Raw genomic sequence first — 288,358 nt, forward strand, 5'->3', positions numbered from 1 at the left:
TCTCTTAATAGTTCCCCATAATGCACACTTTTTTATTGTTTGGTCTTACAGTTTGAGAATCTCTAGTTTGGAGAGATTATTTGTATCCCTTATTGTCTTCAACGTGGTGCTGCTGAGTTGTCTCTTGAACTGTTATATTCCACTGATATAGGGACACCCATAACATTCTCAGGGAGGGAGTTCCAGGCTGCTCTCGCAGTGCTATTGAAGGAATAATTTTAGTCAGGACTGTGTCTTGGTGATTAAATCACAGCTATTATTGTTCCCATGCACCTGTTACTGTTAGTTCTTCTGAATAGTGTAGGTCACAGCTTGGAAGTGCTGTTGAAGGAGCCTCATTGAGTTTTTCCTGTGCACCTTCCAGACAGTATGCACTGCTGTGACTATGCCAATTTATAGAGGACATTAACATTGAATGTGTTGGAAGTGATGCCAATTACACAAGCTGCTCTGTCCCAGATAGAACTATTATGTTGAAGCTGCATATTGGGAATATTCCATCACAATCCTGACTTGTGCCTTGTAGATGGTGGACAAGCTCTGGAGAAGTCTGAAGTTGGGTTATCTCAGATTTTCATGCTATGACCTGCTCTTATCTGGTCTATTCACAAGTACTGCAGCTATAGAGAGGTGGAGTGGTGGTTCAATGGTTAGCACTCCCTGCTTCATAGCACCAGGGACCTGGGTTTGATTCCACCCTCTGTATGGCATTTGCACATTTTCCCTGTGCAGGTTAGGTGGTTTTGCCATGAAGAAGATCCAAGGTTACAAAGATGGGGAGGGGGTTCTGGGTGGGATGCTATTCAGAGGGTCAGCATGGACTTGATGGTCTAAATGGCCCACTTCCACACTGTAGGGATTCTATAAGTTTTTCTAGTCAGTGGTAACCTCCAGCAGGAAGCGGACAGGAAGAATACCATTGAAATGTCAAGGGGTATATCAATTTTTCTTTCTTGAAGATATGAGATGCCCTGAGGAGCCCTGGCTGATATTTCCCTTCCTTATCTAACAGCACCAAAGCCTTGGCTACAATTGGCAGATCAAACCGAGGTCTCACGTGGCTGTTCAGGTGAGTGTGAAGAACCTCATGGGCTTACTCCAACAGCAACAAGATTGTGTGTGTTAAATGATTGCTATTGCTGTGTGAGACAAAAAACAAACCTTATAACTGGCGATGTTATGCATGGCATGATGTCACTGTTGGACTGGCTTCCCATTATTGCTTTCTTCTTCACAATGTTCTGTCCCCAGCCCCTGCTATGTGAGGCTTGGAACCATGATCAGAAACGGGCATTGAAGGAATCTGCGAGGCAGAAGTCACCATACATTCTGAAACGACAGCTGCATTTCATCAACAAATAGCCTTCTATCTTGGAGCTTCCTTGGGCTCCCACTCCACTGAGGACTCCTGCAGGTTCACAAATGAGGAGCATCCACCCCCTGCCTGCTGTGTAAAATCACTTGTAAAGCAAAACATTAAATAAAATCAATCTGTGGATGAAAATGAGTTATGGTGTAGGACAGGCAGCAGTTTGAGTCTGCCTTGATGAAAACTTGGTTAATGGTTATAAGTATTCACAACTGTACAGCTTTTGATGCTCAGTAGCAGCCAGAATGGGTGGAAATTGATCAGTTTGTAATCTACTCCTATAGTACCAACTGTACAAAGCACTGTCACCTCAGGTTTATAAAACCACAAGGAACAGGAGTAGGCCATTTAGCCCCCTGAGCTTTCTCTGCATTTAGTCAAATTCTGGTTGATCTGACATTCCTCACTTTCCTCCCTTTCTCCCGAACCCTTAATTCCCCAAATGATCAAGATTCTATCTCAGCCTTAAATACAAAATGAGGATTCTGCCCCGACAGCTCTCTGTGGCAAGGAGTTCCAAAGACTCTGTCCCCTCCCTGGTTCCATGGAGCTATCCTGACTAGTCTCCCTGTCCACAGCATCTTAGCCTCAAGCCCTGGAGAACAGCAGTGAGATTCTGTTTATTAAATAATGCTGTCAGGACCTCATAAACTCTGTTTGAATGTTACACAACTCCTGTAATTAAAATTAAAGGAAAAGGTCAAGGTGAATATCTCTGAAGGAGGGTGACCTTGAGACCCCTCTCGGGTCCAGTATTCCTGATGAAAGGCTTTTGCCCAAAACGTTGATTTTACCTGCTCCTCGTATGCTGCCTGACCTGCTGTGCTTTTCCAGCATCATTCTGATGTAAACCCCGGTTTCCAGCATCACTTTTACCCAGTCCAATATGACTGCCTCTTTTAAAAGGGCAATTTTATGATGCTGGGAGGCAATCTTACTACTTTAACAAAAGAACGAACATTGAATTGGGCTAGTTAGACCAAAAATAAGCTGCATTGGCCTAGAGTGTAACTATCAGGAGGACTACTGAGGTTTCCAGGCAAACGGCATTCTTTTAAGCAAATATTTCCCAAACCCTGAATTGAAAAAATTGCTGAGAAATTAGGATGAAAGTCTTTGTAAATGAACAATGTTGCCAATCAACCAACACTGGTATACAGTTGGCACACTCTGTTTATTCCTAACCCCTTGCCCTTGCTCAGTTTCTATCTCTCACACACCATTTTCCCACAAAACTCCACATTCATCCCTCCCCTAGAATCCGGAGTTCAATATTGAGAGATGGAAGTGTGAGCAAAGGAACAAATATAGAATACATACAAAACAATCTAGGAAGCAGCAAAAGAAAGATGGATAAATAGAGTGAGTGAGAGATGAAGACAGATAAAAGAAAGATGGGATTGTCTCAAGTTGGAACATTTAAAACAATACAACATTAATGTCTTATTGTGGAGCAGGGAAGTGCTCAGTGTTCTCCCCAGAGTCCCTCAGCATTCAAAGCGGACATGAATGGAGTAATGGAGTAAACCTCTTGTTCTGGTTTAAACAATCACTGTGTCTAGGCTGACTATGATGGCGATAGCTATCTGCCAGGCACAGATAAGGGGAGAAACATTACTCCCAGAAATAATAGAGCCCTGGACAGAGCCCCACCAGCCAACTACCGACCTCACCCCCAAATTCCAACCAACCCTTCCTCGCCAGAGTACCCAAAGTACTGACAATATTCTGCCGATGTTACAGTATTTCAACTGTGTATTATTGAGATAAAATGTGTTACTGCATCATTAGGACATTGAAGCAATTGCAATCTGTTGTTTTCGGTAGGAGGGTGGTTGGTTGCAGCAAGATGACACTGATCCAAATAAATAATTTATTTACTGTTCCCACACCGGTATGCAAGTACAGAGAGGTCAGAACACACACACTTTTGCCAAGACACAGGGTGAATGACTGTTTAATCTTCCAATCTGGTAGGGTCTCTTCCAATTTTATCCAAAGTTTGTTTGAACTAGGTGATAATTATTTCTAATCAACAACCAAGATAAAAGGAATCATTTGCTAACAGCAAACGTCAAATCACTTAATACACCTTAAAGGTGGAAGACAAATACAATGCTGCCGGGGCTTCTCCATCGGTCCAATCAAATTAAGATTACGATTTGGTTAAAGCCAAACATGTCCTTATTTTCACTGGGCAACCTTCGAGAAAAGCTTGATGTGGCTGTTGTCATTGTAAACCGGATCACTAGAGTGGTTTAGTATTGTACAGAAAACCAGCCTCAGAGGTTGGGTTTGTGGTGGGTGAAATCGCAGAACGGCATATGGGAAAAAGATAGCACCTCAAACCGATCCAGATTCTCCTCCTCGATGTTTAGGTACAAAACTGAGAGCATGGCTTTAGTCTAATCTTTCACAAGTTTATAGATGTGATGCTGAGCTCCATGTTCACTAGTTGAAACTTCAAAGACGTATGCAACACACAAGAGGAGTTCTTGTGTGTCTCTGTTGGTTACCACCTGGAAAAGATTGAAAAATGTAAAAGTAGTCATTCAAATGGAAACTGAACAGTGAGGCAGAGACAATGAGAACCAGAACATTAGGCTATGAAGGAAGACAGAGGGAGAAACTGAACAAGTCTGAGATATGGCATGCTGTACAGATGTAAAAAGAAGCTAAAGCTAAAAAATAAAATCCGAATCCAGGGGTTGAATAGGGAAATAAAGTAAATGGTTGTTTTGTGAGAATACTGTGTGCAGTTTTGGACATTGTGTTTTGTAAAGGTTACTAGAATTATGGAAATCATGTGATACAGATTCAGTGGGGAAAACACTAATGATAAGAACTTATATTATAATTAGCAACAACAATATCTGCAGAATGGTGAAATTCCCCAAGACACTATTTCATCCCATACAGCTGTGGGAGCTGCTTAAGTTTAAAGTTAATTGGATATTCACATTTTGGAGAATAATGAGAGTCTTAAAGAACTAGGGCAATACATACTGGCCAATGATGGACATACATACTTAGGTCTGAAATAAAAAGTTCAGACAGAGGACTCAATTATGGTATATATCATTGCAAATGGCTATGGAAGCTAATCAATTCACCATGCTCAAGGATGGAATAACCATTAATAGATGAAAAATTCTGAAAACAAAAGTAGGTAGCTGTGTGGATGGATCCAGCGAGAGACTGACAGTGATGAATTAAATGTCTCCTTTATGTAAATTGTTGTACCTGTAAAATGGTGAAATTCTCCAAGACACTATTCATCATGTATTTCTCTGGCAGCTGCTTAAGTTTGTGTATAAAGTTAATCAAATATTCACACATTGGAGAACGATGAATTCGGTACAGAAAGCGGCCATTTTCAAACCGGGCATATTCTGTCTGTGGAAGGAAAAAGAACATTAATTCACAAGGAACTGGAACACTGAAAAGCTGGAAACCAATGTGCTCTTGCTTTGCCATCAAACAATAGCAAGATTTACCACCTTATTTGGAGGAAACAGAAATAACAAAACTGCAATAAAATGTTAGGAAAGCTTTCCCTCTCATCTGTATGACAGAGAATGAAACCTTTGGATATGCGATTGAAACTCCAATTTGGTTTTCCTTCTATAGAGCCATAGTACAGAAGGTCCTGCACCCTGTGCTCCACACCTGTGACACAGATGGGTCCTGGGAGGTACTCACTTGGGCACACCAAGGAGCTACCCCAAAAGATAAACGAGAGGCAGGTCAGCATTCACACAATAGATAAAGGGCATTAACTGTGCAAGAACCCCATGGAGGGTTACAACATTTAAAGGCACCGGGATTGGTATTGAGGAATACGGGTCGAATATAGCCAAACAGGCCTAGTTTAATTCGGAAAACCTGGTCAAAGTGGACGATTTGGACCAAAGGGTCTGTTTTCCTGCTGTGTGATTCTGACTAAATGCAGAAAACTTAAACTTCTAGCCTACAAGTTGTCAAATCTTAAAAAAGTGAACTTACTTCAACTTTTTCTACAACTTGTTTTCCAAAAGAGCAGACCTTAGAGGAACAGGTAATGGTCATGTTCTCAGCACTTTCATACTGGCTGGTGACTCCATAGAACATACCTGCTTCATCTTGAGTATGAATGCTAAGATCAGCCTACAAAAAAAAAACACCAAGAATTTGGTCAGCTGCAAATTAAAACTAAACACTTTGCCTTCTTTGTTTTGATTTAGCATGAAAGTTTTTCAGTTGTATCTTATCCCTCTGGCCGGAGCTGTGTCTGATCGCCGATGGAGACGAGACTTGTCATGCCAATCTTTCACACTATGAAGTCGGAGAAAGCCATCCAAATGCCAAATCAAATGCCTCTGCAAAGTTCAGCTTTTGTGACATTGTGTTGACTTTGAGGAAAGTGTGTGTCATGCAAGGAGATGACGCTGCTTTTTTAAAAAAAAAATAACAAACCGAGCTCCTCAATCATTTATACTGACCCAGAATTTTACGAGGAAAAAGGTGTTTGGTGTTCCTTTCTCAAACAACTCCTTCAATCCCCCTTTCTTCTCTGGAAATTTATCATAGATTTGGCGAATGTCAACTGATTCAAGTAGAGCTTCATTATAGGAAGGACTTGACTGACCGATGTGGACAAAGAGATGTTTATTGTACTGCAAAAGGAAGATCAGAAAACACACAAGTTTGAATACTCCACATGATAAATTTCAGTTAAAAATGGAGGACACAACTAGCTATTAAACGATTTTAAATCAACCAATGATTCTACACCAGGTCAGAAGAAGGGAGACTGAGATCTTCAGAGACAGGGCAGAATCTAGTATATTATTCTTGGAATACCCAATCCAAGATCAGAAATAATTGAAAAGGTTTAGCAGGTCGAGCAGCATTGGTGATGAGAGAAACAGAGTTAACATTTCAAAAACATAACCTGTTTCTCTCCATAAACGTTGCTTGACCTCCTGAATATTTTCCAATTTTTTAAGCACCTGCAGAATTTGATTTTATATTAATTCAAAAGCAGCACAGACAGGTTCTAAGATCAGGCTACATGCCTAAATATGTTTGTAAAAGGTGGGTGACAGTGACAGAGGATTAAAATAAGTGAAGAAGCCTGGAACTAATATCAGGAATGGTTACAATTCTATTTAAAAGTTACTCAGACATAAGTATTGCATACATGCCCAAGCATACATGAGTGATGTGGAACCATAAATTTAAAGATAAAGGGTATAAAGACAAAGTTGACTAAAGTGGACTGGGAAAATCAGTTAAATGGTAAGATGGTGGAGATGCAGTAGCAGACATTCAAGGAGATATTTCATATTTCTCAAAATTATAATACAGTGGAGAAGAAAAACTCTACCAGACGATGCACTATCCATGACTGACTAAAGAGGTTAATACTGGAACCAAACTGGAAGAACATGTTGAACAATACTTTGAGAATTAGTCACCATGACTTGGGAGGTGCCAGTACTGGACTGGGGTGGACACAGTTAAAAATCACACAAGACCAGGTTATAGGTTTATTTGGAAGCACTAGCTTTCAGAGTCCCGCTCCTCCACCTGATGGAAGAACAGTGCAGAAAGCTAGTGCTTCCAAATAAACCTGTTGGACTATAACCTGGTGTTGTGCGATTTTTAACTTTAAGAATTAGTGGTAGCCCAGAGATTGGAAAAATGTTTGAAATTCTGGAGGAGAGAAAACTAGCAAAAAAAAAGGACAGTAAATTCTCCTAGAATTTTATAAACAAGGAGGGAACAGCTAAAGTGAGCATTATTCCCTTAGAATAGGAAATTGAGAAATTAACTTGGGAAACAAGAGAAAGACAGAATCTTTGAATGAGTATTTTGTATCTATCTTCAGATATTGTTTTGTCTTCCGTAGAAGACAAACTATCCCAAGAATAGGTGAAAAGTAAGAGGCGAAAGTTAAAATCTTCAAACAGTCATCATTAGAGAAAAGCTTAAAAAAACAGAAACAATTTAAGGCTGAGTGTCCCATGGGCCTAGGGTCAGAAATGAGTGGGGCAGCAGAGGTAGTGACTGCATTAGTTGTATTCTTTCAAAACTCCTTAAATTCTGGAAAGGTCTTAGCAGATTGGAAAACCACAATATAATATCTATAAGGATGGAGGGAGATCAAAGGAAACTATAAGCCAGTTCATCTAATATCTGTTGTTGAGGAAATGCTCAAATTCATTAAGGAAGTAGGACACTTAGAAAATCTTAATAGAAAATCATGGAGATTCAACAGTTTTGTGAAAAGGAAATCATAGGTGACTAATTTATTGGAGTGGTTTATGAATGTAGCAAGCAGGGATGTCACATACTTGGACATTTAAAAGACATTCAACAAAAATGCTACATTAAAAAATTACTCCAGAAGACAACAGCTCATGTTATTGGTGGGAGGAGATGTGTTAGTATGGATAGAGATGGCAATGGCAAACTCTACAGGTCATCAGCAGCAATGGAGAAGGAGAAAGATGCATTAATAACAGCAGAGTGAAGCACATATTGCAAATATAGCAACACTAATATCTTTAAACATTTCCAAAAGTCTTTGCCTAGGCCAGATTTTCAACCATCTCTCACCCAACATTACAAGATGACTAACAAATGTGCACTTACAGTATCTGGATCCCTTTGCTGCTCCATGAAAGCAGAGAATTCCACAAGCCTGATCTTTGTAGATCCAATGCAGTGACCCTGCCAAGCTGCTGGTGAAAGACCAACACAAGTATTGTCATATTCTGCAAGGGAGAAAAACAATTCTAAATCTATTAATCCAGGTTTTCCGTGGCTCTGGCATCAGTGTCTAGTAGGTTTTACTCTTTCAGCAAATTATATAATTTAATTTAGTAACCAGCCAGTCTGCCTGTGTTAGTCAGGAATTACTGACCTTCTCTCAGGTTGAAAGCAATTACAATAATGCAGAGAAAGTGAGGTCTGCAGATGCTGGAGATCAGAGTTGAGTTGAGTGTGGGGCTGGAAAAATACAGCAGATCAGGCAGCATCTAAAGAGCAGGAGAATCAACATTTTGAGATGAAGGGCTTATGATCAAAATGTCGATTCTCCTGCGGCTCTGACACGGCCTGACCAACTGTGCTTTTCCAACACCACACTCTCAAATTAAAAATAATGCACTGAGTTAGCTGATCTGAGTCAATTGCAGTAGAGATCTGACAATTTGCTTTAGTCAGTCAATCAGTCAAACATTGAGGAAAATGTTAGTGCACAATAGGATCAATGAGTAACAGCACCATTAACCCAATACTGCATAGCAAGAAAAGTCACAAAGCAGCACCAAATTAAGACTGTATAACACCAGGGTAACCTTTCTTACCCAAGAGTGGGGAATGGTTTACATTTGGTTGAACAGCAAATGGTTGTTGGATGAAAGGTTTCACACTGCAAAATAAGGATACAGGTTTAATTCGTAAACAATGACAACAAAGTCCCTGAACCCAGCACTGCTTCCTGTGGAAACAATCAGTCCGTCAGTCACACCCAACATACATAGGTCTCATACCATGGATTACGTCATAAAACAAAAAGGACGTTCTTTGATATAACGTTTATTTGGAACTTGAAGACACTGCAGTTAACATTCTTCCTGTCAGTCTGCCAACAGAGGACGCAGAGCAACCACGAAAGGGAGTTAGGATTCTGGTCAATGTCACCTGATAGTTTCTGATTCATGGTATGTTCTAAGTGGAAAGCAAAACAAATACACCTACATCCCAATGTGAGTCAGTGCTTTGAGTTTCAGTCGTTCGATATACAATCTGTGTGCTTTATTTATTTAAAGAAGATGCACAAAGGATTGGGAGACAGAGAGCATTAGAGGAAGAAAGATTAAGGTGTTATGTGGGGTCAGAGTGACCTGGAATACAACAAGGTTTAAGTTAATGTTACATACGTGCACTGTAAACGCAAGTGCAGAATTCAAGACTGACAAGGAACAAATAACTGTATGGGAATAGCGTGTCACAACAATAATGCAGACTTGGTTCAAAAAGGACGGGACTGGGTGCTAAATGTTTCTGAACACACAATGTTCAGGAAAAGTAAGGGGAATAATCAATACTGCCATCCCCATGTTTCTTTAAATAACCTATTATGTTGTTGGAGAAGATATCCTGGAGAGTTAAGGGTGAATCTATTGTACCTTAACTAACCAAATAAGAGGTACCTGTACACTACATGTGGAGGCTACGAGCCAGCAAATACTGGGAAATACAGCTAAGTAAACTTACAGGAAAATTCACGGGCCATTAAGAAATGAAACAGTAGTGGTAATGAGCCATGCAAAGGTCAGGACAAAACTTTCAGAAGTATGCTCTGTACAGTTTTCTTGAACAGTAGATTTCTGACCGGATGAGGGGGGAGGCTAGCAATTGTTCTGGTCCTTGGGAAATGAGGTGACAGAAGTGTCAGTAGGAAATATAGCTATTTTTGATTAGCTATAGAAAATTATAAGTAGTGGTCGGTCACAAAAATATTGAATTAGAAGACATCAATTTCACTGGGATGAGAACATATCTGTCCGTGATAATTTGGAATGGAAAAAAAAATTGATAAACAAAAATGCAATAAATCAATGATGTTTTTTAAAAAGGGAATATAACTTAAATGCAGTTGAGGGGAGGATACATTCCAAGGAGGGGAAAATAGTAGGGCACCTAAAGCTCATGTTCCCCGATAATGAAACAGAAAATAAAGGAGCACATGATAAAAATAAAACAACATGCTGAGAAAACTGAGGCAGCATTCATGGAGAGAGGAAACAGAATCAACAATGAGTCCAATAAGTTTCTTCTTCAGAACGAAGTCATATCTTTAGAGTTACATCAGACTTGGAACATTAATTTTGTTTTTCCCTCTCTAAAGACTGCCAGATCTGCTGAGTTTCTCTAGCACTTTGCCTTTTTTTTCAGATTTCCAACATCTGCAGTACTTGGCTTTTATTTTAGCTTGGAATAAAGGTCAGGTTGACATTACGTGAGAAAGTTCAGAGGAGAGGTGGAAAAAATATAGGCAAAGCCAGAACAAAGGTTCAAACATGGCGTGCCATTGGGATCAATGCAGCAATTATTTACAATTTACATACATCACTTGTTTGAAGGGACCAAATGTGTGATTATTAATTTTATGTCATCTGTAAATTTAAGAAAATTAAATTGTGTGGAAGACAGAGTTCAACTGTGCAATTTAGATAAATTAAATATGTGGGGAAAAATTGGCAGGTGGAATCTCATGTGAGAAAATCTAAGCACTTCTGCAAGAAAAATAGAAAAACAGAATATTACTTAAACAGAGGGGGATCTGGATGGCTTTATACATAAAAAGCTAGGATGCTGGCATGGCAAGCGTAGCTAATGAAATGTTGTTTATTGTGAGAAGAAGGAAATGCAAAACTAAAGAGGGTTTGCTACAATTAATTTAAGGCGTTGGTGAGACTACATCTGGAGTACTATGTACCATTTTGTCTAACTTGAGAAAGGAGCTATAATATCAGTAGATTTAGGTCCACCAACTCAAAACCTATTGTCTGTGAGGTACTGTGGACCATGAGCAGAAGAGTTGTATTCACTCACAATCTGTCACCTTGTGGTTCACCATATCCCTCACTCCACCATTACCAGCAAGCTGGAGAATCAACCTTAGTTCAATTAAGGTTTCAGGATAGCATGCCAGCAGCAGCATACCTATAAATGAGGATTTGGAGGAGCCAATGTTGGACGGAGGTGGACAAAAGTTAAAAATCACAGCACCAGGCTATAGGCCAACAGGTTTATTTGGAAGCACTAGCTTTCAGAGCACTACTCCTTCATCATATGGTTATGGAGTATAAGATTATAAGACACAGAATTTATAGCAAAAGTTTACACTGTGATGCAACTTAAATGATATATTGAAAAAGACCTGGATTGTTTGTTAAGTCTCTCATCTTTTCAAATGACCATGTTGGTTTCAGTTCTTTCCTATGTAAATCCCAGAACTTTTCTAAAAGTTATATTCTCAAGTGAACTTTAACAATAGGTGCCATGTTGGCTCAGATAATGCATTGAAGGTGTGAGGTGCTCTGTGAGAGGCTGGCTGTGCCCCAATGTTTAGACTGATTCTATTTCTAAAAAATGGACTTACAGAATCTTACATGCATTCATGCAGTTTTTGAACAAAATAAAATGTAATTCTGCAAGTACAAATTCACCCAACAAATTTATATGGATTCTGTGTGGTGGTGGGAGGTGCGGGTGTGAGTGTCTGTGAAAGTGTGTGAGTGTGTGTATGTGTTGAGTGTAAAGGGGTATAAGTCTATGAAGGGTGTGTGTGAGCGTATGACAGAGAGCCTGCAGGAGTGCGAGTGTGTTAATGTCCCTGACCACTGAAGTGCTCCCAACTGGGAAGGAACACCCCTCAGCCTCGGATCATCGGGTGACCATCCTCCAAGGAGGACTTTGGGACAAGCAATAACAGAAGGTGGCCCAGCAAGTTCAGAACCCATGAGGACCTCAACCAGGACCTTGTGTTCATGTCACACTACAGGTAACCCCACTACACTATATACAGACACAGACACAGACACACACACACACACACACACACACACACACAGACACACACACACTTATGTACTCCCACACAGACCCTCTCTCATACACACATACACCCACCCCGCCCACCCCCTCAGGCTTGTACTCCATCACACCCACGCACTTTACCAAGCTTTCATACACGCAAACACTCATGTGCACTCACACATATGTATTCACATAAGTCTACGAGATTAATTTGCATTTGTAGAACTATATTTGCAGATACATTCTATTTTGTTCAAATAAAATGCACAACCTGCAGGCAGTCAATCCATGCAATATTTTGTAAATTCCTACTTTGGAAATAGAACCAGTCTGACTCAAAATGGGGATACAGACAGACTCTAACCTCACACCTTTAATGCATTGTCTGAGTTGAGATGTCACTTTTTGTTATAAAACCTTAAGTTATCTTGAGAAAGTGACTGAAAAGAACTTCTGAGATTTATTATTAATGGACCAAAACATTCTAAAAGATGAAATGCTTAACAACGATCCAGGTTTGTTCAATATATCATTTCAGTTGCATGACACAGTAATCTTTTGCTATAAATTCTGTGTCCTATACTCCACAACCATCTGATGAAGGAGCAGCACTCCGAAAGCTAATGCTTCCAAATAAACCCATCGGACTATCACCTGGTGTTGTGATTTTTAACTTTGTCCACCCCCGTCCAATACCAGCTCCTTCACATCATTTCTGAAGTGAAAACAGAGGGATTTTCACAGAGTTACTCAAAATTATAAGATGTCTTAGCAGGGTAGCTAGACAGATGTTGGTGGAAGGGTCAAAAACTACAAGATGCTGATTTAATGACACTGGTAAAAGAACCAGTAGTGACATTGAGGCAAATGTTTCTTCATGTAGGGAGTGATTAGGATCCAGAATACACAGGCTGCAGATGGATTCAATTGTTACTTTGAAAAATGAATTCAATGAGTAGAGAGAGAGAGAGAGAGAGAGAGATAGAGAGAATGAACATTTTCAGGACTATGGAGAAAGGACAGGGCAGTGTGACTAGCTGAAGTACTCTTGTAGAGAGCTGGCACATTGTTGATAGGCTCCATCTGCAGTGGAACCACTTGTATGGTGCTGTGCAATCTGCAGATGATGATGTATAATTTACTGCAAGTAACCTGATGAGAGGTTGAACCATATGAGGTTATCCTTAGTCTGGGCTGGCTTCAGTTAGTAGAGAGTTTATTTTGGTCTCTGATGAATCAGGCTGGATCCCTGCTTCTGATCATCAGTCAGTAACTCCTGCTAGAAAATACAGTCACAAATACTGCTGGGGACTTGAGTGCAAATATGAAACAAGTGGTAAGAATAAATGGACCATTTCTACACAGTGTGGGTACCACAAGGATCAATGCTTGGACCAGCTATTCACAATATATGTTAATGATTTAGATAAGGGAACTAAACGTAATATCTCCAAATGTGTAGAGGACACAACGTTGGGTGGGAGTGAACTGTGAGGAGGATGCAGAAATGCTTCAGTGTGATTTACATAAGTTGAGTGAGTGCATGGCAGATGAAGCATAAATGTGAATGACGTTATCCATTTTGGTAGCAAAACCAACAAGGTAGATGATCTGAATTGCTACAGTTTGGGAAAGTGGTAAATGCAATAAGACCTGTACCAGTTGGTGAAAGCAAGCATGAAAGTGCAGCAGGTGATGATGGCTGTAAAAGCTATCATGGCCTTCACAGGAAGAGGAGGAGAGTACAGAAGCAGGAATACCATTCTGCAGTCGTACAGGGCCTTGGTAAGGCCACACCTGGAGTATTGCATGAAGTTTTGGTCACCTTATCTGAGAAAGGATGTCCTGGCCATGGAGGGAATGATTCCTGGAATGGCCAATGAAGAAAGATTGGATTGTTCAGGACCATATTCACTAGCGTTTCGAAGAATTTGGGGGTAACCAGGGTAAGTGCAGGATGTTCCCAATGACTAAAAAGTGTCCAGAACCAGTGGTCAGATCCTAAGGATTGGCCATTTAGGATTGAGTAAAGGAGAAATATCTTCACCCAGAGAGGATTTCTCTGCGACAGTAAGTGGTTGAAGACAAAACATTGAATATATTCAAATAAGAGATATAGTTCTTAGGGCTAAAGGGATCAAAGGGTATGGGGTGAAAATGGGAACAGGGGACTGAGTTGGATAAGTAACCATAATCATATTGAATGGCGGGGCAGGTGTGAAGGGCCCAATGGCTCACTGCTATTTTTTATGTTTCTAAATACTTCACTTTTGAACAGTCTGCCCAAGATGGTTGCAGAATACGATAAGGCAAGGTATCAGGTGACATTTAGAAACTGCAAAATACCATGAAAGTCAGCATGTACAAAGGATGCAAAAAGAAAAAGGTGTGCGATAATCAAGAAAGAGCAGATCCATCAAAACCTAGACTGGGGGAAATCCTTCCATTCAAAAAGAGACCTATGCAGTAAATGAATTTCATTTTATATCCAGTGTAAGAGTTTTGGTAAACTGTCAAGTTTTGAATTGGAGTTTATAAAAATAACATGAAACTCCAGTTGTCGAGTGTAATTGTGATTGTGACCCCTCCCAATACACTCTTGCTGCCTAGAGCTGTACCTACTCTTGTGAGGAGCCTGCTTCCCCCGAAGTTACAGCACCTGGCCAACACTGAAAGAACTCAGGAGTCTGTGGAGAAAGAACAAACATATAAAGACATAAATAGAAGAAGGAGAAAGTGAGGACTGCAGATGCTGGAGATCAGAGCTGAAAATGTGTTGCTGGAAAAGCGCAGCAGGTCAGGCAACATCCAAGGAGCAGGAGAATCGACATTTCGGGCATGAGCCCTTCTTCAGGAATGAGGAAAGTGTGTCCAGCAGGCTAAGATAAAAGGTAGGGAGGAGGGACTTGGGGGAGGGGAGTTGGAAAGGAGGTTAAGCTGAGGGTGGAAGGAGGTTAAGGTGAGGGTGATAGGCCAGAGTGGGGGTAGGGGCGGAGAGGTCAGGAAGAAGATTGCAGGTTAGGAAGGCGGTGCTGAGTTCGAGGGATTTGACTGAGACAAGGTGGGGGGAGGGGAAATGAGGAAACTGGAGAAATCAGAGTTCATCCCTTGTGGTTGGAGGGTTCCCAGGCAGAAGATGAGGTGCTCTTCCTCCAACCGTCATGTTGCTATGGTCTGGCGATGGAGGAGTCCAAGGACCTGCATGTCCTTGGGGGAGTGGGAGGGGGAGTTGAAGTGTTGAGCCACGGGGTGGTTGGGTTGGTTGGTGCTGGTGTCCCAGAGGTGTTCTCTGAAATGTTCCGCAAGTAGGCGGCCTGTCTCCCCAATATAGAGGAGGCCACATCGGGTGCAGCGGATGCAGTAAATCATGTGTGTGGAGGTGCAGGTGAATTTGTGGTGGATATGGAAGGATCCCTTGGGGCCTTGGAGGGAAGTAAGGGGGGGGCAAGGTGTGGGCACAAGTTTTGCATTTCTTGCGGTTGAGGGGGAAGGTGCCGGGAGTGGAGGTTGGGTTGGTGGGGGGGGGGGGGGGGGGCGGTGGGCGGAGGTGTGTGGACCTGACAAGGGAGTCATGGAGGGAGTGGTGTTTTTGGAATGCTGATAGGGTTGGGGAGAGAAATATATCCCTGGTGGTGGGATCCGTTTGGAGGTGGCAGAAATGACGATGGATGATACGATGTATATGGAGGTTGGTGGGGTGGAAGGTGAGGACCAGTGGGGTTCTGTCCTGGTGGCGATTGGAGGGGCGGGGCTCAAGGGGGGAGGAGCGGGAAGTGGAGGAGATACGGTGGAGGGCATCGTCGACCACGTCTGGGGGGAAACTGCGGTCTTTGAAGAAATAGAAGAAAATAAACAAATAGTCATTAAGCAACTAAAACAACATTGTAGATGATGGAAATCTAAAACAAACAGAAAATACTGGAGAAGCTCAGCAGGTCTGGCAGCATCTGTGGAGATAGAAACAGAGTTAACATTTTGAGTCTGGTATGATTTTTCTTCAGAACACTAAAAGAAAGTCAAAAGTTAATGTTGAATTACTAACTTTATTTCTCTCTTCACAGATGCTGTCAGACCTGTTGAGTTTCTCCAGCATTCTTGGACTTTGAGCCACTGAGTAAATGTTGATTTTCTCTCAATAGCAGCTCTACTTCATGACAGGATTCTTTCTAATTTGAAAGCAAAAAGAAACATGATGCTAACACTTATAGTACTTAGAACAATTATGGTCACTTTGGATGGATATCTGGCTGTTTCACCTGAATGAACCACAGTGAGGAACACCTACTGAGGACGTTAGACATCCTTTAGAATTTTCCCTTCCATTACTGCAGCACAGAACTTAGTCAGCTGTCCTGGTCTGTGTTCCTACAAGTTGTTGTTCAACAGCCAGGTAATGCAGATCTACCCAATTAATAAAGGGTCTAATAATGGACTTATTAAAGATTAAATTGTGATAAAGTTGTTTGACCAATGCAGGAAAAATAGAAAGACTGAACTCCCATAGAACTTGATTTACAAAAGAAATTGAAGTTAAATTATCACAACTATTGCAGAGAGTTAAAATAAATCAGATGTGAATTTAAGGAAATGTGTTAGCAGAAGGGGATTAATCTAATTTGCAGTAACATTTCAAATACTCAACTAAATGAAGCATTGCCAACAAATTAGCAAGGGACAGTGTTTGTCTTCATGTATGACAGTGGTAAGTCAGTAAGTCATCACTCCTAACAATGAGAAGCAGTAGTAGAGCTAAGAGCAATATGGAAGGGCTTTTGCCCGAAATGTCAATTTTACTGCTCCTTGGATGCTGCCTGAACTGCTGTGCTCTTCCAGCACCACTAATCCAGAATCTGGTTTCCAGCATCTGCAGTCATTGTTTTTACCTAAGAGCAATAATGTCAATCTTTGCCAATACAAATGAAATCACTTCCCTTGTATTTATATATATTTATTCACAGTGAACTAGTCAGCCAGAGCTTCACTCAGCATCTACCCACTGACCAAACAGTTGCAGTGTGACAGTCCGTAGTGAGCTGAACCAAGTTTTGAATACGTAGGATACCTGAAATAATAGAACTCAAGGTAAATAAGTTCCCAGCCTGATGGCTTGCATTGTAGGATGATTAAAAAAGGTAGCTACAGAGAATGTGGATGCAATTTTTCCAAAAGCTCTTGGATTCTGGAGAAGTACAGAGGATTAGAAAAGGAGAGGAAGGCAAAAATTGGGTAACTATAGGCAACAAGCCTAACATCTATTGTTAGAAAAGTATTAGAATCAATTATCAAGGAGGAAACAGCAGAACATTTGGAAAGTCATGATCTAATCAGAGTCAGCATGACTTCATGAAAGAAAAATCATGTCAGACTAATTTATTAGAGTTTTTGAGGAAGTCTCAACCAGAAAGGACAGAGGTGAACAAGGAGACGTGTTGTTTTTGGGACTTCTAGAAGGCCTTTGACAAGGTACCTCACAAAAAAGGTTACATCATAACATAGAGCCCCTGGTGTTGGAGATTGTATATTGACATGAATAGAGAATGGACTCATGGGCAGAATAAAGCGAGTGGATACAAGAGGTTCTGTTACCCTGTTGTCAACCTGTAGCCAGTGGGCTCCACAGGGATCAGTGCTGAAACCACAACTGTTTACAATATGTATTAATGACTTGGAAGGAGGAAGTGAACATACTGTAGCCAAATTTGCAGATGACAAAAATAGGTAGAGAGGCTAGTTGAGAGACAGAGAGAGAGAGAGAGAGAGAGAGAGAGAGAGAAACAAATAGTTGAGACAGACTGAAAGAACTACAGGTGCCGGAAATCAAAAAAACCCCAGAAATTTCTGGAAAAGCTCAGCAGGTCTGGTGGCATCTGTAGAAGAACTCAGTGTTAACATTTCGGGTCCAAAGCCCTTCCTTAGAATCCCATTCTGAGGAAGGGTCACAAGATGTGGGAAAATGTGAAGCTGTTCATTTTGGGAAGGGAGAACACAGAACAGACTATTATTTAGCAGACTAAGTGGAGAAAACCTGCAGAAAGCTGCAACACACCTGGACTTTGGGATATTTGTGCATGAAATATAAAGCTAGCACACGGGGGCAGCAGGTAATCAGGAAGGGCTCATGGAATGCTGGCCCTAATTTCAAGGGATTTGGAATACAAGAGTAGGGAAGGCTTACTGTAACTGTACCAGGGGCTGGCGAGACCACATCTGGAGTACTGAGAGCAGCTTTGGTTTCCTTATTTAAGGAAAGAGATCATTTAATTGGAGGTAGTTCAGCAAAGGCTCACTTGGGTGATCCTGGTCAGGAGGGATTGTCTTGTGAGAAAAGGTTAAGCAGGTTGGGAGTCGACTCATTGGAATTTAGAAGAAGGCGAATTAATCTCATTGAAACGTAGCGGATTTTTAAGGGGCTTGACAAGGTAATTGCTGAGACCACGTCTCCCCTCATGGGAGAGGCTAGGACCAGGGGGCATTGTCTCAGAATAAAGGGGCGCCAATCTAAGACTGAGATGAGCTGAAATTGCTTCTCTCAGAGGGTTGAGTATCTTGGAATTCCCTGCCACAGACAGCTGTTGGGGCAGAGTCCTTCTGTATATTAAAGGTTACGAGAGAGATTCTTGATCAGAGGAGTGTCAAGGGTTATGGGGAAAGGACAGGGAAGTGATGGAATGAGTGTCAGACCAGCAACAATGCTATTGAATAGCAGAGCAGGTTGAAGGGGCTAACTGGCCTACTCCTGTTCCTATTACTTATTGTCTTATGGTCTCATATATGCAAGTTTTTTTAAAAAAAGAGTAAGATCTGATAAAAGTAATCTCAGTGTATTCAGGTTTAATAACACAGTGTCATAGTCAGCCTAATCACAGCAGCACTAATGTATACTTTTTTGGTGAGGCAATGGTCTAGTGGTATTATCGCTGTACTGTTAATCCAGAGACCCAGGTAATCCTTGCAAGGAATCTCACCATGACGGTGGAATTTGAATTCAATAAATATTTGATTGTCAGGCAAACTCCATCTGGTTCACTAATGTGCTTTAGGGAAGGAAACTGCCATCCTTACCTGGTCTGCCCTATATGTGACTCCACACCCACAGCAATGTGATTGACTCTTAACTACCCTCTGGGCAATAATTGCTGGCCTAGCCAGCAACATCCTCATCCCATGAGTGAATTTTAAAAAAAATAAAGCATCAAAGCCTCCAGCATCATAGTATTAGCTGTTTTGTTTTTTTTTAAAAATCCTATAGCAGAGGGGACACTGGAGTTAAACATGACCCAAGGCTGATGCAGCTAACAACTTCCATGTCCCTGTCTGGGACATTGGGTGTGAAGGGGGTGAGTGGTGAGAAGCTGGAGAAGCAAGGGATAGACTGGAGAGGATTAGTTCCAAAAACACTCCAAGTTAAATCTTCCCAAAACTTATCAGCAATACCAAAAGCATTTGAAGCACTAAACACTTCATTGGGATATTTCTCAGGGGCTGAAACTTGCTGTAATTAGTGCAATCTTTTACTCATCTTCATTCGGAGATGCAAGAAGGCAGATTGTGAAAGGAAACATTCTTCATTTAGCTGGTGCCAGAAAGACTGGGGACACCAAGATCCAAAGCAGACCATTCCATGATGGAACAGGCTAATCGAGGACTTTGAAGCTTGAAGAACAGCATCTCATTTTCCATTTGGGCACCTGCAGCCTCTAGGACTCAACATAGAGTTCAACAAATGTTAGAGAGTCTGATTCCGTCCTTCCATGGTTCTGTATGACACAGACGACCTTCAGCATAGCCATCCCCATTCTCACCCACACTCAACTCATTATCACTTATTCAGCTTCTCTTCATTTGCCTGCCCTTTTCATGTCTCTCTCTGGGTTTTGTCTCCACATATCTGCTCACCTCTGCACTCCCCTACACCCACCCCCTCACCTCCCCAAATCTCATCTTCAGCATAAACACCACTCCTTCCCAGCTAGCATCAGCTCTGTAGAAGAAGCACTAAACTCAAAACATTAACTTTGCTTTCTTCCCAGAGATGCTGCCAGACCTGCCGAGCTTCTCCAGCAATTTGTTTTTGTTTAGATCTCTTGCATCTGCATTTTTATAATACAGAGGAACCACGATTATCCGACCAACACAGGCGGGAATATTTTGTTCTGATAATCAAATGCTGGATAACGCAGTTTAGCCAAGCATCAGGGCCTCGCAATCTTGTTTGGATAATCGAATGCTGGATATTAGAAGTTCCTCTGTTGAGGACCTTTATCTTCCAGATACTTGCCCAAGGCCTATGTTCACATCTGCCTCTGTAAGTGCACTAAGGATCATTTGGAGCTTTACCTTAGTCTGCACACCTATTAGTGTCATCTGCATTCTGCAGCTTGGTGACAGAGGCTGAGGTGCTATTGACTCTAGACTGAAGGCAAAACAGGTTCAATAGTTTCCATCTGGTCTTGTAGATGAGCTGGGGCGGCACGGCGGCACGGTGGCACAGTGGTTAGCACTGCTGCCTCACAGCGCCAGAGACCCGGGTTCAATTCCCACCTCAGGCAACTGACTGTGTGGAGTTTGCACATTCTCCCCGTGTCTGTGTGGGTTTCCTCTGGGTGTTCCGGTTTCCTCCCACAATCCAAAAAATGTGCAGGTCAGGTGAATTGGCCTGGCTGAAAATTGCCTATAGTGTTAGGTGAAGGGGTAAATGTAGCGGAAATGTGGGTCTGAGTGGGTTGCACTTCAGCAGGTCAATGTGGACTTGTTGGGCCGAAGGGCCTGTTTCCACACTAAGTAATCTAATCTAATGAGCTCTACCATAGCTTGACGGATAAGGGGTGGAGTATTGTTATACGACACATAGACCCCACATGACACTGAGGCAGACGTAGGCCATTCAGGTCATCGGTTGCACTGCAGTGTTTAATGAGATCATGGCCAATCTGATAATCATCAGCCCAACTTCCCACCTTAACCCTATAACCTTCGATTCCCCTACTGGTTAAAACATCTCTCAGCTTTAACATACATAAATGACCCAGCCTCGACTGGTAAACATTCCACAGATAGACAACCTTTAAATGAAGAGATTCCTTCTCATCTCCCATTCTTAAATGGGTGACCCCTTTCTTTGAGATTATACTTTATGGTCCTTGATTGTTCCACAGGAACAATCAATCTTTATGCATCTAACTGTCAAACTCTTATGAATTTGTATGTTTCAGTAAGATTGTCTCCCACTCTAAATGCCAATGAGTTATAATCCTATATACTCAACTTCTCTTCATAAGAAAATCCCTTCAAACCAGAATCAACTTAAAATGAACCTTCTGTGGACCACTTCCAATGTCAGTATGTCTTTCAATAGACAATAGACAATAGACAATAGACAATAGATGCAGGAGTAGGCCATTCTGCCCTTCGAGCCTGCACCGCCATTCAATATGATCATGGCTGATCATTCCTAATTAGTATCCTGTTCCAGCCTTATCTCCATACCCCTTGACTCCACTATCTTTAAGAGCTCTATCCAATTCTTTCTTAAAAGAATCCAGAGACTGGGCCTCCACTGCCCTCTGGGGCAGAGCATTCCACACAGCCACCACTCTCTGTGTGAAGTAGTTTCTCCTCATCTCTGTCCTAAATGGTCTACCCCGTATTTTTAAGTTGTGTCCTCTGGTTCGGCACTCCCCCATCAACGGAAATATGTTCCCTCCTGCCAGAGTGTCCAATCCTTTCATAAGCCTATACGTTTCAATCAGATCCCCTCTCAGTCTTCTAAACTCAAGGGTATACAAGCCCAGTCGCTTCAGTCTTTCCGTGTAAGGCAATCCTGCCATTCCAGGAATTGACCTCGTGAACCTACGCTGCACTCCCTCAATAGCCAGAATGTCTTTCCTCAAATTTGGAGACCAGAACTGTACACAGTACTCCAGGTGTGGTCTCACCAGGGCCCTGTACAGCTGCAGAAGCACCTCTTTGCTTCTATACTCAATCCCTCTTGTTACGAAGGCCAGCATGCTATTAGCCTTCTTCACGACCTGCTGTACGACCCCTTCACGACCCCTTTTCCTTAGAAAAGGGGACCAAAATTATTCAGTATTCTAGGTTTGATCAAATTAACATGGTCTAAAATGGGGATGAGCTTTCATGCAATAACAGTCCTGCTAGATTGCAGTTGATGCATGAATGATAAGCACCACTCTGTTCATAGCTCTCAGTAGACTACATTACTGGGTGTTTAGGCCATATATTATCTTGACTACACTGAAGAACCCATACACATCATGGCTGTCAGCAAGTTCCTGGATTTTCTGCACCCACCATCCATTCTTAAGGTCATAAAAGATGCAAATGCTCTTGCAGCCCCTTGTTCCAGACAATGACATGATTAAATAACTGTCAATGTCTAGACCAAACATGTTGCCATGAGGTCTTGGAATTATCTTTTACAAAACAGTGTGCCCATTATGACCAGGCCATGCTCGAGGAATTTCACCAGCAGGACATTCCCTACACATTCCTTACCAATCAAGGAGGGGAAGGGGATGGCTCCATGTTCTGGTGACTGTGTTTGCTTTTAATGGAGAAATCCCCGGAGGAATTCAGCATCCTTTATCAGTTTTACCCTCTCAGAAGGGGGTGTAACTGCCAGCTTACCCTCTCCTGCCATTGACATCACTGCCCTGAGTGAGATACAATATCGCTGTGGTCAAGTTTCCGGGACATGTTCATGGAGCCATGTTCAGGCCTGTTGCAGCTCGGGTTATCCAGGAGGGTCCTGATATTCCAGACCTAATCTTCATCAAGGCTGGAAGACACCTGTGTATGGGGTCTTTTAACATGGTGTGGCTGTTGGTCACTGACTACGAGCTGGTCCTGGTCTTTGTCTACCAGAAACTGAACTGGACTTGCCACATTAAATAGTAGCCACAAGAGCAAGTCAAAAAGCTAGGAATCCTGCAGCAAGTAACTCACCTCTTGATTCCACAAAGCCTGTCCCCCATCTACAAGGCACAAGTCAGGAGCGTGATGGAATACTCCCTACTTGTCTGGATAAGAGCAGATCAAAAGAATATTCAAGTAGTTTTATATTGTCCAGGACAGAGCAGGCCACTTGATTGGCACCTCATTCACAAACTCTCTCCACAATCAGTGCCCGGTAGCAGCAATGGTACTATCTACAAGATGCACTGCATAAATTCACCAAGGCAACATCTACTAAACCCACAACCACTTCTACCCTGAAGGACAAGGGGACCAGATACATGGGAACATCACCACTACATGAAATTTCCCACTAACCCACTCACCATTCTGACTTGGAAATATGTTGCCGTTCCTTCGTTGTTACTGGGTCAAAATCCTGGAATTCCCTCCCTAACATTATTTGTCTGCATACAGTAGATGGACTGCAGCTGTTCAAGGTGACAATCACTACCACCTTCTCAAGGGGACTGCCCTGACCGGATATATTTTGTTTCCACTAATAAAGTGAAATACTCCCATTACCTTAACTACCTTATCCACATAACCAGACAACTGCTGAAATTAAACTGAACTAAATATAAAATACAGCAGCTCCTTCATAGGAGCATCTCAGTGACAGTGCCAATGGCTTCAACAGTGTCCTCACTTTCTCTCACATTGAGCACGGCAATAAAATAAATCATTACCTACCACAGATGTGATGGGAAAAGGACGAGACATATTTGACATGCCTAGTTTGTTTTGAATAGCAGTCGCTGATACGATCTGTGCTGATGACATGGCTGCCATACTGGCAAGGGCTTTTTCCTTTGCTGACTGATCCTAGCAGACAAGAGAAATAGGTGTAAGACAGAACAACAAATTATAAGGGACCTTGTCATTGCTAACAGCCCATTAAACCCTCTAAGAGTTGTATACACCGTAGAGACAAGATGCTTTGTGATATGGAGTTTTTAGGAAAACTACTTGAATTAGGAGGTAAAATAGTGGACTTAATTTCAGCTTCACAGTGATGATTGGGTGGGAGCAGGGGGGCAAAGTTGATAGTGTGGAGCATTTGGAGTTTGGCAGCAAAGTTCAGAGTAGCCCAGACCATAAAATATTTGCCGAAGAAAGTAAAGCAGTAAAAATAAGAGCAAACACAAGAGAGCGTTAACCCAAGAGTGAAAGTGTACTGTAGGGAAAGTGAGAGATCACACAAGTCAGGGAGAGCGAGAGCGCACAAAATGAGATAGTATGCAAGTGAGAGAGAATGCAAATGCACAAGAGTGAGTAAGACAGAGAGATGCAGTCAATATATTTCCATTTTCAGAAATCATTTTACAAGGTACCATGCATTAAGCTACTGAAGATAAGATCCCATGATGTTGGGAGTATGGTCAGAATATTGGCTAACTAATAGAAGACAGTTGAGATAAAGAGTGCACTTTAAGGATAGCAACCTGTAACTGGTAAAGTGCCACAGGGATCAGTGCTGGGACATAATTCTTTTCCCCTCATGGGATCTGGCATCACTGGTTGACTAGTATTTCTTGTCTGTCTCCAGTTGCCCTTGAGAAGGTGGCGTGACCTGCCTTCTTACACTGTTAATCAACAATGCCACTAGAGAGGGAATTCCAGGACTTTGAACCAGCAACAGCAAAGGAACTTTATATCTCCAAGTCAGGATGGTGAGTGGCTTGAGGGGAACTTGAGATGGTGGCATTCCCTTGTATCTGCTGCCCTTGTCCTTCTGGATGGAAGGGGCAGGGAGTTTGTAAGGAGTTGCCCAAGAATCTTTGAATTTCTTCAGTGCATCGTATAAATAGTACACACTGCATTTAATTGCTGCAGTATTCCTAGCCTCTGACTGCTCTTATAGTCACTGTATTTATGTGGCAAGTCCACTTGAGTTTATGGTCAATGATAACCCCAAGGATGGTGACAGTGGGGAATTCAGCGATGGTAACACTATTGAATGCCTGGTGATTGAATGGAGATGGTAAATGCCTGGCATTTGTATGGTAGGAATGTTTATTGCCACTTGTCAGCCCAGTGGATATTGTCCAGCGCTTGCTGCATTGGAACGTGGACTGCTTCAGTATCTAGGAGTCCTGATAATGCTGAACATTGTACAGTCAGTGATCATCTGATGAGTGACTTTATGATGAAGGGAGATCATTGAAGAAACAACTAAAGATGGTTGGGTATAAATCACTCCTCCGAGGAGCTGGAGCGGAAATAACTCACCCCACACTAATCGCAACCATCTTCCTTTGTGCCAGGTATGACTCCAACCAGCAGAAAGTTTGTCCTCTGATTCCAGTTTTGCTAGGAATCCTTGATGTCACACTCTTAAATGCAGCCTTGATGTAAAGGCGGTCACTCTCACTTATCTCAATACAATATATATTAATGTATTGGATAAGAAAATTGAATGTACAGTTTGAATGTACACATTGTGGCCTATGCAAAATTAGGTTGGAAGGCAAGTGGTGAGGATGACAGAGTCTGCAAAAGGATATAGACAAGTTAAGCAAGTAGGGCAAAAATTTGGAAGATGGAACATAATTTGGGAAAATGTAAGGTTATGCAATTTGGCAGGAAGGTTAGAGGAGTTGAATATTACTTAAATTACTTAAGGAAAAGGAGAATATTGTAGGAGAAGAATGAGGTACGAGATATTAGACTAGAAAGGATCGAGGTTAGTTACGAACAGGTGTTATCAATTCTAGAAGGAGTGAAAATAGGAAATCCCCTGGGCCGGATGGGATTTATCAGAGGATTCTCTGGGAAGCTAGGGAGGAGATAGCAGAGCCTTTGGCTTCGATATCTGAGCCGTCATTGTCTCCAGGTTTAGTACCTGAGGACTGGAGGATTGCAAATGTTGTGCTCTTGTTAAAGAAGGGCAGCAGAGATGACCCAGGTAATTATAGACCAGTGAGCCTTACTTCTGTTGTAGGTAAGGTTGTGGAAAGGATTATAAGAGATAAGATTTATAATCATCTAGCAAGCAACAATTTGATTTCAGATAGTCAACATGGTTTTATCAATGGGCAGGTAGTGTCTCACAAACCTCATTGAGTTTTTTGAGAAGGTGACCAAGCATGTAGATGAGGGTAGGGCAGTTGACGTGGTATACATGGACTTCAGTAGAGCCTTTGATAATGTTCCACATTGTAGGCTGTTGGAGAAAATGCAGAGGCATGGAATTGAGGGTGATTTAGCAGTTTGGAATAGAAACTGGCTTTCTGCAAGAAGGCAGAGAGTGGTGGTTGATGGAAAATATTCAGCCTGGAGTCCGGTTACTAGTGGTGTGCCACAAGGATCTGTTTTGGGACCACAGCGGTTTGTCATTTTTATAAATGACTTAGATGCAGGCAAAGGTGGAGGGATTAGTAAATTTGCAGACGACACTAAAGTCGGTGGAGTAGTGGACAGTGTGGAAGAATGTTACAGGTTGCAGGGGGACTTGGATAAACTGCAGAATTGGGTTGAGAGGTGGCAAATGGAGTTCAATGCAGCTAAATGTGAGGTGATGCACTTTGGGAAGAATAACAGGAAGGCAGAGTACTGGGTCAATGGAAAGATTCTTGGTAGTGTAGATGTGCAGAGGGATCTTGGAGTCCATGTACATAGATCCCTGAAAGTTGCCACCCAGGTGGCTAGTGCTGTTAAGGCAGCATACGGTGTGTTAGGTTTCATTGGTAGAGGGATTGAGTTACGGAGCCGCAATATCCTGCTGCAACTATACAAAACGCTGATGCAGCCACACTTGCAATATTGTGTACAGTTTTGGTCGCCATATTTCGGGAAGGATGTGGAAGCATTGGAAAAGGTGCGGAGGAGATTTACCGGGATGTTGCCTGGTCTGGAGGGAAGATCTTATGAGAAAAGGCTGAGAGACTTAACCTTCTTCTTTCCAATGAGAACAGGTTTAAGAGGGGATTTGATAGAAACACACAAGATGATCAGAGGATTAGATAGGGTAGACAGTGAAAGTCTGTCCAAGGATGATGACATCAGCTTGCACGAGGGGGCATAACTACAAATTGAGGGGTGATTGATTTAAGACAGATGTCAGAGGCAGGTTCTTTATGCAGAGTATGGTAAGGGCGTGGAATGCCCTACCTGCTAATGTAGTCAGCCACTTTAGGGAGATTTAAACAATCCTTAAATAAACACATGGATAATTTTGGGATAGTGTAACGGGACGAGCTGAGAATAGTTCACAGATCGACGCAACCTTGAGGGTTGAAGGGCCTGTTCTGCACTGTATTGTTCTATGTTCTAGATGGAGAAAGACTGCAGAAAGCTACAGAACTGAAGGGTTTGGAGGCCCTCATCCATATATCATACAAAGTTAACTTCCAAGTTCAGTGGGTAATATGGAAAGCAAATGGAATGTTGATCTTTATTTCAAAAGGGAACAGAGTATAAAAGTAGGGAGGTCTTGCTAAAACTGTACAAGGCAGCTATTAGACCAGAGGGAAAACAGTAAATAGTTTTGGGTCCCTTTGGAAAGGTGCATTAGGACTGGAGGCAGCCCACAGAAGCTTCACTTAGCGGATACCATGAAGGAATTATCTTATGAGACATTGAGTGGGTTGGGTCTGTACTCATTAGAATCTAGAAGAATGAGATGGCACGGTGGTTCAGTGGTTAGCACTGCTGCCTCACAGTGCCAGGGACCCAAGTTCCATTCTAGCCTCAGGCAACTGTGTGGAGTTTATACATTCTCCCCAAGTCTGTATGGGTTTCCTCCGGGTGCTCTGGTTTCCTCCCACAGTCCAAAGGTGTGCAGGTCAGGTGAATTGGCCATGCTAAATTGCCCATAGTGTTCAGGGATGTGTATTTTGGTGCATTAGTCAGGGGGGAATGCAGGGTAAGAGAATGGGTCTGAGTGGGTTACTCTTTGGAGGGTCGGTATGGACTTGTTGGGCCGAAGGTCCTGTTTCCACAATGTAGGGATTCTATGATCTATGAGGGGCATCCTTAATGAAACATACAAGATTTTCAGGGGATTTTACAGGGTGGAAAATTATTGTTGTTGGGGATGTTGTTCCCCTTTGTGTGAAAGTTTCAGATATAAGGGCATAATCTCAGAAAAAGAGCTTGCATGTTTAAGACAGAGATGAGGTGCAATTCCTTTGTTCAGAGGGTAGTATATCTGTGGAGTCTTGGGAGGCTAGGTCATAAAGTCTGAGATAGACAGATGTTTAATCCGTAAGGAATCAAATGTTATGGAGGAATGGCAAGAAAGTGATTTAACTGAATGGCAGAGTTGACTTGATGGGCTGAATGGCCTATTTCTGTTACAATGTCATGTGACCTTGAGACCAACAAAAAGCAAAGAAAAACAGAGAGAACGAATAGAAAAAAAAAGAGAAAAAGAATTAGCATTTGCAACAGAGCACCCAAAAAAAAAAGGGGTATTGAGAGTAGGAGTGGATGAGACTTTGACATAGAGATAGAGTTGAGTCATTGTTAAACAAACTTTTGTGGTACTCTGTCTAGGAGTAGTGGAGCTTTCAACTCCAACAATAATCAATTTTAAAAAAAAAAAATCAATATCTTCAGGAGTTATTATACACCTGGGGCCACTGGCTCAGAGGCAAGGTCAGTACCACTGCACAACAAACAGCCCTTAAATCAATTATATTCTACACTGAAATGTGTAGAGTTTCCTCATTATATTAACAGTCACGCAGTGCGGTGAGAATTCTCTATTGATGTACTGTGATTATTAAATGTGTCGCTCATTCATAACATAGCTCTATTCTAAAGGATTTACAATTCCACTGAATGTATTAAGACATAAATGATGCTCGTACTCGAGGAAGCAGGGGTTTGTGTTTTTGTTTCCACAACATCCTCCTCAGGAGCAGCAACAGAAGCTTGTAGGTGCTGCCCTGACACACAAACTGCAAGAGTGCAACTCTCCTGCTTTAACCAGGGATTCTAGCAGGGGTAGAAAACATTCTGGGGATGTATGGCATCTTTTCAAAACAGAGTAAATTAATTAGGAACAGCCATTAGCATTGATGGGAATTGAAGTATAAAGTAAACCAGGTAGCAAAGTACTCAGCCACTAGTTAACTCAATGCCCAGATGTCTGACACTCCATTTAAACATTATGGTCAGTGGGCATAGCAGCACATAATCACTCTTGACTATCAAATGGAATACTATTGCAAAATATGCACTTTTCAGTTTGAAGGCTAGGTGGTACGTGTGGTAATGTCACTGGACTGGCAATCAAGAGCCCAGGCAAGTGTTCTGGAACATGGATTCAAATCTCACCATGGGAGTTGGAAGTTTGAATTTAATAAAATCTGGTATTAAAAGACACTCTATAGGTGACCATGTAATCATTATCCATTGTTGGAAAACCCATCTGGTTCACTAATGCCCTTTAGGAAAGAAAATCTGCCATCCTTAGTTGGTATAGCCTACATATGACTCAAGACCCAGAAAAATTTAGTTGATTCTAACTGCTGTCTGAAAAGACCTGAACAACCAAATCAATTCAAGGGCAACTAGTGAAGGGCAATGAATAGGAGGCCAATATTCCATTCAAAAATGGAAAACATAGTTAAGAAAGGAGTTTTATTAAGTGAATAGTCTCCTGGCAACATGAATCCTTGTCAGAGAGTGAATATTGTTTACTATTTTGCATAGCTGCCCTTCAGAATAATGAGTTTTCTAACAAAATAAAACATGGGCAGTAGAATAACTACAAATGCTGATAGTACAATGAAAGGAATGAAGCGACCTGTGGATTTTGGTTTCTTGGTGAACATTGACAGTCATCATCAGAATCACTCTTAAACAGTTCATATGGAATCACCCAAATATCTTCCCATAGATATTACAATCCTGTTTTTTTTTAAAACTTAAATAGAAAAAGGACCAATTGCATAATGAGGCCAACAGCAACCATGATTCCTCAAGACCCTTACCTTTCTTTGTAATCTGAAATAATTCTCATTATGCTTTGATAGTGCAAAGCACTCAAAACAATTCTCTGATGGCTTGAAGAGTTCCTAATGGTGACCATCTCAGTTTCCAAAGTTAATGAGTGCATCCAACTCACAATTAAAGCCAACATCATGACCAACAAAATGAAGATGGGTTAGACCAGTCACACAACAGACAATGCTGCTTGAAACACTGTTGGAGACAGCCTTTATCGGGCAGGCGTGGCATGATGAAGAGTGATCTATAATTAGGATGACATTACAAATTTTGATATATTCCTCAGTTCTCTCCTGAAGTCATTGTCTCTTCTTTATGGCTTTAAAAATGGTACTCACCGTCCAGCACCTGAACCCATTCTCCATCAATCAACCTGTGCAAGTGAGTTTCAAAACAAATGCCCACCATTACCAAGTTTTATCTCGTCCGCTTTCCTCAGAGTGGGGGGGGGGGGGGGGGGGCGGTGACTGAATGGGGATGTGATCTAAAATACCCAGAACACTAAAGTTCCATTGCATATACAAGAAATTGACAATTAGTTGATTGCAATGATCCAAAGTTTAGGTGATATTTGAGCTTATTACAGCTCAGAAATATCATGGTGTTTTTTAAAGATTCTACAAGAGATCCAAAAGGAGGCTGTGGAGAAGGTAGCACTGACAGAGAATACTTGCGGACACAGAGATGGGCTCAAGTGCGTATACTTCAATGCAAGGAGTATCAGAAATAAGGTGGGTGAACTTAAGGCGTGGATCGGTACCTGGGACTACGATGTTGTGGCCATCACGGAAACATGGATAGATGAGGGACAGGAATGGTTGTTGGAGGTTCCTGGTTACAGATGTTTCAGTAAGATTAGGGAGGGTGGTAAAAAAGGAGGGGGGGGGGGGTGGCATTGCTAATTAGAAATGGTATAACGGCTGCAGAAAGGAAGTTTGACGGGGATCTGCCTTTGGAGGTAGTATGGGCTGAAGTCAGAAATAGGAAAGGTGCAGTCACCTTGTTGGGTGTTTACTATAGGCCCCCCAATAGCAGCAGAGATGTGGAGAAACAGATTGGGAAACAGATTTTGGAAAGGTGCAGAAGCCACAGGGTCATAGTCATGGGCGACTTCAACTTCCCAAATATTGATTGGAAGCTCTTTAGATCAAGTAGATTGGATGGAGCAGTGTTTGTGCAGAGTGTCCAGGAAGCTTTTCTAACTCAGTATGTAGATTGTCTGACCAGAGGGGAGGCCATATTGGATTTGGTACTCGATAATGAACCAGGACAAGTGATGGGCTTGTTAGTGGGTGAACATTTTGGTGATGGTGACCACAATTCTGTGACTTTCACCTTGGTTATGGAGAGAGATAGGTGCGCACAACAAGGTAGATTTTACAACTGGGGGAAGGGAAATTACGATGCTGTAAGACAGGATTTGAGGAGCATACGTTGGGAGCATAGGCTGTCAGGGAAGGATGTGGTGGAAATGTGGAACTTTATCAAGGAGCAGATACGACGTGTCCTTGATATGTATGTACCTATCAGGCAGGAAAGAGATGGTCGTGTGAGGGAGCCTTGGTTGACGAGGGAGGTTGAATGTCTAGTAAAGAGGAAGAAGGAGGCTTACATAAGGTTGAGGAAACAGGGTTCAGACAGAGCAGTGGAGGGATACAGGATAGCCAGAAGGGACCTGAAGAAAGGGATTAGGAGAGCTAAGAGAGGGCATGAAAAATCCTTGGCGGATAGGATCAAGGATAACCCCAAGGCATTTTATGCGTATGTGAGAAACCTGAGAATGACAAGAACAAGGGTAGGTCCGATCAAGTACAGTAGAGGGAGATTGTGTATTGAGTCGGAAGAGATAGGAGAGGTCTTGAACAAGTACTTCTCTTCAGTATTTACGAATGAGAGGAACCGTATTGTTGAAGAGGAGTGTGTGAAATGGACTGGTAAGCTAGAAGAGATACTTGTAAGGAAGGAAGATGTGTTGGACATTTTGAACAACTTGAGGATAGACAAGTCCCCCGGGCCTGACGGGATATATCCTAGGATTATGTGGGAAGCAAGAGAGGAAATTGCAGTACCGTTGGCAATGATCTTCTCGTCTTCACTGTCAACGGGGGTGGTACCAGGGGACTGGAGAGTAGCGAATGTTGTGCCCCTGTTCAAAAAAGGGAATAGGGATAACCCCGGGAATTACAGGCCAGTTAGTCTTACTTCGGTGGTAGGCAAAGTAATGGAAAGGGTACTGAGGGATAGGATTTATGAGTATCTGGAAAGACACTGCTTGATTAGGGACAGCCAGCATGGATTTGTGAAGGGTAGGTCTTGCCTTACAAGTCTTATTGAATTCTTCGAGGAGGTGACCAAGCATGTGGATGAGGGTAGAGCAGTGGATGTAGTGTACATGGATTTTAGTAAGGCATTTGATAAGGTTCCCCATGGTAGGCTCATGCGGAAAGTCAGGAGGCATGGGATAGAGGGAAATTTGGCCAATCGGTCGAAGTCAGAGAGTGGTGGTAGACGGTAAATATTTAGCCTGGAGCCCAGTTACAAGTGGAGTTCCGCAGGGATCAGTTCTGGGTCCTCTGCTGTTTGTAATTTTTATTAATGACTTGGATGAGGTAGTCGAAGGGTGGGTCAGTAAATTTGCAGATGATACGAAGATAGGTGGAGTTGTGGACAGTGAGGAGGGCATTTGTCATTTGCAAAGGGACTTAGATATGATGCAGAGCTGGGCTGAGGAGTGGCAGATGGAGTTCAACCCTGCCAAGTGTGAGGTTGTCCATTTTGGAAGAGCAAATAAGAATGCGGAATACAGGGTTAATGGTAGGGTTCTTAGTCAGGTGGAGGAACAGAGGGATCTTGGGGTCTATGTACATAGATCTTTGAAGGTTGCCACTCAGGTGGATAGAGTTTGTAAGAAGGCCTATGGAGTATTATCGTTCATTAGCAGAGGGATTGAATTCAAGAGTCGTGAAGTGATGTTGCAGCTGTACAGGACTTTGGTTAGGCCACAGTTGGAGTACTGTGTGCAGTTCTGGTCGCCTCACTTTAGGAAAGATGTGGAAGCTTTGGAGAGGGTGCAGAGAAGATTTACCAGGATGTTGCCTGGAATGGAGAGTAGGTCGTACGAGGATAGGTTGAGAGTTCTCGGCCTTTTCTCGTTGGAACGGCGAAGGATGAGGGGTCACTTGATAGAGGTTTATAAGATGATCAGAGGAATAGATAGAGTAGACAGTCAGGAACTTTTCCCCCGGGTACAACAGAGTGTTACAAGGGGACATAAATTTAAGGTGAAGGGTGGAAGGTATAGGGGAGATGTCAGGGGTGGGTTCTTTACCCAGAGAGTGGTGGGGGCATGGAATGCCCTACCCGTGGGAGTGGTAGAGTCCGAATCATTGGCGACCTTGCCTGTTCTGTGCTGTATTGTTCTATGTTCTATGAAAGTGGTTTCATGGTTGGCATTGAATTTGGACGGGGTCTGATGCACCAATATTCAGGAAGATTCAATATTCCATAGGTAGTTTTATTTTTCCTGATACTAAACATGGAAACAACTGTAGGGGACAGAATCAGAAATCAGGAACATGGCTTTCAGCTTCAATCCATGCAATAGGGGTCGTTCACCAAATCCAAAACTGGATAGAAGGGAGCTTGTCTTCCTAATAGAAACTCAACGAGAACTAAATGTATCCCAACACTAAATTAAACTGTAAAAGTGATTTTAAAACAGAGTTGGTATCCAATTAACGTCTGAGTAATTTTCAAAAAGAAATTGTCGAGAAACAAGATGGCTGATGGCATAGATTGGGGAAACTTCAGTAGTGTGCTAGGAGGAAACACAAGGTGTTACAGCAGTGTACATTCAATATAAAGCAAGAGAATGTTCTTTCAGAAAACTAGCACTTTTGCCAGGAGCTCACCATATTGATTGTCTGGAGACAACGAGAGATTGTCATCCATTCCAGTCACCAAATGGACAGTCCATTCAAAACAAGAGTAAATAGAAAGATTAATCACTTTTTAGAAACACTAACAGGAGATATTTTCACACATTTCCATATTTTCATTTCTCCACACCATCCATTTTTAAAATGAATTAAATTTGCTATATCACCTTCAGTTACATTAGACTAATCCTGTTGAAAGGCTGAGAGCAGAGAGAGAGAGAGTGGAAGTTGAGGTACCAGTGGAGAAACACAATAGTTTGTCTAATTGCAGAGACATAGTTAAGGGGAGGTGGCAATATACAGTAATGATAATGTCACAGGGATCGCGATGCTGAGTGTCAGACTAATGCTCTGGGGAGGAGTATTCAAATCCCACTGTGTCAACTGGTGGAATCTAACTTCAGCCAATAAAGATCTGGATTAATAGCTAGTCTCAGCAAAGGTAAAAATCCATCTGGAGAAGGAAACCTGCTGTTCTTAGCCAGTCTGCCTTACATCTAACCTCAGACCCAGAGCACAGCAATGTAGTTGACTCCTAACTATTAAATATGATAAAGATTAGATTAGATTAGATTAGATTAGATTACTTACAGTGTGGAAACAGACCCTTCGGCCCAACAAGTCCACACCGCCCCGCCGAAGCGCAACCCACCCATACCCCTAACACTACGGGCAATTTAGCATGGCCAATTCACCTGACCTGCACATTTTTGGAGTGTGGGAGGAAACCGGAGCACCCGGAGGAAACCCACGCAGAGAATGTGCAAACTCCACACAGAGAGTCGCCTGAGGCGGGAATTGAACCCGGGTGTCTGGCGCTGTGAGGCAGCAGTGCTAACCACTGTGCCACCCACCAATGCTGGTTGGACAGAATCTACTCTTATACTTTTTTTGATCAAGGTTTTATTTCTAGTACATTCACCACAAACTTCAATCACATGATTACCCATTTTCTATGTATATGCACAGCCAATTATCCTTCGTTAAATATCACCTGGACTCTGATTCCATTTGGTCCTAAGCATCCCTCCTATTTACTGCCTGACAAAGTGGGTTCAAGGACAGTTGCAGAATGACAACCAATGGGCTGGCTTTGCCAGAAACACCTGCATCACACGAAAAGGCTAAAGAAAAGAAAAGGCTACTTAAGATAAAGGATTTTTAATTTTAAAGGAAAGCTTTGAATCCCTGCACTTAGGAAGAGAGTGGAATCTCTCATCTTTTTCGGTGCATTTATCTTGTCAGTGACTTTCTGAAGTGCCGGTCAAGGAGTCTTCATGAGACTCTCTCTTTAGCCCGCTGTATCACATCGTTGTCAGATACGGAGGGCTGAATCTTAACATATGTTGACAAAAAGTCATTTTTGTAAAATTTCATTGAGGGTTTCTCTTCATGGGGTCGAGTGAGTTTTCTCCCATTTCCCAAACTTACCTACCCTCTCTGTATAGCAGCCCTCTCATTCAACACTCGCTGGATTTTAGGACTCACCATGCACAGACAGCTTGCCACTGCCATCATAATCCAGGATAGTTAAATCATCCCTGGCACTGGACCTCATTTGCAATACCTAGACAGGCACTGGCAGTTTGGAGCTGCCTTCATAGTTCATGACATTAGCCCTTGACGTGGCAGAGGAGGGGAAAATAATGTCATTTCAGGATGGGGATCTGGAGCTCTGAGTGGACTGGATGTCCAGAACAAGACCACATCTCCCAGGAACTGCAGAGGAGGCAAAACACCAGATCCTGTCAGCCCGATCAGTGTGGCCCCAGCAATCTGAAGGGATGTGTGATGATCCTGCCATTTTAGGTGGTTATTTTGTGCTTTTCTTTGAAGAGAGGAGCTGAGCTGGCTACTGAAGACCGATTGAGTAAAGATCTTGGGGTGCTTTTTTATTTGAAAAACAGCAGGTGCAACCAGCTCTCAGATCCAGATTTATGGATTTTGGTTCTTATTCAGTAACATCAGAAACTATTGGGGTCCCAGAGTTGGGAACTTCAGTGAGTGTCTCCTGGCTGATGCTAATCTGAATTTCCTCTTGATGGTTTTTCCCTCCTAGATGGGAGAACTGCGTGTTTCTGTGTCTGAATTTTCCTTTTTGTCAAGGGGCGTGTTTACGGGGATGTTATTTTATTGGAATAGCTCATTAGTGATGGTTACTGTAAAATATTGCTCTGTTACATTTTCCCAGTAGAGTTAAGTTATTCTAAGTTCCTCTCTCCTTGGTTGTATTTTTAATTTCAGTGTTTAAATAAATTGTTTTGCTTAACATTGAATAGTTTGACCAGTCACATTACATCAGAACTGAATCGTTACATTTGCTATTAAAATACATTTTTAAAAAAAAGAGTTAGGGGCTGAGGCTACCTTAAGATATTTTGAGGGAGACTGGTTTGGTTTATACCAAATGCCCAGTGTAGCAAGATAGAAGGATGATCTTCATTTTGCCAAGGGAAGTGTCACCAAACTTTCTCTGAAACCACACCCACCTCACACTAAGGCTTAGACTCTACCATTCTCACTATTACCTGCAGCATCTTCTCTCACTCACTCTCACCTGACCACCCGCTTCACTGCTAACCCCACAAAGCTTCTTCACCTCATAAGCGCTCACTCAGGACACCTTGCTCCCAGCTTCACCAGCATTAACAGCTGTACTTTTCACTTCCATCTCACTTGATTACTCCCTTTTTCTCAGTTCAGCTGTAAACAGCACATAATAGGGAAGAACGAGTCAAGACGGGTGGTATGGTGTCTGACATTTGGCTCCTCTGACAGTCTTAAGCAGCTACTTGACTTGATCCTAGATCCTGAATATCGGACAATATTCTCGATTTATTGTGCCAGGACCTCCTGACCATGCAGCTACATAGCCACCCCATTAACTGTTGAATGCTGAGAACCATGACAAGTTGCCTGGCTTTGTATCAATATTGAAAGCAAGGCAAGGCACAGTAAATCAATCAGTGGTGCTGTGAGCATGCAAATTCAGCATAGGTAAGTGAGTGCTAGGAATCCAAACAAACAAACAGCCCTGAGATGCAGTCTGATCCAATCCTGGAGCTGGTTGCCTATCCCTGTGTGCAAAGTCTCCTTGAAGCAGCACTGCAATGCTATGTGCTCCAAAGTACACCACTGAAGTGCGGAAGCGTACTATAAATGGATTGGGGATGCGCCATGATGGCACAGAGAGGCTGGCATGTACCAGATGCAAATGTCTATGGTCATGGGTGAGTGCAGCCATTGCCCATAGAGAATGCCAAGGTATTTGTACCAGGTGTCCAAAGTGGTAGTCTGGAGGAGTAAGTGGTGAGTTGGAGTTGCGAGGTATCCATTCTGACTTTCACTTTGGGAAGTTTTGACATCTAGTTTCTACCTACCCAGGAGTATGATAGGAAGCTGTATATTAATGAGGTGAAACTCAGTGCTAATAAAGATAATGAGTAACAACCTTCATTGATAGCCATCCCACTGCTCTCTAGTGAAAATAATGCTATCTCCTCGAGGCCAAGAATTCTGTTGGAAAATGTGACATGTTTCTCCCAACATCAGGAAGGGCCTCGCTAGATTCTTCACAACTTTCACAGATTTCTTGCTATAATCCACATCATTTGAGAGCCTACAACAATCCGTCCAGAAGGCTTTCTGGAATTGACAAGGTTGAAGGTTGCATTCCGGAGTGTTTATAAGCATTTCCGTGTGACAATGTGCTCTGCTCTAACCAGTTCTCTAGATACCATTTTGCAAAATGGTTCATCTGGTCAAAGGCAACGCTGTATCCTGCCTACTTCTCACTCAGGCCCACACACTTCACTGAGCTATAACCTTCAAACATAATGCATGTCCAACATTTATTGTTTTGCTTCACAATCAGCTGCGACCCACACACACACACACACACACACACACACACACACAGTTTGAAAACACTGCCAGTTATTCACTCATGGTAGCCACATCACCTCAAGTTGCACCTCACTTGGTTGCACGTTTCCCTCTTGCAGGGCAAGGTGACAGGCACTGCTGCCTCCAGCTACATAAGAGGGGCCTGGCACGGCAGTATATCTTTGACCCTTGGAAAGAAGGCCGTGTTTACCATTTTTGGAATAGCCATTGCCAAGGTGCAGCCAGTGACTAAACTCTAATACATTGTCATATTCACAGCCACTAGCTCAATATTAATACTGAGCATAATTCAGGGATCAGCATGGAGCTGGAAGCTAGATACGGCCAGGGGAACCTGTGGTACTTCTCCCTGTGAGTGGCCCTGGGGAGTAAGTGTTTTCAAAAGATAATATCCAGGAGGAACAAAAGGAAAATATTTTGAAATTCTTAAAAGTTATTTCAAAACCATCTTTTTGGTCTTAATGAACAGTCAAAGATCACAATGTGTTACCATGGTAACCAAACAAAGTCCAAATTATCAGAGCAAGTGACTCCTTACCTTTAACTTGCTGTGAATCTCACGTGACTTCCTTCGAGCAAGCACCTGAATGTGACTCGACACCTAAAATGGGGAAAGGACAATGAACTTTTTAAATTTTCATCTACAAATAAATAAAAGCCTGATGAGCCAGGCGAGATGAGAGCCTGAGTTTAAAAAAAACCTTCTAATTAGCCAGTGTTTCAAACTCTTGTATCATTCACAATACTCAAGAATTGTTGTTAATTCCCCAAATGTGACTAAAATACTCAACATATTCACAAATTGGCTACATTTGGAGACAGGGCTGAGAGCGGAGCTTCTGCCTGATACCACTTGGGGGCAGTGTATTCACTGGTAATTTCATCCTTACAGGCATCCAAGGAAATAATCTCTTACTCTCACCCTGACATTGACACACACACACACACCAGATGCAGACGTACAGGTAGCAAAATGCACAAAATAAATTAAAAACAAAACAAAAAGTGTCACAGAATCGTGGCAGTGAGCAAATGTTTGAATTGTTACTGAAAATTTTAAAAATGCCAGAAATCATAGCGGTAGACAAACAGAAGGCTGAAAGAACACTGAGCCAGGCAGCATCAGAAGGTGAAGTCAATGTTTCAGGTATAACCCCTCCTCACGGCTGAATGAGATGGTTGTGAAGACAGCAGCTGAGAAACGCCACATGGCTGTAGTATCGAGTTTGTTTCATCATGTGGTCAAAGAGCTGGCGGGCTGAAGGGGTCACGGTTTTGTGACAGTGAGAAAGGGACTCACTGAGTGCATGTCTGAGGGAGGCAGAGAACATCTTCAAAGTGAGCATTCTTTGAAGAGGCTTTGCAGTGGTAAAAACATGGTTAGAGACAAAACAATCTGCAGCTGCTGGAATCCAATGTAGACAAGGAAATCACAATAGGTCAGGCAGTATCCATGGAGAGAGGGCAAACTAATCGGATGTGGTGTGGAAGGGGCAGCATTTATGCTCTAGTGATGGTGGTTAAGGTGGGTGGGGTTGGGTGGGTGGAGTGCTGAGGAAGAAAGGCTGCTGATAGTGCAGATTAAGTGATCAGAATGTGAGAATGGCAGAACAATGGTGCATCTAACTGCCAAATCCAAAAGGGAGATAGCCCCACTGGGGTGGGGGGAGGGAAGAGAGTACATGGTAACAGAATACAGCAAGTAAAGCTAAAAGAAAAGGGAAGAAATGGGTTCACAATCTGAAGGCGTTGAATTCAATATTAAGTCCAGAAGGTTGTAAAGGGCCTAACTTGTTGCTTTTCTAGTTTGTGCTGTGATTCACTGGAGCACTTCAGTATACCAGGGACAGACAAGTGGGGAGGATAGAATGACCAGCTGTGGGAAGGTCAGGGTCATGCACATACCTGTTTGCGTGTCCGTGTTTTTCCTGTCCGCAACTTGATATACCTCGCAATTAATTCATTGCGTCCTGAAGAAAGATAGACAAATTATTTATTAGGCAGTTTAAAGGTCAACTGTACAAGCAACTTCAACTTAAAGAAATTGGCATCTGCATTATTCATTTCCTTCAAGAAAATAGAAGCATGGTAATCTTTAACTACATTGGAAGTTTACACTTGACAGATAACACATTCTCATCCCCTTCCAGTTCACTAACTGCTTCTAGACCATATGATCATTTGTTGTCAGTAATCACTCATTCACTACCAAAGTAGGATTGTCCACCTGGGAAATCGTCTCCCCCAAGTCATGGATTCTCTGGGTCCTTGCATAACCAATGCTAGAGTCGCATTTCCAAGCACACATTTGGAAGGGGTTTCCAAGAAGTGGAAGTGGTCCTTGGCCTAGAGATTGTTGCCATTCCTTTTCCATATTCCCTCTCGCTAACAAGCGTTCCCAAAGAATTGTGTCTCATCATACAGTTGATTCCTTCTGAACAAAGGTCTTCCACACGTTGATACCTTTGTTGCATTTTGTGAAGATAACCTTCTGGGAGTTCTTGAAATGTTTCTTTTGTCTTTCTTTTGTTCAAGTACCTTTCTTGACAATTTGCTTTGGTAGTTAGAGCTCAGGCACCCTCAGGACGTGGCCAGCCCAATGGAGTTGGTTTCGGGTGATTGTGGCCTCAGTGCTGGTGCTATTGGGTCCTTCAAGGACAATGCTGTTAGCATGCCTATCCTCCCAGCTGATGTGGAGGACCCAACTCCGTTTTAATTGTACTTCTCAAGAGTCCACATTTCACAGTCCATAGAAGAGTCGGAAGGATGATTGCATTATTCACAAGAATCCTGATCTCAGCATGGATGTCATGGTTGCAAAAGACTTTCATCATAAGACACAATGCTTACATGAAAACAGCATTGGCTTTGGCTGAACAAAACCAAACTTCTTCTTACAACTCCTTACTTCTCAGTTACCCTTTCAATGCAAGCAGCACTCTGCAATGACAGATCTGATTCAGTTTGGAGTCCAATCACCCTTTGTCCACTTTAAAAACCAAGTGACCCACACAAATTCTTTTGTTAAATTACCTCAATTCTTTTTGCACATTGTAAAACAATTGCAAAGCAGCTCAATGTGCTGTCAATATTGAAACAAAAAAAAAGAAAAGAAAAAAATTATTTTTCCTTGACTAGGGAACCATTTCAGGCTTTGCTTTTCTTTATGTTTAGAGTGACTGCAAATGGCTTGATTGCCACACTCTGCACATTGCTGTCAAGAATTCTGGACGTGTTCTGTGAGACCCTGGTGGATAGAGCATCTTTCCTTAACCATCACCATGCCTCTGAACTTCTAAGCAGTTACTGGTCGTCTCTCTCCCCCTTCTCTTTCAGATTCGAGCGCCATTTCCACACACCTCCTTTCCTTCACAAAAGGCCACTAAAGGATCAGCAGTTTCATAAGTAATCTTGAGATCTTCCTCCATATTATTCAGCTCCCTATGATAATATTTAACAATGGTAATGGAGCTATACATTTGTGCCTTTTGCTAGTGTGGTCAAGTGTTTTATCCCTGCTCTCTGGATACATTTGTTACAAATAATACAGAAATAAAATTCAAACCATAATGCTTAAGTTTGAATCTATAAGTGCAATGGTTTTGCTGGCTTTAAGTTTCCCCTGACTTTTAAAACAGTCAAATTTCTGGTAATTCTGTTGCTTTTTAATGCTGCTAACTTGAGGACTATTTCCTCCCCCTGAACACCGTGAAGATTGCTTGTAATCATTTGCCCACATTCAGCCAATCTCCCCTCTCTGTTTTAATAAAAAGGTCTCGGGTGTGAAATGTTAAATCAGTTTCCTTCTCTACAAATGCCACTAGACCTGAACATTTCCAACAATTTCTGTTTTTTTCTCAATTTTATTAGTAACAGTAACACTTTACTTTTGTTAGTTTCCCTTTCCTATTTAAAGCTGCCTTTTCAAAATTACTCATGATTCTTATATTGGGAAGGGAAATAGCACTTATATCAGATACAGACCACAGCACAGAATTTGGATCCAAGCTCACTTGTTTGAACAAATGCAACCTTACTGAAAACTTCACCAAATGAACTAGGAGTCCATTATTAGCTTTTATGTACTGTATTCATTGTCAACAAAATTACAGAATGCTTTCAGATACGGAGCTCTAGCTTTGATGTGAAAACAGACGTCTCTTGTGGAATCATACATCTCATTGCTTTTATTCTTTTATGATCATGAGTGTTATTTCCTCACCATCCAATACCAAATAGACATGCAATCACATATCCTAGACATACTGATTGGAAAATACACTCAGGCAGATTGAGGTTGATCCTCACTCATCCAGTTTCAATCACATCTCTCATGCTCAGATTTGCAGCTTTTTCTCATCAAGTGTTCGAAATCAATCCTTGCAGAGTAGGAGTTACCATTCTGGTGAATGCTGCTATATAACAGCAGAGGTGGGTGGGGGCGGAAATATGAACATTGCTGACAAGACCAACATTTGTCGTCAGTCTCTATTTGTCCTTGATCTAAATGACTTGTCAGGGCCATTTCAGAGTCAACCAGATTGTTGTTAGTCTAAAGTGACATGTAGACCAGAGCAGGCAACGATAGCAGATTTTCTCCCCAAAAAGGACATCAGCAAACCAGATGGATCTTAATGACAATGGTCATCATTGCTGAGACTAGCTTTTAATTTCAGATTTTCTTAATTGAATCAAAATTCCACCAGCTGCCAGAGTGGATTTGAACTATATCCTCAGAACATTAGCTTGGATTACTAATCCAATGCTATGACTACAATATTATCTCCTTCCTCCCAACTCTGTAGTGCATAAAATTGACAAATTGGATAAAATAAATTGTAGGTTAAACATACACTAAAACTTTAACACACAATTATTGTGCTCTGATACAGATGTTAATGACATTTCAATTCTCAAGCTATAGCTCAGGTTCTAACATGTCCCTTTTCCTGTGTACGATCTGTTTAGTGACCAGAAACAGCATGTTCATAGTCATCAGGAGATTCTGGATATGGTGTTTAATGAGACACTTCTCACCATGGTTTCAGCAGAGCCACTGTAATCAGTTTCAGTGTCTCTATATTACAACATGCCTTTTAGGATAACCAAAGCCACAGCTTCATTTAGCTCCCTTTCAGGTCATGTGTTAACATGCAAGCTGCACACTGCATTGGTGTTTTACCTATGTTGGATGACATCGTGATATGAGAGGATATCTATAACAGGGGAACCAGAACAGTGATGAGCCCATAGACTAAAAGACTGCAATACAGAAGGAGTTTCTTAAAACAAAAAACACATTCAGACAATGTAGACATCACTGGCTGGGCCAGCATTTATTGCCCATTCCTGAATGTGTTTCTCAAAAGCAGCAGTCCTGAGAATGTAGATTTTGACCCAGAACTGGTGACCTGCTTCCAAGTCAGCATGCTGTGTGGCTTGAAGGGGAAGTTGCAGGTGATAGTGTAGATACTGCCCTTGTCCTTCTAGGTGGTAGTGATCACAGGTTTGGAAAGTGCTGTTAAAGTCTGATTTAGATCATTTATTCACAACAAGCACATACAGAACTACATACTCAATGTAAACTTTAGTATGGATGGAAATTTGTTCTCTATATTTTCAAATATTTTTAGAAAATCCCATTGGGAAGGATAAACTTAAAAGCACCAGAATTGGCTAGCCTAAATTCTATTGTTGTATTCCAGTAAAGCATGTCTGCTGTCTACTTACCCAGACATAGAATGGATATTACCCAGCGTCTTAGTATTCAGATGGTGCTCCCACTCTCTCATTCTTCTAGTTGCAAGCAATAACATTAATTTTGTTATTCTCCCGTATTGCATTGAAGGTATGACTGGATGCAGCAGTGGTCAAAAAGGCAAATTGTACATTGAGTTTAAATCACAAGAGGTTACAAGGTAGGGGGGTGGTGGGTCTGGATGGGATGCTCTTTGGAGGGTTGGTGTGGACTTGATGGACCAAATGGCCTGCTTCCACACTGTAGGGATTCTATGACTTGTGTACAGGATTGAAAACCTGCCACCATTGTATATATTGGTATCATTACACTTATAAACTCAACAATGAGCAGCTGAGTTCATTTTTAAGAGCACTATGAATTCCCAAGGAGGTGGAATCACCATGGGATCATCAGTGCTCACAAAATATGGTAGGATTCCATGAGAAATGGGTCTCTGACAGAATGACCACCTAACCTCCTAGGCCTTGCATGTTTCTAATATATAGATTGTGTTTTGTGTGCTAAAATCCCAGTTGTGTGAAATATTTTCCTTACGCCTCTTAATGGGCTTCATCCTATGCTCAAATTCATTTTTGAAATGGAACAGTCAGTCAAAATGAACTCTTTTATTGACACCCTTATTGAGATTCTGGCTGGGAGTTGGGGGGAGGGGTTGGAGACTGTACTACAAACCTACCTTACTGGTCACATTGGGGTTCTTACAGTCCCATGTGCCTAAAAGGGATCTAGTCATTTGTTCACCGTGCAGCCTGATGCTGAATACAGCACAAAGTCATCTCCTGGAATAATAGCAACCCTGATCTGATCATTTCAAAGCTAGCTGTACTGCTACTATGCAGCAGCAGCAACACAAGTGGCATTAGCCCCTAACAGGATGCTGTTGCCAAGCCAAAGGAACATTCTGTTCATCATACAATAGATATTGTGGCATATGAATCACAATGCTCGAGTCCAGGTTGTGCTTCCTAAAGACTGGTAGATTTTAATCAGACAGCATATCCTTTGGCTGTTCACAACAATCAAGCTACTAAAATTTTCAACCATCTCACACTTGCAAAACCCACAGCACTGTATCCAAAATTAGAAGTAATACTTCAATTGGATAATCTTTGCTGGATAATCGCAAATGTATGAAGAATTACACTGACAAACTATTTAAAATTGGTTAGGCTCACAGTATGGCACACTTTTGCATATTGAAAGCTACATATTAATGCACAGGGCCTTGTTCTTGGCAAAGAAAGGATATGTATATGGCACTGAACCTATTTCAGTTCAAAGTAGATGGTCAGTTCTCATACAATGCCTCCATCAATCAGTATCAACTTACCTGGTTTAAAAATCAAAGCCTGGCATTGAACTGTCAAGCACGAACTGCAGCATTCTCCATGACCAACTTCTACCAGAGTAGATTTCCCAACCAGACAGCGCTCTCTTTTAACGCAAAACAAATGTTGGTTTTCTCTTTAAGTAGGTATTCTTGCAAATTGGAGAGTGCAGACAAAAAGCTTTTTTCAGCATACTCAAGTATTGTGGGACAAATGACTAATGGACAGTTGATGCGGTTTCATCCTTATATAGTGTTAGGTATCCTGTAGCAATTACTTACAGTCATAGAGGCATACAGCATGGAAACAGACCCTTTGGTACAACTCGTCTGTGCCAACCAGATATCCTAAATTAATCCAGTCCCATTTGCCAACATTTGGCCCATACCCCTCTGAACCCTTCCTATTCATCTACCCATCCAGAAGTATTTTAAATGTTGTAATTGTACCAGCCTCCACTACTTCTTCTGGCAACTTGTTCCATATACACACCACCTTCTACATGAAAAAGATATCCCTGAGGTCCTTTTTAAATCTTTCCCCCCCTCACCTAAAGTAGAAATTGGGCCACTCCAAATTGATGCGGGAAGGTTAGTGATGGGAGATAAGGAAATACCTGAAGAACTTAATAAATACTTTGTGTCAGTCTTCACAGTGAAAGACAGGAGTAATATCCCAACAATTAAGGAAAGTCAAGGGGCAGAGTTGAGTATGGTAGCCATTACAAAAGAGAAAGTGCTAGAAAAGCTAAAAGGTCTAAAAATTGATTAATCTCTTGGCCCTGTTGGGGTACATCCTTGAGTTCTGAGGGAGGTGGCTGAAGAAATAGAAAAGGCGTTGGTTGTAATCTTTCAAAAATCACTGGAGTCAGGGAAAGTCCCAGATGATTGGAAAATCGCAGTTATAACCCCCTCGTTCAAGAAAGGCTCAAGACACAAGATGGAAAATTATAGGCCGATTAGCCTAACCTCGGTTGTAGACAAAATTCTAGAATCCATCGTTAAGGATGAGATTTCTAAATTCTTGGAAGTGCAGGGTCGGATTAGAACAAGTCAGCATGGGTTTAGTAAGGGGAGGTCGTGCCTGACAAACCTGTTATAATTCTTTGAAGAGGTAATAAGTAGGTTAGATCAGGGAAACCCAATGGATGTTAACTACCTAGACTTCCAAAAGGCCTTTGATAAGGTACCTCATGTGAGGCTGCTGAGTAAGGTGAGGGCCCATCAAATATGAAGGTAAGCTAGCCAGTAATATTAGAAATGATAATAAAAGTTTCTTTCAATACATAAGGGAAAAGTAGAAATTGGGCCCATGGTATTCAAGGTGAGCTACTGGCATGGATTGGGGATTGGCTCTCTGACAGAAGGCAGAGAGGTGGGATAAAAGGTTCTTTTTTGGAATGGCAGCTAGTGATAAGTGGTGTCACGCAGGGTTCAGTGTTGGGACTACAGCTATTCACTTTATATATTGATGATCTGGATGAAGGAACTGGGGGCATTCTGGTGAAGTTCACCGATGATATGAAGTTAGGTGGACAGGCAGGTAGTTCTGAGGTGGTGATGAGGCTGCAGAAAGATTTAGACAGTTTAGAAGAGTGGTCCACAAAATGGCTGATGAAATTTGATGTGAGCAAATGCGAGGTCTTGCACTTTGGAAAAAAGAATACTGGGAGGGGCTATTTTCTAAACGGTGAGAAAATTCCTAAAGCCGAAGAGCAAAGGGATCTAGGAGTGTGATTTCAGGATTCTGTAAAGGTTGACTTGCAGATTGAGACCATGTTTAAGAAAGCACATGTAATCTTGTCATTTATCTCAAGACGGTTGGAATGTAAAAGCAGCGATGTGTTAGAGACTTTATAAAGCTCCATTTAGAATACGGTGTCCAGTTTTGGGCCTCATCTCTCAGGAGGGACATACTGGCATTGGAGGGTGTCCAGCAGAGATTCACACGGATGATCCCTGGAATGGTAGGCCTGACATACGATGAATGGCAGAGGATCCTGGGATTGTATTCATTAGAGTTTAGGAGGTTGAGGGGAAATCTAATAGAAACTTACAAGATAATGCACAGCTTAGAAAGGGTGACCACTGGGAATGTTTTTGTCAGGTGGGGATACTAGGACCCATGGGCACAGCCTTAGAATTAGAGGGGGTCAATTTAAAATAGAAATGAGGAGATATTTCTTCAGCCAGAGAGTGGTGGGCCTGTGGAATTCATTGCCACGGATCGCAGTGGAGGCCGGGACATTAAATGTCTTCAAGGCAGAGATTGATAAATTCTTAATCTTGCAAGGAATTAAGGGATCCGGGGAAAGTGTGGGTAAGTGGCATTGAAATGCTCATCAGCCATGATTGAATGGTGGAGTGGACCTGATGGGCTGAATGGCCTTACTTCCACTCCTATGTCTTATAGCAAACGTCTGGTGGGTAGAAGTCACTCTACTGAACTCCAGCAAGAATGTTTGAGGAACAAAGTGCAATTGAATAATAAAACTGTTATCATTCTTTAACTTGGAACCCTGATAGATACGTGCAGATGGAGGGATGTATCAAGGTGCAGAGTGGCTGATGTTGTGAGTGATAGCTATTTTGGAGAGTAGGGTGGTGATGCAGAGATAAATTGTACAAGGAGGGACTGTGGAAGCAGGAAATGATATTTACCGGAAACAGGAATGGTGATTTTCCAGGATGTAAGAAACAAAAATCTATGGGACAGTTAGCACCTGGATACACACCTGTAACAAGATGAAGAAAGAAAGAATTTCAAAAGTGACATACATTTTTACCTATGGCATGATTTTGCAGATCAGGGCCAATGATAAATTTAGATATCATTCACATGTAGCTGCCCCTGTTGACCTTGATGCTGATACGGCATGGTGTAAGGTCGGTGTAAGGCAGTTCCCAATAGGATCTGCTCATTTGACATATTTGAAATGAGTGTATGGTCATGTTATTGGAAGCCGGGAATCCAGGCCAAGTGGCTGCCTGGAGTTCAGCCTTGGAAGCAAAAGCAGCATGGATCAAGAAGAACAAACAGTTTAGATTTTACCTGTTTTGAGAAAGTCTTAGCTGACTCTTACTGAGACAATATCCAGGCTATCAATTTCTCCAGCTGCTCTCTTTTCTCATAATTTTAGACAGCAAGTGAGTGTTGACAGCATATTAATCTCAGATGTTGCAGCCTGATTCTACACCCAGCCAATGACTTCTCACATGATGTACAGCAAGTGTCACTAGTTCAGTGTGGTGCTGGAAAAGCACAGATCAGGCAGCATTCGAGGAGCAGGAGAATCGACGTTTCAGGCATAAGCTCTTCATCAGGAATGAGGCTTGTGGGCCGGGGGCTGAGATAAGTGGGAGAGTGTGTGGGGGAGGAAGATAGCTGAGAATGCAATAGGTAGAAGGTGATAGGTCAGAGAGGAGGGTGGAGCAGATAGGTGAGAAAGCGATGGACAGGTCAGGAAGGTGATGCCAAGTTGGAGGCTTGGGACTGGGATAATGTGGGGACAGGGGAAATGAGGAAACTGGTGAAACCCACATTGATCCTGTGTGGTTGCAGGGTCCCAAGGCAGAAAATGAGGCGTTCTTCCTCCAGGTGTTGGATGGTAAGGGTTAGCGATGGAGGTGGCCTAGGACCTGCAGAGTGGGAGGGGAAAGGGTGTTGAAGTGTTCAGCCACAGGGCGGTGGGGTTGATTGGTGCAGATGTCCCAGAGATGTTCTCTGAAACGATCCACAAGTTAGCATCCTGTCTCCCCAATGTAGAGGGGACCACACCGGGTGCAACAGATACAGTAGAGGACATTGGTGGAGGTATAGGTAAATGTCTGTTGGATGGGGCCTTGAACCGGGGTAAGGTGGGCGGGGAGGAGCGGGCACAGACTTTGCACTTGCTGCAGTGGCAGGGGAATGGGCTGGGAGTGGAGTGTGGGCTGGTTGGGGGGTGAGAGGTATGGGGGCGTGGACCTGAAAAAGGGAGTCACGGAAGGAATCGTCTCTCTGGAACGCTCATAGGAGTGGGGAGGGAAATATTTCTTTGGTGGTGGGTTCGTTTATAGGTGGTGGAAGTGGCAGAGGATGATGCAATATATGCAGAGGTTGGTGGGGTGGAAAGTGAGGATCGGGGGTTCTGTCTTTGTTACATTGGGAAGGATGGGGTTTGAGGGCAGAGGTGTGGGAAGTGGAGGCTATGTGCTGGAGGCCATTGTCATCCCAATCAATACTCTTCCATTGACACCCTCATTCAATGGCTGAACTAGTCCTCACCCTTAAATTCTCCCACGTCCTCCAAACTAAAGGAGTAACCATGGGCACCTGCATGGGACCCAGATGCGCCTGCCTTTTTTTGGGGTACGTGGAATAGTCCATTTTCCACAGTTACACTGACATCACCATCTCCCCCTCCACTACATCAATGACTGAATCGGTGCTACCTCGTGCTCCCACGACGAGTTTGAGCAGTTCATCAACTTCACTATCACCTTTCACCCTGGCCTCAAATTCACCTGGACCAGTTTGGACACCTCCCTCCCCTTGCTGATTCTCTCCATCTCCATCCCCATCAACCGACTAACCACAGACATCTCCTCCAAGCCCATTGAACCCACAGCTACCTAGACTACACTTTCTCTCACCTGACCTCTGGTAAAAATGCTATCCCTTATTCCCAATTCCTCTGCCTCATCTGTTCCCAGGATGATCAAAACCACCTTAGAAAATCCCAGATGGCCTCCTCCTTCCAAGATCGTAATTTCCCTTCCCATGTGGTCAACAATGCCCTCCAGTGCCTCTCCTCCACTTCCTACACCTCCACCCTTTAACCCTAGCCCTCCCTCTACATCAGGGAGACAGGATGCCAACTTGCAGATCATCTCAGAGAACATCTCTGTGACACCAGCATCAACCTAACCCACTGCTCTGTGGCCGAACACGTCAACTCCCCCTTCCACCTAATCAAGGACATGCAGGTCCTGGGCCTCCCCCATCGCCAAATCCTTACCACCAGACACTTTGAGGAAGAACATCTCATCGTCCGCCTTGGGATCCTGCAACCACACAGGATCAATGTGAATTTCACCAGTTTCCTCACGTCCCCAACCTCCAAGTTAGCACTGTCCTCTTGACCTGTCCATCACCTTTCCCAATTATTCACGCCACCCTCCTCTCCGACCTCTCACCTTCACCCACACTCCATCTACCTACCGCATTCTCAGCTGCCTTCTCTCCACCCCCATCCCATTTATGTCTCAGCACCCTGGCCCACAAGCCTCATTCCTGATGAAGGGCTTATGCTTCTGCTCTTTGGATGTTGCCTGACCTGCTGTGCTTTTCCAGCACCACACTCTAGACTCTGATGTCCAGCATCTGCAGACTTCACTTTCTCCAAGTATCACTAGTTGCCAAGATTAATACTGCTGGGGGCTTTATCCCTTCCTATTTCAGTGCATGAGATCAATATGGATTGACAGTAGGACCTTGCTTACTGTCTTAAAAACTCAAGAGCAAAAAAAAATCTTCTGCTAAGTAATACGGATTTTGAGTCTGGTGGGTCCAGGCAGAGGCCCAGAACTCCATTTTGTGACACAACCTGGGAGTCCTGATGCCTGCACACAGAGAGGGAAAGGCCCATTGATGTTCATCTCAGGGCACTTGACCATTGTTGCCATTTCATGTGATCAGTGGGGTCTTCACCCAAAGGGTCCGTTAGCACATTTACCTTCGTTACATCAGAAGTTAAATATTGCAACTACCACAAAACTTCAATGCTTTACTCAGTTACGGACATGCTCAAGTATATAAAGGTTGGAATAAAAGGATCAATTAACCAGATTTCTTTAATAAACAAATTTGACTCAGTTGACAATTGTTACTCAACTACACAATCTAAATTTTGGGACAATTCACAAGAAATATCAAAGCAAAGGGTAAACAACATCACATTATAAAACAGGAGGATAACTGGTGCATTTTCCATCCAAACATTCTTCACTCAGGCAGAAGAAATATTGTTTGTCTTGTAGATTAGTATTTCTTGCAAATTGTTCTGATCACAAACTGCTTTCTTCCACCGTCACTCAAAACTTATATAAATACCTATTTGTATTATCTATTGTAATAGAAAAATCCATAACTGACAAAGATGTGAAGATAATCAACACAGTTAGAAATACGAAAGCATAATTATTTCCCTTTCCATCTACACACACCAATAAAAGGGGGAAAAAACTGTGATTAACTAAGAAAAAAAAACACTGACCACTAATTGATAGTTGGTGCCAAAAACGAAGCAGCTTTAAAATGTTCAAGATGGTTTTCAGCCAGCATCCTGGCACATGTAAACTGGGGTCACTAGAATCAAGATTAGAGTGCACTGGAAAAGCACAGCAGTTCAGGCAGCATCCGAGGAGCAGGAAAATCGACGTTTCGGGCAAAAGTCTTTTTTGAATGCAATTCTTTGAGGAATCGGCAAATTTTAAACCAGGCAGTTTGCATTTCATGGTCAGAGATTGTTTAATACATCACATCAATTGTATCTTTTGTTATAAACTCTGTGTCCTATGATCCCACCTCGCTAGCTACCTGATGAAGGAACAGCGCTCCGAAAGTTTGTACTTTCGAATAAACCAGCTGGACGGTACCGTAGTGGTGTGTGATTTTTAGATGTAGGGATAGATAGATATTGGACATAACTCTCCTACTGTTAATCTGATAGCAGCTGTCAGGCTTTATATGCCAATTTGAAGGACTTCCAGTTAATATTTGATCCAAAAAGCAGCATTTCTTACAGGCAGCTTTGGGATGAGAATCTGAATAATGTGCTCAATTCTTACAGTGGAGCTTGAATTGGCAGCTTTCGATTTAAGGTTAAAGAAAGTGTAATCCAATCAATATGACTAACAGTTCACATATTTGCAGATCTGTTAGCCTCAATTAATTAGCACCTGAGCACTCCAGACCTAAACAAGTATATATGTCCTGTGAAGAAGGATGCATTTTAGGATATTTAAGGTGCAATAGACTCTTGTCGTTATGTACTTCAAACAGGAGAAGCACAAACACTGACAGAAGTAGATATATTTTTCAGCATCTTCTTTTGAAGCCTAAAATGGTTTAGGGCATTGAGTCACTTTACTGAGCAGAAATTGTTTTAACATGAAGGATGGTTACTGGGGTCAGGAAGTCATCAGTCGTTACTCCCTGTAACTAAGTCTTGACATGAATCAGAAACCAGGTAAAAACAATGACTGCAGATGCTGGAAACCAGGTTCTAGATTAGAGTGGTGCTGGAAAAGCACAGCAGGTCAAGCAGCATCCAAGGAGCAGGAAAATTGACATTTTGGGCAAAAACCCTTCATCAGGAATAGAGGCAGAGAGCCGACAAGGTGGAGAGATAAATGAGAGGGGGGTGGGGGTGGGGAGAAAGTAGCATAGAGTACAATGGGTGAGTGGGGGTGGGGGAAAATGGAGGTGATAGGTCAGGGAGGAGGGTGGAGTGGATAGGTGGAAAGGAAGATAGGCAGGTAGGACAGATCATGGGGACAGTGCTGAGCTGGAAGTTTGGAACTGGGGTGAGTGGGGGAAGGGGAAATGAGGAAATTGATGCCCTGGGGTTGAAGTGTTCAGAGGCGGAAGATGACACGTTCTTCCTCCAGGCGTCAGGTGGGTGAGGGAGCGGCGGTGAAGGAGGCCCAGGACCTCAATGTCCGCAAAGTAGAGGTGGGGAGGTGGGGGGGGGGGGGGGTAGTTGATATGTTGGGCTGCAGGGCGGTGTGGTTGATTGGTGCAGGTGTCCCAGAGATGTCCCCTAAAGCGCTCTGCTAGGAGGTGTCCAGTTTCCCCAATGTAGAGGAGACCGCATTGGGAGCAACGGATACAATAAATGATATTGGTGGATGTGCAGGTACAACTTTGATGGATGTGGAAGGCTCCTTTAGGGCCTTGGATAGAGGTGGGGGGGTGGGGATGTGGGCATGTGGGCGCGGGGATGTGGGTGCAGGTTTTGCAATTCCTGCAGTGGCAGGGGAGGGTGCCAGGAAGAGAGGGTGGGTTGTAGGGGGCGTGGACCTGACCAGCTGGTCATGGAGGGAACGGTCTTTGCAGAAGGCAGAAAGGGGTGGGGAGGGAAATATATCCCTGGTGGTGGGGTCCGTTTGGAAGTGGCGGAAATGTCAGCGGATGACTTGGTTTATGCAAAGATTGGTAGGGTGGAAGGTAACGGTTCTGTCCTTGTTACGGTTGGAGGGTTGTGGTCGGAGGGCAGAGGTACAGGATGTGGACGAGATGCATTGGAGGGCATCTTTAACTACGTGGGAAGGGAAATTGCTGTCTCTAAAGAAGGAGGCCATCTGGTGTGTTCTATGGTGGAACCGGTTCTCCTGGGAGCAGATACGGCAGAGGCAGAGGAATTGGGAATACGGGATGGCATTTTTGCAGGAGGTAGGGTGGGAAGAGGTGTAATCCAGGTAGCTGTGGGAGTCAGTGGGTTTGTAAAAAAAATGTCAGTGTCAAGTCGGTCGTCATTAATGGAGATGGAGGGGTCCAGGAAAGGGAGGGAGGTGTCAGAGATGGTCCAGGTAAATTTAAGGTCAGGGTGGAATGTGTTGGTGAAGTTGATGAATTGCTCAACCTCCTCGTGGGAGCACGAGGTGGCGCCAATGCAGTCATCAATGTAGTGGAGGAAGAGGTGGGGTGTGGTGCCGGTGTAACTGTGGAAGATGGACTGTTCTACGTAGCCAACAAAGACAGGCATAGCTGGGGCCCATACGGGTGCCCATGGCTACCCCTTTGGTCTGGAGGAAGTGGGGGGATTCAAAGGAGAAATCGTTGAAGGTAGGACCAGTTCAGCCAAACGAATGAGTGTGTCGATGGAAGGATACTGTTGGGGACGTCAGGAGAGGAAGAAACGGAGGGCTTGGGAGGCCCTGGTCATGGCAGATGCGGTGTAGAGGGATTGGATATCCATGGTGAAGATGAGGCATTGGGGGCCAGGGAAACTGAGGTCTTGGAGGAGGTGGAGGGCAAGGGTGGTGTCTGGAGCATATGTGGGGAGTTCCTGGACTAATGGGGGATAGGACAGTATCGAGGTAGGTAGAGATGAGTTCAGTGGGGCAGGAGCATGCTGAAACAATGGGTCGGCCAGGGTGGTCAGGCTTGTGGATCTTGGGAAGGAGGTAGAACCGGGCGGTACAGGGTCAGAAACCTTATTACAGGGAGAGAAAATTGGTGGATTAGGAAATATACCAAATCAAAATCTGCAATACCAGCCCATTAAAAAGTGTTTAAATTATAACAGGCACAAAAGGTCAGGTATAATGGACTGTGAGAAGTCTGAATCAACCAGGTAAAACATGGAGCCCTCTGGAATCAACTTGAACAATATACAGTTCAATAGAACAACAAATGACATCATGAACTCCTCCATAAGACACCAGGTTATACTCCAACATGTTTAACTAGAAGCACTAGCTTTCAGAGCACTGCTCCTACATCAGATGGGTGTGACTCCAGAGCAGTGCTCTGAAAGCTCGTGCTTCCAATTAAACCTGTTGGACTATAACCTGGTGTTGTGTGATTTTTAACTTTGTCCACCCCAGTCCAACACGAACATCTCCAAATCATGTCCTCCATAAGAATCAAGCTGGTGGAATCACGCACGAGCAATACTGTATGTAAATCAGATACAACTCTACAGCTAAAGTGGCTTCACAGGTTGGCAAGTTAACTTATGAATAATAGAAAGAGCATCTGATCACAATTGACTGACCCAAAACATTTTAGAAAATGGGATCAAGATCGTTTATGAATTTTTTTTTAAATGAAGGGCCAGTTAAACACACTGCACCCAATCAGGTGGCCTGTTGCGCAGCATGGATCAAATTTCCGCTTTGTGACCAAGGACGGCTGCATTCAGATGACCTTCAGACTACATCATGCATCAGGGGAACATTACAGCCATTCATGCTAAGCTTTTCTGTAAAATCCAAACTGCATTCTTTCCTACCTGCCCTCTTTGACATTTGATTTTCACACATTTACATCAAAAGTTAACATGCTCTTCTATTTCAGCACTACTTATTGAAATTTAACATCAGGTGTGAAGTGAAAGTGTATTATTTTGTTCACCGGTAAAATTTTATGCCACAGGAAATAACTGGAAATCAAAAGTTACAATTGATTTTGTGTGACACATTGATCTATTGTATACAGTGGAAGGAGTAAGTCTTTAGGCCTCTTACACAGGCAGCTTATTTCAGAAGAATACTGTTAACAAAAAAGAGGGAAGCTCAGAGTCTGCACTGGTTTGTTGGGGGTGGGGGGGGGGGGTGGGAAAAAGGTGGTCATGGGGAGCTGAAGCATTTAAAAGCTGACAAGAGAACTTCAGAGCAAATGGAAAAAAAATCCTCAGTTCAGTAGACTTCAGTTCTGAAAAAAAGAGAAAGTTCTGAAAAGGCTCATTTTGTGCCAAACACTGAAAAGTTCAAAATAGAAACTTCTGCCTGTGAAATTTCCTTCACAACATCAGACCTGAAGCATGCCTGGCAGCTCACCTCAGAGAACAGGCCAATTTTTAACTTGATCAAAGTCTCTTTTGCCCTTGATTCTCGAGGCAGCTGCTAAATCAGTGCGGGAGCAAACCTGCAGCTGTTCCATTCCTGTCTGCGAGTACTCCCCAGCAACAGACAGTTACTGCACATCAATTCTGGAGTTCCTCTGAAACCAAGGAGCTCCAGTGCTCTATTTCATGCACTCTCTCCTTCAATCTCTGGTCAGAGACATGTCGAAGCGCTACCTTAAACACTTTAAAGTCCCCGACAGCAGCCAAGTTAGTCACTGGGAGATGTCGAAGCGTGATCTTTGAAAGACTCTGCCACCTTTACCTTGCTCATATTACTGCACAGAAGCAGCTTTTAGTAGCAGTATGATGTAAGTGAGATGCCCAGTTTTGGGTACAGGAGTGTAGTAGTCCCAGTACTAGGTTGCTAATCCAAGGTCAGAGGTTCAGCTCTGCCATATGTCGTGAGTTAGAACATAGAACAATACCGTGCAGAACAGGCCCTTCGGCCCTTGATGTTGCACTGACCTGTGAACTAATCTAAACTCATCCCCCGACACTATCCCATCATCAACCATAGATTGTTTAAATATCCCTAACGTGGTGGAGTTAATTACATTGGCAGGGCATTAGCTACAAAGCACCATTGACCAAGAATGTTGTTGCATTTGTTTGATATTTTTAGATTAGATCAGATTAGATTCCCAACAGTATGGAAACAGGCCCTTCAGCCCAACAAGTCCACACTGATCCTCCAAAGAGTAACCCACACAGACCCATTCCCCTATCCTATATTTACCCCCTACTAATGCACCTAACACTATGGACAATTTAGCATGGACAATTCACCTGACCTGCACATCTTTGGAGTGTGGGAGGAAACTGGAGCACCCGGAGGAAACCCACACAGACACGGGGAGAATGTGCAAACTCCACACAGACAGTCCCCTGAGGGTGGAACCAAACCCAGGTCCCTGGTGCTGTGAGGCAGCAGTGCTAACCACTGAGCCACCGTGCTGCCCAACCTCAATTAATTTAGTGATGAACTTTATGAAGGTTCTTTGCACTCAAGATTAGGGATAGTCAACATGGCTGCTTGCATGGGAAATCATGTTTCACTCACTCGACTGAGCTTTTTAAAAGAAGTGAGAAAGAAGATTGATGGAGGCAGAGTAGGGGGTGTTGCCTATATAGACTCAAAGGTGTTCAACCAGGTTAAACATTGTAGACTAGTTAGCAAGGTTAGATCACATGGAAGAGCTAGCCGATTGGATACAAAATTGGTTTGAAGGTGGGAGATGGAGGGTTCTTTTCTGGACTGAAGGCCTGCAACCAGCAGTACGCCACAAGGAGCAGTGCTCGGTACGCTGCTTTTTGTCATTTATGTGAATATCGTAGGAACAGATAATAAATTTGCAGATTACATCAAAATTTGCGTAGTGGATGATGAAGGTTATCTTAAGAGTACAAAGGACCTTAATCAGATGAGCAGAGGAGTGGCAGATAGAGTTTCATTTAGATAGATGAGGTGTTGCATTTTGGTTAGACAAGTCAGGGCAGGACTTACACTAACGGTAAGGTCCTGAGGAGTGTTGCCGAACAAAAAGACCTTGGCGTATAGGTTCATAGTGTGACAATGCTGCTCCTTTCACAAGGTATGCTGTCCTTGGCTTTTTTACCCCAGAGAGATCATAAAAGCAGCAATTCTAAAAGTCTAGGTTTGAAGGGATTTTGGGCCAGTTTGATTATAGCTAACAGGTACTGCCTCAGGAAAAAAAAAAGGCTTTCTGGTGTTTGAAAAAAAAATCACTTGTACAATGAAAGGGGAGTGGCCAGTTCTCCCAGCTCAGCTTTCCTCTGGTTCAGTATGGTTTTAACAAGCAGTTGTTGTGAAGCTGCTGCACCCAAAGAAGCAGCTCCATGCTGATCCTCCCTCTCTCTGACATCTCTCCTGTGAGAACCTGGGTTGGATTTTACCTTTTTTTTTGCCAAGGGGTGTTATGGGGATTGTTGCAAGTATTGGGAATAGGTTCTGGGCTACCTCCTTGAAATGGTTTGATGGGGCCTGGCCTGGTCCATAACAATAGTTCCTTGAAGGTGGAGCACTAGTAGAAAGAGTAGAAAGGCAACATTTGGTAGCTTGCCTTTATTGGTCAGTGCATTGAGTATAGGAGTTGGGATGCCATGTTGTGACTGGAAGTAAACAAGCCCTGGTTAGAAAGTTCTTCTCCTTATTTTATCCAAATGTGTTTGCTGACAGATGCAGGTAGTTAGCTCAGATTTCAGGAGGGAAAGGTAACTGGAAGCTTTGTAGGTAGTTTGTAGCTTACAGAAGAAATCTATAGTGATCCTCTCAGAGCTTTGGGATAGAAAGTGGTTATAGTTGGCTTAGAAATCTGCATGACAGCACTTTGATATCTGTTGACAATTTGCTAAAACAAGGAACTGAAACATTTACAATCACCAGGTAGTAACTGAAAAAGGTGGAGGGATTCACAGCCTAAATGCTAATGGAAGAAACCCGACAGAATTGTATCTATCTTCGACAAATTGATTCAATATCATGGATACGATATTGAGTTCTTCGAGGAGGTGACAAAATAGGGGATGAAGGTAAGGCAGTTGATGTGGTGTATCTGGACTTCATTAAGGCATTTGATAAGGTTCACAATGGTAAGCTATTACATAAAATACAGAGTTTTGGGATTGAAGGTGATTTAGTGGTTTGGATCAGAAATTAGCTAGCTGAAAGAAGCCAGAGGGTGGTGGTTGATGGGAAATGTTCATTCTGGAGCACACCTTGCAGTGGTGTGCTGCAAGGATCTGTTTTGGAACCACTGCTGTTTGACAGTTTTATAAATGATCTGGATGTGGGTGTAGAAGGATGAGTTACTAAATTTGCAGGTGACACTAAGGGAGGCAGAGCTGTGGATAGTGCCAAACGATGTTGTGGGTTACAGAGGGACATAGATAAGCTGCAAAGCTGGCCTGAGAGGTGGCAAATGGAGTTTAATGTGGAAAAGCAGGAGGTAGCTCACTTCAGAAGAAATAACAGGAATGCAGAGTACTGGGCTAATGGTAAAATTCTTGGCAGCTCACAGTCATCAGCAGGGATTGATCTGTTCTCCATGACAGTAGATGAGCAGAGAGATTGCAGTGTCCAGGTGCATAAATACCGGAAAGTTGCCACCCAGGTTGACAGGTTTGTTAAGGCGGCATATGGGTGTGTTGGCACTTCTTGGTAGGGGAATTGAATTTCACAGCCACGAGGTCACACTTCAGCTTACAAGACTCTGGTAAGGCTGCAACCTGAATATTGTGTACAGTTCTGATAACCGCATTATGGAAAGGAAGTGGAAGCTTTGCAAAGGGTTCAGAGGAGATTTACTAGGATGTTGCCTGGTACAGAGGGAAAATCTTATGAGGAAAGGCTGAGGGACTAGAGGCTGTTTTCATTGGAGAGGAGCAGGTTGAGAGGTGACTTAATAGAGACATAAGATAAATCTGAGGGTTTGATAGGGTGGACAGGGAGAGCCTTTTTCCTCGGATGGTGAAGGTTAACATGACAGTGAGATAGCTTTAAATTGAGGGGTGATAGATTTAGGACATATCAGGGGCAGTTTATTTACTCAGGAGTAATAGGGTGTGGAACGGCCTGACTGCAATAGTAGTAGACTCACTGACATTAAGGGCATTTAAATGGGCATTGGATATACACAGATAATAATGGTGCATTGTAGGTGAGATGGGCATCAGATTATTTTCACAGATCGGCACAGCATTGAGGGCTGAAGGGCCTGGACTGCACTGTAATGTTCTATGATACTTTAAGTAAATTCCAGAGGATTGTCGCACCTCTTTCGGTTGGTCCCAGGAGAAAGAAGCTTCAAGGTTTTGTATGGGGAACATTTGTGGACGTGGGTGAAGGAGGGATCATTAAAACGGATTTTATCGCATCATTTTTAAGGTTAATGTTAAATTAACGATGATAGGCATTGCTGAAAAAGACATTTTGCCAAAGCTTTTTGTCTTGTATTCATCAGGGCAATTTACAGGAATACCGATTTACAGGGAAATTTACAGTGGAACCTCAGTTATCCAGATACCAAATTATCCGAAAATCAGATTATCTGAAGGAGATCTTGAGGTCCTGATAGAAACATTACATCAAAGATGCATTTCCAACAGAGATTGCGTCTTTTGTTGACAGTGGTTAAACAGGCACTGTCTCCCTGCCCACTCTCTCTCCTCACACTTTTCCTGGAGTTCTACAGAGGGGTGTACCCTAACACCACCACACCCCCCACCCCCTCCGGATAATCTGACTAATATTGTCCTGTACAGCACAGAGGTGGAAGCTGGCAAAAAGTTGCAGTAAAAAAAATGTGCACGTGTGTGTGCGTTTGTGTCAATGTGTGCACGCTATTTGGAGACTTACCCCACAAGGGCAGTAGCAACAACAGTCGTATTTTGTTGGTGTACAGTCCGGCTCCCCTAGGAGAGGGGCGGGGGGGGAGCAGTGCTGGATGGGGAAGGGGGAGTGGGGGCGTGGGCATGGTGTTGGATGGTTGGGAGGGGCAGGGGTAGGGCCTTGCACACTATGTGCTGCTGCAGTCTCCTGAATGGGGAGCAGACTTTAAAACACTGAGCCCCAGAGGAAAGGCATTTTTTTAAGGAGAAACAAAAAAAAAGAGATTAACCTAATAAAATTGATTATCCAAATGAAATAGTGCCCACCCATCTCATTCGGATGATCGAGGTTCCCCTGTATACTGCATAACAGAAAAGTACTGATTGATTGACCAGTGAAGTTTGATTAGTAACAGACACGGTCATGTGGAACAGACCAACTCCTGCTGATGACTGTGAGCTAGGAGAAGGTGAGGACTGCAGATGCTGGAGATCAGAGCTGAGAATGTGTTGCTGGAAAAGCACAGCAGGTCAGGCAGATGACTGTGAGCTGCCAAGTTATTTTCAAACTTAACATCAGGCAACTTGCATCCGATTGGTCAGGAAAATGTCCTGATAAATGTGAATGCAAGTCATTATTTTGCTGAATTAAAACAACAGGCAACGTGTATATATGTTCATACACACACTACATTACTCATTTTGTGTGGGGACAGCATGTCTTTTGGCTTGACAGTGGCGTCCTATTAGTGGCAGGTCTGCCCGTGATCACATGTTGCTCTAAATTTTGAAATAACTTACCTAGTGAGGGGCAGATGGACACTATTCAGGACCAAAGTAATTGCCTTAGGACCTTCAATGAATTCCCATGATATATAGTGAAAAATAATGTAATCGGGAAGCCATTATGCTGGAGGATTACTTTAATGCATACGGTTTTATCATCAGGTTTGCAAAGGGAACAAATAGCTCAGACCTCTATTTAAAAGATTGCTGTATTAGATTGATCTTAGGAGTACAGAATTGTAGGAACCCCAACCTGTAGTAGTCAGAAGTAGAGAACCTCCAGCTGATTTCTCAACCAGGACATCAAGGAAACAGACTAGTAGAAACTGAGGACTGCAGATGCTGGAGACCATTTGACTATTCCACTTTGAATGTAACTTTGGATGTAGAATGATACCCATTATATCATGCAGGTACCTGTTTGATGCCAAGTACATGGGTTGTATGTCCCACAGACGGGGGGAACTCATCCCTTCAGCTGTCTGGATTACACTAAACACTCCCCAACCAGCCCAAGTGTGCAAAACCGTGCCAACATTAGGTGTTTGCAATTACTCAACATTTGCTAGATAATCCTGAAAGTGTGAAGAATTCTGTGGATAATTGTCAGTTGGGCTTACAATGGTGAAGCATTTCCATGTTCTTGAAGGTACAATATTTATACAGGGCCCTGTGATTTGCAAACGGAAAGAGTAATGTGCACGGCACCAGGTTAAGATCAACAAATACCTGACAGACTTTCTCTGGCTTTTTTGGAGGGCAGAACCCTGACAAATTTTAAATCAGGCAGGTTAATTGAAGTCAAGTCTGACAATTATCTGTTAAATCTGTGATAACGGGTGCATTATCCATGGCAGTGCCTTAGAGTCCACTTGTCAACCAATCGACATGCTTCTCTCATGCAGTATAAAATGTTACATTTCTCCTTAAATTTGTATTCTTGCGATTTTTTTCCTGAGGGAAGATGAAAAGTTCAGTAAAATACCTTTTGTCAGCAACATTTCCTACTTTAATTCCTTTCAATATAAAAGATTAATCTTGTTAATCATAAAAACTTGTCATATTGGTCTGTTAATCATTTGTTGGATGCTTACATTTCTTCTTCAAACATTAATGGCCCATAATAGGATCACAATACTGTAAGTACAATTAGCTACAGATGGATAATGCATATGTTCTACTTAGCATTGCCACTGAGTTATAGATGTTTACAGCATGAAAACAGGTCCTTCAGCCAAAGTTGTCCATGACACCCAGTTTTTACTATTAAACTAGTCTCATTTGCCTGTATTTGGTCTATATCCCTCCATACCTAGCCCATCCATGCACATGTCTAAATGCTTCTTTAGTGACAAAATTTGTTTCTACCACTACCTCTGGTAGCCTGTTCCAAACACTCTCCACCCTGGGTGAAAAAAAAAATTGTCCCTCTTGACCCTTTTGCATTTCTCACCTTAAACCTATGCCCTCTAGTTTTAGATTCTACCATGGGGAAAAACTGTTTACCTTAACTATGCCTCCCATCATTTTTATAAACCTCTAGAAGGTCACCCCTCAGAGCTGTATGCTCCAGGGGAAAAAAAAAATGTCCCAGCCTATGCAGCCTCTCCTTACAATTCCAGTCAAGTAGCATCCTAGTAAATCTCTTCTGCACTCTTTCTAGCGTAGTAATATCCTGTGTACAGGAGGGTGACCAGAACTCCATGCAATACTCCAAATGTGGCTTCACCAACATCTTGTACAGCTGCAATAAGATGTCCCAATTCCTATACTCACTGCTCTGGCTGATGAAAACAAGCATGCTGAAAGCCTTCTTCACTATCCTGTCTACCTGTGACTCCACTTTCAAAACAGCTCTGAACGTGTACCCCCAGATCTTTGTTCTATAACACATCCCAAGGCCCTACCATTGATCATGTAAGTCCTGCTCTGGTTTGACCTACAAAATGCAACACCTTGCATGTATCTAAATTCTATCTGCCATTCCTGAGCTCGCTGGCCCAGTTAAATCAAAACGACCACTTCTCCAAGAGCATATTGTGAAAGCTTTACATATCAGGAAAATCCCCCAAGCATGCCAAATTTCATACAGTCATAACTTTTACCACAAGAGAAAAGTGGTGTTGATAGATTGCCTTGGGTAATTAGATTCAACTTACCAATGGCATGGAGAAATGAACAGGGAACTTTAGACTCCCGATATTTTTGGAAATATTCAAGAAAGAGGCAAGGTTTGAGCATCACCCTTTTATTTGCAGAGAACAGGCCCCTGCTTGTGAAGATATCTCACTTCCAGCAAATGAGAAAGTGTCACATTGTGATCAGGGGTAGTCAGCATGGTTTTGTCAGAGGGAGCTCATACCTGATAGAATTTAAGAGAACCAAGTGTGTAGAGGAGGGCAGTGTGGTTGATGTAGTTTGAATGCAGGAGGACAGGCTAAGAGTTGTTATGGCAGAACACAGGACAATTGCCTTCATCAATTAGGACATAGATTATAATAGCAGGGAGGTTATATTGGAGTTGCACAAAAAACCTTGGTTAGGCCACAGCTGGAGTACTGTGTGCACCTCTAGTCACCTCACCATAGGAAGGACTCAATTACACTGAATGGATGATAGGCAATTCGTCAGGATGTTATATGGGCTGGAGCACTTTAGCCATGACGAGAGGCTGGTTAGGCTCAGGTTGTTTTCTTCGGAGCAAAGATGTTTGAGGGGGATCCAATCAAGATGTATAAAAATTATGAGGGGCATTGACAGGGTGGATAGGAAGCAGTTGTTCCCCTTAGTTGTAGGGTCATTAATGAGGGGTTATAATTGTTTTTAAAAAGTGAAGGGCAAATAATTTAGTGGGGGTTTGAGGAAAGGCTGTTCACGCAGGGGGTGGTGGGAGTCTAGAATACACTGCCTGTGAGTGTAATAGAAGCAGGAAACCTCAACCTTTAAAAAAAAAGTGCATGGATGAGCTTTTGAAACGTCATAACATTTGAAATTACAGGACAAGTGCTGGAAAATGGGATTGGTATAGATTTGATGAGCCAAAAAGCCTCTTCTATACTATATGTCTATGACTGTATAACTTAAAATAGTTGTTAGTGTAGCTAGTAGCACCCACTGGATTATTCAGCAAATGTCCTTTCTGCCTTTTCAGCTATCCTTGGTGTATAAAGGCAAAAGCAAGATCTCAAGAGGGAAGCCAATAACTTGTATTCCATTCCCCATATAAAACAAAATCTGATATCCACCCCTTCCAGAAACTGTTAAGAAAATTAACTTCTAATTAACCTGATTGGACATGTTACAGCACATCTTTGGGCAGATGGTTGTTGATGCTGGACCTCCTAGCAGAGATAGGGGCACTACTATTGTGCTACAAGTCCCCAAACTCTAGTCATATTCATTAGAGATATCTTCTAATCAATCAATTGGTTCAGAGATGTTATTTACATATTGAAAACATGGGACTAGTTGAGATCAAACAACATATTCCTTTTGCAATTGCCAAACAACCATCACTCTCCTTTCATGCAGTATAAATTTGTCTTTCCCCTTAAACTTGCATTCTTGTGAATTGCACGTGGCAATACTCAAGGTGAGAGTTATCAAACTGCTTTAGAATAATATTATTGAAACAAATATTTCGATAGTGACCTCTATTGGCTATTTTTCATTGTATCACTTTGCCCAGACTTAGTGCAAACAATTATCTTTTCCATGGATAAAATCGCCAGCTTCTTTTCACTGACTTTTTGGAGAAAGACTTCTGACTAACATGATCTTTCTTTTTATTTCATTTACTGTCCTATATTTCTCCTTTTTACCTTAACCTTCTAAGGTATTATTCCATCAGCACTTGTGCTTTATTCAAATAACTTCATTCCTGAAGAAAGCCTACAGTATGTTATTAGATCACAGGGACTTAGAGTTCTAACCACACCAGTTACCACAGATATCCAGGATAATCCATAAGAAATAGGAACAGCGGTAGGCCATTCAGCCCCTTGAGCTTGTTCGGCCATTCAATAGAAACATGGATGATCTGACATTCCTCACTTTCCTAACCCTTCCCTGTAATCCTCGATTTCCCTACTGGAAAATAATCTATCCGTTTCAGACATCAATATACAAAAGGACTCTACCACCATTGCTCTGTGGCAAGGTGTTCCAAAGACACTCCATCTTGGGAGAGAAGAAATTCCTCCTCATCTCAAATTGGTGCCTCTTTATTCTGAGATTAAGGCTTCTGGTCCTAGACTCTCCCACAAGATGAAAACTCCATGCACCAATCTTGTCAAGCCCTTTAAGAATCAGACATGTTTCAATGAGATCACTTTTCATTCTTGTAAACTCCAGGGGAGTGGAGCCCTAACCTGCTCACCAGACAATCCCTCCATTTGGAGAATCAGCCTGTTAAACCTTTTCTGAAGTGCCTCCAATTAAATGATTTTTCCTTAAATAAAGGACCAAACCTGCTCACAGTATTCCAGATGTAATCTTACTGTACAGTTGCAGTTAGACTTCCTTACTCTTATTCTCCAACCTCCTAGAAAGAAGGGCCAATGTTTATTAACCTAATTAGCAGTTGCCCGTGTGCTAACTCTCTGTTTCATGCACAACTACCCCCAAGTCCCTTTGTGTTGCAGATGTCTCCAGTTTTTCTCCACCTAAATAATACCGTTCTGTTCTCCCTTCTAAAATGAAGGGCTTCATATTTTTCCCACATCACACTGCACTTGCTGACTTTTTGCCGAGTTGATAAACATACTTATAATCTGTCTAGACTATGTGCATCCCTCTTACAACCTGACTTTCCACCTATTTTAGTGTCATCTGCAAATTTGGCCACAATACATTCACTTCCTTCTTCCAAATCATTAATGATGTTGTAAACAGTTGTGGCCCCAGCATTTATCCCTGTGGAACCCCTCATTGTTTCCAGCCCATGAACTGATTCTCTCTCTATGCCAATATACTATCTCAAACACATGGCTCTTATGTTATGACTTAACCTTTTGCAAGGTACCTTATGAAATGCCTTCTGCAAGTGCAACACATCCACTGGTTCCCCTTAAATGAGTCAGACTCAATTTCCATTTCATTAAACCATGCTGACTCCCCTCAGTTAAATTATGATTTTTCAAATGTTCTTTTTTTTACCTCCTTAGTAGTTGTAGGAGCATAGACATCAGTGAGATTGATCTAACTATATAAAAAAAGTTTAATTAAACAATTAGAATCAGGTAGAAAAAGTAAACAAATATTTACCACAAGTATCTGTTTTCACACGGATGATCCCTGGAATGACAGGTCTAGCATATGAGGAACGGCTGAGGATACTGGGATTGTATTCGTTGGAGTTTAGAAGATTAAGGGGAGATCTAATAGAGACGTACAAAATAATACATGACTTTGAAAAGGTGGATGCTAGAAAATTGTTTCTGTTAGGCGAGGAGACTAGGACCCGTGGACACAGCCTTAGAATTAGAGGGGGTCATTTCAGAACGGAAATGCGGAGACATTTCTTCAGCCAGAGAGTGGTGGGCCTGTGGAATTCATTGCCACGGAGTGCAGTGGAAGCAGGGACGCTAAATGTCTTCAAGGCCGAGATTGATAGGTTCTTGTTGTCTAGAGGAATTAAGGGCTACGGGGAGAACGCTGGCAAGTGGAGCTGAAATGCGCATCAGCCATGATTGAATGGCGGAGTGGACTCGATGGGCCGAATGGCCTTACTTCCACTCCTATGTCTTATGGTCTTATGGCCACTGCTTTTTGTCATTTTTATAAACGACCTGAATGAGGGTGTAGAAGGGTGGGTTAGTAAATTTGCAGATGACACTAAGGGAGGCAGAGCTGTGGATAGTGCTGAAGGATGTTGCAGGTTACAAAGGGACATAGATAAGCTGCAGAGCTGGGCTGAGAGGTGGCAAATGGAGTTTAATGCAGAAAAGAGGGGTGATTCACTTTGGAAGGAGTAACAGGAATACAGAGTACTGGGCTAATGGGAAGATTCTTGGTAATACAAATGAGCAGAGATTTCAGTGTCCATGTACATAGATCCCTGTAAATTGCCACCCAGGTTGATAGGGTTGTCAAGACAACATATGGTATGTTAGCTTTTATTGGGAGAGGGATTCAGTTTTGGAGCCACAAGGTCATGCTGCAGCTGTACAAAACTCTAGTGCAGCCGCACTTGGAGTATTGTGTACAGTTCTGGTCACTGCATTATAGGAAGGATGTGGAAGCATTGGAAAGGGATCAGAGGAGATTTACTAGGATGTTGCCTGGTATGGAGAGAAGATCTTATAAGGAAAGGCTGAGGGACTAGAGGCTGTTTTCATTTGAGAGAAGATGATGGGGAGGTGACTTAATAGAGACATACAAGATAATCCGAGGGTTAGATCGGGTGGACAGGGAGAGTCTTTTTCCTCGGATGGTGATGGCTAGTGCAAGGGGACATAGCTTTAAATTGAGGGGTGATAGATATAGGACAGATGTCAGAGGTAATTTCTTTACTCAGTAGTAGGAGCATGGAATACTGCCTGCAACAGGAGTGGACTCGCCAACTTTAAGGGCATTTAAGTGGTCACTGGATAGGCATATTGATGAGGATGGAATAGTGTGGGTTAGATAAGCTTCAGATTGGTTCCACAGGTTGGCACAACAGATGGCCAAAGGGCCTGTACTGCGCTGCAATGTTCCATGTTCTATTTACTTTCAAAATTGGTGCTTCTAAAACACAAATTTCCCTTTCACAGAATTTCATGGACATATGAACCTTCATGAAAAGAAAATATATAAATGCAAAATTGCTACCATTTAAAACCTGAAATTTTTAGATCTATCCTGCTGGAAACCCTTCACATCAAATTTTCCTCCCACATTCATACAGAAGATTGATGAGGTGATGTCACTGAGAAGGTGGGGCAGTTATATTCTCAAACTGCTTGACTTGTTTTCACGTGAACACAAATCGGAACTGGCCTGGGAGCGACACTCCTATTGAGCTGCCGGTGCATTCAGCAGTCTGGAATGTACCATATGTTAGAATAACGAGGCTACTCACGGTTTTGTGAAGGTTCAGTAATTTTCAAAATCGGAAGCTGCTCATGGACAAGCATAAAACAAGATGTGCTGAGAAGGCATTTGCAACCCACTCAACTAATTTAAACACTTTAAACCTGGTTATTTTGAAAAGGTTTTTTGAGTAAAGTGAAGTCTCTGGATAATACTTCATTTCAACAGAAGCAATAAAAAGAGAGGAATCAGCCTTCAGTGTTAAAGTACAGCTGACAGTTTACTCCTCCGTGAAATCAAAGCATCTGTCACTCACCGTACATTTTTCCTTCATCCGACAGGATAATTTTTCGCCTGCCGCATGGTGGGTAAATGGCTAAAGCTTCCTGGAAACTTTGCTCGATGTCAGGACTCCACACACCCTCTGCATCATTGTCCAAATTCTTCTCAATTGAGTCATTCATTGTCTCAGAGTTGTGGTCAGGGCTGGTGCCCTCGCTCCAACTGTTTGTCTCTATTTTAATGGTCTGGGGTCTCCAAGCCTCAGCTTGGAGGACAGCACAGCACATCTGAGGTAAAAAAGTAAAAAGAATTTTAGGAACTGGTGAATAAATCAAATATGTGATGCACCTCAACCTGAAATGGATATTTGCTATTTTATTGGACTAGCTCGGGGCATGATAATCAGCACAAGTTCAGTTATGGCAGCTGCTAGGAGATCACTGGGAGTTATTTTATCTCCACTGTAGCTCTTCTCCTTTCTCAATTGAAAAAGAATCTTGTAATTAACTTGGAGATGGGAAGAAAAAGTGTCAGTGATTGAGAGAGGCAATGAAGAGACAGACAGAGAGACATTTGAAAAGAAGAGTTCATAAGACTTTGTTGGGAGGTAAGCAATTACCAGCCAAATAATTGTTCTTGGAAGTTTTAACCTTCAACATTTACTTCTTTGATCTTCATCACAGTCTAGTACCATCATCCAATGGTCACTACCCACATTGTTAGGTTTATTCTGGAATTGCACAGCTACATGCAGATTCAGGAGAAAACAAACATTCATCCATCGATGAGGGCATCATTGACCAAACCCATTGGGCATTCCTCAATATGTAGGGGGAAATTAAAACTCAAACACATTATCTCTCTACCCTTCAGGCACTCTGCCTCTATTCCTGATGAAGGGCTTTTGCCCGAAACGTCAATTTTCCTGCTCTTCGGATGCTGCTTGACCTGCTGTGCTTTTCCAGCACCACTGTAATCCAGAATCTGGTTTCCAGCATCTGCAGTCATTGTTTTTACCTGGAGTCACATGTAGCCCAGACCAGGTAAGGATAACAGTTTATTTCCCTAAAAAGTAAATTAGTGAACCAGATAGGTTTTTCCTCAATAATCTATTCATGTCATTATTAGGCTTTTAATTCCTGATTTTTGTTGAATTCAATTTCCATCATTTGCCATGATGGGATTAAACCCAGGTCCTCAGAACATTACTTGGGTATCAGGATTAACAGTCCATGACAGTGAGACTAGACCATTCTCGGACATTGGATAGGAACAAAGTAAGGACTGCAGATGCTGGAGATCAGAGTGGAGTGTGGTGCTGGAAAAGCACAAGTCAGGCAACATCCGAGGAGCAGGAGAATCTATGTTTCCAAAGTGTAGATTCTCCTGCTCCTCGGATGCTGCCTGACCTGCTGTGCTTTCCCAGCACCACACAACTCCCCATTCAATGTATCAATTGTGTATTAGGAAACTACATTGACACTTTTCCACACGGAGCGCAGCATTCACTGAGAACACGGAAGTGTATGAAGGAAGGGGAAATAATTTTCTATTAACATTTCAAATTACTTGAGATAATACTCATTAGTTAACTTTCAAAAAAATCCTTATCAGATATTTGCAATGATAATTTGTCACTTGCGTTTTACAGTGAATAATACAGCAGAAGTACAGTGAAAAGCTTCAACATTCGCTACAATCCGGCCTAGTTTAAGAATAAAAAAGGATAAAGATATGACTGAAAGGGTCCTGAGCCAGCTCACCACTGATACCTGTGCCACCTTCTCCCCTCCACTGCGGTCTGCTCCAGATCCACCAATGTAGGAGTTGCCACTCTTTAGGCGCCATCACCTCACTGCTGGGCCAACCTCACCAATGCCGCCATGGATGCTAAGTCCCATGCTGAATGCACACGCCTTGCAACCAGAACTCCGACTCCACTGCCACTTTGATGACACCAGGAGTTCCAGCTCTGGGTACACCATGCTGCTGCTGCCTCACCAGTGCCAGGAGTCCCTGCTCTATGCCTATCTCAGCCAGGAGTCTCCAGCTCCTCTGCTGGACTAGGCTGTTGTCGCTATCTTGTCAAGAGGCCCGCTCCAGCTGCCCTCCTCGAAGATGGCGAAGCCAGCAAGGTGACATATTGAAAAGTCTGCTGCTGCCACCGTCCTGGTTGCTGGAGAAGCTTTGCTGCCACTGCCACCACCAACCCCGATGCCAGGAGGACATTCCTGCTGTCGCTGCCACCACCACCTCCAGTTACTGTGAGGAGCTGTATCCACCATTACCTCGGAGCACCAGGAGGAGTTGCTATTCAGCACACAGCCTACTCTAACTGCCATGCTAATTTCACTGACTAACCTGCCACAAACAGCTCCAAAAGAAAAGAAAAAATGATAGAAAGAGAGCCAAGTGAAAAGAAAGAAAAAATAATCCTGAGCATTGTGGCCAATTCCACCAATTCCTCTCTCCATCATGTTCATCTTCACCAAGTCAGCCAGTAGGAAGCCCACTGGAGGGGAGGTCTACTGCCAGGTGGGATTGACTTGACTGGACTTTGTTCTGCTAAGTAATACAAGCAAGCATACATCCAAGAGATTTTGTAATTTCACAATTCAGCTCCTAATCTTAAAAATTGTTCATGAGCCCTTCTGTATTTCACAGGTTAATAAAGTGAAAACACTTCTAACTTCCAACTTTCTACCTATCTACCCACTTTGACATTTTAAGAATTCAGCTTCTTGAAAACAGCACATTTGTCCCGTTCAGAATTTCTGCAGCATTGCAACAGTGTTTTCAGTGGGCCCTTCATTTTACTGCATTTCACTTTAATGATGAAAGGGGAATGGAATTCACATCAATTACAACCAAATCATTGCACTATCAAATGCTGTAAGAATTATATCATCTGAGTGAAACACAAAAAGGGAGAATTGAGTGAGAAATGTGGAACAGTCTCAGCTTAACATACTTGTGCTTAACACTATCTTTTAGTTTATTTTACTATTTCTGTAACTAAAGTATTCTGTACCTAGATATGTTTTACCAAAGACAGTACTGTGTATGGTGACATGGTACAAGAATATAGTGAAAAGTGTACACTGTACTAAAGTGACAATAAACTTAAATCTATCATCGTGGAAAAATCAATCTGGCAAAGGTAGACTGGAGGCAGGTTTGTGGAATCCAATCAAGATAACGTCCTCAAATAATACATCACGAAAAATCAGGGCAGAGATTACAAGAAACAACATCTGTCAGCTCAGCTTCTCTTATAAGGCAGAATTAGGCAGTTTGGTCCAAATCTGCTCTGCTAGTCAGTCAATCATGGCTAATGTTTCTTAATCCCATTCTCCTGCCTTCTCCCTGTATTGCTCGATTCCCTTACTAATCAAGAATCTCTCTCTATTTAACCCCCTCACTTTTCGAGGCCCAAACATTCCTATCAGGTGAAGTAGCAATTTATTTGGAATGTCTTCAGTTCAGCTTGCTGTATTCACCACTCAATGCAGTCATCTGTATATTGGGGAGGTAGAACAGATTGCAAGACCAGATCTGGAACACTTTGGTATACTGCTCAAACATGATCCTAAACTTTCAGTTGCCCATCATTTAATTCCTTAAGACACTCCATTTTGACCTGGCTTTGTTTCCCTAGACTATACCATTGTAGGAAGACCAATAAACCCATCATGTATATATTCTACAGCCCTCTGGACTCAAGATGGAATTAACTTCAAATTTAAACCTTTCCCTTGCATAGTCTCAACACCAGCTGTCATTGATCATTCTGTTTTAGATTTGCATCACCTCCAGATGGATTTCTGTTTCTTTATTTGTTCTGTTGTCACCTTCCCTTATGCCATCATTCCTTGGTCAACAATCTCTCGAAATTCCATCCTACTCAAGATTTTCCTTTTTGTTCTTTATCCTCTCTCCACCTTTTCCTACATTTCTATTTGTTTAAAACTGGTCAAATCTATTTTTTCCGATTTGATTGTAGGACATTAATTGTTTCCCTCATTCCATTGATGTGCAAGATACAGGCTCACTGACTTGAGGAGGGATTTACATTGGTAAGAATAGGGGATTGGTTAAAATACAGAAAAGAATAGTAGGAATAAAAAGGCACATTTTAAATGTCAGGCCATAGTTTGGTCACAAGAACCAACATTGGTGCCTCAGGATTTGTAATCTACATTAAAAGAGTGAAGGGTAATGTATCCAACTTTGCTGCAGATACATAGTCAGCTAAAGAAAGACAATGCAAACAATTTTCCCAACCCCTTGGAAATGGGTTTGGAGGCTGATAGACCAGGAATGGAACAAGAGATCTCCAGGTCAGATCTCAGGTGCTGCTTCCAGACAACTTTCCCAGTTTGAGCAGCCACAGGTACTGGCAATCTGCACCATGGAAAGGACCAGTGTCAGACAATTCAATTAATTCGGGCTCCAAAGTCATTCTCTCCCTCCACAATAAACTTTTCTAAGTTTCAAAATCCCGACCTGTCCTTCAGGAATCAAACTCCCTCCGGAGATAATTACTACACTGCACAGAAGGTTATGGATGGCAGAATTAATTGGCAAGATTGGGGTTGCAGTGCTTATTGGTGTCTAGAATTGTCACTGGAAGGACAACCTTTTATCTCAAGGTCCCTTCATAGCACTTTGCCATAATTTTCACAACCTGAACAGAGGCCTGTGTGTGCACTTCCATTTTGCACTAAGTCTTTCTCTTTCCCAGCAGTGTTGGTCTCTCAGTAGGGCTGTCATTTGGGCATTGCTCAAGGCTGTCAATTAGGCCAAATGCTTCCCTGGATGATCCACTGTTCTTAAATGGACTGCAAAAAGGTGCAGGTGATTAATCAGGAAGATGTCTCAAAAAAAATCAATCTGGCAGGTACATGCTGAGGCTATAAATGGGCTTGGGACCTGCAAACATTCTGGACATTACAGGAAAGCGCAGCCAGAAGTGTGTGCAAATGGGTCAAACAAATTAAGACTTGGCAGCAAGATGGCAGATAGAGTATAATAAGGGAAAATGAGGTAATTGGTTTCAACACTAAAAAGATAGGAAGTAGGAAGGAGTAGACCAATCAGTCACTGAGCCTGCTCAGTCATTAACTAAATTTCCTGGCTGATGTGATTGAGACCATAACTCAAATTTTCCCACCTGTACTCCTTAGGATCATCTAGCACAGCCTATCGCATTTGCACTGACAAAAATCGACCCTACTTTGTAGCACTCAGCCTATAGCCTTGAATGTTATGACATCAAGTACTCATCCAAATACTTTTACAATGTTGAGGTTTCCTGCTTCAATTACACTCTGGCAATACATTTCAGATTTCCACTATTCTCTGGGTGAAGATCAAAAAGTGTGTTGGAACATTGTATGCTATTAAAGGAGCTGTATAAATACACATTGTGGCACAAATCCTTAATCACTCAGGGAACAGATGCCATACTTGGATTTTGGTCTTAGAGACTATGAATGCCCTGCGAAGTTAATGGGCGTTTGTTTCAGTAAAAGTTTTGTATCGTGCAGTACAGAGGTGGAGGGATAGATTATAGGACATATGCTTTATATGCATAATGAGACTGTCCAGTGAATCACAGTACCCTGGAAGGTTAAACAAAAACTCCTCCATACTGTTACACAAATTTGTACACTCAAAATGTTCTTCTCTCGAATGCCAGACCTTCTCCCACTAGTGTATCATCCTAGTACTACAGGTGGTTCTGCTCTAACTTGCGTTTCCTTAATGTGAATTCGCTGTAACGTGGTTGAAGAATTAGGGACATGTTTTCAAAGCGCAAATTTTTGAAACGTTGGCTGTAACATGATTACATCACCAATACCTCAAGTGCTGTTTCTAAAGTGCAATTTTTCTATAATGCGGGCTTACATAAGAACACAACCATTGCATAATAGAACTGCCTGTATAACCTAAAAATACTCTTTCAATAGCAGGTACTTTAAACAGAATCTACTGTTTATACTTCTGAAGGCTCTTCACAATGGGCGGAGAATGAAGTTTTCAAACATCTGCTTTTGCTCTTTGTTGAAACCCAAGCTACAAATGGGTGGCCCTTAAGCAAATGATGTTGTGATCAGCAGTTTTCGCACATCGGAGTGTGTTCTGATACAAGGTAGGTGTAGCTGGTTCCTAACTGAATAGCAGCGAAGGGCATTGTGAAGAAATTATTTTTTTACAGGCAGTCCTTCTTTAGCATCTCTCATTCTGAACAGCTGCTAACCCAGACTAACACCACCTGTTGCAGATCTTAATTGGAGCACAGTAAAAACACAGCCTGGAAAGTGCAAGCTGACAACAAGCAGAGTCATTCAACAGCAGTGGGACCCCGTGCTGACAGCTGCCGGCCGATAGCATGTGTTCTTCAATCAATTAAAACAAACTTCAATTTGTTACAAACTTGCAAAATATTCTCGATTAAATGACCAACGAACACAAAAACATTATTTTTAATCGTAAAAATATAAAAATAAGCACTGTCTTTATGCAGTAAATAAAGAACAAAACAGTTATAGTTAGAGCACCATACAATCCAGAAACTGTGTGTCTGCTGTGGTTCAATTGATAGCGCACCGTGTCTCGGAATCACAAGGTTGTATGTTTTAGTCTTAATCTTACTCCAAGATTGGAATACAAAAAAGGCTAACATTCCAGTGCAGTCGTGAAGGAGCACTGCTTTGTTGGAGACGCTGTCTTTCAGGTGAAACTTTAGTCTGGAGGTGCCAGGTGGATATAAAAGACCACGTGGCACCATTTTTGGATGCATCCATCATTCTGCCTTTCTAAACCACAGAGCAGGATATAAACACATGCTGCCATTCATTTTTAAACATAACAGCTTTCAAACAGTAGTATCAAACAATTTACTGGAATAGATACAATATTTACAGGAATGGTGAACTGAAAGCTTCCATCCATTAGGAAAGACTGAACTGGTTGTTTCCTTTTCAGCTCTCCTATGTTGTGAGTTTAAATTGTCACTAATTATCCAGAACCAATGTACACAACTGAAGGTGATTAGCAAAAGAGACAATGACATGAGGAAAACCCTTTAGAAAATGCAGCGAGAGTATCTGGAATGCACTAGTGTGGTTGATGCAGATTCAATTGTGGCTCTGAAGAGAGAATTAGACAATTATTTGAAAGGTTTTGGAGCGCTGCTTCTTCATCAGGTGGTTGTGGAGTACAAGATCATAAGACAGTATTTATAGCAAAAAAGTTTACTGTGTGATGTACATGAAATTATATATTGAAAAAGACCTGCATTGTTTGTTAAGTGTCTCATCTTTTAGAACGAGAATATTGATTTCAGTTCTTTCATATGTAAATCACACAGAACATTTAAAAGTTACATTCTCAAGTGAACTTTAACTATTGGTGTCATGTCAGCCTCTCACGGACTTGTACCCTTTAACACTCACACAGATACACACACTCTCTCACAGACAGACACACTCATAACCCTCACCCCCCCCCCCCCCCACACACAGTTCGAGGAGTGAATTTGTAATTGCAGAATTACATTTTACTTTGCTCAAAAACTGCATGAATCCATGTAAGATTCTTTAAATCCAATTTTTAGATTAGAATCAGTCTGACCATTGTTGCACAGATAGTCTCACACCTTAAAATGCATTACTGAGCCAACATGACACCAATAGTTAAAGTTCACTTGAGAATGTAACTTTTAAATGTTTGCGATTTACACATGAAAGAATTGAAACTAACATGTCCATTCTAAAACATGAGACTTAAATAATCCAGGATTTTTTCAATATATAAATTTCAGTTACATCACACTAAACTTTCTATAAATTCTGTATCTTATGATCTTATTCTCCACAACCACCTGATGAAGGAGCAGCGCTCCGAAAACTAGTGCTTCCAAATAAACCTGTTGGACTATAAACTGGTGTTGAGAGATTTTTAACTTTGTACATCCCCAGTGCAACACCAGCATCTCCAAATCCTGAAAAGGAAAAGATTTGGAAGGTTTCAGGGAAAAAAAAAGTGATGGATAGTCAACTAGGAAAACGGCTTTTCCTGAGCAGGTTAATGGGCTTCCTGGTTATTGGTCACTGGGTGGTTGAGCAATGGTGCCACCAATTTCCCTTTTCATTCTTACAAAGAAAATGTTAGATGACATGGCCAGTAGCTGTCACACCTCTAAAAGAGGAAGTTGTGTCGGTCTTTCTAAAAAACCTAAAGCCTGAATAAAGCCAGTTTATTCATTAAAAACAACTAGTTAAAGCAGAGTCTTAATTTGCAAACGGGTTGCTCAGACCCTCTTTCAAAGGAATACCTGAAAGAGAGATGCTAAGTCCAGGAAACTAAAGATCACTTCAGTGAACCCAATAGTTCTGTGGACAGAAGCCATCTTCTCAGTTTGGCCCGACACCAATAAAATCAATGTTAGTCTGTCTCTGTATGTGCACGTGTGTATAGAAGATTTAAAAGAGGCGTAAAGCTTAACTAGTAGCATTATATGTCATAGTACAATTTTTTTATCTGTCGCTAGAATCTGTTTATAAAAAAAATAGTAATTCTTATTAAGTCCAAAAGCCTGGTCGGTGTTTTCTGTTCACCTGGATCTAAGCAGACAGTTAAACTGAAGAATATGTGCCTACTTTGATAGGATTCCAGGAATTGGGGGGTTTGGGGGCACAGGTGAGCTTGATTTCCAGTGTTCTCAGTGAGGCATTTCACACAACAGATCACTGATAAGTCTTAAAAAGAAAATGGATTAGAGTGGTGCTGGAAGAGCACAGCAGTTCAGGCAGCATCCGAGGAGCAGGAAAACCGACGTGTCGGAAAAGCCCTTCAATCAGGAATGAAGGGCTTTTGCCTGAAACGTCAATTTTCCTGTTCCTCGGATGCTGCCTGACCTGCTGTGCTTTTCCAGCACCACTCTAATCCAGAATCTGGTTTCCAGCATCTGCAGTCATTGTTTTTACCCCTTTACGTAATAAGTTTGTAGTCCAACAGGTTTAATTGGAAGCATTAGCTTTCGGAGCATCGCTCCTTCATCAGGTGGTTATGGAGGACACAATTGTAAGGCACAATCCTCCACAACCACCTGATGAAGGAGCGACACTCCGAAAGCTAGTGTGCTTCCAGTTAAACCTGTTGGACTATAAACTGGTGTTGTGTGATTTTTAACTTTGTACACCCCAGTCCAACACTGGCATCTCCAAATCATCAAATTTATGTAACAAGAGCAGGTTATTGCAAAACAAAATTGATAGAAATTACTTTGTCACATTAGACATAATTACAAGACTATCAGGTGCCACAGATAACATGTCTGTCTCCATTGAACCTTAGAAGAATGAGGGGGGAATCTTATAGAAACATAAAATTACAAAGGGAAATAGATAAAGGTAGAAGTAGAGAGGATGTTTCCGCTGGTGGGTGAAAATAGTACAAGAGAGCATAACCTCAATTAGGCAGAGCAGATTTAGGACTGAATTGAGAAGGAACCTCTTCATCCAGAGGGTTATAAACCTTTGGAATTCCCTGCCCAATGAAGTAGTTGAGGCTTCCTCATTGAATGTTTTTAAAGCAAAAAGAGAGATAATTTTTTGAACAGTAAAGGAATTAAGGGTTTTGGTGAGAGGGTGCATTATTGGAGCAGAGGCCACAAAATGATCAGCCATGATCTTATTGAATGGAAGAGCAGGCTAGAAGGGAGACACAGCCTACTCCTGATCCTAGTGCTTTTGTGCAATTCCCCAAGATTCTACCCATAGACTAAATGGAGCTTAATGCAACTTCAACATCAAATCTTCCAAAGCCATGTTAATGCAAGTTTTTTAAAAAAACCCTTAATTAAAAATTATAAGTTAATGGTTTTATCCATTTCTACAGTAATGACTGCCTGACCTTCCACACACTGTCTGCACAAGTCTGTGACTTCATAAATTTAGACAGTCTGGAGGTTTCACACATCTTCCAGAATGCATAGACTTCAAATTTAGAAGATTGGTAGTTCTTTGGCTTGTGGATTGTGGCCTCAATTCTGATCTTGACTGTATTGATCTGCAAATCATCACCATCATGACATTGTTCACTGGGTTCACCCCAAGTGTTATTGAATGACTGATTTGATTTATTATTCAGACAACACCAGGTTATAATCCAACAAGTTTAGTCAAAAGTACAAGCTTTCAATGTACTGCGCCTTTGTCAAGTGGGGCAGGATCATAGGACACAGAATTTGTAGTAAAAGATCAAAGTGTCATACAACTGATGTGATGTGTTGGACAAACCTAGATTGCTGTTAAATCTTTAATCACTTAGAATGGGGATATAAGTTTCAATTGATTAATATGCAAATCCCAGAACTTTTTTCTAGTCATCTATGGGCAACAAATGATCATTGCTAGTCAATTGAATCTTGGGATATCTGTCCCATTGCTATTGGGGTCTCTTATCTACACCTGCTGCCCTATGCCCAAGTGCAGTAGCCATCATGCAAATGAAACATGTTGTTAGCAACCTGCTGACTGGTTAAGACTTTTTATTTTTGCAAACATTTTTATATAGTCCCATGGTCTCAGCTATTGTACCTCCTTGACTGGATAGGGAATAGACTCTCCAGTTTTCATATCTGGAGCAATTCTGATGGCAATAAACCACACGAATGGGGATGGCTGGGTAATTTAAACAATATTGTATAAAAGTCAGCATTTTCCTTCAAAAGGGACTTGTCTGTCTGGACCCCACATTCAGCTTCCTCATTATACTGTATGTATCTCAGCAAACTGGTAACATGTCCAAATCTAAAGTGGCTGCAAACTGGCTGAAAGTATTTTTGGGCAAACCGCGGTCCAATTTCTGACACAACCATGTCAGGATCCCATATATAGGGAAAATTTCAGGCAAGATCCTGACAACTGCTTCCATAGTGGTGGAGGAGAACATGTTTTTAGCCTACCTCTACAGTGAAAAATAGTCAACAGCAATAATCAAAGCCATCCATTGAACAAACAGATCACTCTGATAAATAAAAAAAGGGTGAAAAGTTAAGAATCCATCTATCTCTGCCTTAAAATATTCAAAATGCCATTCTTTAAAAAAAGTGGTGAAGGAATTCCATAGATGCACAACCTTCAGTAAAAAAAAATCTTGGCTTTAAAGATCCTGGCATTTAAACGGGGACCCTAGCTCTAGATTCCACACAGGCATCAATCTCCACACCTACCCTGTCAAAATCCTCAGGACCTTGCATCTTTTAATAAAATGTTACTTCTGACTCTATACTCTGGTAGATTCAATTTTAGCCTGTCCAACCTTTCTTCATTCCCAGGGCTAGTCGTCTCTGAACTGCCTCCAGTATATTCACATCTTTCCCTAACTAAGGTGACTAATGTCATACACAGTAATCTAGATGCAGTCTCATCAGTATCCTGTATAACTGAAGCATAACCTCCTTACTTGCTGAGTTCAACTCCCATGATAAATGTCAATATTCAATTAGTTTTCTTAATTTCTTGCTATACCTGCATATTAAATCTTATGATTCATGCACTAGGATATCCAGATGCCTCTGCACCTCCGAGCCCTCACCATTTAGGTAATATACTGTTTTTTCACTTTTCCTGCCAAAATGAAGAATTTCATTTTCACGTATTATGCTCCATTTGCTATATCTTTTCATAACCTCCTTGTGTCGTCTTCACAACTTACTTTCCTATCTATCCTTGTATGATCAGCAGATTTGGCAACAATCCCATCATCCAAGTCATTTATATAAATAGAAAACAGTAGAGATTCCGCAGGGATCCCTGCAGTACGCTACTCATTACATCTTAAACTAAAAGAGACTTGAGCTACCATTTCCTCTTAGCCAGAGAAAATTTCATCCATGCCAAGATGCTACCCCTTACACCATAAGCTTTTATTTTCCACATCAAATAAGAACAGCATGCCCACCAGTTCCCTGCCAAACAGCCTGTATTGCCTCAAAAGAACTCCAATAGATTGGCCAACATGATTTCTCTTTTGCAAAGTCTTGTTGATTCTGCCCGATTATCTCGAACTTATCCAAGTGCCCAGTTATAACTTTCATAATAAAGTTATGACATTTTCCCTATGACTGTTATTAAGCTCTAATGGTCTTTTTTTTTGCTATTTCTCTCTAAGATAAAGGAATAACATTTATTATCTTCCAATCTAATGGAATATCTACAAATCAAGTTTTGGAAAATTAAAACCGATACATTCACTCTCTCACCATTTTCTTTTATCCTAGGGTCTGAAGTCCATCTGGACCACGTTTCTGTCAGCCTGCAGCCCCAACAATTTACTCCATGTCATTTCCTAGATGATTGTGTTTTCAGACTTCCTCCCTTCTTTCCATTTCAACTGCTGGGATGGTACTTGTATTTTCTATCATGAAAGTGGAGTCACAGATAAATAGGACGGTGAAGGCAGCATTTGGGATGCCTTCCTTTATTGGTCAGTGTATGAAGTGTAGGAGTTGGGAGGTCATGTTGCTTCTGTACAGCACACTGGTTAGGCCATGTTTGGAATACTGTGTGCAATTCTGGTCTCCCTCCTATTGGAAGAGTGTTGTGAAACTTGAAAGGGTTCAGAAAAAATTTACAAGGAAGTTGCCAGGGTTGGAGGGTTTGAGGTATAGGGAGACGCTGAATAGGCTGGGGCTGTTTTCTCTGGAGCGTCAGACACAGAGGGGTGATCTTATAGAAGTATATAAAATCATGACGTGCATAAATAGGGTAAATACATAAAAGGTCTTTTCAATGGGTGAGGGGAGTTCAAAACTAGGGGGCATAGGTTTAGGATGAGAGGGGAAAAATTTAGTACAGACCTAAGGGGCAACGTTTTCCAGAGGGTATGGAATGAGCTGCCAAAGAAAGTGGAGGAGGTTGGTACAATTACAACATTTAATTGGATGCATATACGAATAGGAATGGTTTAGAACAATATGGGCCAAATGCTGGCAAATAGGACTAGATTAATTTAGAATATCAGGTCAGCATGGATGGGTTGGACTGAAGGGCCTGTTTCCATGCTGTACATCCATATGACTCTAAGAGGGAGCCTCTTGTGGTATAGTGCACCTATCTCGGAGCCAAAAAATCCAGGTTAAAGTTTCGCCTGCTCCAGAGATTTGTCACAGCATAAGACGACTAATATAAAATCTATTCAATTAATCTGCCATTTCTATAATCAATTGTCCAGTCTCACTTTTTGTGGGACCACTGCTCACCTTATTAACTAAATATTTTTTAGACCCTCCTTTTTTTTAAAAAAAATTGGCCAGCTTTCACTTCTACTGGAATTTTCTATCCTCTTTTTGGTCATTTTTGTTGATTTTATATTCTGTCCAGTCTTCTGACCTACTACCATTGCAGATTTATGTACTTTTGTTTAAAAAAGGAAGATTGTTACTATCTTTAAAGTTTCTAGTTAACCAAAAAAGTGGGTCCATTTCTTGGAATTTTTATTACTCTTTGAAATGTAGCTGTACTTTGTATTGTGAAATATCAACTCGAATACCTGCCACTGCATCTCTATTAACCTATCCTTTTATCTAAAATTTGCCAATTCACTTCAGGCCAGCTTTGGTTTTCATACACATTTCTCTAGATTAGATTAGATTCTTTACAGTATGGAAACAGGCACTTCAGCCCAACAAATCCACACCGACCCTCTGAAAAGTAACCCACCCTATATTTACCTCGACTAATGCACCTAACACTATGGGCAATTCACCCGAACAGCACATCTTTGGATTGTGGGAGGAAACTGGAGCACCCAGAGGAAACCCACACAGACACGGGAAGAATGTCTGTGTGGAGTTTGCATAGTCACCGGAGGCAGGAATCGAACTCCGGCCCGTGGCACTGTGAGGCAGCAGTGCTAACCACTGAACCATCGTGCCACCCATCTAAGTTTTGTTTTGTAGTATCATCTTTGTTACGCTCTTATTTCTCTCAAAATGTAAAAAAAAAATCACTCACTTTGACATATGGCTACCACATATCAATCGTATCTTGTTGCATAGGAATAGAGGAAGGCCATTCAGCACCTTCAGTCTGTTCTGCCATTTAAATAAGACCATTGCTGGTTTGTGGTCTAACCTTTGGCCCATAATCGCTCAATACCTTCACTTAACAGAAAAGGTGATCCATTTCTAATTTAAAACTAGTACTTGATCCACCATCTACTGCCAAAGAGTCCCAAACCACCAGCACAGTTTGGGCGTAGACATCCTTCCTAATAGGTCTCCTATATAGTCTGGCCTTTAACGCCCAGACTATGCCCCTAGTCCCAGAATCTCCAAACAGTGGAAACAGTTTATCTTTATCTAACCTGTCTTTTCCTGTTAATATCTTGAAGGCTTTGATCAGATCACCTCATAACCTTTTAAATTCTGGAGAAAACAAGTTTAATTTCTATAATCTGTCTTCATAACTTAATCCTGAAGTCCAGATAGCAAATGAATCTCTTGAAATGTATAAAGAGTGTAGAGGCATTCTTAAAAGGGAGATTAGGAAGGCAAAGAGAGAATGAGATAGCCTTGGCAGATAAAGTCAAGGATAACCTAAAAAGGAGATTCTACAAAGTAGAAGAAAGCAACTAGAGAGAGTCGGGCCCTTAAACTCAAGAGGTCATGGTTGTATTGAACCTCAAAATGAATATTTTAACAAATTAAAATGAATATTTTACATCAGCTTTTACTGTGGAGAAAGAAATGGAGGCTAAAGAATTTAGGAATAAATATTGAGGTTCACATTGTAGGAGTAGTAGTGCTGGAGATCTTAGAAAATATAAAAAAAAGGACCTGATCTAGTGAGAGACCTTTTGCAGAAATATTTGTATCATCTATAACTATGGGTGAGGTGCCAGATAACTGGAGTGGCTAACGTTCTGCCTTTGTTTAAGGAAGGATGTAAAGAGAATCCTGGGAACTATAGACCTAAGAGTCTGAATTTGGTGGTAGGAAGTTGGTGGAACCGAATCTGAAAGATGGATTTATAGGCATTTGGAGAGGCAAGCAATGACGGAGGATAGTCAGCATGGTTTTGTGTGAGGGAACTTGTGTTTCACAAACTCGATTGTGTTTTTTGAGGAAGTAACCAAGAAGATTGATGAAGGCAGAGCGATAGACATGGTTTACTTGTACTTTAGTAAACTCTTTGACAAAGTTTCACATGGCAGATTAATTAGATCTCTTGGGATTCAGAGTGAGTTTGCCAATTGGATACTGTATAAAATTGGCTTAACGGCAAGAGACAGTGTTGGTGAAGGGTTGTTTCTTTGACCGGAAGCTTGTAACCAGTGGTGTTCCATATGCTTGGTACTGGGTCTACTTTTGTTTGTCATTTGTATAAATGATTCAGATAAGAATATAGAAGACATGGTCAGTAAATTTGTGAATGACCCCAAAATTAGTGGTACAGTGGACAATGAAGAACAGTATCAAAGATTACAAAAAAAAAAGATCAAATGGGTCAATGGACAGTGGAATAGCAGACGGGAGGTTAATTTGGATAAATGAGAGTTATTGCATTTTGGTAAAACAAACAAGGGCAGGATTTATACAATTAAAAATAGGGTCTTGGATAGTGTTGTAGATCAGAGACACTTAAGGGTTCAGGTACATAATTCTTTGAAGTTTGTGTCACAGGTAGACAGGGTGGTTAAGGTGGTGTTTAGCACGCTTGCATTAATTGCTGAGTCCTTTGACCATAGGGCTTGGGGTGTCATGTTGAAGTTGCACAGGACGTTAGTGAGGTCTCTCCTGGAATAATGCATCCAGTTCTGGTCACCTTGTTATAGGAAGGATATTATTAACTAGGAGAGGGTTCAGAAAAGATTTACTAGGATGTTGCAAGAATGGAGGTTTTGAGTTATAAGGAGAGGTTGAATAGACTGGGATACTTTCTACTGGAGCTTAGGAATTTGATGGGTGACCTTATCGAGGTTTATAAAATCATAAGGTGTATAAATAAGGTGAATGGCAGTTGTCTTTTCCCTCGGATGAGGGATTTCAAAACTGGGGGAAGTGGGGGCATATTTTTAAAGATGAGAGGAGAAAGATTTTTAAAAAGACATGGGGGCAACTTTATTTTTAAACAGAGTGGTTCATGAGTGGAAGTGATGGATACAGGTCCAGTTACAATGTTTAAAAGACATTTGGATAAGTACATGAATAAAAAATATTTGAAGGGATATGGGCCAAGCGCAGGCAGGTGGGACTAGTTTAATGCAGAAACAGGTCAGCACAGACCGACGGGACAAAAGAGCTTGTGTTTCCACGCTGTATGACTCTGACACTCTTATAAACCTACAAGGCTAAATTGTGGTACTCTGATCGCTCTAGTACTCCAAGTGGGGTTTTAAACCATGGTTTTGTTTATTTGCAGCATAACTTCTGCATCCTTATATCCAGATGTTTGGAGTATAAAGGTCAGCAATGCATTAGCCTTCATTATTTTCTGCATCATGCATCTTAAAAATATATGCACCCAAACGCCCAAGTCTCTTTGGGGAGCCATTATATTAAACTTCATATCATCTTGAAAGTACCCTGATCTTTCCTTTTTCAGTCCAAGGTGAATAACCTCACTTGTCTACATTGAGCTCCATCTGCCACAGTTTTACCTATTTAACTAGGCTGAGTATCCCTTTGTCTACAACACTGCTGTTTGTCATCAGCAAATCTGGAGATATGACTTTCTATGCCATTATCCAAGTTATTAATAACTAGTGAATAATTAAGGCTGTAACAGATTCATGTGGGACACCACTGGTCACGTCCCACCAATTTGAGTACCTACCCATTATCCCTACTTTCTGTAGTCTGCCATTCAATGAATTTCCCAGTCATGTCAGCAGTTTGCCTCAGCTCCATAGGCTTCTATCTTAGTTAATAGTCTGAGACTTTATCAAATGCCTTGTGAAAGTCCTTATAAACATTCAGAGACATACATTTATTATCTCTCCCATCTCCTGTGGTTCAACACAAAGACAACCTCTTTGATTTTTAAAGATCCTATGACTTTAGTCAACTCTTCAAAAAGGTTTAATGAGGTTTGTCAGGCATGACCTACCTGTCATTAATCCATGCTAGTTCTCAGTGAACATTTAATTGACCACAACTAACTGTTGTGGTCAGTTACACATCTTCAGTTATAAACTTCAACATTTTCCCCACCATAGATGTTAGGCTAACTGGTGTTTAATTCTCTGGCTTTCCTCTTTCACCCTTAAGCAAACTGATTTTCAAATCCAGACAGACAACTCCGGTCTGTAGGGAACTCTGAAAGTTTGATGCTGTATTCAGTGTTGGGTTTGTCCAATCCAATGAATGACTCAGCATCCCCTCGAGAAGAAGAATCTATCCTAATACGCCGCCAGTTGTCTTATTTGTTTGAAAAAGGCTTATGGCAAAACTCACTTTGTTGCTTAAAGGGGAAGCTTCCTGATTATAAATGATATAGCATCCTCCTCAGTTTGACACTTTATACTGTAGTGTTGCGTGTAATATACCTGCAATGTTGAAAATGATTCTATAGGTTGTGTCTTTTGCTCCTCCAGCCATGGTATTTGATTTGATAAGATAGAGAGACTCATGCTTGTATCAAGCTCAAAATTACCAAGCTGATCATTGAAATATGTTTTGTCAAGCTTGAAATCAATTGGACCCCATTTTCCCCTTGGAATGCACTGGGTATATTTTCTAAAGGAAGAAATCCAACCACATCAAGCTTTTTCTTTATGAGTAAACAATTGGCTTTTCACTGGGTAACATTCTTTTGTCATAGCTGGGCACTTGTCAGTGTTATAGAACAACAAAGCCTTACACTAATTCTTAGCATGCTGGATGCAATAGTGTGTTACTTTGGTCAGCTTCAGACTTAAGTGTTGAATTTTGAAGCAATTCTGTATTTCAAGAACTTTTCTCCAAAATGACTAATTCCGTGTTAGATCTGGCCTATCTTCTGACATTGAATCCTTTTGGAAGTATTATTTCACCTGCCATTATTTCTTAACCTGTTTATTTATTATGATGCTTTTAAAGCTTGTCGTTTTTTTTCCTCTATGAAATCAATGCTGCTGAAATTTTGTCTTGAAATTCTAACTGTGTAATAATAATGATGCAACTTTTTGTCTACACACTTTAAAGTTCTGTATTTAAAGTTCTGTAATTGGAAAGTCAAACCAAGGTGGGACTCATACAGTAAATGAAAAGGTCTGAGGAGTGTTGTGGAACAGAGGGACCTAGGAATGCAAGTACAGGTACATGGTTCTTCAAAAGTAATGTTACAGGTAGACAGGGTGAAGGCATTTAGCATGCTGGTCTTCATCAATCGAGGCATTCAGTATAAGAGTTGGGACATTATGTTACAGTTGTATAAAACATTGGTGAATACTCACTTAGAAGTATTGAGTAAAGTTTTGGCCACCCTGTATAGGAAAGACAGTTAAACTGTAAAGAGTGCAAAGCAGATTTACAAGAATGTTGCCAGGACTAGTTGGCCTGAATTACAGGGAGAGGTTTGCCAGGATAGGATTTTATTGCTTGGAACATAGGAGACGGAGAAGTGACTGAGCTGTTTAAAATCATGACGGGCATAGAATGGATGAATGCATATAGTCTTTTTCCCAGGGAATCGGGAAAACTAGAGGGCATAAGTTTAAGGGTGTGAGGGGAAAGATTGAAGAAGGACCTGACGGGCAACTTCTTCAAGCAGACAGTAGTTCACATATAGAATGGGCTGCCAGAGAAAGTGGCTGAGGCAGGTACAATAGCAATGTTCAAAACTCATTTAGATAGGAGCATGGATGGGAAGAGTTTAAAGAGGGATATGGACCAGATGTGAGCAATTGGAACTAGCTGAGTGGGCACCATGGACCAGTTTGGTCTGAACAGTCTGTTTCCATTCTCTACATTAAGAAATATGGGCCAAAGACACCTATATGGCGTTAGGCCATAAATCAGTAATTATCTCACTGAAGGATGGAACAGACTCAACAGGCTGATGGCACTTTTCGTCTGGTGTACTTGCTGTATTCTCATCTTTTCCCATTCATGCACGGGGAGACCATGATTCCTCTGCATTACAGAGCTTTGCAATCTCTCATCATGCAGAGATAGAGTCAGAGATGTACAACATGAAAACAGACCCTTTAGTCCAACTTGTCCATACCAACCAGATATCCCAACCAATCTAGTCCCACCTGCCAGCACCTGCCCCATACCCCTCCAAACCCTTCCTATTCATATACCCATCCAGGTGCCTTTTAAATGTTGCAATTGTACTAGCCTCCACCACATCCTCTGGCAGCTCATTCCACACATGTACCACCCTCTGCGTGAAAAAGTTGCCCCTTAGGTCTCTTTTATATCTTTCCCCTCTCACCCTAAACCTATGCCCTCTAGTTCTGCACTCCCCCACCCAGGGAAAAGAAAGGCTTTGCCTATTTACCCTATCCATGCCCCTCATGATTTTATAAACCTCAAAGATCACCCCTCAGCCTCTGACGCTCCAGAGAAAACAGCCCCAGCCTATTTCAACTCTCCCTACAGCTCAAATCCTCCAACCTTGACAACATCCTTGTAAATGTTCTGAACCCTTTCAAGTTTCACATCTTTCCTATAAGTCTATTCTACTCTATACTCAATGCACATCCAATAAAGACAAGCAAACTATTTTCATCATCCTATCTACCTGCGACTCTACTTTCAAGGAACTATGAACCTGCAAGTCCAGCCCCGATTTGCCTTTCCAAAAATGTAGTGCCTTGCATTCTAAATTAAACTCCAGCTGCCACCCCTTGGCTCATCTGATCAAGATCCCATTGTAATCTAAGGTAACCTTCTCTGCTGTCCACTTTACCTCCAAATTGATATCATCTGCAAACCTACTAACTATACCTCCTAAGTTCAGGTCAAAATCATTTACCTGAAAAAAAACAGGTAATCCTAGTGGCACACTGCTGGTCACAGGCCTCCAGCCTGAAAAGCAACCCTCCACCAACTTCTACCTTTGAGCCAGTTCTGTATCCAAATGGCTAGTCCTCCCTGTATTCCACGTGATATAACCTTGCTAACCAGTCTACCCTGAGGAATCTTGTCAAATGCCTTACTGAAGTCCATATAGATCACATCTACTGCTCTGCCCTCAATCATTGAGGCACAGTTTCCCAGGCACAAAGCCATGTTGACTATCCCTAAATCAGTCCCTTCCTTTCCAAAGGCATGTAAATCCTGTCCTTCAGAATCCCCTCCAACAACTTACCCATCACTGAAGCAAGGCTCACCGGTCTATAGATCCCTGACCTTTTCTTACAGCCCTGTCTTAAACAGTGGCACCACATTAGCCACCCTCCAGTCTTCTATCACCTCACCCACGGCTATCGGTGAAACAAATATCTCAGCAAGGGGTGCAGCAATTTCTTCCTTAGCTTCCCACAATGTTCTGAGAAACACCTGATCAGGTCCCAGGGATCTACCCATCTTTATGCAGTTTGAGAACTCCAGCACAGCCCTTTTGGTAATATGAACTCTTTTCAAGATATCAATATTTACTTCCCAAAGCTCCAGTTCTTCCCTGGCAAATTAAATTTCCAATTCTGAAAGAGCGTCACTGGACCAGAAACGTTAACTTTATTTCTTTCCTGATCTACAGCCATTTTTGAATGTTATTTGTATCCTTTACACTGAAGGTAAAATGCCCGCTCAATTCATCTTACATCTCAATGTTTTCAATTAACAATTCCCCAGACTTACTTTACACAGGCCAAAAGTTCACTTAACTATTTTCCTTTTTAAAAATACCTATAAAACTGTAACACCAGGTTTTTCTCTCATACTCTAATTATCACATTTACTAATCTTTAAAAATCTATGCACCTGAACACCCAAGTCTCTTTGGACAGCCATTCCAAACTTCATTCCATCTAGAAGAGTACTCTGATCTTTCCTTTTTCAGTCCAAGGATAACCTCACACTTGTCTACATTGAACATCATACTGCTCATTTTCCAATAATTTCTGATAGAAGGGTTGTCATTGAATATTATTGGCTGTGATAGTGCCTACAGTCAAATAGTTTGTAATTCATTTACTAGGCACAGACTAAGATCATGCTTGAGAGAGGTAGTGGAAAAAAAACTATCATCCACTGAACTGGATCTTCCAAAGACAAGTGGAGAAAATGGAAGCAAATAAGAGCAGCTTGTGGATTGGCAATGAGTGACTCAACATTCCACATTGCAGTAGTAAGAGAATGCCCAGATTACAATTTAAATAAGGAAGCATCACTATCTGAGGGATGAAACAACATGGATAGTATGTCAAGAGACAAATCAGCATGGATATATTTGTTTAAATATCTATTATTTGGCATTTTACTGTGATTGTTCTTTAGTACAATGGCTTGTTAAAAGACAAGGTGAAGCTGATGCAAAGACAATTCAACAAACTAGTTGAGAAATCTGATCCATGCAGGGCAGAGAGAAGGACGGGGATTTAGAATCAGAGCACAGATCATTTCCAATCAAGTATCTATTACATTTAGTTGCATCTGAATTCAAACAAAGAAAAATTAAAACAAACTTAAATTAGAGATCTTGAGCCAATTAAAGTTCTTGAAAGAATATTCAAGAGGATTTTTTTGTTTTTAAAAGATGTGCTAATCATTTATAAAACTAGTTGAACAATATCCACAAGCACAGAACTCAGATAAAGAGAGCTATTTGCATAGCCATCGTGTCAGGAATACAACTTTGTACACTGTCTACACACACACATTCTGACATTTGCAAAAGTACCGGGTAAGTTTTAATAAGTTTTTCTGTTGTTTGCGCTCGAAGAAGGAACATTCCCACCGCATTGGCGGCTCAGATTTCGCTTGGCCAGCTTTCCCCACCCCTCGCGGACCGGGATACAATAATACACTTTAAATATTTTAGTCATTTAAAATAAAACAGAAATTACCTACAAATCGGAAATATTTGTGGAGTTACCAATCTCGGATGCCGGTCTGGTTTCCACAATCCTTTTTTTAAAAAAAAATCTGTTGTGAACAAACGCGTTTTGCTTCCTCTTCCTAAATGCAAGAATATGATGAGTTTTAAGTAAAGAGTCAAGTCTTTATTATTAAAATAATTAATAATCAACATTTAAAGTTAAGGAGAGTCTGAGATTTCTCTGAAATGCGGAAGTTCAGGCACAAAAATGTCAGAAATGAGAGCGATGCCACATTTCTGCCTTTGTCAGAGCAAAGCAACAACCGGCAGAAAGAAAAGTTTCAATTGACCCAAACTTACCTTTACTAAAGGCAGAGGCAGTTCAGCGGTAACCGGTTCAAGCTGACCGCTTTGGGGGGGCTGTCTGCAGCTTTCATTCCAAGTTGGATTTTTGGAGATGGAAACTAGACTGGTGACAGGTTCGGGAAAAATGTCAGGAATGAGCGGCTGGAATGAAATTAACGCGATGAGTCAGTCAGTGGAGGAGGAGCTGCCTGCCTCAGACACTTCGGCTTGGAACTCTTCAACAACGTTAGTGGGGGGCGAAGGAGCTCAGAACGGAAATCAATTATTCTAATAAGCATTAGAGAGTATCATGTCAATTTTGGAGAGATTTAAGATTGAATGGGAATCACGCAAGCGCTGCACTCTGAATTTTACTTCTGAATATGCGAATTCAGGCGTAGAGTTTTTCAGGTTGCTATAAAATAATGCCTGCATTTACATCACGCTTTTCAAAAACCTTTGAACGTCCTAAAACCTTTACAATTAAGTAACATTGAAGTGTCATCATGGCTGTAGTGGAGAGAATGGACGTTTCTCTGGTGAATGGGGATGAAGTTCCAGGTCTGACAAGCACCGCCTATTTCAGTCTGGGGCGATTCAGGCTGATTGGTCATGGACTGCATTTGAAAATAAAATCCACTGTATTTTCAAAATCGGCCAACTCAGACATGTTATAGCATACCGCTGGAGCACGTGGGATTTGAAAGCAGGTTTCAGGGCCAGAGGTAAGGGTAACACTGCTGCACTACAAGAGCCTGCATCTATTATTACCAACTTAATGTTCAACATTTGTAACTCCGTAAACAAGGGAATGATTTAGTGGCGAGCTACCAATGCAATGATCCCCTTTTAATTCCTGACTATTACCCCCCCCCCCTCAAATAATCGCATGATTACAAGGCATGCGTACTGAACCTATGCTCCATGTGACTGAAATCTGGATCCCACTCATTAACAAATTTTAAACAAAATTGACAGGGATTTTGGTCAAATCAGTGTTGAGTAGTCTGTATAGGTCTGCTCAGTTTATCGAAAGGATTTAGAAGCACTGCTACCTCTAAGCGCCAGAGACCCGAGCTTGATTCCACCCTCGGGCGAGTGTATGTGGAATTTGCTCATTTGTCTCCCTATTTACTCCGGTTTCATTGCAAAGTCCAAAAATGTGTAGGCTCAGTGGATTAGCCGTGGGAAATGTTTGGGTGGGACACTCTTCGGAGGGTTGGTGTAGACTCGATGAGCCGAATGGCCATATACAAGCAGTCAGGCCAATTTGATGGAGGTTTTCAAAACGACGAAGGGGGGTTTGTACAAGGTAGGTGTGGAGAAGTTGTTTTCACTTGTGGTAGATTTAAAAAGTAGGATTTCACAAATGCAAGATAACTACTCACAATCCTTTAGAAGAGGTGTCTTTATGCAGAGTGATTAAAATGCCTGGGTTGTTGATGCCAAAGGGAAATGGTTGATACAAAAAGAATCTGAGAGAAATAGGAATGGAGGGATATGCTGAAAGATTGAGAAGAGTCTCTTGTGGAACATTAAGAGTACAGACTAGTTGGCCTGAATGGCCTGTTTCTATGTTAAATGCACGTTTACGTTAAAAAAAGTTTTAAAAATTTAAAAGAAAATCTGACAACCTAAAAAAGCCCCAGATAATCATATCTCCTGGGATGGGTCAGGCAGCAGACTAATCACTATGAATGAGTTGTAAAAGTCCTCCGTCCTGTAAAACTGCTATAGAATTTTCTAGATGGTTACAGTATTGAAAGAAATTGGTAACTGAAAATATTTGTTGATCATTAACATTTTATGCATCCAATAAAGTAAACAGGGAAACTGAGAAACATAATGCAGATTGATCTGAGATTAAAACAGCATGTCGAAAATGAGAGATTTTTGTTGTGAAAATTGTACAATACTTAAATGATCTTCAGAGAATGTGACAAAACAGCCATTTCAATTAGATTCAAGTGCAATTGAACAAAATAATTTGTGAAACATTGAGAGAGAGAGAATGTAAGGTAAAGCAGGAGAGATAAATAGGAAATTATCAAATATGTTAAAAAGGAAAAAAAATGGAGAGGAAAGAAGATCATGACAAGAACAAAGGATGGAATAAGTCAGGAAAAATAAAGTTCAAGGACAGTGACAAGTAAGGAATATTGAAGCACAAACAGCAACTTGATAACTGGAGCAGCTGCACTTGCAGGCATGTCCTGAGTTTAGATTTCAGAGCTGCAGTTTTATCCCCTCTCCTTGGCAACTGTTTGAGACTGAAGCAAACTGTTCATAAACTCAGCATTATACTTGGCCTCAATCAGCACTGACCATGTCTACATCATTACTAAGACTGCCTATTTCTACCTCTACTTATTGTCCAACTCCAACCTTACTTAGCCATCCTGTTACTGAAATCCTGATCCATGCCTTGACTATTGCACTACCGGCTGATATCCTACAGTCTACCTTCTGTAAAATTGAGATCATCCAAAAATCCTTTGCTTGTGTTCTTACAGATGTTACTTACCATTTATCCCCTTCCACACTGACCTGAATTGTATGTGGAATATTCTTTGTTCCAGTTCTGGTTCAGTGCCAACCCACAACTCTTTCTTCAATATAACTATAATATCATTGGTGCTGCTTTTCATGCGGAATTGGAAAGTTTATCAATTTCACTTCCAATTTCCACCCCGCACTCACTTTCTTCACCTGGTCCACCTGACTCCTCCTTTCCTCGACATCTGTCTCCATTTCTGGGAATAGACTGGCCGCTATAAACCCACCGACTCCCACATCACCTGGACTTTACAGGAAGCAGGGTCTGAGGTTGTAAAGACGATTCCATTCTCCCAGTTCCTCTGTCTCCATCACATATGTTCCGATGATGCCAACTTTGACAAGACAGCCTCTGAAATGTCTATCTCCTTCCTCAACTGAGCATTCCCCAGTGCTGTTGTCAACAGAACCCTTAACTGGGTCCGACCCATCTGCCGAACTATGGCCTTCAGCCCTTCTCTTCGCTCCCACAACAATGATAGGGTTCCCCTTGTCCCTACCTACATCCCAACATCATTCATATCCAGAAAATCATTAGTTGCTATTTCTGCAACCTCCAGTGAGATGCCATCACAAGACACACATTCCTTTCCCCTCCCTTGTCCACCTTCCGCAGTGACTGAGCCCTCCGGGATGTTCTGGTCCACTCTTCCTTCACTCCCACAACCCTGTACAATACCTTCCCCTGCACTTGCCAAAGGTGTAACACTTGCCCATTTCCCTCGACTCTCCTCAGTATCCAAGGGCCCAAACATACCTTCCAAGTGAAGCTGCACTTCCCACAATTTTGTCTACTGCATTCGCTGCTCACAGTGTGGTCCTCTCCACACTGGGGAAATGAAGTGTAGACTGGGTGACTGCTTTGCGGAACACTTATGTTCTGCCCACAAAAATGATCCCGAGCTTTCAGTTGCCTGTCACTTCAACACACCACCCTATTCCCTGGCCAATATCTCTGTCTCTGTTGCAGTGCTCCAGTGAAGCTCAGCATAAACTGGAGGGACAACATCTCATTTTCTGCCTGGGGATGCTATAGCCTTCTCGACTCCATATCGAGTTCAAGAACTTTAGGCCTTGAGCACTACTATGTCCTAGCCCTCCTGCTCTTACACATAACCTATTGTTAGCCACTAACAGTCTCCATTATCAGCTATTCACCCTCCTAGCTGGATCATTATCCAATTGGCAAGTGCAGGTGGCATGTGGCTCAGTGGTTGGCACTGCTACCTTGCAGCACCAGGGACCCGGGTTTGATTCCAGCCTCTGGTGACTGTCTGTCTGGAGTTTGCACATTCTCCCCGTGTCTGTGTGGGTTTCTTCTGGGTGGTCTGGCTTCCTCCCACAGTCCAAAGATGTGCAGCTCAGGTGAATTGGCCTGGCTAAATTGCCTGTAGTGTTAGGTTCATTAGTCAGAGGGAAATGGGTCTGGGTGGGTTACTCTTCAGAGGGTCGGTGTGGACTTGTTGGGCCAAAAGACCTGTTTCCACACTGTAGGGAATCGAATCTCAATCTAACTGTTCTTCTCTCTCATTGAGCTCTATCCCAAATTATCTATCATTTACTCTTTACTGCCTCCCCCCACTGTATTGTTTTAGCTACCATCAGTTCTGTGGAAGGATCACCGGCCCCAAAATGTTTACTCTGATTTCTCTCCACAGATGCCAGACCTGTTGAGCTTTTTTAGCAATATCTGTGTTTGGCCTGAATTGAATCCTGGTTAAAGTGACATTTTGATTTAAAAATTCTCACCCTTGTTTTCAAAATTCATGGCCTCGCCCCTCCCCATATCTGTAAGCTTTTCTCCTCCAACCGTTTTGAGATGTTGTATTACTCCTAAAGCACAGATTATATTACACCTAGACCACAGATTGTATTACACCTAGACCACAGGTTATATTACAGCTAGACCGCAGATTATATTACACATAGAGCACAGATTATATTACAGCTAGAGGACAGATTATATTACACCTAGACCACAGATTATATTACTCTTGACAACAGATTATATTACTCTTAGAACACAGATTATATTACTCTTAGACCACAGATTATATTACACTTTGACCACAGGTTATATTACACCTAGATGACAGATTATATTACACCTAGACCACAGATTATATTACACCTAGACCACAGGTTATATGACTCCTAAACCACAGTATATAGTACACCTAGACAACAGGTTATATTACTCAGAGACCACAGATTATATTACTCCGGGACCACAGATTATATTTCACCTAGACCACAGATTATATTACTCTTGACAACAGATTATATTACTCTTAGACCACAGGTTATATTACTCCTAGACCACAGGTTATATAACACCTAAACCACAGATTGTATTACACTTAGAACACAGAATATATTACTCCTAGACCACAGATTATTTTACTCGTAGACCACAGATATTTGACCACAGGTTATATTACTCCTAGACCACAGATTATATTACACCTAGACCACAGTTTGTATTACTCCTAGACCACAGATTATATTACTCCTAGAACACAGATTATATTACACCTAGACCACAGATTGTATTACTCCTGGACCACAGATTATATTTCACCTAGACCACAGATTATATTTCACCTAGACCACAGATTATATTACTCCTAGAACACAGATTACATTACACCTAGACCACAGGTTATATTACACCTAGACCACAGGTTATATTACACCTTGATGACAGATTATATTACACCTTGACCACAGATTATATTACTCCTAGACCACAGATATTTGACCACATTATATTACACCTTGGCCACAGATTATATTACACCTAGACCACAGATTGTATTTCACCTAGACCACAGATTGTATTTCACCTAGACCACAGATTGTATTTCACCTAGACCACAGATTGTATTACACCTAGACCACAGATTGTATTACACCTAGACCACATATAATATTTCACCTAGACCACAGATTATATTACTCGTAGACCACAGATTATATTATTCCGGGACCTCAGATTGTATTACACCTTGACCACAGGTTATATTACACCTTGACCACAGGTTATATTACACATAGACCACAGCTTATACTTCAGCTTGATGACAGGTTATATTACAGCTCGACCACACATTATATTACACCTAGACCACAGGTTATATTACAGCTAGACCACAGATTATATTACTCCTAGACCACAGATTATATTACTCCTAGACCACAGATTGTATTACTCCTAGACCACAGATTGTATTACTCCTAGACCACAGATTGTATTACTCCTAGACCACAGATTATATTACACCTTGTCCACAGGTTATATTACACCTAGACCACAGATTGTATTAAACCTATACCACAGATTGTATTACTCCTAGACCAAAGATTATATTACACCTAGACCACAGATATTACGCCTAGAGCACAGATTGTATTACTCCTAGACCACAGATTATATTACACCTTGACCACAGGTTATGACACCTAGACCACAGATTATATTACACCTTGACCACAGGTTATATTACACCTAGACGTCAGATTGTATTACTCCTAGAACACAGATTATATTACACCTTGACCACAGATTATATTACACCTTGATCATAGGTTATATTACACATAGACGTCAGACTGTATTACTCCTAGAACACAGATTATATTACATCTTGACCACAGATTATATTACACCTTGATCATAGGTTATATTACACCTAGACCACGGATTATATTACACCTAGACCACAGATTATATTACACCTAGACCACAGATTATATTACACCTAGACCACAGATTATATTACACCTAGACCCCAGATTATATTATACCTTGACCACAGGTTATATTTCAGCTAGACCACAGATTGTATTACTCATTGACCACAGATTATATTACTCCTAGACCACAGATATTACACCTTGACCATTGGTTATATTACACCTAGACCACAGATTATATTACACCTATACCACAGATTATATTACACCTATACCACAGATTATATTACTCTTAGACCACAGATTATTTTACACCTAGTCCACAGATTATATTACACCTTGACCACAGGTTATATGACTCCTAAACCACATTATATATTCCACCTAGACGACAGGTTATATTACACAGAGACCACAGATTGTATTACATCTTGACCACAGGTTATATTACTCTTGACAACAGATTATATTACTCTTAGACCACAGGTTATATTACTCCTAGACCACAGATTATATTACTCCTAGACCACAGATTATATTACACCTAGACCACAGATTATATTACTCCTAGACCACAGATTATACTACACCTAGACCACAGATTGTATTTAACCTTGACCACAGATTATATTTCACCTAGATCACAGATTATATTACTCTTGATAACAGATTATATTACTCTTAGACCACAGGTTATATTACACCTTGACCACAGGTTATATTACACCTAGACCACAGGTTATATTACTCCTAGACCACAGGTTATATTACTCCTAGACCACAGATTATATTACACCTACACCACAGATTATATTACTCCTAGACCACAGATTGTATTACACCTTGACCACAGATTGTATTACACCTTGACCACAAATTATATTACACCTTGACCAGAGATTATATTACTCCTAGAACACAGATTATATTACACCTAGACCACAGATTATATTACACCTTGACCACAGGTTATATGACTCCTAAACCACATTATATATTACACCTAGATGACAGGTTATATTACACAGAGACCACAATTTATATTTACAGCTTGATGACAGGTTATATTACAGCTAGACCACAGATTATATTACACATAGAGCACAGATTGTATTACCCCTTGACCACAGGTTATATTACACCTAGACCACAGATTGTATTTCACCTAGACCACAGATTGTATTTCACCTAGACCGCAGATTATATTTCACCTAGACCACAGATTATATTACTCCTGGACCACAGATTATATTTCACCTAGACCACAGATTATATTACTCCTGGACCACAGATTATATTACTCTTAGACCACAGATTATATTACACCTTGACCACAGGTTATATTACACCTAGACCACAGATTGTATTACTCCTGGACCACAGATTATATTACTCTTAGACCACAGGTTATATTACTTCTAGACCACAGGATATATTACACCTAGACATCAGGTTATATTACTCCTAGACCACAGATTGTATTACACCTTGACCACATATTATATTACTCTTAGACCACAGATTATATTACTCATGGACCACAGGTTATATTACACCTTGACCACAGGTTATATTACACCTAGACCACATATTATATTACTCCTGGACCACAGATTATATTACACCACGACCACAGATTATATTTCACCTAGACCACATAGTATATTACTCCTGGACCACAGATTATATTACACCTTGATCACAGGTTATATTACACCTAGACCACATAGTATATTACTCCTGGACCACAGATTATATTACACCACGACCACAGATTATATTTCACCTCGACCACTGATTATATTACTCTTGACAACAGATTATATTACTCTTAGACCACAGATTATATTACTCCTGGACCACAGATTATATTACTCCTGGACAACAGATTATATTTCGCCTAGACCACAGATTATATTATTCTTGACAACAGATTATATTACTCTTAGACCACAGATTACATTACTCCTAGACCACAGATTGTATTACACCTAGACGACAGATTATATAACACCTAGACCACAGGTTATATTACACCTAGACCACAGGTTATATTACACCTACACCACAGGTTATATTACACCTAGACCACACATTATATTACACCGAGACCACAGGTTATATAACACCTAGACCACAGATTATTTTACACCTAGATCACAGATTATATTATGCCGAGACCACTGGTTATATTACACCTAGACCACAAGTTATATTACACCTAGACCACAGGTTATATAACTCCTAGACCACAGGTTATATTACACCTTGACCACAGGTTATATTACACCTAAACGACAGATTATATTACGCCTAAACAACAAATTATATTACACCTTGACCACAGGCTATATTACACCTAGACCACAGGTTATATGACTCAAACACCACAGATTATATTACACCTAGAGCACAGATTATATTACGCCTTGACCAGGTTATATGACTCCTAGACCATAGATTATGTTACACATAGACCAGAGATTGTATTACTTCTAGAACACAGATTATATTACACCTTGACCACAGGTTATATGACTCCTAGACCACAGATTATATTACACCTAGACGACAGGTTATATTACACAGAGACCACAGCTTTTATTACAGCTTGATGACAGGTTATATTACAGCTAGACCACAGATTATATTACACATAGAACACAGATTATATTACTCCTAGAGCACAGATTATATTACAGCTAGACCACAGATTATATTACACCTAGACCACAAATTATATTACATTTAGACCACAGATTATATTACTCTTAGACCACAGATTATATCACACTTTGACCACAGGTTATATTACACCTAGACGACAGATTATATTACACCTAGACCACAGGTTATATGACTTCTAAACCACAGTATATATTAGACCTAGACGACAGGTTATATTACACAAAGACCACAATTTATATTACAGCTTGATGACAGGTTATATTACAGCTAGACCACATATTATATTACACATAGAGCACAGACTGTATTACACCTAGACCACAGATTAGATTACACATAGATCACAGATTATATTACACCTAGACCATAGATTATATTACATCTTGACCACAGGTTATATTACACCTAGACCACAGATTTTATTTCACTTAGACCACAGATTATATTACTCCTAGACCACAGGTTATATAACACCTAGACGACAGATTGTATTACTCCTAGAACACAGATTGTATTACACCTAGACCACTGATTGTATTACACCTCGACCACAGATTATATTACACCTTGACCACAGGTTATATTACACATAGACCACAGATTGTATTACTCCTAGAACACATACTATATTACACCTAGACCACAGATTATATTACATGTAGACCACAGATTGTATTACTCCTAGAACACAGATTATATTACTCCTGGACCACAGATTATATTTCACCTAGACCACAGATTATATTACTCCTAGACCACAGATTATATTATTCTGGGACCACAGATTATATTACTCCTAGACCACAGATTGTATTACACCTCGACCACAGGTTATATTACACCTAGACCACAGATTATATTACATCTAGACCACAGATTATATTACATCTAGACCACAGGTTATATTACACCTCGACCACAGGTTATAATTACACCTTGACCACAGGTTATATTACAACTAGACCACAGATTATATTACACATCGAGCACAGATTGTATTGTACCTAGACAACAGGGTATATTACAGCTAGACAACAGATTACTTTACACATAGACCACAGATTCTTTTGGAAATTGGCAGATACAATATTGTGGGGATAACTGAGACGTGGCTTCATGGGGACAGGGCCTGGGAAATGAATATTCAAGGCTACACATGCTATCGTAAGGACAGACTGACGGGCACAGGGGGTGGGGTGGCCTTGTTGGTAAGGGAGGATATTCAGTCCCTTGCGCGGGGGGACCTAGAGTCAGGGGATGTAGAGTCAGTGTGGATAGAGCTTCGAAACACTAAGGGTAAAAAGACCCTCATGGGAGTCATCTACAGGCCCCCAAACAGTAGTCTGGATGTCGGATGTAAGTTGAATCAGGAGCTGAAATTGGCTTGTCGCAAAGATGTTACTACAGTTGTTATGGGGGATTTTAACATGCAGGTAGACTGGGAGAATCAGGATGGTATCGGGCCTCAAGAAAGAGACTTTGTGGAGTGCCTCAGAGATGGATTTTTAGAGCAGCTGGTGCTGGAGCCGACCAGGGATAAGGCGATTCTGGATCTGGTATTGTGTAACGAACCAGAATTGGTCAGTGACCTCGAAGTGAAGGAGCCATTGGGAAGTAGTGACCATAATACAATAAGCTTCAATCTGCAATTTGAGAGGGAGTGGGTACAATCGGTAGTGACAATATTTCAGTTGAATAAAGGGAAATATGGAGCTATGAGGGAGCAACTGGCCAAAGTTCAATGGTGCAATACCTTAACAGGGAAGACCGTGGAGGAACAATGGCGGATATTTCTGTGTATAATGCAGAAGTTGCAGGATCAGTTCATTCCTAAAAGGAAGAAAGATCCCAGGAGGAGACATGGGCGGCCGTGGCTGACGAGGGAAGTAAAGAAACATATAAAGTTAAAAGAGAAAAAGTATAACTTAGCGAAGATAAGTGGGAAAACTGAGGACTGGGAAGCTTTTAAAGAACAACAGAGGATTAGTAAGAAGGAAATACGCAGAGAAAAAATGAGGTACGAAGGTAAACTGGCCAAGAATATAAAGGAGGATAGTAAAAGCTTTTTTAGGTATGTCCAAGGCAAAAAAATGGTTAGGACAAAAATTGGGCCCTTGAAGACAGAAACAGGGGAATATATTACTGGGAACAAAGAAATGGCAGAGGAATTAAATGGGTACTTCAGATCTGTGTTCACTGGGGAAGACACAAGCAATCTCCCTGAGGTAACAGTAGCTGAAGGACCTGAACTTAAGGGAATTTATATTTGCCAGGATTTGGTGTTGGAGAGACTGTTAGGTCTGAAGGTTGATAAGTCTCCGGGACCTGATGGCCTGCATCCCAGGGTACTGAAGGAGGTGGCTCGGGAAATCGTGGATGCGCTGGTGATTATTTTCCAGAGTTCAATAGAATTGGGGTCGGTTCCTGAGGATTGGAGGGCGGCTAATGTTGTGGCACTTTTTAAGAAGGGTAGGCGGGAGAAAGCAGGAAATTATAGACCAGTTAGTCTGACCTCAGTGGTGGGAAAGATGCTGGAGTCTATTATAAAGGATGAAATTACGGCACATCTGGATAATAGTAACAGGATAGGACAGAGTCAGCATGGATTTATGAAGGGGAAATCATGCTTGACTAATCTTCTTGAATTTTTTGAGGATGTACCTCGGAAGATGGACGAGGGAGATCCAGTGGATGTAGTGTACCTGGACATTCAGAAAGCTTTTGATAAAGTCCCACACAAGAGGTTAGTGAGTAAAATTAGGGCGCACGGTATTGGGGGCAAAGTACTAGATTGGATAGAGAATTGGTTGGCTAATAGGAAACAAAGGGTAGTGATTAACGGCTCCATTTCGGAATGGCAGGCAGTGACCAGTGGGGTACTGCAGGGATCCGTGCTGGGACCGCAGCTTTTTACAATATATATTAATGATATAGAAGATGGTATCAGCAATAACATTAGCAAATTTGCTGATGATACAAAGCTGGTGGTAGGGTGAAATGTGATGACGATTTTAGGAGATTACAGGGTGACCTGGACAAGTTAGGTGAGTGGGCAGATGCATGGCAGATGCAGTTTAATGTCGATAATTGTCTGGTTATCCACTTTGGTGGCAAGAACAGGAAGGCAGATTACTACCTCAATGGTATCAAATTAGGTAAAGGGGCTGTTCAGAGAGATCTGGGTGTTCTTGTCCACCAGTCAATGAAGGCAAGCATGCAGGTACAGCAGGTCGTGAAGAAGGCTAATAGCATGCTGGCCTTCATAACAAGAGGAATTGAGTATAGAAGCAAAGAGGTGCTTCTGCAGCTGTACAGGGCCCTGGTGAGACCACACCTGGAGTACTGTGTACAGTTCTGGTCTCCAAATTTGAGGAAAGACATTCTGGCTATTGAGGGAGTGCAGCGTAGGTTCACGAGGTCAATTCCTGGAATGGCAGGATTGCCTTACACTGAAAGACTGAAGCGACTGGGCTTGTATACCCTTGAGTTTAGAAGACTGAGAGGGGATCTGATTGAAACGTATAGGATTATGAAAGGATTGGACACTCTGGCAGGAGGAAACATATTTCCGCTGATGGGGGAGTGCCGAACCAGAGGACACAACTTAAAAATACGGGGTAGACCATTTAGGACAGAGATGAGGAGAAACTTCTTCACCCAGAGAGTGGTGGCTGTGTGGAATGCTCTGCCCCAGAGGGCAGTGGAGGCCCAGTCTCTGGATTCATTTAAGAAAGAATTGGATAGAGCTCTTAAAGATAGTGGAGTCAAGGGTTATGGAGATAAGGCTGGAACAGGATACTGATTGGGAATGATCAGCCATGATCATATTGAATGGCGGTGCAGGCTCGAAAGGCTGAATGGCCTACTCCTGCATCTATTGTCTATTGTCTATTGTCTATTGTCAGATTGCATTATTCCTAAACCACAAATTATCTTACACCTAGACCACAGATTATATTACTCCTAGACCATAGGTTATATTTCACCTTGACCACAGATTATCTTACACCTAGACGACAGGTTATATTAGACATATCCCACATCATATATTACAGCTAGACCACAGATTATATTACACCTTGACCACAGGTTATATTACACATAGACGTCCAATTGTATTACTCCTAGAACACAGATTATATTACTCCTGGACCACAGATAATATTACTCCTAGTCCACAGATTATATTCCACCTAGACCACAGATTGTATTACACCTAGACCACAGATTATATTACACCTTGACCACAGATTATATTACACCTAGACGTCAGAATGTGTTACTCGTAGAACACAGATTATATTCCACCGAGACCACAGGATATATTACTCCTAGACCCCAGATTATATTACACCTTGACCACAGATTATATTACACCTTGACCACAGATTATATTACACCTAGACGTCAGATTGTATTACTCGTAGAACACAGATTATATTCCACCTAGACAACAGGATATATTACTCCTAGACCCCAGATTATATTACACCTTGACCACAGGTTATATTACACCTCGACCACAGATTATATTACACCTAGACCACAGATTATATTACACCTAGACCACACATTATATTACACCGAGACCACAGGTTATATAACACCTAGACCACAGATTATTTTACACCTAGATCACAGATTATATTATGCCGAGACCACTGGTTATATTACACCTAGACCACAAGTTATATTACACCTAGACCACAGGTTATATAACTCCTAGACCACAGGTTATATTACACCTTGACCACAGGTTATATTACACCTAAACGACAGATTATATTACGCCTAAACAACAAATTATATTACACCTTGACCACAGGCTATATTACACCTAGACCACAGGTTATATGACTCAAACACCACAGATTATATTACACCTAGAGCACAGATTATATTACGCCTTGACCAGGTTATATGACTCCTAGACCATAGATTATGTTACACATAGACCAGAGATTGTATTACTTCTAGAACACAGATTATATTACACCTTGACCACAGGTTATATGACTCCTAGACCACAGATTATATTACACCTAGACGACAGGTTATATTACACAGAGACCACAGCTTTTATTACAGCTTGATGACAGGTTATATTACAGCTAGACCACAGATTATATTACACATAGAACACAGATTATATTACTCCTAGAGCACAGATTATATTACAGCTAGACCACAGATTATATTACACCTAGACCACAAATTATATTACATTTAGACCACAGATTATATTACTCTTAGACCACAGATTATATCACACTTTGACCACAGGTTATATTACACCTAGACGACAGATTATATTACACCTAGACCACAGGTTATATGACTTCTAAACCACAGTATATATTAGACCTAGACGACAGGTTATATTACACAAAGACCACAATTTATATTACAGCTTGATGACAGGTTATATTACAGCTAGACCACATATTATATTACACATAGAGCACAGACTGTATTACACCTAGACCACAGATTAGATTACACATAGATCACAGATTATATTACACCTAGACCATAGATTATATTACATCTTGACCACAGGTTATATTACACCTAGACCACAGATTTTATTTCACTTAGACCACAGATTATATTACTCCTAGACCACAGGTTATATAACACCTAGACGACAGATTGTATTACTCCTAGAACACAGATTGTATTACACCTAGACCACTGATTGTATTACACCTCGACCACAGATTATATTACACCTTGACCACAGGTTATATTACACATAGACCACAGATTGTATTACTCCTAGAACACATACTATATTACACCTAGACCACAGATTATATTACATGTAGACCACAGATTGTATTACTCCTAGAACACAGATTATATTACTCCTGGACCACAGATTATATTTCACCTAGACCACAGATTATATTACTCCTAGACCACAGATTATATTATTCTGGGACCACAGATTATATTACTCCTAGACCACAGATTGTATTACACCTCGACCACAGGTTATATTACACCTAGACCACAGATTATATTACATCTAGACCACAGATTATATTACATCTAGACCACAGGTTATATTACACCTCGACCACAGGTTATAATTACACCTTGACCACAGGTTATATTACAACTAGACCACAGATTATATTACACATCGAGCACAGATTGTATTGTACCTAGACAACAGGGTATATTACAGCTAGACAACAGATTACTTTACACATAGACCACAGATTCTTTTGGAAATTGGCAGATACAATATTGTGGGGATAACTGAGACGTGGCTTCATGGGGACAGGGCCTGGGAAATGAATATTCAAGGCTACACATGCTATCGTAAGGACAGACTGACGGGCACAGGGGGTGGGGTGGCCTTGTTGGTAAGGGAGGATATTCAGTCCCTTGCGCGGGGGGACCTAGAGTCAGGGGATGTAGAGTCAGTGTGGATAGAGCTTCGAAACACTAAGGGTAAAAAGACCCTCATGGGAGTCATCTACAGGCCCCCAAACAGTAGTCTGGATGTCGGATGTAAGTTGAATCAGGAGCTGAAATTGGCTTGTCGCAAAGATGTTACTACAGTTGTTATGGGGGATTTTAACATGCAGGTAGACTGGGAGAATCAGGATGGTATCGGGCCTCAAGAAAGAGACTTTGTGGAGTGCCTCAGAGATGGATTTTTAGAGCAGCTGGTGCTGGAGCCGACCAGGGATAAGGCGATTCTGGATCTGGTATTGTGTAACGAACCAGAATTGGTCAGTGACCTCGAAGTGAAGGAGCCATTGGGAAGTAGTGACCATAATACAATAAGCTTCAATCTGCAATTTGAGAGGGAGTGGGTACAATCGGTAGTGACAATATTTCAGTTGAATAAAGGGAAATATGGAGCTATGAGGGAGCAACTGGCCAAAGTTCAATGGTGCAATACCTTAACAGGGAAGACCGTGGAGGAACAATGGCGGATATTTCTGTGTATAATGCAGAAGTTGCAGGATCAGTTCATTCCTAAAAGGAAGAAAGATCCCAGGAGGAGACATGGGCGGCCGTGGCTGACGAGGGAAGTAAAGAAACATATAAAGTTAAAAGAGAAAAAGTATAACTTAGCGAAGATAAGTGGGAAAACTGAGGACTGGGAAGCTTTTAAAGAACAACAGAGGATTAGTAAGAAGGAAATACGCAGAGAAAAAATGAGGTACGAAGGTAAACTGGCCAAGAATATAAAGGAGGATAGTAAAAGCTTTTTTAGGTATGTCCAAGGCAAAAAAATGGTTAGGACAAAAATTGGGCCCTTGAAGACAGAAACAGGGGAATATATTACTGGGAACAAAGAAATGGCAGAGGAATTAAATGGGTACTTCAGATCTGTGTTCACTGGGGAAGACACAAGCAATCTCCCTGAGGTAACAGTAGCTGAAGGACCTGAACTTAAGGGAATTTATATTTGCCAGGATTTGGTGTTGGAGAGACTGTTAGGTCTGAAGGTTGATAAGTCTCCGGGACCTGATGGCCTGCATCCCAGGGTACTGAAGGAGGTGGCTCGGGAAATCGTGGATGCGCTGGTGATTATTTTCCAGAGTTCAATAGAATTGGGGTCGGTTCCTGAGGATTGGAGGGCGGCTAATGTTGTGGCACTTTTTAAGAAGGGTAGGCGGGAGAAAGCAGGAAATTATAGACCAGTTAGTCTGACCTCAGTGGTGGGAAAGATGCTGGAGTCTATTATAAAGGATGAAATTACGGCACATCTGGATAATAGTAACAGGATAGGACAGAGTCAGCATGGATTTATGAAGGGGAAATCATGCTTGACTAATCTTCTTGAATTTTTTGAGGATGTACCTCGGAAGATGGACGAGGGAGATCCAGTGGATGTAGTGTACCTGGACATTCAGAAAGCTTTTGATAAAGTCCCACACAAGAGGTTAGTGAGTAAAATTAGGGCGCACGGTATTGGGGGCAAAGTACTAGATTGGATAGAGAATTGGTTGGCTAATAGGAAACAAAGGGTAGTGATTAACGGCTCCATTTCGGAATGGCAGGCAGTGACCAGTGGGGTACTGCAGGGATCCGTGCTGGGACCGCAGCTTTTTACAATATATATTAATGATATAGAAGATGGTATCAGCAATAACATTAGCAAATTTGCTGATGATACAAAGCTGGTGGTAGGGTGAAATGTGATGACGATTTTAGGAGATTACAGGGTGACCTGGACAAGTTAGGTGAGTGGGCAGATGCATGGCAGATGCAGTTTAATGTCGATAATTGTCTGGTTATCCACTTTGGTGGCAAGAACAGGAAGGCAGATTACTACCTCAATGGTATCAAATTAGGTAAAGGGGCTGTTCAGAGAGATCTGGGTGTTCTTGTCCACCAGTCAATGAAGGCAAGCATGCAGGTACAGCAGGTCGTGAAGAAGGCTAATAGCATGCTGGCCTTCATAACAAGAGGAATTGAGTATAGAAGCAAAGAGGTGCTTCTGCAGCTGTACAGGGCCCTGGTGAGACCACACCTGGAGTACTGTGTACAGTTCTGGTCTCCAAATTTGAGGAAAGACATTCTGGCTATTGAGGGAGTGCAGCGTAGGTTCACGAGGTCAATTCCTGGAATGGCAGGATTGCCTTACACTGAAAGACTGAAGCGACTGGGCTTGTATACCCTTGAGTTTAGAAGACTGAGAGGGGATCTGATTGAAACGTATAGGATTATGAAAGGATTGGACACTCTGGCAGGAGGAAACATATTTCCGCTGATGGGGGAGTGCCGAACCAGAGGACACAACTTAAAAATACGGGGTAGACCATTTAGGACAGAGATGAGGAGAAACTTCTTCACCCAGAGAGTGGTGGCTGTGTGGAATGCTCTGCCCCAGAGGGCAGTGGAGGCCCAGTCTCTGGATTCATTTAAGAAAGAATTGGATAGAGCTCTTAAAGATAGTGGAGTCAAGGGTTATGGAGATAAGGCTGGAACAGGATACTGATTGGGAATGATCAGCCATGATCATATTGAATGGCGGTGCAGGCTCGAAAGGCTGAATGGCCTACTCCTGCATCTATTGTCTATTGTCTATTGTCTATTGTCAGATTGCATTATTCCTAAACCACAAATTATCTTACACCTAGACCACAGATTATATTACTCCTAGACCATAGGTTATATTTCACCTTGACCACAGATTATCTTACACCTAGACGACAGGTTATATTAGACATATCCCACATCATATATTACAGCTAGACCACAGATTATATTACACCTTGACCACAGGTTATATTACACATAGACGTCCAATTGTATTACTCCTAGAACACAGATTATATTACTCCTGGACCACAGATAATATTACTCCTAGTCCACAGATTATATTCCACCTAGACCACAGATTGTATTACACCTAGACCACAGATTATATTACACCTTGACCACAGATTATATTACACCTAGACGTCAGAATGTGTTACTCGTAGAACACAGATTATATTCCACCGAGACCACAGGATATATTACTCCTAGACCCCAGATTATATTACACCTTGACCACAGATTATATTACACCTTGACCACAGATTATATTACACCTAGACGTCAGATTGTATTACTCGTAGAACACAGATTATATTCCACCTAGACAACAGGATATATTACTCCTAGACCCCAGATTATATTACACCTTGACCACAGGTTATATTACACCTCGACCACAGATTATATTACACCTAGACCACAGATTATATTACACCTAGACCACAGGTTATATTATACCTAGACCACAGATTGTATTACACCTAGACCACAGATTTTATTACAGGTAGACCACAGATTATATTACTCTTGACCACAGATTATATTACCCTTTGACCACAGGTTATATTACTCCTAGAGCACAGATTATATTACACCTAGGCCACTGATTATATTACTCCTGGACCGCAGTTTATATTTCACCTAGACCACAGATTATATTACACCTTGACCACAGATTATATTACACCTTGACCACAGATTATATTACACTTAGACGTCAGATTGTATTACTCCTAGAGCACAGATTATATTACACCTAGACCACAGGTTATATTACACCTAGACCACAGATTGTATTACTCCTAGAGCACAGATTATATTACACCTAGACCACAGATTATATTACACATAGAGCACAGGTTGTATTACACCTAGACCACAGGTTATATTAGACCTAGACCACAGATTGTATTCCAGCTCGAACACAGATTATATTACACCTCGACCACAGATTATATTACACCTCGACCACAGATTATATTACACCTTGACCACAGATTATATTACACCTAGACGTCAGATTGTATTACTCCTAGAGCACAGATTATATTACACCTAGACCACAGGTTATATTACACCTAGACGTCAGATTGTATTACTCCTAGAGCACAGATTATATTTCACCTAGACCACAGGTTATATTACTCCTAGACCACAGATTATATTACACCTAGACCACAGGTTATATTACACCTAGACGTCAGATTGTATTACTCCTAGACCACAGATTATATTTCACCTAGACCACAGATTGTATTACTCCTAGACCACAGATTATATTACACCTAGACCACAGAATGTATAATTCCTAGACCACAGATTGTATTACTCCTAGACCACAGATTATCCTAGTCGTAGACCACAGGTTATATTACACCTTGACCACAGGTTATATTACACCTTGACCACAGGTTATATTACACCTTGACCACAGGTTATATTACACCTACACCACAGATTATATTACACATAGAGCACAGATTGTATTACACCTAGACCACAGGTTATATTAGACCTAGACCACAGATTGTATTACAGCTCGAACACAGATTATATTACACCACGACCACAGATTATATTACACCTCGACCACAGATTATATTACACCTAGACGTCAGATTGTATTACTCCTAGAGCACAGATTATATTACACCTAGACCACAGGTTATATTACACCTAGACGTCAGATTGTATTACTCCTAGAGCACAGATTATATTTCACCTAGACCACAGGTTATATTACTCCTAGACCACAGGTTATATTACTCCTAGACCACAGATTATATTACACCTAGACCACAGGTTATATTACACCTAGACGTCAGATTGTATTACTCCTAGAGCACAGATTATATTTCACCTAGACCACAGATTGTATTACTCCTAGACCACAGATTATATTACACCTAGACCACAGAATGTATAATTCCTAGACCACAGATTGTATTACTCCTAGACCACAGATTATCCTAGTCGTAGACCACAGGTTATATTACACCTAGACCACAGATTATATTACACCTTGACCACAGGTTATATTACACCTTGACCACAGGTTATATTACTCTTGACCACAGATTATATTACACCTAGACCACAGATTATATTACACCTAGACCACAGTTTATATTACACCTAGACCACCGATTATATTACTCCTAGACTACCGATTATATTACACCTAGACCACAGGTTATATTACTCCGAGACCACAGGTTATATTACACCTAGACGACAGATTGTATTACTCCTAGACCACAGATTATATTACTCCTAGACCACAGATTATATTATACCTAGACCACAGATTGTTTTGCTCGTAGAACACAGATTATATTACACCTTGACCACAGGTTATATTACGCCTAGACCACAGATTATATTACTCCTAGAGCACAGGTTATATTACTCCTAGACCATAGATTATATTACTCTTGACCACAGATTATATTACACCTAGACCACAGTTTATATTACTCCTAGACCACAGATTAATTTACTCCTAGACCACAGATTAATTTACTCCTAGACCACAGATTATATTACACCTAGACCACAGGTTATATTACACCTAGACGACAGATTGTATTACTCCTAGTCCACAGATTATATTACACCTTGACCACAGATTATATTACACCTTGACCACAGATTGTATTACTCCTAGACCACAGATTATATTACTCTTAGACCACAGATTATATTACTCCTAGACCATAGGTTATATTTCACCTTGACCACAGATTATCTTACACCTAGACGACAGGTTATATTAGACATATCCCACATCATATATTACAGCTAGACCACAGATTATATTACACCTTGACCACAGGTTATATTACACATAGACGTCCAATTGTATTACTCCTAGAACACAGATTATATTACTCCTGGACCACAGATAATATTACTCCTAGTCCACAGATTATATTCCACCTAGACCACAGATTGTATTACACCTAGACCACAGATTATATTACACCTTGACCACAGATTATATTACACCTAGACGTCAGAATGTGTGACTCGTAGAACACAGATTATATTCCACCGAGACCACAGGATATATTACTCCTAGACCCCAGATTATATTACACCTTGACCACAGATTATATTACACCTTGACCACAGATTATATTACACCTAGACGTCAGATTGTATTACTCGTAGAACACAGATTATATTCCACCTAGACAACAGGATATATTACTCCTAGACCCCAGATTATATTACACCTTGACCACAGGTTATATTACACCTCGACCACAGATTATATTACACCTAGACCACAGATTATATTACACCTAGACCACAGGTTATATTTCACCTAGACCGCAGATTATTTTACACCTTGACCACAGGTTATATGACTCTAGACCACAGATTAGATTACTCCCAGACCACAGATTATATTACACCTAGACCACAGGTTATATTACACCTAGACCACAGATTGTATTACACCTAGACCACAGATTTTATTACAGGTAGACCACAGATTATATTACTCTTGACCACAGATTATATTACCCTTTGACCACAGGTTATATTACTCCTAGAGCACAGATTATATTACACCTAGGCCACTGATTATATTACTCCTGGACCGCAGTTTATATTTCACCTAGACCACAGATTATATTACACCTTGACCACAGATTATATTACACCTTGACCACAGATTATATTACACCTTGAACACAGATTATATTACACTTAGACGTCAGATTGTATTACTCCTAGAGCACAGATTATATTACACCTAGACCACAGGTTATATTACACCTTGACCACAGGTTATATTACACCTTGACCACAGGTTATATTACACCTAGACCACAGATTATATTACACATAGAGCACAGATTGTATTACACCTAGACCACAGGTTATATTAGACCTAGGCCACAGATTGTATTCCAGCTCGACCACAGATTATATTACACCTCGACCACAGATTATATTACACCTCGACCACAGATTATATTACACCTTGACCACAGATTATATTACACCTAGACGTCAGATTGTATTACTCCTAGAGCACAGATTATATTACACCTAGACCACAGGTTATATTACACCTAGACGTCAGATTGTATTACTCCTAGAGCACAGATTATATTTCACCTAGACCACAGGTTATATTACTCCTAGACCACAGATTATATTACACCTAGACCACAGGTTATATTACACCTAGACGTCAGATTGTATTACTCCTAGAGCACAGATTATATTTCACCTAGACCACAGATTGTATTACACCTAGACCACAGATTATATTACACCTAGACCACAGAATGTATAATTCCTAGACCACAGATTGTATTACTCCTAGACCACAGGTTATATTACACCTAGACCACAGGTTATATTACACCTTGACCACAGGTTATATTACACCTTGACCACAGGTTATATTACACCTAGACCACAGATTATATTACACCTTGACCACAGATTATATTACACCTTGACCACAGATTATATTACACCTTGACCACAGGTTATATTACACCTTGACCACAGGTTATATTACACCTTGACCACAGGTTATATTACACCTAGACCACAGATTATATTACACATAGAGCACAGATTGTATTACACCTAGACCACAGGTTATATTAGACCTAGACCACAGATTGTATTACAGCTCGAACACAGATTATATTACACCACGACCACAGATTATATTACACCTCGACCACAGATTATATTACACCTAGACGTCAGATTGTATTACTCCTAGAGCACAGATTATATTACACCTAGACCACAGGTTATATTACACCTAGACGTCAGATTGTATTACTCCTAGAGCACAGATTATATTTCACCTAGACCACAGGTTATATTACTCCTAGACCACAGATTATATTACACCTAGACCAGAGGTTATATTACACCTAGACGTCAGATTGTATTACTCCTAGAGCACAGATTATATTTCACCTAGACCACAGATTGTATTACTCCTAGACCACAGATTATATTACACCTAGACCACAGAATGTATAATTCCTAGACCACAGATTGTATTACTCCTAGACCACAGATTATCCTCGTCGTAGACCACAGGTTATATTACACCTAGACCACAGATTATATTACACCTTGACCACAGGTTATATTACACCTTGACCACAGGTTATATTACTCTTGACCACAGATTATATTACACCTAGACCACAGATTATATTACACCTAGACCACAGTTTATATTACACCTAGACCACAGTTTATATTACACCTAGACCACAGATTATATTACACCTTGACCACAGATTATATTACACCTTGACCACAGATTTTATTACTCCCAGACCACAGATTATGTTACACCTAGACCACAGGTTATATTACTCCGAGACCACAGGTTATATTACACCTAGACGACAGATTGTATTAGTCCTAGACCACAGATTATATTACTCCTAGACCACAGATTATATTATACCTAGACCACAGATTGTTTTGCTCGTAGAACACAGATTATATTACACCTTGACCACAGGTTATATTACGCCTAGACCACAGATTATATTACTCCTAGAGCACAGGTTATATTACTCCTAGAGCTTAGATTATATTACTCTTGACCACAGATTATATTACACCTAGACCACAGTTTATATTACTCCTAGACCACAGATTAATTTACTCCTAGACCACAGATTATATTACACCTAGACCACAGGTTATATTACACCTAGACGACAGATTGTATTACTCCTAGTCCACAGATTATATTACACCTTGACCACAGATTATATTACACCTTGACCACAGATTGTATTACTCCTAGACCACAGATTATATTACTCTTAGACCACAGATTATACTATTCGTAGACCACAGATTATATTACACCTAGACAACAGGTTATATTAAACCTTGACCACAGGTTATATTACACCTAGACAACAGAATGTATAATTCCTTGACCACAGATTGTATTACTCCTAGACCACAGATTATCCTAGTCGTAGACCACAGGTTATATTACACCTAGACCACAGATTATATTACACCTTGACCACAGGTTATATTACACCTTGACCACAGGTTATATTACACCTAGACCACAGATTATATTACACATAGAGCACAGATTGTATTACACCTAGACCACAGGTTATATTAGACCTAGACCACAGATTGTATTACAGCTCGAACACAGATTATATTACACCACGACCACAGATTATATTACACCTCGACCACAGATTATATTACACCTTGATCACAGATTATATTACACCTAGACGTCAGATTGTATTACTCCTAGAGCACAGATTATATTACACCTAGACCACAGATTATATTACACCTAGACGTCAGATTGTATTACTCCTAGAGCACAGATTATATTACACCTAGACCACAGGTTATATTACACCTAGACGTCAGATTGTATTACTCCTAGAGCACAGATTATATTTCACCTAGACCACAGGTTATATTACTCCTAGACCACAGGTTATATTACACCTAGATGTCAGATTGTATTACTCCTAGAGCACAGATTATATTTCACCTAGACCACAGATTGTATTACTCCTAGACCACAGATTATATTACACCTAGACCACAGAATGTATAATTCCTAGACCACAGATTGTATTACTCCTAGACCACAGATTATCCTAGTCGTAGACCACAGGTTATATTACACCTAGACCACAGATTATATTACACCTTGACCACAGGTTATATTACACCTTGACCACAGGTTATATTACTCTTGACCACAGATTATATTACACCTAGACCACAGATTATATTACACCTAGACCACAGTTTATATTACACCTAGACCACAGTTTATATTACACCTAGACCACCGATTATATTACTCCTAGACTACCGATTATATTACACCTAGACCACAGGTTATATTACTCCGAGACCACAGGTTATATTACACCTAGACGACAGATTGTATTACTCCTAGACCACAGATTATATTACACCTAGACCACAGATTATATTACACCTTGACCACAGATTATATTACACCTTGACCACAGATTTTATTACTCCCAGACCACAGATTATGTTACACCTAGACCACAGGTTATATTACTCCGAGACCACAGGTTATATTACACCTAGACGACAGATTGTATTAGTCCTAGACCACAGATTATATTACTCCTAGACCACAGATTATATTATACCTAGACCACAGATTGTATTGCTCATAGAACACAGATTATATTACACCTTGACCACAGGTTATATTACGCCTAGACCACAGATTATATTACACCAAGACCACAGGTTATATTACACCTGGACGACAGATTGTATTACTCCTAGACCACAGATTACATTACTCTTAGACCACAGATTATACTATTCGTAGACCACAGATTATATTACACCTAGACAACAGGTTATATTAAACCTTGACCACAGGTTATATTACACCTAGACAACAGGTTATATTACACATAGACCAGACCTTATATTACAGTTTGAATACAGGTTATATTACAGCTAGACCACAGATTATATTACACATAGAGCACAGATTGTATTACACCTAGACCACAGGTTATATTACACCTAGACCACAGGTTATATTACAGCTAGACCACAGATGATATTACAGATAGACCACAGATTATATTACACATAGACCACAGATTGTATTACTCCTAGATCACAGATTATATTACCCTAGACCACAGAATATATTACTCCTAGACCATAGGTTACATTACACCTAGACCACAGATTGTATTACACCTCGACTACAGATTATTACACCTCGACCAGAGATTATATTACACCTAGACCACAGATTATATTACACCTAGACCACACATTATATTATACCTTGGCCACAGGTTATATTTTACCTAGACCGCAGATTATATTACAGCTAGACCACAGATTATATTACACATCGAGCACAGATTGTATTGTACCTAGACGACAGGTTATGTTACAGCTAGACAACAGACTATGCTACACATAGACCACAGATTGTATTACTCCTAAACCACAAATTATGTTACTCCTAGACCACAGGTTATATTACTTCTAGACCACAGATTATATTACACCTTGACCACTGGTTATATTACACATAGAGCACAGATTGTATTACACCTAGACCACAGGTTATATTACACCGAGACAACAGGTTATATTACACATAGATCGCAGTTTATATTACACCTTGATGACAGGTTATATTACAGCTAGGCCACAGATTATATTACACATAGAGCACAGATTGTATTACACCTAGACCACAGGTTATATTACAGCTAGACCACAGATTATATTACACCTCTACCACAGATTATATTACTCCTAGACCACAGATTATATTAGACCTAGACCACAGATTGTATTACAGCTAGACCACAGATTGTATTACAGCTAGACCACAGATTATATTACACCTTGACCACAGGTTATATTACACCTAGACGACAGGTTATATTACACATATCCCACATCATATATTACAGCTAGACCACAGATTATATTACTCCTTGACCACAGATTATATTACTCCTTGACCACAGATTATATTACTCCTTGACCACAGGTTATATTACTCCTAGACCACAGAGTATATTACTCCTAGACCACAGATTATATTACACCTATACCACAGATTGTATTACTTTTAGACCACAGATTATATTACTGTTAGACCACAGATTAGATTACTCCTAGACCACAGTTTATATTACTCCTGGAGCACAGGTTATATTACTCCGAGACCACAGATTATATTACACCTTGACCACTGGTTATATTACACATAGAGCACAGATTGTATTACACCTAGACCACAGGTTATATTACACCGAGACAACAGGTTATATTACTCCTGGACCGCACCTTATATTTCACCTTGACCACAGATTAGATTACACCTTGACCACAGATTAGATTACACCTTGACCACAGATTATATTACACCTTGACCACAGGTTATATTACACCTTGACCACAGATTATATTACACCTAGACCACAGGTTATATTACACCTAGACCACAGGTTATATTACACCTAGACCACAGATTGTATAACTCCTAGACCACAGGTTATATTACACCTCGACCACAGATTATATTACACCTTGACTACAGGTTATATTATACCTTGACCACAGGTTATATTTCCCATAGACCGCAGATTATTTTACACCTTGACCACAGGTTATATTATATCTTGACCACAGATTATATTACACTTAGACCACAAATTGTATTACAGCTCGAACACAGATTATATTACACCACGACCGCAGATTATATTACACCTAGACCACAGATTATATTACACCTAGATGACAGGTTATATTACACATAGACCACATCTTATATTACAGCTTGATGACAGGTTATATTACAGCTAGACCACAGATTATATTACACATCAAGCACGGATTGTATTACTCCTAGACCACGGATTATATTACTCCTAGACCACGGATTATATTACTCCTAGACCACGGATTATATTACTCCTAGACCACGGATTATATTACTCCTAGACCACGGATTATATTACTCCTTGACCACAGGTTATATTACTCCTAGACCACAGAGTATATTACTCCTAGACCACAGATTATATTACACCTATACCACAGATTGTATTACTTTTAGACCACAGATTATATTACTGTTAGACCACAGATTAGATTACTCCTAGACCACAGGTTATATTACTCCGAGACCACAGATTATATTACACCTTGACCACTGGTTATATTACACATAGAGCACAGATTGTATTACACCTAGACCACAGGTTATATTACACCGAGACAACAGGTTATATTACTCCTGGACCGCACCTTATATTTCACCTTGACCACAGATTAGATTACACCTTGACCACAGATTATATTACACCTTGACCACAGGTTATATTACACCTAGACCACAGATTATATTACACCTAGACCACAGATTATATTACACCTAGACCACAGGTTATATTACACCTAGACCACAGGTTATATTACTCCTAGACCACAGATTGTATTACACCTTGACCACAGATTATATTACACCTTGACCACAGATTATATTACACCTAGACCACAGATTATATTACACCTAGACCACAGGTTATATTACTCCTAGACCACAGATTGTATTACACCTTGACCACAGGTTATATTACACCTAGACCACAGATTGTATAACTCCTAGACCACAGGTTATATTACACCTCGACCACAGATTATATTACACCTTGACTACAGGTTATATTATACCTTGACCACAGGTTATATTTCCCATAGACCGCAGATTATTTTACACCTTGACCACAGGTTATATTATATCTTGACCACAGATTATATTACACTTAGACCACAAATTGTATTACAGCTCGAACACAGATTATATTACACCACGACCACAGATTATATTACACCTAGACCACAGATTATATTACACCTAGATGACAGGTTATATTACACATAGACCACATCTTATATTACAGCTTGATGACAGGTTATATTACAGCTAGACCACAGATTATATTACACATCAAGCACGGATTGTATTACTCCTAGACCACAGATTATATTACTCCTAGACCACGGATTATATTACTCCTAGACCACGGATTATATTACTCCTAGACCACGGATTATATTACTCCTAGACCACGGATTATATTACTCCTAGACGACAGGTTATATTACAGCTAGACAACAGATTATGTTACACATAGACCACAGATTGTGTTACTCCTAGACCACAGATTATATTACACATATCCCACATCATATATTACAGCTAGACCACAGATTATATTACACCTTGACCACAGGTTATATTACACATAGACGTCCAATTGTATTACTCCTAGAACACAGATTATATTACTCCTGGACCACAGATAATATTACTCCTAGTCCACAGATTATATTACACCTAGACCACAGATTATATTATACCTAGACCACAGATTATATTACTCCTAGACCATAGTTTATATTACACCTAGACCACAGATTATATTATACCTATACCACAGTTTGTATTACTCTTAGACCACAGATTATATTACAGCTAGACCACAGATTATATTACACCTTGACCACAGATTATATTACACCTAGACGTCAGATTGTATTACTCGTAGAACACAGATTATATTACACCTAGACCACAGATTCTATTATACCTAGACCACAGATTGTATTGCTCCTAGACCACAGACTATATTACTCGTAGACCATAGGTTATATTATACCTAGACCACAGATTATATTACTCCTAGACCACAGATTATATTACTCCTAGACCACAGATTATATTACTCCTGGAGCACAGATTACATTACAGCTCGACCACAGATTATATTACACCTTGACCACAGATTATATTACACCTAGACATCAGATTGTATTACTCCTAGAACACAGATTATATTACACCTAGACCACAGATTGTATTACACCTAGACCACAGATTATATTTCACCTTGACCACAGGTAATTTACACCTAGACCACAGATTATATTACACCTCGACCACAGATTATATTACACCTCGACAACAGATTATATTACTCCTAGACCACAGATTATATTACTCCTAGACAACAGATTGTATTCCACCTTGACCACAGATTATATTACACATAGACCGCAGATTATATTACACCTATACCACAGATTGTATTACTCATCGACCATAGATTATATTACTCCTAGACCACAGAGTATATTACTCCTAGACCACAGATTATATTACACCTTGACCATAGGTTATATTACACCTAGACCCCAGATTGTATTACACCTCGACTACAGATTATATTACACCTCGACCACATATCATATTACAGCTAGACCACAGATTATATTACTCCTAGACCACAGATTATATTGCTCCTAGACCACAGATTGTATTACACCTTGACCACAGATTGTGTTACTCCTAGACCATAGATTATATTACACCTAGACCACAGATTTTATTACTCCTCAACCATAGGTTATATTAATCCTAGACCCCAGATTACATTTCACCTTGACCACAGATTGTATTACACCAAGACCACAGATTGTATTACACCAAGACCACAGATTGTATTACACCTTGACCACAGGCTATATTACACCGAGACGACACATTATATTACACCTAGACCACAGATTATATTGCACCTAAACCACAGATTATGTTATACCTTGACCACAGGTTATATGACTCCTAGACCACAGATTACATTCCACCTAGACCACAAAATATATTACAAATGGGTCACAGATTGTATTACTCCTGGAACACAGATTATATTACACCTTGACCACAGATTATATTACAGTTTGACGACAGGTTATATTACACCTAGACCACAGACTATATTACACCTTAACCACTGATTATATTACACCTTGACCACAGGTTATATGACTCCTAGACCACAGATTACATTCCACCTAGACCACAGAATATATTACAAATGGGTCACAGATTGTATTACTCCTGGAACACAGATTATATTACACCTTGGCCACAGGTTATATTCCAGTAGACCACAGATTATATTACACCTAGACCACAAATTGTATTACCCTAGACCACAGATTATATTACTCTTAGACCACAGGTTATATTACTCCTAGACCACAGATTGAAGTTAAAGTAATCAAGAAAGTGGATTAAAGCATGTAAGTATATGCCAGAAAATGAAATGGAAATGTAACTTTTATATTTCCTTCACCACTTTATAGAATGTCAGTTAAACCTTCAATAATACTCTCACCTTGAGCCAATCTTACAAAGGGAGAGTCTCCCAGCAGGCCAGGTCTCTCTCATACAATTTTTGCATCTGGGTCAACTTTTGAGATAAATGCCCTTGAATCTTGCAATTAATGCTTTAAAGATCCTCGAGAACCTTGCAAGAATAATACCATCGACATAATTATTTTCCATCATATATCGGTTATACACATAAATGGGAACTGCTTGTGGAAAGCTGTGCTGTAGGTACGCGCTGCCACCAATTGCAGTGCCATCAGTTCAGTTTCTGATCTCCTCAATCTTAGTGTCAACTCCACTTCACAACAGCCAGTTTTATCAAAATTACAAACGCACAATGTAGGACTTTAAAATAAAGAATTGAATTACGTCCATGAATTCTGGTCCAATTATCAGCGGTTCTTTTTTCACTTGGTCTCCATTCTCTAATGTCCAACACCTGAATGCATCGATTAATATTCGCTCATAATACCTTTACACTACAACCAATATTTCCATATACTAAAACAAAATATATTTGACGACAGGTCGGGTCACAGGACGTAGGCAAGTCCCATCAATGAGCCTTTGAAGTGATTTGCTGTTTGCTCCATTTGTGTGTCTGGTTGTTGCTAGGAGACCTGTTGAGTCCCTCCTCTGTCACGTCAAGGGCTGCTCTGGATGGAAGGGGAAGCGAGCAGCAGCAGCCTCTGATTCTGGAACCCAGACCAAGGCGCATCATTCAAACCAGGAGAAAAACTACGCCAAGTGTTAAAGGAAACAGACACTCGGGTACCTCTTTGGCTGAACGAGAAATGATGCTGTATTTGGCTCTGTTTCTCTTCCTGCCCTTCGCCACAGCCGCTCCTGCAGCCTTGGTAAGTGAGGGGCCAGCTGGAAGTAAAGATTTCCCTGATGAACACGGAGAAGACGACAGGACTGAAGTAGGTGAGTTGGGGAGGTTTCTCAACTTTGCGTTTTTGTGAAATAGATGTATTACGAATATTGTAAACAGAACACTGCAAAGTTCAAGAATATTGAATTGTCGGCGTGAGGTATGGGTAAAGTTAAAAATCACACAACAACAGGTTATAGTCCAACAGGTTTATTTGGAAGCACTAGCTTTCAGAGTGCTGCTCCTTGGTCAGGTGGTTGTGGGACCACCTACATTCTGAAAGCTAGTGCTTCCAAATAAACCTGTTGTTGTGTGATTGTTAACTTTGTACACCCCAGTCCAACACTGGCATCTCCAAATCATGAGGTGTGTAACGAAGATGAAGCATTAGGGTTGTGATATCTACTCAGTGGAATACCATGTTTTGTATATAACTACATCCTTCCTACCCTGAGGGCATAAATAGAAAGCAACAATGCTCTCAGGAGTAAAATGACCACTACAATTACAATGAAAGAGTTCAGCATCTAGCAGAGTGACTTAGATAACACTTAAAAGAGGGAGTGACTGACTCTCTTTAATATAAATACTACTGCTAATGTTGGAAGTAAACTTCTTGAAATTAAACAAAACTTTTGAAACCAGGAACAACAGTTATTGGTTTGGATAGTCATAGGTAATGTTTGCAAGGATTGCTAGATTCTCTTAGTGTAACACTGTTTTGATGTTAAGTATATTTTGATTTAATTTAAATACTACTGACTTATTCTTTTTTGTTTTGTTTTACAGATATAGGGAAGGAGGGCATCATTTCCATTGAGAGGGCACCTCTAGTTGGTTATCAGCTCTGTTGAAATCGTTTGTTACCTCAAGCCTACCACCTTGAGTGCAACACAAGTGGTCATTTTTCAGTTAAATCTAAACTGTTGACGACAAAATCCATTTCGTGACCTCGTAGTAGCTGCCCCAGTGTCACAGCAGCTTCTTAATGACATCACAAAGGAGCTGGGGCTGCCCTACCACCACTATCAGCCACTGTTCCCCATCAATAGTTATGAGAAACAAACTAATCTCAGTGAGGGTGATTGAAGCTCAGTGTTATGTGAGCAGTAGAATACCTGGCTCAATGATTTTCCTTACAGTGTGGAAATAGGCCCTTCAGCCCAACCAGAAAGTCTAATTTTAAAAGTCGACTTACTGTCACAAACAATACTGGAAAGGTGCTCAGTGGATTAGATAAAAGTGCCTTTTCAATTTTGAAGTGGTGTAATAAACATCTTGAGTGAGCTGGCTAGGGACAAAGCAGAAAGTAGTACTGAACAGCTATTTATCAGTTAGAAGAAACTACAGAGTGGTGTCTACAGAGGATTTGGAAGTAGAACTACAATCCTTTTACATGTATGGTCTGGAATTGTGTATACAGGGCATAATTTTAAAGAATGCAGATGACACAAAACTTGGAATGTAGAAATAATAATCTGGAAATTTAATAGAATGGTGGTAGCGTTGTTGGACTTCAGTTAATCAGAGAGAGACAAGAGAATTTGGGCTTGTATTCATACAGTGAGAATATAAAGTAAGATTTAATATAGTTCACATTCTGAATGGTTTTGATATGAGTAAGCCAGGAGAATCCATTCCCACTGATAGGCGAGTAAGTTAGCACACATTAAGGTAACTTAACATAGTCAGAGAGGAGATGAGCATTTTTAAAATGCCATGAATTATTATGTGGCATCTGAAAAGGTGATGGAAGGAGATTCAATAGTAATTATTAAAAGCGAATTGGATAAATATTTGTGGACAAATTTGGAGCACAACGAGGAAAGAGAGCAATAGAATGGGACAATTGAATATCATTTTCATTTAACTTTCCTTGACATATATGATGGTCAAATTGCTTCTGCTTGTACTGTATGATTCTATGAAGTTTGAGCAGTTTGCATTGGCAATCTGCATCTCAGAAAACTGAGATGTAATTACAATGTAGTTTAACTTTGGTCTTAATGAGACACCTTGTAAGACATATCTGGAGAGTTTTTCAATAAGTGATAATCTATTTTAAAAATGCAAGTTGCCATGGTGTTATCATGTATGTATGATGTGCTCACCTGCCTACCTGAATTTACAGCCCAAATTTGTCAATATTAGTCACTAATGTCAGGTCAAAGTAATTGAATAAATTACTATAATCTACTTTAACATTTATGGGGATTTCACCATCGAGACTATAGACTGAAATCCTGTTCCTTACAAATGGAGGGTATAATTCATTCCTCTCTTCAAACAGATTCTGAAGAGGAGATATAAAGTTTTGGACATTTAGTTCTTTTGATTTGCTGTAGTTCAGTAATCTCACCACTAAGATTGCACCAGTTCAAAAAGATAGTTCATCACCATCTTCAGAAGGGCAATTTGGCTCAGGCAATAAGTCTTGCCAATAAAGCTCACATATAAAACATAGAACATTACATCCCCTGAATAAATTTTAAAAAAAGTTATGTTCAGCTTGAAACTTGGGGTCACCTTTATAGTTTTGTGTATATTGCTCTCCTAGAGATTATTTCTGGGTTCTTTTCCCTCGGGCACATTATGGCACTAAATACCTCTATTTAAAATGTTATTGTTTTGAGGATACAGAATGCGAAACACAAATACCAGCCAAAAATTCATTTTAATTGATTTTCATTCCCCTGTGCAAATGCACAAACAATTGTGACAGGACATTGTATGTGAGGCAATTGAATGCAATGGAGAGTCTCCATGCTACTCAATCTCAATCTTATATGTGTTACTAAGGAAAGATGTTGAGTGTAGACTTTCTCAAGGGGAAAGAACAAACACTACTCAATACTAAAACCAGACTGGGTGATCAGGAGTAGCTTGTCCATATGCCTGTTCATTGTGTAGCCTAGGAAAGCTATCCAAAGCACAATGGAGGAAATCAAATGACTTTATCCTATTAAACATTTAAGATTATGCTTATTTATTTTTTAAAACTTTGCTGTTTTCTATTTTTCACAAGATAGATCCTCTTTGCGTTTGGGTTTAGCTTGCAAGGATCTGATAGTACTTTTTACCGTCTTTTTAATTATTGATGATACATCTGCATTGATATCACAAGTAATAAATGTGATTCATTTCTAATTTTTTTGGAATGTTGTGCAATATTTCAGGAGGCTAAAAGTGACTCCGATGGTTTTGTGAAGGTGGTTGACTTTGACAGCCTACCCTTAAATTACCACGATGAGGAAAATGAAGAAGAACTGGTTGGAGACAAAATCTTCCACAAATATGAAAAAATCGATAAGGTAAGCAAGAATCATATTGATGCAATAGGGGAGATTAATAATAGGGTCACAAATTCATAATGTGTTTGATTTATGATCAGCAGTAACCTTCTGCTTGTGAAAGTACACCTGGCTTCAAAGGGCCAATTAAAAAATTAAGATTTTGTCTTGTAGAACAGGAATGAATGTAAAACATTGGGCACAAAAATGAATGGGAAAACTTTTATTTGCATGACAGTAGGATCCCCACTAAAAATACACCCTGGGCTACCTTTGACCAGAAACCCAAATGGACACACCATGTTAATACAGTGGCTACAAGAGCAGGTCAGAAGCTAGGAATACTGCAGCAAGTAACTCACCTCTTGACTCTCCAGAGCCTGTATACCACTTACAAGGCACAAGTCAGGGGTGTGATGGAATACTCCCTACTTGCCTGGATGAGTACAGCTCCAAAAACACTCAAGAAACTTGACACAATTCGGGACAAAGCAGCCCACTTGATTAGCGCCACATGCACAAATATTCAGTCATTTCATCATCGATGCTCTGTAGTAGCAGTGTGTGCTATCTATAAGATGCACTGCAGAAATTTGATAAAAATCTTTGTACAGCATTTCCAAACCCTCGACCACTTCTGCAAGGGAAATGACAGCAGATGCTTAGCAATGCTGCCACCTACAAGGTGCCCCCTAGCCACTCTCAGCCTGACTTTGAAATGTATTAGGCAGAAATGGGTACTGCAGATGCTGGAGATTAGAGTCAAGCCTGATGAAGGGCTTTTGCCTGAAACGTCAATTTTCTTGCTCCTCAAATGCTGCCTGACCTGCTGTATTTTTCTAGCACCACTCTAGTCTTGACTTAGAAATGTATTGCCTTTCTTTCACTCTCACTGGGTCAAAATCCTGGAATTCCCTCTCTAAGAGCATTGTCGGTGTACCTATAGCACGTGGACAGCAGCGGTTCAAGAAGACAGTTCATTATAATCTTCACCAGGTCAACTAGAGATGGGCACGAAGTGCTGGCCTAGCCAGAAATGCCTATGTCCAGTGACTGATTAAATTAATATAAAGATAATTAAATGGAATGAGGGCAGAGTTGGCTGGAGTGAACTTGTAAAAGAAGTAAGCAGAAAAGACAGTTGATGAGAAATTGTAGATGTTTAAGAAAATAGTATGTCACTCCAACAAAGGTATAGATCAGTGAGGAAAAAGGATTCTAAAAACCAACCATGGTTAATCAAGAAAGTTAAATATAATCTCAAATTGAAAGAATAAACATATAATTGGAAAAGATTAGAAGTAAGACAGAGAACAAGGAACATTTGAAAAACCAAGAAAAGGTGACTAAAAACAAAAGGGAGAAAATAAGCTCTGAGGATAAACTAACATATAATATATAAAGATCATTAAGATATTCTTTAAAATTATAAAAAGGAAGAGCGAGGCCAAAGTGAATATCAGCACCAGCAGAGTGAACCTGGGGAAATAATAATGGAGAATAATGAAATGGCAGAGACCTTGAATAAATACTTTGTATCAGTGATCATGGTAGAAAATACCTTTAGCATTCCAAAAATATTAAATAGTCAAGAGGCAAAATGAGGCGAAGAAAAAAATACAATAACTAATCAAACAGTAGATTCTGGAAAAGTCCAGAGAATTGGGAAACTGTCAATGTTACACCTTTAATCAGAAGGGGAGGGAGACATAAAACAGTTAACAATAGGGAAGTTAGTTTAACATTTGTCATTGAGAAAATGTTACACTCTATTATAAAGTATGTAATAGCAGAGCATTCAAAAATATATATCCAAGTTGAGTCACCATGGCTTCATGAAGGGGAAATCATGCATGACAAATTTAGTTGAATTTTTTGAAGAGGAAACAAGCAGGATAAAGGGGAATCAATAGATTTTTGCTTTGGATTTCCAGAAGATATTCAATAAGGTATCACATGTAAGGCTACTTAATAAATTAGAGCCCAGAATGCATATTATTAGTATGAATAGAGCATTGACTAAATAATGAAAGACATAGAATTGGGAAAAAGAGGGCATTTTCAAGATGGAAACTTGCAACCACTGGAGTGCCACAGGGATCAGTGCTCAGGGGTCCATAACTATTTGCTACATATGACTTCAGAGCGAATGTACTATTGCCAAGTTTGAAGATGACTTAAAAATAGGTATGAAGGCAAGTGGTGAGGATGACACAGAGCCTGCAGAGGGATACAGTCAGGTTAAATGAATAGGCAGAAACTTGGCAGATGGAACGTAATGTGGGAAAATTGAGGTTATGCACTTTGGCAAGAAGAATAGGGAAACTGACTATTGTTTACATGAGATTGCAGAAAGCTACAGTACCCAGGAATTTGGGGATCCTTGAGCATTACAAAAAAATCACAGAAGCTAGCATACAAGTTAGCAAGTAATAGGGAAGCGAAATGTTGGCCTTTATTTCATAGACATAAAATGAAAAAGTACATATGAAAAAGATAAGTTTTTCTAAAACTATACAAGGTACCAGTCAGATCTTACCTAGAAAACTGAACAGTTTTTGGCCTTGTCTAAGGGAAGATGTATGCTCATATTGGAGACAGTGCATGAGGGGACTTTTAATATGAGGAAAGTTTGAATAGGTCAGGCCTGTATTCATTGAAGTTCAGAAGAATGAGAGGGAAACATTCAAACATTTAAGATCCTTAGGGGGCTTGACAAGGTTAGTTGTGGAGAAGCTACTATACGTTTAAATCAAATCAGTTCTTACTCTTCAAAACTCAAGCAGATTGCTACTTCTTGGATTGAGTGGATGAGATAGATATTTTTCTTTGTAAATCTTGAAGAATGGATTTCTGAAAGGCTGTAACTGTGTTTGCAAATATAAAGTGTCAGGCTTAGTGTTATGCTGCAAAGTGAGTGAGTACTGGCATTGATCATTTTCACATTTCTGGTATACCTGGCTGTCCTCTTGATGCCTAATATTGAAAGTGTTCTTACAATTGCTGAAAAGTAACATTGGAAGTCCCAAATGCTTCCAAAGCTTTGAAGACGGAGAAGAGTTTACTTTCAGCAAAGGTCCTGTCAAAATGCAACTGGAAATCCATAATCTTCCAGTTTGTGGAAGGTCCTGGGACAGGCACTCTCCCCAGTTTGGTTGTGAATACAAGCATGTTGCAGAACTATTCAGAATACTAGATGACTTTTGTTTACACATAGCCTGTTTTTATAATTTGGTAACTACTTGTAAATTTGTAGCTCTGGGAGAGTTACTATGGTCACACAAAGCAGCAAGAAGTGATGGTCTTTCTTCCTCTTTTTAAAAAAAATATATATAGTCGTGATTTTGGACAGCACAGAAGAAAGCCATTCAGCTGCATATCTACCTTTTTCTCTATAGATTTGCAACTTTGTCTTCTCCAAATACATATCTGATTGACTTTTTGAAGTTCCTGTGAAATTTTTTCCAACATTCTTTCGTGTAGTGCAATCCTTATTTTAACAGCTCTGTGTGAAAATATTCTCCTTTCCCTCTACTCCTTTTACAAATTGTTTTAAATCTGATTAGCTATCTACTTGCTAGAAGAAACAAATTCTCTCTATTTGCTTTTCTGAAGTCCTTCATAATTTTGAATACAAACAGTGGCTTGGTTGTACAGAACTTGAGAATTGCTGAAAACAGGAAAGCATGTCATTGAAGCTATTAATTTTTCACTCATCAGGATACAATTGCAAGAATCTTCAATTTTAAAGGGAACAACAATTTATACGGCATGTCTCTTTTTTTTCAATTAAAACCTTGGATTTTGAATATCTCTATTAGGTCTCCCTACTTTTCTGTTCTAAAGAGAATAACTTCTCCAATTTCAACACATAACTGTTATCTCCCTGGTAAATCACCTCTGTACTGCCTTCCTAATGTGTGGTGTCTCGAGTTGTGCACAATTTATGTGGGAGCTTGTGGATGCCAGTGCGATTAATAGCAACTACATCTACAGTAAGTGTTGACTACTCAAGAAACTTTGACTCAAAGTTGATGAATTTGGGCCCAAGTTGTGAATAGCACAACACATCAGAGAGGGTGAAAGGTAATTGCACCAGTGCTCTTATTCCAATTCTTGCTCCTGATGTGAATGTTGAAACACTCTTAACTTAAAATGTGAAATTGAAAAATATCATTTGGCCCAGTGCCACTCTTTCCTCAGATGTATCATAATTCAAACCAATTAATTTAGTCATCTCCAGGCATGTTCTCAATCAGCATGCCGTGACCACCACATATAACCAAGAAAAACTTCAGAATATTAATTCATCCTGACAGATCCACTTTTCTATAATATTGGCCTATTGCTCCCAGTATGCTGAGCATTCCAGTAGCAATTACTTGTACGATGGAGTTAAAATCGGATGTAAACAAATTATGTAAAGAATATATTTTCTGAAAAACATTGCCTGATTATAAAAATTCACTGGTTCACAATGTTAAACTCATTACTTATTGAATTCAATGTTATGACTTACCACAATGTGATTTGAATTGATGAGGACAATTTTATACAGGCTGCAAAAGGGGGAAACATGGTGTTTGGGGTGACTGAATTAGGTGGATCTGTAATTTTGAGTTTTTTCCTTTCAGTTTCCTTTGGCTGAGATACAGAGATAAAGTTAGTTGTGTGTTGGGCTTGTACTTGTAAAATGTTTGCATGGCATGATTACTCAATACGTAAAACTTTTTTAAACTAACATCCTCCCTTTAAGGTAATGTTAGTGGTATACAGGAATGTTGCTATATCTAGTTCATGTTTGTTTAAAATTGGCATGCACTCATTAGGCATTGAGTAGTTGTGACAGAGGTCAATAATTTTCCTTGTTAAACTCTATGGCAATAGGGAGGGAACATGAAATGACATAGAGTCATAGAGATGTACAGCATGGAAACAGACCCTTCAGTCCAACCTGATCATGCTGACCAGATATCCCAACCCAATCTAGTCCCACCTGCCAGCACCCGGTCCATATCCCTCCAAACCCTTCCTATTCATATACCCATCCAAATGCCTCTTGAATGTTGCAATTGTACCAGCCTCCACCACATCCTCTGGCAGCTCATTCCATACACGTACCACCCTCTGTGTGAAAAAATTGCCCCTTAGGTCTCTTTTATATCTTTTCCCCCTCACCCTAAACCTATGCCCTCGAGTTCTGGACTCCCCGCCCCAGGGAAAAGACTTTGCCTATTTATCCTATCCATGCCCCTCATAATTTTGTAAACCTCTATAAGGTCACCCCTCAGCCTCCGATGCTCCAGGGCAAACAGCCCCAGCCTGTTCAGCCTCTCCCTGTAGCTCAGATCCTCCAACCCTGGCAACATCTTTGTAAATCTTTTCTGAACCCTTTCAAGTTTCACAACATCTTTCCGATAGGAAGGAGATCGATATTGCATGCAATATCCCAACAGTGGCCTAACCAATGTTCTGTACAGCCGCAACAAGACCTCCCAATTCCTGTACTCAATACTCTGACCAATAAAAGAAAGCATACCAAACATCATCTTCACTATCCTATCTATCTGCGATTCCACTTTCAAGGAGCTATGAACCAAGGTCTCTTTGTTCAGCAAACACTCCCTAGGTCCTTACCATTAAGTGCACAAGTCCTGTGAAGATTTGTTTTCCCAAAATGCAGAACCTCACATTTATCTGAATTAAACTCCATCTGCCACTTCTCAGCCCATTGGCCCATCTGGTCCAGATCCTGTTGTAATCGGAGGCAACCCTCTTCACTGTCCACAACACCTCCAATTTTGGTGTCATCTGCAAACTTACTAACTGTACCCCTTATGCTCACATCCAAATCATTTATGTAAATGACAAAAAGTAGTGGACCCAGCACCGATCCTTGTGGCACTCCACTGGTCACAGGCCTCCAGTCTGAAAAACAACCCTCCACCAACACCCTCTGTCTTCTATCTTTGAGCCAGTTCTGTATCCAAATGGCTAGTTCTCCCTGTATTCCATGAGATCTAACCTTGCTAATCAGTCTCCCATGGGGAACCTTGTCGAATGCCTTACTGAAGTCCATATAGATCACATCTACTGCTCTGCCCTCATCAATCTTCTTTGTTACTTCTTCAAAAATCTCAATCAAGTTTGTGAGACATGATTTCCCACACACAAAGCCATGTTGATTATCCATAATCAGTCCTTGCCTTTCCAAATACATGTACATCCTGTCCCTCAGGATTCCCTTCAACAACGTGCCCACCACTGTGATCAGGCTCATCAGTCTATATTTCCCTGGCTTGTCCTTACCACCCTTCTTAAACAGTGGCACCACGTTTGCCAACCTCCAGTCTTCCGGCACCTCACCTGTGACTATCGATGATACAAATATCTCAGCAAGAGGCCCAGCAATCACAGAGTTCTCTGGTACACCTGATCAGGTCCTGGGGATTTATCCACCTTTAACTGTTTCAAGATACCCAGGACTTCCTCCTCTGTAATCTGGGCATTTTGCAAGATGTCGCCATCTATTTCCTGACAGTCTATATCTTCCATATCCTTTTCTACAGTAAATACTGATGCAAGATATTCATTTAGCATCCCCCCCGCCATTTTCTGTGGCTCCACACAAAGGCCGCCTTGCTGGTCTTTGAGGGGCCCTATTCTCTCCCTAGCTACCCTTTTGCACTTAACATATTTGTAAAAACCCTTTGGATTCTCCTTAATTCCATTTGCCAACACTATCTCATGTCCCCGTTTTGCCCTCCTGATTTCCCTCTTAAGTATACTCCTACTTCCTTTATACTCTTCTAAGGATTCACTTGATCTATCCTGTCTATACCTTACATATGCTTCCTTCTTTTTCTTAACCAAACTCTCAATTTCTTTAGTCATCCAGCATTCCCTAAAACTACCAGCCTTCCCTTTCACCCCGACAGGAATATACTATCTCTGGATTCTTGTTATCTCATTTCTGAAGGCTTCCTATTTTCCAGCCGTCCCTTTACCTGTGAACATCTGCCTCCAATCAGCTTTCGAAAGTCCTTGCCTAATACCGTCAAAATTGGAGGCTTGGGATCAGGAAGAGTGAGTTTTTTTTGTTTAAAATTCATTCATGGGATGTGGGTATTGCAGATTAGTCCAGCACTTAATACCCATCCTGAATTATCCTGAGAAAGGGGTTGTGACATATTTTATTTGGGGTGCAAGGATACTCGCTGCAGAATTCATAGCCTATAAATTTGGACACAGTATTTATATGGGCGGTCAAGTTTAATTTCTGGTCAGCTGTAATCCCAGGATATTGATAGTGAGGGATGCAGTGATGATAATTCCATGGAATGTCAAAGGCTGTAATTATTTTCTGTCTTGATGAAGATGGTCTTTGCCTGATAGTTATATTTCCTGAACATTACTTGCTGGTATGATTTGAACTGGTAATGGGGCTGAATCTGGAGGTCAGCAGAGACATTGAAAAATGAAAACTTTCTCTCATACTCTATTTTTCCCCCTTTAATCAATTCCTTTGTCCTCCTTTGTTGAAGTCTGAATGTCTCCCAATCCTCAGGTCAGCTGCTCTTTTTGGTTGATTAATATGCCCCTTCCAAGGGTCTATTGCTATCCTTAATTTCCTTTGTTACCAAGGGCTGAGCTACCTTTCCCATTTAAGTTTTGTGCCAGACAGGAATAAACAATTGTTGCATTTCCTCTATGCACTCTTTAAATGTTTGCCATTGCCTATCTACTGTCATCCCTTTTAAGTAACGCTCCCTAATTTATCATAGCTAGCTTTCACCTTATATCTTTGTAATTTCCTCTATTTAGATTCACTCTTCATCAACTTGAATTTACATAAAACATTGCTACTCCTATCCAACTTGCGGCAATTTCTTTTGATGCATTATCCTGGTTTAGCTATTTTACATTTCTCATAATTATTTGCAGTTCCCTCTTTACTCACGAGTGTATCTAGTCCCACAAGCCTTCTTGACATTGAGCCAAATTTTGAGCTTTTGCACATCTTTGATTTAATCACTGCACCACTGGCATCAATGGCTTGCCCCTAAACTTTAGGATTACATGTTTTAACTTCTCCATGCCACTCCTCCTTTTACAGCATTCATGATTCACAAAGTTTTGGTAACTTGTGACCTTATAGAGGTTAATGAAATCATGAGGGAATAGCCAAGTTCTTTTCCTTGGGGTGAGGGAGTCAAAAACTATAGGGTATAGATTTAAGGTGAGAGGGGTAAGATATAAAAAGAATCTAAAGGGCAACTTTTTCACACACAAGGTGATGTGTGATGAAATAAGCTTCCAGAGGAAGTGGTGAAGGCTGGTACAATTCCAACATTTAAAAAGCATCTGAATGGGTTTATGAATAGGAAGGACTTAGAGGGATATGGGCCTAAAGCTGGGAAATGGGACTAGATTTATTTAGGATGTCTAGTCGGCATGAACAAGTTAGACTGAAAGGTCTGTTTCCGTGCTGGATGACTCTCCTTCATTAGTTTAGTGTCACATTTTGTTTGATAATGCTCCTGCAAAGTGCCTTGGAACTTTGTGTTCTGAAACTGATTTCTAAATGTAAGCTGCTGTTTATTTAATGATTTTTAAACTCATTGGATACAAATCTATGCTCTCAAATTTTAACATTTTGAATTTCTGATTCTGTCAGTTTGGATTGAAGAGCAAGAAAGTTTCCACATTTTGCAAACAATAAGCAACAAAAGTAATGTGTTTTGCAGTTCATAAATTTATTGCAGTGTTATTAGGCTAGTTTTATTCATTAAAACCCAAGGAAGGCTTATGTGGGAAATGTAGATGACTGGTGCATAGTTTGAAACAATTTTTGGGTGTTATAGAGGAAGTTGCATCAATCTGTATCTGATGACTTGTATGAGGAATAAATTGACTACTAGTTCCAAAAATAATTCAGCATAGTAGTAAAAATTTGCATTTATAAACTCATTTGCTAACATGATCAATTAAATTTAAAGGAGAAAGTGAGGACTGCAGATGCTGGAGATCAGAGCTGAAAATGTGTTGCTGGAAAAGCGCAGCAGGTCAGGCAGCATCCAAGGAGCAGGAGAATCGACGTTTCGGGCATGAACCCTTCTTCAGGGGTTATTCCTGAAGAAGGGCTCATGCCCGAAATGTTGATTCTCCTGCTCCTTGGATGCTGCCTGACCTGCTGCGCTTTTCCAGCAACACATTTTCAGCAATTAAATTTAAAGACTGACAAAATATTCTGTTGGTTTTGCTTACCTGAATTTATCTGGATTAAATGTTAATTCAAAATCCTTCACATAATCTATCGTATAAATTGATAGCATTAAATAACTTTTACTGGCAAGCCTATTATGTGGGAATTTGCTAAGAACACTTGTTTTATTCTATGCTTTCTTATTATGTTTTAGGAAACTGACGACATTACTGGAGATACGATCCTTTCAGAGAGGGAAGTTATTGAGGAGGATGATGATGATTTTCCTGAGAGAAGGGTTTGTAAACCATTATAATGTGTAATAAGCAGTGACTCTTGTTAAATGTAACATTTTCAGCTGTTGGCCAATGACTGACTTACTTTGGAGACAGAAGCTGACTGTGTTCAAGTAAGTGTAAAGTGACTGCATGCTAAGAAAGCAAGTTAAGAGCCATTAGATGCTCCTATGCAGATACATGATTTGAGTGTCTGTCCCTGCATGCAAAGAAACCTGGCTAAAGTATGCAAACCTTAGTGGGGAAGCTGGGTGGGGGGGTGGGGGTGGGCATGAGCTCCAAAGTAAAATGCTGAAGAGGTGAAATGATGTGGAAGGGCAGGCATGGTGTTATGATGAGGCTGGTTATTTGCAGCTGTTGACTTGCGTGGATAAAAGGTCAAGGAAGATAGTGGCCATTGTTTTGAGGAAGCAGTTGGACAATAGCAAGGACAAGCACTCGGTGTGGTGCAGCTGCCAGATATCTGCACGTTTTACGATCTGCTTTCTTGGGAAAGTGAAGTAAACTGGAAGTGGCATGCAAATAAAATGATTTGAGGCTTTAATGAGATGCAAATGCATGGAATTAAACTAGTCGCCACTCAATAGCAAGATGTCACCATTTAAGGCTTAAGGGGGGAAAATTGGAAAAGATTTTCTCAACATTGAGATTCTGATTTTTTTCATTCTGACTTTTTTTTTCACCTTTCTCACAATTTGTCCTGCCATGCCAAGGAGGGGAAAGTTCCATCTATTGACTTGACCAGATAAAAGAATGGGATATCATAAAATTCACTTTGTGGTTAATTTGTGATTATTTAACATACAAAATGGACTTTCAATAGAAACATGTGGATGAAAAAAATGTGGATGGAATCAATTAGGAGAAACATGTGGATGGAATCAATTGGGAGGCAGCTAGATGCTATAATGGAGGATTTAGGGTCCAAGCTTGAGCAAGATGTAAACAGTGACACATTTACATTGTGTTTCATTAACATTCTCATTACACATTACACATTGACATATACAAGCTCAGTAAAAAACATAGGATGACAGTATTCCTTTAATACTAAATATTGGGTATAGCCAGATAAATCAGAAGGATTTAATTGGTGTTTAATGGGCTGAAGCCATCCAAGCCTGGAACTTCAGATTTTCCAAGGTCCCCAGAAAGAAATAAAGAGTTCACATCAGAAAGCTTGAAATTGGGAATGTGGCTAAACACAAAACTAAGAAGAATGAATAGTGGCTATGGTTTTATAGCCCAAGTCTGAATAATGGAGCTTAGTTAGTAAAAAATCAATATTCAATTCTGTCAAATTCTAACTATGTATAATACACATTATGACAAGGATGGGTAGAATACAAATAACTTATGCACCGATTTTGCTTTGTTTGTTACATTGAATCCATGTATAACAATGAAGTATTGATAAATTTCAGAGTCCATATTTGTTTTTCCTCCATTGATCGCTTCTTAAGGCTGTGAATCCTGCTGAGGTAGTTTCTTGACTAAGTAGCTATTCTTTGTTTAAGACCTTGACCAGTAAGCTGTGGAGAGGTGTGGAATTGGGGGAAGACCACCAAAATCAGAATTTACATATATAACATTTTAGTGGAGAGAAGCAGTTAGAGAGTGTTGAAACCACTTGAGGCACATCTTCCATTTACCTACTTCACCTGTCATGAGTCTAATTCTCTGGCACAACATCTGCTGTACAGCTGAGTCCAGCTAATTACATATGGGAGAAGCATTGGAACTGGAACTTTGTGACTTATATGCTGTATTACATTATCTTATCTGAAACATGCTTTTTCAGTACTTTTAAATGTAAAATGATGGATTTATTTTGATAGAAACAGATAGAAAATGTTGCTCTATCGCAACTTTAATTTTAGGAATTAATGCTATTTATTGAAACCAACAATTCTCTCTACAGCTGTTTGCTGTTTTATATTATGAAAGGTGACCAGGAGTGAATTATAAGGATGGTATTTCATTAAGTCATAAATAATTAAGAGTAAACCTATACCATAAATATTGATATTAATCTTTCACTCTCCAATATAAATGAGAGGTATACTTTATTGATAGTCTGCTTAGGTAGCTGCATTTAAAAAAATATTCTCATGGATCTGAATCAGAGATGAGTTTACTTGAACTTTACACCTCATGTAAGTCAGATTGAAAAAAATGGGACATTTAAGGAAAGAATTATGACATTAAGTAGCAGTAGAGGGTCAGAGCAACTAAATCTTCACTCATTCATGTGTACTTTGCTCAGAGGAAGATTCCTGGTTCACTATCTGCTGATGATTTAACCTGAGCCTCAGACCTTCTTCCTCCCTGTCAACCACCTGGCCAACCTTCATGTCATCTGCAAACTTGCTCATCATCACCTCCACCCCACCCTATGTCTTCATCTACATCATTTATATATATCATGAACAATAAGGGACTCAGCACCGATCCCTCAGCACTGGACACTGGCCTCCAATCACACAAACAGTGTTTTACCATCAGTGATCATTTAGTATTGTTTGTTACTCTCTCAGAAGCAGGGTGTGAAGGCAGGCTCTAAATGAGTATTGAGAAGGTTTGTAGCTCAGATTGAGGTTTTGGATGTAGGTTTGCTCACTGAGCTGGAAGTTTCACTTCTAGACATTTTGTCACCCTACTAGGTAACATCTTCAATGGGCCTCAGGCGAAGCACTGCTGAAAATTCCTGCTTTCTATTTATATGTTTGGGTTTCTTTGGATTGTTGATGTTATTTCCTGTGGTGAAGTCTCTTCCTGTTCCTTTTTTCAGGGGGTGGCAGATGGGGTCTAACTCGATGTGTTTGTTGATAGAGTTCTGGTTGGAATGCCATACTTCTAGGAATTCTCATGCTTGTCTTTGTTTGGCTTGTCCTAGGATGGATGTGTTGGCCCAGTCAAAGTGGTGTCCTTCCTCATCCGTATGTGAGGATACTAGTGAGAAAGGGTCATGTCTTTTTGTGGCTAGTTGGTGTTCACGTATCCTGGTGGCTAGTTTTGTCCAATGCAGTTTGTTACAGTCCTTCCATGGTATTTTGTAAATGACATTAGTTTTGTTTGTTGTCTGTATAGGGTCTTTCAAGTTTATTAGCTGCTGTTGTAGTGTGTTGGAGGGTTTGTGGGCTACCACGATGCCAAGGGGTCTGAGTAGTCTGGCAGTCATTTCCCATATGTCTTTGATGTAGAGGAGAGTGACTAGGGTTTCTGGATGTGTTTTGTCTGTACGTTTGGGTTTGTTGCTGAGAAATCGGACTGTGTTCATTGGGTACCCATTCTTTTTGAAAACATGGTATAGGTGATTTTCCTCTGCTCTGTGTAATTCCTCTGTGCTGCAGTGTGTGTTGGCTCGTTGAAATAATGTTCTGACCAGCTTCATTTGTGGGTGTCGGGATGATTGCTTCTGTAGTTCAATATTTGGTCTGTATGTGTTGTTTTCCTGTAGACACTGGCTTGAAGTTCCCCATTGGCTGTTCATTCTACTGTGACATCTAGGAATGGCAGTGTGTTGTTGTTTTCCTCCTCTTTAGTGAATTTTATGCCAGTGAGGGTATTATTGATGGTCTTGAAGGTTTCCTCTAATTTGTTTCATTTAGTGATGACAAAGGTGTCATCCACATAGTAGACCCAAAGTTTGGGCTGGATGGATTTGGGTTGGATTACCAGACACTTCACCTTCAACAACAAAACCTACAGACAAACCAACGGAACACCCATGGGTTTGCTGATATCAGGGTTCTTAGCAGAGGCAGTAATGCAGTGGTTTGAACAAACAGCTCTGCCAACCATCCAACCCAAACTTTGGGTCCGCTACATGAATGACACCTTTGTCATCAAACCAGTGTCTACAGGAAAACAACACATACGGACCAAATATTGAACTACATAAGCAATCATCCAACACCCACAAACGAAGCTGCATTAGAACATTATTTCAATGAGCCAACGCACACCGCAGCATAGAGGAACTACACAGAGCAGAGGAAAATCTCCTATATCATGTATTCAAGAAGAATGGGTACCCAATGAACACAGTCTGCCGATTTTCTTAGCAACAAAGCCAAACATGCAGACAAAACGCATCCAGAAACTCTAGCCACTCTCCCCTACATCAAAGATATATGGGAAATGATTGCCAGACTACTCAGACCCCTTGGCATCATGGTCATCCACAAGCCCTCCAACACACTACAACAGCAGCTAATGAACTGGAAAGACCCTATACAGACAACAAGCAAAACTAATGTCATTTACAAAATACTATGAAAGGACTGTAACAAACACTACATTGGACAAAACTAGCCACCAGGATACGTGAACACCAACTAGCCACAAAAAGATATGACCCTTTCTCACTGGTATCCTCACATACGGATGAGGAAGGACACCATTTCGACTGGGCCAACACATCCATCCTAGGACAAGCCAAACAAAGAAACGCACAAGAATTCCTAGAAGCATGGCATTCCAACCAGAATTCTATCAACAAACACACCGAGTTAGACCCCATCTACCACCCCCTGAGAAAAGGAACAGGAAGTGACTTCACCACAGGAAATAACATCACCACAGGAAATGACATCAACAATCCAAAGAAACCCAAACATATAAATAGAAAGCAGGAATTTTCAGGAGTGCTTCGCCTGGGGCCCACTGAAGATGTTACCTAGTAGGGTGACGAAACGTCTGGAAATGAACCTTCCAGCTCAGTGAGCAAACCTACATCCAAAGCAGGCTCTAAGTTTTCCTCAGATGGGAATTGTACTGATGGCCTTAATCTGAACCAAATGCTGCAGCCATGTAGCCAGCTAAGCTAACTGGTGCCCTGTAGGAGCTGATGTATGTCTTATTTCCTTCTGTGAAGTAAAGTCTTGCGCTGGTTACAATGGGCAGAATCATTTAGGAGTCTGAACAACCTGGGCTATGACAAGAAATCTGGAGAATTATGTGAGAAGCTCAGCGAGGCCTACCTTGATGTCGGGAGCAACATGTCACACTTTTCAATAGAGTTCTGTGAATCAAGACAAATCCTTGCTAAGGAGCAGTGAGATGCTTATTAATGGTGATAGTTGCTTTTTGTCAACTTCATTGACTTCAGATCTCACCTCATTAATTTGCAACTTCCTATTTTACAATCTGCCATAAAGCAATTGGACACTAAGAATTCCTGACATGAAAGTCTGAGCAGGTACCTGGCAATTCCAGCTTGCCCTTTCCATCTTCAGAGCTCTATCTCAGGGCACACAGCCCACAACCATGGATGTTGGCATTGGACATTTGTCAGCCTCTCTGCATTATCGTGGCACATCTCCAATCCACTTGAACTGCTGCTGCAGTGCCATGCTGCACCTTGGTTTGTCCCAATTACTATTATTGGACATTGTTCTGCAAGGACAATGTGTGTAGAGAAAGGCATTTAGCTCATGGATTGGACCAGGCTACATCTCAGAGCTCATGCATGCTTTCTTGGCAATCACTCACCTTAAGCCTACCAGGATGCTCACAGCATCCCTGATTTGCCTTATCTTTTTGTGCTTTTTGTCCTTAGCCACAGCATTAAGGTCATGGTACTTCTGTCTTGCCATTTCGCACAGACTCAAAGCCAGGAAGCTTGTCATGGTTATCAGCAATCCTCAGTCAAGTCAAGGGACATACCCTTCAGGCAGGGGGTCCTGTTCACAAAGTCAAGGGCAGCCTCTGATACCAAGCCAATATCTTGGACATGATCAGTTTGCTGCTTGGGGTGGGTGATCAGGATTAGGATTGCCTCCTGGCAAAGGCTGAGAAGCTGAATGTCACCCAGTCGCCTGTCCGAGCTCTTTCTGCCCTACTATGGGCCGTTTTCTCCTGGAATGAAAGAAATTGAGGCATTAAGAGAAATGACAATGGGTCACACAGCTGCTAGTTCTCGTGCAAGTGCAGGAATGTTGGTGAGTAAGGAGTGAGTGAGTGAGTACGCAGCACAGAGGCTCTACAATGTTAGTAGTGTGGGAGTTTGAAGGGGATGACAGTGAGTGAGGGAAGTGTTGCATGCGATAGCGAGAATGTTACAGCGTGAGTCTTGGTGGGAGGTGGGTGCAATTGCTGAGACGTAGTGGAGAAAAGATAATAGCCCTTACTCTGGAAAAACAGGGAATATCTTGAACAGGCATTGCTCCGGATAGCAACATTGGACCAGGTTGGCAGAGTTTAATGTCATGGCCTCCACTGCTGGTCCTGGGAAGACACCACTTCTGCTGTGCATCACACTATCCACCAGGACCTCCAAGACAAATAACTTTAGCTGTGTAGGGCAGCTCAGGACTAACAGTGCTTGAGTGAGAGCGTAATGGATTTTCACAGATGGCATCAGTGCCAGGGATGCCAGTCCATTCTTAAAAGAGATGATAGGGAACTTTATGAGAGTATGCAGATATTAAATAGTGTAGGCAAAGTTAATCTGGAACACACATTCAGGGTTTATCAGAAAAAGAGGATACACTGGATGACCAGGCTATGGTCATCCAGACAATGCAAGACAAAATAGCAATTTGGAAATGGTATCCCAACCACAACCTTAAACATTCACTCTCTCCACTTCCTGAGCACAATGGCAGCTGTGCGTATCATATACAAGATGCATTGCAACAACTCACTGAGTATCCTTTGACAGCACCTTCAAAATTGGAGAACTCTAACCAACTAGAAGGGAAATGATATTGGATGCATGGGAACACCAGCCCTGTCACTGGACCTTCAAGCTATGCATCACTCTGACTTAGAATTCTATCGCTGTTTCTTAATTTGGTTGAGTGAAAAACAAAACCATTGAAGTGCACACACCTCCAGAAACTGGACAGCTCTAAGAGGCAATGGGCCATGACATGACCCTCCTAAAAGTATGTAAGGATGGCAACAAATGCTCTGATTCAAAGAATGAATAAAACAAAATGACAGGAAAATTTGGTATTGATATCAGCAGAACATCATTAATCAAGATGACTGAATCTTACATTATGTTTGAATGCAGTCTCAAGCAAATGTGTTAAATTTGATGAAAGGAAATTATGAAAGCACAAGGTACAAATTGACTGAGATGGATTGGGAAAATATATTAAAAGGCGTGGTTGTACATTGGCAATGGACAGCCTTTAAAGAACTATTACATGGCTTAGAGCAACTATACATTCTTTCCAGGTGCAAAAACTCAAAAATAGTAAGTTAATTATGGTTTATAAAATTAAGATAAGATTAAAAGAAAAGACTTATAAAGTGGCTAGATATAATAATAAATCTAAGGATTGGGAATTTATTAAAACCCAGTAAAGGAGGACCAAAAAACTGATCAGAAGGAATAAATATGAAGCAACCTCACAAAAATGGACTATGAAATCTTATACAGATATGTAAAAAAGGAAATGTTTGGATAATAAATGTGGGTCCGTTAAAAGCAGAGTCAGGGGAATTTATAATGGGGACTAAACAAAAATCAGACAAGTAAGATGATTACTTTGTGTTTGTTTTCACTGAACAAGATACTATACCTTTCCAAAAACTAGAGATCCATAGAGAATCAGGATTTGAAAGAAATTAATATTTGTATGATGATTATATTGCAGAACTTAATGGAGCTGAAAGTTAAAAGGTGCCTGGGACCTAACAGTCTACATTCTAGAATGTTGAAGGAAGTGACTGTATAGATAGACAATGTATCAGTAATCACGTTCCAAATTCATTAATATCTCGGTTGTGGACCTTACCAAACTTGCTCAACAAACCTGACATTGGGAAGACCCGATATGGAAACCAGAGTTGTGGACTGAGCTCGCTACTTGCTCCAAACAACCTCCATGTTGGACATTGGCACCAATATCTCAGGACACATTCCATAGACATTGGCCACACGCATCGCATTTCCATGGATATTGGCATCTAATATGTGTCATCCTCTAATGAACCTTCAAAGCACACTTCTGATCCACGCACAGGACACTACTGCACTTCAGTACTGCACCTTGACTGCAGTAACAACTCTAATTTTAATGCTAACACAAAGACACTGTATGCTCAGGAACAAACTGAACCTGTTTTCTCTAGAGTTTCAAAGAATGAAAAGTGATCTAATTGAGATATACAAAATATTAAAAGAGATAGACAGGGTACACAGAAAAGATAGTTCCACTGGTTGAGGAGTCTAGTTCCAGGGAGTAAAATATAAAAATAAAGGAGGTGCCATTTCAGACTGAAATGAAAATAATTTGTTTTTACTTAGAAGGCAGTGATCTTTCATATCCTGTACCCTAGAGAACTGTGGAAGCCCAGTCTTTGAGTTTATTTAAAGTACTGGTTGACAGATTTCTAATTACCAGTGGCATAAAGGCTTATGGGGATAGTGTCATTGAAAGGCATTGACATGTTTGATCAGTTATGATCATAACAAGGGGAGAGAGTAAGCTTGATGGGCTGAGTGGCCTACTCCTGTTTTATGTTTCTCATCAGAGAGTGATAAACACTGTGAGTGAACCTTTGGGTTCGATGGCGAGAGTGAAAAACATAGATTCTGTCAGGAGTCAGAGGACAAAAGAACATAGCTCTTTTATTCTGGGAACTGATGTAAGTGGCTTCCCTGATCTGGATCTATCACGATCAGTGTTAACTTTAATATCAGACAATGTGAAAGCAATCAATAGACTTTTACAAATACCTTTATCTTGTAAATCTACAGGGATTCACCAAGTTTTAACTAAGTTATAAAGTGCTAATACTGTACAAAAACCTTCAATTTTCAGACATGTTGATGAAGATTTGTTTCTCAGAATTTAAAATAAATTAATGACAAATTAGGCAGCTGGACACATTTAGTAATGAAAAGCAGAAGACAATGATAAATGAACATGGAATTTGCTGGGTTGGGATCTCATTTGACTGGGGAATTTCTATAGGAGTCTCTTTACAGCATCATAAGATATACATGGTATGGAGAAAAATACACCATTAATAGTTTATATTGCTGATGACATCGACGTGTAACTTGCTGACTTATGCATGGACAAATGATCATGTTCAGAGTGAGATGAATGGATGTTTGTTGGTATGATTGGAAAAGAAGATACCTAGTGTCCAATCAATCTGAAATCATAATAAATGAGCATATTCCAATATTGAGATGTACTGAAAAAGTATTTTAAAACTTAATTTTATCTGTATAATTCACTAGCAAAATCAAACATGCAACGCCGAATGCAAAGTTGGTTGTCACCTTTTCAAAGGTCATTGAAAATTTCACAAGCATTGCAAAGAATAAAGAGGCTGATCACACAATAGGAATATAAAAATGTCCAGGACCAAAAAAGCCTTTACCATCAATGATAGAAACCTAGAGCAGAGGACCAGGAGGAGGCCATTCAGTCCTTCTAGCTTGCTATGCCATTCAATATGGTGATGGCTGATGAACCAACACAGTAACCTGTTCCCACTTGTGCCCCATTTTCTTTGATCCCTTTAGCCGAAGAACTATATCTATCTCCTCTCAAAACATGCAATATTTTATACTCTACCACTTTCTGTGGTTGAGAAGTTCACAGGCTGACCATTCTCTGAGTGAAGAAATCTCTCCTCTCCTCAGTTCAATATGACCTAACCTATATCCTTACGCTATGTTCCCTGGTTCAGGCCTCTCTGGGCATCAGAAATCTCCTCCCTGCATTTACCCTGTTCAGTCCTGTTAGAATTTTATAGATTTTTGAGATTTCTCTCTCATTCTTCTTAACTCCAGTGAATATAGTCCGAACTGATACATACATCAGTCCTGCCATTTAAGAAATCAGTCTAGTAAACTTTTGTTGCACTCCCTCCATACTCAGAACACCCTGTCTCAGATACGATGACCAAAACACCAATGATGCTGATCCTGCACAATCTTTCATATCTGGATGTACGTTTGCTCACTGAGCTGGAAGGTTCATTTTCAGATGTTTCATCACCATACTAGGTAACATCTTCAGTGAGCCTCTGGATGAAGCACTGGTGGTGTAGCCCACTTTCTATTTATATGGTTGAATTGCCTTGGGTTAGTGATATCATTTCCTATGGTGATATCATTTCCTGTTCCTTTTCTCAGGGGGTGGTAAATGGGGTCCAACTCAATGTGTTTGTTGATAGAGTTCTGGTTGGAATGCCATGTTCTAGGAATTCTTGTTCATGTCTCTGTTTGGCTTGTCCTAGGATTGATGTGTCGAAGTGGTGTCCTTCCTTACCTGTATATAAGGATACGAGTGAGAGTGGGTCATGTCTTTTTGTGGCTAGTTGATATTCATGTATCCTGGTGGCTAGTATTCTGTTTGTTTGTCCAATGTAGTGTTTGTTATAATTCTTGGCAAGGTATTTTGTAAATGACATTAGTTTTGCTTGTTGCCTGTATAGGGTCTTTCAAGTTTATTAGCTGCTGTTTTAGTGTGTTGGTGGGTTTGTGGGCTACCATGATGCCAAAGGGTCCGAGTAGTCTTGCTCAGGGATGGACAGGACTGGCAGCTTAATATTCCAGGATACAAATGCTGTAGGAAGGATAGAAAGGGAGGCAAGAGAGGAGGGGAGTGGCATTTTTGATAAGGGATAGCATTACAGCTGTGCTGAGGGAGGATATTCCTGGAAATACATCCAGGGAAGTTATTTGGGTGGAACTGAGAAATAAGAAAGAGATGGTCACCTTATTGGGATTTTATTATAGATCCCCTAATAGTCAATGGGAAATTGAGAAACAAATTTGTAAGGAGATTTCAGTTATCTGTAAGGATAATAGGGTAGTTATGGTAGGGGATTTTAACTTTCTAAACCTAGACTGAGACTGACATAGTGTTCAGGATTTAGATGGAGAGGAATTTGTCAAAGGGTGTACAAGAAAGTTTTCTGATTCAGTATGTGGATGTACCGACTAGAGAAGGTGCAAAACTTAACCTACTCTTGGGAAATAAGGCAGGGCAGGTGACTGTGGTGTCAGTGGGGGAGTACTCTGGGGCCAATGATCATAATTCTATTAGTTTTAAAGTAGTGAAGGAAAAGGATAGACCAGATCTAACCATTGAAGTTCTAAATTGGAGGAAGGCTAATTTTGATGGTATTAGGCAAGAAGCTTTGAAAGCTGATTGGGTATAGATGTTTGCAGTTAAAGGTTTGTCTGGAAAATGGGAAACCTTCAAAGATGAGATAACGAGAGTCCAGAGACAGTATATTCCTGGTAGGGTGAAAGGAAAGGCTGATAGATGTAGGGAATGCTGGATGACTAGAGAAATTGAGGATTTGGTTAAGAAAAAGAAGGAGGCATTTGTAAGGGAGAGACAGAAGAGATTGTGTGAATCCTTCGAAGAGTATTAAGTCATTAGGAGTATTCTTGAAGGAAATCAGGAGGACAAAAAGGGGATATGCGATAGCTTTGGCAAATAGCTATCAAAAGAGAATCCAAAGGGTTTTTACAAATACATTAAGGACATAAGGGTAACTGAGGAGCAAATAGGGCCTCTCAAACATCAGCAAGGCAGCCTTTGTGCAGAGCCGCAGGAGATGGGGGAGATACTAAATGAGTATTTTGCATCAATGTTTACTGTGAAGAAGGACATGGAAGATATAGAATGTGAGAAGATAGATGGTGACATCTTGAAAAATGTCCATAGTACAGAGGAGGAATGCTGGATGTCTTGAAATACAAAAAGGTGGATAAATCCCCAGGACCTGATCAGGTGTACCCTAGAACTCTGTGGGAAGCTAGGGAAGTGATTGCTGGGCACCTTGCTTAAATATTTGCATCATCGATAGTCACAGGTGAGGTGCCAGAAAACTGGAGGTTGGCTAATATGGTACCATTATTTTCAAAAGGTGGTAAAGTCAAGCCAGGCAACTATAGACGGGTGAGTCTAACGTCGGTGGTGGGCAAATTGTTGGAGGGAATCCTGAGGGACAGGATGTACATGTATTTGGAAAGGCAAGGACTGATTAGGGATAGTCAACATGGCTTTGTGCGTGGGAAATCATGTCTCACAAACTTGATTGAGTTTTTTGAAAAAGTAACAAAGAGGATTGATGAGGGCAGAGCGGTGGATGTGATCTATATGGACTACTTCAGTAAGGTGTTCGACAAGATTCCCCATGGGAGACTGGTTAGCAAGGGTAGATCTCATGGAATACAGGGAGAACTAGCCATGGAACTAGACGGGGTGGTGGTGGAGGATTGTTTTTTAGACTGGAGGCCTGTGACCAGTGGAGAGCCACAAGGTGCTGGCTCCACTACTTTTTGTCATTTATATAAATGATTTAGATATTAACGTAGGTGATATACTTAGTAGTTTGCAAATGACACCAAAATTGGTGTAGTGGACAGCAAAGAAGGTTACCTCAGATTACAACAGGATCTTGATCAGATGGGCCAATGGGCTGAGAAGTGGCAGATGGAATTTAATATAGATACATGCGAGGTGCTGCATTTTGGGAAAGAAAATCTTAGCAGAACTTATACATTTAATGATAAGGTCCTAGGGAGTGTTGTTGAACAAAGAGACCTTGGAGTGCAGGCTCATAGCTCCTTGAAAGTAGAGTCACAGGTAGATAGGCTAGTGAAGAAGGTGTTTGGTATGCTTTCCTTTATTGGTCAGAATATTGAGTACAGGAGTTGGGAGGTCATGTTGTGGCTGTACAGGACATTGGTTAGGCTGCTGTTGGCATATTGCATGCAATTCTGGTCTCCTTCCTATCGGAAAGATGTTGTGAAACTTGAAAGGGTTCAGAAAAGATTTACAAGGATGTTGCTAGGGTTTGTGGATCTGAGCTACAGGGAGAGGCTGAACAGGCTGGGGCTGTTTTCCCTGGAGCGTCGGAGGCTGAGGGGTGACCTTATAGAAGTTTACAAAATTATGAGGGGCATGGATAGGATAAATAGACAAAGTCTTTTCCCTGGGGTTGGGGAGTCCAGAACTAGACGGCATAGGTTTAGGATGAGAGGGAAAAGATATAAAAGAGGCCTAAGGGGCAACTTTTTCAAGCAGAGGGTGGTATGTGTATGGAATGAGCTGCCAGAGGATGTGGTGGAGGCTGGTACAATTGCAACATTTAAGAGGCATCTGGATGGGTATATGAATAGGAAGGGTTTGGAGGGATATGGGCTGGGTGCTGGCAGGTGGGACTAGATTGGGTTGGGATATCTGATCGGCATGACGGGTTGGACCGAACGGTCTGTTTTCATGCTGTACATCTCTATGACTCTATTTACAATGCATCTGGATGGGTATATGAATAAGAAGGGTATAGAGGGATATGGGTCAAGCGCTGGAAAATAGGACTCGATTAGGTTGGGATATCTGGTCAGCATGGATGAGTTGGACCAAAGGGTCTGCTTCCTTGCTATACACCTCTATGGCTCTATGACTCTACTCAGATTTGGCAGCAGGTGTGGGGTGAAACAATTAACCATCAAGTCAAGTACTTTTCGTCATAAATAGGGAAAATTGGGGATGAACTAGTTTTTGAGTCAGGGGTAGGTGGGACAAGGACAAAAAGATTTCTGGTAGATATAATGAAGGGATATGATCCCAAACTTTCTTAAAAGATTATGTGAATCTGTATTAATGCATCATGACTTTTAAACAAAAGGCACTGGTTACATAGCAGCAATCTTGCATCTATGAGGAAAGGTGGTAGCGTACAATGTGATGAATGTTCAGAGAGATCACAGGGCCCAATTTGAGAATATGATAAGACTATTGCATGTTTGAACTGAGAAGATTTGCTTTACCTGAAAACAACAGACCCACCAACATTCTCAAACAAAAACGAACAAACTTAAAAGACCCAGTACAACCCATGGACAAAACCAACGTCATCTACAAAATTCCATGCAAGGATTGCCACAAACACTACGTAGGACAAACAGGAAGAAAGTTAGCCACCAGGATACACGAACACCAGCTAGCCATAGAAAGACACGACCCTCTCTCCCTCGTAGCCCTACACACGGATGAAAAAAACCACCATTTCGACTGGGACAACACATCTATCCTGGGACAGGCTAAGCAAAGACATGCCAGAGAATCCTTAGAGGCCTGGCACTCCAACCACAACGCCATAAACAAACACATAGATCTAGATACCATCTATCAACCCCTCAGAAAACAAACAGAAAATGACATCACCACAAACCCCAGGAACCCCATCCAGGACAAACATATAAATAGAAAGCAGGAGACAACAGCTTCGCTTCACTTGGAGGTCGCCACTGATGATGTTACCTAGCCAGGTAATGAAACGTCTGGATATCAAACCTACAGCACAGCGAGCAAACCTACACCCTGAACAACAACCTATTGCCCCCTCTCTCTTTTCTTCCAATTCCTCTCAGCAAAGTTTATCAGCTTAAAGCCTACCAGAAGTTATCTTTACTGCTTGTGGAGAATTCTTGAGATAGATATCTTGGAATCTATGCCACTGTCTGAAGCAAAGCGGTGTTAGTTTCATGGCAGGTATTTGTCATAACTCTAAGTATTGTTTTTCACACTATCTTCCACTTCCCACCTCATTAGGTATACAATCAGCCTCTTTGGCAGCTTTCTTATGCAATTGTGACAGGAGAGGTTAAACTTCCTCTGGTGACGGGATCTTCCAGTGTACAAACCATGTCTAAAGCCCAGCTGCACATCGATTCAGATGCTACAAGCCAGCACCTACCTCACACCCTATCCTCTTAGGAACTCAAGATGTTTCAGAGAGGGAAGTTATCAGCCTGTTTTCCAGATATGAACTTGGAGGTGGATGGAGTGCCCAAGATGGAAGGTCATCGTCCACCTTGACGATTACCAGAGGAGTCTAAAGGACCAAACACAGCTGACTGGAACACAGACAGTGGCTTAGTTCAGTGGTGTCTCCAGACTCAGAAAGAATGTGTAGCAGCATGGGAAAAAGATCAATGATTTTGTGGGTCTCCTGCGTCTTTGCCATGTCATCAAGGCCCCCATGGTTGAAACTCCTCATTATGATGCTGTTCTACACCCCCTGAAGGATTATCCAGGTTCTGGGCTTCCAGGTGCATGCATTTCTCACCCATCTGTATGGATATCATTAATGCAGTGGCCATAGAAACACAACAACGTTTATGTATGGATCTATTGGGGTATCAGGAACAAAGCAGCTCCAATGTGATTTCAGAAAAGTAGCACCATTTCCCCGAGGGGAAAAATACACTTACTCCAGCCACTCCGGCGTAGTTGCAAGTATTTTTCATTTTGACTGCGCACTTGTGTTTTTGTTGAGAAGGGAGAGAAACTCAAGTTTTGTGTCATGGACTGGGCTGTTAGAGGCTCAGCCTCTTGGTTTAGGTGACCACCAACTCCCTCCAAACATTGACACTCCTTTCCTATCAACCATGTCAGATTTGATCTTCACTACATTCCCACCCAACTCCCTTTTATTTAACTGCTCATCACTCTACATTACTCCAAGGCCCAGGCACACAGCTTAATTATGCCTGACTTAGATATGCAATGACCCCCATTGATGTCAGGATGGCAGTGACACTTGATTACACCCCCTCCTTAGTACCCTTTGCCTTCCCATGTTCTATCAACTGCCACGTTTATATGTTCAATTTATGCCCTTTACAATTAATATCTTCCCTGCATCCTAGCCTGCTGCCTCCAATTTGCACAATCTGACATTCCCAGTATCCCCACCACAGCTCTGACCCCTGATAAACCCTACCCCTACAACTTCCAATGTATAAACTCTCTGAACTGACTGTGCTTCCTCACACCAATTGACCATGTGCAAATATTGACAAGTAGCAAGTAACATTAGAGCCACACAAGTGTCAGGCAAGGAACATCTTCAACACGACAGAATCTAACTAATCAATATCCCCTTACATTCAGTCGCATTACTCTTGTTAAATCCTCTACTGTCAAAATCCTCTTGGTTACCATTGACTAGAAACTGAATTGGACTAGCCATTTAATTATGGTGGCTATAAGAGAAGGTCAGAGGTTGGGAAAACTGCAGTGAGTAACTCACTTCCTGACTCCCTAAAGCCTTGTTCACCATTTAGAAGGCACAAGTCAGGAGTGTGCTAGATTAGTCCACACTTACCTGGATGAGTACAGTTCCAATACCATTCAAGGAGCTTTGAAATCGACATTTTGGGCAAAAGCCCTTCATCAGGATTCCTGATTTGGAAGGACCAGGTCAGCAGATATATGGGAACACCAGCACCTGCAAGTTCTCTCCATGCCACTCACCCTTCTGACTTGGAAATATACTACCATTCCTTAGTACTCCCTCCCCAACACTATTGTGGATCTACCCACAACAAATGGAGTCCTTCAGATTAAGAAGGCAGCTCATCATTTTCTCAAGGGCAACCAGAGCTATAAATGCTGTACCAGCCAGTGAAGCCCATATCCCTAATATGCTATGACACAGGAATAGTAAGCCAGACCAATCAGCCTCACTATCACTGAATTCACAACACTGTGAAATTAAAATATTCAATAACTGTCTAAAGTACCTAATTATTCCTAACCAGAGTTTATGAATAGATCTGGGACACCAAATTTATACTTTAAACAAAAATTACCAATTTATTATTAATAATGCAACTTTAGCAGAACACAGATAAACAACAAGGTTATCAAATTCATATCTATGATCTAAAACCCAAGTTTCTTTGATCATAACCCCACTCTCACAGAGATGGACAGACACAGTTAAGGGATAAATTAGAAAGAGAAAATAAAATAATTGTAATTTTCTAGTTGGATAACAGGAGAGAAACTAGTGTGAGAAGAAAGCAAAGCAGCAGTCTCTGAAAACTTCCAAAAATTACACTGCCTCCTACCGAAACCCAGTTGGAACTGGCTCTCTTTTTAACATCCAACCAGCTGCCAGCCCTGAGCATAGCAACAATTTGGTGCCGATTTGTCTACCATGTCCTTAGGTTGTTAATTAAACTGTTATCTTCCTGGCCAGTTCCCAAAAGAAAATATCAGTCTTTGTTTTCTCCACTTTTAAAACAAGCTGCTGTTCAGACTTCAATTCTTAACTTCAACTCACTGTTCCAAACCAAAAAATGAAAAACAGTAGTGGTCTCTAAGTAGCACAGCTATAATGCACATTCCTTAAATGTGAATTGGCTATAACGCGATTGAAGAACTTATACCATTCTTTGTAGAACACAAACTTTCCTTGCCTATATTGACTATAATGCAATTCTGGTCCCATTGGTTTTAATGGTGCTGCTATTAGGTGATTTTCTTATAACATGGCATTGTACAGGAATGGAACTATCGCATTATATCAGAACAGACTATATACACAAAGGAATTTATCATCAGAAAATAGTACTTTTCTGTAGTAGTCAGAAGCCAATAATAGTAAACTATATATGTAGTTTATGGAACATGAATGAGAACAGTTTCTCAGGAAAAGAATCTGGAGATTATCCATAGTGCTGATAGTTACCATTATTCATGTTTTTAAATTTCCGAACAGTTTAGAAAGCTCTTAGACCCTGCAATTTCCCTCTTGTTCCATCTCCGTTCTAATTCTGAGATCTCCCTCCTGACTACTCTGAGACCCTGCAATCTCTTTGAGATCTCTCCTCACCCTCCTTCATACCCTCCATCCCAATACCATTGCATTCTAAGGTATTCCTCTCCAATTCTTTAGGATTGGAGTGTCCCTCTGCCAATGATCGCAGATCTTGTGTCAGTGTTCCTTCCTATCCATTGTAGAAGTTGAGTATTGAAACCTCTCTCTTATTTGCTGCAAGATAGATGTGTGAGCAGGTCTCACACATCTATGAAGTTCACTTCTTATGGTTCTCCAATGCAAAGATATCAATGCCCCTGCTATTGCTACTCAATGTAACTCCCTTGACCCCATTATAACCTCTAAGCCTCACTGAGCAACGTTACAAGAGATCTGATAATAAATGTATACAAAGGAGAAGAGATAGACAAAGTCTAAATTTTGAAATTTCATCTTAGTATACTTGTGCCTATTTCTTCTTGCCAAAAATAACTGAAGGAAAGAGATAAGATGGGCAATTGTAATCTTGGCAATGGATGGTTTTAAGTTGCCTATTGTTGCTAGCTATTGTCAGAAAATAGTCGAAATACTCAGCAGGTCTCACACATCTATGAAGAGAATGCCACAGGTAATTAATATCCTTTCATCAGTTTTGAGGAAAGTTACAGTATAATAGGATTTGAGCAATGGTTGAGTTGGACAAGGTCAAAAGGAAGGTCTGAAATAGGTTGGGAAGAAGGGTAAGATTGAATGACAGAAGAGTTAATTTTACAGAGCCAAAGGAAACGGTGTTTGGGTGAGAAACAAAAACATGAATGAGCCTTGAGCAGGTGTCCTGCTGGCTACAAGTTTCAATTTTTCCCTCATTTTGGCGTTCAGACTAATCGTAATGCAACCAGCTATTCAAGACCATAGACCATGATAAATAGGAAGCAGCAGGATTCAATAGGATCATAGCTGATCCGACATTCTTCACATTCACTTTCCTGCCTTTCCTCATAACCCTTGATTCTCCTAATGATCAAGAGTCTATCTACCTCAGCCTAAATACATAATTACAGCGGTGGAAAGGAAGATGGACGAAGATTTGCCATCTGAAGTAGTTTGGGTTGAGGTTAGGAATAGGAGAGGTGAGGTCACCCTGTTAGGAGTCTTTTACAGGCCTCCTAATAGTCCTAGAATCGTTGAAGAAAGGATTGCGAAGATGATTCAGGAGAAGAGTGACAGTAATAGGGTGATTGTTATGGGAGACTTTAACTTTCCTGATATTGATTGGGAAAGCTATAGCTCAAGTTCGTTAGATGGGTCAGTGTTTGTGCAATGTGTGCAGGAGAGTTTCCTGACACAATATGTAGATAAGCCAACAAGAGGTGAGGCCATACTGGATTTGGTTCTGGGTAACGAACCAGGCCAGGTATTAGAACTAGAGGTAGGTGAGCACTTTGGGGACAGTGACCACAATTCGGTGATTTTTACTCTAGTGATGGAGAGGGATAAGTGTGTACTACAGGGCAAGAGTTATAGCTGGGGGCAGGGAAATTATGATGCGTTGAGGCATGACTTAGGATGTGTGGATTGGAAAAGTAGATTCCAAGGCAAGAGCGTAATTGATATGTGGAACTTGTTCAAGGAGCAACTATTGAGTGTCCTTGATAAGTACGTACCTATCAGGCAGGGAGGAAAGGGTCGTGTGAGGGAGCCGTGGTTTAATAAGGAGTTGGAATCCCTTGTTAAATGGAAGAGGGCGGCCTTTGTAAAGATGAGGCGTGAAGGTTCAATAGGGGCAATTGAGAGTTATAAGGTAGCCCGGAAGGACCTGAAGAGAGAGCTAAGAGCAGCAAGGAGGGGACATGAAAGATCCTTAGTTGGTAGGATTAGGGAAAACCCTAAGGCTTTCTATAGGTATGTTAGGAATAAACGAATGACTAGGGAAGGAATAGGTCCAATCAAGGATAGTAATGGGAAGTTGCGTGTGGAGGCTGAAGAGATTGGGGAGGCGCTGAATGAATACTTTTCGTCAGTATTCACTCAGGAACAGGACATTGTTGTCGATATGAATACTGAGGCACGAATAAGTAGAATGGATGGCTTTGAGATATGTAGAGAAGAGGTGTTGGAAATTCTGGCAAGGGTGAAAATAGATAAGTCCCCTGGGCCTGATGGCATTTATCCTAGGATTCTCTGGGAAGCAAGGGAGGAGATTGCAGAGCCATTGGCCTTGATTTTTGTGTCCTCTTTGTCGACAGGAGTAGTGCTAGAGGACTGGAGGCTAGCAAACGTGGTTCCCTTGTTCAAGAAGGGGAGTAGGGATAATCCTAGTAACTATAGGCCAGTGAGTCTCACTTCTGTTGTGGGCAAAGTCTTAGAGAGAATTGTAAGGGATAGGATTTATGCACATCTGGATAAGAATGATGTGATCAAGGATAGTCAGCATGGTTTTGTGAAGGGCAGGTCGTGCCTCACAAACCTTATTGAATTCTTTGAGAAGGTGATTAAGGAGGTAGATGAGGGGAAAGCGGTAGATGTGGTATATATGGATTTTAGTAAGGCGTTTGATAAGGTCCCCCATGGTAGGCTACTGCAGAAAATACAGAGATATGGCATTGAGGGTGAGTTGGAGGTTTGGATTAGGAATTGGCTCTCTGGAAGAAGACAGAGGGTAGTAGTTGATGGCAAAGGTTCATCTTGGAGTGCCGTCACTAGCGGTGTTCCGCAAGGATCTGTTTTGGGACCATTGCTGTTTGTCATTTTTATAAATGACCTGGAGGAAGGGTTAGAAGGTTGGGTGAGCAAGTTTGCGGATGATACGAAAGTCGGAGGAGTTGTAGACAGTGAGGAAGGATATGGCAGGTTACAGCGGGATATAGAGAAGCTGCAGAGCTGGGCAGAAAGGTGGCAAATGGAGTTCAATGTAGCTAAGTGTGAAGTGATTCACTTTGGTAAGAGTAATAAAAAGATGGATTACTGGGCTAATGGTAGACTACTTGGTAGTGTGGAAGAGCAGAGGGATCTTGGTGTCCATGTACACAGATCTCTGAAAGTTGCCACCCAGGTAAATAGTGCAGTGAAGAAGGCATATGGCAGACTGGCTTTTATTGGTAGAGGAATTGAGTTCCGGAGTCCTGAGGTCATGCTGCAGTTGTATAAGACTCTGGTGCGGCCGCATCTGGAATATTGTGTGCAGTTTTGGTCGCCATACTATAGGAAGGATGTGGAGGCACTGGAACGGGTGCAGAGGAAGTTTACCAGGATGTTGCCTGGTATGGTAGGAAAATCCTATGAGGAAAGGCTGAGGCACTTGGGGTTGTTTTCATTGGAGAAAAGAAGGTTTAGGGGTGATTTGATAGAGGTGTACAAGATGATTAGGGGGTTAGATAGGGTTGACAGTGAGAACCTTTTTCCACGTATGGAGTCAGCTATTACAAGGGGGCATAGCTTTAAATTAAGGGGGGGTAGATATAGGACTGATGTTAGGGGTAGGTTCTTCACTCAGCGAGTCGTAAGTTCATGGAATGCCCTGCCAGTAGCAGTAGTGGACTCTCCCTCTTTATGGGTATTTAAGCGGGCATTGGATAGGTATATGGAGGATAGTGGGTTAGTGTAGGTTAGGTGGGCTTTGATCGGTGCAACATCGAGGGCTGAAGGGCCTGTACTGCGCTGTATTCTTCTATGTTCTATGTTCTATATGTAATTGCACGTTATACTGCATAATTTATAATACACTTCCAAACGTAGTGTTTCTTGTGTTTTGCAATGTATAATTTTCACATTGTACCATCTCGGTTATATCACACAAAGTATTCATATTTTAAAAATCACACAACACCAGGTTATGGTCCAACAGATTTATTTGGAACCACTAGCTTTCAGAGTGCTGTTCCTTCATCAGGTGGTTGTGGATTATAAGCTTATGTGTTGTGTGATTTTTAACATTATACACCCCAGTCCAACACCAGCACCTCTAAATCGTAATCATGTTTGTTGGGGTAACAGAAATCTTTGGCTTTAGGAAAATTTTCAGTAAGTTTTCACCAGCTGGAAAAGCCTCCATTTTGTTTGAATTTCTTTCAGGCCAAATCATTGATCTTATGTTTGTTTAGGTAGATATATTCCATACTTCACAATTTCAAAATCTGCCAATTATTAGGGGTCAGATGCAATTGAAACAGTGCTTAGTTACATCATCTAATATTCTTAAGGCTGCTGTGGCATAGTGGTAGTGTCCCAGAAAGCCAGGTTCAAGATGTCCCGTTCCAGAGGTGTGGCATAATAGCTGACCAAGTTTATGAAAAATATCTGCTCCTCTGCTTGAATTTCATTCCTCTTTAAATGAAGATGTATGAAATTTTACAAATTCCATAGTTGCAAACATAAAAATAATTATTTAGTTGTTTTTTTGGAATTTTAATCTATTGAGATTAGATTAAAAATTGCATTGCCTACAAGACAATAAGTATATTGAAAAGTATTTGCATTTATTATTCCATTATTTGATTTATAAATACTTGGCAGAATCTAAGGTTCTGGTAGATATTATCAAGTGTTGGAATTATATGGTCTAAAGCATGTCACTATTATATTCACTTCTTAGTGTGAAAAATTTGTGCAAACGCTTGCAGAGGAAAATGATTTTAGTCTCACAAATGCATGGAATGTGTACATTTTCTCCAGTGCATATCTCAGCCATTTAACATGGCTGTATGAAAGGTGGGGAAATCTGCTACATGGTGAATAAAGACAAAGTTAGCAAGAGTAAAATATTTTCTTGAAATTTTCCCAAAACATCAATTGCATATGAATGAAATCCTAACTCACTGAACTCAGCTGAATAGCTACTAGAACTAGGGGGAGGCAATGGCCTAGTGGTATTATTGGACTGTTAATCCAAAGACGCAGGTAATATTCTGGGGACATGGGTTTGAATCCAACCATAATAGTTGGTGGAATTTGAATTTAATTTTTATAAATCTTGAATTAACTTAATGATGACTATTTGGTAAAAATAATGACTGCAGATGCTGGAAACCAGATTCTGGATTAGTGGTGCTGGAAGAGCACAGCAGTTCAGGCAGCATCCAAGGAGCAGCGAAATGCTTTTGCCCGAAACGTCGATAATGATGACTATTGTTGATTGTTGAAAAAGCCCAACTGGTTCACTAATTTCCTTTGGGTAGGAAACTGCCATCCTTACCTGATTTGACCTATTTGTTACTCAGTCCTACAGCAATATGGTTGACTCTTAACTGCCCTCTGGGCAATCAGGGATAGGCAGTAAATGCTGGCCTAGCTAGTAACACCCTTATGCAATCAATGAATGAATAAATAAAGAACAATACAAAAGGCCACATGTAACTGGCTCAATTGCTGGGATGTTTTGAAAAGTGAAAATTAACTTGGGCATAATTAAAGCCTGTATTCAGTTTAGTAAATAAGCAACAGTTTTAACAAGCTGGAACAGAACTCAGTATAAATTGGAATTAAACCGATATGTTCGTAAAAAAAAATTATGTTGGAAGCACTCAGCAGCTCTAACAGTATCTATGGAGACAAAAAGAGCTAACTCTTCATTAGAACTCAGAATGTTAATAGATTGTCTTGTCCACAGGTAATTGAACCTCTTCACTGGCAGCAGTGAACGGCGAGGGATCAGTGACAGCAACCTTAGAAGAACAGCCTAAGGATTATAGAATGGATTAGAGCGAGTGATTTTTTTTTTTTACTTTTCATTTATATTCAAGATAGCCAAGTAACAAGATCCATCCATGTTATTTTATAATAGGTAACATTTGTTAAAATAAAATATTCTCTGGAAAAAGAAATGGCACGTGAACACTTTTTAAGTATATGATTTTAGAGAAACAAATTTTTAAAACTCATCTATACAAAGCTTGTGAATGTCGAAGTGTGATACAGCTGCTAGATCAAGGGACAAAATAAACAGTTTTGATGCCAATTTACTTTTGAATGATAACATTTGTTCCCATGTCAATGAGATATTTTAATGATGGGTATATTGCTGAGCACACTCCAAAGGCCAGATATCTGTAATATTATTATGCTGAATAAATGGTATCACACTGCAGCTTGCATTGGATGTGATATTTTACATTAAGTAATTTGCAAATTGTAGTACAGCTATAAGTGTCTCTCTAGTATGAGAAATAAATCATGCAAAAGTGTTTGACTCAGCATCGGGATTAACTTGGGGAGATGGAAATGTTTCAGGTATTGATACAATCTTTGGCCACGCAGACATTAAGAAATGGTTTAAGAGTCCTAACATGGATCTGAATTTGCTTTAAGAAAATCATGCTTCTTTTGCTATCATGACCAAATGTTTTTTTTTCCCTCTGGCCTCCAACTACAATTATGAATGGTTATTTTAAACTACAAAGTAACTGGGCTAATCATGACTAAAATATTTTGTTTTTGAGACAATCCCTCAAATTAGGTGTAAAATAGAACCATTTACAATCCGGTGAGGCAAAATGTGGATTTGATAATGCAATAACACTATATTTATTAGTATTTTTTCTATTATACCCACATTACTATTTGTGATAACTATTATAGCATCATTCATTAACTTTTTGACTTAATCATAATCTGGGTTTGACTATGCAGGGCAGATGACAGGAGAGTAGGTCTTTTGTAGCCAGTTATTTCATAGGTTTTCACATTCACACCACAATTTATATTGATGTATAAGTGAAAGTGACAAGAGTATAGAAAATTCCAGATTGTTCATATTCTTTGCCAAATTGAGACTATTATGGATTTTAGATGAAAATGCTTCTTGATCACTAAAAAAATACACAGAATATTGGTTTCAAGTTAAAAATATATTATTGATAAAGATATTTTTAAGGTGAGATATTATTGTTTATAAAGAAATCTTTAAAATGTGACATTTGGAGAAAGTTACTTTGCCAGGTTTATCAAACAAAAATTGGATTAGTTGACTGGAAAGAGCATTACTACAAAAAGAGATTCTAACATTTGTTTTTAAAATGTATTGAAAGTTAAGGAATATTACAGTATACATCATAAAGATTTACCATATCTAAATCGAGTCACATTTTGAAGCTGTAAAGTTGGAGAACATAATTAATTATAACATCTGAATTTGTATAAGAATATCTGAAATAGATGCAGTAAATGCTAAAATTACAAAAGCATCAGATAAAAATGACAAAATCCATTGTGTTGTTGTCATCTATAGCTCCCTAATACTCTGTCATCTTTACCTCATTTCTCACTACATAGTTGACTCTAAATGTCCTCTCTGTGGTCTAGCAAGGCTTCAGTTGTAGAAAGGAGAAAGACAAAGAGGATTGAACCTTGCCATCTCACTCAAATCTCAAGAACAAATAAATGAAGCTTGCCCACATTAACTGGTTGTGTGGGAAAAGAAAATATATCAAAAAAGAGGAAAATAAATTGATGATATAATGAAAATAAATTATATTCATTCTCATAAGTAACTAAGTTTGTCTGATTTTTTTTTGAATCAGTACCAATACTGGTTTAACATAAAGTAGCAGGAGTTTGGAGCATATAAAGTGTAGAGATATGTGAGTTCCTGCATCTTTATGTAGGAACTCAAAAATGTTAGAGAAGAAATTAATTAGGAATATCTGTTTTGCAAGTTAAAACTTACAAGCTTCATAATAACATGAAAGAAGCAGTGCATTGAAAAGAATGTTTGGATTCGAGTAACATAACATTAAGTGAATTCAATACTGTAAGGCTTCTCAAGTGTGATAATAAACAGCTATAGTATTTGGGAGTTTTTCTAGGCTTATTTTTTGAAAACAAAAACAGTAGTCAAATTTAACATTAAATAAAACTGATACTGCATAATAATTTGTTTTTTTCCCAAAAATATATTTTATTCATAATTTTTGTATAATTACAAAAGAAATTTCAACTTGAATCTTATGCGATTTGCAATAATCTTTAATTTGCCCCCATACAATTGTTCTATTCAATATGATTGAATAGATTATAATATTTATAAACTGCCTTCCACATCAGGTATACCAATTCAGATTGGAAATTTCAGGAAGTGCAAAGAAAGAAAGAAGCATATGTTAGGTGTAGACAGCAGAGATCGAATGAATCCTGAGAGGATATAAAAGCAGTAGGAGTATACTTAAGAGGGAAATCAGGAGGGCAAAAAAGGGACATGAGGTAGTGTTGGCAAATAGGACTAAGGAGAATCCAAAGGGCTTTTAAATACATTAAGGGCAAATGGGTAACTAGGGAGAGAATAGGGTCCCTCAAAGATCAGCATTTCTGCCTATGTGTGAAACCACAGGAGATGGGGGTGATACTAAATGAGTATTTTGCATGAGTGTTTACTGTGGAGAAGGACATGGTATATAAAGGATCTGGGGAAATAGATGGTGATATCTTGAAAAACGTCCATATTACAGGAGAGAAGGTAATAGATGTCTTAAAATGCATTAAGGTGGATAAATCCCCAGGACCCTATCAGGTGTACCATAGAACCCTGGGGGAAGGTAGGAAAGTGATTGCTGAGATATTTGCAGCATCAATAGTCACAGGTGAGGTGCTGGAAGATGAAGGTTGGCTAACATGATGTGATGCCACTATTTAAGAAATGTAGTGAGCAAAAGCCATGGAACTATTTACAGGTAAGCCTGACATCTGTGGTAGGCAAGTTGTTAGAGGGAATCCTGAGGGACAGGATTTACATGTACTTGGAAAGGCAAGGACTGATGAGGGATAGTCAACATGGCTTTGTGCGTGGGGAATATGTGTCTCATTAACTTGATTGAATTTTTTGAAGTAACAAAGAGGATTGATGAGAGCAGAGCGGTGGATGTGATCTATGTAGATTTCAGAAAAGCATTCAACAAGGTTCCTCATGGTAGACTATTTAGCAAGGCTATATCACATGGATTACAGGGGGAACTAGCCATTTGGATATAGAAATGGCTCGTTGGTAGAAGACAGAGATTGATGGTGCAGGGTTGCCTTTCAGATTGGAGGCCTGTGACCAGTGGTGTACCAAAATGCTTTTTTGTCATTTATATAAATGATTTAGATGTGAAAATAGGAGGTTTGGTTCGTAAGTTTGCAGATGACACCAAAATTGAAGGTGTAATGGACAGCGAAGAAGGTTACCTCAGAGTACAATGGGATCTTGATATCAGATGGGCCAATGGGCTGAGGCGTGGCAGATGGAGTTTAATTTGGAAAGGCAAATCAGAGCAGGACTTATACACAGTGGTAAGGTCCTGGGGAGTGTTGCTGAACAAAGAGGCCTTGGAGTGCAGGTTCATAGCTCCTTGAAAGTGGTGTCAGAGGTAGATAGGATAGTGAAGAAGGCGTTTGGTATGCTTTCCTTTATTGGTCAGAGTATTGAGTATAAGAGTTTGGAGGTCATGTTGCAGCTGTATACGACATTAGTTAGGCCATTTTTGGAATATTATGCGTAATTCTGATCTCCCTCCCATCGGAAGGATGTTGTGAAACTTGAAAGGGTTCAGAAAAGATTTACAATGATATTGTCAGGGTTGGAGGATTTGAGCTATAGGGAGATGCTGAATAGGCTGGGGCTGTTTTCCCTGGAGCATCGGAGGCTGAGGGGTGACCCCACAGAGATTTATAAAATCATGAGGGGCATGGATAGGATAAATAGATAAGTTCTTTTCCCAGGGGTGGGGGAATCCAGAACAAGAGGGCATAGGTTTAGGGTGAGAGGGGAACAATTTAAAAGGGACCTAAGAGGCAACATTTTCACACAGAGGGTGGTGTGTGTATGGAATGAGCTGCCAGAGGGAGTGGTGGAGGCTGATACAATTGCAACATTTCAAAGGCATCTGGATGGGTGTATGAATAGGAAGGGTCTAGAGGGATATGGGCCAAGTGCTGGCAAATGGGACCAGATTAGTTTAGGATATCTGGTTGGTATGGCCAAGTTGGACTGAAAGGTTTGTTTCATGCTGTACATCTCTATGACTCTATGTGAAATATTCCTCTGTGCACTGCGTGATATTCTGATGTCCCTTAGTATATTTTCAACAAATTGTTATACAATATACATTCTTTGCAAGTCACATAATCTGATGGGGTTCTACAGTTTCCAGTCACAGTGTACTGTGGTTTAAAAGGCTTATGCAATGACCTTTTCCATTGCACATCTTCAGCGACTGCTCTAAATTAGTGTGTCCCTCAGCATGCAGTTCTGGACCTTTGAATTTTCCCGTCTGCAAAACTAATTGAGGACAACTTCTTGCACTTAAAAACCAGCAATTTCTGTGCCAACCATAGAACCGAATTGATGGTCCTCCACTGCAGCTGATGCTTTTTCATTCTGCATCCCTGAGGATAGCTTATTGAGCCTAATCCTGTCTCACAGAGCAGCTTGGTATGAACTGAGGCAAAAACTACTGCATCTCTCTCCAGACCTCCTTTGCAAAAGTGCATTCCATAAGGAGATGAACACCAATCTCTTCCCCACCACAAGTGCCTTGAGGTTAATATGTGTACAGGGTGGACTCTGGGCATGTAGGAAAGATCTGGCAGGAAATGCCTTTCTTAATTTCAGCCAAGCTTTTAATGATGAGGCATGGAACTCAAGTGTCAACATTCTTCGATTGTCTCCAAATGTCATTTATAATTTCCTTCTTAATAACACTGTGGATGTACTCCTATCATTTGAACTGCAGCAGTTCAACAGTAGGGCTCTACCACGTTTGCAAAGGCAATTAGGAATGGTCAACAAATTCTGGCCTTGTCAGAGACACGCATATTCCATGGAATTTAGAAAAAAAACTTTTGGGAGACTCCTCAATCACCTCTTCTGCACTTATGGACATGAATAATTGCTTATCAGAGTCTCTCAATTTTAGTCTCTCCATCACAATCTTCCATCTTTCTCTCTATTCTTATAATGGCCATTACCTCTATAATATCCCTTATTTTGTTTCGCTTAACTGTCAATGAAGCATGCCAAAGGATCTTCGTCTCAATTTCCTTGCTACAATGAAATTCCATGATATCTTACTCTAAACCAATCTTTCCCAAGATCCTAAACAGTGAATTTTTTTTCATATTCTTCTCAAATGTTGATATTGCTTGATGATGATAGAGACCTCTCATTTTATCTGTCCGGGGTTTGTTTCCCATGCAAAACAATTCAACTTAAAGGCTCTTGGATTAACTTTATACTTGAGTGCAGACATGTGATGGTATGGATTTCCATGCTCAGTCAACAGCAGAAAATTAACTACAGTAAGCAAGAATCCTCCATATGAACCAAACAGCTGACACAGCAAAAATGAGCTCTATTTAGCAAGTTTTCGATACAAGGTATGCTGCACCTTGTAAGAGCTTCTTTTTGAGTGATTTTATCTGGTTAGTTTACTTGCAGCTGATCTTCAGCAGTGAAGGTGCAACATGTTTAATTACTTTGTGTGATACCAGTTGTTTGTCTTTGTCAGGACATTTCCTGGTAGACTTTGATCTTTTATTTTTGACAATCTTGAATGTCTGGGGTAAGCCTGTCAATGCTAAGCTTGCTTTTTGCTAGGTGGTAGGCAACTTCATCATCCACTTGGTATTGTTGCAGACAATACTCCAAAGATAAAAATCATATAACACCAGGTTATAGACCAACAGGTTTATTCAGAAGTACAAGCTTTTGAAGCACTGCTACTTCGTCAGGTAGTTAGTGGGGCAGGATCATAGGACACAGAAATTATAGTAAAAGATCAAAGTGTCATACAACTGATGCGATGTATTGAACAAACCTAGATTGCTGTTAAGTCTTTAACACTTAGAATGGGCTGCAGGTTTCAATGTATACTCCAAAGGTAGCATTGTGACATTGAGATCTTGGGCTTTGTAGCTAGGAGTAAATCAGTATGAATTATCTATCTTTTTCCAATTCATTGTAAGGCTGAGATTATCTGAAGCTTGTGAAAAGCAGTCAACCTGGAACTTTCAGTGTGCACCATGAGAACACCATAACTGTAAAACAAATGTCCACTTTGTAGCTATGCTGTAACCTTTGTGCATGCCTTCAGTCTTTGTAAATTGAAAAGATTCCATCTGTCTTGAAAATATGTTCTTCTATTTTTAGCTTTGAGTGAACAACAGAGAATGACCAAAAAGCAGATAGCAAATAGGACTGGGGCCATGACAAAATCTTACTTAGTGGCATTGATGCCAGGAATGCCATCTGATGAGGCACCATTGGTTGCCATGAAATTGGCACATGACCCTGACCATCTTTTCAGTGCAATGATATTGTTCACTATTGTCTGCAGGCCTTCATGGTTTACCATACTGAGGGATTTGATTAAAGCAATGAACACCATGTTTCGTCCTTATTCTGTTGGAAGGACTTCTTTTGAATTTGATATGTCACAAAGGGGCAGTTTGTGTGGGCAATAAATACCTACTTAAGGGCTTCATCCTGCGACTGTCAGCAGTGGGCAAGTCCTCACCATGTAGGATGCCAAAAAGCAAATCACATGCATGCTTTCAGAGGATACCCCTCATTCATAGGCAGTTAGTTTAACGGTCCTCCCACTGGAAACTGGGAAATCCTACTTAGAGCTATCTTCCTTTTCTGCAGGCCGTCCCTAACTTCACCCTGATTGCCACTTAATGGATGGAAGTGGGTACTGCAGATGTTGGAGATTAGAGTGAAGATTAGAGTGGTGCTGGAAAAGCACAGCAGGTCAGGCAGCATCCGAGGAGGAGGAAAATTGACATTTTGGGCAAAATCATCAGCAAGCTAGTGCTTCTAAATAAACCTGTTAGACTATAACCTAGTTATCTGTGACTTTTAACTTTGTACACCCCAGTACAACACCAGCACCTCCAAATCATCATATAATAGTTTGGCTATGGCTTGGTTGTTGTTGTTGAACCCGTCTTGGTGCTTCCATTTGATGAATCCAAGGATCTTTGATATTGTGCTGAGTAACATCATTTATCGCTACCTCCTCATCCAGATTCCAAGCTTCCTGATGAAGGGCTTTTGCCCGAAATGTCGATTTTCCTGCTCCTCGGATGCTGCCTGACCTGCTGTGCTTTTCCAGCATTACTCTAATCTTGACTTAATTTAATGGCCTTCCTGCAGGAAGGTGGCACAGGATAGTTTACAGGCTGGTGGATAAGGCCACCGTTATTTCCATGAAATACCATCCTATAATTCTGGGCACACGGTATATGGAATGTGAGTGACAATGCTGTTGAAATAACCTTTATGAGAATTCTTCCTGCAAAGAAGGAAAATGAAATACCACAATGGTTGTTGCTAATGGACTTGCTTCCATTTCATTTGGACAGGCAAGTTATGGTATCATCTTTGTCCTTATTCTGTTTGAGTGGAAGTCAATAATGCTGATCATTTGAACTCCTTCTTAGTTGAACACTCCAGATGGAATGCTATCGGCTCCCCAAGACTTACACATAGACAGTCACCTCACGATCTTGGTCATTTCAGCTCATGATGGATTTATGTTAAACTTGTACAGAATGTGGAACAGTTGAAATGATTCAATAAAATTGTTGCATTCTTGATTCAGGAAATTGTTAAAATAGTCTGCTTATGAGAGAGAATTTTATTCCTGTTAGGTAGGAGCTAATTGCCATCTACTGACTGGACAGGTGTTGTACCATTCATTTTGGAGTCATAAACAGAGCAGAGAGCTTCATGGAGAGTTTTCAGATCATGATTTTGGCAGCTTCCTGAAGTTCTACATCTGCATTCTCCCACCTTTAGTTCTTCATCTTTCTTAGCTTGTGTTTTTGATGCTATCTGTCATTTTGTGCTGGCGATTTTTTTTGTGTCAGAAATGAAGGACCTGTGAGCATTGTGTACATCTATAATGGTTAAAAATCACACAAGACCAGGTTATATTCCAACAGGTTTGTTTGGAAGCACTAGCTTTCGGAGCGCTGCCTCTTTATCAGCTGACAGCCATCTGATGAAGGAGCAGCGCTCCGAAAGCTAGTGCTTCCAAATAAACTTGTTAGACAATAACCTGGTCTTGTGTGATTTTTAACTTTGTACACCCCAGTCCAACACTGGCATCTCCAAATCATCATATAATAGTTTGGCTATGGCTTGGTCTTTGTTGTTGAACCCATCTTGGTTCTTCCATTTGATGAATCCAAGCATCTTTGATATTGTGGTGGGTAACATCATTTATCGCTACCTCCTTATCCAGGTTCCAATTGTTCAGTTGCTCTGGATCAATGCCATTCTGCAGTTGGTGGTGGGGAAGTATAAGCAATAGGTGGGGATGAAGCCCAGAGGGGCGGCATGGTGGCTCAGTGGTTAGCACTGCTGCCTCACAGCACCAGGGTCCCAGGTTCGATTCCAGCCTCGGGCGACTGTCTGTGTGGAGTTAGCACATTCTCCCTGTGTCTGCATGAATTTCCTCCGGGTGCTCCGGTTTCCTCCGACAGTCCAAAGATATGCAAGTCAGGTGAATTGGCCATGATAATTGCCCATAGTATTAGGTGCATTAGGCAGAGGTGAAATGGGTGTGGGTGGGTTACTTTTCGGAGGGTCGGTGTGGACTGGTTGGACTGAAGGACCTGTTTCCACACTGCAGGGAACCTAATATAATTTAAAGCACTTAGATAGACAAAGGAATGGGTAAAGGACAACCTGGGGGAATCAATAGCTGCTAATGGGGAGCTGAAAATGGGTTGGTTGTGGTAGCAGTCTATGTGATGATAAGGCCTAGTGTGTGGGGTTGGGGTAAGGACATGAGGAGATGCTCAAGCCCTAAAATTATTGAGCCCTGAAGGCTGCAGAGTCCCTAAGTGAGAAATGAGATGCTGTTCTTCCAGCTTGCATTGAGCTGCACAGGGACATTGCAGCAAGCCTGAGACAGAGATATTGGCTAGGGAGTACAGTGGCTTAAGGTAATTTTTGCAGACAGAACATAAGTGTTCTGCAAAGTGGTTGCCTAGCCTACACTTTGTATCCCCAATGAGATCACAGAATGAGCAGCAAATACAGTAGACTACATTGAGTGAAGGGCAGGCAAATCGCTGCTTCACCTGGAAGGTGTACGTAGGACCTTGGACAGTGAGGAGGGAGGAAGTAAACCTTACGTAATTGCATGGGTGAGCAGAAAGGTGTTGGGAGTGAAGGAGAAGCGGACCAAGTTGTCCCAGAGTTAACAGTCCCTGCAGAAGGTTGACAAGGCGGGGATGGGGATATATATATATATATATATGTCTGGTGGTTGTATCCCATAAGAGGTGGCAGAAATGGCGGCTAATGATCCTTCGGATGTTGCTCCTGATGAAGAACTTTTGCCCGAAACGTCGCTTTTCCTGCTTCTCGGATGCTGCCTAACCTGCTGTGCTTTTCCAGCACCACTCTGATCTAAAAATGCTGGTGGGGTGGTAAGTGAGGACCAGGAGGACTCTTGTTGTTGTGGGAGAGAAGAAAAGGGGTGAGTGACGAAGTACGTGAGATGGCTTAGTCATAGCTGAGGACCCTGTAAACCATGGTGGTGGGGACTCCCTGTTTTGAGGAAGAAGGTGTCTAGAGTGTGGTGCTGGAAAAGCACAGCAAGTCAGGCAACATCCAAGGAGCGGGGGAATCGATGTTTCGGGTATAAGCCCTTCATCGGGGATGATCATTCCTAATCAAGTGCTTATGCCCGAAACATCGATTCTGCTGTACTTTTCCAGCACCACACTCTTGACTCTGATCTCTAGCATCTGCAGAGCTCACTTTCTCCTCCTTGAGGAAGAAGGTGGACATTTTGGAGGCTCCCATCTAGAAGCTGGCATCATCAGAACAAGAGATGGAAATGGAGAACCTAAGAAAATACAGTCTTTATAGGAAGGAGGGTGTGAGGATGTATAGTCAAGGTAACTGTGGGAGTTGGTTTATAGTGGACTTGGTGGCCAGCCTATCCTTACAAAACAAAACAGAATTGTTGAGGTAGTGTAGGGAGGAGTCACAGATGGACCAGGTGAAGGTGAAAGCAGGGTGGAAATTAAATGCAAAATAGATAAACTTTTCCAAATCGAGAGTGAAACAGCACCAAAAATGTCATTGATATACCAGAGAAAGAGTTGTGGGTGAAGGCTGGAGTAGGACTGGAACAAGGAATGTTCCATGTACCCAGGGAGACAGGCATAACTGGGGCTCATGTAGGTACCCATGGCCATACTTTTGACCTGAAGAAAATGAGAAGAGTTGAAGGAGAAGGTGTTCAAGGTGAGGATGAGCTTGGTCAGGTAGAGGAGGGTGGTAGTGGATTGGGACCATTGAGGTATTTTTTCCAGGAAGAAGCTGAGAGTCTTGGGACCATTGTCTTGTTGTGGGGGGGGTTTGGACATGTAAAGGGACAGCACGTTCATGGTGAAGAGGAGGCAGCTTGAGTCCACAAACTGGAAATTCTGACACTGATGTGAAGTATCAGAAGAATCGCAAACGTAAATGGGAAGGACTGGACAAGGGGAGTAAAAAAAATCAAATCAAGGTAGGAAGAGATCAGTTCTGTCGGGCAGAAACAGGTAGAAACAATGGATCTACCTGGGCAGTCTGTTTGTGGATTTTGGGAAGGAGGTGGAAGGAGGCTATGCGGGCTTTGGAAGCTATGATCTTGGGCATAGTGAGTGGACAACATCAGATGAAATTAGATTAGTGACCATTGTGAACACAATAGCCTGGTGTCTGATGGTGGGGTTCTGGTGCAGGGGAAATAGGAAGAGGTGTCTGAGAGCAGGTGCTTTGCCTTGCAATGTAGAGGTCAGTACACCAGACAACAGTACCATCCTTGTCAGCAAGCTTGATTATAATATCAGGGTTAGATCTGAAAGTCTGGAGTGCAGTCACCTCAGAGGGAGATAGATTTGAATGAGTAAGGAGGGCAGAAAATTTAATGTCACATCGGTAGTTCTGATGAACAGGTCAAGTGTAGGTAAAAGGCTTGAGGGAGGGGTCCAAGTGGAGACAGAGTGTTGGAGACAGGTGAAGGGGTCTGTATGCTGGGGAGATCAATCTTGTCTGTTGAAATGGGCACAGAGGTGAAGGCAACAGAAGGCAAGTTTAACATTATGTTCTGCCCCAAAGTCACTGAGATGGCTGTGTAGGAGGCTAAACCTAAGGAGTTTGCTAAGTACAGAAGGTTTAGTATCAAAGAACAGTAGGTCGGAAGAGATAATAAATACATATCAGGTGGTGGAGTTTGCAGAGGGGATGGAGTCAGAGGAAAGGGGAGGAAGGAAGGTTCCAGAGGGGCGTGGTGACTCTAGGTTGTTACATCTTGTGTTCCTTTGGGTTTTTTGTACCAAAGCTTCCCTATTTTATTTTTATTGATATTTTTATTAAGCATAAAAAAAGGAAAATAAATTACAACATCAGCAAACATTATTCTACATACATATAACTACAAAAAAAGAGAAAAAGAACCACAACAGCAACAACAATACAACCAAAACCCAACTGTGTGCAAAACAGACAAATCAATAAAGGTAGTTAATGAATAAATAAACAAGCAAAACAGCTCAGCACAACAAAACATTAGCTCTCAACCTCAGACAGCACTAAGTATTGCACACAAAATATTTGGAACTCTTCCTTCAAGGATGTTAAGTATACTAAATCAGAGTGACATGGCTACATGAAAGCCCAAGTTAAAATGGCAGATAAATCTGCATCCAAGTAGTCCAGAAGAGTTGCCATATCCTATAAGAAGTTTATGCTTTTCAGTGCACCATATTTGTGAAAACGTCCAGAGGGATATGTTCCATAATAAGCCTATGCCAACCCAACAGACCCAGAGGTGTTTCAGAAACCCAACACATTAAAATGTTTTTCCTGGTGCAGAAATTGAGGACATTAAAAGTTTTTTTTCCCATGAGCATCCGAAGAGGGTATATTGGGTATGCCCAGGAGGAAAGAGATAGGGTCCATCTTAACCTTGGCTCTCAAGACCCTCTCTATAACCCCTGCCACAGAACACCAACACATACTGAGTCTGTGGTAAGACCATAAACAATGAGTGAGAGTACTGATATTTATCTTACACTTAGGACAAAAGGGGGATGCTCCCCCTTAAACTTTAACAGACAGTCTGGGGCCAGATGGACCCTATGCAAAATCTTTAGCTGCGTAGCATGGGTCCTATTACAAATCAAGATCATCCTTGCATTTTTGCAAATGTACTCTTATGTCTCCATAGGAATCTCAACACCTAATTCCCTCTCCCAAATCCTGCAAAGCTGCTCAATGTCTTCTGAAGGATCACCCCTCAGCGTATAATAAAGCGTACGAAGAGAGAGAGAATTTTAGCATAAAGTGCCCTCTTCTCCATAATAATCTGCAGGGGTTGGTCAAGAGTGTGGTCCCTTTCTGAATAAAATCCCTGACCTGAAAAAAGCGGTAAAGGTCTTTGCTAACTCAACCATATTTATGAATTATTTGGTCAAAGGACATCATTATTTCACCTTCAAATAAATCGCCCAAACAGGAGATTCCCCTAGCTGCCCAGAGCTTAGATCCAGAGTCCATCACCTGGTTGAAAACCCGACATATCCACTTATAGGGATGAGAAATGATGTTTTGGACATATTAGCCTCCCTCTGCCACATGATCCTCCATGCCTTAACAGTATTAATAACAATCGGATTACGGTAATATTCCATGAACAGCTTCGTTTTATCTAAACATTTTGCCTGGGAAGCCTCATTATCTAGCCACATTGATGCTGGGTCTTTACAGGCCCAATTACTAACAAACAAGAGAGGAGAACTTAATTGGTATCTTCCAATATCCAAGAAATCCACTCCCCCCAACCCATGAGACAACTATAGTTTAGACAACTTGATAAGAGGCCACCAATAGTGCCTCATCCATTAAGTCTCTGGAATATTTGCCCTGGGAAATGGGCGGCACGGTGGCACAGTGGTTAGCACTGCTGCCTCACAGTGCCAGAGACCTGGGTTCAATTCCCGCCTCAGGCGGCTGACTGTGTGGAGTTTGCACATTCTCCCCGTGTCTGTGTGGGTTTCCTCCGGGTGCTCTAGTTTCCTCTCACAGTCCAAAGATGTGCAGGTCAGGTGAATTGGCCATGCTAAACTGCCCGTAGTGTTGGTAAGGAGTAAATGTATGGGTATGGGTGGATTGCGCTTTGGCGGGGTGGTGTGGACTTGTTGGGCCGAAGGGCCTGTTTCCACACTGTAAGTAATCTAATCTAATCTAATCTAAAATCAAAAGGAAGCATTTGTATAGGATAGAGCAAACAGGGGAGTACTTTCATTTTGATAAGAGATGTCCAGCCTAACCAGGATATTGAAAGCACTTCCCATTGCTGAAAATCTTGTTTAATCCTGTCAAGCAACTGGGCAAAATTGGCCTTGCGTTGGGGGACAATACACATTCAGGATACCATACTCTTCTCCATGTGTTGATACCTAAAGAATGACAAACCACTCATACTCCTCTTTAATCTGTTCTAGCAACTTAAATGGAAGAATCTTGCTGATGAGTATGGCCACGCCCCTGCTCCTAGTATTAAAGGAAGAGAAATATACCCAATCGAACCCGCCCTGCTGCAATTTCAAGTGTTCTTTATCATTGAGATGAGTCTCCTGCAAAAGGGCAATGTCCACCCTCTCCTTTTGGAGACTGGAAAGCACTTTTTTCCTTTTAATTGGTGAATGGATTCCTCTGATATTCCATGTACACCATAAGAATCTGACTTATCAGCTGCTGAGCATAGACAAAAGAAATTCACAAAACCTAAAATATACATAAACTAAAACTACTACATTTAACATCCTAATAACTACATCTACAAAACACCCACCAAATTAAACCAAATACAAAACACTTAACAAAGGGCACTATACCGCCCCCCCCACTCCTGCCCACAGGGAGCACTTCCATATCTCAAAAACACCCTCATACCTCCTTCCAGCTTGAGCTCATCCCAGACTCAGGCCAGGAAAAAGGAGAGAAAGAAAATTATCTTAACAAGGAAATTAAAAGTAAACACTCTACACATCCCCAAATATACATTATCACTCATTAATATCAAAAAAAGGGTTCAGTAAGCCCCTCGCAAAAAAACAAGGAAGAGAGGAAAAGGAAAATAGAAACACTATTGTCCACTCCTTTCAGTTAACTGATCTGTTTTATTGTGTCCAAAAGGTTTTTCACTTTTTCCTGGGGAGTCAAAAGAAGGCGTAGACCCATTATACATAAAGCGAAACACCGCCAGGTACCTTAGGGAATACTGGATGCCAAGGTCTCTCAGTCTTCTCTTGGCTTCATCAAAGGTCTTCCTTTTCTGGATTACAGCTGCAGAGAAGTCCTGAAAGAACATAATCTTAGAACCTTGGTAGATTAAGGCCTCTGTATCTTTTCCCTTTATTCTGGAGGCACCCATAACTTTAAACAATATCTCTATAGCTGTGGAGTTGCACTCAGACCACGCGAGGGTGCTGTTCCGATCCAGGCCTGCACAAAGCAACTCGATGGGCCCTTTCAACTTTCACCTGGTCAAACGCAGTCTCCAGGTCCAGGAATTGAGGCAGCCAGCTTTTGAAGAAGCTCGCTGGCTGGTCACCTTTTCCCCCTCCCGCAGCCCCATTCTTCCTTCTGTCTTTGTTGTCAAGGTTGTCGACCTGCTCCTGTAAGGTAAGTACCTGCTTCTCCAGCATTTGAATTCTTTCCTTTGCAGAATCAATCTCGGTTTCCGAAACTGTGGTCCTCCTTTCAACTTCTTCAGTTCTTCATCTTGGGCCTTCTAGCTGTTCCTCATGTTTCTGGAGCATGGCTGAGATCAGGTCCAGTCTGGTGCAGGACTCCTCTTTGACTGACGTCTTGATCATCTCTCGCTGCTTTGCAAACTCCGCAGCCAGGGCCTAGTAAGAGAATGACTAGGAACTACTGGAGGGAGCTGCAGCTGCGGCTGTGAAGGTGTCTGACTTCTCAGATGAGTGTCCCCTGTGTTGGGACATGCCGGAGCATTTAGCTTTAGTCAGGTTTCTTTAATAAAACAAACTTTATAGGAGAAATTGCATACAATATGCAAGTTCAAAATCTTTTTAAAGATCAAATTATCGTAGAAACGACTTAAGTAGTGTGAGAAACAAAGCTCACACACTTCAATAATTGCAGTCCGAGACAAAATCTGAATCAGTAGTGTCCTTTATTTTACTCTTGCAAGAGGGCGTGATGTCCAGTGTCTACAAGGCAAGGGACACACACACACACCAAATTCAATTAATACACGATATTTATATAATTTGGTTTCTTTTTTTTTCATTGCTCCTCCCGTTTACATCTTCCACTTCCCTAAGACCGGCACCCATTACTCCTGTTTATCTCTTGCCTTATCCGGCCTTGTCTGTGACAAAATGCTTATTTCTGGCCTCACAAGGCTGTTTGACCTCATCCCGCTGTGGGTCATTGTTAGGCATATTCTTTCTTCACCATTATCTACTCCCTCCATCTGTACCTTCCCCTACCATACTGATCCTTATGACCCTTTTAATTGGGGTTTGTTCCTGTGTTTCTGTAAAAGTGGGAAACAGATGTTTATACCTACTGTTTGTACAGGCATATCTAGCTTAACTTCCTCCCCTCACAGCATCTTAGCTATTCGCCTGTAATATCTACCATTGTTTTGCAGTCACATTTCATTCTTGCATACAATTTTAGCTAATACAAAAACAATTATGTATTTCCTCCACATAGTTTCCATTCTTGTTGACTCAGCTCTTGGCTAAAACAATTACACACTGGTGTGAGTTCATTTACTTTGAATAAGTAATTAGAATTGCAGAACTAACACTACTTTTCCTATATCCCATAGTAGGGAGGCCATGATGCTACTTTGCCTGAACTGAGATGACAAGCTCATCAAAGTAGACCCCTTAGATTGCCACCATGTTGGAATTCCTTCCCTACTTTTAAAAACAGCACTTAATTCCCTTGTAATAAATTCAATGTTCCATTTGCCTTCCTGATAACTGGCTGTACCTGCATTCTAATGTTTTTGTGATTCATATAACAGGACATCTAGATTCTCCTGCAGCGTTCTGTAATGTCTCTGCATACAATAACAAACTGCTTTGCTATTTTCCCTGACAAAGTGGATAAGTTCTCATTTCCCAGTTTATACTTCATCTGCCAAATTTCTGGCCACCCAATTAAATCCATCTATATCCCTTTCAAATCTTTCTATGTCTGCTTCACAACCTACTTTGCCATCTAGCTTTCTAACATCAGCAGATTTAACAATCCTATGACCCCTTCATCAATTCTAGAACATTGCAAAAAAGGAAAATCACATGTACAAGAATCTTTTTTAATGCAATATGTGCTTGATTCTCAATGTGCTACAGTCATTGCAAAAGTGTTATTCATTAGCACATTTAGGAAACAGACACAGAACAACCTTGTTTAGATTAATTAGTATCCTAAAATTAATTTGATAACTTCTTCCAGCACTAATGATTCAGACTGGTACAATTTTTGTTTTTGACTTCTTAATTGAATCAAATGCAAACACAACTTCATGCAAAACTACAGTAAAACTGGTGCATGTTCAGGAACAGGCTTTGATACAACACGATTTGTCCAGGATGAGAGTGCATAAGTTTAAGGTGAGAAGTCAGTAGCTTAGAGGAGATCTCAGAAAAAAAATTCACCTAAAGAGTGATACTATTATGAATATGCTGCCTGAGAGTGTGGTGGAGGCAATTACTCTTGCAAAATTTAAGAAGCATCAGGATGAGCACTTAAAATGCCAGGCTGTACTAGGCTATGGAACAAGTGCAGGTAAATGGGATTAGTGTAGTTTGGTGTTTGTTGATTGGTACAGATATGGGTGGGTGGGGCGCCGACAGCCAGTTTTTATGCTGTATGATTCTATAACTTATTCCCTTGGTAGAAGCAGTGGAGCCTGAGTTTCAGCTCGTTAAGAGTAAGGGGTGTGTGTCAGTAAAATCCATGTGGGGCAAGGATGGAGGGAAAGGGAACTTCAATGAATTTGGTTGACACCTATGTAAGATAACATTTTTACAAAGTACTTTAAAAAAAGACTTTCATGCTTATATGATGTATTGACTATCATATGTTAATCTATGATACAAAAACCTTAATAATTATACGTTAATAATTATACCCCCTGATTTCTGCTAATTCCAATCTTGCTTGGGGTGCTTGATATTTTATTTGGTTAAATGTAGCCCTTGATATCAAGGGCAGTTACTCTCACCTCATCTCTTTTGAGTTCAGCTCTTTTGTCCATAATTGAACCAAGGCTGGAATGGTATCATGAGCTGCAAAGCTCTGGCAAAGCCCAGACTGAGCATCAGTGAATGTATAATGGCTGTGCAAGCATTGTTGATGACACCATCACTTTGCTGAAGATTGAGAATAGGTTAATGCGGCAGCAATTGGTTAGATTGTGTTTTCCTGCACTTTTTGGTCAGGACGTATCTTGGCAATTTTCTCCATAGTTTGGATGGATGCCAGCGTGGTAGCTGCACTAGGATACCTTGGCTAGGATTTGCTGTTTCTCCAAACTATTTTCTAGTGGTATTCCAAGTTTAAGGTTTTGAGGTATACTGCCTTCTTCTGCTGTGTCCCATAACTAAGTTTACTATGCAAAAATGTAACATTTAATGGTTACCTATTTTCAAGCACTGATACCAACCATTCCTAACTCAGTCCTTTTCAGCTAAATTGATGTAATTGGCCTTCAGGGCCTCTGGGGGCCATTTTTCACCAATGTGTCTCAATCTTCTTCCAGTCCAGTTGTTGCACTTCACTGTTTTTTCCAATGATTTATTTAATGTTTTTGTTAATATGTTAACTCAATTTATGATAACTCGTTCCCTCACTTCCAAACCCAAAATCTCTCCCCTCTCCTCCCCAACTTCCACAGCTGATGGAAGTCCTCCTTCACTGGATCAGAGAGCCACCCGCTAAATCCCTCATTCCCCTCTGCTGGACACAACAGCCTCTCAGCTCTGGACCAGAAAACCACTTTCTGCCACCACCCAGCCCCCAACGGTTCCAGCTTTCCCCTGCCACACCCAATATTCCCCCATCCACCACAACCTACCCTAAAAACTCATTTGCTTACCTGGCCTCTTTGCCAACTTGTGTCCTGGCACCCTACCCACTAGGCACCCTACTTACCTGGTACACTACCCCCACACATCTGGCACCCTAACCTCACAATTAATTTACATACTTTTTCACAGGAGCTGACAGAGTGGCTGACTGTTATGCTGGAGCTTCAAATTACAGTATAGAGTATTCTGACATGGAGAGACACCAATTCCAGACACCATTTTACAGCAAGAATTATTATTAATACAATAGCTTTAACAGAGCAAAGTTTAACAACATGGTAATCTAATCAACATCTATGATTTTAACCTAAAATTCTTTGATTCAAATCACTCATAGAAAGACACAGTTAAAAGATAAAGTACGGAAAAATAAACCTGCTCTCATCAGTAAGATCATTTAGTATAAGAGCTGTGACATCAAGTTACAACTGTACAAGACATTGGTAAGGCCACATTTGGAGTATTGCGTAGATTTCCGGTCGCTGTGCTATAGGAAGTATGTTGTTATACTGGAAAGGGTGCAAAAAAGGTTTACAAGAATGTTACTGAAACTGGAGGGTTTGAGTTATAAGGAGAGACTAGGAAAGACTGGGACTCTTATCCCTGAAGCATAGGAGGCTGAGGGGTGACCTTATAGGGATTTAGATTAGATTCCCTACAGTATGGAAACAGGCCCTTTGACCCAACAAGTCTACACCGACCTTCTGAAGAGTAACCCACCCAGACCCATTCCCTATATTTACCCCCGACTAATGCACCTAACACTATGGGCAATTTAGCATGGCCAATTCACCTGACCTGCACACCTTTGGATCATGGGAGGAAACCCACATAGACATGGGGAGAATGTGCAAACTCCACACAGACAGTCACCCGAGGCAGGAATTGAACCTGGGGCCCAGGTGCTGTGAGGTAGCAGTGCTAACCACTGAGCCACCGTGCTCATTATAAAATCACAAAGAGGAGATGAAAGAAAATTTACAGCCCAGGAACATGCCCTTCGGCCCTCCAAGCCTGTGCCGATCCAAATCCACTGTCTAAACCTATCGCTCAATTCCTAAGGATCTGCATCTCTCCACTCCCCACCTCTGCTGGCAACACATTCCAAACTAAACTTAAGTTGCTAAGGAAGGGTTACTCAACCTAAAATGTTAACTCTAATTTATCTCCACAGATGCTGCCACACCTGTTGAGCAATTTCTGTTTTCATTTAATAAGTTGCCGTGTGCATTTGGTGATGCAACACATATGAATTTAAAAGATACAACTGTAGCCACAGTATATTGTGAAAGGAATAGATTTTGAATCTTGTGTTACAGAGCAACTGTTTAAGGAAAGCAGTTCCCTGGATAGTCTCAAGTATAACTACAGCTGCACTCATCCAGACATGTACTTCTTTGGATCTCTGTCATGTTTTATAGATGGTAGAGAGGCTTTGAAAGATCAGAGGTGAGCCGCTCATTGTACAGTGGTGCACAGAACCTACTACACTGAAATAGGCCATTTGCCTGAATAGGTCTATGTCTGAGTTTAAGGCCCACACAAACTTCCTCCCACCTCACTTCATCTCACCCATTCAAAATATTGACTGAAATTTTGAAAATAGGAGCAGGAATAGGCCATTTGGCCCTTTGAGCATATTTATGTCCACCTCTTGTAGTCATTTTTAAAAATATGGACAGTGTAGTTTGGCTTCTGATCAGTGACATCATATCCTGAAAATTTAATGGTGACACTGTTAACAGTCAAAGGCAGATGGTTGGGCATTACAGATAATAATTGTTGGAAACTCATGTTATTCACTACTTAATAACCCAAGAGTATAGGCAAAGTGGCATGGATTATATTGCTATTGTAAATTAGCGATGCAGAATTATCATTAAACAGTTCTGCTTCATATCTCATAATGAATCCCAGAGCTTCCCAGAGAATCCTCGGATAAATCCCATCCGGCTCTGGGACTTGTCAATTCTAGAAGGAGTGAAAGTAGACAACACCTCTTCGTAATTAACCTCGATCCTTTCCAGCCTAATATCTTGTATCTCATTCTTCTCCACAATATTCTCCTTTAAAGTTTGTGAGAAGATTTGTAGCTCGGGTGCTCGTTGTTGTGGTTCTGTTCACCGAGCTGGGAATTTGTGTTGCAGACGTTTCATCCCCTGTCTAGGTGACATCCTCAGTGCTTGGGAGCCTCCTGTGAAACGCTTCTGTGATATTTCCTCCAGCATTTATAGTGGTTTGTCTCTGCTGCTTCCAGTTGTCAGTTCCAGCTGTCTGCTGCAGTGGCCGATATATTGGGTCCAGGTCGATGTGTTTGTTGATAGAATCTGTGGATGAGTGCCATGCCTCTCAACCCAAGGGACTAGCCACGTTACCATACATCAAGAACATTTCTGAACTGACAGCCAGACTACTACGACCACTAGGACTCATAACAGCACACAAACCAACAGCCACTCTCAGACAACAACTCACCAGGACAAAGGACCCAATACCCAGCATGAGCAAAACCAACGTAGTGTACAAAATCCCATGCAAGGACTGCACCAAACACTACATAGGACAAACAGGAAGACAGCTAATGATCCGTATCCATGAACACCAACTAGCTACGAAACGACACGACCAGCTATCCTTAGTAGCCACACACACAGATGACAAGCAACATGAGTTCAACTGGGACAACACTACTATTATAGGACAAGCCAAACAGAGAACAGCCAGGGAATTCCTAGAGGCATGGCACTCATCCACAGATTCTATCAACAAACACATCGACCTGGACCCAATATACCGGCCACTTCAGTGGACAGCTGGAACTGACAACCGGAAGCGGCAGAGACAGGCCACTATAAATGCCAGAGGAAAGATCACAGGAGGCTCCCAAACACTGAGGATGTCACCTAGACAGGGGACGAAACGTCTGCAACACAAATTCCCAAAGCAAGGTTTCAACTGGTCTGCTCCGGCCAAACAGTGACCGGTGAGTGGTCAAGGGTGATTGACGCTCTTCCTGAAGAAGGGCTTACGCCCGAATCGTCGAGTCTCCTGCCTGACCTGCTGCGCTTTTCCAGCAACACATTTTCAGCTCTGATCTGCAGTCCTCACTTTCTCCTCCTGATTGACGCTCTTTTGTTCACGCGCGTCTCTGTTAGCCGGATGCTGATTGGACAGTAAGGCGGCCTGTCCGATGCTGATTGGCCAAACGTGTCGTTAGTCGGATTATGATTGGTCTTGCGGTCTATCAGTCAGCGCTAGCCCACCCTCTGGCAGTTGGCGCTCTTTCATGGCCTCGTGTCGTTGTTCGAATCTTGTCGGGAGGAGGTGGCGGTTGATGGCTTTCAGTTTAGTAACTGTGCTTCAGTAGGGCGAGTAGTTTATCTTCAAATAATCCCACAGTTTTACTGATCATCTAAAGAATGACATTCAGACAAATCTGAAGTAAGTGATTTCAAAGTGAATTTCTGTTGGCATTTTATTTTTTGTTCCTTTTCCTTACCACCGTGACTTTCACACTTTACAAATGTTTGGAGGGCCAGGAGTTTGGGTGGATTTACATCCTGCACCAGTCCAGAGTTTATCGGGACACAGGGACTGGCATCCGATCTCGAGATCGGCGCTTTCTAACTTTATTTCCCCACGGTGACACCATTTCGAAAAGTGTGGGCGACTTTCAAAGGAGAGCGTGATGCTGGGTCACGGCTGTTGTTACTTGGCCGGAGCCCCATAGGACACTTCACAGTTCTTAGCTGGACCCCATTGGGAGTCCAGACCCTCACTTTGGCAGCCTTAATGTGAACGGCACTTAGAGGAATGTGTTTCTGGTGAGTGACCAGTACCCTGTACCATGGTAACAACAGTTACTGCACTAGTCAACTCGAGTTTGGGCGACGAGTTGGTCAGCGTTTATTGGCCAATCTGATTTGACCTTGGGAAGGTGATGTGTCGCCTTGGCCGATTGCAATTCTTGGGATTTGGAGATAAAAATTGTTGGGGAGGAAGTTCGAGGATTTTGCCTTGTGACACTGTGAAACAGCACAATTACACATATGCAAATGGACACTCTCTCCCCCCCCCTCCCCCTCCCCCCGCCTCACATAGGCGCACACACAGAGACATAACGCACATAAAGGACTATGCAGTGAATTTGTATTCACACATACATTCTATTTTTGCTCAAAAAGGACACAACCTGCAGGCAGTCAATCCATATAACATAACATTTTATAAATTCCTACTTTGGAAAAAGAACCAGTCTGACTCAGGTTTGGGATACAGAGAGACTCCAACTTTTAATGCATTATCTGAGCTGAGATGTCACTTTTTAAATAAAACCTTAACTGGAGAACGTGACTTAAAAGGAGTTCTGGGATTTACATATATAGTCATAGAGATGTATAGCATGGAAACAGGCCCTTCGATCAAACTTGTTCATGCTGATCAGATATCCGAACCTAATCTTAGACGCATTTGCCAGCATGTCGTCCTGTTCCTGCCTCAGTTGAAGCAAAACGCTCAGAGACACAGTATAGTTTTGCCTCCATCTTTATTTTAGACCCTGGAGGGAGAGAGAGCGATTGCTCATACGCACAGAGACATGAGTTCTCTGTCTTCTCTTGAGCAGCAGATTCTTAATGAATTATATAGTCACTAACAGGGAGCAACATCTGGATAAGCCAATAATGATATTGATTGGGTGACTGTTACAATCAGCGAGTGTCAGTTGTAGAGATGAAGCCATCTGGTGTTATACAATAAATGCTCTTAGCCTTAACTGGCGTTACATAATGAAAGCTTTTCACCTTATTTAACTGACTTTGTATAATGAACGTTTCTTCATCTTGTTAAATGGTTTTACATAATGAAAGCTTTTTCACCATGTTAGACCACTACCATTGCCTCCAGCACCTCATTATTTACTGCAAGTTCTTATCTGATCCAAGGCATGCTAGCTGAGCCTTTTGTCAAGCAACCCTAAACTTAACCCTTTCCCTATCTGCCCATACCTCATACACATTCTCAAGCACTTGGCTCATATCCCTCTAAACACTTCCTATTCATATACACATCCAGATGCCTTTTAAATGCTGTAATTAGCCTCCACCACTTCTTCTGGCAGCTCATTCCATGCATGCACCAACCTCTGCGTGAAAAAGTTGCCCCTTAGGTCCCTTTTATACCTTTCCCCTCTCATCCTAAACCTATGCCCTCTAGTTCGACTCCCCCACTCCAGGGAAAAGACCTTGCCTATTTATCTGTCCATACCTGTCATGATTTTATAAACCTTCAAAAGGTCACCCCTCAGTATTTGACATTCCAGCCTATTCAGCCTCTTCCTATTACTCAAATCGTACATCCATGGCAACATCCTTGTAAATATTTTCTGAACTGTTTCAAGTTTTACAACACTCCTCCGATATTCCAAAAGTGATATGACTAATGTCCTGTACAGCTGCCAATAAGGGAATAAAGGAACAAAGCAAACCAAATGCTGCCTTCAGTATCCTATCTACCTGCAACTCTACTTTCAAGGAGCTATGAACCTGCACTCCAAGGTCTATTTGTTCAGCAACACTCCCCAGGACCTTACCATTAAGTGTACAAGTCCTGCTCTGAAATGCTTTTCCAAATTGCAGCAACTCACATTTATCTAAATTAAACTCCATCTGCCACTCCTCAGCCCATTGGCCCGTCTGATCAAGATCCCGTTGTAATCTAAGGTAACCTTCTTTGCTGTCCACTACACCTCCAATCTGCAAACTTATTAACTATTTCTATTATGTTCATATGCAAATCATTTATTTAAATGATAAACGTTGTGGACCCAGCACTAATCCTTGTGGCATACCATTGGTCACAGGCCACCAATCTGAAAATCAACCCTCCACCACCACCCTCTGTATTCTACCTTCGAGCCAGTTCTGTATCCAAATAGCTAGCTCTCCCTGTATCCCATGAAATCTAACCTTGATAACCTATGAGGAACCTTGTTGAACACCTTACTGAAGTCCATATAGATCACGTCTATCGCACAGTCCTCATCAATCCTCTTTGTTACTTTTTCAAAAAACTCAATCAAGTTTGTGAGATATGATTTCCCACGCACAAAGCCATCCCGACTATCCCTAATCAGTCCTTGCCTTTCCAAATACATGTAAATCCTGTCCCTCAGGATTCTTTCCAACAACTTGCTCACCTCCAACGTTAGTCTCACTGGTCAATATTTCCCTGGCTTTTCCTTACCACCTTTCTTAAATAGTGGCACCACGTTAGCCACCCTCCAGTCTTCCCGCATCTCACCTGTGACTATTGATGATACAAATGTTTCAGTAAGGGGCCCAACAGTCAATTCCCTAGCTTACCACAGAGTTGTAGGGTACACCTTATCAGGTCCTGGGAATCTATCCACTTTTATGCATTTCAAGACATCACCTCCCCTGTAATATGGACATTCTTCAAGATGTCACCATCTATTTCCCCACAATCTATATCCTCCATGTCCTTCTCCACAATAAACACTGATGCAAAATACTCATTTGGTATCTTGCCCCATCTCCTGTGGCCCCACACATAGGCAGCCTTGCTGATCTTTGAGGGTTCCTATTCTCTTCCTAGTTACCCTTTTGTCCTTAATGTATGTATAAAATCCCCTGGGGTTATCCTTAATCCTATTTGCCAAGACTATCTCATGTTCCCTTTTTGCCCTCATGAGTTTCCTCTTAAGTATACTATTACTGCCTTCATACGCTTCTAAAGATTCAGTCAGTCTCTCCTGTCTATGCCTGTCATATGCTTCCTTGGATGTAGGTTTGCTTGCTGAGCCATAGGAATGCTCTGCCATAGAGACACGCATGAGAATTCCAAAAAGCATGGCATTCCAACTGGAACTCTATCAACAAACATATTGACTTGGATTCCATTTACCGCCCCCACCTGAGAAAAATAACAGGAAATCATGTAACCACAGAAAATGACATCACCAACCCAAGGAAACCTAAACACATAAATATAAAGTTGGCCATACCACCAGTGTTTCATCTGGAGGCTCGCTGATGATGTTACCTAATATGATGACGAAACATCTGAAAATGACCTTCCAGCTCAGCGATGAAAACCTACTTCCAGACCCTCAATCTGAGCTACAAATCTTTGCAAAACTTGCTAATATGCTTCCTTCTTTTTCTTAACCAAAACTTCAATTTCTCTAGTCATACAACATTCCCTACACCTTTCCTTTCACTGTAACAGGAATATACTGTCTCTGGACTCTTCGTTATCTCATTTTTGAAGACTTCACATTTTTCCAATAATGAACCAAAACCTGCAACACATTTTAAAAGATGAAAGACTTAATACCAATCTAGGTTTGTTCAATATATCGTTTTAATTGCATGACACTTTGATCTTTTGCTATAAATTCTGAGTCTTATGATCCTGCCCCACTAGTTACCTGGTGAAGGAGCAGCACTCTGAAAGCTAGTACGTCCAAGTAAAACTGTTGGACTATAACCTGATGTTGTGTAATTTTTAACTTTGTCCACCCCAGTCCAGCACTGGCACCTTCAGCATAGGCTGGGGCTGTTTTCTCTGGAGCGTCAGAGGCTGAGGGATGACCATATGGAGGTTTATGAAATCATGAGGGGCATGAAAAGGGTAAATGGACAAGGTCTTTTCCTTGGAGTGGGGGAAGTCAGAACTCGAGGGCATAGATTTAGGGTGAGAGGGGAAAGATATAAAAAGGAAGAAGGGTTTAGAGGGTTATGGGCTGAGTGCTCGCAAATAGGATTAGATTACTTTAGGATATTTGTTCAGCATAGGCGAGTTGGACCAAAGGGTCTGTTTTCGTGCTGTAAATCTTTATGACTCGGGTGTTATGTAGCTTGTAGATAGAATCATAGAAACCTTACAGTGTGGAAGCAGGCCGTTCGATGCATTGAGTTCACTCAGGCCCACCACTATCCTAACCCTATAAACCTGCAAAACCCATGGCTAACCTGCCTGGACATTGTGGGGAATTTGGCATGGCCAGTCCACATAATCTGTACAGATACAGGGCGAACGTGCAAACTCCACACAGACAGTCATCTGAGGGTAGAATTGAACTGGGATCCTTGGCACTGTGAGGCTGTAGTGCTAACCACTGAGCTACTGTGCTGCCCAATGGTGGTGTGCTTGTCCTTCTAGGATAACTGGTATTGAAAAGTGTTGTCAAAGGAAATTTTATATGGTACAGCCTACTGCCACTGCACTACAGACTCCACTATATACCTATTTTTATCTTGGACTATTTGATGGTTACTCATTCCTTATCTGTATGCTTATCCCTAACTTGCAGTTACTTATCCTGTCTGGATCACGCTAGCTTTTGTGCTCCTCTTTAACCTCTTTCCATCTTGTATCTAAGTATATCATGACCTATTCCTTTATCCCTCATATGCTTGCCTGTGCTTTTTTTGGGAATTATCAAATATAGCAAATAAAACACAGTTAATACCACTATTGCCTGCATCCAATGAGTGATAATAAAGTACAGGATAATGATACTAACCAGCAGTAACAGCATTTTGCCCCTTTGTCACCACAGAATAGTATGTACAGATGTTTTTTGCTTCCCCAGGTGAGAGGCAGCCCATGTTTGATCCGTGAGATGTTTGCATAGCTTATGCAGTGAGTTGCTGAGACAAATGTCAACTGACCGTGATTGAAAGAGGGAGTGGAAGGATCCTGGAATGTTTCTTCTGAAAAGATTTCAGTCCAGTGATAAAGAGGTTTAGGAAATTAAAGGAATGTTTAACCATCTGTAGAGGAGATTACAACAAATGTGGAGGATCAGCATAAGAAACTACTTTCAGTCTCAATTTGTGAATTGAGTATCTTTGTTTCATATGTGTGGCATAGAAATTTGTAGTGTTAGGTTTGGTATCATTGACCATTATCTTGAAATAAATCGGTAGAATGAAGGGAGGGTAACACAAATGAGGAGAACAGGTATGTAGGGATGTCTGAATGTTGATACCGTAAGGAAAAATGAACTGTTCCCAGTGCCAATATATTCTTCCTTAAATTATCTTCAGTTCCCTAAATGAAAGAAGGTCCTTAGTGTGTATTGGCAAGATGCCAGGATTCTTTACTTGGATAGAGGATGATAGTGGATCATTGGGATACTTTTTGGGGAAGGTGAGACCTGTACAAGAAGGATGGGTTGCATGTGAACTGGAGGGGCACTAATATCCTGGGCGGGAAGTTTGCTAGAGCTCTTTGGGTCAGATGATGGAGTAGGGATTGAACTGTCAGATATAGCATGCAGAGAGTCTATGAGGGTGAATAGGCACTTGATAGGGCAAAGGTGCAGTCAGTGTGATGGTTTGAAATTGTCTGTTTTAATGCAAGAAATATCAAGAATAAGGGTGACGAACTCAGAGCATGGATTAATACTTGGAACTATGATGTTGTGGCCATTATGGAGACTTGGATATCACAGGGGCAAGAATGGTTGTTGGATATTTCAAAAGGAGTAGGGAGGGAGGTAAAAGAGATGTAGGACTGGCATTGCTAATCAGGGATACTATCACAACTGCAGAAAGGGTGATTGTCGAGGAGGGTTTGTGCACAGAGTCAGTATGGGTAGCAGTCAGAAACAGGAAGGGAGCCGTCACTTTGTTGGGAGTTTTCCACAGCATCCCCCACCCCCCCCTCGCCAATAGCAACAGAGACATGGAGGAGCAGATTGGGAGGCAGAGTTTGGAAAGGTGCAGAAGTAACAGGGTTATTGTCATTGGTGACTTTAACCTCTCTGGTATTGATTGGAATGTACTCAGTTCAAATAATTTGGTTGGAGCAGTTTTTGTCAGGTGTGTCTAGGAAGGGTTTCTGACTCACTGTGTAGATAGGCTGACTAGAGGGGAGGCCATATTGGATTTGGTGCTTGACAACGAACCATCCCTGGAGTCAGATTTCTTTGTGGGAGAGCATTTCAGTGATAGTGATCACAACTTCCTGACCTTTACAATACTCATGGACAGGGATAGGAGCAGACAGCATGGGGAAGTATTTAATTGGGGGAGGGGCAATTATGGTGCTGTTAGACAGGAACTGGGGCACCTAAGTTCCTGTTTTCAGGGAAATGCACGACAGAAATGTGAAGGTTGTTTAGGAAGCATTTGCTGATAGTGCTGGACAGGTTTGTCCCACTGAAGCAAGGAAGGGATGGAAGGTTGAAAGAACCTTGGGTGACAAGGATGTGGAACGTCTGGTCAAGAGGAAGAAGGAAGCTTACTTAAGGTTGAGGAGGCAACGATCAGACAGGGCTTTAGAGGGTTACAAGGTAGCCAGGAATGAACTGAAGAATGGAGCTTGGAGAGCTAAAAGAAGGCATGAAAAAGCTTTAGCAGATAGGATTAAGTAAAATCCTAAGGCATTCTACACTTATATGAGGAACAAGAGGATGGCCAGAGTGAGGATAGCACCGATCAGGGACAGTGGAGATAACTGGCGCCTGAAGTTGGAGGTCCTTAATGAATACTTTGCTTCAGTATTCACTACTGAGGGTAACCTTGACGTTTCTGAGGACAGCGTGAAACAGCCTGATACAGGTTGATGTCAGGAAGGAGGATGTGCTGAAAGTTTTGAAAAATGTAAGGGTAGATAAATCGTTTGGGCCAGAAGGGGTATACCCTAGATCACTGCAGGAAGCGAGGGAAGGGATTGCTGTGTGTTTGGCAATGATCTTTGTGTCCTTACTGTCCAGTGGAGTAGTACCAGATGATTAGAGGGTGGCAGATATTATTCCTTTGTTAAAGAAAGGGAATAGGGATAATCTTGGGAATCAAAGACCAGTCAGTCTTAAGTCAGTGGTGGGCAAAGTATTGGAGAGGATTCTGAGAGACAGGATTTATGATTACTTGGGAAACCATAATTTGATAGTCAGCATGCCTTTATGAGGGGCAGGTCATACCTCTCAAACCTTATTGAATTATTTGAGGATATGACAAAATAAGTTGATGAAGATAGAGTAGTGGAAGGTGACTTGATAAAGGTGTACAAGGTGTTGAGAGGCATAGATAGAGTGGAGAGCCAGAGACTTTTTTCCGAGGGCAGAAAAGGCTATCACGAGGGGACATAATTTTAAGGTGATTGGAGGAAGGTTTAGGGGAGACGTCAGAGGTAGGTTCTTTACACAGAGAGTGGTGTGTGGAATGCATTGCCGGCAGTGGTAGCAGAGTCAATTAAGTGACTCTTGGATAGACACATGGTTGGTGGTACGATGAAGAGTGTGTAGGTTAGTTTGATCTTAGAGTAGGATAAAAAGCCAGCACAGCATGAAGGGCTGAAATGCCAGTACAGTGCTGTATTGTTCTATGAAGCAGGCCCCAAGTCTGTTGGCTCAAATGGAAATTTGACTTTGCACTAATCTGCATGCTAGCTGTTAAGGCAATTGAAGTATTCCCACTCTTCCTTAAATAAAGGGATGCCATACTCTCTGTCCAGGGTCATTATATCATGTATAGTTATATATAATGACAAGACTTTGAGAGATAAATAGGAGGATGGGATTGGGGGGAAAAGTAGCTGGGAAGGCGATATGTAGATGCAGGTTGGGGGGGGTGATGGTGATAGGTCAGAGGGGAAAGTTGAGCAGATAAGTGGGAAGGAAGATAGACAGGTAGGACAGTTCAACAGAGTGGTGCTGAGTTGGTGGCTTGGATCTGGGCTGAGGTTGAGGGAGGGGACATAATGAAACTGGAGAAGTCTATGTTGATGCCATTTGTTACGAGGGTCCCAAGGTGGAAGATGAGGCCTTCTTCCTGCAATCGTTGGGTGGCTTGGATTTGGCGGTGGAGGAGGCCCAGGACTTGCATTCCCTTGGTGGAGTGGGAAGGGGAGTTGAAGTGGTCGACTACAGGGCGGTGGGGTTGTTTGGTATGTGCCTCAGAGATGTTCCCTGAAACGTTCCACGAGCTGGTGTCCTGACTCCCCAATGTACAGGAGCCCACAATGAGAGCAATGGACACAGTAGATGAGGTGTTTGGATACACAGAAAAATCTCTGCTGGATGTGGATGACCTATCACTATCATCCCCCACCTGCATCTACCTATCGCATTCCCAGCTACCTGTCTCTCACCCCCACCCCATCCTCCTATTTATTTCTCAGCGACCCCTCCTTCCTGAAGAAGGGCTTATGCCCGAAATGTCCACACTTCTCCATGGATGCTGCCTGACCAGCTCTGTTTTTCCAGCGCCACACTTCTTGGCCCCTTTCAGCAAAGCCAACATTTAATTTACCTTCCTAATAACTTAATGTATCTGAATGCCAACATTTTGTGATTAATGTCCGATACCCAGATCCTTCTGTACAGCTGTATATTTTGCACTTTATATCCAAAGACAAGTACTATTTATGTCTGAGACATAGCAAAGTACTTTATACAAAATTAATGAAGCATAGCCACTGTTGTAATGTAAATGGGCAATATGTATACATTAATCTCTCACAAGCAGAAATCTAATAATGAACAGAAATCTAATAATGAACAGAAATCTAATAATGTCCTAGGCTGACGGGTGACCTTTATAGAAGTTCATAAAATTATAAGGGGTATGGATAGGATGAATAGTCAAGGTCTTTTCCCCTGGATAAGGGAGTCCAAAACTAGAGGGCATAGGTTTAAGATTAGATTTAAATGGGTCATAAGGGTGGTGCATGCATGGAATGAGATGCCAGAGGAAGTGGTGGAGGGTGGTACAATTACAATTTTAAAAGGAAAAGTTTAGAGGGGTATGGGCCAAATGGGACTAGTTTAGGATATCTGGTCGGCATGGACGAGTTGGACTGAAGGGTCTGTTTCTGTGCTGTTCATCTCTATGACCAGATATTTGTATTTTGTTATGTTGGAAGCGGGATAGATGTTGCTCTTTTAAAATGACAATAGACAATAGGCGCAGGAGTAGGCCATTCTGCCCTTCGAGCCTGCACCACCGTTCAATATGATCATGGCTGATCATCCTGAATCAGTATCCTGTTCCTGCCTTATCTCCATAGCCCTTGATTCCACTATCCTTGAGAGCTCTATCCAACTCTTTCTTAAATGAATCCAGAGACTGGGCCTCCACTGCCCTCTGGGGCAGAGCATTTCACACAGCCACCACTCTCTCGGTGAAGACGTTTCTCCTCATCTCTGTCCTAAATGGCCTACCCCATATTTTTAAGCGGTGTCCTCTGGTTTAGCACTCATCCATCAGCGGAAGCATGTTTCCTGCCTCCAGAGTGTCCAACCCTTTAATAATCTTAAATGTCTCAATCAGATCCCCTCTCAGTCTTCTAAACTCAAGGGTATACAAGCCCAGTTCCTCCAGTCTTTCAGCGTAAGGTAGTCCCGCCATTCCAGGAATTGACTTGGTGAACCTACGCTGCACTCCCTCAATAGCCAGAATGTCTTTCCTCAAATTTGGAGATCAGAACTGCACACAACATTCCAGGTGTGGTCTCACCAGGGCCCTGTATAGCTGCAGAAGAACCTCTTTGCTTCTATACTCAATCCCCCTTGTTATGAAGGCCAGCATGTTATTAGCCTTCTTCACTACCTGCTGTACCTGCATGCTTACCTTCATTGACTGGTGTACAAGAACACCCAGATCACTTTGTACTGCCCCTTTACCTAAATTGATTCCAGTTAGGTAGTAATCTGCCTTCCTGTTCTTGCCACCACAGTGGATAAACATACATTTATCCACATTAAACTGTATCTGCCATGCATCTGACCACTCACCTAACCTGTCCAGGTCACCCTGTAATCTCCTAACATCCTCCTCACATTTCACCCTGCCACCTAGCTTAGTATCATCAGCAAATTTGCTAATGTTATTACTAATGCCATCTTCTATATCATTAATATATATTGTAAAAAGCTGCGGTCCCAGCACTGATCGCTGCGGTACCTCACTGGTCACTGCCTACCATTCCGAAATGGAGCTGTTTATCACTACTGTTTGTTTCTTATCAGCCAACCAACTTTCAATCCAAGTTAGTACTTTGCCCCCAATACCATGCGCCTTAATTTTGCTCACTAACCTTCTATGTGGGACTTTATCAAAAGCTTTCTGAAAGTCCAGGTACATTACATCTACTGGATCTCCCGTGTCCATCTTCAGAGTTACATCCTCAAAAAAAATTCCAGACGATTAGTCAAGCATGATATCCCCTTATAAATCCATGCTGACTCTGACCTATCCTGTTACTACTAACCAGATGTGGCGTAATTTCATCCTTTATAATAGACTGCAGCATCTTTCCCACCACTGAGGTCAGACTAACTGGTCTATAATTTCCTGCTTTCTCTCTCCCACCTTTCTTAAAAAGTGGTACAACATTAGCCACCCTCTAATCCGCAGGAACTGATCCCGAATCTATCGAACTCTGGAAAATAATCACCAACGCATCCACGATTTCTTGAGCTACCTCCTTCTGTACCCTGGGATGTAGACCATCAGGCCCCGGGGACTTATCAACCTTCAGACCTAACAGTCTCTCCAACACCAATTCCTGGCAAATATAAATTCCCTTCAGTTCAGGTCCTTCAGCCACTGTTACCTCAGGTAGATTACTTGTATCTTCCCCAGTGAACACAGATCTGAAGTACCAATTCAATTCTTCTGCCATTTCTTTGTTCCCTGTAATATATTCCTCTGTTTCTGTCTTCAAGGGCCCAATTTTAGTCTTAACCATTTTTTTGCCTTTCACATACCTAAAAAAGCTTTTACTATCCTCCTTTATATTTTTGGCCAGTTTACCTTCGTACCTCATTTTTTCTCTGCGTATTTCCTTCTTAGTAATCCTCTGTTCTTTAAAAGCTTCCCAGTCCTCCGTTTTCCCACTTATCTTTGCTACGTTATACTTCTTCTCTTTTAACTTTATATGTTTCTTAACTTACCTCGTCAGCCACGGCCACCAACAGCTGTGGTTGGAATGCCATGGAATTGTTTATGTACTGAAGTAGGCAGGTAGAGCATATTTAAAATTACATTTGCAGAGTGCTTCCTCAGTTGGGAGGGTAGAATCTTCCCATTTTGAAATGGATTGATGAGTTTTGTAAGATTTGTAGCTCAGTTTGAGGTTCTGGATGTAGGTTTGTTCGCTGAGCTGGAATGTTCATTTCCAGACGTTTTGTCACCATACTAGGTAACATCTTCAGCGGGCCTCCGGGTGAAGCACTGCTGATGATTCCTGCATTTTATTTATATGTTTGGGTTTCTTTGGGTTGGTGATGTCATTTCCTGTGGTGATGATTAGATTAGATTATCTACAGTCGGCCCAACAAGTCCACACCGACCCGCCGAAGCACACCCTTGCAGACCCATTCCCCTACATTTACACCCTCACGTAACACTATGGGCAATTTAGCGTGGCCAATTCACCTAACCTGTACATTTTTGGACTGTGGGAGGAAACCGGAGCACCCGGAGGAAACCCACGCATACACAGGCAGTGTGTGCAAAATCCACACAGTCAGTCGCCTGAGGCGGGAATTGAACCCGAGTTTCTGGCGCTGTGAGGCAGCAGTGCTAACCACTGTGCCACCGTGCCGCCCATGTGATGCCATTTCCTGTTCTTTTTCTCAGAAGGTGGTAGATGGGGTCTAACTTGATGTGTTTGTTGATAGAGTTCCGGTTGGAATGCCATGCTTCTAGGAATTCTCATGCGTGTCTCTCTTTGGCTTGTTCTAGGGTCTTTGGAGTTCATTAGCTGCTGTTTTATTGTGTTAGTGGGTTTATGGGCTACCATGATGTCAAGGGGTCTGAGTAGTCTGGCAGTCATTCCCGAGATGTCTTTGATGTAGGGGAGAGAGGCTTGGGTTTCTGGATGTGTTTTGTCTGCTTGTTTGGGTTTGTTGCTGAGAAATTGACATCTGTGTTCATTGGGTACCCATTCTTTTTGAATACATGGTATAGGTGATTTACCTCTGCTCTGTGTAGTCCCTGTGTGCTGCAGTGTGTGTTGGCTCGTTGAAATAATGTTCTGATGCATCAACTAACCACAAAACGACATGACCCTCAATCACTGGTATCCTTACATACAGATAAGGAAGGACACCACTTTGACTGGGACAACACGTCTATCCTAGGATAAGCCAAACAGACATGCACGAGCATTCCTAGAATCATGGCATTTCAACCGGGACGCTAGCAACAAACACATTGAGTTAGACCTCATCTACCACCTCCTGAGAAAAAGAACAGGAAATGACATCACCACAGGAAATGACGTCACCTCAAGAAATGACATCACCAACCCAAAGAAACCCAAACATATAAATGGAAAGCAGGAACTATCAGTCGGGTTACCTAGTAGGATGACGAAACATCTGGAAATGAACCTTCCAGCTCAGCGAGCAAACCTACATTAATGGATTGATGAGTTTCTGGCCAGGAACAGTTAGAGCTGCTAGCCAGTTAGAGGCTAACAGCTATGGAACCTGGCAGTACTACATAAGAGCCAATATCTATTGCTGGTAAACACCTCCCTGATTCCTAGGATAGAAAAGCTATTGGAAAAGGCAAGTGGTGTTTGGAAGGGATATCGTTGTGGAGGTTGTGGGAAGAGCGTGATTATAGACAGATGTTTAGCCAGGAATGGCTGTCAGTAGCTATTCCCTTGCCAATGTACAATCGCTTTATTGTGCAGGGAGATGAAGTTTGGGACTTCATGCCTAGAACTTGATTTGGCTGGTGTTGGGATGGTGGATTCTGGTCCACCACTATCTCACCACTACCTCTGGGCCCAGAGAATTGCAGTTAGTGTATCATCCTTGAATTTTGTGGTTTAGGGTGCGACTTTAACCCAGAATCATGAGATTGAGATGTGAGAGCTCCCAACTGAACAATAACATTACTCTCACTCTCGTGGACAGAGCTAATTAGGATTGGAAAATGTGAGTGACCTCAATATGGGCTTGAACAGTGAGTCAGAGGGGAGAGTTTGAGTATTCTGTGAATGAATACTTGATGATATAGAACTTGAGCATTTCTTAAAAAAAATGTATATTCTGTTGAAGCTTTTCATCTTGTTACTCATCGGAATATTTCATGAGTACGAATTCATGGACAAACCATACATGAGAAGAGAATGTTGATTTGATTTGCAAGTGGATTCTGATTGATTGTGGCAATGTTGTAGAGAATCATCTTCAGTGGTCCCTCACAGACAAGGAGACTCTGTTCCACTCTGAGTCCATAGATGGCTGTACAGTCTGATGCACCTTTTGCAGACTGCCACACTTGGGCAGAAGGTGGTCCTGAGAAGGGGAGATTAAGGCATTGATGTGCCAGTGAGTTCCTTACGCTTTTTTTCATTCAGCTTCTGCTTTCTCCCCGATGGCAAGTCTTGAGGTGGGCTCAATACCTTTCTGGATGCTCCTCCTCCACTTTGGACAGGTTTGGACCAGTGATTCCCAGGTATAAAAGGCAACGCTACAGTTCATCAGTGAGGCCTTGAGGTTATCCCTGAAGCATTTTCCTTTGTCCACCTGGGGCTCGCTTGCTATCTTAGAGCTGGGAGTGAAGCTCCTGCTTGAGGAGTCTTATGTAAATATGTGGGTGCCGTGCCTAGCCCATCACAGCATATCCAAAGTGGTCAGCGCCTCAATGCTGGAGTTATTGCTGTGCTTGTAGATGTTGTTGGTGTTTCTATCTTCCCTGGGGATTTGCAGGATCTTGTGCAGGCAGTGTTGGTACTGCTCCAGTGTCTTGTGTTGTCTGTTGTACATAGTCCATGTTTCAGAGCCATATTGGATGGCAGAACTCTGTATACCATGAGCTTGGCGTCAGATCTGATGAAGATGTTGTCCTTGAGCACCCTTTTCCTCAGGTGGTGCCAGATCTCTTCCTCAATAATTGCTTTGGTCGACAGGACGCTGCCAACGTATTGAAAGTGGTCAACGTTCTCGAAGGCCTTCCCCTGGACCTTGATAATTGGGGGTACGTTCTGATTGCCAGGCAGGTTATTGAAAGTCTTGCAGATATTCAGGGTAAGACCCATGCTCTTGTGTACTTCTGTAAAGGTGGTCTAGAGTTTGTCCTTTGAGTTTGCATACACTCAAGCATCATCTGTGTACTACAGCTCAATAGTATGGTTGGGGTGACTTTTGTCTTGGTTTGAAGACAGTGGAGGTAATAATTTCCCACAGCTTCTGTAGGTTAGCTCCACTCTAACAGGGAGCTTGTTGGCAGTGGGGTGAAGTATTACAGCAAGGTAGATCGAGAACATTTTTGACACAATGATGCAGCCCTACTTGACAGCAGACAAAAAGGAAATGGGTTGGTGGTATACCATGCCTTCCATGTCCTTGTGGAGTGGGCAAAGGACAGTAATGGACTTCATGGCACAAAAGAGTGATACTCCATCATGCTTCCCAATTGACAGTGTCAAAAGCACTTGTAAGATCAAAGAAGGCCATATACAGGGATAAGTTCTTTTCTCTGCACATCTGCAGCTGTCACGTGGTGAAAATCATGCTCATTGTTCTCCTTTGTGGCTGCAAACCACACTGCGATTCTAGGAGGGGATAATTGAGGAGGACTTCGTCGATGATTTTTCCAACGGTCGACAGCTGCGATATTTCCATGTAGTTACCAACATCAGACTTGTGCCCTGTTTTGAAAATGCTCACAGCTGTAGAATCTGAGCTCTCCTGGGATGTCCTCCTCCTTGTAGATAAGGCAGAAAGGGCATGTAGCTGCAGCAGGAGCTCTTCGTCTCTGCACTTCAATGTGAATGGCGAATGCATCCATTAATGCAACACTAGCGTGGTCACTGTTCCTTGTATTGGAGGTCTGATGCTTTGGTAGAGGCCATGGACAGGACAAAAGAGGTGCCCTGACTGCAGGAAGCCTACCAGACAAACTGTGTGAAGGTAGTTTAATTGGATAGTCATTGTGATATATACCTGAGGTCTGGCCTTCTGGACCTGGATGCACTGTTAAAATAAGTTCAGTGATACTGCATGAATGGCCAAGGTCATGAATTAATTTTTAAATACTGTATAACAAACTGTATCACTAGCCTCACTGCTTCATGCATCACATGTCCATCTACTATCAGTAATGACTAATATCACTTTCATGTCTTTGCATGCTTAGCACTGATGCAAGTCTCATCTCAGGCTCACTGCTATTCAAGAAGGAAATGACAACACAAAAAAACTTCAACATTCACTGATGCACATCCCTCTGTCTTATCAGGGCTAGATGATGCATAACTGGAGGCATTGGGGCCTAAATAGCAGGGAACTGGCAAGCTGCATATCTTGACTCTAATGGGGAGTCAATGTTCACAACATTAGCGCAGTAATCATGCCAGTGTTTGGGCTGAAATAATTAAAGACAACCACATCTGATTCCTTTTCTTAATTTTCATGCCTACTGCACCCTCATCCTGCAATCTGTCCCTTTGTACTTCTGCAACTCTACCCTTTTTGTCTGTCTTCTTTCAGATATCCAAGAATTTCAACCTGGACAATCAGTGGTGGAGGAACAGAAACGTGGAATGTACAACGACAGTTTAAGAAGAAACATCACCACTCGTTCTCACCTTCATAGCCTCCAGTTTAGTACTAATACTGCACTTTAGAGGCTAACTTCGAAAGTGGATCTGCAAGTGATCTGACACCTGACATGAGTGGTCTGCAATCTGGGAATTGGTAACATAGGTGCTTATTGTGGGAAGGTGAGGCCAAACACATGAATTTTGCTGCTTGGATTCAAATGAGGACTTTAATAGGACAGCCAGAGGGAAGGCTGTGACAGATGCACAACAAAATACTTCAGTTTTCTGACATGTTTTTTAATAGCTTATGGTCAGTGTCAATGAGCATAGAGGACTTTGGGAGCAACAATACTCAGGGCTTTGTTCAGAACTTGGAACTCATCCTTTCCTGCATGAAAGTGATTACCTTAGTACATTTCAAGATTCAGCAATGATACAGCATCTTGCTACCTTTATTGGAGGAGATACCACCTAGCCTTTGGATACGGCAATGGAAGCTCAGAATACACACACACACACACACACACACACACACACACTCCTGCCTTGGAAGATCAGATTGCATTTGTGCGACCTTAGCCTAGAAGCCAGAGGTGGAGTATTGTGTACACCTGGTTACCAAATCATAAAGATACGATCATACTAGATAGGATAATGAGGAAATTTATGGTGGTGTTACCTGGAATGGAAAATTTTAGCCATGAGGAAAGATTAGGCCGCGATTGTTCTTTTTGGAATAGAGGAAGCTGAGGTCTGATTTAATTGAGTTTTACAGGATTATGAAGGATCTGTTTCCCTTTATAATGAGGTCATGCCTAACAAGGACATAGATCTATAGTCATTAGTAGAAAGATCAGTGGGAATTGAGGACATTTTTTGTTCATTCAGATTGGTGGATGTTTAGGACACAGTACTTGAATAAGGTTAGAGGCAGAATTTGTCATAGCGTTTAAAAGATACTTGGATATGCACTTGCAGTGCTGTCACCTTTATGGTTACGGACCAAGAACTGGGGAATGTATTTAGGCTAGATGGCTCTTTTTCTTAAGCTTTTATATTGCAGGCATTATGGACTAATGACCATCTCCTGTACCACGAAGTTTCTATGTTTCTAAGCTGTCATGTAAGCTCAGCCTGCTACCATCATTGCTGAGTGTGTCACTGTTCAAAGGGAGTTGCCAGGTGTCATATAGCATTGCAGCCATATCTCCTCTGGCAGACTATTAGACTGATGCACTGACTTGGAAAACTGGCAGTGATTCCATGCAGCATAAATGTCATCGTGTCTCAGGATACTCTTCCACAATTCCAGTCTGCTAATCCTATGTAAGTAAACTAGCCTGCCAGTACACAGCTGATGCAGTCTGAAGCTGAACCTTCTAGGGGCAGAGCTGCTCAAGGTTGTCCTGGAAAGTCAACTGTAGTCTCATTCATTAAACCTCTTAAGCCACTGGACAGGTACTGTTGTAGGAACAGTAAACTAGGGAAAGATGGATGGAAGGTAAGTATTGGGGTAATGTACAAGTATTATTTGTTAACCTTTGTATGAAGTAGAACATGGTTTAATTAATTTGTTTTGAAGTGTTTATTTTGTGGTGGCTTTATTTTTGTATCACGGTCACGAAGATACAATGATGGTTGGTGACAAAGGGAATGTAAGGTGTAGTGCTGTCAGTAATGGGGAAATGAGACTGAATTTAATGTATTGCATTTGGATGAGTTGATCATGGATAGTCTGGTGAGAAAGCTGCTGTGTTTCATGTTAGCAGATCACCACAAATATTGACAAATGTTCTGCCAAAGCGCCGCTCAAAACTATCCAGACAGTGGAAGCATTTAGACAGTGATTATGTTATGTGGCAACACCTTGCAAAGACTAACATGTATTGAGCACTGGAGTTTTGTACTGTCATCAAATGAAAAGCCTTTTCTCCCCAATAACCATCATTTTCTTTATTGTGATTCCGATTATAGATGACAAAATGGATTGCAATCCAAGGCTTTGACCTAAATGATCTGCTGAAAAGAGTCTTACACTAACTATTCATTTGAGAGTGGAATCCCTTGTAACTAGTAAGCAGTGTATGGTATACTTTATGCCTTAGGAAATCCTGAGATATTCTCAAAACTGCAGACAAATTCCACTTTTGTAGGGCAAGAGAAAATGAAAAGATGTTCTTTACCTTGGAAGACTGGGCCTCAGAAAAGTTTAGATGGCAATCTGGGAGACAATGCTTCAGTTTGGAAGAAGCCAGACAAGTAATATTGCACTATCACAATAACCTTCACTGGTAATGCAATCCTCACCCTGCCTCGAGTTGGAGCTTTGGCTGTAGTCCCAAACTTCACCACTGTTAATGAAGTGCAGATGCTTAGCACACTTTTCCTTGTTGAGGTTTAGGTAGAAGTATTGCTCTTTGATGACTGGGCAGATATAACTTATTTCAGTGAACTCATCTTTCATCCTGTTACCTTTTTCTGGACCTTGTTCAGTTCTCTTTTGCCACTGTTTATTCTTTCTGTTAGTGCTATTGTTCAGTAGGCTAAAATCATTGTTCCCATCACTAAATGTGTAGGAAGTTTGGGAGAAGATTTGTAGCTCAGTTGCTCGTTGTTGTGGTTCTGTTTGCCGAGCTGGGAATTTGTGTTGCAGACGTTTCGTCCCCTGTCTAGGTGACATCCTCAGTGCTTGGGAGCCTCCTGTGAAGCGCTTCTGTGATATTTCCTCTGGCATTTATAGTAGTTTGTCTCTGCCGCTTCCGGTTGTCAGTTCCAGCTGTCCGCTGTAGTGGTCGGTATATTGGGTCCAGGTCGATTTGCTTATTGATTGAATCTGTGGATGAGTGCCCTGCCTTTAGGAATTCCCTGGCTGTTCTCAGTTTGGCTTGTCCTTTCATAGTAGTGTTGTCCCAGTCGAACTCATGTTGCTTGTCATCTGAGTGTGTGGCTACTAAGGATAGTTGGTCATGTCGTTTCATGGCTAATTGGTGTTCATGGATGTGGACCGTTAGCTGTCTTCCTGTTTGCCCTATGTAGTGTTTTGTGCAGTCCTTGCATGGGATTTTGTACACTGCATTGGTTTTGCTCATGCTGGATATCGGCTCCTTCGTCCTGGTGAGTTGTTATCTGACAGTAGCTGTTGGTTTGTGTCACGTGCCACAACCCAAAGGACTAGCCACACTACCATTCATCAAAAACATTTCTGAACTGACAGCCAGACTACTACGACCACTAGGACTCATAACAGCACACAAACCAATAGCCACTCTCAGACAACAACTCAACAGGACGAAGGACCCGATAACCAGCATGAGCAAAACCAATGTAGTGTACAAAATCCCATGCAAGGATTAGTAGCCACACACTCAGATGACAAGCAACATGAGTTCGACTGGGACAACACTACTGTTATAGGACAAGCCAAACAGAACAGCCAGGGAATTCCTAGAGGCATGGCACTCATCCACAGATTCAATCAATAAGCACATCGACCTGGATCCAATATACCGACCACTGCAGCGGACAGCTGGAACTGACAACCGGAAGCGGTAGAGACAATCCACTATAAATGCTGGAGGAAATATCACAGAAGTGCTTCACAGGAGGCTCCCAAGCACTGAGGATGTCACCTAGACAGGGGACGAAACGTCTGCAACACAAATTCCCAGCCCAGTGAACAGAACCACAACAACACTAAATGTGTAGAATTCTGGTTGGAAGAAGATCCTTTAGTTCAAGCTACACCACTCCATGCAGCCTTTAACTTCAAATTCTAGAAACCATCAAGTACTTCTTCCATCATGGCAACAGCAAATAAACAAACAATCAGCAATTAACCCGAAAGTAATTGATGAAGGGATCATCAATTACTACTGTCTTGGCACAATAGTCATGTCCCTACCTTTGAACCTGGAGGCCTAGATATAAAAATAAATAATTTAAAAATAGGTGATTTGGGAGGAAAAAGGAAGTATTATATCTGAGGGAGGAGGAGAAAAACGAGAAAAAAAATTTATGGGAATGCCTCATTAATGCTGAATGCATGCTCACCTTTGTGAGATTGGGATAACATTAACTGGAACATTGATTTCCAAAATGCTGGCATTTTTGTCAGCTTATGGATGTTTTCTGCATGCATGCTAATGCTCAAATAAAAGTGGCATTTGGCACAGCTTGCACCAGAGATGTATGTATGTTGAAAGACTCCTAAGCTTTGTCAGATAAACAATCTTAATTAAGAATTATGCTTATAAGAATGAGTACATAATTTTGCTGGTTATTTTACATTCTATTTAATCTGATTGTTCCAAGCACCATTCAAAGGTAAAAGGTAGTTAACATTTAGAAATTTAACCTGATGTGGAGTCAATAGCTAAACCTAAACCAAAATCTGATCGAGTTTTCGAAGATGTGTTGTTAGAATATTTTGTAAAGAAACCAATTTGTATTTAAAATTGACACAAGGGATTCTCAAAATGGCTTTCAGAAAACACATGACTACCTTTGTGAATTCATTGGACATTGAGCAAAATTGTATATTTCTCCAAAAGAATTAACAAGTCAGTTTGAAACCTTACATAGCTCCTTGACCAAGGTTTCCCTGAAGGAATTGACGTTTCGGGCATGAGCCCTTCTTCTTCCTGAAGAAGGGCTCATGCCCGAAACGTTGATTCTCCTGCTCCTTTGATGCTGCCTGACCTGCTGCGCTTTTCCAGCAACACATTTTCAGCTCTGATCTCCAGCATCTGCAGTCCTCACTTTCTCCTTCCCTGAAGGAATGAATGGCTCTGCCCATTTAACCAATAACTTGACAGGATATTTGGCATTAGTGGCTGAAAGAATTAAAGTGTTGATTAAAAACCAAAACAAATACAGATGTTGTAAATCAGAAACAAAAACAGAAATAGCTGGAAAAGCTCAGCACATCTGGCAACATTTGTGAGAGTAAATGTTTTGGGTTCGGTGACCCTCAGAAATGTTGATTACCTTGGACAAGTTCACAATTTTGGGATAGTAAACAGACAATTATACAGATCAAAACTAAAAATGGTTGTGAGCAACCATTTTGTTTAGGTACCATAAGTGGAAGCATCTTGAAGTCATTGCTTCTTATGAAGGAGACAAGAGGAGACTGTCCAGGATGCTACACTGATAGGCTGCCAAGAGCCACAACCTGAATGCTGTAAGAACACAACACTCACTCCAAGGACATGTTCTGCTCAGTTCACCTGTATGGACACTAAGTATTCAAGCTAAATTTTGACTTCTTTGCTTTAGAAAGCGAAGTTTCAAGTAAGCTGGACCCACTAATAAAGATGGATGCTTTTCATCTTTATCTGTAACTCATCCTTACTTACTTTATTGCTGGAAGTAATTTAATAAAATAATCTATTGCTTAATGCATAAAGCTGTGTTGGTGTTTTTATAAAAAATAAAAACATTTGAAAACAAAGTGATATGAGAAAAGTGTTTCTACCAATTTATAATTCAGGGACGATGTTGAGGAAAGACTTTGTGATCATGAAGAAAGCCATAGATAAAATGCACAATAAGTTACGCTTCGCTTTATCTATAGTTGTAACTGGAAATGAATATTTTCAATTGTAGTATTTCTCTACAGGTGGAAGGGGGAATATTTTGAAGGTTGAGAGATTGCTTGACTTAGATGTGCAGAAACTTCCTGTAGTTAAAGTTCAGAAAGTTTAACACCCACTATAGCTTTGTGTCTTTACTAATTGCACAACCTGTCCTTCTACTTGTTGCCCAACATTGTAATATTACCCAACGTTGGATGGGCTGTCTCTTCTAGATGGAGTAAGTATTTTTCCCTGACAGCTTGGTTCAGAATCCTTCAACCTGGTTAAGCTTAGGAACTTGCATCAACTTCTGACTGAATGCCATTAGAATAGTAGCCTCAAGAGCAGCACAACTAAGCATTTTTCAGCAAAAATCATTTGGAATGATTAAGAGCAGGAACCTGGAGTTGTTATCTTCAGGTTGAACAGACTTTGTGACATCAGTTGTACTTTTACCACCATTTAACCAAGATTAGCTAACTCAGTACAGAATGGAGGTCAAATGAAGGAACTTCACTAATGGCCCAGGGGAAGAACAGGTTGAAAGAGAAATTTTCTTGCATATATAACATGTACCTACTTTCATCTAGGTTTATCCAATTTCTGAAATTTATTTTTGTCTCATAGTCTTTTACTATGCTTATTTTAATATTACTTCTGCATTTTATTTACATACTTTAGCTAACTAAAATATGTGCACATTGATTATTTGGAAAGAACACTAAAGTCAGCTTTAAATTAATATATTAGGTTGATGATGGAGCCAGGAAATGACCAACGTGCTAATGTTCTGGACCTTCTTAAGCGGAGTTGCTCCTTTGACAGCTTTTTCCAGTGCAGAATGACAAATGAAAAGGAATGCAGTGGATTAACTCTGAAGTGGCGTAAAAGTGTCGACAGCTTGATGTGTAACAAAGAGCAGCACTCCTTATTAAATGATGCCCTGATAAAGAGGACTATATCAATTCCGTCATTGGGTACACATGGTAAGTTTTCCTGAACAAATGACTGCACAGTGATGCACCCCATGCATTAGTTCCCACTTGTTCTTTTCATCTTTCTCTAATTTTCAGTCAGATTAAGTGCATAATTCATGATCGGTATCTTATAAAGAATTCAACACAGTGCTCAAATTGAATGTTGCCATCCTCAGAGCAGTCATGGAGGATCAGACCTGAAGCATGAACCTCTCTCTTTTTGGAGCTGATTGATGTGTGCATTTGCTGCTTCATGTAGTGGTGTATTAGTGCCACTAACTTGCTGAGTGAGTTGTATGTTCTAGTAGCACCCTTAGAATAAACTAGGTAGATTCAATAAGCAGGACTGCTGGAAAAGAAAGCCAAAAGAAATGGGGTTAATGTGGACACAGTGTCAAAGAATCTAGCACATTTACTCAGGCATCCAAACACTTTACTAAACTCAATATAAAACGGTTACTGAATTTTTATCAAGTATCATGGCCTAGTTCCCCCTCTGTTTTGGAGATATCTTTGTGTTTCAAATTGTAGCATTATCTAAATTTTGTTCGGATGACCTTTATTTATGAATAGCAGTTTGATCTCCAGAGTTTTAAAATCTTTGAATGGACTGTTAGATTGCTCAGCTGCACCTTTGTGAAAGCATTTGATAGATTTTAATTCTCAGTTGTTAATCAATATAGGTAATTACACAATCTACTGAGCCATTTTAGTGTTTAATTTTCTCTGGTGTTGCTTTTATTATATGGACAAAACAGGAGAATAAGACTAGTCTGACCAATCTATTATGTAGCCAAAAATCCTAATAATCTGCCTTCCCTCTTGATTTATGCAGTCACCTCGTAAGATAAAATCTGTGTTCATTTTGAAAAAATTTAGAAAATTCCCACTACCTCCTTGAGACAATATTCCCAGATGCCCTTTAGTCGTTATAATTACAGGGACTTGTCCAGATCCCCTTTGAATGATTTCAAGGAATCTATCATCATAATCAATTTTCTATTCAGAAATGTTGGATGAGATTACCATTTAATAGGGACTTGTCTGGATCCCCCTTTGAATGATTGCAAGGAATCCATAAGCCATTTTCTATTCCAAAATGTTGGATGGGGAAGTACTGAAAGGTGCTTTTAGACAGCTTTAGAGGGTAGCTGTCTATGGATTACCTTTTGCTTTCACAGGTAGGCTGTAGTGAGATAGATTCCTCTTGACTTCAGCAAAGAAGGAAATATCTGTGGGTGATGAAATCTATCTCGGCTTCCATTAATTATGATCTCTTACTAAAAGTGGCCTAATCAGCAACAAACTAGTAATGAGGCACATGCCTCCACAAGGATATTAGTGCAGAAATTCCTTGTGGTAGTCTCCTAGGGCCAAACACCTTCAACTGCTTCATTTGCGACTTCCCCTCCATTATAGGGTCAGTAATGTGGATATTTGTTGATGATAGCACAATGTTAGCACTATTCATGATTCCTTAGATGCTGAAGCAATCTTTGGCCAAACGCAGCAAGGCCTGAACAACATTCTGGCTTGGGCTGATCCCTGGCAAGTGATGCTCATGTCACACAAGTCCCAGCAATAAATACCTCCAATGAGAGAAAAACTAACTATTACCCTTCAACATTGAATGGCATCACCACTGCTAAATCCTGTGTTTTCCAAGAGATTACCATTAACCAGAAATTGAAATGAAATAGACATATTAATGCTGTAAGTACAAGATCAGGTCAGAAGTTGGTAATTCTGCACTGACTAACCCACTTCCTAACACTTCAAAGCCTGTTCAAAGCAAAGCACGAGTCAGAAGTTGGGTGGGTGAGTGAAGCTCTAATAACACAAGAGGCTCAAAATCATCCAGGACAAAAAGCCAGCTTGATTAGTATTCCAACTACCACAGTTAATATTCACTTTCTCCATCACCATCACACTGTGGCACCAGTGTGTGTCATCCAGAGAATGCATTGCAGTAAGTCATCAAGGCTTCTTGGATAGCATCTTCTAAACCTGGAACTTCTAACACCATGGGACAATGCTTCTTGGGATGTTATGTTAAGGTTGTAAAAGATGGCGAGGCCTCTGACTTACTGTGTTCTGTTTAGATTACCCTTTTATAGGAAGGATATTATTAAGCTGGAGAGAGTTCAAAACAGATTTATCAGGATGTTGTCAGGAATAGGGGGCTTGAGATATAAAAGTGCACTGGATAGACTGGATCTTTTTTCACTGGAACGTAGGAAGTTATAAAATCATGAGGGGTATAAATAAGGTGAATGGCAGGGGTATAAATAAGGTGTCTTTTCCCTAGGTTGGGCGATTTAAAAACTGGGGGCATACTTTTAAGTGAGAGGAGAAAAAAAAGACACAAGGGGCATTTCTTTTTCCCCACGCAGTGGTTTATGTGTGGAATGAATTTCCAGTGGAAATGGTGGATGTGGGTAAAGTTATAATGTTTAAAAGATATTTTAAACATTATATGACTGAGAAATTGAGAGAGATATGGGCCAAGCACTGGCAAGTGGGGCTAGTTTAGTTTGGGATTTGTTGGCATGGTTGGACCGAATGTCTATTTCCACGCTGTATGACTCTATATCAACAATCACTGACTGAATAAGTCAGCACCAAAAAGTCCACTTTTCTGTATGATTAAAGGAACTAACTATACTTTAAATCACAGTATGCTGGAAACAGAAAGCAGGTAAGGAAGCATCTATGGAGTTAAACATGAGTTTAAATTTGAGTTGATCATATTTATCTGAATTTTTTTTGAATTCTTTCTTAAACTCATGTTTTCCCTGGATGATTGCATGTACTGTATTGTTGACTTATTTAGTGCACCTCATTGCACATTAATAGCCATTGTTTTAGGTGGTTCTTCTCTTATTCTCCATAAGTTTTAGAGGCTACTTTACTACCATGTATCCTGTCATAATCTAACAAAAGTTCTTATTTCATATAAAACATATTTATCAAAGTTTGCCAGTTCCTTCTTTTAGCTTGAGTAATATCTAGTTTTCCTGTCTTAAATGAAAATCTTAACTTTCACATTTGACTCTAAATTTCATGTTAGAAATTTTGACACTGCTTGGGTAGTTTTTTCATACTCTTATTGCACCATTCCTCCCTATCTGACAATCATCTTGTTCCCTCTGCCCCCACCCATTACAAACTTGAACTGCTCCACCTCTTCAGCAGCTTTTCAGGAGTTCTTGGTATCTATGGGGTAAGCATTGACCTTGGTCTGTAAATCAGTCTCAATACAGTCTCCTTAACTGTCTTCACATTGTTGCATTTTTCTATTAATCCATATCATCCACAAGTCTTCTTGAGTTCTATTTTTGTTGGTCAATCCAACCCATAATGTTGCAAACTCCAACACAGGCTTGGGAAGGAGGCAAATCCCAAATTGATCTCAGCTGAAATGAGAATTGATCCCATGGTGTTGGCACCAATTTGATCCAGAGCAGTCATCAAGTCAACTAAACTCATCCCCTGACCTCATTGTTATGGACTAGGCCAGATCCCTTCAAAACATTTCAGGAAAGTAGCCCACACCCTAACTTTGCGAGTTGTTTTAAGAAGGTGTAATGTGGATATTCCAAGAGTGATGTAGCTGGTTAAGCAGCTTAATTTTAAGCAAAACAGAATTTCTTTACAAGATTATCAAATGAAACACAAACAAAAGAGAACAGAATACCGAATAACTTATCCGAAAACCCAACAAAATATCCCACTTAATGATGCTGTTCCCAATACTTGCAACAATCCCCATTAACATTCCTTGGTGCAAAAGGTAAAAGAAACAGAGTCTTACAAGAGAGAAGTCGGAGAGAGAGAGAGAGAGAGAGATGGCAGCATAGAACATCCTCTTCCATGTAGCTGGTTCTTGGATGAGCAGCCTCAAAACTGCATGACTGCTTTCAGTGAATAGTCAGACTGCCAAAAAACCAAATCAAGCCAGAGAAAAGTTGAGCTAGGAGAACTGGCCCTTCCCCTTTCATTGTACAAGTGTTTTTTTTAAACTTAAAAGCCTTTTGCATGAGGCAGTATCTATTAGCTCTACTCAAATTGACCCGAAAACTGTTCAAACTTAGACTTTTTGGAGTCTGTGTCTCTGTGGGAAAAAAAACCAAGGACAGCATAACCTTTTTAAAGGAACAGCATCATCACACCTCCTCCCTTAAAAAAAGTAAACCATCAACATCCAAAGGTGGCTGCATTTTAAAACCTCTTAATCTTAAATTGTTAGTACATCATAACACACACATGCATTACATTGACAATAATCATGCAAACATGTACTGCTACATTCTGTTTCAGTCTGTCTTACCCAATGCCTCTGTTTCTCATTCAAGTCACAGCAATACGTCGGCAGTCACGTTTTCTCGTCTTGCCACATGCACAATTTTCAAATTGAATGAGTGTAACAACAAGCTTCATCTAAATAGTCTGGCTATTTTGTCCTTAAATTTCTCCGCAAACTTCAATGGGTTACAATCAGTATATATCATGTCTCAGATACACTATTGGTAACATAAACATTGAAATGTTGTAACACCAACACCAAGCTCAAACTCTACTTCTCAACTGTCAAATATTTCTGCTGATGAATGTTCAATTTCCTTGAGAAATCCCCGAAAGGTCTTTCTGTCTTCTTGTTGTCTTCCTGCAAGAGCATAGCACCGAAACCCACAGCACTTGCATCAACAGCTACCTTGATTGGCTTTGCGTAATTAGGTGAGGCTAATACTGGGACAATGGTTAACACAGCTTTCAAGCTTTTAAATGAGTTCTGACAGTCCACTGTCCGCTGTCGGTTGAAATGTCTTGCCTTTCTTTAGCAATTCAGTGAATGGAGCAGCAACACTGCTAAACTTTGGTATAAATTTTCGATAACGTCCATTCAATGACGAGTTTTGAGAAGATTTGTAGCTCAGCTTGAGGTTCTAGATGAAGTACTGGTGGTATGGCCCGCCTTGTATTTATGTGTTTAGGTTTCCTTGGGTTGGTGGTGTCATTTCCAGTGGCGATGTCGTTTCCTGTTATTTTCTCAGGGATGGTAAATGGGATCCAAGTCAATGTGTTTGTTGACAGAGTTCTGTTTGGAATGCCATGCTTCTAGGAATTCTCGTGTGTGTCTCTGTTTGGCTTGTTCTAGGAGAGAACCCGCACAAGAATTCCTAGAATCATGGCATTCCAATCGGAACTCTGTCAACAGACACATTGACTTGGATCCCATTTATCACTCCTGAGAAAAATAACAGGAAATTACATCACCATGTGAAATGACATCAACAACCCAAGGAAACCTGGACACACAAATATAAAGCGAGCCATATCACCAGTGCTTCATTCGGAGGCTCACTTATGATATTACCTAGTATGGTGACAAAATGTTTGAAACGAACATTCCAGCTCAGCGAGCAAACCTACATCCAAATCCCAGGAACTTCAGTACTGCTCTTTTTGTCGATGTATAGGAAACCCCTCAATTGCCTCTGGCTTTGCATCCTATGGGACCATTTGTCCATTGTCTAATAACATGGCCCAGGACGGTGATTTGGACTTTGGCAAATTCACCTTTAGCCAGGTTTATCACCAAGCCTGCCTTCTGAAATCAATTGAACAAATCTGATAACTGTTGCAAATGTTCCTTCCATGTGTGAGTAAAAAACCGCCAGGTCATCTGTATATACGACACAATTAGGTAATCCGGCAATGACCTTACTGGTTAGTCTCTGAAATGTAGCTGCTGCATTTTTCATACCAAATGTCATGACTTTAAATGGATACAGTCTATTCGGCCTTACAAAACCTGAAATTGCCTTTGCTGTTTTTGACAAAGGTACCTGCCAGTATCTTTTGAGCAGGTTCAACTTAGAAATGCAAGGTGATTGTCCCACTTTTTCTACACAGTCTTCCAAATGTGGAATCCTACATGCATCAGTCTTTGTAACAGTAATGACTTTTCAATAGTCCACACATAACCATTGGGTACCTTCTGGATTTGACACCATTACTATGCGTGTGCTCCATTCAATTATGTTGTCTTGGAGAATGCATTCAACTTCCTTTTGAACCTGTACCAACTTAAGAGGGTTTTACCTATTAGCACCTATATCTACATCATGCATAATTAGGTTAATACTTCCCAGTTTATTTCCACATATCTCCCCATGTGATAGTAATAACTTTTTCTGGTCATTTCAGTTTTCCTGTGGAAAGTAACTCAATACTTTATCCCAATTTTTGACAACTTCCTCATTGCCCAATTTAATTTGAGGAATGTCTAATTCAAAATCCTCTGAACTTGGTTCTTCACTCTGTGTTATAACCAATAACACAGTCTCCTTTGGCTTTCCTTCCCCATCAAAATGCCTTTTGAGTATATTCACATGACACACTCTATGAGATTTATTTCTGTTTGGAGTCCTTATCAAGTAATTCACCTCACTCCATTTCCTTTCGACTTGATAAGGTTAACTAAACCTTACCTTTAAAGCTTTACCTATCACTGGAAGTAACACCTAACACCTTATCTCCGATAGCAAAATTGCAAGTTTTTGATTTCTTGTTTGCTTCCTGTTTCATTGTACGTTGTGATATTTTTACATGCTGTCTAGCCAACTCTCCTGTTCTATTTAATCATTCCTGAAAATTTGACACATGGTCCAAATATGTGGTCTCTGAATTCTGACTAACCAATTTCTCCAAAATCAATTTTAGCAGTCCTCTTACTTCATGCCCAAAAACTAAATCAAATGGACTGAATTTGGTTGATTCATTTGGTGCATCTCTAATCTGAAAAAGTACAAATGGAATTCCCTTATCCCAATCATTTGGGTAGTCTTGAATATAAGCCCTCAACATAGTTTTTAATGTCTGATGCCACCTTTTCTAGTGCTCCCTGCGAGTCTGGATGGAACACAGTAGATTTGAATTGTTTCATTCCTAAGCTGTCCATATCTTCCTTGAATAATTTTGATGTGAAGTTTGATCCTTGATCTGATAGTATTTCCATGGGTAGTCCGTATCTAGTGAAAAATTTGAGTAATTCCTCTACAATCCTTTTAGTTATGGTATTGTATAATGGAATAGCCTCTGGAAATCTCATCAACACATCCATTATTGTTAACAAATACTGATTCCCACTTTTTGTTTGAGGTAGAGGTCCTACGCAATCAATTAAGACTCTTGTGAAAAGTTCCTCATATGCAGGAATAGGTATTAAAGGTGCAGGTTTTAAAAATTCAACTATATCCTTGTGCAATCCAGGCCAGTAAAAATGTTTTTGTATTTTAGCTTGATTTTTCTCACTCCTAAATGACCCCCTAGTGGTAGTTCATGCACCACTCATAACATCTCTGTTCTTTAACCCACTGGCAATATGACTTGATGAATTTGTTCCCATTTTTTATCTGCCTGAATATATGATGGTCTCCATTTTGTCATTAAGACAATATCTTTAAGATAATACCATTCGGGGATACATTCAGATTATTTTCCTGTGTATGCCTTTTGATACAATTGCTTTAAATTTTCATCTTTCTGCTGTAGCCCAGTTAATTTATCTCAGCTAAAGATGTCTGTCATCTAATAATAAGACCCGCTGATGTAAGCAGGTAAGTGCTGCATTTTGCTTGTTTGTTTCTTTAGATCCAGTTTTCTTTTTAAAGTTTACCTTTTAGAGGGATGGCAGCGAAGGCAGTGCAATGTTCCTCTTGCAAGATGTTTGAGGTGAGGGAAGCCATTAGCGTCCCTCCTGATTACACTTGCGGGAAGTACACCCATCTCCAGCTCCTCCAAGACCGTGTTAGGGAACTGGAGCTGGAGTTGGATGAACTATGGATCATTCGGGAGACAGAGGTGGTCATAGATCAGAGCTTTAGGGAAGTAGTTACTCCGAAAGTTATAGACAGATGGGGGACTGGGAGGAAGCAGCCAGTGCAGGGACCCCCTGCGGTCGTTCCCCTCAATAACAAATATACCATTTTGGATACTTGTGGGGGGGATGACTTACCGGGGGTAAGCAATGAGGTTCAGGCCTCTGGCCCCTGTCCCCGTTGCTCAGAAGGGAAGGGCGGAGAAAGGTAGAGTGATAGTTATTGGGGACTCAATAGTGAGGGGCACAGATAGGCGGTTTTGCGGGGGCGACAGAGACTCACGATTGGTATGTTGCCTCCCAGGTGCAAGGGTACGTGATGTCTCTGATCGTGTATTCTGGGTCCTTAAGAGGGAGGGGGAGCAGCCCGAAGTCGTGGTCCACGTTGGCACCAACGACATAGGTAGGAAGAGGGGTGAGGATGTTAGGCAGGCTTTCAGGGAGCTAGGTTGGAAGCTCAGAGCTAGAACGAACAGAGTTGTTGTCTCTGGTCTGTTACCCGTGCCACGTGATAGAGAGTCGAGGAATAGGGAGAGAGAGCAGTTAAATGCTTAGCGACAGGGATGGTGCAGGAGGGAGGGGTTCCGGTTTCTGGAGAACTGGGGTGCTTTCTGGGGAAGGTAGGACCTCTATAAACAGGATGGTCTCCACCTGAACCTGAGGGGCACCAGCATCCTTGGGGGGAGGTTTGCTAGTGCTCTTTGGGAGGGTTTAAACTAACTCTGCAGGGGCATGGGAACCTGGACTATAGCTTTAGGGTACAGGACCTTGAGTGTAGGGAGGTTAGGAACAAGGCATCAATCTCGAAGGAGGGTGCTGGTAAACAGGAAGGTGGCTTGAAGTGTGTATACTTCAATGCCAGAAGTATAAGAAATAAGGTAGGTGAACTTGCAGCGTGGGTTGGTACCTGGGACTTCGATGTTGTGGCCATTACAGAGACGTGGGTAGAACAGGGACAGGAATGGCTATTGCAGGTTCCAGGGTTTAAATGTTTTAGTAGGGTCAGAGGTGGGGGTAAAAGAGGGGGAGGTGTGGCATTGCTTGTCAAGGATAGTATTACAGCGGTGGAAAGGACGATGGAGGAAGACTTGCCATCTGAGGTAGTTTGGGCTGAGGTTAGAAATAGGAAAGGTGAGGTCACCCTGTTAGGAGTTTTCTACAGGCCTCCTAATAGTCCGAGAGACGTAGAGGAAAGTATTGCGAGGATGATTCAGGAGTAGAGTGAAAGTAGTAGGGTGGTTGTTATGGGGCACTTTAACTTCCCAGATATTGACTGGGAAAGCTATAGCTCGAATTTGTTAGATGGGTCGGTGTTTGTCCAATGTGTGCAGGAGGGTTTCCTGACACAATATGTAGACAGGCCAACAAGAGGTGAGGCCTTACTGGATTTGGTTCTAGGTAATGAACCAGGCCAGGTGTTAGACTTGGAGGTAGGTGAGCACTTTGGGGACAGTGACCACAACTCGGTGACTTTTACTCTAGTGATGGAGAGGGACAAGTGTGCACTACAGGGCAGGAGTTATAGCTGGGGGCAGGGAAATTATGATGCGGTGAGGCATGACTTAGGATGTGTGGATTGGAAAAATAGGCTTCAAGGGAAGAACACAAATGATATGTGGAGCTTGTTCAAGGAGCAGCTATTGGGTGCCCTTGATAAGTATGTACCAGTCAGGCAGGGAGGAAAGGGTCTTGTGAGGGAGCCGTGGTTTAATAAGGAATTGGAATCCCTTGTAAAAGGGAAGAGGGCGGCCTATGTAAAGATAAGGCGTGAAGGTTCAGTTGGGGCGATTGAGAGTTATAAGGTAGCCAGGAAGGATCTAAAGAGAGAGCTAAGAGCAGCGAGAAGGGGACATGAAAAGTCCTTGGTTGGTAGGATTAGGGAAAACCCTAAGGCTTTCTATAGGTATGTCAGGAATAAAAGGATGACTAGGGTAGGTATCGGACCAGTCAAGGATAGTAGTGGGAAGTTGTGCGTGGAGGCAGAGGAGATTGGAGAGACACTAAATCAATACTTTTCGTCAGTATTCACTCAGGAACAGGACATTGTTGCTGATGTGAATATTGAGTCACAAGTGATTAGAATGGATGGCTTTGAGGTATGTAGGGAAGAGGTCCGGGGAATACTGGAAAGGGTGAAAATAGATAAGTCCCCTGGGCCTGATGGCATTTATCCTAGGATCCTCTGGGAAGCTAGGGAGGAGATAGCGGAGCCATTGGCCTTGATTTTTATGTCGTCGTTGTCTACAGGAATAGTGCCAGAAGACTGGAGGATAGCGAATGTGGTCCCCTTGTTCAAGAAGGGGAGTAGGGACAGCCCTAGTAACTAGAGGCCAGTGAGTCTCACTTCTGTTGTGGGCAAAGTCTTAGAGAGAATTGTAAGGGATAGGATTTATGAACATCTGGATAGGAATAATGTGATCAAGGATAGTCAGCATGGTTTTGTGAAGGGCAGGTCGTGCCTTACAAACCTTATTGAGTTCTTTGAGAAGGTGACCAAGGAGGTGGATGAGGGTAAAGCAGTAGATGTGGTGTATATGGATTTTAGCAAGGCGTTCGATAAGGTACCCCATGGTAGGCTACTGCAAAAATTACGGAGGTATGGCATTGAGGGTGCATTAGAGGTTTGGCTTAGGAATTGGCTGGCTGGAAGGAGACAGAGGGTAGTAGTTGATGGTAAAGGTTCATCTTGGAGTGCAGTCACTAGCGGTGTTCCACAAGGATATGTTTTGGGACCATTGCTGTTTGTCATTTTTATAAATGACCTGGAGGAGGGGCTTGAAGGCTGGGTGAGCAAATTTGCGGATGATACGAAAGTCGGTGGAGTGGTGGAAAGTGAAGAAGAATGTGGCAGGTTACAACGGGATATAGATAAGTTGCAGAGCTGGGCAGAAAGGTGGCAAATGGAGTTCAATGTAGCTAAGTGTGAAGTCATTCACTTTGGTAAGAGTAACAAGAAGATGGATTACTGGGCTAATGGTAGGCTACTTGGTAATGTGGATGAGCAGAGGGAGCTTGGTGTCCATGTACACAGATCTCTGAAAGTTGCCACCCAGGTAAATAGTGCTGTGAAGAAGGCATATGGCGTACTGGGCTTTATTGGTAGAGGAATTGAGTTCTGGAGCCCTGAGGTCATGTTGCAGTTGTATAAGACTCTGGTGTGGCCTTATCTGGAGTATTGTGTGCAGTTTTGGTCGCCATACTATAGGAAGGATGTGGAGGCACTGGAACGGGTGCAGAGGAGGTTTACCAGGATGTTGCCTGGCATGGTAGGAAGATCGTATGAGGAAAGGCTGAGGCACTTGGGGCTGTTTTCATTGGAGAAAAGAAGGTTTAGGGGAGATTTGATAGAGGTGTACAAGATGATTAGGGGTTTAGATAGGTTGACAGTGAGAACCTTTTTCCGCGTATGGAGTCAGCTGTTACTAGGGGACACAGCTTTAAATTAAGGTGAAGTTGGTATAGGACAGACGTTAGGGGTAGGTTCTTTACTCAGCGGGTTGTGAGTTCATGGAATGCCCTGCCAGTATCAGTGGTGGACTCTCCCTCTTTATCGTCATTCAAGCGGGCATTGGATAAGCATATGGAGGTTATTGGGGTAGCGTAGGTTAGGTAGGCTTCAGTCGGCGCAACATCAAGGGCCGAAGGGCCTGTACTGCACTGTATTTTTCTATGTTCTATGTTCTATGCCTATCTGCTCCTGGTTTGTGTCAACCATCTGATCAAACAGGGTCTCCGCTAATTCCACTTCAACTTTCTTATCTGGACTGTTTGATCTCTCCTGTTTCAACTGGTGACTTTGTGACCTCATTACCATGCAGACAGGGAAAATCCCAGGATATGTGTCCTGCAATAGTTCAGTTGCCTGAATTTTCACTGGCTTTTCAACCACAGTCAGCAGAATCCTACCTATCAACTAGCTATAACATTAGAAAGGGCAAATTGTCTCCACTCTTCACTGGACACACTAACCTCACTACAATCACACTTCTACACCTTCATTACACTACATAATTGAACATTTCTTGTCCCACCATAAATTCCTCTTACTCATACCTTTTCTGGAAATAGTCCTTTAGGAATACATATCTCCTCATCTTTCAACATCATTGATTGAGAGTATCCTGTATCTCTCAATATTGTAACCTCTTCACATGCTGCTCCTGGCCTATGTGAGTAAACTTTACAAGTTTATGGTTTAAGAAGATCTGGCACTTCCTCCTTAACAAACCTCCGACCAGCTTGTACGTTCTGGTGCGGCTTTCTAGCCTCCACTGTGCTTTCCATGGCCACTCCAACAAATTCACTGGCTTATCCTGTTTTCCTACATCTGGCTTCCCAATGCTTTTCCTCATCCACCAATACTGATTTCATGTGGCCTACTTTATTGCAGCTTTTTAACTTCTCTTTCCCCTTCAAGGGTTTCATTTTTTACTTTGTGGCAAAGTATCCTGATGATCTTCACCAAGATCTATCTTTCCCTTTCCGCGTGAGGATTTCGGGGTTTTCCCCGATTTTTATCCCTCACGGATTGACATTGATTTTGGAAGTCAAGATTAGAGTGGTGCTAGAAAAGCACAGCAGGTCCTACAGCGTCCGAGGAACTGGAAAATCAACTTTTCGGACAGGAGCCCTTCATTAAGAATGATTTTGGAAGCCAAACTTTGATTTATGTTCTGACTCATAATCATTAGCCATTTTAGCTGCTAGTCTTGCTGTTTTAATTCTCTGTTCTTCCACATGAATTTTCACCACTTCAGAAAGTGAATTTGTGAACTCCTGCCTAAGTGCTAATTTCTGAAGTTTAAACTCCCTCTCTTTCATCCATTCCTCTCTCTTTCTCTCCTCTCTTTCTTTCTCTGTTTCTTTCTGTTCTGCTTAAGCAATTTGGTCTTTTCTCTTTACCCTGCTTTTAATTGTAATTCAAACTGTTTCATTTCTGTTGCTGTTTTCCTGGGGGAGCTGAGAGGTAAATGGAAAGGTGAGGGTGGGTGGAAGGTAGCTGGGAAGGCAAATGGACTAGATTAGGTTAGGATATCTGGATTCTGGATTAGTGGTGCTGGAAGAGCACAGCAGTTCAGGCAGCATCCAAGGAGCAGCGAAATCGACGTTTCGGGCAAAAGCCCTTCATCAGGAATAAAGGCAGTGAGCCTGAAGCTTGGAGGGATAAGCTAGAGGAGGGTGGGGGTGGGAGAAAGTAGCATAGAGTACAATGGGTGAGTGGGGGAGGGGATGAAGGTGATAGGTCAAGGAGGAGATGGTGGAGTGGATCGGTGGAAAAGGAGACAGGCAGTTAGAACAAGTCTGGACAAGTCATGGGGACAGTGCTGAACTGGAAGTTTAGAACTAGGGTGAGGTGGGGGAAGGGGAAATGAGGAAACTGTTGAAGTCCACATTGATGCCCTGGGGTTGAAGTGTTCCGAGGCGGAAGATGAGGCGTTCTTCCTCCAGGCGTCTGGTGGTGAGGGAGCGGCGGTGAAGGAGGCCCAGGACCTCCATGTCCTTGGCAGAGTGGGAGGGGGAGTTGAAATGTTGGGCCACGGGGCGGTGTGGTTGATTGATGCGGGTGTCCCGGAGATGTTCCCTAAAGCGCTCTGCTAGGAGGCGCCCAGTCTCCCCAATGTAGAGGACACCGCATTGGGAGCAACGGATACAATAAATGATATTAGTGGATGTGCAAGTAAAACTTTGTTGGATGTGGAAGGCTCCTTTAGGGCCTTGGATAGAGGTGAGGGAGGAGGTGTGGGTGCAGGTTTTACAGTTCCTGCGGTGGCAGGGGAAAGTGCCAGGATGCGAGGGTGGGTTGTAGGGGGGCGTGGACCTGACCAAGTAGTCACGGAGGGAACGGCCTTTGCGGAAGGCGGAAAGGGGTGGGGAGGGAAATATATCCCTGGTGGTGGGGTCTGTTTGGAGGTGGTGGAAATGTTGGCGGATGATTTGGTTTATGCGAAGGTTGGTAGGGTGGAAGGTGAGCACCAGGGGCGTTCTGTCCTTGTTACGGTTGGAGGGGTGGGGTCTGAGGGCGGAGGTGTGGGATGTGGATGCGATGCGTTAGAGGGCATCTTTAACCATGTGGGAAGGGAAATTGCGGTCTCTAAAGAAGGAGGCCATCTGATGTGTTCTGTGGTGGAACTGGTCCTCCTTGGAGCAGATACGGTGGAGGCGGAGGAATTGGGAATACGGGATGGCATTTTTGCAAGAGGTAGGGTGGGAAGAGGTGTAATCCAGGTAGCTGTGGGAGTCGGTGGATTTACCTAGGTTAGGATATCTGTTTGGTATGGATGGGTTGGACCAAAAGGTCTGATTCTGTGCTGTACATTTCTAGACTCTATCTGGGCAACCATTTCCCCATCATCTCTCATAAAGTCATATAGTGCAGAAACAGACATTTTGGTCTAACTTGTCCACACTGACCTGACATCCCTATCTGACCTAGTCCCATTTGTCAGCGTTTGGCCAATACCTCTCTAAGCCCTTCCTTATCATGTATCCATGCAGATGACTTCTAAATGCTGTATTTATACCCAGCTCCACCATTTTTTCTGGTAGCTTATTCCATACAAGTACCACCCACTGCGTGAAAAAGTTACCCTTCAGGTCCATTTAAATTTTTCTCCTCATCCCTTAAACCTATGCCCTCTAGTTTTGCACTTCTCCCACCTGAGGCTATTCACCCTATCCATCCTCCTCGTGGTTTTACAAACCTTATAAGATCACCCCTCAACATTCAACGCTTGAGGGAAAAGAACCTTAGCCTATTCATCCTCTCACTATAACTCAAACCCACCAGTCTGGGCAACATCCTTATAAATTTTTTCTGCATCCTCGCAAGTTTAACAACATCCTTCCTAGAGAAGGGCAACCAGAACTGTAAGCATTTTAAAAATGTGTCTTCACCAATGTCCTGTACAGTTGCAACATAACTTCCCAATTCCTATACTCAGTGTTCTGATCAATGAAGGCATGTCTGTTAGACACCTTCTTCACCATTATGTCTACCTGCAACTCCAGGGAACTATGCACCTGCACCCTAGGTCCCTGTTTGGCAAAATTCCGCAGGGCCCTATAATTAATTGTATAAGTCTTGCCTTACCAAAATGCAACATCTCATATTTATCTAAATTCAACTCCACCTGCCACTCCTCCCTCTGCTTCATTGCTCAAATACGTCTTTGTGTTTCAGGCCAATGGAGGGCCTGTTAATGAGGCTGGATTTCAGGCAGGAAATGTGCAGAAATGTTTCTTTTAACATGCTGCAATATGTTAGGGTTCCTACCCTCAATTACCATCACTCTATTCTATGTTATTAAGGCAAGGCCATAATTTTCCTCTGTAGTTGAAATAGTACATTTTGCTGAATGGGACAGTTTGATTTTGTTTACCTGCTATGCCAAATGGCTAATGTGTGAGTCTGACAGAAAACATCTTTCTTGTTCTTTCAGAACTGATATGTGAAACTGTAGCAAACAACTCTATTGAGAAATCAACTGACATGAATATCTGCTCAGAGGAAGATGTTCTAAATTGTACATTTGAATCCTGTGATATTGAGGGCAAAGGTAATGTTACTTTTTTGAAATGATTTTTAGACTGTAATCTAATCAAGATATTGAGATAATGTCAAAACTATAGTGCAATCTGCAGGGCTTATACTATATTATGTAAGTAATATATTGCACATGGAAATGTGTTCAATTATGGCCATGTTACGTAAAAAGGTGCATGAATTGGAGAAGGTATAGGTATGAACAACAGTAATGATCCCAAGCTTAAAGGAAAAGAGCTATGAAAGAAATTTATAAAAACAAATTCTCCAAACTCTTGAGAAAGCTTTAAAAGAGATTGTCAAACTGTGCCAAATACTAAATGTTATTGCCTGTAAGAATAAACCAAAATACAGCTTGGGGTGGCACGGTGGTTAGCACTGCTGCCTAGCAGCACTAGGGACTCAGGTTCGATTCCAGCCTCGGGTGACTATCTGTGTGGAGTTTGCACATTCTCCCTCTGTCTGTGTGGGTTTCCTCCCACACTCTAAAGATGTACAGGTTAGTTGAATTGGTCATGCTAAATTGCCCATAGTGATAGGGGAATAGGTCTCAGAGGGTTTGTGTGGACTTGTTGGGCCGAAGGGCCTGTTTCCGCAATGTAGGTAATCTAAAACTTTAGTATAAGCCAGGCCAAAAACAGATTGTAAATGGATTTAAAGTAATAAGTAGTGAAAGAAAATAGTAAAACTTTGTTAAAACTATTGAAATGGAGATAATATTGACAATTTACCAGATATTTTGATGGAGGCAACAATAGTAGTGACATTTAAAATCGAATTGGGTGTTCAGGTGGAGAGATTTGTGATACCAGAGAGCAGAATTTTGATGGATCTAATTGCTGTTTTTGCCATGAAGTGTTCTAACGCTCTTGTATATTGTCTATTGTAAAAGTTAACTGCATTCTGTAATAAGCTGTTTTTCAATGGCTAATGAAGTCTTTTTCTTTCCCTCGTTTGTGTGTAGGGGAAGTATATGTTTCCAGAATCATTGGATATCTGGAAGATGTAACAGGTCAAAGCTGTGAGAAAGGGCAGCTAAAACTTCTGCACAAAATGTTAAATTCTGAAGGAAAAGACATTACTGTGAATTTGGATACCTTCCACAGCATCATGAAACAGTGGATTGCTGAATGCAGACAGGAGGGGTAATCAGCATAATTTATACATAGACTGTAGTTCTGTGTCTTATATATTTATATAAGTGTTTTATATATTTATATATATCTCATTCAAAGCATTGATTATGATAAAATTGTAATGAAGTCGTATCTGAGATGGTCTATACTTGTTATCTTGGTCCAGGCCATTTGTGTTGAAGATCCTGGGACCCATATAGCAATGGAAATGTGAGGGTGAGGGTTTTAAAAATGAGGAGCCCACATCTATTGAAAAATTTCATACTGCCCCAGGACCCTTGCAGAAATGAGCATTGATTTTCTTTTCAATAGACGTCCCTCTGCTAAGGTGGTAAATATTTGACTGAGGAGGAAAATTAAGTGGGCCTCATTTTACTTTTCTTTTCATGGGGACTGTATCAACTTCAGGCATTGATGGTGGAGACTTCACCTAATGGGTCTTTGTTATTTTTTGTCTTCACTGAACCCGGGAACTAAAGCCCTGACTTTAATCTGAGTTGCTTGGGAACCTTCTGACTAAGGAAGCATGGATACAATTCAGCACATTCTTGAACCACCTAGTGGAGCAGATGGTAGGCCTCCTGCAGATAATGTTCTGCTGCAAGGGCTGCATTGGTGGTAGGAGGTACCCTGCTGTGTACTCCAGACAAACTGTGCTGCATTAACCTAGCATGCACATCTGGAGCAGGTAAGAAGGGGATGCGATGGATCCTGAAGAAATTAGAGAATGGGAGCAGTCTTCCGAGGAGGAGAATGATGATGTTGAGCAGAAGCAACATCACTTTGTGCATGCCAGAGAGCTGCATCAGACACTACAAGTCTGACAGGCCTTGATTGACATTCAGTTCCAGTAGATGTGACATGATTCAGACATTGCATGTTGGGCAAAAAGCATTTTACTGTTAACAGAGTTTGTTTTATGTTCAGAGGGAAATTTAGCTTCTATTTGTTTGATTTTTGTTACTTTTGTTCTTTGTAAATAAAAGTGAATGTGACTCCACATTTAACAATGATAAGATGCAGTGGACATTGGTTAAAATGTAGCTTAGACTTGGAAGGACTGCCTACAGACCCAGAGAGTTGTGCAGCTTGGGGTACCAGTGTGCAGTTCTGTGCACAAGTAAGTGTGAGCCGTGCTGCCTCTGTGCTGCGAGGAGTGCTGGTTTCTAGCTGTGTACCACTACATTGATGAAGCGCAACTTTGGACTCCCAATCTTGACCAGATACCTAGCCAGAATCCCAAGATGATATTGGCGCAAGAAATTACATTTTATTCTGGGATATCCCAGATGTGGCAGTACTTTAGGTCATGGCAAGTGAGAGACTTGGGCTAGCATTGAGCAAGAAAGCCACCACAGACACTGGGTAGATAATTAACAAAGCATGTTTGGGATGATTACATGAGAAAACTCATGGTGTAATACCTTCGATGAAATTCCATGAACATGACACTTTTGCCAAAATATCATAAGTTTCAGCCCACCGCTAATTATGATTCCTTTAAGCACCTGAGATATGTATCTATATTAAATGTTATATAAGTGCTATGATTATTGTGTGAAGTTTGTGGGGATATTTTCACAAGGTCTATATACATAAAATTCCTTTAGATCTTCCTCTAAGGGACAAAATGGACAAAATAACTGAAGTCATTTTACAGTGCCACTATTGAGAGGAATAGAACAGGAAGCCTCTCTGGAAAAGAAGGATTGATCCAGGTACAAATACATTTTAGCATATGCTTCCTCACTCAAGAAGGATTTCAGCACACGCCAAGAAATCTGATTCTTTCAAGCAGCATTACTGTGGTGTGAAGGAGAAACTATGAGACAAAAGGAAAAGAAATTGGGCTGAATCTTAGGTTTTTTTGGTGAAACATGAGTTGCGTTGTGTTTTTGGGAGGGTTTTTTACCATGAGGCCCGTCAAGATTTCTCGCTATGCTTTATCACACCACCTCATTAACTACCTCCTTGTCTTGCATCCCAAGTGGTGGCAAGCACATCTAATTTCAGTCTCAACTTAGCAAGCACCATTTCAAAACAACTCACTGTTGCTTATCCTGGAATGAACTGGCATCCTTTTCACCCATGCTACCTTTAAAAACCTGCTGTATACCCTGACTGTCTGGAGCTGTTCTGCATGGTTCCTGATATTTGGCCTGGGCATGGTAGACAGCTGAAATCACTGTCCTGCTTTACATGCAGGAACTCTGAGATCCTGCTGGATGGGATGGTTCACAGGGGACACTTACTGTTCGCCCAGGGCCAGTAGAGGAGGCCACACACCTTCTCTGAGATTGCTGACCAGGTTAAAGGAGACTCAGCTGTTTAGTTACAATGCTGGGCATTCTTCCAATCATCTCTGTGATGCCTCATACTCACTCTCTGCTACGCTACAGACCTCCCATGAAGACTCTATTACTCTTTGTACTATTTACAAAATCTTCCCTCAATTGCTGTCACCATACCCACCGTGGCACCAAGTACCTTATATACCCTCTCTGTGCTGCTCAGTTACTTGCTCGGGACACCTCCCCCTCTGCACCAAAAATAAACAATGTGCCACCCACTTTCATCTTCCTTAATACCTGTTTGTTTTTCATTCTAATTGTAAATAGGGCAGATAGAGTCAAGACAGTCAGTGGGCTGCCCAACATTTGGCTCCTCACACCTTTAATTCACGTTGGGGCATATGCATTGCTAGTTGGCCAGGATTTACTGCCTGTCACTAGTTGCTGGAGAAAATGGTGGTGGACTGCCTTCTTGAACAGTTGCAGTCCATGTGCTGTAGGCTAACCCACAATACCCTTAGGGAGTGAATTCCAGGATTTTAACTCAGCACCAGTGAAGGAATAGTGATGTATTTCCAAGTCAGGATGGTGAGTGTCTTGGAAGGGAACTTACATGTGGGGGTGTTCCTGTGTATCTGCTGCCTTTGTCCTTCTAGATGGAAAAGATTGGAAGTTGAATACTAATGAGGCAGGTTGGACAATTGACAACCAATAATTCCCTTTACTTGGCACCTTACTTTTGCCTCGTGAACAACTTGCCATGCCAAATGTCAAAAGCAGAAGTGGAGTAAGATGCTCCTGACGGTGGGATCTAAGATGGTGGTGGGTCGCTAGATCTGCTGTGCTGGGGCTCTGCATCAAAACTCAAGTAAAGTGAGCTTTCACCCCAGCCTCACCAGTTACTCACAAGAAAAGCCTGTTAAAATAACATAAAAAGTGTCTAGAACATTTTAAATTTGGAAGATGAAGTCTAATAAAGGAAAGGGAGTCAGCAGGGCACATCCCTACAGCATGGGAGGCACCTGCAGCTACGGCGCTGCCTTTGCACCTGTTGGACCAACAGAATCTAATCTCTGAGTTTGTTAAACTGAGAGAGAATCGACTCGGTGCTGGAACCAATTTCTGCCATGCTATAAAAACATGAGTAGGAGATCCAAGTGTTGGAACGAAACATCAAGGCAGTTGAACAAAGGACCGCGGCATTGGAGAATACGGTGGAGAATTCAGAAGGGCAGTTCCAAACATTGGAAGACAAGGTTTGGGTCCTGTTGGATCAGGTTGACGACCTCGAAAATTGAGGTCAGATTGTTGGGCTCCCGGAGCGTGAGGAAGGTGAGAGCCTGGTTACCTTCCTGGAACGGTTACTCCCGCAGCTCCTGGGGCTGGGAGGTTGAGTCGGGCTGGGTATGTGTGGAGCGGGCCCAGCGGAGTCTGAGTCAGAGCAGTGGCCCGTCCAGTCCTAGTGCGCCTCCAGGGCTAGAAAGAGAACCAGCTGATAATGGAAGCCTCCAGAAGACTGGGAAGAGATTCTCAAGCCTTGGTGTACAAATGGTTGAAAATTATGTTTTTTCAGGACTTTTCTGAGTAATAATCATGAAGAGGAAATCCTTTGATGAGTTCAAGAAGAAATTGAGAGACTTGAATAGCCAATATTCTTTGAGATACCCGACAATACTGTGCTTTAATCATGGAAGATCTGTTTATAATTTCGACTCAGCAGGAAAAATCAAGGAACCTTTTGGACTCTTTGAAATATGTGTCAGGAGAAAAAAACAAAGACCATTATTGACAGTAGTGAGGGGTGGTTATTTCTTTTATGGCAAATGAATGGGATTGATGTATGTAGGGGATGGGGTGGGTGCCCACTGTTAACTCCCATTTGTGTAAATAATAGTTTTTTTTGTCTTGGTATTACTTGGGTCAGGCGCAGCCTTAACTGGAAGGAACCAGGATGGTTTGGGATGAATGTCCCCTATGGGCAAGGGGGGGAAATCTCCAGCGGTTTGTTGTTTATGTGTTTGTTTGATTAAGTTAAGAGTAGTGGTTAGTTTTTTAGTTCGAGTACTATTTGTAGGGATAGTTTTTAGGTCTTAGGAATTCTGTGTTTTTTCCACTCGGTGCGGCATGAATAAGCTGCTTCTTCTTGGGTACTGTGGGTGGTCATGCTAGTGGTTCGTTTAGATGGTGCACCTGGAATATAAAAGGGAGCCACGCTCTGATTAAAAAAAGAATGTGCTCTCAAACCTCAGAACAGAAAGGGTTGATATTGCTCTGCTGCAGAAAGCACACTTAACTGACAGGGGACATGTGAAGTTGTAGCAGGGAGGATTTGGTAGGGCATTCTTATTCTCTTTCAACTCAAAGTTGATATGTAGCCATATGAATACAAAGGAACCTCCGATTCCAGATAGTAGAACAAATCAAGGATGAATAAGGGCGGTTCATCATTCTCAAGACTGTTGTCCCCGGCGCACACCTTTAAATTCTTAATTGACACAATTTCTAAATTAATGGCTTTTGGGGTGTGCCGTACGATCATAGGAGGAGACTTTAATTGTCACATGGACATTGAGGTATACAGGATGCCAAAGGCATCTCCCTGCAATCTAAACAGCTAGTGGACTTGTGCAGGAAGTTGGGGCTGGTGGATGTGTGGAGGTGCCTCTACCCTAATGGTAGGGATTTCACCTTTTACTCCAACTTGCACAAATACGACACGAGAATTGATATGTTCTTTGCTCCACCTATTTGTTTGGATTTAGTGTTGTCCTGCAGGATTGGGAATATAGCTATTTCGGACCAAGCGGCAGTGTACTTGGATTAGGTTAAGGATAATGGAGTTGACACATGACACTGGTGCGAGGACCTTTTCTTTTTAAAAGGACAATAAATTTATAGAGTACCTCAAAAGGGAGTTCGGGGCCTCCGGGATATCAACTCGGGTACGGCTAGTAATCCGTCGGTGCTTTGGGAGACTGGCAAGGCGTACTTCGGGGGTTTGATTATCTCATATTCAGCACCAGGAAAAAGCAGAGAGGGGTACAGCAATGGATGCTCGAGGCCCAGCAAAAATTAGCCGAATTGGCATATTACGACAGACTGTCTGTGGTCAAGCTGTAGAGGGTCACAGCTTTCTGGGCTGCTCTGAATTCAGTGCTTATGCAGGTGGTGAAGAGAGAGGTCTCCTTTGCAGAGCAAAGGTTATTTGAATATGGGGATAAGCCAGGTAGATATTTGGCTTGTCTGGCTAGGAAGATAAATGCTCCGCAGTCCATTGTGTCCATTAAGGAGAGAACTGTGCTATCACTACCGAGTCGAAAAAGATTAATGTCATATTTTGGAAATTCTATGCAGAGTTATACCGGTCGGAGGGCTGTGAAGATGTGGTGGCAAGAATGGAATCCTTTTTCGAGAACCTGGACCTCCCTGGCATAACCGCAGAGCAAGCCTCCCTTTTAAGTGTGCCCCTAACAACATAGGAGGTGCAAAAGGCAGTAAGACAGCTCCAAAATGGCAAAGCACCTGAGCCAGACCGGTTCCCGCGTGAGTTCTGCAAGGAGTTCATAAACATGTTGGCTGAACCAATCCTAGGAATGTATAATCGCTCATACAACTGGGACTGCCTTCCACCATCTCTTAGGGCAGCCAATATCTCCCTGATTTTAAAGAAAGGAAAAGACCCTGAGGACTGTGCCTCATATAGACCTATCTCATTGCTGAATGTAGATTTTAAATTCCTTTTAAAGATTTTAAAGGTACTGCCCATTATTATAAAAGAAGACCAGATGGGTTTCATTAAGGGCTGTAGCTCTTCCAATAACATGAGGAGGTTGTTGAATATAGTGCAGGTATACCAGCAAAGGTTGATTCTGGGTTTGGTGGTCTCCATGGGCGTGGAAAATATGTTTGATCGGATGGAGTGGCCATATCTGTTTGGTGTCCTAGAATGCTTTGGTCTTGGGGCTTTCGCTAAGTGGGTGGCGGTGCTATATAGTGACCCAAGGTGGCGGTTCTTACGAATGGCATTGTCGGATAACTTTAGCGTTGGGAGAGGCAGCCAAAAAGAATGCCCTCTCTTGCCGCTATTATTTACCTTAGAAATTGAACTGTTGGTAAAGGCGATTCGGAAGGATCCTGAAATAGCGGCTGCAAAAGTAGGGATGCGAGAGCACAGAATTATTCTCTATGCTGACAATGTTCTCCTATTTTTGGCTAATCCAAAAAATCCATACCCTGATTAATACAAAAAAATTAACCCCACTTTCCATCAGCTGAACAGAGCTAACTTTGTTCAGTTGTTTGATAGGATAAGACAGGATCTGCAGCGGTGAGAGAGGTTACCAATATCTTGGTTAGGCTGAATAGCTTGATTAAATGAACGTTCTTCCTCTGCTACTATTTCCATGAGAATGCACCTGCTGTTGCTGCCTAGACAGGTATTGGGGAGACTAAATGGCTAGCTTCGGTCCTTAATCTGGTGTCATTGACACCCTCTCATTAAATTTACTAAGTTGCAGCTCCCACAAGCTGTGTGTGTGTGGTGTGTTGGGGGGCAGGAGGAGGAAGAGTGGGGATGGGGGGTGGGGATGCCTGTCTCAGATCTGAAGCAAGATCAAATAGGTGCCCTATTGTCACATGTGGGTGACTGGTTGTGTAAGGATCCGGGATCCATATGGTTTGACATTGAGGCTTCTCAGGTAAGGTGTCCCCTTGTTAATTTATTGTTTATGGATAGGTTGAAATGTGTAGCTGAGCATTGTAAAAGCCTGATTATCTTAAACATGGTCAAAGCGTGGACAATAATGCAGCAGGGAGAGGGAAATTCACATAAGACCTTACCATCACTCCTTTAGTTGGAACCCCAGGATTTAAGTCAGGGTCAAAGGACTCTGGCTTTTAGGCATACGAGGTCAAGGGAGACTCCTGTTAGGGAGATTTATTTGAAGGAGAGGTCCTGATGTCTTTCAACCAATTAAGTCACATATGAGCTACCTAAGTAGGGACCTCTTTCACTATTTCCAGATTAGGGACTACAAAGAAAGACCACACTCTTGGATCAATCCTATACATCTGATATAGAGAGAAGAGTGCACGAGTGTGTGGGCACTCTCTTCATTAGTACTCTGTATCATCTCCAGAGAGGGGGAACCCTGGAGGATATGAAAAGATTCTATGGAGTCTGAAGTCAGGAACTAGGAGAAGAAATTTTGTTTGAGACATGGGAGGACATATGGGAGAATGTGAAGAAAAATTTGATATGCAATAAAGTGCAAACTATGCAGTTGAAGATTCTTCACAGGGCCCATATGGCTGCTAGAACAGTTGGCAAAGTTCAAGAAAGGAGCATGTCCAGGATGTCCTAAATGTAAAATTGGCACAGGCACCCTCACGCATTGTTTATGGTCATGTGCAGGATCCGTTACTATTGGGGTGCCATACTTAGTGAGTTGGAGGGGTTTCTGGGAATCAAGGTTATGGCAAATCTGGTATTCCTTTTTGGATTGCTGGATTTGCTCTAGTTGGATGAGCACGGGAAGAGACTATTTAACATTCTCTCACACTGTGCAAGTAAGAACATTCCAATGAGCTGGATCTCAGAAAAACCCCCATGTCTCATGGGATGGTGTAGATTGGCGATGGAGCTCATCCCACAAGATTATCTCACAAAGGTGGTGTGCCAGAAAACAGAACCATTCTATAAGACGTGGTGGCCCTTTTTAAATTACATCATTATAAACTTGTCAGCAATACTGACCAGGGCCTGTATATAGCCGTGAAAGCTGGATTTGGCGGTCCGGGGTCCCTTGGGGGAGGAAGCTTGATAAATATGGGTTTTACAACTAATGCTCCTGTGGATGGGAGCCTTGGTGGGGGTGCGGCAAGTGGTGGATTTGAATTGAATTTAAGTCTAGTCTTGATTTAAATTAATTTGAGTTAATGAATTTTGAGAAGATTTGTAACTCAGGTTGATTTTCTGGATGTAGGTTTGCTCGCTGAGCTGGTAGGTTCATTTTCAGATGTTTCGTCACCATACTAGGTAACATCATCAGTGAGCCTCCAGATGAAGCAATGATGGTATGGCCTGCTTTCAATTTAGGTGTTTAGGTTTCCTTGGGTTGGTGAGGTCATTTCCTGTTCTTTTTACTCAGGGGATGGTAAATGGGATCCAAGCCAATGTGTTGGGTTGAATGCTATGCTTCTAGGAATTCTCGTGCATGTCTGTTTGGCTTGTCCTCAGATGAATATGTTGCCCCTTGAAAGATCCTATACAGACAACAAGCAAAACTAATGTCATTTACAAAATACCTAAATTGGACAAACAGGCAGAAAACTAGCTACCAGTATACATGAACATCAACTAGCCACAAAAAGACATAATCCAGTCTCACTAGTATCTTTACATAAAGAGGAGGAAGGACACCATTTCGACTGGGACAACACATCCATCCTAGGACAAACCAAATAGAGACGTGCGAGAATTCCTAGGAGCATGGCATTCCAACCAGGATTCTATCAACCCAGCAAATTGACTTGGATCCCATTCACCATCCCCTGAGAAAAAGAGCATGAAATGACATCACCACAGGAACTGACATCACCAACCCAAGGAAACCTGAACAAATAATAAGTGGGCCATACCACTAGTGCTTCATTTGGAGGCTCACTGATGTTACCTAGTCTGGTGACAAAACGTTTGAAAACAAACCTTCCAGCTCAGCGAGCAAAACTACATCCATAATTTGAGTTAAGTGAATTTAAGACTTTTCTTGAGATGGTTTTGGGTGTTCTATAGAGCAGTAGGTAGTTTCCTATTAATGTTTTTGCAATATAAGGTTGTTATATTGTTTTTGTTTGTATTTTTAACAATCTTGTAAAAGGATAAAGACTTCTTCTTATAAAAATAAATTAAAAATGCTCCTGACATCTGGTTCAATCTTGCTCGACTTCTCATCTTTCTGTTACTAATCCTCCAGACTCCAATAAGCTTCCATCCTTTGAGTTCTTATAGCTCACTTATTAAATGCATTTTTTAGACTTATGGAATCATTTGATTAGGAAGCCCCTGGTTTGTATTGAGACTTGATTTGAAGAGGGTGGTTTAGATATTTAGTGTTTGAGATGTAGAGGAGCTAATGTCTTGACTATTAAAAATGTGATCTCTCTAGATTCTCCAGTGGAAAGATTGAAGAGGCTACGTCCTTTGAAAGCATTTGCATTTTACCGACTGGTTTGTATATTGCTGTGTAAATTTTGAATGTTAATTGGGGAAGGGAAGGGGCAACAAAGATAATATTTCCAGCTTTGGAGGTTTATTTCCACTAACCAGTAGGAGGCTCTGCACATAATGCTGAAGCAAGTTAGCAGGTACCTGTAGTAATAATGTTGGATATATTGAATTTGCAGCAATTAATAATGTTAATTATGCATTTTTAGCTCTTAGCTGTGTTTATAGGGAGTCTAAACTGGAGTATCCCGGCTCCCCCTTTAATGAACTGTTTTCCTTCTTTTGCTCTGTATTCATTGGGTTATGGAATTAACCCTTGTGTTTAATAGTTACTGACATTTTAATTAATTTTAAAACACTTCTTCCCAGATAAGAAATGTGATACAACTTCAGGGCAACTGGAAGGGTATGGTGGTGATGTGAACAGGGGAAACTTGTAAGTATATGTGTAACTAAGGACTTAAAATTAGCAACAATGAAGCCAGCCAATTTAACAAATGAACAGTTGTGTAGACCATGTTGCCTTGTACATGTAAAAGCCTAAAAACTCAATACGCTATTACTTAAGATATTCTCAACTGTTTAGCCACTTGGGCCCCCTTCTTAGTTTAAACATAATAACAGCCCTGTAACTCAAGTATTTTTACAGTATAAAAATCAGTTGTACAAAAATGAAAAACAAGCATTGCTTACTCTCATGCTTAGTTATTTAAATGTCTTTAATTTGGAGGGTTTCAAAAATTCAATGTGCAGCAGTTATGTGCAAATGACATATGCAGTTGAGGTATATCTTCACTTTAAGTATGAATTAACTCTAAATTCAATTTGTGGCCAATTTCCTTGATTTCTCATTGATAAGAGTGGCTTTATGTTGTTACTCACACCTGCATCTCCTCAGTATTTTCCAGCCTTTGTTATTGAACCTGATGAAAGTTCTCTTTCAATGCTTTATCGGTTTTGGTCTTTTCAAATGGCTGTGGGATATTGATACTTACAATTTGGGGACAATCACAGATGACCATTACCTCTGAAAGGTGACTGAAAGGACTTTGAAAGAAATCAACAGAACCAAAAAAACTCAGATGGTCAAAAGGTAGGTCAGGGAAAACAGACAGGCAAATTGTGCCCCTTCTCAGCTCAAATATAATGGAGACCACAACGCCAGAATGGAACTCCTGAACCCAACCAGATCACACTTAACATATTGACTTCAAGGTGGAAGGCTGTAATATGTTGTTGCTGTCAGTGAAGCCCAACTCACTGCATCAGACCAGTTTAGAGAGGAAAAAGGCCAATGGACTCTTGTAAAGGCAAATCAGAGGAAGATTGCTGTATCCATGGAGTTGGCTTCACTATCAGAAACAAAATCACGGAACTACTTAACAGAGCTTCCAGTGGATATTAATGATTGCTTATGACTCTGCATTCAGTTTAGTGGCCATCAATGATCACAATCAGTGCTTATACTTGTACATAAAATTCATTTGCCTGTACCACTCTTTTTCTGCATTTCATACTGTTGGCCACCTCAAAATAAGGCATGTTGTTTCTACTGGTACATTTTGATGCCAGAGTAGGATGCAACTACACCTTCTTGAAGGACACTACCAAGATTGAATGCATGAACAAGGGTCAAGAGTAGGCTATTTAGCTCTTCGGGCCTCCGCTGCCATTCAATAAGTTAATGGCTGATCTGATTTTAACCTCAAATCTAAGCCTGTGCATATCTCCAATAGCCTTTCATGTCCTGGAATGGGAGAAAATCAAAATGTCACTGATCCTTTCCTCCTCAGTAAAGGTGCACTGAACATGGGCTTACCTTCACGCAGTGTTATATTTCTGATTATCTTTTGGTTCCCAAATGGTTGTAACATGATGTAATGGCCCTAGTAATTATGGAGTGGATGCCTGGTTGATATTTGTATTAGATAAGTCAGAGCCCTGACAGGAACCCTGACCAGATAAATCATCATTTTTTGACCAAAATGACCTTTTACTAAAAAGCATACAATGTCGCAGTCTTTGTTTCAACAGAAATAAAATGTAGAAATATAAGTAAGGAAATATTGTTGCAACTTTAAAAGGCACTGATGAGACTGCACCTGGGGTATTGTGCATAGTTTTGGTCCCCTTACTTGAGGGAAGATGTAGTGGCATTGGAGGCAGTTCAGAGGAGGTTCACTTGATTGATCCCAGAGATGAGGGGTTTGTCATAAGAAGAAAGATTGCACAGTTTTGGCCTATACTTCTGGAATTAAGAAGGACGAGAGGAGATCAAATTGAGGTATTCAAGGTGATAAAAGTTATGGATAAAATAGATGTGAAGCAGATGCTTCATCTTGTGGGGCATTCTAGGATGAGAGGTCTTAGGAGAAAGGGTAGCAAATTTAAAACATTTGAGGAAATATTACTCCCAAAGGGTTGCGAATCTGTGGAATTTGCTACCCCAAACTGCAGTGGATCCTGGGACAGTGAATAAATTAGAGGAGTTAGACCGATTTTTAATTGATAATGGGTTACAGGGTTATGTGGAGAAGGCAGGAAAATAGCGGTGAGGAGCATATCAGCCGAATGGTGGAGCAGAATCAATGGGCTGAGTAGCCTGATTCTGCCCCTATAATGAGTTTGTGTTTATTACAACAAATGAAAACAAACATCAAACTCAGTATTCCCTTAAAAAACAGATTGTGTTTAAAAACTATTCAAAGGAAATAACTCAAACACCATTTATAGGTTGAACAGAAACAACAGCTTTGTGTTGGAATCAGATGTATAACTCACAGACCTGTTGCAATTCTAAGAACATCTAATGCTGTATCTCTAGCAAGATCGGAGTTCATCTAGTTTCCAAGGGGGAGAGACTGTTTTAACACTGATGGGCTTGCAATAATTAAAATTTAAATTAATCTGCTGGGATTGTAGATGGCTCTTAATTATTATTATGCACCTGACTAAGCTTTCTTCTAGTATTATGCTATCTGTGATGTAGCTTCAATTTGTTTAACCCAAAATTGCAAAATAAATGAACTTCATTTATTTTCAACTTACACTATGCTAACACTTCAGTTTGGGATTATTAATAACTTCTTACCTAAGACAATTTCATCACTTTAAACTCGTTTTCTTAGGAACATTGCTTAGCACATTACTACATTAAAAGGTTTTTTAATACTGCAAAGCTTGATGAATGCTTCTCTATTGAACAACTTAACACAAAGACTGAAAATGAATGTCACATTTGAGGAAATTCTCCCCCTTAAGCCATCCGGGTAGTTCCCTTGGAGTTCTGCGCTACTTTCTTTTGCTTTCAATTATGGATATTGTAGATTTTAAAAGGTGATTGTTAACTATACAAAAAAACTATATTTAATTTGGAATTACAAGAAACTTAATTTAAGCAAACAATATTAAAAATGCAATCGTATCCCACAGTTGCAACACAGTTGCAATACTCATGATGTGGAGATGCCAGAGTTGGAGAGGGGTGGACAAGGTCAAAAATCAAATGACACCAGGTTACAGTCCAACAGGTTTGGAAATTGCAAGCTTTCAGAACTTAGCTCCTTCCTCAAGCATGAAGTGAGAGGTATAAGACACAGTATTTATAAGCAAAAAGTTAACAACTTTAAAACTAATTCCCCTTTAATCAGTTAGGAGTTAGACTGCTGATTAAAATGCAAAATTCAGATTTCTTTCAAATCTTTGTCCTTAGATAATTAAAGATTTTATTAATGTATAAGAGGTGACATCTCAGGTTAGACAAGACATTTTAGATGTGTGGTCCCACTTTGAATTGTCTATGTTTTATGCTGAGATCAGGTTTTATTTTATTGACAGACAAAAATCTTGAATGAAATAATGTGTGAGGCAGAGGGGGGACAGAGTGCACACGTGTGAGCGAGGCAGAGGGGGGACAGAGTATGTGCATGTGAGAGAGAGAGGGCAAGAGAGTGAGAGTGTGAGGTGGAGTCGGTGTGTGGTATCATATAGTGTGGTGGGGTTACCTGTTGTGTGATATGAACCCAAGACTATCAGCCTCCGTTCAGTGAGTTTGCATTGTTGCATATCTCACAGTCTGCCTTGGAAGATGCTGACCTCAAGGTTGGAGGCTGGATGTCCTGGACCGCCAAAGTGTACACCCACTGGGAGGGAAGCCCCCTGTTGGGTTGATCGTTGTGTGGTGTCCATTCATCCATTGTCATAGTGCACAGTCTCACTATTGTACCATGCTTTGGGGCATCCTTGCCTGCATTGTATTAAATGACATTAGCCAAATCACATGAGTACCTGGTGCAAACTATAGTATTTGAATAAATTGTGTTTTGCTTAATTTCAAGTAGTTTGACCATTCGAATTGCACCTGGAACACAGCACCTCGCACTTATCTTTGAAATAAGAAAATGTTAGAGTCTAGGCTACTTTCTTAATATATTTTGAGGGGGTCTGGTCTGGTCCATAACAGTGGGTGATTAGGAAACTTGACAAAACTGACACTTGGACAAAAAAAGTAAGATTCAGCCTAAAATCTGCCCAGGTTTAATATTTCAATCACATGTTGCACGTTTGGCATTGCAGCTATCTCTTGGTTAATTTAGATTTTGTGCCCAAGTTCTAGATAGCAGTTTAAATTTGTGCTTTTCTGATTTAGATATGCAATCAAGGTTTCCTCAAAAACATCAAAGTTGAATCTGTTGTGTCATCAAATGTTTGCGCATGGGAGGTTACTAATGGGAGGTTACTGGATGTTAAGTTTGATAGTTATCTGGATTTTTTTTTCTTGTGCAACTACTTTATTTTGCTGGAACAAAAGAACTCAGGAAGTCTCTATTTCTGGAATACCATATAGAACCCTGTGTGAGGTGAGAAATTATTTCTGACTGCCAGTGATCTTTTCTGGCATTTTATTGCAGTAATATTAACAAAGAAAAACAACTACTTTGAAGTACTGGAAGTGAAGTACTGGAAGAATGTAAGTTGTGTGGAAGTAGATCTTATTAGAGAATCAATGTGTATAGATAGTGAAATGAGAGTTAAAAATGGTTGAAAAGTATTGAGCAAATGTAGAATTTTGAGGGGAGGCAATGGTCTAATGGTATCTTCACAGGATTGTTAATCCACAAACCCAGGTAACATTCTGGGTTTGAATTCTGTAATTTTTATGGAATTCAATAAAAACCTGAAATTAAGTGTGTAATGATGACCATGAAACCGTTATTGATTATTGGAAAAAAAACAATCTGGTCACTAATATCCTTTAGGGAAAGAAATCTGCTGTCCTTATCTGATCTGGCTTATGTGTGACTCCAGACTCACAGCAGTGTGATTCACATTTAACAGCCCTCTGGGCAATTAGGGATGGGTAGTACATGCTGGCCTGGCTTGTGATTTCTTCATCCATTGAGTGAATAAGAAAAACTATATTCAACAACAATAATAGATATGTTTCTGATGAAAAGTGACATGAAGGGCTGTGGGGAGGAGGCAGCAGAGTGGAGTTGAGACCAGGATAAGATCAGCCATGAACATGTCTAACGGTGGAGCGGGCTCGAAATGCTAAGCTCCTGCTCCTAATTTCTTTTTCCTATGTTTCTACAACTATGATATGGAAACTTTGTCTTTGAAATGAGTTTTAAATTTCACTTCTTTTTCAAAGAGAAACAACTGAGCTGATAAATGACATTGAGTGTCTGGAATACACAAACAGGAAGTTGGTGGATCAAAATGCAAAACTACAAAGATCGGTAGAAGGATTTGAGGAAACAAATGTACGTCTGACTGAGGAAATCTTTGATCTGAAAAGTAAACTCAAAAGGTAGCTGAAATAGAATGGCTATAGAAAACTTATACAATGGCAGGTTGAAAAAGTCTTCTGCCTAAGGTCAGAAACTATCTATATAATATGTGTCAGCAGAATTCTAAATGCTTGTGTTATTTTAAAATGCAGACTATGTTTATTTCATAAAATCTGATATTAATGATTTGATAGATGCAAAATGTTTTAATGGGATTCAGCCTTGTCTTCTTATTGATTTCCTTACTCAAGGCAGGTTTGACCCATAGTGCCACAGCCTTCGCCACAGGTAGGGCCAGGAGGCAGGTCTCAAATTCACGTCTCTGGAACAGCATCAAACCCTGTTCTGTTGATCATCCAGCCAGTGGAGCCAATCAGCTGTCCCCTTTCACCACCACCACCTCCCCCCAAAAAAGAAGTTTGAATTGCTGTAATAACATACATACACGCTACATGCATGTTGCAGTCTGTAATTGTGCATAGTGATAGTAGAGAACTCCAATCTCCTTCCATGATGCTGAGCAGGAATCTGTTGCCACCTGCCATTGATATATTTTGGAATGATTTATGAATGTATCTTCCTTGGCAAACAAGTTCCAAACAGGGTCTTGAATGAATTGGCTCAGAAATGCTATTGTTACCACTGTACCACAATACACTGCAACAGGAATAGACCATTCAGCTCATCGAAAATTCTCTGCCATTCATTTAAATCATGACTAATCATTCAACTAATGCAGTTTTCCACATTATCTCCACATCTCTTGATGTCATTAGTCTCCAGAAATCTGTCAACTTTTATCTTGAGCAGTGCTTATTAATTGAGCATCCACAATTCACTGGAATAGAAAATGCCAAAGATGCACCACAATCTGAGTGAAGAAATTCCTTGTCTCGATTTTATGTGGCCTGTCCCTTGTTTTCAGGCTATGTTTTAGACTCTTTAACCAGGGCAAACATCTAAATCCACTCTGTTGCAGCTTGTAAGAATTTTGAATAAGGTCATCTCTCATTCTTTGAAGCTCCACGGAAAACAGTCACAGTTTCTTCAATTTCTCCACAGATCACAATCTCATCATCCCAGGAATTAATCAAATGAAGTTCCATTGCATTTCCTCTGTGGCAAGTATATCTCTCCTTAAATAAGGGGAGCAAAATTGTAACAGTATTCCAGGTGAGGTCTCATCAAGCCTTTGTACTCCTGCAGCAGGACTGCTTCACTCCTTTACTCCTCAAATACTATCCTTAATTTCTTTTGTAAAACAATATATACCATGTGATATATCACTGCTTTTCAGAATGATTAACAAATAGATGGTTCAATTTAAACTCGAGAATATGTCTCTTCAAATTCCCTTGTGAATATATATAGCATTTGACTTCCTGATTGCTTGCTGCGCCTGCATATTAAATTTCAGTGACTCCTCCACACGGACATCCCAGTTACTTTGGGCCCCTGCACTTCTCAACCTCTCTCCATTTAAGACTTATTCTGCCTTATTTTTCCAGTGAAATGAATCATTTTACATTTATATATATTATATTCCATCTGATCTGTTCTAATTCATTGACAAAGTCTATTGAAGTTCTCTTCCTATCTTCAGCCCTATAACACTAAACAGGGAATTGTTTGCAGTGACATAAATTCAGCAAGCTGAGGAGAAATTAAAGATCAGTTATAATCTGAATGACATACTGTATATCATAGTGCAAGAATCATATATTTGAGGCCAGTTTTTTAGGTAACGATCACAGGGTTGACTTTAACATGCATACTGGTTTTCAGTGGTTGACTTGTGCTTGATTTTGGACCAAGCTAAATCCAACAAAAGACCAATTGCAATGAAATAAAGTTAAACCAATCTCACTAGTGGACCATGTTAACTATTAATGTTTATGGATTTTATAATATTGTAAGAATTTAATTGCAATGCATAATGTTGAAATCATTTAAAATTATTTTAATCATGATCTAAATCATTTAACAATATGTCCAAGCAGTCTTGTAATATAATTTCATCATGTATTTCTCACCTTCATCATCATTGGTAGTAACTTCGCCTAACCTTTCCACAGTAGTCGACCTTGTTAATATCAATCACATTTAATGTTCCATATTTTGGAAATTATTTTTCATACAAGTTTGAGATCAATGTATCTTTGATCATTTCTTGCAACCTCCTTCATCCATCCATCTTTCTCATGAGTGTGGATAACAATACCTTTCTGTAGGGATCATCCCTTGATCATCAAATTTGGCTTTCATTGTATATCATTGTGAACCATGTCCTCTTGTGTTCACCCTTCTTTACAAGGATGGCTTTTTGCATTCGTTCTGGGACAAGTTTTTTTTGTGCTGGTATTTCAAGATTCATTGTTGCTTCATCCATGTCTCCAATGCTGATCAGTTTGCTCTTATGTCAGATGGCAAATCAGTGGCTGACATTGTGAGCGTTTCATTTTCTGCAGAGTAAGAATATCTTTTCATGAAGTTTTGTACTACCCAGTACTTGTCTTTATTCTGGCATATCATCTAGCTTTGCTTAACTGAGGACAAAATGCCATATGACCCATGGGTGATAATATGAATGTTTTGGTGTTGCTCATTAACTCATTCGGACACTTTTTTTGAGTTTAAATTGAATTCTGTATTTGTTATTCTCAAAAGCATTGTGATAGATCACGAGGTATATATTGTTTTATATCAGAAATCAGAGATAGTATTTGATGTATGAAGATCTGTGCCTGTACCTAGGTACATTTGTATCTGAGATGACAGTGTAAATGGCCACTGTAAATTTTTCTTTGTACTCATTTGAATACGTCACAACAAAGCTAATTCAGTTCAATCAAAATGAATTCATTTCTATGACTATGAGCGAAAAATGATCAAAGACAAATGTAGGTTCCGTACTGTCAGAAGTGGGGGAAATTATAATGGGAATCAAAGAAATAACAGAAGAATTGAACACATCTTTTCGTTTCATCTTCACAAAAGGAGACATGTATAATTACCCAGAAATGTTAGAAACCAAGTGTCTAATGAGAGGGAGGAATTGAAGAAAATCCATATTATTGATAAAACGATGACAAAGATATGAATGGTGTCAAAGGCTGACAAGTCTCGAGGGCCTGGTAATCTGCATTCAAGAGTTTTAGAAGGAAGTGGCCCTGGGAATATTGAATGCATTGGTGGTCATCTTCCAAAGTTCTGAATACTCTGGAGCAGTTCCACAGATTGGATGGAAAATATAACCCCATTATTTAAAATAGGAAGAAGAGATAAAGCAGAATTACAGGCCAATTCGCCGAACATTAGTACTGAGGAAAATGCTGGAGTATGTAATAAAAGACATGATGACAGAATACTTGGAAAGCATTATGGATTAGACAAAGGCAGCATGGATTTATGACAGGGCAATCATGCTTATCTGCTCTACTGGAGTTTTTTGAGCATGTAACTAATAGAATAGGTATGGGAGAACCAGTGATTGTGGTGTATATGGATCTCAAGAAGACACTTGATAAGAGGCTTGTGGACAAAATTAAAACATATTGTGAGCAACATGGATTGAGAACTGTTTGACAGAGAGGAAACATAGCTTGGGAATGAACATCTTTTTCTGGGTGGTAGGCAGTGGCAAGTGGTATACATCTGTCCTTGGGCCCCAGTTATTCACTATTTATGTGTTTATATATATATATAATATAAACATATAAATCATTTGGATGAAAGAATCAAGTGCAATTTTACCAAGTTTGCTGATGACACAAAACTAAATGGGATTGTGAGTTGTGAGGAAGATGCAAGAAGGTTTCAGGGTGATCAAGACAAGTTGAGTGCGCGGACAATCACATGGCAGATGCAGAATATTGTGGATAAATATGACATGCATCATGATGTGATAAGCAAGAAGCCAGAGTATTACTTAAATGGTGCTCTATTGGGAAATGTGGATATGCAAATGGATCTGAGTGTCCTTGTAGACATCAGTGAAGGTAAACCGGTAGGTGCAGCAATCAGTTAGGAAAACAAATTGTATGTTGGCATTCATTACACGAAGCTTTGGGTTCAGAAGTAGGAATGCCTCATGGCAGTTAGACAGGACCTTGGTGTGACCTAGACCTGGAGAATTATGTACAGTTTTGGTTTCCCTACAGAAGAGAGGAAATAGCTACCACAAAGGGAGTGCAACAAACCTTCACGAGGTCGATACTGGGAATGGCAGGACTGTCACATAAGGCATGATTGCTTCGACCTGGGCCTGTATTCATGAGAGTTTAGAAAAATGAAAGCAGATCTAATTGAAACATATAAAAATATATTTGAAACTTAGAAAAGGCAGAGTATATACAGTGAGGATGTTTCCCTGGTTATGAAGCCTGGAACCAAGGGTCCCCAGAGTCAGGATATGGGATAGATAATTTAGAATTGAGATGAGGAAATATTTCTTCATTTAGAAGGTGGTCAACCTGTTGAATTTACAACCATAGAAGGCTGGAAGTGGGTATCTATACAGAATCCCAGAATCAGAATCTGAGTGTATGCATTAAATAGATTGATACATTTTTAGGTTTTAAAGGATTATGGAAAGAAAGCAGGAATATTGCATTGAGGTAGAAGATCTGCCATGATCAAATTGAATAACATAGCAGGCTTGAAGTGCCGAATAACTTACTCCTGATGATAATTTCTATGTTTCTTATCAGTCATCTGAGAGATTGCCACTAGAATTGGTGACAGGAGAATCTAAAGATTCCCGAGCATGACTTTAATGACTTGTAGCAATTATCACCAAGTAATTAAAAAGAACAGTAGTTCGATACAAGTAAGATTGACTTTTACCTGAGGTATACTCAAAACTTGTTGTTCTTGGCTGATGGTCATGTGGTTGACTTTTACATAAAATCAACTTTTCCATGAGACTTTGGGTATATATTTATTGCTTGATAAGGTGTCTTGATATCCGCATTTAAAATGCAATGAGGCAACAAGCACAAGGAAATTGAAACCTGGCAACATGTGTAAAGGTGGTGATTAAGAATCATCATTATCTCAAAAAGAAAACTTCAAATCATTGATGATTTGGGCCATAATAACAGGAATATATCATCATCCTCGACAATTTCAGCCCCATCACTGGCCAGTCTCAGTTGGAGTCACTGCAATAAGTGCAGCAGCATCTTCTCCAGTGGATTGGGGACATACAGTTGCACCTATTCCACACTGATTAACTATTATCTGCTGTCACTTCCTCTTAAAGTGTCTAGAGGACCTCTTGGGGAAAGAGGACCTCTTTTCTACTTAATTTTACAATTAAGTCTCTCATACTGCACTGGAGAATCTGGGAGAATGTTCTGTGCTCTTTTGCTCTACTTTTACTCTCCAACTTAACTTTGTCTCTGATCAGTTCCAATGCTTGCCACAGCCAGAATGCACCTCATCTTTAGGAGGTGCAATCTGGCTTTAAGTTGTACAATGGTCTGCTCAGCTACCAAATCGCTGCCATCATAATATGGCCTCACCATTGGGGTATCTTCCTTCAGGAGCTGTAGCATGGCTAACACCAGTATTCTTTCTTGGTTTACAGTTTACAGTTCTTAATTCGGTATACCCAAAGGCCAGTTAATCCCAACAGTTCAGTAAAATGGCGGCGGATTAGGGCTTCTGAGCCTTGGGCTTGTTTGCTCCTTCTGCTTTTCTTTCCATTTCCTTTCATTTTTTAAAAATCTCTTTTCTCGTTTCATTTTTTATCTTATTCTACTTACTTTTAGTTGAGGAGCTTGATCGCGGCAAAGATGTTGGCACCGAGTTGGCTCATCATGGACTCATGGCAGTCAGTGAATAGGCCCAGTGTGCATTCATGTCAGTCGTCGAGTGCACCCGGCATGGACTCGAGTCGATCGGCATCTCTGCAAGATGGCAGAAGAGTAGGCTCATCAACTCCATCCGCTTTTCTTTTTCTGTTTATTTATTTTGTTTTAGTTTTCTTTACTAACTTGCCAACTGGAGAGAGGCAACAGCGGTTGCAGAATCAGGCTCATTTAATTTGGCAGCTGTCTAGATGTCCAAAGTGTGGCAGCAGGTGGTGTCTTGACCTGAGACTCTTGGTGAGTTTCCGATGCCCAGCACACAGACTGAAGGGGAGGCTGAGGATTAGTGCACGGACCGAAGGCAAGGCTGCGGCCAAGACAATGTCTGGATCACGGCTTTGGTGGTCCAGTGTATGGCAGTGACTGGAGTCCTGGATCAGGACTTTGGTGGTCTGAAATCACAGGAGCAAGCCAACATGGTGATGGAGTTTCCTCTGACATACGTAGTGCTGATGAGTGCAGGGGAGATCGAGCCACTGCAGGGAAAGTATGCTGAAACTTTGGAGATCGAACCCTTGTAGGAAGTGGAGTCCTATCATGGTTAAGCATTTAAGAAAGACCGCAATGGTTGAACTTTTAACTTTATTTCTTTATTTATTTGACTTAATACAAAGAAGGACTCTAAGGTTTAGCTTTTAACTTTATTCCTTTTTTTTAACCTTGTTCTTAAGTTTTTGTGCCTAGGTACTTGTACGTAAGGTAGTGCCATGTATGGTGACATTGAAACCTTTTATGCTGAGTACACGTGACAATAAAGTCTAAATCTGAAATAAAATCTAGATCTCTGATCACAAAATGCTGCCTCAGGATCCTGCCCTCTTTTGCGATTTTATAACAAGAAAGGCCACTATAAACTTAAATTTTATATCACTAAAATTGTCAGGATTTGGGATTTTGGTTGCTTTTACATTTTAGTAATCCTGAGTTATTCAGTAATGTCATCAGAAAATGCAGGCTGCATTTAATCGGTTAATATGTTTGGCAGAATGGGCATTCAGCCTGCTTTCCCCCACCCCCAACCACTAATCGCCCACCATCCAAGACCAGTGATACTACATTTGGGACTGCTGCTCCTCAATGGAAGGAAATCCCAACCTTTAGATCTACCAGCCAATTATTCCTCCCTTTGACCAACCAGGTCATACCCTCTACCTGTCTCCACCTATCTCCACTTTGCTACCCTGCCCCAGCAACCCCCTTTATCTGTAGCTCCCCTTACACCCACCCCCAGTCCTGAAGAAGGGTTACATCTGAAATGTCGACTTTTTCACCTCCTGATGCTGCCTGGCTCACTGTGTTCCCCCACTCTCCTGCTTGTCTACTTTGGATATCCAGCATTTGCAGTTTTTTTTGTCTCTAATCTGATTGGCCAGCAACTGTTGCAGTTCCTGCCATGCCAGAGCTTGCCAGTGAGTGCTGCCGGGACTGCTTGAAAACACAAAAGAAAGGAAGCCATGGATCCTGTACCAAGGTTTGGTCAGGGTGGGATCAGGCATCTTAGAGGACAATGAAGGATAGAGTGGGTTTGCAGTAGAGCTGGGGAGGAAATAATTGCAGATCTGTATTCTGGGAACATTACATCAATGAAGAAAGGGCATCAGAGATAATTTACTTCCCACCTTTTTAAAAACATACCAGATTTCCTCCTGGCCACTTCTCTGTGCTAGCAGTTTTATAGTGAGGATACAGTAATGTTGGGGACCTTGTTAAAACATCAATTAGCACTTAATTAATTATTTAGATATAGTTGATGACTGCTGTCTTGGCACCTACCCACCTCTGCCATGTCATTTGAGTGAGCTCGTTGGAGGATGGCAATATGGTGACCGAGGCAACCTATTTTATGTGCCCCCCTTCAAAAACATTCCTGGTGAGTGCATGTAATCATCCACCCTGGTTTGGGAGGCAGATTTTTCTTCTTCAGAATATTGTGCTCTCATAGTCTGTATTATTGTGCATGGATATTTGTGGATTTAACATATGCCCTTTTCTAATGTGGGCTTCATGGCAGTTTAAAAGGTAGCTTCTAATGGGTTTTCTTATGAAATTCAAACATTACTTTCAAACCAGATCTGTCCATTGCTGTTTGTTAGTTAATGATGTTGTTACTTCCTGCAGCTCTCAACAAGTGTTGCTTCAAGTAAAGTTATTAGAAAATGAACTGGAGGATTTGAAATCCATTGTGAAGAACTTGGAGGACAGAAATTATAAGTTGCAGATTCATAACAGACAACTGGTATGTATCTCTGAATACAAATTGGATCAATGCTATTTATTTGTAACATTAAGGTTAGGTTATGGAGTGATTGCAACAAGGTCAGCCAGGTGAACGTCATAGAATATGAGTCCCCTGATTGAGGCTGTTAACGTGGTCCAATCAAGGAAACCCGGCCTGACAGATAATAATGAGTGTTGGGTTCTGCTGTCTCTCAGAGCTGGTTCTGAGGAAGCTGAACCAGTGTCAAATACTCTGCATCTGTAAATAGAGAGTGACTTGGTGGTGGGATACTTGCCTCTGTGCCGTTACTTCAGGTTACTTTTAAAGTTCTTATCTGAGTTAACTTTATTTGAGGTTCATCAAAAACTAGTTCCTCTTTTCCACACTGAATAAGAGAATATATTATTGAAGTTAACAACTATTTTTAGGTATGTGCCTTGGTAGTGAGTGTCAATATTTTCCAATCAGCTTTTTCAAAGATGTCATTATACACCTCTGAAACAGGTGGGATTTGAATCTAAATCTTCTCGTTCAAAAGTAGGGATAATACCATGGTGTCAAAAGAACCTTTCCAGATGCGAAGAGCAGGAACACTGATTTAAACCAGTTAGCCAATTTTCCTGTTTCAGGGCTGCAAAAGTCCATGTAGATATTTTTCTTAAACAACCTGTTCAGAGATGTTTTTACACATCTCTATTGCAGGTGTGCCTTGAACCTAGTTCAGAGTCAGGAACATTACCACTGCCAAGAGCCCTTGGTCATAGAGTCATAGAGATGTACAGCATGGAAACAGACCCTTCGGTCCAACCCGTCCATGTCGATTAGAAATCCCAACCCAATCTAGTCCCACCTGCCAGCACCTGGCCCATATCCCCCCAAACCCTTCCTATTCATATACCCATCCAAATGCCTCTTAAATGTTGCAATTGTACCAGCCTCTACCACTTCTTCTGGCAGCTCATTCCATACATATACTACCCTCTGTGTGAAAATGTTGCCCCGTTTGTCTCTTTTATATCTTTCCCCTCTCACCCTAAACCTATGCCCTCTAGTTCTGAACTCCCCAACCCCACGGAAAAGACTTTGTCTATTTACCCTATTCATGCCCCTCATAATTTTGTAAACCTCTATAAGGTCACCCCTCAGCCTCCGACACTCCAGGGAAAACAGCCCCAGCCTGTTCAGCCTTTCCCTATAGCTGAAGCCCTGCAACCTTGGCAACATCCTTGTAAATCTTTTCTGAACCCATTCAACTTTCACATCTTTCCGATAGGAAGGAGATCAGAACTGCACGCAATATTCCAACAGTGGCCTAACCAATGTCCTGTACAGCCGCAACATGACCTCCCAACTCCTGTACTCAATACTCTGACCAATAAAGGAAAGCATACCAAATGCCTTCTTCACTATCCTATCTACCTGCGACTCCACTTTCAAGGAGCTATGAACATGCACTCCAAGGTCTGTTTGTTCAGCAACACTCCCTGGGACCTTACCAATAAGTGTATAAGTCCGCGAAGATTTGCTTTCCCAAAATGCAGCACCTCGCATTTATCTGAATTAAACTCCTTCTGCCACTTCTCAGCCCTTTGGCACATCTGGTCAAGATCCTGTTGTAATCTGAGATAATCCTCTTCGCTGGGAGAAAGTGAGGACTGCAGATGCTGGAAATCAGAGCTGAAAATGTGTTGCTGGAAAAACGCAGCAGGTCAGGCAGCATCCAAGGAGCAGGAGAATCAACATTTCAGGCATGAGCCCTTTTTCTGGAAGAGCCCTTCCTGAAGAAGGGCTCATGCCTGAAACGTCGATTCTCCTGCTCCTTGGATGCTGCCCGACCTGCTGCGCTTTTCCAGCAACACATTTTCAGCTCTAATCCTCTTCGCTGTCCACTACACCTCCAATATTTACTGTGGAAAAGGATATGGAAGATATAGGACTGGAGGGAAATAGATGGTGACATCTTGAAAAATGTCCATATTACAGAGGAGGAAGTGCTGGATGTCTTGAAATGGGTAAAGGTGGATAAATCCCTAGGCCCTGATCAGGTGTACCCTAGAACTCTGTGGGAAGCTAGAGAAGTGATTGCTGGTCCTCTTGCTGAGATATTTGTATCATTGATAGTCACAGGTGAGGTGCTAGAAAACTGGAGGTTGGCTAATGTGGTGCTACTGTTTAAGAAGGGCGGTAAGGACAAGCCAGGGAACTATAGACCAGTGAGCCTGATGTTGGTGTTGGGCAAGTTGTTGGACAGAATCCTGAGGGACAGGATTTACATGTATTTGGAAAGGCAAGGACTGATTAGGGATAGTCAACATGGCTTTGTGCATGGGAAATCATGTCTCACAAACTTGATTGAGTTTTTTGAGGAAATAACAAAGAGGATTGATGGGGGCAGAGTGGTAGATGTGATCTATATGGACGTCAGTAAGACGTTTGACAAGGCTCCCCATGGGAGACTGATTAGCAAGGTTAGATCTCATGGAATACAAGGAGAACTAGCCATTTGGATAGAGAACTGGCTCAAAGGTAGAAGACAGAGGGTGGTGGTGGAGGGTTGTTTTTCAGACTGGAGGCCTGTGACCAGTGGAGTGGCACAAGGATCAGTGCTGGGTCCTCTACTTTTTTTCATTTACATAAATGATTTGGATGTCAGCATAAGAGGTACAGTTAGTAAGTTTGCAGATGATGCCTTGGTAGTGATTGTAAGCAGGTTCTTTCATGGTAAAGCACATCACAGCTAAACCTGACATTCTCAACTGGTAAATGTAGCCATTTTTCTGGCAGCAATTATTCGACAGTCATTGGGTCCAATTAGGAAAAGAGTGTTTCACTTTAAATTGCAGATATTTGTTACTTTATCCTGAACTGAACTTTTTCAGTTCTTTAACCCTAATGCTGGCTTTAGCTTCAAAGACTGTGTTCCAATGAACAGTACAACCAAAATAATGACTTATTTTTATATGGTATTTTAAGCGTGGAAGAAGATCCAAAAATGTTTCATATCATACATTCAAAAAATTGACTGCCCAAGCTGAAAACAAAAGGTTAGGATACTCAAAATGTAGGTCAAAAAGGTGTATTTAAAGAGGGATTTTATAGCGGATGAGGAAAATTGAAATGTGCAGGATTTCAGACAGAGGCCTACATTCTAAAGTGTAGTTGTCAATGTAGGTCAGAGGAAGATAGACGTACAAGAAGCCAGATGAGAGGAATAAGCATTTCCAAGTGAGAGAGAAGTTTTTATAAGAATGAAGTCAGCATTGAAGATAAAAATGAGGGGATATTGAAGGGATTTAAGCTGGAATGTGAGAATTTACAATTTTGCAGTAAAATATTTAAGTAGGAGCCATTCTAACCCAGCATGGATATGGATGAGTTTTTTTTGTTCGCGTTCTTTGGCTGCAACTGGCCAGGACAGCATTTGTTGCCCGTCCCTAATTTATCTTAAGGGTGATAGTGAACTTCCTTTTTGAACTGAAGGGAGTTCCGGAATATTGATTTATCATCAGTGAAGGAGCAGTAATATTCAAAGTCAGGGTGGTGTGTGGTTGGTGGTGATCCTGTGCTTTTGTTGCCCCATCTCACCTACATGGTGGAAGTAATCGATTTGGAAGATGCTGTTAAAGGAACCTTGGTGAATTGCAGCAGTGCATCTTGTAGATGGCACACTTTGTTGCCTTTGTGCGCCATTGGTAAAGGAAATGAATGTTTATGTTGGTGGATGGTATGCCAATCAAATGGGCTACTTGATATCTTGGATTTCATTGTACTTTTGGGTGATGGAGCTCCACTAATCTAGACAAGTAGGGAGCTTTCCATCAACCTCTGACTTGTGCCTTGCAGGAGGTGGGCAGGTTTTGAGGAGTAAGTGAGGACTGCAGATGCTGGAGATCAGAGTCAAGAAGTGTGGTGCTGGAAAAGCACAAACGGTCAGGCAGCATCCGAGGAGCAGGAGAGTCGATGCTTCAGGCATAAGCTTTTCATCAGGAATGTGGAAAGGCCGAAAGGGCTAAGAGATAAATGGGCAGGCGTGGGGTTTGGGGGAAGGTAACTGATAATGCGATAGATAGATGAAGATGGGGGAGGGGGTGATGGTGATAGGTTGGAGTGGAGGGTGGAGCAGATGGGTGGGAAGGGAGATGGAAATGTAGGACAGTTCAAGAGGGTGATACCAAATTGGAGGGTTGGATCTGGGATAAGGTGGGGCAGGGGAGATGAGGAAACTGGTGAAATCGACATTGATCCCATGGGATTGGAGGATCCCAAGGCGAAAGATGAGGCATTCTTCCTCCATGCGTCGGGTGGGTAGAATTTGGCAGTAATGGCGGCCCAAGACTTGTATATCCTTGGTGGAGTTGGGGGCAGAGGTGAAGTGTTTGGCCACAGGGCAGTGTGGTAGTTTAGTGCGTGTAGCCCAGAAATGTTCTCTGAAACATTCTGCAAGTTGGTGTCCTTTCTCCCCAATGTAGAGGAGACCATAGAGTCATAGAGATATACAGCATGGAAACAGACCCTTCAGTCCAACTTGTCCATGCCGCTCAGATATTCTAACCTAATCTATACCCATTTGTCAGCACTTATCCCTCTAAACCCATCCTAATGGACACAGTAGATGATGTGCGTGGAGGTGCAGGAAAATCTCTATCGGATGTGGAGGATTCTTTGGGGCCTTGAACGGAGGTGATGGGGGAGGTGTGGGTGCAGATTTTACACCTGTTGCGATGGCAAGGGAAGGTGCCAGGAGTGGAGGGTGGGTTGGTGGGGGTGCGTGGACTTAACAAGGGAGTCATGCACGGAATGGTCTATGCGTAACGCAAATAGGGATGGGGAGGGAAATATATCTCTGGTGGTGGGATCTGTTTGTAGGTGGTGGAAATGGCAGAGGATGACACATTGTTCCCAGCCTTTGAACTGCTCTTGTAACTAGAGTATTTAACTGGTTGTTCCAGTTCCATCCATGATATACCTGAAAAGTTTGAAGGGACCCAGTGATGGAACTGCCATTGAACCTCAAGGGGAGATGCTAAGGTTCTTTCTTGTTGGAAGTTGTCATTATATTACAATTGTTAGGCATAAATGTTACCTGCAGTTGTCAACCTAAGCCTGAATTTTGTCCAGGTCTTGTTGTATTTGGACACAAAATGCTTCAGTCTTTTGAGTTGTGAATGGTGTTGAAGATTGTGCAAAAATCAGCAAGCATCTCACTTCTGACATTATGATGAAGGGAAAGTTATTAATGAAGCAGCTGAAGGTGGCTGAACCTAGAAGGTAGAATAGAGTTTTGATTAAAGTTTAAAGTTTGTTAAGTATTAGATAAGTATAAGAGTTGAGTATTAGATACCAGTCAATTGAAGATTCGAATCTGGAGGTGGCAGTGGCATTTATTTTCTGTGGAAACAAAGATGACTGAAGGATGCCTAACCATAATATTATTATGGTCAGTGCTGCTTTGAACATTCTTGTTGTTCCCTTCAGGTTGAATCTATACAGCTTTATATGTTTTTTCTCAATGTGTAGAAGGCAAAACCCAATGATTCATTCACTCTTTTCAAGGTTTTCAAACCTATGGAAATCCTGATTCCTATTAGTTCGGTATTTCTTTTGGAAATTTGAAGTTTGGCATCATCTATTGCTAGCCTTTGGTTGAGTTCATCTGCCTTTGGTGATTATTGGTTTGCCTTTGACTAGGTTCCAAAATTCAAACTGAATTAAAATATTCAAAATTTAAATAGGTATACTAAAGTCTGGCCTGAAAATTCCAGATGCCATTGAAATTATTCCACAACAGTTTATTGAAACATAATGGATAAACATGCATTTTGTATAAAAGAAATTTATTGAAGTCTTTTTTTGAATAGGAAAAGGAACAGCAGAATCTAAGCACATTGATTTGCCAGCTTCAAGAAGAGGTAAGCTGTTGAGGTTAGGAGATAGGTCATGGATAGATATAATTGTCCTTCTATTAGTGCACTTCCTGTGGTCAGGATAATTTGGAGGTCATCTACTTTGTGAAATTAAGGATTGTAGGGCAAGTCTCATGACCTATTATTGTTAAAAATAGAGGTATGTTGTCAAGACTTAATACTAAGGAATGCGTTAAGCACTACCCATTAGGATGATGTCATATGGACTTGATGAGTTTAGATTCTCGAAGGAATAAGACCTAACATTTAGGTCATCTTCATTACCTTTGGAAAAATGTCTTATCGTAATTATTGTCTGTGACTAGTTGTTAACATGCAATTCAAGGAAGTGATGGTGTAGTAGCAGCATTGCTGGACCAGCAATCCAGAGATCCAAGCTAATGTCCCACCTTGGCAGCTGGTGAAATTTAAATTCATTTAATAAATCTGGAAACAAAATTAGTCTCAGTAATATTGACCATGGAACTTCAATCAATAATCATAAAAACATAGTTGGTTATCTCCTTCAGAGGAGGAAATCTGCTGTACTTTCCTGGTCTGGTCTACATGTAAGCCCAGATCCACAGTAAAGTGATTGACTCTCAAAACCTCCTGAGATGGCATAACAAGCTACTCAGTCCAAGGGCAATTGAGAATGGGTAAAATGCTGTTGTTACCATGGTACCTGTAGCCTATGAAAGAATAAAAGTAATATAAACTTTCTCATTTAATATAAGAGTCTCCTTTAGTTTGACCAGTAAGTGGTTTTCTTCTGGCATACGAGACCAAACAGGCCCTGTAGAACTTTACACTTCACGACGATGGTGGCTGGAAACCACTATTTGGTGAGGCACAGACTTGGTTTGTCTGCTCAAGCAACCACTAGCAATTATGTGATTCATTTAACTGTACCTACATGTTGACAAAGTTGAAAGTCTGGAGACTCAATGTCTTCAGATTCAGGGTCAAGATTAGAGTGGTGCTGGAAAATCGCAGCAGGTCAGGCAGCATCTGAAGAGCGGGAAAATTGACGTTTCGGGCAAAAGGCATCAGGAATTTCTCATTCTTAAATCAAATCTCCAGCATCTGCGGTAGCCACTTCTGTCTAGATTTCAGATTCAGCTTTAAGTCAACTTTTTGTGCAGACAGTTAGCAGCAGGGAAGAGCTAAGGAGTTAGGAATGCTATAAAATAAATGATCACAACAAAATTCAACGAGGAAGATTCTGCTGCAGTCAAAGGGCAAGGCATTTCAGAGATGCGGGTCAGTTAGGAAGTTACTCAAGCAGGAGTATTAATTACTTGACAGCAGGCACAGACTGCATTTAGTGACAGTAGTGTGTAGGAGTTCTGATCTGGCGTTCTGCTAGATAACAAACAGACATCAAAGACTCCATGAGTAACACTACCTTTCCTGGTGGGCAAGGGAAACCTTTAAAAAATGGTACAGTTTTACCAGGCCATGCAATCAGAGCATGCGCAGATCAACTGGCAGAGGTCCTCTTGGACATCTTCAATCTCTCCCTGCAGCAGGTCACTGTCCCTGGAGGGACAACATCATCCTTGTGCCTAAGAAGGCTCTTGCAGCATGTCTCAATGACTACCACCCAGTGGCCCTGACTTTGATGGTCATGAAGTGCTTTGAAAGGCTGGTCGTGGCATTAATCAACTCCAGCCTCCCCATTACTCTTGACCCACTCCAATTTGCTTGTTGGGCCAACAGATCCAAGTCAGATGTCATATCACTTGCCCTTCACTTCTCCCTCGAACATCTTGACACCAAAAATAGCTACGTAAGAATCCTACTCATTGACTACGGTTCAGCCTTCAATACTATTATCCCCTTGAGACTGATGACTAAACTTAGTGATCTCTGACTAAGCCCCACTCTCTGCAACTGGATCCTCAGTTTCCTGACCCACAGGCCACAATCAGTGAAGATAGGGGACAATATTTCCTCCTCACTAACACTCAACAGTGGAGCCCCCAGGTGCATACTCAGCCCCCTACTGTACTCACTGTATACCCATGACTGTGTCACCAAATGTCAAGCTCCTGGGAGTGGTCATCCACAACAAGCTTTCTTGGACTCTTTCGTGTGGACGCACTGGTAACAAAGACCCAATAACGTCTCTTCTTCCTCAGGCAGCTGAGGAAATTTGGCAAGATGGCAAATACCCTTGCCAACTTTTATAGGTGCACCATCGAGAGCATTCTGTCTGGATGTATCACTACCTTGTATGGCAACTGTACCATTCAAGATCAGAGACGGTTACAGAGAGTGGTGAATTCAGCCCGGACAATCACAAAGGCTAACCTCCCATCTATAGAATCCATCTACTAGGCCCACTGTCAAGGAAAGGCTGCCAGCGTTCTCAAAGATCCATTCCACCCTGGCAATGTTTTTCTACAACCTCTACCATTGAGGAGAAGGTACAGAAGCCTGAACACAAGCACCAGCCGGTTTTGTAACAGTTTCTACCCCACTGTTGTTAGAATACCATTAGACTCTCAAACTCTTAACATTCGCCTGTACCAATGTTTTTGTTTTTACCGCTTGTTTACCTATTATATACTATCTATGCTACTTAACTTTGTGATTTGCCTGTATTGCTCGCAAGACAAAGTTTTTCACTGTGCCTCGGTACATGTGACAATAAATTCAATTCAATTCAATTCAGTTCAGTTCAATGTGGGAAAACAAACATTGGGAAGTACTTATAGCTCAGGTTGAACGCTATTGCCATAGCAGGCAAATACAGTGAGGCAACTTAAAACCATTGGATGTAGCAGCAGAAATAGGCTGTTCCCTTTAAGTCTGCTCTATCATTCAATGAGATCATGGCTGATCTGATAATCCTGAACTCCACTTTCTTGCCTTTGCCCCATAACCTTTGATTCCTTTACAGATTATAAATCTGGTATGTCAGCCTTGAATATAATTAATGTCCCAGTCTCTGTATTGCACTGTGGTAAAGAATTGAACAGATTGGATACTGTTTGGGAGAAGAAATTCCTCCTCATCTCTGTCTAAAATGGGTGACCCCTTACTCTGAGATTATGTTCTCTGGTCCTTGACTCTTCCACACAAAGGGAAATAATCCTTCTATATTTACCCTGTCAAGTCCCCTAAAGATCTTGTTTGTTTCAATAAGATCACCTCTTATTCTTCTAAACTTCAATGAGTACAGTCCCAGTCGAAGAGAAAGTGAGGACTGCAGATGCTGGAGATCAGAGTCGAAAAGTGTGGTGCTGGAAAAACACAGCAGGTCAGGCAGCATCCAAGAAGTGGGAGAATTGACGTTTTGGGCATAAGCCCTTCATCAGGCCAGTCTACTCAACCTCTCCTCAAAAGACTGTCCCTCCAATCCGGGATCAACCTTGTGAACATTCTCTGGATTGCCTCCAATGCTGGCATATCATTCCCTAGGTAATGGTACCAAAACTGTTCAAAGTATTCTGAATGTGTTTTGATGAGGCCTTGTACAGTTTTAACAGGGCTTCTCAATTATACTCCATTCCCTTTTAAATAAAGGTCAGTGTTCCATTTTCTTTCCCTATTACCTGCTGTACTCCCAAGCCCCTCAGTATTATAGCTTTGTGCATTTTTTCTCCATTTAAATAACATTCAGCTCCCCTATTCCTGCCAAAGCATTGACAGCATTTTACAATCATAAATTATTTACTGTGTATGATGAATAACTAGTCATTTTAGTTTCACTTGAGGAAATGTCCTCGAGAGGTTATACAGAAATAGCGCTTGATCAGTTATGTGGTGGCCTGGGATCTCTATGGTTATTGAAGACTTTATATCTGACTGTGAAACGTATGCTGTTCACAAACCAGAGCAACAAGAGCACAAATTCCCTGCTGTCAACATCCTGAGGATTATTGTTGATCAGGACTGGATCAGATTTATAAATATTGTGGCTACAAGAACAGGTCAAGGCTAGGAATTCTGTGGCAAGTAACTCCTTTCCAGTCTCTTGAATTCCTGCCTACCATCTAAAAGGCACATGTTAGATTTGTGATGGAATAAGCACCTGGATTAGTGCAGTGCCAGCAACATACAAGAACCTTGACACCATCCAGGATAAAGCAGCCACTAGATTGGTATTCCACTCACCACTTTCATTTTTTTCATCACTGACACATAATGGATGTAGTGTTTAACATCTTTAATAGCATTTATAAGATGTACTGCAATAGCACACCAGGGCTCCTGCAAGAGTATCTTTCAAACGCAAGACATCTACCAGCTAGAAATACAAGAGTAGCCAAAGCTTGGAATGTCCTCACTTGTAACATCTCTTCCAGTCATACATACCATCCCAACATGTATCACCATTCGTTCACTGTTGACGGGTCAAAATTCTGGAACACGGGTGGCACAGTGGCACGATGATTAGCAATGCTGCCTCACAACATCAGGGATCTGGGTTCAGTTCTAGCCTTGGGATTAGTTTGTGTGGAGTTCACATTTTCTGCCCATATCTATGTGGATTTACTCTGGGTGCTCAGGTTGCCTCCCACAGACCACAGATCTGCCGTTTAGGTGGATTGGCCATGCTGAAAATTGCCCTGCAGTGTACAGAGATGTGCAGGTTAAATAGGTTAGCCATGGTAAAAACTCCATGCAATGTTTCAGGGTTGGTTTGAAGGTGTCTGTCTGGGTGGGATGTTCTTCAGAGGGTTGGTGCAGGCTCAATTGCATTGTAGGGATTCTATGATTCTATGAACTCCCTCCCTAACAGCATAAAGGCAGGGGCAGTTCAATACCAAATTCTCGAGGGCAGTTAGGAATAGGCAATAAATGCTTGGGCTATCCAGTGATGTCCATATCCCATGCATTAGAAAGAAAAATTGCAACGCATGGTCTCCCTGAGGTGATTGTCTTGGACAAAACATCACAGTTTGCTAGTGAGTGTTGTGACCACTTTGCAGCCAGATCTGAATTTGAACATGTCAAAATTCACTGAATAACCAAAAGCAAATGGGGAAGTCAAACATGGACTTGGGGTGATCATTACTTTAGAAAAAAAATGCTAACTTCTGTACTGCACTGCTAAATTACGGAATCACCCTACATCACTGTGATCTATCACTGTCAGAATTCCTGATGAGCAAGAACCCGAAAACTCTATCTGATCAAAGAAGTTGACTCACTATTTACACCAATCAGACCATCGAGATGTATAAAGAAGGAGCAGTCCTACTATGTGCAACAGGCCACACTGTACAATAGGCATTAATATGCTTAGTGGTTGAAGACATTTGGATTAGGGTAACAGGGATTTTAACAGGAAAGGCGTAGTCATTTAAGGGAGTGCAGACCAGCAGAGGTTGTACGTTGTTTGTGTAGCCACAGGAGTTGTATCTGTGAAGCAAAGCATAGAATCATAGAATCCCTACGGTGTGGAAACAGGCTCTTCGGCCCAGCAAGTCCACAAATACTCTCCGAAGAGACCCACCCAGACCCCTTCCCCCTACCCTATGTTTACCCCTGACTAATGCACCTAACCTACACATTCCTGAACACTATGGGCAATTTAGCATAGCCAATTCACCTAATCTGCACATCTTTGGACTGTGGGAGGAAACTGGAGCACCCAGAGGAAACCCACACAGCTACTGGGAGAATGTGTAAACTTCATGCAGTCAACCGAGGCTGGAATCGAACCCAGGTCCCTGGCGCTGTGAGGCATCAGTGTTAACCACTGAGCCACTGCACCAAGAAATCTCATCACATGTGGATCAATTGTATACCACTGCTTGTTTGAAGTCCAAAGATAACTTGTTATGAGAGAGTAGTATTAGAGCCCTGGCTGAATTAAATTTGATTTGGAGCTGTAAGCTGGGAATTGTGAGCTAAAGATGACTTTTGTACTATGGATAATGAAATAACTTTACGGAGGCCAGTATCTCATTACCAAGTCACCCTTTATTTACATATGCACAGTACATGGACTCTGACCAGCTAGCTCAGAGCCAGTCTTTGGAGTTGCGAGAATCCCTGAGACTCCTGTTTCTTTTCTTTTTCTTTCTCTTTTTTCCTTTTGATTTCCCTCTCACTGCTACTGCACCCAAAAAGGGCCCAAATGTAGTGCTTATATATTCTCCAAATTACTCATGGCTGTGTGCATATATACAGTGAGACAGTAAAAAAGACATCATTGTGCGAAAACTTTATATTCTCCACAATCAGGAAAACACCCATGTCGTGAGACTTCTGTCATCCAGGGCTCCCTGATTAGCCCAGATTTACAGCCCTAATTAGGTATCTTATATTCAATGTGATCCACCTGGCCTTCATTCCAATCACTGTATACCTCCCCAGCTAGGTCCAAGGGTGTAGGCCTGTTCTTTTTCTTGTAACTTCTCCTTGGACATTTTTGCACCAGTTCTGGTTCCTCTGACTCTGACTTGGATACTGGTGGTGTGTACTGGGCCATAGCCCACTTCTTGCATCTGGCTTGTCTCAGACGAAATTCCTCCTCTTCTGCAGGTAGTCACATATTGAAGCTGTGACACTGGCTGCATCCATCTTGGACTCTGAGGATTCTTTGACACTAGATGGAGGGGAGAATCCACAGTTTCTGACAACCTTTATGGCTGTTCTGAGGGGCTGGCATGTTTTGGTTCTGTCCTGTTTGTGAGGTAGCAGCTTTCATGTTATCCACATGTTTGCTCAGGACTGCCTCACCTCTTCAAAGTTCTTTGTATCGCAGGACCTGACCTTGCATCAACCTCACCTCATACCCATGCAATTTGGGAATATCAAGCATTCATTGTATTCATTGGAGTTTAGAAGATTAAGGGGAGACTTAATGGAGACGTACAAGATAATACGTGGCTTGGAAAGGGTGGACGCTAGGAAATTGTTTCTGTTAGGTGAGGAGACTAAAACCCGTGGACACAGCCTTAGAATTAGAGGGGTCAATTCAGAACAGAAATGCGGAGACATTTCTTCAGCCAGAGAGTGGTGGGCCTGTGGAATTCATTGCCGCAGAGTGCAGTGGAGGCCGGGACGCTAAATGTCTTCAAGGCAGAGATTGATAGATTCTTGTTGTCTCGAGGAATTAGGGGCTACGGGGAGAATGCGGGTAAGTGGGGTTGAAATGCCCATCAGCCGTGATTGAATGGCGGAGTGGACTCGATGGGCCGAATGGCCTTACTTCCACTCCTATGTCTTATGGTCTTATAACCCGGCGCAGAGTCTTCTCCCCAGCAGCAACTCTGCCGGAGGTAAACCTGTAGTTGCATGAGTGGTGGATCTGTAATCAAACAGGAACTGAGGCATTGAGTGAAGCTGTAGGCTGTTTCTTTAAGCCTGCCTTCAACATATAGACTGCTCTTTCCACCAGACCATTGGACAATGGATGGTATGGAGCTGCCCAAAAATGCTGAATGCCGTTTGATTTTAGGAAATACAGAACAGCCTCGATTATCTGAACAAGACGGGCAGGGAGTATTTTGTTCAGATAACTTATTGTTAACTGATATCATTGTAAATAAATGAAGTCATACTGAACTTAATTACAAAAGAAAGCATGTTTACAGAATTTTTATTTCATTTAATCAATAGATATGTACAAACACTAGATAGTGCCTAAATATTCGTGATAATTTACAAATAAAATCACTTTTTGGCTAGAGTTTGACTGAAGTCTGTGGAATTTTCCACTGACATTTTCGTCGGTTTTAGCTTGGTTCTCAACAGCAGCCGGCATCTTTCTGTTCGGTGTCTACCTGCCGTCCAGACCAACCAAGTGTTGTCCTTCCCTCCTCAGTGACCACCAAGCCCTTAGAGAGAGAGGCGCAAAATACAGGAGGGACACGAGAGAGAGGGAAGATTTTGTCACTGACTTCAGTTTCCGCCCTGTCAACAATTTTTTTTATTGGGGTAATGTTTTCCTAAAGTTTTCTCCCATCAGGGTTTCCTCCTGTTTATTTTCACGTGTGTTAATTCACAATTATTTGCTCTTCCCCATCAAAAAAAAAGTTATATTAAATTTTCTTGTTTGCTAAAAGATGTTGAACTTTTTTTTGGAAAAAAAGAGCCATCATGGGACAACAGGAGGTAAAAAGTAATAGAAACTTCAGTTTTGATTGAACTCTCCAGAGAATTAGCTGAGGAAAAAAATTGTTGGGTTTGCAAAACAGAGCGAGTCAATGTTGAGAGGGAATCTTGCTGTTACAGCGTACAGCTCAGGCTTGCACATACATTGTTCTTGTGTTCACAGCCTTTGTCCTTGGGGAGAATAAGTATTGGAGAGCCCTTTTATAAAAAGTGTAAGACTTAACTCTAATGTTACGTCTCAAGTATATGTTTGAAGTTATTTATTAAAGCATACTTGCATTTGTATTTCTGTTCAGATTTCCAAAATGATGCATTAAATGGATGAGGAATAGAATTTTCCTACTTCAGTTGAAATGCACGTACAGGGGCCTTGAGATCTTGTTCAGATAATCTGAAATTTGGATAACTGATGTTTGGATAGTTGAGGTTGTTTTGTACTTGAAATCTCTGCTGGCAAATGACGACCCATTGTCCATTATCAATACTTCCAGGAGTCCATGTGTTGCAAATAATGTTCACGCTTTTCAATCATCATCCCTGAGTTTGAAGAATAAACTTTATACATGTCTAATCACTTTGAATGGGTATCCACAATGACCAAGAACACTGAGCCCATGAAAGGACTGACATAGTTGATGTGTAACTGAGTTGAGGTTTTATCCATCCATTCCCACAAATGTGAGGGAGCTGCTAGCAGTAATTATTTTCCATGTTGGCACTCTGGGCACTGCCCCACCAATGCAGTTATGTTGACATTCAATCTTGGCCACCAGACATAATTTGCCAGCATCTTCATTTTGGAAACCTCTGAATGGTGGAGTTTAGCCAATATCTGATGGCGACCTTTACTTGTGACAATCACTCTTGCTTCTCATAATAATATGCTGTTCTCTATGGTGATTTGATCTCAGTGGGTCTAGAAGGATTTTATTTTTGGTTGTGATGACTCTTCTGTTGACCCATGACTGCCAGCTGTTTTAGTTTTGCCCAGACGGGACCTTTTAGTGTCAGATATTGTCAGAGGTGACTGGAAGGGTGTCCAGAAAGTTTAAAACCAGAATGGACTCTTCCAGTGGGAAGCCGTTCAAGGCATCTGCATTTGCCACTTGGCCTCCCGGACGATGTTCCAACTTGTTCCAGCTTAACTGACAATAATGGCTCACAGCTGAATTTGATCTGAAGCTATGGGCAGCACCAATTGCCCTCCTTAAGTAGCCCTAGCAGGGGTTTGTGATCCATTACTATTACAAGTTTGCATTGTAAAGGTATTGGTGAAACTTTCTCACACCAAAGACAACCATCAAACCTTCCTTCTTTGACATCAGCTGAAGTCTGCGAAGCATTGTATAGGGCGTTCCTATCCCTTGGGCCACTGGTAAGCCAACAATATTCCAATGCCTTATGGGGAGGCATTGCATTTGAGCACCAGATCTTATTTGGGTTCATAGTGCGCTAACATTTTAGAGGATGATAGCTGCTTTTTCAATTATCTAAAAGCTATCTCTTGGCCTCGTTGCCATTTCCAAGGCTGATACCCTTTCTCAATATCAGGTATAAGGGTGCCAAGATGGAGGCCAGGTTACATATGAATTCTCCGCAATAATTCACCAACCCAAGGAAAGACCTAATTCTGGTCCAGACATGGGAGCTAGGGCACCTTTGATTGCCCTTGCTTTATCTTCGAATTACGTAGTCTTGTCGACTCTGGAGCCCAAGTAGGTCACTTGGGGTGCCTGGAACACATATTTTTCCCTTCTAAGGCATATGCCCTGACTGGGAGAACCGTTTAAGCTCTATATCCAAGTTCTCCAAGTGCTCTTTATTGGTCTTCCTGGTTATTAACATATCATCCAGATAAGTGGCAACCTGACATCAACGTTGTAAAATGTTCTACTTTGTCCACTGGACAAAGGCACAGGCTGATGATAACTGTAATGGGTTTTAATTGTGGCATACGTCTAGGACTCCTCATCTTGTCACACTTGCAGGTACACATGGCTGATGTCCAGCTTGGTGAAGGACAATTCCCCTGCCAGTTTTGCATCCAAACGCATTGTGCAAAAGATTGAGTATTTATTAAGCTGCAAGAAGCGGTTTACCATTTCTTGAAATCCCCGCAAAGGCTTCACAGTTGGTATGACTGGTGCTGCCCATTCCACAACCTGTACCGGTTTGATGACTCCTTCACTTTCCAGCCTCCTGATTTCTGCTTCTACTTGTGCACTTCAGGAAATGGAACTGAGCGGACTTTGCAGAATCGTGGAATTGCTTTTTGGTCAACATGTAAAATGGTCTTGGTTCCTTTGATAATCCCTAGACCTTCTTGAAAAACTTCTGGGTATGTAATTAGGACTTCACTCCAGGCTACCATTCTCTATTTGAAAAATGTTGAGGCAATCGAGGTGAATCTCAACCCAGTTCCACTCCACTGAGCTTGGGTCTGAGCCTTTTACTACAATTAGTGGTAGCTGCACCAACTGCTTCTCATAGGAGACCAGAACAGAATTTGTACGCTTAATCTGTAATCGTTCCCTGGTACATGTCCTCAATCTGATCAAGGTCTTGTGCAAACTTAAGAGTTAGGGTCCAGAGAGAAACTTGTTAAAGACTGATTCTGCATCGTTGATCTAGCTGCACCAGTATTGATCTCCATTAGAATCGGGTGGCTGTTCAATCAGACAATTATTTTGATTGGTTCTGATTTAGATGTTGCTAAGGAATTTAACTATTCCACACCACATGTAGGTGGACTTTCCAGGCTATGCACTCTCCTGGATACCAGCCTATGAGTTCCCCTAGTAAAGTCAGGCTTCATTGCACTTCTTTGATGTCTTCAGTCTGCATTCTGGCAGCAATTACAATGGCTGGCTGGCTCAAATCCTGAAGAATATTTTAGCCTTTTGGCTGAAACTCAGCTTTGTTGTGGGATTTTGCTGTGGGCTGACCTAGAGTCCCTCTGCTCAGGATATGTTTTGCATGAGGCTATGCAATTGCATACACTCAGGTGATGCTCCCCAAGCTCAGTAGGACAGGTGAGGGTGTCCAATTCCATCGGGATACCCTGTAACTCACATGTTTCACTTGCTACACATCTAATCTCTAATGTCAAATCCAGTTGTTGTGCCTGTTTGAAGTCCAGTCCGGCTTCAGTTGGTAGGCACTTTTGCATGGTTATGTCATTAATTGCATATACCAAATGGTCTTTCAACATCTCCTCAGGTTACCCCAAAATCACATGCCTCTGCTAGTCACCTTAACTGCATCAAAAATTCTGATATGGATTCCCCTAGTTTTTGAACTGCCAAGTAAAACTAATAGCATCTCAGGATTAGAAGAGGCCTTGAATCATAATATTGCTGAACTAAATCTGTCAACTCTTGAAATGTTTTAGCATCTGGGAGAGTTAGGCTTCTAATAACTGAAAATGTTACTGGCTCACAAGCAGTCAGAAGAATTATTCGCCGATTTTCATCTGCTCCAATATCATTTGCCCAGAAAGAAAACACGTTCTTTCCACATACTGGGCCAAGTTTTCGACGGCAGGATTGAATGAGTCAAGCTTCCCAAATAAAGGCATGGTTCCAGAAATGTTTACTGTAACCCAAAGACAACTGTTGGAAATTTTCCTTCAGGAGCATATTGTTTTCTCTCATTGCTACTGAAATAACTTCATGGAGGCAAGTGTTATGTCACCAAATCACCCCTTTGTTTACATGTGCACAGTAAATGGATTTTGACTAGCTAGATCAGAGCCAGTCCTAAGAGTATTCAGGTTCCTTTTTTTTCCCTTTAATTTTATTTTCCACCACTGCCTAACAGCAGTAGTGCTTATTTTTCCCCAGCACCCATTTCGTGTGTGTGCAGATGTCGGACATAATGAAGAGCAACAAGTGCATAAATCTTTATTTATATTCCATCACAAGGAAGAAAGGAAACACCAGAGTAGCCACTGACAAGCAGTGCCCTTCACATCTGAGAGTAATGCTGCGTGATCAAAAACGTGAAGGGGAGGGTAGGGACAAAATCAAAATTCAGTTGGAAGGGGAAATGAAACACTCCACTCCCTGCAGTGCCCATCTCTCCCTGAACAGCTCAAGAGTGTTGGTGGATACCACGTGCTCCTTCTCCAGGGACACCCAGGCTCGAATGTAACCACAGAAGAGGGGCAAGCAATTGGTCCTAACAACCTCCTCCATGGCCGGTGTGTGGACCTGTTTATGGCCAGATTGGCCATGCCTAGGAGCAGACCCATAAGGTGGTCCTGTGACTTATCCCCAACCCCCCGCCCCCCACCACACCCTTCCGCATTTGGTGCCCAAAGATCAGGAGTGCGGGGCTGAAGTGGGGATCCCCACCACCTAGAGGAAAATGGGCATGCCAAGGTGTGTCCAGGTGGTGAGGGTCCTGTTTATTTTTCTTTTTTTTTCCCAGCACACACATGTGTGAGACACAGTGAAAGACAATAAATGTATAAATCTTTATTCATTTACTCATTTTCCACCACCAGGAAGAAAGGAAACACCAGAGTGGCCGGTGACAAGCAGGGCCCTTCTTATCAAAAGGCAATGCTGAGTGTTCAAAAAAGTGAAGGGAAGGGCAGGGATTAAATCAAAATAGAATTGGAGGGGGAAATAAAACACTCCACTCCCTGTGATGCCCATCTCTCCCTGAAAACCTCGAGGGTGTTAGTAGACACCACATGCTCCTTCTCCAGAGATACCCGAGCCTGACATAACCATGGAAGAGGGGCAGGCAATTGGCCATAATGACCTCCTCCTGCTGCCTGGACCTGTTTATGACCAGTTTGGTTAGGCCCAGGAGCAGACCCATGAGGAGGTCCTCTGACCTACCCTCCCCCCTCCGCACCGGTTGCCCGAAGATCAGGAGCGTGGGACTGATGTGCAACCAAAACCAAAAGGTTTTTCAGCAAACTAAAAAGGGAGTGCAAACGTCCATACCCAATATATACATGGTCCATGGACTCCACAGCACCACAGAACAACCACCGCGATCTGCTGTTGCAGGGGACTGCTGCGTGCAGCACCCTTCACCCCAGATACCTGAGAGAAAGGGGGAGGGCCCCCTTGTAGGGAGCCCTCAACTGGGGATCCCCACCACCCAGTGGCAAATGGGCACACCAAGGCGTGACGAGCAGTGGGGCTCCTTTTTTTTCAGAAACTAACACTCCTGTTTTTCTTTTTTTATTCCTCCCCCTACACTACCGACTGACAGCGGTAGTGCTTATTTCTCCCCAGCACCCAGGTCGTGTGTGTGCAAGTCTCGGACACAGTGAAAAACAACAAGAGTGTAAATCCTTATTTATATCCCACCACCAGGGGGAAAGGAAACACCCGAGTGGCCAGTGACAAGCAGTGTCCTTTTCAGAGAGCAGTGATGCATAATCAAACAGTGAAGGGGAGGGTAGGGATTAGATCAAAATAGAGTTGGAGGGGGAAATAATATACTCCATTCCCTGCGGCTCCCACCTTTTCCTGAAAATGTCAAGGGTGTTGGTGGACACCGCATGCTCCTTCTCCAGGCACTTCCGGACTCTGACATAACTGTGGAAGAGGGGCAGGCAATCGGCCCTAATGACCCCTTCCACAGCCTGCTGCCTGGACCTATTTTTGGCCAGTTTGGACAGGTCCAGGAGGAGACCAACGGGGAGATCCTCTGACCTATCCTCTGCACCAGGTGTTCAAAAATCAGGAGCGTGGGACTGAAGTGCAACCAAAAACAGAGAAGAAGATTTTTAAGAAAATGAAAAAGGGGGTGCAAACGCCCACACCCAATATATGCATGTTCCACGGACTCCACAGCACCACAGATCAAGCAGTTGGTCTGGGAGTCCGTGAACCACTGCAATCTGCAGTTGCAGGGGATTGCCGTGTGCACCACCCTCCACCCCAGATCCCTGAGAGAAAGGGGGAGGACTCTCAAGTAGAGACCCCCTCCACTGGGGATCCCCACTGCCCGGTGGCAAATGGGCACGCCAAGGTGTTTCCAGGCATGAGACTCCTGTTTTCTTTATTCTTTTCTTCCCCCCCCCCCACCCCCCCACACTACCGCCTAACTGCGGTAGTGCTTATTGTTTCCCAGCACCCATGTTGTGTGTGTGCAGGTGTGAGACACAATGAAAGACACAAGGTGCACGAATCTTTATTTAGTTTCCAGGAAGAAAAGAAGCACCCAAATGGCCAGTGATAAGCAGTGCCCTTCACATCAAAGGGCAATGGTGTGTGATCAAACAGTGAAGGGGCAGGGGGGAGTGCTCCTGTTTATTTTTTCCCAGAAAACAAACAATCTCAGTAAACAATATAAAGAACCAAAAGAACTTCAAAATAAAACTCCTCCTTACTGCAAAGAAACCAACAACGACAAAAAACCAGTCTCTTCTTCCCTTGACAGAGCAGAGTCCCTTCACTCCACACTGAACCAGCTCCCTCAGAGCCAGCTCTCAGAGTGAACAGAACCTTGGAGATACCTGTTTTTTTTTCTTTTCTCTTTTTCTTATTATTACCCCCACACTACCACCTAACTGCGGTAGTGCTTATTTTTCCCCAGCACCCATGTTGTGTGTGTGCAGGTGTGAGACACAGTGAAAGACACAAGGTGCACGAATCTTTATTCAACTTCCACCACCAGGAAGAAAGGAAACACACAAGTGGCCAGTGACAAGCAGTGACCTTCACATCAAAGGGCAATGCTGTGTGATCAAACAGTGAAGTGGGGGGCAGGCTCCTGTTTAATTTTTTTTTCTCTGTGAAGCTCCTCTGTTAATTTTTTTCCATGATTCTTTTTAATTTAACCCCCACACTACCGCCTAACTGCGGTAGTGCTTATTTTTTTTCCCCAGCACCCATGGTGTGTGTGTGCAGGTGTGAAACACAGTGAAAGACACAAAGTGCACGAATCTTTATTCAATTTCCTCCACCAGGAAGATATGAAAAACACCCGAGTGGCCAGTGACAAACAGTGACCTTCACATCAAAGGGCAGTGCTGTGTGATCAAACAGTGAAGTGGGGGGCAGGCTCCTGTTTATTTTTTTCTTTTTTTTCTTCTTTATTTTTGCACACACAGAGTCACAGTCCTACACTGATCCAATTTCTCCAGAAGGGGGGAAAACACCCAAGTGGCTAGTGACAAGCACTGCCCTTCAAACCAAAGGGCAATGCTGTGTGATCAGATACACCTGTTCTTTTTTTTCTTTTTTTTTCTTTTGCTTAATTTAACCCCCACACTACCGCCTAACTGCGGTAGTGCTTATTTTACCCCAGCACCCATTGTGTGTGTGTGTGTAGATGTGAGACACAGTGAAAGACACAAAGTGCACAAATCTTTATTCAATTGCCACCACCAGGAAAATAGGAAAAACGCCCCAGTGACCAGTGACAAGCACTGCCCTTCAAACCAAAGGGCAATGCTGTGTGATCAGATACACCTGTTCTTCTTTTTTTTTCTTAGTGAAGGACACAAAGTGCCCCTAGAGTTTGTTTTTTTTTCTTAACCCCCACACTACTGCCTAACTGCGGTAGTGCTTATTTTTCCCCAGCACCCATGGTGTGTGTGTGCAGATGTGAAACACAGTGAAAGACACAAAGTGCACGAATCTTTATTCAATTTCCTCTACCAGGAAGATATGAAAAACACCCGAGTGGCCAGTGACAAGCAGTGACCTTCACATCAAAGGGCAATGCTGTGTGATCAAACAGTGAAGTGGGGGGCAGGCTCCTGTTTATGTCTGTCAGCCAGAGATCCCTGATTGGCCCAGGTTAATAAGCCCCTGAAGAAGGGCTTTTGCCCGAAAAGTCGATTTTCCTGCTTCTTGGATGCTGCCTGACCTGCTGTGCTTTTCCAGCACTACTCTAATCTTGACACTTTCCACAATGAACACTTCAGTGATACTTTTCCTACTTTCTCCCTTTCTCTTCCTTTTCAGAAAGCAGTTGAATACTCTTTTGAATTCCTTGATTGAATCTGCTACCACCACATACTCAGGCAGCATCTTCTAGACACGAACACTTACTGTGTGAAGTTTTTTCACATGTTTACCTTATGCTTCTTTTGCCAATTACATAATCTATGCTCTTTCATTTTTGCTTCTGCTTCCAGTGAGTACAGTTAATCTGGAAATTGATTTAACTCAGTTAGCTGGATTGTTAGTTTGTATAGCACAGTGATGCCAACAGTGTGGGTTCAATTCCTTTCACTGGTTTGAGGTTACCATGAAGGTACCATGAAGATCTTCTCAACCTCTTCTCTCACCTGAGGTCTGGTGGCCCTGAGGTTAAATCGTGGGCGGCACGGTGGCACAGTGGTTAGCACTGCTGTCTCACAGCGCCTGAGACCCGGGTTCAATTCCCGCCTCAGGCGACTGACTGTGTGGAGTTTGCACGTTCTCCCCGTGTCTGCGTGGGTTTCCTCCGGGTGCTCCGGTTTCCTCCCACAGTCCTTTCTTTCTACTTATATAATCATCTAACTGTTATTCCTGGTTCCATTATGATGAACCTTATCAGCATTCCCTCTGATGCCCTCCTGTCTTTCTGAAAGTATGGTGCTCAGAATTAAACATTGTACTTCAGTTGAGGTCGACTCAGTACACTAAACCCCTAAGGGAGATGAAATTAAGTTAGAACTTAATTTAGTTTTTTTAGAGGTTTTTCACCACCATAGGTAATAGAGCCTAGGGTAGTCTATGTTTTATTAATTGTGCTCTCAACTTCTGCCACCTTCAATGACTGATGCGCATACACACCCAGGTTTCTCTGCTCACTCACTTCCTTTGTTTAATACTGTGTCTTTGTGTTTTTCCAACCAAGATGAATCATTTTGGACAACTCCTTACTGAACCTGAAGGAAATGGTAAATAGATTCTTGATTAGTAAGGGAGATGAAATTTTATCAGGGCAGCTGGGACTGTGGATTAATCAGATCAGCCAAGATCTTATTGAATGACGGAGCAGGGTTTAGACACTGAGTGGACTTCTGCTCCTCTTTATACATAACTTTATTTGCCATTTGTCAGTGCATTTCACCCCATTTTGAAGTACTACACTATCTGCACAGTTCACAGTGCCTTCAAGTATTGAATCATGTATAAATTTTGAAACTATGCCCTGTTTCTGAAGTTCTGCTTATTATATAATCAGGAAAAAGAAAGAATGCCAACACTGACTCCTGGATAACTCTGCTGCAACTGTTGCCCCAGTTTGAAAAAAAAACATCCATTAATTACTTCTCTCTGTTTCCCATCCATTTTAAATAAAATATAATAATTTTTTCAGGGTGTGGAGTGTTTTTCTCCCCTTCCAAATCCATTTTGATTTCGCTGTGTTCCCCCTCTCCCTATGATTTACTGCTGGTGTTTAACGGATGAAAAGAATATACCACAGGTGGTTTGTTGGGGGAAAAAAATAGAATAATTTTTAAAAAAGATATCTGATGGATTTAAGGTTGAAATTTAGTAGAATATTGGTATATTAAAAATGTAAGGTTTCACTTTTCTTCCATCCAATGCAGAATGGAAAACTAATAGCTGAGAAAGACTATGCACACTGGAGAAATGAAGAACTGATATCAGAGAAGGTTGAGCTGAAGGTATGTCACTACAGTGTTAGATAAATGCAAAAAAGAATTCTGACAGTTTCTAAGGATGAGTTGTTTTGGTGCAGCAAGTTATTACCATATCCATGCCATTTCACTTCAGGGTCTGCTGCTGTTTTCACCAGAAATATAAACATTTGGTAAAAATAGGACTGTGCTTGATAGTGATGCTCTGCATGTTCTCACTTTGAAGATATCAAAGTAAAATCTGATCCTATAACCTGTTGATTAAATATTTGGCATTCTAACAATGATTGCTGAGTGTAGCAGCTGTGAGTGGAAACCCTCATTAATGTGTTTTATTTATCTTCCCTATTGAGCTGCACTGGCTGAGGCCAACAACTGTAGCAGGTAAAAATTTTGTTTTGGTTAAGTTAGAACTTAATTTAGTTTTTTTAGAGGTTTTTCACCACTGGGCCTATCGCGTTTTCTTGCTGTATGTTACCAAATTCAGCTTATTAACTACCAAGTCCACTACTATGGTGTCCTTCACATCCCATTCCAGTTCCATCTTACTATGCACCATTCCCAGAACAACTCGACACGCACTGAGTTGAATGACATGCCTGGCACTGTGCCAACTTTTAAAGTTCTCCAACTTGAAACTCTTTTGGAGTAAATGGCCAACTGAAGTTGCCAAGTATCCATGCTGGCTTCCATGTTGAAAACTCTTGATGTCTAGCTTGTTCAGTATGTTCGGTCAGGTAGGAAGCTGAATATTCGTTAGGTGGTTTCTGGCATTAATAATACCATTGAACAAGCTATAAATTCCTCTTTATTGACAATTCACCACTACTTGAAGAGAAACACATTGCTGGGCAAATGCATAAAAGAAGGCAGGAGATGCTGCTGACATCAAGAAAGGCCTCGTGGCTCTTCTGGTGTGATTCCACCACAAATCTTTGAGAAGATTTGTGGTAGAATCACACCAGAAGTCCCACGATGCCTTTGAGAAGATTTGTAGCTCAGGTTGAGGTTCAGCTTGTAGGTTTGCTCGCTGAGCTGGAAGGTTTTCAGACATTTTGTCACCATAATAGTTAACATCATCAGTGAGCCTCCGGTGAAGTACTGGTGTTACATTCCACTTTCTGTTTATGTGTCTTGGTTTCTCAAGGTGGTGATATTATTTCTGGTTCTTTTTCTCAGAGGATGGTAGATGGGGTCTAAATCAATGTGTTTATAGATGGAGTTCTGGTTAGAATGCTAGGCCTCTAGAAATTCCCGTGCATGTCTCTGTTTAGCTTGTCCTACAATGGATATGTTGTCCCAGTCAATGTGGTGTCCTTCCTTATCTGTATGTAAGGATACTAGTGATAGTGGGTCATGTCTTTTGATGGCAAGTTGGTGTCCATGTATCTTGGTGGCTAGTCTTCTGCCTATTTGTTCGATGTAATGTTTGTTACAGTCCTCTCATGGTATTTTGTAAATGACATTCGTTTTGCTGGTTGTTTATCTCGGGTCCTTTAGGTTCATTAGCTGCTGTGTGTTGGTCGGTTTGTGTGCTACAGTGAGGTAATGTCAGGTAATGTGGCTAGAGTTTTTGGGCGCATTGTGTCTGATTGTTTGGGTGTTTTTGTTGAGAAATCGACACACTGTGTTTATTGGGTACCCATTCTCCCTGAATACGCTATATAGATATTTTCCTTCAGCTGTTTGTAGTTCCTGGGTGCTGCAGTGTGCTGTGGCTCATCGAAATAATGTCTTGATGCAGCTCCATTTGTGGATGATGGGATGATTGTTTCTGTAGTTAAATATTTGGTCTGTGTGTGTTGTTTTCCTGTAGATGCTAGTTTGAAGTTTCCATTAACTATTTGTTCTACTGTGACATCTAGGAATGGGAGTCTGTTGTCATTCTCTTCCTCTTTTGTGAATTTTATGCCAGTAAGGATATTATTGATGGCGTTGTAGGTTTCCTCTAAATTGTTCCATTTTGTAATCACAAAGGTGTCATCCACATAGCGGACCCAAAGTTTGGGTTGGATAGTTGGGAGGGCTGTTTGTTCGAGTCTCTGCATTACTGCTTCTGCTAGGAACCCTGATTTTGGTGATCCCATGGGTGATCCGTTGATTTGTTTGTAGGTCTTCTTATTGAATGTGAAGTGTTTGGTGAGGTACAGATCTACTAACATTGAGGATGTTGTCTTTGCTGATGAAGTTGGTGCTGTCTGGTGTTTGTGTCCTTGGTACCTCCAGTAGTGCAGCCAGTGTTTATTTTGGCCAGCTTGATGTTAATTGATGTGATCAGGGCTGTTACGTTAAAGGAGACCATTGTTTCATCCTCTTCTATCTTGGTGTATTTGATGGTGTTCATGAATTCCTGGATGGAGTGAATGGAGTGGCATGAGTCTTCTACAAGGTATTTCAGTTTCTGGTGGAGTTCTTTGGCTAGTCTGTATGTCAGTGTTCCAAGTAGTGAGTCTATGGGTCTGAAGGGGGGTCCTGGGTTGTTTACCTTAGGGATTCTGTAGAAGTGGGTTGTGTTGGATCCTATTTCATTTTTTGGAAATCTGGTGGATGTAAAACGGTAGGATTACAATGTCTTTGTCTTTTTTGAGGCTTTCAGGGGCTTTCCTTTCCTGTGAGTTGAATATGTTTCCTTTTTCCCAGTTAGTGTTGGTGCAACTGTCTGTCTGATGGCCTGCTGGGTTTTTTCTGTGAGCCAGTTGTCCTTCAGTATTGATTCTCATGCTGTGAGGAAGTCCTTTTTGTCTGCATCTCTGCAGGTGTAGTTTAACCCTCTAACTAGGATGGCTTTTTTCCGTATCTGTTAGTAGTTAGTCTGATAGGTGTTTTATCCAAGCCTCTGTGTTGTCTGTGTTGTCCTTTTTTGTGTGTTTGTCCAGTTTTTCCTGTTGTAGGGTTACTATTTTCATTATCTGTGTTTGTTGCTGTTTGATGCTTATGGTTCGTTCTAGTGTATCTGTCCATTCATGGTCTGTCATGTTAGTAGATAAAGTTTTTGGTGCAAAATTTCCTGATTGTATTTATGGAGTCGATTGTGGGCATTGTTAATCATTTCTCGCAACGTTCTGCAGCCGTCCTGTTCTTCTATTCTTTTGGCTAGTGGGGTGCTGAGCGATGGTTTGTATTTTAGACATTTTGCCAGTACCTGATTCATGCAGGAAGTACAATTGTTTGCAGGTGGCGCTCAGTCGGATGGCATTGGTTTCCCATCTTCAGGCTAGTTTTAGTGTATTGGGCCCATAGGTGTTTGTGATTTTTGAGAGAATTTGTGGTTCAGGTTGTAAGCTTGCTTGCTGACCTGTGCCTCAACACCCACTTCACAATAGGAAGACCTACAAACAAGTCAACGGACTTGTCAACAATCATGGTAGCACACAAACCTATCAACACATTTACAGTGGCTAATGAGTCTAAAGGACCTGAGACAAACAACCAGCAAAACGAATGTCATTTACAAAATACTATGCAAGTACTGTAACAAACACTACAGAGAAACAAGCAGAAAACTAGCCACCAAGGTACATGGACACCAACTAGCCATCAAAAGATATGACTCACTATCACTAGTATGCCTACATACAGATGAGGAAGGACACCACATTGACTGGGACAGCACATCCATTGTAGGACAAGCTAATCAGATTGCTGATTTAGAATTTCCCAATATTAAATAAGTGAAAGCAAATTTTTGACTGTCAGATTGAAAATATACTATTGCTGTTTATCCTTTACAAATAGATGAGTTGAATTTCTGTTTTTGGGCTCGGGGTTAAGGTTTTATCCATTGCTCTTTGGCAGAACAACTGCAGGAGGCTGAAGAGATGGTGCTAATGACTTTGGAGTGTTATCAGGTTATCTGCTGAAGCAATGACAATAAATGATCAGGAGAACGATAAGTGAAATAGAACTAAAGCCACGATAGTCTTACTAGATCATAGGGCTGCTCTGTCATTTAAGAAAGACCATAAGATATAAGAGTAGAATTAGGCCATTCAGCCCATTTGAGTCTGCTCTACCATTCAATCATAGAACAAAGAACAAAGAACATTTACAGCCCAGGAACAGGCCCTTTGGCCCTCCAAGCCTGAGCTGGTCCAAATCCGCTGTCTAAACCTGTCGCCCAATTCCTAAGCATCTGTATCTCTCTGCTCCCCACCTACTCATGCATCTGTCCAGACACATCTTAAATTAATCTACCATGCCTGTTTCTACCATCTCTGCTGGCAACATATTCCAGGCACCTACCACCCTCTGTGTAAAGTATTTGCTGCATGTATCCCCCTTAAATTTTCACCTCTCACCTTGAAAGCGTGACCTCTCGTTATTGAATCCTTCACCCTGGGAAAAAGTTTATCTCTATCCACCCTGTCTATACCCTTCATGATTTTGTAGACCTCAATTAGGTCCCCCCTCAATCTCCTTTTTTCTAATAACTACAATCCTAACCTACTCAACTCCTCTTCATAGCTAGCTCCTTCCATATCAGGCAACATCCTCATAAACCTTCTTTGCACGCTCTCCAAAGTATCCACATCCTTTTGGTAATATGGCAACCAGAATTGTACACAGAATTCTAAATGCGGCCGAACCACTGTCTTGAACAATTTTAACATGACCTGCCAGGTCTTATACTCAATACCCGTCCAATGAAGGCAAGCATACCATATGTTTTCTTGACCACTCTATCCACCTGTGCAGCAACCTTCAGGGTACAATGGATCTGAACTCCCAGATCTCTCTGCTCATCAACTTTTCCCAAGGCTCTTCCGTTCATTGTATAATTCACTCTAGAATTAGAGTTCCCAGAATGCATCACCATACATTTGCCTGGATTGACCTCCATCACCACTTCTCCGTCCAAATCTCTAGTCTATCTATATTCTCCTGTATTCTTTGACTGGTATATTTCTGATTCCCATTCTTCTGTCTTCTTCCCGTAACTCTTGATCCCCTGACTAATCAGGAACCTATGTATCTCTTTCTTAAACACACTGAATGACTTGGCTTCCACAGTCCTCTGCTGCAATGAGTTACACAGATTCACCACTCATTTGCTGAAGAACATCTCCTCATCTCAGTTCTAAAGTGCCGTCCCTTCACTCTAAGGCTGTGCCCTTGGGTCTGAGTTTCTCCTGCTAGTGGAAACATCTTCTCCACAGCCACTCTGTCCAAGCCTCTCAGTTTGCTGTAAATTTGAATGAGATCTCCCCTCATTTGTCTAAACTCCATTGAGTATAGATTTCATACATACATACTTGAGTCCTCAACCATTCCTCATATGATAAGCCCTTCACCCCTTAGGATCATTCTTGCAAATTTCCACTGGACCCCCTCCAATGCCAGCACATCCTTCCTTAGATGTGGAGCCAAAACTGCTCACAATATTCCAAATGCAGTCTGACCAGTCTTATATAACCTCAGCAGTACATCCATACTGTTCTAGTGTTAGTGGTTAAACCTGAAGGTCACCATGGCTCAGGTGAGGGGAAAAGTTGAGTAGGAGAGTCCTTCCTACAACATCAGCTGATGCAGCAAATGTTGGTGGCAGTATGCATCGCCAACCAGCTATCCACCTAATTGAGTTCACCATCATATTATCATGATATTCAGTTCCTTGGCACAAGATGATGCTGCAAAAAATTACAGAATTTCTGCTGTGTGGAAATAGGCTATTCAGCCCAAACAGTCCACACTGACTTTGCAGAAAACATCCCACCTAGACTCACCCCCCCCCCCCCCCCCCCTATCCTATCACCTGACATTTCACATGGCTAATCCACCTAACCTACAGATCCATGGAGACTATGAGCAATTTAACATTGCCAATCCACCTAATCTGCACATCTTTGAACAAAGTTTACTACGATTATCTAAAATGTTAATGCTTTTGTTTTAAAGAGCCGGTTGTATGAAGCCAAGAGACTGTTGTCGGTTAAGGATGTCTTACTAACTGAGGTGAGTTTAACTGAGGTGGCTCGTTTTATACTAAGTCTGCATTTACATAGTTACTAATCAGGTTTCCTAAAATAAATATCAATTATGTTTATTAATAACTAGAAATAGTTTTCAGCAAATCAACCTACTGGAAGATGCCTGTTTTGCACCTATAAACAGGCATAGGCACTGGAATTTGATGACATGACCTGTTATGGTCAACCCACACCAGAAATCTGCCAGGTACTATACTGCATTGAATGACTTGAAGTTGTCCAAGGCTCACATTGGAAAAGGTACTAATTTCCTTTGATATGTAAATTGACAACCTATGTCATTGTAGAACCTTCAAAAAGTCAAAACGTATGGGGCTGGAAAAGCACAGTTGGTCAGGCAGCAACCGAGGAACAGGCGGGTCGGCGTTTCAGGCATAAGCCCTTCAGTAGAACCTTGTCAGAAGTTACCTGACACCTAGTCTAACAGGTTTATTTGAAATTGCAAGCTTTTGGAGTGCTGCTCCTTCGTCAGGTGAAGTCACTTCACCTCCACATCATTGTAGAACCTTCCATGAGGAATCCAGCGAAGAATGGTTAGGATTTGAATTGTATATGCTCTGCATAGTTGTATTAGGCCTAACCATAAGTCTTAAATGCTGCTGGAGGCTGGTCAATAAAATAAGTTGTTTGTAATATATGTAAATGATCTGCACGAAAATGTAGGTGGTCTAATTAAGTTTGCGGATGATACCAAAATTGGCAGAGTTGCAGAGCGTGAGGAGGATTGTCAAAGAATATATTTAGGTTGCAGATTTGGGCAGAGAAATGGCAGATGGAGTTTAATCCGGACAAATGCAACAAGATCTGGACAATATCCAGTCTTGGGCTGACAAGTGGCAAGTAACATTCGCGCCACACATGCCAGGTTATGACCATGACCCATAAGAGACAATCTAACTACCACCCCTTGACATTCAGTAGTGTTACAGTCACTGAATACTCCACTATCAACAACCTGGGGGTTACCATTGACCAGAAACTCAACTGGACTCACCACATAAATACGGTGGCTACAAGAGCAGGTCAGAGCCTAAGAATAATGTGGTGAGTAACTCAACATCTGACTCCCCCAAGCCTTTCACCATCGACAAGGCACAAGTCAGGAGTATTATGGAAAACTCCCCACATTGCCTGGATGAGGGCAGCTCCAACAACAGTCAAGAAGCTTAACACCATCTGGGACAAAGCAGCCAGCTTGATTGGCACTGCATCCACAAATATCCATTTCCTCCAGTAACACTCAGTAGCAGCAGTGTGTTTTATCTATGAGATGCACTGCAGAAATTTACCAAAGATTCCCAGACAGCACCTTCCAGACTCATAATCACTCGGCAGGTCCTGGGCCTCCTTCACCGCCGCTCCCTCACCACTAGACGCCTGGAGGAAGAATGCCTCATCTTCCGCCTCGGAACACTTCAACCCCAGGGCATCAATGTGGACTTCAATAGTTTCCTCATTTCCCCTTCCCCCATCTCACCCTAGTTCTAAACTTCTAGCTCAGTAACTGTCCCCTTGACTTGTCCGGACTTGTCCTACCTGCCTATCTCCTTTTCCACCTATCCACTCCACCCTCTCCTCCTTGACCTATCACCTTCATCTCCTCCCCCACTCACCCATTGTACTCTATGCTACTTTCTCCCCACCCCCACCCTCCTCCAGCTTATCTCTCCACACTTCAGGCTCACTGCCTTTATTCCTGATGAAGGGCTTTTGACCGAAACGTCGATTTCGAAGCTACTTGGATGCTGCCTGAACTGCTGTGCTCTTCCAGCACCACTAATCCAGAATCTGGTTTACAGCATCTGCAGTCATTGCTTTTACATCATTGATTTATACCTTTTGGAGTTTAGAAAAATCACAGATGATCTTATTAAAACAGGGATCTTGACATATTGGGTAGTGGACAATGGAATTTGTCAAACTGGACTTTGGATTCAAGAGTAGAATCCTTTTACAGTGGTTGCAAAGCTCCACTAGAAGCATCTCAGTAAGCAAGAGGGTTCTGGAATATTAATAAAGCAAGAAACATGAAAGAGTGGTAAAATGCCATTATAATAATCAGAAAGAATGAATGGAAAACAAAATATGGATATGCTTTAAAGAACAGAATCAACTTCATTTCCCTGGGGTGGAGGAGTCCAGAACTAGAGGGCATAGGTTTAGGGTGAGAGAGGAAAGATATAAAAAAGACCTACGGGGTAATTTTTTCACACAGAAGGTGGTATGTGTATGGAATCAGCTGCCAGAGGAAGTGATGCAGGCTAATACAATTGCAACATTTAAAAGGCTTCTGGATGGGTATATGAATAGGAAAGGTCTGGAGGGATATGGACCAGGTGCTGGCAGGTGGGACTAGATTGGGTTGGGATATCTGATCGGCATGACGAGTTGGACTGAAGTCCCCTGGGCCGGATGGGATTTATCCTAGGATCCTCTGGGAAGTCAGGGAGGAGATTGCCAAGCCTTTGGCATTGACCTTTAAATCGTCATTGTCTACAGGAATAGTGCCAGAAGACTGGAGGATAGCAAATGTGCTTCCCCTGTTCAAGAAGTGGAGTCAAGACAACGCTGGTAATATAGACCAGTGAGCCTTACTTCAGTTGTTGGTAAAGTGTTGGAAAAGATTATAAGAGATAGAATTTATAATCATCTAGAAAAGAATAATTTGATTAGGGATAATCAGCACGGTTTTGTGAAGGGTAGGTCGTGCCTCACAAACCTTATTGAGTTCTTTACAGAGAGACATAGATAAGCTGCAGAGCTGGCAAATGCAGTTTAATGTGGACAGCGTGAGGTGATTCACTTTGGTCAGAGTAACCGGAATGCAAAGTACTGGGCGAATGGTAAGACTCTTGGTAGTGTGGATGAGCAGAGAGATCTTGGTGTCCATGTACACAGATCCTTGAAAGGTGCCATCCAGGTTGACAGGGTTGTTAAGAAGGCATACAGTGTTTTAGCTTTTATTAATAGAGGGATCGAGTTCCGGAACCATGAGGTTATGCTACAGTTGTACAAAACTCTGATGCGGCCACACTTGGAGTATTGTGTACAGTTCTGGTCACCGCATTATAAGAAGGATGTGGAAGCTTTGGAAAGGGTGCAGATGATATTTACTAGGATGTCGCCTGGTATGGAGGGAAGGTGTTACAAAGAAAGGCTGAGGGACTTGAGGCTGTTTTTGTTGGAGAGAAGAAGGTTGAGAGGTGACTTAATAGAGACATATAAGATAATCAGAGGGTTAGATAGGGTGGACAGGGAGAGCCTTTTTCCAAGTATGGTGACAGCGAGTATGAGGGAGCTTTAAATTGAGGGGTGATAGATATAGGACAGATGTCAGAGGTAGTTTCTTTACTTAGAGAGTAGTAAGGGTGTGGAATACTTTGCCTGCAACAGTAGTAGTTTTGCCAACTTTAATTACATTTAAGTCGACATTGGACAAGCATATGGACATACATGGTTAGATGGGCTTCAGATTGTTATGACAAGTCAGCGTAACATCGAGGGCCGAAGGGCCTGTACTGCGCTGTAATGTGCTATGTTCTATGTTTCCATGCTTACATGTCTATGACTCTATGACTGTGTAACCTTTTATCCATGGCTGTTAAATTAGATTCAGATAGATTTTAAAGTTTCTCAAGTGCTTTAGCATATAAATGGTCATATAGACTAGTTGACTTCATTGTGCTTTGAGATGGCTTTCCATTACTATTTTACAGAAAATAAACCAGTCAGAAGAACTGAAATCAACTGTGGATGAATATAATAACATCATTAAGGTAAAATAATCCCAAAGTACAAAAGATCAGCAAGCACTTAAAAAAAAATTAAAATGAAAATATTTATTTCACATCAGGACTGACATGGTTGCAGTTGAAGCATTTTGAGACATGTTCATAATGACAGAAGACTTAATTAGACCTGTGACAATCAAAACCAAAGTTGTACTCGTCTAAAATAAGACTAGAGAACATTGAAAATACATAGCTAATCCATCAAGGTTGCTAAAAGAAGATAATTTTTTTTCATCTGAGTGTTAGATTTAACCATGAGGAGTTTCAATCTTCATATTGACTAAATTAGCCTATAAAGCTAGAAAGGGCAGTTCCTGGAATGTATACAAACTAGTTTTTTTAGAACAGTATGTTGAACAACTAATCAGAGAATAGGCTATTTTAGATCAAGTTGAAAATCACATGACACCAGGTTATCACCCAACAGGTTTATTTGAAAGTACAAGCTTTCAGAGCGCTGCTCCTTCATCACGTAGCCAATGGGCAGGATACATTGGACACAGAATTTATAAGTAAAAGATCAAAATGGCATGCATCTGATATAGTGTATTAGATAAACCTAGATGGCTGTTAAGTCTTTACTTACTTAGAATGGGGCTCCAGGTTTCGATTGATTTTATGTAAATCCCAGAATTTCTTTCAGGTCACTGCCCCGAGATAACTTAAGGTCTTATCAGTATATAAGCTTTGATCAAGTAATGTGCAGTGAGAATGGGGTAATAAATAATCTTGTTGTAAATGAGCCTCTAGGAATATGTTCGAATTTTTCATTAAGTTTGAAAGTGATGTACAGAGGAACCTCTTATCCGGCATTCAATTATCTGAACAAGATCACAACGTCCCAATGCTTGGCTAAACTGTGTAATCCGGCATTCGACTATCCAATCACAATTCTCCCCACCTGTGTCGTTTGGATAATCGAGGTTCCTTTGTAGTTCAATTTAAAAGTGGGTGTATTAAATCTAAACAAAGGAAACTATGAAAGTGTGAGTAGTAAATTGGCTGCTAGCTTGGGAATCTATATTAAAGATTGGACAAATAGTGGATAGCGTTTAAAGAATTGATACATAGTTTATAACAAATAGACATTCTTGAGTATTCCTGGAAAACAATGACATGCCATCAAAGTCTTTTGTTATGCACTCTTCAGGACAGAATTGCAAGAATACCAAATCTCAAAGGGAATATGGATTTATTCTAGATGAGAAAAATGATGCTGATTGATTCATAAGTGCATTCTGACTGGTAGAGACTTACCTATGGAGAATGCTGTGGCTGGGAGAACAAAGCTAGGAGAACAACCATTCCCTATTCCATCCTCTGCTTCATTGTCTTGACCAATCAGTGTTGACTGGCCTGGTTTCAATTCAAACACAGCTTGGCAGCTAACACTTCCCTAGGACGGTGGTAATAGTAATGTCACTGACTCAGGCTGATCCCCTAGGGACATGAATTCAAATGACACCACAGAAGCTGATAAAATTTCTTTTCATAGAATTATAGAATCCATGCAGTGTGGAAAGATGCGATTCTGCCAATCAAGTCTCTACCGACCCTCCAAGAGCATCCCACCCAGACCCAGACCCCCAACTTATCCCATAACCCTGCATTTACCATGGTTAATCCACCAAGCCTACACATCCTTGGACATTGTGGGGCAGTCCACTTAACCTATAGATATTTGGACTGTGAGAGGAAATAGCACCATGGAGAGAATGTGCAATCTCCACACATTGACCCAGTGCTGGATTGAACCTGGGTCCCTGGAGCTGTGAGGTAGCAGTGCTAACCACCGAGCTACCATGCTGTTTGTTGTCCTGTTGTAGGAAGGATATTATTAAAGTGGAGTGGCTTCAGAAAAGATTTACTAGGATATTGCTGGGAATGGAGGGTTTGAGGTATAAAAACAGATTGGAAAGAATGGGACTTTCTTCACTGGTACGTAGGAGGTTAAGTATAAAAGTATAAAATAAGGTGAATAACAAGAGTCTGTTTCATAGAGTGGGGGATTTCAAAACAAGGGGGCATATTTTTAAGGTGAGAAGAGAAAAATTTATAAAGGACATGAAGGACCTTTTTTTTCATGGCGCGTACCAGAGGAAGTGATGGATGCAGGTGCAGTTCCAACATTTAAAGAACATTTGAATAAATACATGAATAGGGAAGGTTTGTTAGCATGGACTGTTTGGATCGAAGGGTCTGTTTCCATGCTGTATGACTCCATGGTCTTAAATAAATGTTCTTCCTTTTTTACCCAACACAGGGATTGAAAGAAGAAATAAATAGATTACAGTATCATCTCACATGTGAAGATTTGACAATGTAAGTTGGACGCAGCAATAGATATCAGGGTTTGGAAATCCCACAAGACCCAAGTTTTCATCATAGACACAGATTTCTGTTAGCTAGACAATACGTATGCTAACATAGATCACCTACAGAACTCTAGACCATTTACTTCCAGACCCTGACCTGCCAAAACCAACGTCCCACCCTTGCCCGGGAACCCTACATCGAGCCCTGCTCCCTAGTACCTGACTGCCTTTCTGGGACCCTACATGCCTTGCCTCACTCATTGCCCAATTCCCGCAACCCACCAACCACTTGGCATCTTACTCCTATCTGTCTGGCATCATACTTCCTGGCACCTTGCACTTGCCTAGCTGGTACTCTACTCACCTGGCACCTTACCCCAACCACTTGGATCTTACCCAGCTGACACCCTACTTACCTGATACCCAGTTTAATTGATACCTAGCCCGTATTCATCTGATAGCCTACTGTCCCAGCACCCAAACATCACAATTACATCATATACTTAGTTTTTGACAGCAGCTGTCAAAGTTACTGTTTGGACTTTTAAATTTCAAAATATTGCAGCTGACTGCTCTATAAAAGAGATGTGGCTTGCCTTTGTCTGACAGTTCTGTGCTATGAAAGAACTATAAGAATGAAAGTACAACTCTACATTTTTGAAGGAATCCTGAATGAAATCTCCTCTCAGAAATGTGGAGCTCCTTTCTTTCAACAAAAATGAAGGGATGGAGTGATAATCTGTGGAACATTGCCAATAGCAGCAGAGATGTGGAGAAACAGATTGGGAAACAGATTTTGGAAAGGTGCAGAAGCCACAGGGTCGTAGTCATGGGCGACATCAACTTCCCAAATATTGATTGGAAGCTCTTTAGATCAAGTAGATTGGATGGGGCGGTGTTTGTGCAGTGTGTCCAGGAAGCTTTTCTAACGCAGTATGTAGATTGTCCAACCAGAGGGGAGGCCATATTGGATTTGGTACTCGGTAACGAACCGGGACAAGTGGTGGGCTTGTTAGTGGGTGAACATTTTGGTGATGGCGACCACAATTCTGTGACTTTCACCTTGGTTATGGAGAGAGATAGGTGCGCACAACAAGGAAGTTTTTACAATTGGGGGAAGGGAAATTACGATGCTGTAAGACAGGATTTGAGGAGCATACGTTGGGAGCATAGGCTGTCAGGGAAGGATGTGGTGGAAATGTGGGACTTTTTCAAGGAGCAGATACGACGTGTCCTTGATATGTATGTACCGATCAGGCAGGAAAGAAATGGTCGTGTGAGGGAGCCTTGGTTGACGAGGGAGGTTGAATGTCTAGTAAAGAGGAAGAAGGAGGCTTACATAAGGTTGAGGAAACAAGGTTCAGACAGAGCAGTGGAGGGATACAGGATAGCCAGAAGGGACCTGAAGAAAGGGATTAGGAGAGCTAAGAGAGGGCATGAAAAATCCCTGGCGGATAGGATCAAGGATAACCCCAAGGCATTCTATGCGTATGTGAGAAACCTGAGAATGACGAGAACGAGGGTAGGTCCGATCAAGGACAGTGGTGGGAGACTGTGTATTGAGTCAGAAGAGATAGGAGAGGTCTTGAACAAGTACTTCTCTTCAGTATTTACGAACGAGAGGGACCGTATTGTTGAAGAGGAGAGTGTGAAATGGACTGATAAGCTAGAAGAGATACCTGTTAGGAAGGAAGATGTGTTGGACATTTTGAACAACTTGAGGATAGACAAGTCCCCCGGGCCTGACGGGATATATCCTAGGATTATGTGGGAAGCAAGAGAGGAAATTGCAGTACCGTTGGCAATGATCTTCTCGTCTTCACTGGCAACTGGGGTGGTACCAGGGGACTGGAGAGTAGCGAATGTTGTGCCCCTGTTCAAAAAAGGGAATAGGGATAACCCCGGGAATTACAGGCCAGTTAGTCTTACTTCTGTGGTAGGCAAAGTAATGGAAAGGGTACTGAGGGATAGGATTTACGAGTATCTGGAAAGACACTGCTTGATTAGAGACAGCCAGCACGGATTTGTGAAGGGTAGGTCTTGCCTTACAAGTCTTATTGAATTCTTCGAGGAGGTGACCAAGCATGTGGATGAGGGTAGAGCAGTGGATGTAGTGTACATGGATTTTAGTAAGGCATTTGATAAGGTTCCCAATGGTCGGCTTATGCGGAAAGTCAGGAGGCATGGGATAGAGGGAAATTTGGCCAATTGGATAGAAAACTGGCTAACCGGTCGAAGTCAGAGAGTGGTGGTAGATGGTAAATATTCAGCATGGAGTCCAGTTACAAGTGGAGTTCCGCAGGGATCAGTTCTGGGTCCTCTGCTGTTTGTAATTTTTATTAATGACTTGGATGAGGGAGTCGAAGGGTGGGTCAGTAAATTTGCAGATGATACAAAGATAGGTGGAGTTGTGGACAGTGAGGAGGGCTGTTGTCGGCTGCAGAGGGACTTAGATATGATGCAGAGCTGGGCTGAGGAGTGGCAGATGGAGTTCAACCCTGCCAAGTGTGAGGTTGTCCATTTTGGAAGAGCAAATAAGAATGCGGAATACAGGGTTAATGGTAGGGTTCTTAGTCAGGTGGAGGAACAGAGGGATCTTGGGGTCTATGTACATAGATCTTTGAAGGTTGCCACTCAGGTGGATAGAGTTTGTAAGAAGGCCTATGGAGTATTATCGTTCATTAGCAGAGGGATTGAATTCAAGAGTCGTGAGGTGATGTTGCAGCTGTACAGGACTTTGGTTAGGCCACATTTGGAGTACTGTGTGCAGTTCTGGTCGCCTCACTTTAGGAAAGATGTGGAAGCTTTGGAGAGGGTGCAGAGAAGATTTACCAGGATGTTGCCTGGAATGGAGAGTAGGTCGTACGAGGATAGGTTGAGAGTTCTCGGCCTTTTCTCGTTGGAACGGTGAAGGATGAGGGGTGACTTGATAGAGGTTTATAAGATGATCAGAGGAATAGATAGAGTAGACAGTCAGAAACTTTTTCCCCGGGTACAACAGAGTATTACAAGGGGACATAAATTTAAGGTGAAGGGTGGAAGGTATAGGGGAGATGTCAGGGGTGGGTTCTTTACCCAGAGAGTGGTGGGGGCATGGAATGCGCTGCCCGTGGGAGTGGTAGAGTCAGATTCATTGGCGACCTTTAAGCGGCATTTGGATAGGTACATGGATGGGTGCTTAATCTAGGATAGAAGTTCGGCACAACATCGTGGGTCGAAGGGCCTGTTCTGTGCTGTATTGTTCTATGTTCTATGTTCTATGTTCTATTCCTCAGAAAATCAGGCTCATGGTACTTTTCACCTGCTTCAGAGGTGGGGTAGGTGGGATAATTGAGCATATTCACATAACAGGATGAATCCTTACAGAACAAGATTGATTTTTGTAACTAAGTAAGCATGGTCTTAGCAAAGAAAATTGATGGAGTATATATTTTCAAAGACTTTTCATCTTAAAGTGAAATTATCATTGTTTATATTTATTTGTTTATAATGCATTAAATGTTTGTGTGTTTTCCCTCTTCATTTCAGACTTCTTTTTTTGTATTGTCAGGGTTGGAGGGTTTGAGCTATGAGGAGAGACTGAATAGGCTGGGGCTGTTTTCCCTGGAGCTTCGGAGGCTGAGGGGTGACCGTCAGGTTTATAAATTCATGAGGGGCATCGATAGGGTAAATAGACAAGGTATTTTCCCTGGGATGGGGAAGTCCAGAACTAGAGAGCATAGGTTTTAGGATGAGAAGGGAAAATTTAAAAGGGACCAAAGGGGCAACCTTTTCATGCAGAGGGTGGTGTGTGTATGGAATGAGCTGCCAGAGGAAATGGTGGACGCTGGTACAATTATAACATTTAAAAGGTATTTGGATGGGTATATGACTAGGACAGGTTCAGAGAGATATGGGCCAAGTGCTGGCAAATGGGACTGGATTAGTTCAGGATATCTGGTTGTCATGTACGAGTTGGACTCAAGGGTCTGTTGCCATGCTGTACATCTCTATGACTATGTTATTTCTGACACACCAGGGTGTGAAATCAGGCTGTTACTTAAAATCTATGATAGCATTCAAAGCATGATACCTTGTAGCTTTGAATACAAGGTTGAGCCCTGCCTCCATGTTTGACCTTTTACTTCTATTTAGAATATTTATAAAATGTTCACTTGCAGTCTGCTGGGTAAGGTTTCAGATTACTTGATTAATGCTACAACATTAAGCCTGATCACTTAATACTTATTTTCCTCCAAATTAGGCTGGCCAGAGAGCGGATTGTGGAAGTTCCGAAAGGAATTTGATTTGTGTGGGGAAGAGCAAGTGAAAGTGATGGGAAGAAGTTATGTGACTGCAATGTGATTGGAATTATAAATAGTGAATGAATAGAGAGGAACTAGTGAGATGAGAGCCTGTGGTAAAGAATCAGTATCTCTGAGCAGAGTGAGCAAGATGAGGACCCTGTGGCTGGCAGGCAGTCAGCATCACTGACAAAAGTGGGCAAGGGTGAGGACCACAAACAGGTGATCAGCATCATTGAGAGGGATAAATGAGGTATGGAATCCATGGCAGGTTCAGTCAACATCATGGTGAGATGAAGTGAGATCCCGCTTGGTCCCTTTTGGCCCCATCCCTTAGGCAGGTCATCATAGACAGAGTCAAGGTGCAGTGGGGAAAGACCATCATCTGCGGTCTTTCTGTCAAAATTTAACAAAGGGGTCTGTTATGTTTTGAGAAAACCTCACAACCTTAATGGGAATGTAAGTAGTTTCATGTTTGGAAACCGCCTTTTATGTTGCAACTGAATCGAAGTTGTAATGAGGGATGTCAAAATTCCACTGTATTTTCTGCAAAGTCTGCATGGAACCAGCTGTCTAGTGAGACTCTGGTACGTAGTTAAGGTCTTTTCTATCTTAAATGTTGATGTATGCATATTCATCTACAACTTTTGAGGTATTATGTTTAATTCCCTCATCTAAATCATTAACATATATTGTGAATTCTGGGATCCTCGTCCTGATCCTTGCCATATCTCACTAGTCACTGGCTGCCTCTATTTATTCCTACTTTTGTTTCCTGTCTACTAGCTAATTTTCTATTCATCTCAACACGTTACCTCCAATCCTATGTGCTTTAAGTTTACACATTAATCTCTTATGTAGGACTTTATCAAAACCTCTGAAAGTCCAAATAAAACACATCCACTTGCTCCCCTGATCAACTCTGCTAGATACATCCTTGAAGAATTCTAGTAGATTTGTCAAGCATGATTTCCCTTTTTTGAATCCATGCTGATTCTGTCTTATTCTATCACTGTTTTCTAAGTGTTCTATCTTCCTCACTATCAAAGTCACGCTCACTGGTCTATAATTCCCTATTTTCTCTCCACTTCCCATTTTTTAATTACTGGGGTTACATTTGCTATCCTCCATTCTATAGGAACTCTTCGAGAGTCTAAATAATCTTGGAAGATGATCACCAAGGTTTCTACTATTTCTAGGGACACTTCCTTCGGTACTCCAGGATATAGATTATCAGGTCCTGTGGATTTATCAGCCTTCAAACATCAATTCCTGTGACCATCATTTCTCTACTAATACAGATTTGTTTCAGTTTCTCCTCTCACCTAAACCTCATCATTCCTGGTACATTGTTTGTTTCCTCCATTGTAAAGACAGCCATGAAATATGAATTCAGTTCATCATCCATTTCTTTGTTCCCCCTGGTAAATGCCCCTATATCTGACTGTAAGGGACCTACATTAGTTTTTACTAATTTTTTTTTTACGTGGAAACTTTTACAGCTGGTTCTTGTGTTCCCCACAAGCTTAATCTCATACCGTTTTTGCCCTCTTAATCAATCCTTTGGTCCTCCTCAGCTGACTTTTAAATTGTTCCCATTCTTCAGGTCTGTTGCTTTTTCTTAAATCTAATTCTATCTCCAACTCCCTCGTTAGGTATGATTTGGCCACTGTTCTCTTTGTGCTCTTGTGCCAGAAAGAATTAAGCAATTTTTGTAGTTCACCAATTTGCTCTATGAATGTTTGCCATTGCCTATCCATTGTCATTCCTTTTAGTAACATTTCCTGATCCATTATAGTCAACTAATCCTACCACTGTAGTTTCCCTTATTAAGAGTTAGGATCCTAGTCTCAGAATTAACTACTTCATTGCCTACTTTGATGAAAAATTCTATCATATTGTGGTCACTCATTCCCAAGGAGTCTCTCACAACAATGTTACCAATTATTCTTTTCTCATTGTGTAATACCAAATTTAAGCTGACCTGTTCTCCAGTTGTTCCACAACATATTGGGCAAGAAAACTATCCCATTTGGAACTTAAGGAATTCGTCCTCCATTGTATTGTGACTAATTTGATTCACTCCATCTATATGCAGATTGAAATCAGCCACAGTTCCAGATGTTCCTTTAGTGCATGCAGCTCTGACTTCCTGTTTAATGTCACACTCAACATTGCCACTGGAATTTGGTGATCTATCTACCATCCCGACTAATGTTTTTTACTCCTTCTATTACATGGAGTCTACACTGTTTGAGCTAATTATTACCAAAGCTCCAGCATCTCAGCAAGCGAGAGGGCTCTGGAATATTAATAAAGCAAGAAACATGAAAGAGTGGTAAAATGACATTGTAATAATCAGAAAGAATGAATGTAAAACAAAGTAAGGATATACAAGTTAAAGAATAGAATCAACTTCATGGATAGGATAAATAGACAAAGACTTTTCCCTGGGGTGGGGGAGTCCTGGACAAGAGGGCATCAGTTTAGGTGAGAGGGGAAAGATATAAAAGAGACTTAAGGGGCAATTTTTTCACGAAAGGGGTGGTACATGTATGGAATGAGCTGCCAGAGGAGGTGGTGGAGGCTACAATTGCAACATTCAAAAGACATTTGGATAGGTATGTGAATAGGAAGGGTTTGGAGGGATATGTACCAGGTGCTGGCAGGTGGGACTAGATTGGGTTGGGATATCTGGCCGGCATGGACGAGTTGGACCGAAGGTTCTGTTTCCACGCTGTACATCTCTATGACTCTAATACAAGTCCATTGCATTTTCCTGCTTGCCCATTCTAAATATTGAATACTCCTTGATGTTCCTGTCTCGCCCAGAACTGGTCTCAATGCCACAGGAATCTGAAACTCTCCTGTGTGCACCATCTCTTTAGCTACGTATTCATTCAATATATCCTGCTATTTCTACTCAGATTACCATGTGCTATTGAGATCCTACTTTTCAGCTTGCTTCTGATCTCACTATATTCTGCTATGAGGATCTTGTACCCTTTCTCACCTATGTTGTTTTTACCAATCCCTTCAGATGTCCTATAGCCACTCTGAGACATCCTTGACCCTAGCACCCTGGAGGTAACATAGTTCTAAAGAATCGTTACTGGACCTGAAATTTTAACTCCGCTTTCTTTCCACAGATGTTGACAGACCTGCTGAGCTTTTGCAGCAATTTCTATTTTTGTTTCAGATTTCCAGCATCTGCATTCCCTTTCTGCCTGTGGAATCTTATCCTGTGGTGTGACAATCTCTCTATAAATGCTATCCATAATTCTCAGCTTTGTGGATGCTACACGGTGTCCCCAAAACCCAGGCTTCCAGGAGCAGCAGCAGGAGCACCTCCTGCAAATATACTGGGAAATGTACCGCATTGAGCAGAAGGAGCACACCGGGGCTTTGGGTTCTCCTTCCATAACTTACCCCTTTAAATTAAACACTTTGGAGGATGCTTAATATCAAATAATATCAATTTCTCTTGGCCTTTCTTTCCTGTTCTTTCTTGCTACAGAATACAGCCCTTAGAAACTGTCAACTACAAGAAGACTTCCCAAGCTATAAGTGATAGATGTTGTAAATATTTACCTGACCTTATCTGTTCTTACGAATCAGCTGTTTTCCTTGAAACCTGTAATCCTGCAATTGGGTAAGACCACTCTGGTTTTCCTGTGATGTCACTCTTTGTTTCTTCCAACAAGTAGCACACCATTCTCAGACTGTTTCCTTGTGACACTGACTGTGCACCACCTTTCCCAGACTACTTCACTCTGACATAAAACTATGAGAACACTCTTCCCACTTAGCTTTCATAATTTCAAAAATATACTTTTTTCATAAAAAAAACTTGAAATACATGCATGGTCACTCGAGCACTTCGATTCTATTATCTTCACATATGGAGAGCAAACAAACCAAAGGCATTTCTTGCTCATATAAGACTATATTTACATACGTTTGGGTCTGATAACTGAATGGACCCCCACATAACTTTGGCAGAAAGGCCTTGGTGGCTGCTGCCCTAAACTTTAGTGCGCTCTCAGCATGTAGTCCTGGACATTGGAATGTGCCAGTCCGCAAGACCAGTTAAGGTCTCATCCTTGCTCTGGAAGACTTAACAAGTTTTGGGCAGATCAAAGAGGTTCTTTCATGTAGTTCATGGTTCTCCAGTTGCAGTCTGTGTTTGCCTTGGGTGGTTCTGGTGAACAGACCATAGAGCACAGCGTACTGTTTCATGGAGCTGCTCGGGATGAATCTGGGCTCAAACCACTGCATCCCTCTCCAGATTTCCTTTACAAAAGCACATTCCAGTGGGGATTTGTGATAGTCTCTATCCACTGCAGCCCCTTCAAGGGCAGCATATGATGGTGCACAGAGTCAAGGTGTACATGAATAATCTCACAGGTAGAGCCCTTCTCACTACCAGCCAAGTGATGTCTTGGCACTTGAGCAGAAGTTCTGGCAATGAGGCATTCTGTCAAGTGACTTTGACAATCTGCTCAGGGAACAACCCAACAGTATCCACCATCTCCTTTTCACATAGGGTCTCAAGGATGCTACATGCTACCACTTCCTGATGGACTTGTGGTCAAAGGTGTTTTTCTTTGCAATTTTCTCCACAAAGAACAGTTTTTACATGCCGCTGAGCACAGTCCCACCCTTTGCAACAAAGGGCAGATAGAACCTCAGTACGTAGTGACACCTATGTACCCAGGATCTGCACGCAGCTTAATGCAACCACACAAAGGTGTCCATCAGGATAAGGGTAGCTTTAGCATGTGTGTGTGTGTGTGTTCTCCCCCTCTCCCAATCCATCTTAAACTCCTACATGAAGCGGAAGATGACTGCAATGGCACAGGTTCAGAGAATGGGCCAGACCTGTGCCATATACAACAACAGAATGTATCTCACACTTGAAGACCAGGTTTTTACTTGCAATGGAGAGGGAGTGGTGCTCCCAAAAGCCCAGTTTCTGTCTCACCTTGGCGATATGTACCTCCCAAGGTTTTGCACACACCCTGACCCATCCAAACCATATTCCCAGCATTTTCAGATAATCTAGGAAAAAGGATCAGTTGGCCCAGTTCCCACAGCACATGGCTTCGTTCTTGCTTCAATTTATCTTGGCTCCCGAGGCTAGTTCAAACTGGTTGCAGATGGTCATGAGTCTGCGCATGGCCAGCAGATCTAAGCAGGAAACAGTGACACATCTGTATATATGGAGGCTTTGACCTACAGGCCTCCATTGCCTGAAATAATCACCCTTTCTAGCTTGCATCCTTGCTGATGTTCTCAGCAAAAGGCTATATATAGCACACAAACAAGGCAGGGGAGAGTGAGCATTTCTCCTGACTCCAGATCTGATTAGGAAGCTTTCTTATAGTGAGTTTTGAGAAGATTTGTAGTTCAGGTTGAGGTTCTGGATGTAGGTTTGTTCGCTGAGCTGGAAAGTTCATTTTCAGATGTTTTGTCACCATACTAGGGAACATCTTCAGTGAGCCTCCGGATGAAGCACTGCTGATGATTCCTGCTTTCTGTTTATATGTTTGGGTTTCTTTGGGGTGGTGGTGTTATTTCTTGTGGTGATGGGTGGAATGTTCTTCAGAGGGTTGGTGTAAACTTGATGGGCTGAATGGCCTGCTTCCACACTAGGGATTCTATGATAGCAATCTCAGGTTTACATCCAGTGACATGTGAAAGCAAGATCAGCAGAAGTGTAGACTAAACAATCTTAGTTGCATAGTTTAGGAGAGAGGAATTTAGATTCTTGAAACGTCAGAACCGATTCTGGGGATGTTGGAACCTTTTGAAGCTGGATGGGTTGCA

The 288,358-nt window shown here is 41.4% G+C and overlaps 2 protein-coding genes across 10 annotated transcripts; one reads left to right on the forward strand and one right to left on the reverse strand.

The window, feature by feature from the left end:
• Positions 1 to 3,256: 3,256 nt before the first annotated feature.
• On the reverse strand, positions 3,257 to 90,734 carry LOC140489438 (transcriptional enhancer factor TEF-1-like). 7 transcript variants are annotated; one of them, XM_072588997.1, is made up of 13 exons: positions 90,223 to 90,734; positions 89,891 to 89,951; positions 67,911 to 68,163; positions 39,649 to 39,713; positions 38,282 to 38,344; positions 23,633 to 23,764; positions 14,588 to 14,652; positions 8,725 to 8,789; positions 8,009 to 8,130; positions 5,851 to 6,024; positions 5,375 to 5,515; positions 4,613 to 4,765; positions 3,257 to 3,888 (listed from the first exon to the last, which is right to left on the reverse strand). In XM_072588997.1, the coding sequence occupies exons 3-13, from the start codon at positions 68,161 to 68,163 to the stop codon at positions 3,775 to 3,777; spliced, it is 1,347 nt and encodes a 448-aa protein (XP_072445098.1). In that variant the 5' UTR covers positions 89,891 to 89,951; positions 90,223 to 90,734; the 3' UTR covers positions 3,257 to 3,774. The 7 variants fall into 7 exon arrangements, with proteins under 7 accessions (XP_072445098.1, XP_072445096.1, XP_072445095.1 ...); XM_072588995.1 differs by having other exon boundaries at positions 89,895 to 90,002; XM_072588994.1 differs by having other exon boundaries at positions 89,891 to 90,002.
• Positions 90,735 to 91,415: 681 nt separating this feature from the next.
• On the forward strand, positions 91,416 to 198,736 carry LOC140489439 (uncharacterized). Of its 3 annotated transcripts, none has more exons than XM_072589002.1 (6): positions 91,416 to 91,519; positions 121,829 to 122,140; positions 122,877 to 122,920; positions 125,264 to 125,398; positions 134,797 to 134,880; positions 196,035 to 198,736. In XM_072589002.1, the coding sequence occupies exons 1-6, from the start codon at positions 91,441 to 91,443 to the stop codon at positions 196,104 to 196,106; spliced, it is 726 nt and encodes a 241-aa protein (XP_072445103.1). In that variant the 5' UTR covers positions 91,416 to 91,440; the 3' UTR covers positions 196,107 to 198,736. The 3 variants fall into 3 exon arrangements, with proteins under 3 accessions (XP_072445103.1, XP_072445104.1, XP_072445105.1); XM_072589003.1 differs by lacking the exon at positions 196,035 to 198,736 and adding an exon at positions 158,037 to 158,511; XM_072589004.1 differs by lacking the exon at positions 122,877 to 122,920 and having other exon boundaries at positions 121,829 to 122,070.
• The last annotated feature ends 89,622 nt before the right edge of the window (positions 198,737 to 288,358 follow it).

This window comes from Chiloscyllium punctatum, chromosome 18 (genome assembly GCF_047496795.1).
Source record: "Chiloscyllium punctatum isolate Juve2018m chromosome 18, sChiPun1.3, whole genome shotgun sequence".
Lineage (NCBI taxonomy): Eukaryota > Metazoa > Chordata > Chondrichthyes > Orectolobiformes > Hemiscylliidae > Chiloscyllium > Chiloscyllium punctatum.

Bases quoted from the DNA above. Each gene is read 5' to 3' on its own strand.
- LOC140489438 (XM_072588997.1), bottom strand. From the start codon at position 68,163: ATGTGCTGTGCTGTCCTCCAAGCTGAGGCTTGGAGACCCCAGACCATT. The intron at 39,714-67,910 runs GTGAGTGACAGA...ATCTTTCTTCAG, and splicing joins GGATGAAGGAAAAATGTACG to GACGCAATGAATTAATTGCG. The intron at 5,516-5,850 runs GTCAGTATAAAT...TTTTTTTTGTAG, and splicing joins TTTTCCTCGTAAAATTCTGG to GCTGATCTTAGCATTCATAC.
- LOC140489439 (XM_072589002.1), top strand. From the start codon at position 91,441: ATGAGCCGAATGGCCATATACAAGCAGTCAGGCCAATTTGATGGAGGT. The intron at 91,520-121,828 runs GTAGGTGTGGAG...GGTTGTTGCTAG, and splicing joins CGAAGGGGGGTTTGTACAAG to GAGACCTGTTGAGTCCCTCC. The intron at 134,881-196,034 runs GTTTGTAAACCA...GTCTTCTTTCAG, and splicing joins ATGATTTTCCTGAGAGAAGG to ATATCCAAGAATTTCAACCT.